General features: G+C 37.6%; 2 protein-coding genes across 9 annotated transcripts; both read right to left on the bottom strand.

Annotated features, from left to right (window-relative positions):
* Window positions 1–27,422: 27,422 nt before the first annotated feature.
* Window positions 27,423–207,049, bottom strand: KDM6A (lysine demethylase 6A). Of its 8 annotated transcripts, XM_027534625.1 has the most exons (30): window positions 206,453–206,980; window positions 206,166–206,229; window positions 145,952–146,060; window positions 134,976–135,025; window positions 122,915–122,973; window positions 113,988–114,108; window positions 102,014–102,068; window positions 98,123–98,157; window positions 84,772–84,865; window positions 82,232–82,358; window positions 76,570–76,668; window positions 76,224–76,443; window positions 75,530–75,664; window positions 74,931–75,086; window positions 74,273–74,368; window positions 73,261–73,362; window positions 72,228–72,623; window positions 67,096–67,874; window positions 61,195–61,324; window positions 59,807–59,912; window positions 59,061–59,266; window positions 56,665–56,729; window positions 56,517–56,591; window positions 55,846–55,994; window positions 48,239–48,353; window positions 45,536–45,723; window positions 44,612–44,753; window positions 32,224–32,350; window positions 29,796–29,966; window positions 27,423–28,651 (listed from the first exon to the last, which is right to left on the bottom strand). In XM_027534625.1, the coding sequence occupies exons 1-30, from the start codon at window positions 206,611–206,613 to the stop codon at window positions 28,622–28,624; spliced, it is 4,362 nt and encodes a 1,453-aa protein (XP_027390426.1). In that variant the 5' UTR covers window positions 206,614–206,980; the 3' UTR covers window positions 27,423–28,621. The 8 variants fall into 8 exon arrangements, 7 of the variants coding, with proteins under 7 accessions (XP_027390426.1, XP_027390429.1, XP_027390428.1 ...); XR_003509749.1 differs by lacking the exon at window positions 44,612–44,753 and having other exon boundaries at window positions 206,453–206,982; XM_027534628.1 differs by lacking the exon at window positions 74,931–75,086 and having other exon boundaries at window positions 206,453–207,049.
* A 22,411-nt stretch (window positions 207,050–229,460) lies between these two features.
* DUSP21 (dual specificity phosphatase 21) lies at window positions 229,461–230,345 on the bottom strand. The gene has a single exon (XM_027535060.1). The coding sequence runs from the start codon at window positions 230,222–230,224 to the stop codon at window positions 229,634–229,636; it is 591 nt and encodes a 196-aa protein (XP_027390861.1). The 5' UTR covers window positions 230,225–230,345; the 3' UTR covers window positions 229,461–229,633.
* Window positions 230,346–237,789: the final 7,444 nt, after the last annotated feature.

Genomic DNA, 237,789 nt, shown 5'->3' with positions numbered 1-237,789 from the left:
TCATGCTACTGTGGGCCACGTTTCTCTTTCTCAGTGGGACAACTGTTGAAGTTCTAAGATCTAATTATAAACTGTGGAAAATTCTGAAAGAGATGGGAATACCAGACCACCTGACCTGCCTCTTGAGAAACCTGTATGCAGGTCAGGAAGCAACAGTTAGAACTGGACATGGAACAACAGACTGGTTCCAAATAGGAAAAGGAGTACATCAAGGCTGTATACTGTCACCCTGCTTATTTAACTTATATGCAGAGTACATCATGAGAAACACTGGGCTGGAGGAAGCACAAGCTGGAATCAAGATTGCTGGGAGAAATATCAATAACCTCAGATATGCAGATGACACCACCCTTATGGCAGAAAGTGAAGAAGAACTAAAGAACCTCTTGATGAAAGTGAAAGAGAAGAGTGAAAAATTTGGCTTAAAGCTCAACATTCAGAAAACGAAGATCATGGCATCTGGTCTCATCACTTCATGGCAAATAGATGGGGAAACAGTGGAAACAATGGCTGACTTTACTTTTCTGGACTCCAAAATCACTGCAGATGGTGATTTCAGCCATGAAATTAAAAGATGCTTACTCCTTGGAAGGAAAGTTATGACCAACCTAGACAGCATATTAAAAAGCAGAGACATTACTTTGCCAACAAAGGTCCGTCTAGTCAAGGCTGTTTTTTCCTGTGGTCATGTATGGATGTGAGAGTTGGACTATAAAGAAAGCTGAGCACAGAAGAACTGATGCTTTTGAACTGTGGTGTTGGAGAAGACTGTCGAGAGTCCCATGGGCTGCAAGGATATCCAAACAGTCCATCCTAAAAGAGATCAGTCCTGGGTTTTCATTGGAAGGACTGATGTTGAAGCTGAAACTCCAGTACTTTGGCCACCTGATGCAAAGAGCTGATTCATTTGAAAAGACCCTGATACTGGGAAAGATTGAGGGCAGGAGGATAAGGGGACAACGGAGGATGAGATGGCTGGATGGCATCACCAACTCGATGGACATGGGTTTGGGTAGACTGCAGGAGTTGGTGGTAGACAGGGAGGCCTGAAGTGCTGCAGTTCATGGGGTTGCAAAGAGTCGGACACGACTGAGAGACTGAACTGAACTGAACTGAATTATACTAGTACATAGTATTTTATCAGTGTTCTTTTCCTAGTTGCAGCAATAGTACTATGGCTATGTAAGGTGTCAACATTAAGGGATGTCAGATGGGGGAACTCTGTATATGATTTAGGAATATTTTTGTAAGTCTAAAATTATTCCAAAATAAAAAACCAAAAAAGCAACTCAGTGTGTGAAGCAGAAATTGTTCAGCACCAGGTGAAGAAACTGCCTTGCATACTGGGGCTGTGTAATATAACACAAAAGACAAAACACAAAAGCATTATATGTGTGACAAGATGGTCCTAAGAAGGGAAACTGAGTTGGATTAAAAGGAAGATTCAGATTACCTATGTGTATATAATTGAGTCACTTTGTTGCACAGCAGAGATTGGCACAATATTGTAAATCAATTATTCTTCAACAGAAGAAATAAATAAATCAATAAAAAGAAGATTCAGGTCTCCCATTTAGGGCCTACTCCAGGGTGATGCACATTGAGTAGAAGCACCATTTCCACTGTTCAGTTTGCCCAGCTGAATGAATATACATGTACTAGAAGTAGGGCTGCCCCTACCACACTGGAAGGCAGTAGAGACCTGGGGCTCACACGTTCACTTCTGATTCCTTTCCTTCTACAAGCAAACCCTGGTGCCTCATGAAGAGAGCTGAAATCTCCCTCCCCCCACTCCACACACAGTGCCCTGAGCCTCCGGCCCTTTACCTGAATCCACCTTTCCATTTCATGCCCCTACCTGGATCTTCTCTCTGAAAAAAATCATTCTTTAGGAGGAACTGTGCCAAAAGTGAGTTAATATTCCCCATGTCAAAATCACACATTTCTTGTGCTTTTAAAATAATGCTACCCAAGGCAGGCAAAATTTCGGGAAAAGAGGCAGGTTGTAGGAACTTGGTGAAAATATAATCCTATCAAAAAGCAATTTGGCAATGTTCATCAAGAGCCTCAAAAGGACCGCACATTCTACCCAATAATTTCACTTCTGGGACAATATCCAAAGGAAGTCATCAAGAATGCAGAGTGATTTTTGCACAGATTGTTAAAAACCATGGATGAAACACTTGTGTAAGTGTGTGTTAGTTGCTCCGTCGTGTCCGACTCTTTGTAAAGCTATGGACTTCCCACCAGGCTCCTCTGTCCATGGGATTTCCCAGGCAAGAATACTGGAGTGGGTTGCCATTTTCTTCTCCAGGGGATCTTCCTGACTCGGGGATCAAGCCTGGGTCTCCTGCATCACAGGCAGAAGCAACCCCTACTAAAATGAGAGTAACTGGAGCTTTTAATAGGTATAAACTACCACACAGGGGGAAATGAGAGAGGAGAAAAATAGAAACAAAATTTTGAAAGCTGGAAAGCAAATAACTTGGCAGGACCAAAAGAACAGAATCCTAAGCTGGCAGCAAAGGATGCTGATGACCATCCCAATTTTCATCATGTGTATGTGTGCTCAGTCGCTCAGTCATGTCCGACTCTTTGCCACCCAGGCTCCTTTGCCACCCAGGCTCCTTTGTCCATGAGATTCTCCAGAGAACAGTGCTAGAGTGGGTTGCCATTTCCCTCTCCAGGAGAGCTTCTCAACCCAGGGATTGAACCCATGACTCTTAGATTTCCTACATTAGCAGGTGGGTTCTTTACCACTAGTGCCACTTGAGAAGCCCTTCAATTTATATCACAAAATCTCTCAAAAGGTTGAGGAATTGATGGCTCTAGATCTCTCAGAAAGTGAAGGAGAAGGCTGAAATATGGATGAATCTTAAAGGCCATTTTAAGAAGCAATTGGATCCCAGTTTTCTACCCTCACCCCGACATTTCATGGCCAGATAATGGCCAGGTGATGGCCAAGCTCCAAGCTCCAACAGATTAGAAGCTTCTTCCCTGAAGAGAGTCAATCCAAGGGTTTTCAGGGACTGCAGAAAGACTAGCACAGCAGGTCACCCTGAAAACTGGGGGCTCAAGGGCATGTGTGACAGTGGCTGTGCACTTCCCCCAAGGCAGGAGAACTGAAGAGTGAGCCTCATGGGAAAAGGCTAAAAGATCCCAACATCGGAAGCCCCTCAACCACTTCACCCAGCCCATGAGGTCACAGTTGGCGGACTTCATTGGCTGTTCAGGGCATCCAGTCATCTTTTTAGTTCCTCATTTCTTTCTCTTTTTTTCTAATATTATTTTTAAATCATTTAAGACTTTCAGAAAAGTTTAAAGAAGAGTACAAATAACCTCCATACACCCTGTGTTCATATTCCCAACTGTTAAATTTTTCCCTATGTTTGCTTTATCATTCTCTCCCTCTCCATCATCCCTCTCTCCCTCTCTCTGTTTCTGTCTTCCCCTATCTCTCTCCCCCACCACCCCTTTTCTCCAGTTTTTTCCTGAACACTTTTAAGGTAAATTGCAGATATGCCCCTAAATGCTTCAGAGTTTTTATCCTAAAAATAAAGTAAATGCTTATATAACCACAGTACAATTCTGAAAATCAGGGGATTAACATTGATACAATACTATTATCTACCTACAGGCCTTATTTAAATTTGGTCAATTTCTCCAATAATGTCCTTCACAGAAAACAAATTTTCTGGCCCAGGCTTATATATTGCATTTAATTGGCACATCTCTCTACTCTCCTTTAATCTAGAACAGTTTCTCAGCATCTGTGTGCCTATGTGTTTCATCACTTTGACATCTTTGAAGAGAAAAGGCTGTTTATTTTGTAGAATTTCCATCAATTTGGATTTGTCTATTGTTCCCTCATGATTCAGTTTATTTTTTTTTTTTTTCTCCATATTGGGCAGAAATGCCTCAAAAGTGATGCTGTGCTCTCTTCATTGAAGCCTATCAAAAGATACAAAAGGTCAATTTGTCCTATTTTGGGTGATGTTCACTTGGTTTCTCCACTGTACATTTACTCTGTAAATGGAGAGGAAATTTCGAGACTATGTAAATGTCCTGTATTCGTCAAATTCACACATGCTCATTTTAACATCCATTAAGATTCTTGCCTGAATCAATTATTACTGTGATTGTTGCCACATGGTGATTTTTTTTTTTTTTGCTGTGCTAGCTCTTCATTGCCACATGGGCTTCTCTACTTGTGGTGTTCGTGCTCAGTGATCCTGCAGCATGTGGGATCCTAGCTCCCCAACCAGGGATCAAACCAGCGTCATTAACATTGGAAGGCAGACTCAACCACTGGACCACCAGGGAAGTTCTCAAATGGTGATATTTTAAATTCTATTATTCCTTTCACATTTATTAGCTGGCATTCTATTGTTTTTTAAAAAAAACTTTTCTTCCCTCCTACTTACTTATTAATACATTTATATACATATGGACTTGGAGATTCTTATTTTATTCAATGGTTATAGTATATTATTATCATTTATTTTGGTGATATTATTTTGGTAAAGATATTAAGAAGAAGTGGCAAGAATACACAGAAGAACTATACAAAAAAGATCTTCATGACCCAGATAACCACGATGGTGTGATCACTCACCTAGAGCCAGACACCCTGGAATGTGAAGTCAAGTGGGCCTTAGGAAGCATCACTATGAACAAAGCTAGTGGAGGTGATGGAATTCCAGTTGAGCTATTTCAAACCCTGAAAGATGATGCTGTGAAAGTGCTACACTCAATATTCCAGAAAATCAGGAAAACTCAGCAGTGGCCACAGGACTGGAAAAGGTCAGTTTTCATTCCAATCCCGAAGAAAGGCAATGCCAAAGAATGCTCAAACTACCACACAATTGCACTCATCTCACACACTAGCAAAGTCATACTCAAAATTCTCCAAGCCAGGCTTCAACGGTATGTGAACCGTGAACTTCCAGATGTTCAAGCTGGATTTAGAAAAGGCAGAGAAACCAGAGATCAAATTGCTAACATCCACTGGATTATCAAAAAAGCAAGAAAGTTTCAGGAAAACATCTACTTCTGGTTTATTGACTACACCAAAGCCTTTGACTGTGTGGATCACAACAAACTGTGGAAAATTCTTAAAGAGATGGGAATACCAGACCACCTAATCTGCCTCCTGAGAAATCTGTATGCAGGTCAGGAAGCAACAGTTAAAACTGGACATGGAACAACAGACTGGTTCCAAATTGGGAAAGGAGTATGTCAAGGCTGTATATTGTCAATGTGCTTATTTAACTTATATGCAGAGTACATCACACTAAACTCTGGATGAAGCACAAGCTGGAATCTAGATTTCTGGGAGAAATATCAATAATCTCAGATACACAGATGACACCACCCTTATTATAGAAAGTGAAGAACTAAAGAGCCTCTTGATGCAAGTGAAAGAGGAGAGTGAAAAAGTTGGCGTAAAACTCAACATTCAGAAAACTAAGATTATGGCATCCGGTCCCATCACTTCATGGCAAATAGGTGGGGAAACAATGAAAACAGTGACAGACTATTTTTGGAGCTCTAAAATCCCTGCAGATGGTGACTGTAGCCATGAAATTAAAAAATGCTTCCTCCTTGGAAGAAAAGCTATAATGAACCTATACAGCATATTAAAAAGCAGAGACATTACTTTGCCAACAAAGGTCCGTCTAGTCAAAGCTATGGTTTTTTCCAGTAGTCATGTATGGATGTAAGAGTTGGACTATAAAGAAAGCTGAGTGCCAAAAAATTGATGCTTTTGAACTGTGGTGTTAGAGAAGACTCTAACAGTCTAAGAGTCCCTTGGACTGCAAGGAGATCCGACCAGTCCATCCTAAAGGAAATCAGTCCTGAATATTCATTGGAAGGACTGATGCTAAAGCTGAAGCTCAATCTCCAATCTTTGGCCACCTGATGCGAAGAACTGAGTCATTGGCAAAGACCCTGATGCTGGGAAAGATTGAAGGCAGGAGGAGAAATGGGATGACAGAGGATAAGATGGTTGGATGGCATCACCGACTTGATGGACATGAGTTTGAGTAACCTCCGGGACATGCTAAAGGACAGGGAAGCCTGGCGTGCTGCAGTTCACGAAGAGTTGGACACAACTGAGTGACTGAACTGATTTTGGTGATCCAAACTTTTCCAGGTTTGACCAGTGGAAAAATTCCCAGGAACTAGGGCAAAACATCAGACTAAAAATGAGAGAAAAAATTAAAAATTTTAAATTAAAAACTAATTAAATTAGTCCAAGAGGTCCATCATCCAATAATAGGACTTCCAAAGAGGACACACACACAGACACAGACACCACACGGTGACATAGGGACACACACAAACACATATACAGAGACACAGACCCATATACCCAAACTCAGATACAGACACAAACATGGACACACACTGGAAGAAATCATCAACAAGAAACTTAAAGTTCCCAAAATGAAAGTGTTTACATTGGAAGAACTTTTGGAAAGCCCATTACAATGCATGACTGGTCAGAGCTCTAGGGACAAAGGAAAGACCCTACAAGATTCTAGAGGCTGGGGAGTAGGGCAGATGACCACATACAAAGGGTCAAGAGCCAGAAAAGCCTCATATTTCTCAACAGCACTAGAAGCCAGAAGCCAGCGACTTCGAATTTCTGAAAGCAACTTTTTCCCACCTTCAGTTCTCTACCCAAATTATCAGTCAGTTCTAAATCTGTTCAAACTACCAATCTCAGACATTCAAGTTCTCAAAAGTTTTCATTTTTAAGCACTCTGTCTTAGGAAACTATTGGAGGAGGTGTTCTACCCAAACCAAGAAAAGGGCTTCCCTGGTGGCTCAGATGGTAAAGAATCTGCCTGCAATGCAAGAAACCTGGGTTCAATCCCCGGTTTGAGAAGATCCCCTGAGAAGTAACTGGCAACCCACTACAGCATTCTTGCCAGGATAATCCCATGGACAGAGGAGGTTGGCAGGCTCCAGTCCATGGGGTCACAAAGAGTTGGATATGATTAAAGCAACTTCACATACACAGACCAAGATAAAAGAGACCAGAGATATAGAAAACAAGGGATCCAGCACAGGAGAAAGGAGAAAAGATCCCTGGATGATGGCAAAGGTTGGTCCCGGGACATAGCTGTGCACTAGGCATGGGGCTATATAGTCCACAGGGGAGCAGGTCGGAAGGCTTCAAGAGCTATACCTTTGGGAAGATGCAAATACAAACCTGATGCATCTGAATGTTTTGAGAGATAATTTAGACCATTGGCGAAGTATTTGGATTTGAATTAACAGTAAATATATAGAAAACCAAGCAAAGGAATAAACCACACAATTAATTTCTGAGGGGAAAAAAAATTTATGAAGGAAAGAAAAAAATGAGCATTGTGTACTACATGGCTCAGCTTTGAATGGCATTTACGTAGACACAATAATTGAAACACTGTTAAAACAACCAGATTAGGCCCAAGATGGAGTCACTCATGCTAAGTCACATGCCAGCAAATCAAAATTTAACTAAGTATCTATGCTCTGCTCTCCCCAAAAAGGAGGCCTAGCTCAACCAACCAATCAGAGTTTGCCTGCTCCACACAAGGTACCCAACCTGGTCCAACACTTCTTTTTGTGTCAAATGCCTAGTATGACTGCCTTGTCCCTGCTCCCTTTATTCCACTAAAATCTCTCACCTAGGGACTGCCCTGGTTGTCCAGTGGTTAAGACTCCACACTCCCAGTGCAGGGGGCCTGGGTTCCATCCCTGGCCAGGGAACTGGATCCCATATGCCGCAACTAACACCCGGCGCAGCCAAATAATTATTTTTTTTAAAAAGAAAGAAAAAAGAACTCTCACCTTGTACAGCTCTGCAGAGCTCCTTTCTGTCTGCTAGATTGGATGATGCCTAATTCATGAATCACTGAATAAAAACCTACTGGAACAGCACGTTGTCTGTGGAAATTTTTCTTTTCATAACACTACATATTGACTTAGCCAGAATGGTGATATATTCATTTTTGGAGAATGGGAAGAGTGTGTATAGGAAGGGAGGGCTAGGAAGAAAAAAATAAAGCAAAACATCTTTATCTTCCATAACGGAGATTCAATAGATAATGCAGACAATAGGAAAAAATAAGACGTCTTCATTCAAACCTGGTACTTAGAGAAGTGGTAGTAAGTAGACCATCATGGCATCTGGTCCTATCACTTCATGGGAAATAGATGGGGAAACAGTGGAAACAGTGTCAGACTTTATTTTTCTGGGCTCCAAAATCACTACAGATGGTGACTGCAGCCATGAAATTAAAAGACACTTACTCCTTGGAAGGAAAGTTATGACCAACCTAGATAGCATATTCAAAAGCAGAGACATTACTTTGCCAACAAAGGTCCGTCTAGTCAAGGCTATGGTTTTTCCAGTAGTCATGTATGGATGTGCGAGTTGGACTGTGAAGAAAGCTGAGCGCTGAAGAATTGATGCTTTTGAACTGTGGTGTTGGAGAAGAGTCTTGAGAGTCCCTTGGACTGCAAGGAGATCCAACCAGTCCATTCTAAAGGAGATCAGTCCTGGGTGTTCTTTGGAAGGAATGATGCTAACGCTGAAACTCCAGTACTTTGGCCACCTCATGCAAAGAGTTGACTCATTGGAAAAGACTCTGATGCTGGGAGGGATTGGGGGCGAGAGGAGAAGGGGATGACAGAGGATGAGATGGCTGGATGGCATCACCGACTCGATGGACGTGAGTGTGAGTGAACTCCGGAAGTTGGTGATGGACAGGGAGGCCTGGCGTGCTGCGATTCATGGGGTCGCTAAGAGTCGGACACGACTGAGCGACTGAACTGAACTGAACTGAGTAAGTAGACCAAAGAATTAGCTGAAAGATATTTTTTTGCCACCATGTGACAAGGCAAATGGAAAGGAAGAGGTGAGGGGCAGCTGTTGTTTTTTCAACAGTCCCTGCATCACTATATGACTCTCCAAAGTATATACATCTATAACTTTGCCAAATTTTTTTTCTAAAGCAACACTAAAAGATTTTAAAGATAAGAAAGAGAAGATGTATGCATTGAAATTATATAATCACACCATTATTTTAAATAGCAAAGTTGTATGTAATTTAAATTCCCAAGAGTAGAGAAATGCCTGTGTATTTAGGGTTGTGCTGTCCTGTGCTTAGTTGCTCAGTGGTGAGGAACTCTTTGTGACTCCATGGACTGCAGCCTGCCAGGCACCTCTGTTCATGGGATTCTCAAGGCAAGAATACTGGAGTGGGTTGCCATGCCTTCCTCCTAACCCAGGGATTGAACTCAGGTCTCCTGCATTGCAGGCAGATTCTTTACCATCTGAGCCACCAGGGAAGCCCAAGAATACTGGAGTGGGTAGCCTATCCATTCTCCAGGAGATCTTCCCGACCCAGGAATCAAACCAGGGTCTCCTGCATTGCAGGCAGATTCCTTACCAGCTGAGCTACCAGAGAAGCCTGTATTTAGGGTTGCACCCACACAATTATATATGTAAGTAAATTAAAATACCATTTACAGAGAAGTTATAATGGCTGAAGAAAATGCCTAAGAAAATGCCTCTGACTTCAGTGCTAAGTGAAACTAACAGGTCATCAAACTGCTCTATATGTGTTGAGCTTTTTCTTTTTCTGTTTTTGGTTTTTGTTTCTCTTGCTTCTTTTTCAATAAAAAGTTTTGCATAGAAATAAGACTAGAAGTAAAGACAACAAAATATTAACAGTGGTTGGATTTAGATAATGGGGTTTTGGATTCTTTACAAAACCAGTTCTATTTTTTTAATTTAATAAATATTGTTTTGGAGCTTTAAAACTATTTTAATAACAATATTAAATATGTGGTCCCTATAGAAAATAAAAAGCATTAACATGAACCTAGAATAAAAGAAAAAGCATGGAGAGTTATTTTTTTACTATGAAAAAATGCAGACATATTAAAGAGCAGAGATTTCTCCCTCATGTACGCTCAGTGGCCTGGGAGCAGCCATGTCCAAGATGGTCTGGCCAACTGGGACTTGACCAAGGCTTCCAAGACTTGGCCTTGACTTTGAGACAGACTTAATCTTCAGTGCCAAGATTGCTTAAAAAAAAAATTGAGATAAAATCTTATTGGAAAAAAAAAACTGAACCAGTTTTAATGTTGAGTTTCCAGTTAAGTCCCAGAAACTAAAAAGTCACCCATGCAAAGTTTCCGAAGAATTTCAAAAACTGGGTGACTGACTATGAAAGTTGGAGCAAATAATTTTCACACTGACCGTTTCTTTTATTTTATGTGGTTCAGTGCTAAACCCCCAGCCTGCTGTCTCTCAGTTTCCATTTGAGTTTTGTGCTGCTCCTTAGAGTCATGAGTCACGTGGGAGTCAGTTTATATTGCCTTGGTATACTCATAGAAAAGGGGGATAATATTTATACATTAAAAAAGTTTTGGTAAGGTTGCACATACATAATTTTGGGCTACTCATATCAAAGAGTAATCGTCCATTGCACTGTCCATAATAGAGGTTTTTGTGGAGAGATGCATGAAAACTATATGTTGGAGATGGAAGAAGAGAGAGAGAGAAATCCAATTTGCCCTGCCACTCTCAGGACCTCTGGGAGGAAAGAAAGGGAAGCAGGGGCCACTCTAGGCTGAGTGAAAGGGGACAAGCGACCTCTGCTAGTGAAGAAAGTGGCTCAGTGTTGACGGAACAAGCAAGTGAGGCCACAGTGTTGGTGGGAGTGGCCCCCTGAGAACAGGAGGAAACTCCATCCAACCCAGAATTGGGCGGAAGCTCTGGGAGACACTTGGGCCCTTCAGTAAAGCAGTCTTGGCTTGTAAATACTATTACTTTGGTTTTCGTTTTTTTTTTTTAAGTTGCCATTTTTCTTCCCATTTGGCAGCAAATCTGTGGGATTAACGCCCACTCTGTTCCACTCTGGAAACTCTCTCAACTGGCTCTGTGACATGCCTGAAGCAGCTGCCAAGAGGTTAAGAGACTGAATAGGGCTGGCAAAAGCTTATGTAATTTTTAGCAAATTGTCTGTCTTCTCAGAAAGACTGTGTGATAACTTGTTCCTGGAGGCTGAGGAGTCTCTGGCTGAGTAGCCCCAATCCTTGCACCCAGATAAAGGCAGGCCTCCCCTCTTGGGGTGACTCTGCACAGCTCCCCTACCCCCCAGAGTGGCTGGGAACACTGGCTCCATTTACGGGACCACACTGCAGCTGGCTACCCTCCTCCACAGAGGACATGCTGATGTGACTCTTCCATCTAGCCTTCTTTTGTGCTCTACTGGTTTAATTGATGATTCCATTTCTCACTTCCCATCCTTTCTTTCTTATTACTTTAATTGAGGTATAACTTAGACACCTAAAAGGCACACATCTTCAGCGTACTCTTTGATGAATTTTCAGATTTCTACACCCACGTGAGCACCATCATTTCCCAAGAAATGTCCTCCATGTAACTTCCTATTCACTACTGTTCCCCTCTCACCTACATTGAAGGTCATCATAATTCCAAACGGTTCCACCGTAGATCCGTTTCATCTGTTCTTGAAGTGCACCTCATTTGCACACTGTGTACTCTTTTGTATCCGGTTTCTTTCACTAAACATATTTTTGAGGTGTACCCATGTTGTGTGTATCTGTTCTTTGTGTCTTTTTATTGTTGAGTGGAGATATCATCTATCCTTGATCCATTCATCCATTGAGGGACATTTGAGTTGCTGCCAGTTTGGGGTTATTAGAAATAAAGCTGTTGTCAATGTTCTTGTACATGTCTTCATGTGACTTACGTACACTCTTGTTGTACAGAAGAATCCATTTCTCCTAGTGAAGACCAAGGCAGTTAGGTCTGGGTCCAAAATCTTCATTGAGAGCAACAGGACATTGGCAGGATGGCCAGAGGCCCGGCTCACAAATAGATTTAGAGCATCAAAGAAGTGCCCCAGGTATTCCCACTCAAGGAGGCTGTCCAATGCTCCTAACAGTTCAAAGGCAGCTGTGTCTGATGGCAATGAATGGGAGTTGTGATTGAGCTCAAGTTTTTATTTTTGATTAAAATTTTGTGCTTGGCTGATTTCTTCAGACTCTGGCAAGTCTAACATAAATGACTTCATCTATGGGGTTTGAACCCACCTCTTCATAGATGACCCTGCCCTATCCCTTCACTCAAGAGAGGGTATTAGCCATGGGTCCAGAAAAAGGACTACGGATCCCACCCCACGCCATGGAGACCAAGGAAACTGATCTAGTCTCCTTTGCAGAATCCATGTTGCTGAAGAAGGTTTCCCACAGTCACAATGATGCCCTCCTCCCATTTCCACTCCTCAAGGTAACTTCACAGATTTACTGAGTGTTTACTGTGTGCCAGAAACAAATGATTTCATTTTGTTGTGTGCTTGTTCGCTTCTTGCATGCATTTACTTCTTCTATAGACCCTGAGAGGTAAATATTATGTTACTCTTTTCACAGGTGAGGAAGCCATGGCTTAGAGAAAATAAACATTTTAGGTTAGGGCTGCTTTAACAAAATACTACAGATTGGGTGGCTTAAACAACAGACATTTATGGTCTCACAGTTCTAGGGGCTGGAAGCTCAAGATCAGAGTGCTGGCATGGTCAGGGTCTGGTGAGAACTCTCTTCCTAGCTTGTAGTGTGCTTCAGTCATGTAGACAGAGCCTTTTTGCCATGTCCCCACACAGCAGGGAGAGGGAGCAAGTTCTCTGGTGCCTTTGCTTATAAGGATACTAATTCCATCATGGAAGGCCCCAGTCTTATGACTTCATATAAACCTACTTGTTTCCTAAAGGCCCCATCTCCAAATACATCACACTGGGGGTTAGGGCTTCAACATATGAATTGGGGAGGAGGGCACAATTCAGTGCATAGTAGTCAATTGTCCATGGCACACACTAGTAAGCAGTGGACCTGGGGTTTGAGCCTAGGTCTGACTCTAGAGTCCACGTACTTAACCACCATGCTATAATACAATGCTTTGATGGTATCAAGACCTCTGCTCACATTCATGTTCTACCACCAACCATTGGAATGGCATACAGCCAGGTAGATCCTGAGTGTCAGGCCACAAGGTCAGAGCACAGTGGCAAGGACTACCAACCCAAATGTACCACCAGACTCCGAGTCCAAGCCCACCTCTGCATTTGCTCTTTTTTCTGCTTGGGATTTCTTAGGACTAACCATCCTTCAAAACCCAGCTGAAGCTTACCTGCTCCTGGAGGGGTCTTTCCTGTTGATACTGCCCTTCAGTAGTCTCCCTCTTATCAAGCACTTCTTGTCTTCATGATCAATTATACAATCAGCCTCATGTTCACTATCTTGTTCACTGTCTCTATGAGACATTTTTCTGTAGGAGAGAAAGAGAAGGTCTGAACTATGTTGGTCTAATGAAAATTCAGGAGGGGAGAGAAGTGCCAGAGAGTGTTCAGTTGAGGTCCTTGATTAGAACAAGGGGGAGATAATAAAAGATTACTACTTATGTGAGGATATTTGGCAGATTGGAAGAGGCTAACAACCTTCATCCCTACCTTATACCTCACATAAGCATTCTGGTGGATTATAAAACTAAATATGGGCAAAACTTTGAGACTTCTGAATAGAATATGGAAGAATATCTTCATGACATGAGACGAAGGAACATTTTCTTAAACAAGATACAAAAAGCAATAATCACAAAGTAAAAGATTGATACATTTGACTACACTAAAATTTTGAAAATTTTAATTCATTAGACGACTACATAAAGAAGGCACAAAATGAGAGAAGATGTTTACAAATCAGTCATTAACAAAGGACTCATGGAGAGTTAGTTCCCTGGCAGTCCAGTGGTTAGGACTTGTCGCTTTCACTGCCAGGCCCAGGTTTGATCCCTGGTCGGGGAAGGCTTTGCTGATAGCTCAGTTGGTAAAGAATCTACCTGCAATGCAGGAGACCTGGGTTCAATCCCTGGGTTGGGAAGATCCCCTGGAGAAGGGAAAGGCTACCCACTCCAGTATTCTGGCCTGGAGAATTCCATGGACTGTATAGAATTCCATGGACTGTCACAAAGAGTCAGACATGATTGAATGACTTTCACTTTCAGGGAATTAAGATCCCACAAGACCAGTGTCGCTGCCAAAAACAATTTTTTTTTTTAAAGAAAAAAAGGACTCATTCAGAATATATAAAGAATACATACATACAAATGAAGGGGGAAAAGGCAACTCAGTATAAGAATGGGGAAAACACTGAAATAGCCATTTCGAACAAGTAAATATAAGTAGCCAATAAGCATATGAAAAACTATTTGACTTCATGTTAAAGAAGGAATACAAATTAATACCATGATGATATAACACTATACACATATCATATTGGCAAACATTTAAAAGTCTGATAACCCCAAATGTTGGGGAGGATGTGCAGCAAAGTAACTCAAAATGGCTGATGAGCTGCAAATTGGTACCATCTCATTAGAAAATGCTTTATAATATTCTGACAAAGGTGAAGATACACATATCCTATGACCTAGCAGTTCTACTCAGGTATATACTAAAGAAATTCATGCATACATTCACTTCAATTTATGACAAGTCCCTCATTTTCCATCTTTGTGTTTTTGTGCTATGCACTGAAGTATTTCTTCAACTTGAGTTTGCAAGCCACCATGTTGTGTCTTAACAACAACCATCCTTTTCTTCTAATCAGCTCCTGAATTGAGCACTTGGGAAGTAATTCTGACTCAGAAAATATTTTGCACTGAAAATGACTCCTCCCATGTTCATATTTTTTGATTCAAATGGTTATCTTGAACAAGTTGTGCTGGACAATCCTTATCTGAATTATCTTTTCTCTAGTTTCTGGGACTTCTGAGTTAGTTTTACTTGGGGCTGAAGTCCAGTTATTAAAATACAGAGGCAGTAGACCCCAAAGTGGTAGAAGACAAAGTGGTCTCATCTCTCAGGGGCTCCCCATAGAAACAGGTAGGCTTCCAGTTCCCTGCTGAAGCCCTAGAAGAAAATGTTCCTTCTACAAGGTCACTTCACACCTCTTTACACTCATAGAAAGGACACCATGGCCTATCATGGTCTCTTAGAAGTCCATATAATCAAACCCACCTGAGGGAATCCAATGACAGTCCCCCTCCTCCCACCTTGAGATCCATGTCTTGGTGACCTGAGCTTTTTCCAATAGCCACCTCATTCTTTTCATTGATTTATATTTTATTGAAGTATAGTTGAATTACAATGTTAATTACTGCTCTACAGCAAAGTGACTCAGTTACACACACACACACACACACATATACATTCTTTTTCATATTCTTTCCCACTATGTTTTCTCACAGGATATTGAATATAGTTCCCTGTGCTACCTAGTAGGACCTTGTTCTTTATCCATTCTATATATATCAGTTTGCATCTGCTAATCTCAAACTCCCAATTCAAGCCTCTCCCACTGCCCTCCCCCTTGGTAACCACCCTTCTATTCTCCATGTCTCTGATTCTGCTTCTGTTTCAATAGATAAGTTCATTTGTGTCATAGTTCAGATTCCATATATGTGATACCATACGGTATTTGTCTTTTTCTTTCTGACTGACTCCACTTAATATTATAATCTCTAGTTGCATCTGTGTTATTGCAAATATTATTTCATTCCTTTTTATGGCTGAGTACTATTCCATTGTGTATATATACCACATCTTTATCCATTCATATGTCGACGGGCATTTATTGTTTCCATGTCTTGGCTATTGTGAATAGTGCTGCTATGAACATAGGGGTATGTGTATCTTTTTGAATTATGGTTTTGTCTTGATATGTGCCCAGGAGTGGGATTGCTGGATCAATTCTATTTTTACTTTTCTGAGAAACCCATACTGTTTTCCACGGTGGCTGCACCAACTTACATTCCCACCAACAGTGCAGGACAGTTCCCTTTTCTCTACACCTTCTCCAGAATTTGATTTTGTAGACTTTTTAATGATGGCCATTTGACCAGCATGAGGTAGTACCTCATTGTAGCTTTGATTTGCATTTCTGTGGGAGTTGGTGATGGACAGGGAGGCCTGGTGTGCTGCGATTCATGGGGTCGCAAAGAGTCAGACACGACTGAGCGACTGACCTGATCTGATCTGATCTGAATAACTAGTGATATTGAGCATCTTTTCATGTTGGAGAAATGTCTCTTTAGGTCTTCTGCTCATTTTTAAATTGGGTTGTTTGCTTTTTTGTTGTCGAGTTGTATGAGCTATTTGTATATTTTCAAAATTAAGCCCTCATCAGTCACATCATTTGCAAATATTTTCTCCTATTCTGTAGGTTGTCTTTTGTTTATGGTTTCCTTTGCTGTGCAAAAGCTTGTAAGTTTGATTAGATCTCACTGTTTACTTTCATTTTTATTTCCATTTCCTTGGGAGACTGAGCAAAGAAAACATTGGTGGAAGTTATATCAGAGAATGTTTTACCTATGTTTTCTTCTAGGAGATAGGAAATAGCAAGGGGATTTTCTTTACGTGAGGAGACACTGTTCGTTTTTGAGGCATAGGATCCAGACAGAACACAGAATGGTACACAGAGGTTGCAGCAGCTGTTCAGAATGCAATCTACAGTGAGAAAAAAAAGAGCTACTACCCAGACACCACTGGATCATTTTTTCAAGAGGGTAGATAGAATTGAATCCAGCAAGGAACCAGTCCAATCAGTGTCAGTTATGAGTGAAATTGCAGCTTGCCCTCCATCTCTGTTGCTGACAATCCTTCAGCTCTACCATCTCCCACCTCCACTTCCTCCTCCAGTCAGTAACTCTTCTTGCCTGTTCACTTGATGCCAGCCCCTGTATGCCAGCTGTTATAACATACTACAGTACTTTTCAAGGTACTGTACTATAAGATCAAAAAATGTTCTATTTTTTGTGTTTGTTTTTATGTTTTATTTGGTGAAAAGTATTATAAACCTATAACAGTACAGTATTATAGAGCCAATTGTGTTAGTTGGGTGCCTAGGCTAACTTTGTTGGTCTTGGTGAACAAATTGGACTTACTAATGTGCTCTTGGAACAGAACTTGTTTATATGTTGGGGACTTACTGTACTAAAAAATGTCTCAAATCAATGATCTCAGTTTCCACCTAAAGAAACTAAAATAAAACCAGCTAAAGAAACCTGAAGTAAACAGAAGGAAGGAAAATAATAAAGAGAGGGAAAATTGAGGACAAAAAACTAGAAATACAATAGGGAAAAAACAGTGAAATAAAAAATTGATTTTTTGAGAAGATCAAGAAAATTTTGTAAACCTCTAGCCTGACTGATGGGGAGGAAAAAAGACAATTTCACTAATATCAGGAATGACAAAGAACTGTAGATTCCACAGATATTAAAATGATAAATTACTTGAAAGCCACAAACTACCAAAGCTCACTCCAGAAGAAATACATATGTTAAAGAAAATAATCTGGTAATTACAATATTCTATCAGACATTTTAGGAAGAAATAACACTAGTTTTATACAAACTCAAGAAAACTGAGGAGAGAAAATACTTTCCCACTCATTCTCTGAGGCCAAATTACCCTGATAAAAAAACCAGACAAAAACATTATCAGAAAATACAAATGTTGACCAATATCCCTCATGCACACAGATATAAAAATCTCAACAAAAAAATTGGCAATATATAATCCACCAATATATAAAATAAAACAGCTGAACAAGTGGGCTTTATCCCAAGAGTTTAATATTAGTTTAACTTTTATTAATAAAAATCAATGAAATTCACCATATTAGCAAACTAAAAAAGAAAAAACATATAATCATCTCAATCAATGCACAAAAATCACTTTATTTAAATTCAACATATATTTCTGATTTTTTAAAATCTCAGCAAACCAGCAATAGAAGAGGATGTCCTCAATCTTCAAGGGGAATCTATGAAAAACCTTCAATTAACCAGAACTGGGAATAAGCAAGGATGTCTGCTCTGACCACTTCAACGTTGTACTGGAGGTTCAAGCCGGTGCAAAAAAGCAAGAAAAAGAAATAAAAGGTACCCAGGTTGGGAAGGAAGCAGTTAAACTAACTTTATTCACAGGTGGTATAATTCCTTATGTAGAAAACCCTCAAGAATCTACAGAAAAGCTACTAGAACTAATAAATGAGCTAAGTAAGGTTGCAGGACATAAGGTTAATATTCAATAATCAATTATAGTTCTATAAAATAGCAACAAACAATTGGAAATTAGATTTTTTAAAGCACACAATTTACAATAGTCTCAAAAATATAAAAAACTTAGCAATATGAAGATCTGTTTACTGAAAACCATAAAATACTGCTGAGAGAAATTACAGATCTAAATCAATGGAGAAATATGTTTTTCATGAGTCTGAACACTCAGTATCGTCAAGATGTCAATTCTCCACAAATTGAGCTTAAGATTCAATACAGTGTCAGTCAAAATTCCAACAGAGTTTTTTTTTTAATTGACAAGCTAAAATTCATCGAGAAATGAAAAGAGCCAGAATAGCTGAATTTTGAAAATGAAAACTTGGAAAATGTACACTAGCTGATTGAAAGACTTCACAAAACACAAAAACTAAATTGAGATGACTCACAGACCTAAATGTAAAAACTGGCTTCCCCAGTTTTTACAGCTCAGAGGTAAAGAATCTAAATGTAAAAACTGAAACTATAAGGCTCCTAGTAGAAAATATAGCAGAATACCTTTGAGACAAAAAAAAAAAAAACCTAAACATTATAAAAATGGATAAAATAGACGTTATCAAAATTGAGACTTTAGCTCATCAAGACACCATTAAGAAAACAAAAAGGCAAATCTCAGACTGGGAAAACTATTTGTAATGCAAATGTCTGACAAACGTCTTTTAATCAGATTATACAAGGAGCCTTCCATAAATCAGTAACAAAAAAGGAACCCTCATTTGAGCAAAAGATTTGCACACTTCATGAAAGATATATGAATGATCAACATACACATGAAAGGATATTCAACTTTTGAAAGAAAGTGAAAGTGTTAGTCGCTTAGTTGTGTCGAACTCTTTGTGACCCCATGGACTGCAGCCCGCCAGGCTCTTCTGCCCATGGAATTTCTCCAGGCAAGAATACCAGAGTGGGTTGCCATGCCCTCCTCCAGGGGATCTTCCCAGCCCAGGGATTGAACCCAGGTCTCCCACATTGCACGCAGATTCTTTACCATTTGAGCCACCCAAGAAGCCCCACTCAATTTTTAGTTACCACAGAAATGCAAATTATATACTCGAGGAGATACTACACATTGACTAGAATGGCTAAACTTCTGAAATCTAACACCACCAAATGTCTGTAAGGATGCAGAGCAGCTAGAGCTCTCATGTATTTCTGGAGGAAGTGTAAACTGGTACAACCACTTCAAAAAGATATCTAACAATTTCTTGTGAAATTAAATATATACCTATCTTAGGATCCAGCTATGTCTATTCTCAGAAAAACAAAAATTGGAAGCAAAAATCAGAAACAACCTAATGCAAATATCAGGACAATGGATAAATACATTGTATTCTACTCATACATTGAGATTATACTCAGCAATAAAAAAAAAAGAAGGAATTACTGATACACCCATCGACACACATAAATTTGAAAAACATTAGGCTTGGTGAGAGAAGTCGAATACAAGAAAAGTACATTTTACATGTTTTTGTTTCTTTGCAGTTTGTGTGTGTGTGCTCAGTCAGGTCTGACTCTTTGCGACCCCATGGACTATATCCTGCCAGGTTCCTCTGTCCACAGGATTTCTCAGGCAAGAATACTGAAGCAGGTTGCTATTTCCTACTCCAAGGGATCTTCCTGATCCAGGGATTGAATCCATATCACTTGAATCTCCTGCATTGGCCAGTGGATTCTTTATCACTAGTGCTACCTGGGAAGCCCATGAAGTTTAAGAATAGCAAAATTAACCTATGGGGATGGAAATCAGAAAAGTGGTTCCCAGGGGAATAGCAGGGGAGGAGGTGATAGAATGGAAAGGACACAAGGGAACTTTCTAAGGCAAAGGCAATACATTATGGATTGAGGTATAATGTACACATTTGTCGAAACTCACCAAACTGTGCACTTAAGAGCTGTTCAGCTTACTGTATGCAACCATATCTCAAAAGAAAAAAAAAGCAAGTTTAAAACACAGGCAAATAGTCTCTAAATATATGAAAAATTGCTCAACCTTAGTTATAAAAGAAATATAAATTAAAGCTATCCTAAGATTTTACTTTCACCAATCATATTTGCAAAATATCAAAATGTTCCACAATATAGTCTGTAGGCAAGATTGAAGGAAAAACAGCCATGTTTATATATTGCTGGGTAAGTGCAATACAACTATGAAGGGTATTACCAAGTACAACTATATACGCACTTATCTTTGGCCCAGCAATCAAAGCCTCTAGGACTCTATCCTGAAGATAAATACCTCCATAAATACAAAACAAATGCATAAGATCATTGAGACATTATTTGAAACAGGAAAAGACTGAATATTTCCTCAAATGTCCATCATTAGGAGATGGTACATGCAAAGAACAGTGAAGTACCATGAATTGATAATAATTCTTAGGATATATTCAGTGGGAAAAAAAAGCCAAGGTATAGAGATATATCTTGATATATGATATATATATACCAGATATAGAGAACAAACTAGTGGCTAGCAGTAGGGAGGGGGAGAGACAACATAGGGGTAGGGGATTTTTTGAAAAGGGTTATGGGTGGGACTTTGCTGGTGGTCTAGTGGTTAAGACTCGGCGCTTCCATTCCAGGGGTGTGGGTTTGATCTCTGGTAGGGGAACTAAACCAGTCCATCCTAAAGGAAATCAACCCTGAATATTCATTGGAAGGACTGATGCTGAAGCTGAAGCTCCAATATTTTGGCCATCTGATGCACAGAGCCGACTCATTAGAAAAGACCCTGATGCTGAGAAAGACTGAAGGCAGGAGGAGAAGGGGACAGCAGAGGGTGAGATGGTTGGATGGGATCATTGATTCAATAGACATGAATTGGAGCAAACCCCAGGAGATGCTAAAGGACAGGGAAGCTTGGCGTGCTGCAGTCCATGGGGTCGCAAAGAGTTGGACACAACTGAATGACTCAACAACAAGGGGGACTAAGATCCCACATAGTGCTAGGTATGGTGCAAAAATGAATGAATAATTTTTCCTTAAAAAAGGGTTATGGGATTATGTGAAATCATGTGTGAAACTTTTGAAAATTCTAAAGCACTATACATTTTTAAAATCTTTCCTTCAATAAATTTTAATTGCTTAGTAGTATTTCTCTATATGGTTATTCTAAAATTAATCAGCTGATGAACATTTGGGTTGTTTCATTTTTGCTATGTCAAATAAAGCTATACAGCATGCTACATCTTGTGTAAAAAAAGAAGGGAACTAAAACTATATACACGAATTTACTTTTGGAAAAAGAAACAGGAAATACGAGCTAACAAATTGAAAATGGTTACTTATCAGTGGTGAGTGAAGACAACTGAAAGGTGAAAGGGATGGAAACAAGACTTCCCAGAAAGCACCTTTTAGCATATTCTTGCATTTTGGACCCTGTAAATATTATATATTTTGAAAATAAAGTTAAGTCAAAAGAAAAGATGTGGGGAGCTATTAATAGATGGGGACTGAAGGAAGCCTAAAATGCAGGTTTCAGAGTGCTAGCATGACATGGACTTACTTCAGCGTTAACTAGCAAATTATCTAATGGCTCTTCAATGGGCTCTTGAACTGTTCGTGTGGACATTACCTGGAGGAGCAGATGGAGTTGGTCTTACAGAGACATTCTATTTCATGAACTCTGAGCCCCATCTGATTCAGGAAAATTTATGACAGGATAATTTGTAGGCTGATCAATATTGTAAAACTATCCATGTTTTGTATACAATCCACAGTTGTATTTTCAAATCTTTACTTATTAGGTTTTCTTAACTGAAATTTTTGATGTATCAATAGCTCATATCATTTTGAACTTGTACCTACTCCTCTAAAATGTTTTCAGTACTGTAATCCAGAAAATCTTGTTGATCATCGATTTGGGTATTGATTTCCATTTATTAGACATAGAAGCCTTTCCATGTGCAGACGTTTCAAAATTTGCATCTGAGTACATTTAATGAAAGATGACATTTAAATCATGTATATGAAGTTTTCTAAAGATAACATTCTTATCTAGCTTCACCCTGCCAAATATATTGCTCTATCACAAAGTGGAGAGCTAAAGTTAACACTTAGCTGCATGCATGCTAAGTCTCTTCAGTTGTATCTGACTCTGCAACCCCATGGACTGCAGCCCACCAGGCTCCTCCCACCAGGGGATTCTCCAGGCAAGAATACTGGAGTGGGTTGCCATGCCCTCCTCCAGAAAATCTTCCCGACCCAGGGACTGAACCTGTGTCTCTTATGTCTCCTGAACTGGCAGGCGGGTTCTTTACCACTAGCGCCACCTGTGTATTTGCTTTCTCCTCTTTTCTCCCCTTACTCTCTTGTATCTCTGGGCATATGTGAAAGTAGGTGTAATTCAGAGTATTGCTTTGTGTTACCCATACCTTTAATCTATTTGAAACCATCATACACTTACTTACACATGATTGTACATACTTTAAAAGAGTCCTTATGTTCATGAGGAAACTTTTTGTTGTTCATATTAAGATATGTTCTAATTTTAAAAAATTATTAAAAAATAGTAATAAAAAAAGACATGTTTAATCATTTGGCACTAAGATCATGGCATCCAGTTCTATCACTTCATGGCAAATAGATGAGGGAAAAGTGGAAGCAGTGACATTTTCTTGGGCTCCAAAATCACTGTGGACGGTGACTGCAGCCATGACATTAAAAGACACCCATCCCTTGGAAGAAAAGCTATGATAAACCTAGACAGCATATTAAAACGCAGAGACATCCCTTTGCTGACAAAGGTCCGTATAGTCAAAGCTATGGTTTTTCCAGTAGTTGTGTATGGATGTGAGTGTTGAACTGTAAAGAAGGCTGAGTGTCAAAGAGTTGATGCTTGCAAACTGTGGGGCTGGAGAAAACTCTTGACAGTCCCTTGGACAGCAAGATCAAATCAGTCAATTCTCAAGATCAACCCTGAATGTTCATTAGAAGGACTGATGCTGAAGGTGAAGCTCCAATACTTTGGCCACCTGATTCGAAAAGCCTACTCACTGGAAAAGACCCTGATGCTGGGAAAGACTGAGGGCAGGAGGGGGGCAACAGAGGATGAGATGGTTAGATGGCATCATTGACTCAACGGACATTAGTTTGAGCAAACTCTGGGAGATGGTGAAGAACAAGGAACATGGCATGGGGTCCATGGGGTCACGAAGAGTTGGACGCGACTTAGCGACTGAAAAACACATGGCACTGAATAGTTTTTAAACCCTGAGAGAACTGTGACTCCACATCTTTTTCAGGTTGGTATACTTAAAATTCGAAGGCAATGGCACCCCACTCCAGTACTCTTGCCTGGAAAATCCCATGGACGGAGGAGCCTGGAAGGCTGTAGTCCATGGGGTCGCTGAGGGTCGGACACCACTGAGCGACTTCACTTTCACTTTGCACTTTCATGCACTGGAGAAGGAAATGGCAACCCACTCGTGTTCTTGCCTGGAGAATCCCAGGGACAGGGTAGCCTGGTGGGCTGCCGTCTATGGGGTCGCACAGTCGGACACAACTGAAGTGACAGTAGTAGTAATACTTAAAATTTTCATATTTTGAATATTTTAAATCAGATTCCCACCTTAAACTAGACCGGTAAGTGGTACTCAGACCAAGAGTTTAAAAAATGTATATTCCTCTGTACATTGAGAAGATTATTTCATTTCTTGAGGCCATTATTTGGTTTTAGGAGAAGGCAATGGCACCCCACTCCAGTACTCTTGCCTGGAAAATCCCATGGACGAAGGAGCCTGGTGGGCTGCAGTCCATGGGGTCACTAGAGACGGACACGACTGAGCGACTTCACTTTCACTTTCCTGCATTGGAGAAGGAAATGGCAGCCCACTCCAGTGTTCTTGGCTGGAGAATCCCAGGGACGGGGGAGCCTGGTGGGCTGCCGTCTATGGGGTCGCACAGTTGGACACGACTGAAGTGAGTTAGCAGCAGCAGGATGGGTACAACTTAGTAGACATCATTAAGACTTAACAGGAATTTCCCTTTCTTCTCTCATTTCCACTTTAATTCATTGTTTGCATTTCCACCCTGATAATTCACCATCTTTTCCAACCATGATTGTGGACCCTAATGTAATCATGCTTCCTTCCCATTCTACAGAGTGCAACAATCTAGGAGTATGATGTTAGAAGATCAGTACTACTTCCAACATGCTTCTTCTTAAGACCAACTTAACCACTATGGCATATATCCCAGCTTGCTCAGAATAGCCTCATCTGAGGACCGATGCCCTATCCAATATACTAGTAGCATTGTCCCCTTTCGATCTCAAAGGGGTTCTGGTTTGGACTATAAAAATAATGTCGGCCTAATTACAGGTTATACATTTTAAGACATTTTTCTTGTTAAAGAAATATTTGAAATGAAGTTTCTTTCAAGCATGGCTATGGAGTACACACTCAGCAATTCCTATTTCTTTGCAGTGAGAGAATAGCACTTGCTCTGGAGTCAGATCAACATAGTTGCAATCTTAACTTCAATACTTAATAACCACAAACCTCGGGCAAGTTACATGATCTCTCTTTGCCTCAAACTATTAATTACTGTGTAAAGCATTCAAGACCATGATACAGTGTTTAAAATTGATGATTTTGTTATTTCACAACGACCAATGTAATCGAATTCCAGTGCTTTTGGAAAAGACCAGTGGCTCCATCATCCCTCAAATTCATTACCTTTTTGCATCCACTGTGATCCAGTTGTTGCTCCCCTGGCAAATGTCACCATCTTGTGCTAAACCCAAAGAAATCCACTTAATCCTCATCTTTGCAACAGGGTATGGTCACTTTTGAAAACTTTTAGCTTGTCTAGTATCACCTTGACTGTTTTAACTTTCTACTCCGTTGCAAACTCCTCTCCTCTTATAGGCTGGTGTTCTTAAGTGGGTATTTGATCTCTCTCTCCTCACCATACAGTTCTTCTTGTATGATTTCCTCTGGCACCACCTTGATTATGGACAGATAGATACATGGCTCTGGTTCAAGCTTCTCATTCCAACTACTTGGATGCACTACAAACAATTCTGCTCTTACTTCCTATTCTAGTTAGAAGCACCCCTCACCCACAGGTAGACATCTAATCGGTCCTGTGGACTTGGTCTTTCAAATCTGCGCTCGTTTCCAAACTCACAACATCCAAAGTACATATCAGTTCTTCCTTGAATTTCCATGTTTTAGAACTATCCCTTGGGCAGCCATGTGGAAGACAAGAGTGTACTAAAGCAGGCAAGAAGACGACTGCAAATTCAATGCTGTTTTTGCTTATTCCGTGGATGGGTCCACAGTAACTACAGGGTAAAGTGTAAACATCCATCATGGAATAGCAGGCTTCCTATCCCTCCAGTTGTCTTTAACATTATTCTAACCTCTTAGTTCCCAAATCCTCTTGCTCTAGAAGGTGTGATATAAATCCTGCTGAAATGCAAGCCGTAATACCACTCACACTTCTTGTTATCTCTTCTAGGTTTTGCTTGGCATATTAATGGGAATCTCCTATGAGACGTGTGTATGAAGAGTAGATCACATCTTACGCAGATTCACTTTTTAGGAGATGCTAAATATATTGACTAAATGAAAATACACATGATAATTTAAAGACATTCTGAGAAGCAGACACTCCATTTAAAGTAATTTCATAATATTATGTGATCTTTTACTTCAGTTGACTGGTAATTTCAAAGTCCTAACTGTCAAATTACTACTTTGGAAAAGTGACTTGGATTTCAGTTCTAAATGCAGAAGCCAGAATGTTTTAATTGATTTAACTTAAATAAGTTAAACAAGTTGAACTCCTATACCGACACTATAAGATTACTGTTTAGCTGGTGACAATGGGAAAAAAATATGGTTTAATTCCCACTTTCTGGATTAACATGTTTTTAAAGTACACTGTATTAGCTTCTTTCTCTAAACAATGTGTGTGTGTGTGTTAGGATGTTAAGGCACCCAGATAGAGTGTGGTTAGAGGGATTTATCTATACAAGCAGTAAAAAGAATAAAAAAAAACATTCTATATTTTCTGAAACCTGAAAAATAGTAAATTATAAAAGCTGTTAAATTGATGGGAAAAAAGCAGTTTATGTAAGACTTTGTTCATCTGCTTATACTTCAGAGTAATGTTGATATATTTCATTTGTCTTCTATCTTACCCATTCAAAGACTAAGTGAGCAAGTATTACTCTTGTCATTTAACTTTCAAATATGTACTTAAATACCACTAACTTACTTTTAAACATCAGACAACTTATGTTAATCTTGGCAATAAACTATATAATAAAATGATAGAAAATAAGACATGTTAGTAAGATAAAGTAGAAATGGTTAAGGAACATTTAAGCATAGCTTTAGCATTCTTATAATTTTTGCTTCTGGATAGCTGCCTTGCAAATTTTTTTTTTTTTTTAAGTATGCTGATTTACAATGTTGTGTTAATTTCTTTTTGACATGCAATTTTTATTTGCAAAAATGTTTGTCTTGAGTTCTTTAAAAAATATCAGTGGTTAAACATCTTAAGCAGCACTCAGACAAGCACTCTTGCTTCTTCACTAAAATACATTTGCAATTATTTCCTTCTGAAACTGTCAAGAGATGACTGCTGCTAGTAGATTTTCAAGTTCAATATTTACCAAATTATTAACTAATTGGATAAAATGTCTCCATGCTTTCAAGCCTTCAAACTGTTTCTAGGAGGACAACATACTCCAAAACTATCTGAAAAGAGAACTTGTTAATCCAGTCAGCACAGCATTTCACCAGATAGGATTATAAATTCTCTTTAGTTATATATAACTTTACTTAGAGCATTCTCTATGCTTCTTCACTAAATATTCCTGGAAAAACCTTAGAAAGAGCAGCATGATAAAATGAGAATGTGTGTCAAATGCAAGGTACATTATAATATGAAATACTATTGTTAATTAGAAGTGATTCCATAAGGCTAATATAGCTTACTCTATTTTACTACTGCTATAGAATTGAAAGACTCCCTCCCCTGCCCATATCATGTCATGCAAGCAGGAAAGCATGAAATGTCAAAACTGCCTAACATTAAAAAATAAGCCTCTTAATTTATTTGCATTCTAAAATAGAGCCCTTCATCTGAATCTTTTTTTCCATAGAAAACACTAATAAATAATGTACAGGATTTGTCAAGCCCATATAACATGCCCTTTAAAACTTTAAGTTCAATCACTATTTGTTTTCTACTATTATACTACATTTTGGCAGCATCTGTTTATTGATCTGTCATTGCAGAATTGCAACTTAACAATAAACCAGTCTGACATTTTAGGTCTTGAAGTTACATACCATATATATTTCTTTAAAAATAATCATACTTTTGTAAGCAATACTTTACAGTAGACACCTCAAAAATCTACCATAGATGGGAAACTTAAAATGAGAAAAATTTAAGTTCTAAATCTTTATACATATATATCCAGATTTCTATATATATTATATATACATACACAAGTATATATAAAATATATATAATCAGATTTGAAAAATGAACAAAAACTGGGCACTGTACATAAAGTCTTTTTAAAACTCAAACAATAGAAAACTCTTTAAACATTAAACAATTTTAATAAAAGTTTCTGTACAATGCTAAGCAGTTTTATTTACACATAGAAAATGTAATAGGAGTAGTGTTTGAAATTACAGAACTCCTTAAAATTTCAATGGCAGGTAAATCTGGAAAAAATAACAGCATTCCATTCACAAATATCTTCAAGCAATAAATACGTATTTATAAATAGTGTAAATTTACATCAGGATTAGAAACAAAAATCACAAATCTGAAGTTTATTCCTTAGTCTATGTGCAATCCATTATCTTTGTGACTTGGCTGTTAAATTTTTTAAACATTTTATTTAGGAACCAGAAGTGTAATAACCGTCATGGTTTCAAAACAAGACAGAAAAACATAAAAGCAGTAAAAAAGTTCCTTACCTAACTTTTCACATTAAAAAAAAGTTGACCAAATAAAGACTTAAAATTTCTAACTACCTTACAAAGAAATGACCAGCTAGGCTAGTATTTTTTCCCAAGGAAAATTCTGAAGAGGGGAAAAGACAGATGAAAACCAATTCGTCAGCCCAGAAATAGAGAAATATAAAAGAGGTTGTCTTCAAGTCAGTAGTCTGTATTATGTTGCCAGTTTTGTCAGATATATACAAAACATGGAAATTATTATTTTGTTTCTGAAGAACAGCTGATCAGCTTTGTGAGAGTCCTGGAGTAGGAGCAAAGCTCTCCCCTGTCCAGTTGGTTGACACTCCGCACTTGGAAGGTTGCATAGACACAGTTTTCAGCCAGCAGCCTTACGAGATAGCTACAAAAACCAGTGGTGCAGAACTGGGTTACTTCCTGAATAGCAGAAAAGGTCTCGTTTAATGTCCGTGGAACAATATCAAGATGAGGAGGATGGTAATGGAGGAGCCTGAAAATGAAAGTAAAGTATGTTACTTTGGTATATAAATTGTTAATAGTGTTTCCTAGCTCAAGGCTACAAACATGGTCTGTGTATAAAGGTAGGGGAAAGAACAATTCTCAAGAAAGTTCAGCTGCCTGTCACACTCTGTCCAGTATAACCTCTGTTACTGTCCCCCACCTGGCCAATTTTCCTAAGAGTCTGAGACCATTACCCTACTTAGTGTACCCTACATTTTGGTACTTCTCCACCAATTAGTCAAAAACTCTTAAAATGTTATTAGGTTGACCATTTTTTGAAATTGCTTAAAAATTAAAAGGCGGCTTGTAAAAAATAATATAACAAATCAACTATGACTTCCTTGGTGACTTGCTTCAGAACCTAATTCAACTAGATGATAATTTATTTAACAGGTAATTTTCATCTTCTTCAAGCAATCTTGAAGACTATTCAAATGAAAATACCAGAAGCTAAACTTCAAAAATTCAGTTTCTGACCACATATGTAAGAGAAAAAGTATTGAAGGAATTCAACAATTCATAAATTATGTCTATTTCTTATTCATAAAACTATTGATGTGCTAGAGTAAAATGCTTTCCCCTAAGCATCTGCTGTTTAAAATTTAAAACTGTGTGCAATTTATAAAGGTATTTGAATTTCATAAGGTTATTCAACATACCAGGAAGTTAAGCTCCATTGAATATTCCTGTAAAGTTACTACTTCTGGCAAGGACAAGGTTTTAAATAAATACAATTAGCTCTAAAAGCAGAAGTTATTTAAAAGCATACATACTGACTCATTTTGTGGACACTAATAACCTATGTACACAAACATTTTATCAACTGAGATCAAATGACACAAAGGATGTGGCAATGTTCTAAAAGTACACAAAGATTTTAAAATGTAGTTACTGTGACATTATTTAGGGCTGGTCTCACCCAGGAAGAAAAGTAAAAATAAAATATGCCAATTTCATAGAAATAAATACCTGGAAGTGGAGGAGGGAGGGAATATGAGTATTTCCTCATGAAATATCTAATGAGTCAAAGGAAAATTTAAATATTTCATTACCTCCTACTCATCAGGTGGCAGAACAAATCCTGGTGCTTCCCTATCCAGCTAACTATGTACTCACATGTTGGTTTCACTTACTAATGTAAATTGGTCATAGACTTGCATCAGGTCCTCCATTTTGTACTGTTCTAGCACCACAAAATTTTCCAGGTTTCCACTTGTTTTTCTTGCACAATCTTGGCAATGTACTATGTAGGTCTTTCGAGAATTGCTCTCATTAGTGACAAAAAGCAGATTAAAAACCTCCACCTAGTTCATACAAGAGAAAAAGCATTCAATAGATACAGTAGTAGTTATTTTATTGTACTACTTTACTATATAGAGTTCTACTTTACAAGGAGTTGTGGACAGTGATTACTGATTAAGAGTGGGTACTAAGACAAACATAGCTGTGTTTAAGAATTTTTAATAGACTGGGTTTGTTTTGTACCAGACCCAAAGACATAGGTGGGATTGCATCTTTAGGGGAGTGACCCAGGGGAATGATGTACTCATTAAAACCACTGGCAAAAAGCCTAATTCAAAAGTTTGATCAAGGTCAGCCCATTTATTTGTTTTAAATTCAAAACATCAGTATACAATCAGATGAAAGTGATCCTTAATTTCCTTCTACTTCTCAATGATAGCACTGTGTATGGATACTTGTCTTTCCCAATAGACTGAGCTCCTCAAAGATGAAGACTATGTTTTATTCATCACTGAAACTCCAGAGCTTATCACAGAGCTTAATGCTTAGCCAAACCTCAAAACAAACTTGATGGATTCAATCATCTCAAATAAAAATCAACGTCAAAATTACACAATTTCAAGGTTTGGAGTGGATCATTAATATCCCTGGCTAATATATTCAATCAAAGAAAATTCTCATGACTTCATCTCTTCTTTGAAATTATGTTATTAAAATCCAAGGGTTAACCATGTTTTTCATTACTATCAATGAGCAATAACAAATAACATAAACCTCATAATCGGAGTTGGAAAATTTGTGAACATTCTTCAACTCGTCTCTCACTTCTGCTATTTAATGAGTTGTCTTGTGAATTTTACCTTGAAATATCTTTTTAATTCCTCTCCTTCAATATTTCCACTGCCAGGTTCTAGTTTAGGCCTTAGGATGACAACCCTTAACACCACTGCAATAGCTTCTTATCTCCATCCTCTCCAATCACTTTTCTCTCTGAAATACTTACCCAACTTGTGTACTTGCTCAAAAACTTTTGATGGCTTCAATGATCTCAGAGTTAAGTATCAAACTCCTTTAAAATCATTCAAAATGCTCTGCAAACTTCCTACCAAGCAAACTCATAAATGGAATTTACATAGTCTGTGTTCTAGTCATACTGAACTATTTACCCTTTTCTGAAGAAACCATTCCATTTCCATTGCTGTTCCTACAGCTCATAAAAACATTCATTCTACTTTTATTTATTTTATTGGAAAGGAAAATTTGCTTTATTTTTATTTTTTTTAATTTATTTTAATTGGAAGCTAATTACTTTACAATATTGTAGTGGTTTTTGCCATAAATTAATCTTTAGTTGCCTAAAATCATATTCATCCTTAGAGGATGGACTCAAATGTTAATACTTTGGTGAACTCATGCGGATACTAGAAGGGAAAACTCAGGTCATTTTCTCCTCTTCATGTTTTCTTAACAGTGAGACCAACTTTGCATTCACCATAGTCTCATATACAATAGAACTGTTTATAATTTGTCTTCCCTAAGTAGGATGTAAGCTCCTTTAGAGCAGGTACCACATCTTTGTTTCTGCATCTCCTGCAAGCCTTGGCCACAGGAGAAGACTGACCAACGTACTGTGAATTGTACCAGAGAGAACTGAACAATGATCTGCCTGAAACTGTACTGAACTATATCCAGTTTACTGGCATCTGTCTACACCTGGAGTGTTCCCAGTTTAAAATTTCAAGATTTAACTTGACACTTATCATCTGTTAAACACAGCTGTCCCTCAGTATCCATGAGGATTGGTTCCAGGACCCTCCATGGGTACCAAAATCTAAGGATGCTCAAGTCCCTTACAAAAAATGGCATACTAACTGCATATAACCTACGCACATCCTCCTCTATACCTAAATCATCTCTATATTACCTATAATACATAAAACAAAATAGTTGTTGGTGTATGGCAAGTTTAAGTCATGCTCTTTGGAACTTTCTGGAATATCTCCCCAACCCCCGAATATTTTCGATCTGCGGTTGGTTGAATCCACAGATAGGAACCTGTGGATAGGGAGGGCCAACTGTTATCTACCAGATAAATGACTCTAGTAAATACTTTTAGGGTTAATTCAGTTAATTCACAGTTAGTGAAATGGCATTTCACCAGAATAAAGTTTAATATAATAGTTAAATAACAACATGGAACACAATGTCAATTTCAGTAAAATGCATTACATAAAAGTACATTAAAAAAATAACTAAAGAGAAACCCAAACAGGAGAGGTAAGAGGTTTATAAAACAACTGAATAAGAACAATTATTTACCTCACAAATGCTACAGTAATGTGCTGGTTCTTCTTTTGTTCGCCCATGCCATATAATCTCTTTTCCCGCAGCAATGAGAGCTTCCCTCAATGTCTGACACTGCTTCAGAGTTCTCAGAAGACAATACCTAGAGTGTGGGGGAAAGTTATTTGTGACCAGCAACTGAATGTTGAATATTTTCAGCATGAAAGATGTATCAACAGAAGTAATGCCAAGAGATTCTGTTCTAATATCTGTAACTTCATTTTTATTTCATCAATTTTTCAGATATTCTCCAATTTAAAAAATAAGACTAATGCTTAGCAGGTCTGATAATGACAATTATTAGATCATTTACAGTTGAGAATAATTGGCATCTGAATATAAAAATATAATAACCTGACCCCTTGTTTAAATATAACTTGCTAATTTGGGCTCTTATTTGGGCAAGTCAATTAACCTCTTTGGGAGTCAATGTCTCATCCTTGAAATAGGGGTCTGAATCCCAGATGTGAATTCTGTGATTTTAAGTAAAGTAGGAAAGCACATTATTTCTATCAACACTACCTTGACACTTATAAACAGCATCACTAATATGGTTGCTTCTGAAACTTTTGATATATAAGCAAAAAAGTATTTATGGATAATAGTCACCACACAATACAAAAACGGTTTCACTGTAGTGTTGAAGAAGACACTAAATTCCCTGATTTTGCCTTGAATACCGTGAAGTCTTTCATTCATATTAACACAACTGAACTTTCCTTATAATTTACACGTTTTCTAAACTCATGCTAACGATACAGTAAATTCTCACAATTTTTGATTTTCCTATAGTTTGCTATCATTACTTGGAGTTGTTTGCTAAGTTCTCTTACTCTCCTGTGGATCTTAGAGGCTCATGTTCTTCATTTGAATAGAGAAGTTAGACTAGATGATCTGTATGGCACTTTTTAAGCTCTAAAATTTGGAGACAATGAAAACACCCTACAGAAAAGGAAATGGGTTTAGCAACTGAATGCTGTTTGAAAGTAAAGGTCTTATCTGTTTTATGCATAGTCTACTCAGTGCTTAGGACAGTGCCAAACATGTAGTAGATGCTCAATAAATATATGACTATGGAACCACTAATATTTAAAGTATGATAAACTATAGCATTTTGAATTGCAATTCTTGGGTGTTTAACTTATTTATAAACAAAATAATGCTTTAAGAAAGTCAAAGCTAAGGGGTGTGTGTGTGTGTGTGTGTGTGTGTGTGTGTGTGTGTGTGTGTGTATAGCTATGCTAGGAGAGAAGCAAGTAAAAATTTATAACATGGCAAAAACAGAGGGCATATAAACTCAGGCTTTGCTGCTAGTTCTTAAACAGTACCTGCTCCTCCGTTTTTCCCTCCCTGTGTCCCATACACTTCATCTCTGAAGACACTGATCTAACAAGTTTTTAAAGCAGGGCTTCACAATAAGGTCTTTTTCACAGGAAAACAACGCCCACAACTTGGCAGATACCTTTGGAGATTATATTATAGACTCCACTAGGATCCCAAATGGGAAAATACACAAAAATAATACAGTAAAAATGAATAAGTAATTAAAAATAAGAACCAGACAGGGAGCATGATATTAGATACTTGGCACATATTATACCATTTAAGATTATACCATTTAAGGCTGGTGCAGGAGGCACTATTATCTCCACTCTACAAATAAGGAAACTAGGGCACTAGGACCTTGAGAAGCTGATACTATAAAGCTATTTTTAAGTAGTTGGACTGTTGTTGTTTAGTTGCTCAGTTATGTCTGACTCTTTGAGACCCTAAGACTGTAGCTCGCCAGGCTCCTCTGTCCATGGGATTTCCCAGGCAAGAATAGTGGGTTGCTATTTCCTTCTCCAGGGGATCTTTAGGACCCAGGGATCAAACTTGTGTCTCCTGCCTTTGATGGGTGGATTCTTTAGCATTGAGCCACCTGGGAAGCCCTATTGTGCTAGGGGTTTGTAAAAGCAAAAAGTCTCAAGTTTCCCCTCACTATCTTACACTGTATTATTGTCTTTCTGGTCTCCTTTCACATCTTCTTACCCACGCCCCCACCCTTCTCTTTTGAAGATGAGGTTCTCAATCAGCACAGTTCTCCCTCCACAAATACAGAGCCTCGGTTCTGTGGAGACTTACTCCACTCTTTACTCAGCAAATGAACTTTTGGTTCCAATGCTACTACTTTGGCAGGTAGATTGAAGTTTATAATTTATGCAGTTAATAATTTATAATAGTTTCATTTAGAAAAAAAGGTAATATATGACTCTTCTGCAAGAAATAAAGGGTTAGAGCTAAGGCTGCTAAGAATAAGTCCCATGCCAACAGTATTTTGCTTCTGAAATCACAGCTCCAGAATTTTTATTTTGTGAGATACAGGAATCTAAGAAAACCAACAGATCTATTAATCTGATTTGACAATGAATAACCAAATTGCGGTTTCCCCTTTGCCCTTATGTTTTTTACTGAACAGTAAAATTTTTTGTTCCTTCCCATTTTCAAAAGGTAGTGGTTGGAATAGAAGAATTGAGGGAGACAGAGGCTCTTCTGGAGTCCACAGCAAAGAGCAGGTCCTCAAGAAGGAATCTGATTTAACTGAAGGGCAGGGGAAAATAAATAGAAAATAAAGAGATTTAAGGAAAAGATCCTAGGAAAGATACACATATAACAGTCAAAATTTGACTTAACAGTAATCTGTTCTGCTTTGAATAATCCCAGACTGATTTTATATGAAGACAATGTTTGAGTGTATTGAGGAGCTAAAAAGTAAAAGTCAAATAAAATCAGGGTTGCAGTTTCCTCATTTTAGTTTTATGGAATTATAAGTTTATTGCATAGCAATTAAGAATTCAATTTGTTGAACCTATCTATGAAACAGATTCAGACATGGTGAACAGATTTGTGACTGCTAAAGGGGGAGGGGGAGGGGAATTGGGAAGGGATGGACTGGGATTTTGGAGTTAGCAGATGTAAACTATTACATATAGAATGGATAAATGACGAGGTCCTACGTATAGCACAGTTAACTCTATTCAATATCTTGAGATAAATCATAATGGAAAAAGACTGCAAGAAAGAAAGTATATATGTGTGTAACTGGAACTTCCCTGGAGGTTCAGTGGTTAAGACTCCATGCTTCCAATGCAGGAGGCGCGGGTCTGATCCCAGGTTGGGGAACTAAGATCTCACATGCTGAAAGGTATGGCTAACTACATATATATAACTAAACCACTTTGCTATATGGCAGAAATTAACACAACACTGCAAATCAACTATATTTCAATAAAAAAATTCATTCTGTCAAAAAGCAAAATAATAAGTCACTAGCAAAAAGTTAAAGAAGATAAAAGATGCTGTTTCAAATGCATTTTAGGGATGGGGTCAGAAATTTTAGCATTTCAGGAGCTAGAGAAGTTGGGAATCAAACTTCCCTTTGACTTTGCAAGATCAGTCAGGATCAATCTGGTTTTAGGACTAATGTTTTTAGTTGTTTGAATAAAAGATTACACAAAAAGCAGGGGCTATTAAAGGCAGATTTGGCTTGGAAGAAAATCACAAGAGGCTGACTGAGGGCTGGATGTATTTGAGGTTATAGAGAAGAACATAATCCAACCAAAAACCCATTGGGCAAAAATGAAACCTAAAGTGGGATGGAATTTTAGAAAATGGCTTGCCGTAGGCGATAGAAATGAAAATATACTTGAAATATTACAATAAAAAAACTGAAGACAATGAGGACAAATGATTATACACAGTATATTCATAAATCAATACATTAGGCAAAAGACAGACAGACTTAGTATGTCATGGATGCTAAAAGGAGAGGGAAGTAGAACTCTCAAAAGTTTTCATAAAGAAGTTGCCAATTAAAAAAAAACAACAAGTTGCCAATTTAGATGAGACAGGAAGGAGAAGTGGGAGGAAGGCACCTTCCAGGCAAAAGGAATTCCATGAGCAAAGGTAGTGTGGGGATTATTTAGGGACGAAACAACGGTTCTTATGACTTTAATCTTGGGATGAGGTTTCTGGACTAGGAGAATAAAGGAGTGAAGCCAGAGTGGTATTAGATTATGTTAAAGTTAAGAAAACACTGGGATTACTCTGACATTTTGGGGGTAATCTAAGGTTTTCAAAGTACGTTTTCAAATATTGGTGTGGAGATAAGAAGCAGCATGGTTTAACTTGGTATGGCACTTCTAAAGTCTTTATGGTAACAATCTCTGCCACTAAGAAGTAGATGATATATAACTTTTAAAAGTATACCAAGAAGTACCTTGCCTTGCCCAATCTGTCTTACTGAAAGAGCCATGTAGGCAAAGTGAGCCAAAAGGTAAGCCCTCAAAACTTGCCACGTGTCACTCCAGAGGTTAGATTCACCTAGACAGCAGTGAGTATCTAAATGTCAGGAAATCATCTAACAGTTTCATTTAAACCAACCACATGGCTGAAAATCAAGGTCTCAGTCAATGAAGAAATGAATATCTTAAGAATTTTAAAATCTCAGAAAAAACAAGCATGAAAGCAAGTATGTGTTAACCATGAGAATGGAGAGCTTTTGGATTTTTTAGATTTTGTTTGCTCAATGTTATCACAAAACACTGTATGGTTAAATATAACCCAAGGACAACAGCACTAGAATCTATGCTATGTGGCGATACCACTTACTCAGTTATTAGGCCAATAATCTATGACTGTAGAAATGTAGAACACCTCATATATTCACTGAAACATGGGAATCAAAGGAAAAAGATAACAGTTTGCTTTAATTTATACTCAAAAACTCAGTGCTAGTGATAAAGTATATATTATATAGATAACAGGGTAGATAGGATAATAATCTATAATATGTGTGGGAAAAAAAGGGGAAACAAAAATATTATTAGTTCTAAAAGAGATCAAATCTAGACTAGGGTGTCCCTAACTTGTCTGGATCATAGAATTCATCTAGATCACTGTGAAAGAGATTCCCAGGGTTCTTCACAGAGCTTTGAATTTACTTATTAGGAAGAGAGTCTAGAAATGAATTTTAATAAGGGTCTCAAGTGATTCTTATGATTAGGCAAGTAAGAACCAATTGAACCTCCTACTTCATTAGAAACAATGTCTAAAATCTGTTAACAATATTTTTCAGCAAATCACCATGTTTTTATAATCAGAGCCATAAAAGATCACAGAGAAAAAGCCACAGAAAGAGCATAGATTCTGGAGCTAGACTGCCTGGGTTCATACCCCAGCTCTACACATAAAGTCTCAGTCTCCTCAAATGTAAAGAGGGCACATCTAACCATGTACTATTATGAGTACATATGTTATATACATGCTTAGATTAGTGCCTAGAAGTTAGTGATCAATATTTGAACTTAAGTGAAAATTTTCAGTTGTGCTAAAATAATTATTTAAAGTCTATTTTTTTAATTTGAAAAAATTGTGCAATGAATGCCAACTGAAAGTATAATAGTTATACCTTAAAGAACATAAAACAGATCATTTAAAAGGTGTTTGTATAGATATATTTTATATATCCTATATATATATATCCTATATATAATATATATGTCCCTAATATATTTTAGAGGATAATAATATATATTAACATGGAAAGACAGTCATAATTCAGTGAACTGAAGGAAGAGTTCAGTAGCTTTGCTTTTATTGTCTTTCTTAATGGACTTCTTTGTGTGGGCACTGGTCTACTTTAAGGATAGCTAATGGTTCAGAAAACTCAACAGCTAACACCTTAGCAGGGATTACCTATCAGCCAGCTAAGAAGATACACAGCCAGCTAAGAGATTCAAATGTGTATCTCAGACTCCTTTTCTAAATAACAGAACCATATATCCATCTGGTGGTTACATTAAAAAGATTTCCACTCAAACATCGTAAAAGGAATTAGAGTTCTACCTGCCTAGAGCCAGCCAAGCTGGTAATCATCACTTCCCACATCTAACCCATTTATTCTTTTCTTCCTTTACTCCCAGTTTCATCAACAAGAATAAATATCTCACTGCATGGCCCAAGCCAAAACCCCAGAAATCCTGATTCCCCTCTCACCTCCACCACTCAATTAATCAACACATCTATTTTACCTTCTATACTTTGTCTTCCATCTTATATGAAATATAACAAATACCTTCTAATATGCCTCTAAATCTTCTGCCCTCCACTGAGTACTTATCTTGCTGGCAAGTGATCTAACATGCAAATTTGATTATTAAAAAGATTAAAAATTCTAAAGGCTTCTCATTAGCAGCTGCTGTCAATGTTAAGTCTACTTGACATGTTTAGCAACAGAATTTTAAATCTATACTCTTTAGCTGATATAAATGATCCAGTAGGGCTTAATCCTGAGAGACATTTCAAAGTTTAGTCTAAAGAAGGAGAAACTAAGCTTGCTTGCAGTATATGGGGTATGTGGAAAAAAGTTTATGTTCATTAAAACAGTGGAAGGAAACCAAGAGAGATGTTAATGCACTAAGCTTCCACTGAAATGTTCCTAAGGAGTTAGGCTATGAACTTTTCAAGTCAAGTTCAATGCAGTATAAAATGAAAGAAGTAATCAAGATAATGAGTATTCCTCTGACTCACGCCAGTGTAGGAGACATCTGGAAGAATGTGAAGGAGAGTATGAAGATGACTGTATTTTAGAAACACAACTAGGATGTAGAAATTTTGATTTACTAAATGACTTACTCAGATGAATGACTTTATGAAATTGCAAGGCTCCAAAAGACTCAACTTGAATTTAAAAGTATAAAGAAAAAAGAAGAATGGTACTGACTTTAAAAAATAACTACAGGTAATTCATGTTCAAAATGATAACAAAGGATTAGCAGGTGACAACAGAAGAGAACATCACGTCCCATTATTAATCACTTGGTGCAAATACAGTTCATAATTTTTTATAATCCTACAATTTTTTCATAAATTTTTCATAAACTCACTGGCGTTGAAACTTGACCTGGGGCTTTTTAGAGTTTTTACTTAGCTCATCAGAGTGACTATTTGTTTTACTGTAGAAATATTAATGTATTTGATTCCAGCATACTGCCACAAACTGGTGGAAGGGTAAAATAAACACACTGTATTATCTTTCTAAATCCAAAGAATTCAGAATATCAAAACGTATTTGGTCTAAGGGGTTTGGGATAAAGCACTATGGAGCTGTAGTACTACTTCCATGAAGCCTTTTCTAAAATGTTCCCCTCTCTAAGAAGTTCCTTCCTCTGTGCTCTCCTATGGTTTTTATTTTAAAACAGTATCTCCATCATTAAACCAAAGATCATGTATTTTTAACATTTTGACTATTCCCATTATTTTAAGCAGTCTGAGAAGTGATCAGATCCTTCTGTCACCTAGCATGATACCTGAGTTCCAACTCAGTTTATAGATTAAATAAATAAAAGATGAAAAGAACTGGGTAGAGCTGAGTGAGTGTATACGAAGGCACAGGTAAATTTTGCTTAGATTCTTTATGGTTGGGCAGACTTACTATTTAACCATGAAAACCTAAAAATCACACATTGTAAGTTCACACTATTTAAGAATTAAAAGCAGTAACACAAGGAGAAAGTTAAGAAAGAACATCTTTGCAAATCTTTTCCATTCACTTCTTACATCTAGCAGATATTTTTTCTTTGAAAACAGCCTACAATTCGTATCATCAAATGTACAATGAATCAATACATTACTGAAAGATAATTCAGAGGAGGAGAAAGGTGGGTATAAAAATTGCAGTTCACAGTAAAGATGGCTTAAGATACCTAGTGGTAAAAATAAGTAGAAAATTCAAGCACACATCTAAATAAAATGGAGAAATGGCTGACAAGGGAAGTGTGGGTCAGATACAAGGTACAAATGGGGATTTGAAAGAAAGTTTGTGTCTGCACCTTTGTATGTGTAGAATAGTTTGTTGTTGCTGGTGGACTCAGCAAGAGAAGTGACAGGAGCATATTGAGGTAGAAAGGCAAAATACTGTGGACGGTGGAGTGAACAGGAAAGAGATGAAGAAAATGACTCAAAATAGAGGGAAGGAATTATAAGGGAGAACCATTTCTTAAAAATTGGTATAGCTCACAAGCCAGTGCAAGTACTACTTTGTTTGCTGGCAGAATACTAGATTTGAAGAGCAAAGCAATGATGTGGATACAGTTTTACCGTGAAACTGAGCTTGTGGGAAAAGACTCCCTCTCTATTTCTGTAACAATACATTCTCTGTGTTCTCTTCCAACCTTTACCTAGTTCTCCTATTTGCTTTTCTTAAATAGAAGTATTTCCCCAAGTTCTGTCCCCAACTCCACCCCTCCCCTTCCTCTCAAGACCATTTCAAACCACTAGCTAGAAGACCTCCTAGTCAGTCCTGACTTGGCTCTCTGGAATCCTGCATTTCCTACGGCTTCTGATAAACCAGCTTCTATACAACTATTTCACTGGTTCTTCAAACCTGTTACTGTTTCAAAATGAAGCTCCATGTCACAGATACATGCAAGTAGTTTTTATGTAAGACAGATATGGGCTTAAATCTTGGCTCTAACCATGACCATGGGATGCAGAGAGGCACAGCTGAAATACAGACTGGGAACCATTTTGCTCAGTGCCTGGCTAAGGATCAAGCTCAGTTTACTAACTAACATTATTACTAAACCATTTAGAACCCAGAATTGTATATTATCAGCCAGAAGCTAATTCCATTTAACTACCAGAAACATCTTTATGAAACTCAAACTAGATCTTATTAGGTAAAAACTTACTCAAAGCTCTCCAACAGAAAAAACTTAAGTCTGGCACACAATACGTGATTTGCCACTAAGAACTTTCTACTACTCATCACACACATTGTGCTCAAGCCATAATGTACCATCAACTGTTTCAGCACATACACACAAACACACACACAGTAGAGTTGTATCATACAATACATACATTTCAGAGAATTCCGTGGTGGTCCAGTGGTTAGGACTCCAAGCTCTCACTACAATATACATATTTCAACTTGTGCAAATACACAGTAGGGAAGTCAGGAGGGAGGGCAAAGGAGGTAGGTGTTAGGGAGAAAATGAGAGCAGGAGGAGGTGAAGATGTCTAAAGTGAGTATGAATTTACCACCTCTAGACAGTTGGATTTCCTCTAAGCTTCTCACAATGTAAGCAGCTTATCATGCTGAGTAAGATTTCAGAGTTAGTGTAACAGGGCCTCTCCACGAAAGTTAAATATTTTGCCTGGTGCTCTACTGAGGAAAAGAGATTTATTCCCTCGTTTGAGGAAAACATGACTGTGTTGGACCAAAGGAGACATGGTACTATTTAATGGATGAAGTGAAGAACCTTTCTAATGGTCCAAGAGTTTGGTCTTAAATTGGCTTTAGATGCTATACTTCTATCTTCTCCCTGCATCCACGTCTTCACCCTTCACACAAAATATCTGCCTCCCAGAATACATAGATTGCGCTGACTCTGTGGGGCTGGAAAGTATTGAGTGGATCTGTTGTGTTTCTTTCAATCTGTTTATTTTACGCATTATCTTTTACTTCAAGACAGGAACTATGCCGTGTGTGTGTGTACGTGTATAAATATATATATATATATATGTGTGTGTGTGTGTGTATATATATATATATAAATATATATAAACACTCTCAGTGCCTAACCCAGAACCTTACATATAGTCAGCAAATACTCATTAAATAAAAAGAAAGTACAAATGAAAGAAGCAGTGTTGGCTAGCAAAATCCCAAATGTAGGGAACTGGGATCAAATGATAGGTAGATTAGACCAAAAGGCAGAGGAGTCAGAGATCAAACTGCCAACATCCTTTGAATCATAGAAAAAGCGAGAATTTCAGAAAAACATCAACTTCTGCTTCACTGACTACGCTAAAGCCTTTGACTGTGTGGATCACAACAAACTGGAAAATTCTTAAAGAGATGGGAATACCAGATCACCTTACCTGCCTTGTGAGAAATCTATATGCAAGTCAAGAACCAATGGTTTCAACCGGACACAAAACAACAGATTGGTTCCACATGGGGAAAGGAGTACGTCAAAACTGTATATTGTCACCCTGCTTATTTAACTTATATGCAGAGTACATCATGCAAAATGATGGACTGGATGAAGCACAAGCTGGAATCAAGATTGCCAGGAGAAATATCAATAACCTCAGATATGCAGATGACACCACCCTTTTGGCAGAAAGTGAAGAACTAAAGAGTCCCCTGATGAAAGCAAAAGAGAAGAGTGAAAAAGTTGGCTTAAGTCAACATTCAGAAAACTAAGATCAGGGCATCTGGTCCCATCTCTCCATGGCAAGTAGATGGGGAAACAGTGGAAACAGTGGCTGACTATTTTGGGGGGCTCTAAAATCACTCAGATGGTGACTGCAGCAATGAAATTAAAAGACGCTTACTCCTCAGAAGGAAAGCTATGAGCAACACAGACAGCATATTAAAAAGCAGAGACATTACTTTGCCAATAAAGGTCCGTCTAGTCTAAGCTATGGTTTTTCCAGGAGTCATGTATGGATATGAGAGTTGGACTACAAAGAACTGACTCATTTGAAGAGACCCTGATGCTGGGAAAGATGGAAGGCGGGAGGAGAAGGGGACAACAGAGGATGAGATGGTTGCATGGCATCACTGACTCAATGGACATGAGTTTGGGTAAACTCCGGGAATTGGTGATGAACAGGGACGCCTGGCGTACTGCAGTGCATGGAGTCACAAAGAGTTGGACACGACTGAGCGACTGAACTGAACTGAACCCAAAATATAATGAGTCACTTCCAGTCTTTAGAGCTGTTACATATAAATGGTTTCCATACTGTACCATCCTTTTACCTTTAGTTGATCTGAGTTAGCCTCTAGTTTATGCCCATTTTCAACTTACTATTATCTTGGGTGACTTTACATAATTTTTTCTCCAAAAAGTAACTTCAAACTTACTCTTCAGCAAAAAAGACCAATCTGAGACATAATAGGATAATCCCACTACCAATCACATTTATAGAGTATGGTACCTAAGATCCAGCATTTTAAAGGATTTGTACATTACTTGCTATGACTTGTTTTTTGTTACCTTTTGTCTCCCCCTATCACTTCTGTCTAGGACTAGATAAACTAGTGTAAATGATAAAGGAATAAAATAATACACAGCTACACAATTTTTGTTTGAATAATATTTTAGATTTGGGTTTGAAATCACTTTAAGAAGCTAGGGTTGTTTTCAAAAGACAATATTTTGAAAACAACACATGCTGGCCAAATTAATACAGCTGTAGGAGAAATACTTTAAGGTAAGTACTATTTTAACAAAGATGAAGACAAACTAATTTTATTAGTGAGTATAAAGCGGTGTATTTCAAAACGAGTTTTTGAGATCAATTCTTTAAAGATACTGGTCAAACAAATACGTTTGGGAAATACAATACATTATAATCCTTTTCCCCCACTCAAAAATTATACCAACCCTTACAGTCTCTAAAACATTTTACCAAAAATTAAAAAAATAAAGGGCCTGTTGAACTTTATGTGATGTGAAAGCATCTCAGCCGTGTCCGACTCTTTGCGACCCCACGGACCCATGGAATTCTCTAGCCAGAATACTGGAGTGGGTAGCCTTTCCCTTCTCCAGGGGATCTTTCCAACCCAAAAATAGAACGAACCCAGGTCTCCTACATTGCAGGCAGATACTTTACCAGCTGAGCCTCAAGGGAAGCCCATTGAATATATAATCCATTATTCCCATATTTCTTTGACCAGAGTTCCCCACCTTTTGGGGTTAGAAGTAGTAGTGGTAGAAAATACTCTGGGGAAACACTGTTATATAGCACTGTTTGAAAATATTACTCCTAAAAAAATTTATAAGGTAGCTAGGATAGAAACTATGATAATAAATGAGACGCTTACTGGGATATATGTATTCATGTAACTTGTATTAAGTGTTTAAAGCAGATAAGAAAAGGGACAATTATAAGATAGATGATTTAATTAAAATTTTTTTAAAAAATTAAAATTTAAGCCAAATGCCTATATTAAATGCTAATTTTCTGTACCAGAAAATATTCTGATGCCATTCCCTCCCTCTGATACTAAGTGTAATCTTTCACTATTAAAACTAAATTTCTCCTAGGTATTGAGTGGTTTCAGCACAGGTTTGTGAATCTACTGGTTTAGAATTATTTGTGCCTTTGTTCCTCTTTGTACCACAGTGTACTATTTTGAAGGGAAAAATACTTTTAACATGTGGATTCTCTTATATTATGTTTTGTTAAACATCTGGACCATTTTGTTTTGATGTCAACATAATTCTATGGGGCGGGACAAAGTACTGAATAGTTAACACTCCCCAAAAAGAGAGGGACTACAGCAGTTTTAGAAAGCACTTACTTAATCATTTCAAAAAGCTTTGGATCTGAGACCTTGATATTTCGTGCCATATTCCAGGAAAGATGAACCATGGGTACTATTGACTTCACACTTTGCAATTTGTTCCATTCGTACCGTTCCACTGCCAATTTATATTGGCAGGCTAGGAAAAAAAAAACAGTTATAAAGCAACTCAAAGTACCAAAGATATGAAGATAACCACTATCACTTTCTTAGGTGATACCATCAACACCAATTCTAAAAATTGTACAATATTACAAAAATATTTTTAAGGTTAAAAAAAAATAATTGTGATAATAGTAGTGATCATGTAAAGAGTGCTTACTATAACTTTGTGCCACACACTGTGCTGAAGTATTTCACGATATTATACCATTTAATCTTTGCTGTTATCTTATTAATTTTATCATTTCCATTATACAGATGAAGAAATTGAGGCCCAGAGAGGTTCTGTAACTTGCCCAAAGTTGCAAAAGCCAGGTTCTGGTCCTAATCCAGGTTTTCTGGCTTGGTAGGCCATAATCTTAATACTGCCTAAAGGCAGGCATAATTCAATTCATAACATAATAGGGCTAAATATACATGACATATCAGATAATGAAAGATTTCAAAGACTGCATAACCACTGTACTTTGCTTTCTCCCATAAAGGGTTTCCTTTATAAAACAAAATCAGACACTCTAAAAAATTACTGAAATTATCTCTTTCTTGTACATAAAACACAAATTTATCATTTGGTGAGATCTACAATCTTGGATTTCTATTTGTTAACTTACTATCTTGTACTACAAGTTAAATTTTTACTCAAGGAGACATTCTTCATCTGATTTCTAGTGAGCTACATTCCAAGAAAAAAGAATAAACTCATCAGATACAATCCTTTATGAACTAAAGTGTTTTTCTTAAAGTCATAGTCTAAAATACCTGTAAGTGGACCAACATTCCAAGCAATGTTGTTGCACCAGCCAATAGCCTGAACCCAATGCACAGTGCCTGCATTTATCCAGACCAAATCTCCAGGTCGCTGAATAAACCTATATACCGGAACATTTGCTTCATAAAGATCTTCAAGGTTGGGCCACCAAGAACCCATTAGGAAATTCAAATTATTTCTGAAATAAGAAAAAATATTACAAATGGATCAAGTACTTTAATAAGCTCCTTACATGACTGAAAGACAATGTCAGAAGTTTTAAAAAATACGGTTATTCATTGCACTGAAATGTACAGCTTATACAATGAGAAACTGTAGTATATAAAGTGAGTGAAATTAATTACAGTTAAGTAGTGGATTACTTATCTAAATATCAGTATTACTACCTTCAGTTGATTTTTCAAAGATCCAAATGAAATCAAAACCTATTTTAAGTAACACTTACATACATTAACCTTTAATTTCATTTCACTAAAGTCTATTTTGATTAAACCCTTTTCCTTGGTGCACCTAGAAATCTCTAAAAGGCAAATGGAAGGTGGGGTTGGCATCAAGCTATTTAAATCCATAAACAGGAACTCTATGGCACATACAAATTCATTTTCGGAGGAAAAGTAGAAAAGAAAGCAGAAATGTTCTCTATTGCTGTTTTGAATCCTAAGCAAGAAAGGAGGATAGCATATCAGTCTCTGTACAGTTTTGATGACTGATTGACTAAAATGATGCAGTTAAAAAATGAACACTCATACACATGCACAAATATTGATAACAATCACCAACACCACCACTATACTTTAGAAACAACACGTTACTAAGCTTTTCCTTTAAAATCTGGCTTTTAATTCTATTTCATCATGATATGAAATATTTTTACAACTACAGTTTAGAAAAACTTGTCTGTAAAGCAGAATACGGTTATAAACAAATCCTAGCCCTACTTATCCCATGTGTTGTTGTTTTAAAACTGGAGAAAACTTTCTATTCAAAAGCAAGCAAGCAATCAACACCATCTAATAATCAATAGCTAGGGTAAAAAAACAACTCAAGCTAATAACAACGACAAAAAGCCAAGTATCTTCTCTATCATATAGTCAAGTGACTGTTATTTCATGACAAATATAAAGTCATAAAACAAACTATACAGATATGGTCGAATCAGTTAATATTACAAGTAACAATCCTTGTATGAAACAAAATTACACTGAAATGCAGAGGTAGCAAGTGGTATTTCTGAAACAGTTAAATTTACCTAACTCTTCAGACTTTTTTATTATCCCCATGTTCAAGGTTTTTAGACATCATCTGCCTATTCCAATTACCTATTCCCAGGTTACCTCTCCATTCAGATAGAAAAGAACACTAAATCCTAAAAATAGTCAATCCTACTCAGAAATAATGAAAAACAATCACTGTACTGTAGCTACAACAATATACTAAATAGTATCTCAAAGTTTAAGAAATATAAATATTTCTGAAGCACCATAGGGATTTTCTGTATGATACAGTTCTTTCTCTGCTACCACCAGACTGCTGGTCCAGTAAAGATTAAAATGGATCAGGTTATTTCATAAGAGCATTTGACTCTTTAAAATTCCACATCTTGAGCTTTCTTACAATTAAAGGAAACCTATATAGTAAAGAAAATAAAAGGTGATTACCTTCTGCTTGTATATAAAGAAATTCTGTCATATTATGGTTGTTTTTGGAACTATATTTATATAGTATATATATTTATATATATACATTATATAGAGTAAAAATGTAAACTATATTTATATTTCATACTAAATCAAGATATTTACAGCAAGGATCTTTTAACCCAAAATTTGCAAACTGTAAGTCAGTATGTATAATAGGTGTATAATTAATTTTCAAAGTCTTGCATATATAAATGTTTTAGGTGGTTTTCCCTCTCTTTATCCTACGGGGCTGGAGAGGAAATAACACCAAATATATGTATAATTTATATTTTTAGCTATAGTAATTTTCCAATTTTATTACAAATGGAAAAAAAATCAGGATCTTAAGTAACGGAGTAATTTTTTAAACAAAATAAGACAAATAATTAAATTTAAATTAATGAAAACAATTCCCAAGTACCCTTTAACAGAAGATAATTAAACAAAGAGTTTCTAGGAACTAAAGGAAAGGAACATTTTCACTATGTGAATTCTTTCAAATCTAGGTGACAAAATCCGAAGCTATTGTTTAAATCTTCTAAAATTGCTTTATAAGACAAGTTGCCAATGTAGTTTTAAAAAGAATTTGTGTCATGATGATACAGCTAAGAGTAATACATTCAACTTTAAGTTATTAACAACCTCTAAGGGTGCTCAATTATAGAATTCCTTCCATTTCTAAAGCCATTTATCTAAGAACAATGTTTCTTTTCACATAAACAAGTATTTATTATACATCAACTGCTTAATTAACCCAGTAAACAACTCAACTTTCTACCCATTAAATTCAAGACTATCACTACTGCATGAAGTGGTTTTAAGGTATCTTTCTTAAAATACTCCCAATAACACAAAATAATAGGTTTATAATCAAATCATTTTATACATCAATTTTCTGCTGAATGGTAAGTGAAAACTGCTTACATGCATTAGGATATCCAGCTTAGTAAGTTGCCCTTTACAATAATTGTTTTCAAATAATTATGTTTAATAAAATTCAGTTTGGAAACCTACTTTTCACAGAAGTCATTCAGAACACCCCAGTAACCTTCCGGAACAACAAACCATTCACAGTCACCTGGACCAATATTAATGTTAACTGAACAGAAATTGTTATTTTCTTGATGACCTGAAATGTGAAAAGAAAAAATAATCAGCATACAATAAATTCTATAGAAAAATGTGTCTTAGACATGTTCAACAGAAAATGCTCCTGTGTTATTCAGTTGTTTATCAGTATATGTCAAGTCTTAGAGCTGAGTATGGTCAACTCCTAACTTTTTGAGTAGCAGCTCTGTGGAAGACAACCTAAATCATGGTTAAAAGCTTAGGTTGTGAAGCCAGGTTCCTTGGCTTAGTTATTATGTGACACTGGGCAAGTTTCTAAACCTTTCTGATTCAGTTTCCTATAAGATTAGGCGATAATGATTCCAGTAAGTCAATGGGTTGTTCTGAGGAACAATGAAATAAAGACTGCTTTGAATACTGCCTAATACATGGTAAGTAATAAATATTAGCTATTACTGATATTATTACCACTTCTTCCTTGTGAACTAATTCCCATTTCTCACAAGTAGCATTAGGACATCAGTAGAGAGGCAAGATGTCTGATTTTCAAACTGTATGCAGTGGCAGGAATGGTGTCAACAAAAATGGCCAAGGAGGGAACTTGGGGAACTCGCCAGAAATACCAAACAATAAAAATAACAAAAACACCTGTGAAAACTGTCAGAAGTAACCTCATCAGAAATCTGGACAATATAGTCAAAGGTTTACAGAAACAAACAACTGAGCAAAAGAAAAGTGACTTAAACACAGTAGGACATCTGTATGTCATTCACTACATCTCCATTTCTGCCACTGCTGTGACAGTGGACTTAAAAAATAGTACTGTGAATTCCTGGTGTGAGTGTCCCTGGTTCTGGAGGGAGCACAGTAGATCTTGTTCCCAAAGAATTCTGTTCTTCTGTTTTGTCTACCCTGCAGTTTCCCCAAAAGGCTGACAGAAGAGAGACTTCTCGTTCTCTCACCTACCTCAGAGCTCTATCAGCACAAGTATTTCAATGCAGGAGGACCTCCCAGAACATTGCAAGACTAAAGAACAAGCTAATGCCACCAAGGGCAAAAAACAAAACAAACAAAAGAACCACCTGAAGCAAACAACAGACATCCCAAACGCTTGGATGGAAAAGCTGGGGAGTGAGATTTCATAGGAATAAAAGGCTTTGAAAAGTTCCTCTGGATACTGTAGAATTTAGAAGCCACATGCATGCCCAGGGCAAGAGGCATTTAAAGAAATCTGTCATATCACTACTGAGATAATTAATGGAAAGGACATTTCAGTGCCCATATATGACAAGGAATATAGTCTTTGTAAAAACAGTGTGACTACTACATATAAAAGGGATTCCATGTGGCTCAGAGGGTAAGGGGTCTGCCTGCAATGTGGGAGACCTGAGTTCGATCCCTGGGTCAGGAAGTTCCCCTGGAGAAGAACATTGCAACCCACTCCAGTATTCTTGCCTGGAAAATCCCTTGGACAGAGGAGCCTGCTGGGCTATAGTCCATAGGGTTGTAAAGAGTCGGACATGGCTGAGTGACTTCACTCTCACTACATATAAAAACAGATAACTAATGAGTACCTACTGTATAGCACAGGGAACTCTACTCAATACTCTGTAATGGCCTAAATGGTAAAAGAACCTGAAAAAGAACAGATATATGAATAACTGGAAAAAAAATGTGGAAAGTCACTAAATGAATAAACAACTATAGCCCATAACAAGCAACAGTAACAAACCTTAGAAAAGAGAGGAGAATCTGATTTCTGCTAACTGCCACAACATAATATTCAAAATGTCAAAACACTAGCTGAGCACTATGCTAAAGGGACAGAGGCTTCAGAGACCACATTCTACAAACACTCAAAAAATCAGTTTTCAACAAAACTCATGAGGTATGTAAAGAAACAAAGTATGGTCTAGTTATAGAAAGAAAAAAAAAAAAAAAGAAATTAACAAAAGGTATTCCTGAAAAGGCACAGACACTGGACTTCAGAGACAAATACTTTCTATCAACTATCTTAAAATATACTTAAAGAGTTAAAGAAAACCATGTGCAAGAACAAAAGGAAACAAGGAGAATGATGCCTCAACAAACAGATTATCAATCAGTTCACATCAGTCGCTCTGTCCTGTCCGACTCTTTGTGACCCCATGGACTGCAGCACGCCAGGTTTCCCTGTCCATCACCAATGCCTGGAGCTTACTCAAACTCATGTCCATTGAGTCAGTGATGCCATGCAACCATCTCATTCTCTGTCGTCCCTTTCTCCTAATGGCTACTCCATTTCTTCTAAGGGATTCTTGCTCACAGTAGTAGATATAATGGTCACTGAATTAAATTCACCCATTCCAGTCCATTTTAATTCACTGATTCCTAAAATGTCGATGTCACTCTTGCCATCTCCTGTTTGACCACTTCCAATTTGCCTTGATTCAGGGACCTAACATTCCAGGTTCCTATGCAGTATTGCTCCTTACAGCATCAGACTTTACTTCCATCACCCGTCACAACCACAACTGGGTGCTGTTTTAGCTTCGGCTATGTCTCTTCACTCTTTCTGGAGTTATTTCTCCACTGATCTCCAGTAGCATTGTGGGCACCTACCGACCTGGGGAGTTCATCTTTCAGTGTCCTATCTTTTTGCCTTTTCATACTGTTCATGGGCTTCTCAAGGCAAGAATATTGAGGTGGTTTGCCACTCCCTTCTCCAGTGAACCACGTTTCTTCAGAACTCTCCACTATGACCTGTCCATCTTGGATGGCCCTACACGGTATGGCTAATAGTTTCATTGAGTTAGACAAGGCTGTGGTCCATGTGATCAGTTTGGTTAGTTTTCTGTGATTGTGTTTTTTCTGTGTAGTTTTTGTGATTATCAATGAAGAAACGCAAATCACAATAAGGAACGAGATAAAAGTTTAAAGCTGAAAAAAACAAATGAATTCAGTTCAGCAGATGTGACCAGGAGAAAGAATCAGCAAATTTATTGACAGGTCAAATGAAATTATATATTCTGAGGAGAAGAAAGAAAACAATGAAAAAAACCACACAGACTTTAGGAGACCCATGGGACACAAGCATGCACATGCATTGTAGGCGTCCCAGAAGAGGAAGAGAAAGGGGCATTAAGAATATTTGAAGAAATAATAGTAAAAAAACTTCCCAAATGTGACAAAACACATGATTCTCCATATCCAAGAAGCTCAAGAAATTCTAAGAAAGATAAATTCAAAAGTATTCATCCTAAGATAATAATACTGTATAAAGGCAAAGAAAATCTAGAAAGCAGGAGAAGAGAAGTGATTGTGATATAAACAGGACTGTCAACAAAACTGCTCTTTTCGTAATGGAAACCATGGGGTCCGGAAAGCAATAGCTTAACATATTTATGTTGCTGAAGAGAAAAAAAAACTTAACCAAAAAAACTGAACTAAAAATCTGGCAAAACTATTCTTCAAAACTAAAGGAGAATTTTGTCAATCTGCTCTATAAGAAATGCTACAGTTTTTCAGACTGAAATGAAAGAATATAAGACAGTAACTCAAAGCTCTATGAAGAGTAAAGGACTAAGTTGAGGACTCACATTTCCCAATTTTAAAAATTACCTCAAAGGGAATCAAACCCATGTGGTATTGGAATAAAAATGGAGATAAAAATCAATGGAACAGTATCAAGATTTCAGAATTAAACCCATACATCTATGGTCAACTGATTTTCAACAAGGGTGTCAAGGTCATTTGATAGAGGAAAAAAATAGTTTTTCCAACAAATGGTGCTGGGAAAACAGGTTAGCTATATGTAAAAGAATACTGTTGGACCCCTGGCTCATACTGTACACAAAAAACTAACTCAAAATGGATCAAAGACCTAAATCTGAGAACTATAAAAATCTAAGACACAAATTCTTTACAATTTTGGATTTTGCAATGCTTTCTTAAATATGACACCAAAAGCATGTGATGAAAGAAAAAAACTAAACCATTAAAATTTAAAAACTTTTGTACATAAATGGACACTATCAAGAGAATGAAATAATAACCTACAAAATGGGAGGAAATACTGCAAATCATGTATCTGATAAAGAATTAATATCCAAACTATATAAAGAACTCTTACAACTCAACAACAAAAGGGCAATCAACTCAATTAAAATATTAAGAAGGAACTAGAGACAGACATTTTCCCCAGAGTAGATATACAAATGGCCAACAAGCACATGAAAATTAAAACCATACATACACACACACTAAAAGTCAAATCTGCTGGGTCAGCTATAAGAAAAAAATGGAAAATAAGCAATGTACACAAGGATGTGGAAGAAAAATTGGAACCTTTGTACACTGCTGTCAGGAATGTAAAATGGTGTAGCTGTTGTGGAAAGCAGTTTCGAAATCCTCAAAAAGTTAAACACAGAATTGTCATATGACCCAGCAATCGTAATACTAGGTATATAATGAAAAGTATAAAAAAGTATTCAAACAAAATCTTGTACATGAATACATGAAACACTGTATTCATAACAGCTAAAAAGTGAACATCCCAAATGCCCCTCAACTGATGAATGAAATAAACTGTTCTATATCCATATAGTGGAATATTTGGCCATAAAAATTGAACCTCTGATACAATATGGATGAACCTCAAAAACATGCTAAGTGAAAGAAGCCAGACACAAAAGGCAATATATTGTATGATTCCATTCACATGAAACATCCAGAACAGGTAACACTATTATACGGCTAGAAAGAAGAGACTAGATGTTGTCAGGGGCTAAGAGGAAGGGAGAAATGGGATGACTACTTAACGGGTCTGGGGTTTCCTTACAGGCTAATAAAAATGTCTTGGAACTACACAGAAGTCATGGCTACACACCATAGTGACTATATTAAATGTCACTGAACTGCATACTTCAAAGGGTTTAATTTTGTTACATGAGTTTCACCTCTATTAATAAAAATGTAGCTGCTCTTGCCACACTCTGTGCACACAACACCCTAGTCTTCTATGTATCACAGCATAATGTGAAGATAGTACTTGTAATACTACTGTCTCTTATCACAGGTAGATGGCTGGAAGTATTCATGGCATGGACTCTAAGTAAAATTAAGCTGTAATTAAAATTAGAGACGTTGGGATCCCATCATCTAACTAAAAACCTTTTAGGGTAGAACCTGAGAGCATCTCTAGTTTAAAACATAGGCTGATCATAAAGTCCATTAAAGCAGGTAACATATTTATCTAGGTAAATCCAAGAACAAAATGCTTGTCCCACGAAAAAGTATTCAAAGCAATTTAAAAAAATTGAAGCAAACTAATGAACATTTCTTCTAATACTAAGTTGTCTAATACAATAACCACTTAAGATATGGTAATGTGAACTGAGACGTGCAATAACTGCAAAGTATATACTGTATTTCAAGGGGTTGTTTCAATAATTTTGTATTGATTACATGTTAAAAAGATTATTTGGTAATAACTAGGATAAAATTAATTTCATTTTTCATTAATGTTACTATAAAATTTTAAGTCACATTTAAGTCTATTTAAGTCATATATATGACTTGCATTATATTTCTATTGGATAGTACTACCTTAAGGGAATTCTTTAGAAAATTCTTTAAGGTTCCATAGGACACTCTGAAAAACTATACCTTGTATACAAACAAACCAAAAAACCCCCAACATTCTAGACAGAAGTGACAAATAAGTGATCTATCAAGTTTGCTTCCCCCTTGATTTATAATGAATAACTGCATTCTTTGATATAAGGATAATACTATTTGCATAAAATAATTCAAATTGATGAGAGAAAATTTCAGTTGAAATGAATTTTAATAGAATCAATCCAATTCAACATACGTAAGAAAAATGAACTACAGAGAATTCAAATAACTTGCTTAGCATTTACGCTGGTGTCTAAATGACAGAGTAAGGAGTAGATAGATCTTCTACCATTTATTCCAGAACTGTTTCTACTTTATTCAACTATTCATAAAATATCACAGAATTGGGCTTCCAATGGCCTGAGGACACAAACTACAGCCTAATAGTATTAATCCTGGCTGTATACTAGAATTCTCTGAAGAACTTTTATTTATTTATTTTTTTAAAATATGGATGCCCGGCTCTCGATCTCCAGATATTAGTCAACTACACATATTTTAAAAGCTTATTAGAAAAGAATGAGCAGCCAGAACTGGGAACCTCTGACCTACTTTACCCAGAAGCAAGCATGCTGCTGCTGCTGCTAAGTCATTTCAGTCGTATCCAACTCTGTGCAACCCCACAGACGGCAGCCCACCAGGCTTCCCCGTCCCTGGGATTCTCCAGGCAAGAATACTGGAGTGGGTTGCCATTTCCTTCTCCAATGCATGAAAGTGAAAAGTGAAAGTGAAGTCACTCAGTCTTGTCCAACTCTTAGCGACCCCATGGACTGCAGACTACCAGGCTCCTCCATCCATGGGATTTTCCAGGCAAGAGTACTGGAGTGGGGTGCCACTGCCTTCTCTGAGAAGCAAGCATAGGCCTATCTTAAAACAATTTTTTAGGTACAATTCAATGAACAGGTAATAAAGAATGAAGCAATCTGATCTTCAAACCATGGCTACTTCAAGGAGCAAACAGAAACACCTGAGGATGATATGCAGCTTGTCAGCACTGGTAGAACTAAACTCTTCATCACCAACACCCATCCTAATTGTTAAATATTTTGAACATCACCCTCTGAAATTTCGTATCAATCAAAAGGAGCACAAAAAACATGATATATTAGTGCTGGACAGAATTCTAAGTCTAAAACTAACATAACTTCACTTTACAAATGGAAAAAAAAGACCCAGAGAAGAAAAGTGACTTGTCAAAGTGACAAGCCTGCTGCTGTTGCTACTAAGTTGCTTCAGTCGTGTCCGACTCTGTGCGACCCCATGGACTGCAGCCTACCAGGCTCCTCCACCCATGGGATTTTCCAGGCAAGAGTACTAGAGTAGGGTGCCATTGCCTTCTCCGAGTGACAAGCCTAGTTGGTGGTAAAATCTGGACTAGACACCTGGACGAGGCTAGTAATGTCTCCACATCAAGTGCTGTTGTAAACTGTACACTGCAATCCAACAAGGGGATTGCAACATACACTTTCTTTGTTAGATGAAATAGAAGGCAATGGATTAGAAAATGCATTATTCCAAAAAACTGGTTTTGCACTGCCGTAATATAAAACATATTTCTTATCATGATTGTGGTAAAAGTTTAGGACAACCCTGCCACTCTGCAGTAGATGGGATCAAAAATAGTCTTTAAGTCACAGGGACTTCTTTTCCCAGGAATACTCCAATGATCAAGTTTCCAGATTACACTGTTGTTATTTCAGGGATATTACACTTTTAAAAAGATACTACCAAGGGGGGGAAAATATTGATAATCTGAGCTCAGTTCAAGAGTCATATCTTGTAACAGAAACAACTCTACCAGTTTCATTCATTATAAATGAAAAGAATCCAGGTCTCTCTTGCATGGTTCACATTTTGATCAATTTGTGTGTCAAGTGTTAGTTCATAAAAGTTACCTGGTGTTCTGCTTCCTGGAACTTTCATGTATAGTTGAACTGTGTTCATACCCAGTATGGTATGACCAACGTGGCTTAGAAGATTTCCTGCTGATACAACACGCACAAAAGCAGGAAGTTTAGTCAGCTCATGTAGCTGCAATTTCCACCTGCAATAAAAAAACAGATCGAATGAAACCCTGCTATAAATATGTGTAGTAAAAAACTTTAAGAACCTTATGTTCCAATCAGAAAAACAATCAAATCTATAAATATTTTACTTCCTGCAAACAAATCTATAAATATTTTACTTTTGCATAGGAAAACTCTGGAATACTTAAATTTTTAAATTTTGCAAAGAAAACATCCTAACAAAAAGCATAAAAATTAAAGAAAAAAACTGACTTCCTTATTTTTATAATTGTATAATTTTATTTTACAAATATATTTTTATATAATTATAATTTTGTGATTGTGCAACAACATATAGAAGGGTCTTGAAAATGTATACAAGAGTTTTAAGTCAAAGAAAATAATTGTAAAATCTAGCAGAAATAATTTGGCTAAAACCTGCATATTAATTTAGAAAAATGACAAGGAACAAAACAGAAGAGGAAACTAGACAATTCTCAGTCATGCTAACAGGACACCTCTTTGTATCAGTTAACAGAAACACTACTAGAAAGACTTACTTTTTGTCATCAGACAGGTCAATGTTGGTCCCAAACTTTATGGTTTTAAAGGGTCCTTTCCTTCTCCTCCCAGAACTTAGAGAGAGAGACAATATTAGAAACATGCCTTTTAAACAGAAATACTAAGTGGACATTACAAATTACTTACTTATCTGAAGATGTAGATTCATTATCTGAGTGGTCTTTATGGTGACTTCTTTTCTCATTCTCTTCCTGTAGATTAAGCAAAAACAATTCCAGCTTAGTATTTATTCTGCAACCTTTTTACCATACAATTCTTGAAAAGTTTACATACAGATCAATGGTGGAATATTGAAACTAAGTTTCTATAGACCTCTCTCACATGAAAATTTCTTCAAAGACCACATTAAATAGAAAGCCAGGCAAAGTCAAAACTCACTGGGCATGGTATCTAACCCCCTCCACCAGCCACATAGTCTTCCTTACTAATATTCTCCTATAAGGAGAAAAACTATTGATTCTCTATAGAGAAAACCTGTAGTTCCTGCTCCATTCCTCCCCACTTTCAAGAGAGGAAACTTAGGTTGAGAGGCCCAGAAGTGGCAGCCTTGATTATAAATTTCCTCAACTAACAGCTAAGTGCGCATGTATATGTAATTATATATGTATGCAATGCATATGGAAAGGCAGAGGGTAAGATTTTCTCTATTCTTTATTATGGACAAATGTGAGAGTTATTTCTGGGATAAATCTTTTTTCCCTCAAAATGAATTATACGTGAATTATAAACACAACATTAGCAAGTAAATTAAATGCTGGACAAATACAAGAGCTTTTCAATGCAAATATTACTCTTATTTATGATTTCCCTGTCACTGACATGGTATCTTTTTACCTCTGTTCTACAATTTCTGATTTAGGTATGCTGCTGCTGCTGCTAAGTCACCTCAGTCGTGTCCGACTCTGTGACTACATAGACGGCAGCCCACCAGGCTCCCCCGTCCCTGGGATTCTCCAGGCAAGAACACTGGAGTGGGTTGCCATTTCCATCTCCAATGCATGAAAGTGAAAAGTGAAAGTGAAGTCGATCAGTCCCTGTCAGACTCTTAGCGACCCCATGGACTGCAGCCTATCAGAATCCCCCATCCATGGGATTTTCCAGGCACGAGTACTGGAGTGGGGTGCCACTGCCTTCTCCAATACTTAGTGACATTTCTGCCTCCCTCCCTTTAAATGTACATGCTTTATAAACATTTATTAAATTTTTCACATGTATCCAAAGCACACACAAAAACCATTGTTTCTTTGATTATGGATCAATTTCTATTTAAATACTTGCCTCTCATCATCTTCTTCCAAAAATTCCCTTGATGATCTCTGAATCTTGCTTATTATCTATTTCTTTTCTGACCATAATACTACCATGGAGTTGAAGTATCTCAGAAGTTTGAACTAGAGAGATTTATATGAACAACAAATTTACTGCAACTCATATAAGTTGCAGGATAGTTTTTATTAGATGACTTTCTCTATATGATATAGGGAGTGGTAGTGAGAAAGGGACACAATCATATGATTAGCAGGTACAAATGTTGCCTAGATTGAAAATGTGAACTCAGGGCAGAATTTTAAACAGAGATAAGCAAATCTAATGAATTGCAGATAAAAGATTTGCAGGAACAATTAAATTTCAGCTGTGGGATATGTACAGAAGAACTTAGTACAGACAGATAAGTGTTTCAGTAATACATTTAATAAAGTCACTTTTATGGATGTTTTATGTTCACTTTGTAGGAGAATTCACGAAGTTCTCATTTCAGTCCTAAAGGATTTTAGCAATGCTTCATTGCTGAAAGGCCTATGAATCTTAATAGTAATCCTGATTATTTTTCAAAGTTTCGTTCCTTAATTTTCTGTGTATTTTGAAATAATTTACGTCTCTCTTGGAGTTTTCTCTTTCAGACTGAGATGGGTAATGCTTCCTGGGAGAGTTATATATCAGATAATGCTAACCTGATAGTTTAATGGGAAGGCATAAGACAAACAACTCTGAAGCATACAGCAAACTTGAGGCTTAGTTTATCCTTTAATATCAGCAGTTCCCAATTAGGGATAATTCTGCCTCACAGGGGACATTTGGCATGTCTGGAGACATTTTGATCGTCAAAACTGGAATAGGGAATAGGGGGTGTGCTATGGACATCTAGTAGGGAGAGGCCAGGGAAGCTAGTAAATACTCTGCAATACACAGGGCAGCTCCCCACAACAAAGAACTATCCAACCCCAAATGTGAATAATGCCAAGGTTAAAAAACACTTCTTTAAATAGAAATATCCCAGAAATAACAGAGACACCTCACTAGACAGTTACAGTATTTATCAACCCATACGTTTGCTTAGACTTAGTAATAAGAGTGAACTAGATAGCATTTATAAAGTTTTATAAAAATAAGAATAATAAAAAACTATTTTATGTAACAATAAAATAATGAGATGCTTACAAAAGCTCCCTTTCAAAGCAAAACAGTATAAAATAAAATAACAATCTCAAAAATAAAATAATTTTCAGTAAGTAAATACTTACTCTCAATGATTCCTGGAAAGAGGAGGCCTGGTACTGTGCATATTTAGCAATTGTAGTATGAGATCTATTACTTTCACAATGCCAGATTTTCTTTGTTCCAGTGGGATCCCAGTTCTCATCTGCTGGCTGCAACAACTGTGTCCTCACTTCCACCATATGTTCATTGTTAGCTTCTACCAAAGTTTTGGTAGAGAAAAGTCCCAGGTCTTTATAAATAAATAAATGTAGTTAATAAATAAAAATATATTTGGAATAATATTTTTAAAAGTGCTTTTATTTTTCCTTTAAGTAAAAAAGAAAAATGTTTCATGGTACTCTTATCTAATTCCCCTAAAACACTAGGGCCTCTGCACACTCTGAAGCCCTGGACCTAACTGTCATGCCATCAACAGAGGGAGAAAAATCAAGGGGCCATGGAATGAAGTTTCACTCATTTATTCAATCTCTGAAAGTGAGAAGAACTATTTAGGAGGCTACTTAATAGTAATATCAAGTTTTACCTGAATCTTACATTAAAAATTTCTATTAGTCAACCTAAATCATAATTATGTAACAGCATAAAAATAACAGCAGAATTAAAAAAGTAATACTCCCTCCCTCCTTCCTTCTCTTTCTCAGACAGGAAAATATTAAAATGAAAATGTGAAAAATTACAACAAAAGAATAAAGTTTCTGCTAGTGCTTTAGAAGTTAATAGATAGTAAAGGAAATACACATACTTTTCCTTTTTCTTATTTAAAGCTTACCCAACTTAAGAGCTCCAGCAAGGCCACGTATTACTGTAACAGGGTTGTTTGGATTTGTACAAAATTGATGTAATGGAGGAAAGAAAGCATCACGTTTATTTTCCAACTGCAAAATTAAAATATATTGTTAGATCTCTATAAAAGCAGACCTTTTAGAAATTATGTCAAATTCACATTTTTACAATTTAAATAAATAATGCATTCTATGTGCCATTACTTCTATTTTTTATATTTTATAGTATTTTATCACCATGTCTTTTGATTCTAATTGGAATTAGATAGTAACCACATACATTTCTCTTGTCCATTATATCTTGCACAAAACACGTGAGATGAAATTTAAACTTCAAAATCAAAACGGTTTAAATATTATTCAGCCTTAAAAGGGAAGAAAGTCCTATCACATGGTATAACGTGGATGAATCTTGAAGACACTTTAAATGAAAATAAGTCAGTCACAAAAAGAAAAACTGTGCATAATTTAACTTACATGAGGTATCTAACGTAGCCAAATTCATACAAATAGAAAACAGAGTGATGGCTACCAGGGGCTGGGGAGACGAGGGAAGAGGGAGCTGTTTTTTAAATGAGTATTAAACTTCAGATCTGCCAGATGAAAATGTTCTGGAGAACTGGTCTGAACAATAAGAATATACTTAACACCACTGAACTATACACTTAAAAATGGTTAAGATGATAAATTTTATGTTATGTGATCTTTATTAAAAAGGAGAGAAAAAAAATCAGTGTTTAAAATCAATAAAACTTTTCATTTGGGGTAGAAGTGGGGAAATGGGAAGATGGAAAGAAATAGGGTAGGAGGACCTATTTTGGAGAAAGATAAGTAAGAGTTGCTTTGACTGAACTCTTATCAACTTCCTATATAAGATGTCTAAATGTCTATTAAGTAAAACTAATCCTCAGTTCTAAATAATCTATTAAGTCTTTTAATGACATATCTATCATCGCATTTTATATTCTTCAACACCTTTTTTTGAGGAAGGTAAGTATTTTTTTGGTAGATGGTTAAAACAGAATGAATGTTAAGGTTCTTACAACTAGTAAAATGCAGATTTAAAACACAGCTTACTTCAAAAAAGTTACTTTTTAAGTGGTTTTTGCCTAAATCTGTTAAAAATTAGGGGTAATAAAAAAAGTATTTCGTGCTACTGTAATATAATTACAGTTAATATCTGAGAAGGCAAGTTTTAAATGCTATTACAAAATCTTTTTGAATACATCGTTTTCTCCCAAAACATTCAAGCTGCCACCAATAATTTTAATGCTTCCTAAAGGGCATCCATATTGATTTAAAGCAAGATCTTACGAAAGACAGGTAGGTGCAAACACTGGTTTGATTTATTTCTAGTCAGTCAATTCAGACTCACATAAATACTAGGTGTAGGTGGATTCAACTTTTCCTTTGGCAAGGGAGGGTATGGTGAAGATGGTGGTCTTGGTGGCGGACATTTATCCAATAAAATGCTACTGTTAGATAAGCCATTTTTACCTAGGTTCCTTTAAAACAAAAACAAAAACAAAAAAGGGAGAATAAATCAGCTGTACATTTATTTAGAACACAGAAAAAAAATCTGAATTAAGTCTTAACTAAATTACTGGGTAGTTGAACAAATCCATAAGATTTGGATCCACCAGGAAAAAAACTGAGAACAATTACTCATTTTAGTAAATACTTCAGTAAATATAGGAATCAAGCTATCTCCCATTGAAGAAAAATAATAGAAAAGATACTGTGTGCTCAGTCGCATCCAACTCTTTACAACCCCATGGACTACACAGCCTGCCAGAACCCGCTGTCCATGGAATTTTCCAGGCAAGAACACTGAAGTGGGTTGCCATTTCCTACTCCAGGGGATCTTCCCGACCCAAGGATCGAACCCACGTCTCTTGCTTTTTCTGCATTGGCAGGCAGATTCTTTACCACTGAACCACCTGGGAAGCCAGAAGAAATACTATAATACATGAATTATTGATGATATTCCTTATACTGTTGGTCTTTTCCAATTTTTCTTTACTTAAAGAACAAACACAAACCCCAATTTCCTCACCATCTTCCATCATCAGATGCTTTCCATTAAATGTTAAACAATAACTTGACCAAAAAAGGTCTAGATAATTAGTAAAAATCTCTCTGCCTATGTCTCATCTCAGTAACCATAACAAGAGTATCTTTGTGACAATTCTCAAACCTGAAAAGATCTTTTCTCAAATGTTGGAAAGAATTTTCTGTGAAACTCCTTGACAAAATTCAGCAAGACTCGAACCTACTATATTTTATGGCAAATGACACCATTTTAAAAATGAAGCATATAGTTCCTACCCATTCTATTATAATAGTTATTACTTACTAATATTTGGTGTTTCTTTTTCTTTAATGATGGTATGTTAATTAAATTATAAATTAAAATATGGTAAAATTATGCCCAAACTGCAATTCTTTTAGTATAAGGAAGAAAAAGAAAGGTATTTTCTATTTCTCTAAGTTTCTACCCAATTTAGAAAATCAGCAAGATATAATTTTGAGCTTTCAAATCATTCCAGATTAACTAATTTACCTCACTCAATTACTGCATGTTCAAAACTAATCATTACATTAAAATATCAAATATTCTTAACATATTAAAATTTCAGATGAATTTGAAAATCGTAATTATGATAGAGTTTAAAAACTTAGTAATTTTACTTACTGAAGAAGGAACTAGCAATTTTTCATCATAAACAATAAAGGTTGAAATAAAATTGATTTTTTCTTATTTTGCTATGTTTTTCTAGCAGTAGAATTTTGTAGCTTTTGTAGCACTGGAAAAACCTTACAAACCAGTCTGTTCTCGTTGGCACTAATGAAAACTAAGGCTTGAAATTTCGCTGAGATGTTACACTATAGCATCATGGATGACGCTTTTTTAAATTTTTTCAACTACAACTCTAAGTAAAAACAAGAGTTCAATATAGGTATCAAAGAATGAAGTAAGTTTAAAATAATTGACTCTTTTAAAAAAGTATGTGAAATAGTCATTAAAGTGAAATTCTAAGTTCAACTAACATTTAAGGTTAGAGGTAAAATAAATGAATATTCAACTCATTACCAGTTTTCAATAATTCTCCACAGTGTATCTGTACATTTAAAGACAGACATGATATTTAATATCTTCAATTTAGGTATAAAACTGGTACTAATTCATAAACTCCACGGCAGTAGAAATTGCTTGGCTGGGACTACTAAAGAAACAATTCAAATATTATCATTAAACCAATGCCAAGATAAAATATTCACTTACAATTGCCACATAAATAAGTTTTCATGCTAAATCATGTATCAAACACTGTTCGGAATTTAAACAAAATTTCACTCCAAACACATAAAATTTGTTTGCCAGAGGAGGAGATGGATGTACTGTATAGTACATAATTAATATTTTGAGGAATTAGACCAAGTGTTTTAAGGATATGGATCAAGTATTAAATCTGTACCATAAAATAATATCTCATGCTAATTAAACATGACACAAAAATTTAAGCTTCTAAAACAGTTTGGACATTGAGAAATGAGGCAAGAATAAAGGGTTTGATTAGTCAGCAGAATTCTGCTTCTATCATTTGCACAGTTCTATAACAAAAGTTAGAAAAAAGCAAATGGGAAAGTAAATAAAAGATGTAGCCTTTATTTTAAGAGAAAAAAAGTGAGGCACGACTAAGAGCTGAAACTGATTCAGCCATTGGATGCTGCAATTTCAACTGTAAACCAAAAAAGAGGCAAAAGTATTGTAACTGCCTTCTGATGATGTACAGCACTGACCAGTAAGATGAACTCAACAAGAGTCAGATTAAAAATATCGAACACTTTAAAAACTAACCACATATGTGAAAATAAGAGGGTAGTTAGAATGCACTATGTGATCAAACTGTAGCTAGTAGTTTCTAACTATATTTCAAACACTGACTCCCTGCCTAGTGAGGACAAGTCTGAAACAAACAGCAATTTCCCTTAACGAACTGTTATAGGTAGCTTCTATATAGTGACTATAACCTTTGTCCACTGAAAACACTAAACAACAGAGATGTGGTTAACAGGAACAGACTTGTATCTTTTGAACATGTATGTGGCCAACACTGTTCATAATACTTCAAGCCAAATAATGTATTTACTATAACAATCCAAATATATATATATATGTTTAATAATCCAAAGTGGAGAAAGGCATTAAAGTTAAAGAAGCAGGTGCTGGAAAGGATTTAGACATTATCCCATTTTAAATCCTTTTCTCCCATTTTGAAACTCTTTTCCTGAGCAATGTAGATTACGCTATTTAGTCATTGCCCAATTATTTTATGGGCTTCCCTGGTGGCTCAGACGGTAGAGTATCTGCCTGCAATGCGGGAGATCCAGGTTCAACCCCTGGGTCAGGAAGATCTCCTGGAGAAGGGAATAGCTACTCACTCTAGTATTCTTGCTTGGAGAATCCCATGGAAAGAGGAACCTGGCAGGCTTAAATCTTGGCTTAAATTTACTTTCAAATTTACTTTCCTCATTTGGTAGAGAAATGAACAGTGCTCTGTAGATAAACTGGCCTATACTTTTAATTATCTTTGGTTATGAAGTTCCTAGACCATAAACATCAAGTCTCTTCCATCTATGTCACTTTCCTCTTCTAAGTTCTGGACCCCTGCTCAGCTCAGGATACCATCAACAGAACAGAAATGGCAAACAATATGACTACCATTTGCCATCCTAACTTTTCTCTAAGCCTCAGAAGATTTTTATCTCCAATTTATCAGAGCATTTTTTTCTTGCCTCTTCATTAGATAAACTGAGGCCGAGATTTACTGAAATAACCCAAGCAACCCCAGAGGTCTATATTGTTTTGATGTATCTAGCTACTTAACAATATATATGTGTACACACACACAAATCAAGTCTCTGTAATAAGGCAAATTGTCATTAAGAGTTAAAAAATAAAAATAAATCTCTATAAAAAATTGTACTTTAAAATTCTGAAATGAATTTATATATATATATACACACACACACACACACACACACACACACCTCAAAACTGAGAGGAAAAAGTATAATCTTTAGTATTATACTTTTATAATCACAAATCACACCTAGTTACCCACAGCCTAAGACTTTATTAATGAAAACTTAAGGTAACTGCTATTGTATACTGTTTGTAACTTGTGCCACCATGGAACTCTGACAATATTCCTCTCCAGAATACCATTAGGTCCCATACAGTCCATAATGTCAGTTTTGAACCTCTATATTTCCCCCCACTTTCTAGCAACTATCCTGAAGACTAGAGAGAGTGGAAAAGGGAGCAAGACCCTGATCCAGCACAGTGGTAGCGGCACTATCTAGGAAACGGGACAGAGGCCCCAGCAGCTGAGTGCAGAGCAGGTAGAGGGCAGTACAAACTGGCAGCAAGCCAAGGCACTGCATCTAGGGAAAGACCAGTATTGCACTTGATATGGATACTAAAACACATCTATTGTTTTTAGGCCCAGAGTTGAGTGAATGACTGACATTAAAATCTTATTTTCTAAAGAATCATAATTTAGAAATCCAGGAATCTCACATATACTTTAGAAGAAATTAGTCTGATTTAGAGATCATCCAGTGTGGTTTTAAGTCACTGAACATGCAGAAAATCTTATAGGGCAGATAAAATTAATTACAGAAGTTATCATGTTGTAGGCCACCGAGAAAAATGCTGCTAGCAATGTGGACCCAAGAGGGAATACAATTTTCTAATAAAACATGAAAAAGATGTAATTCGTGCTTTAGTCTATGCCACAGAAAATAATGAAGAGCAATGGAATATGACACATAATCAGAAGGTATTTTAAACATACAAACTCAAATAGTTCTCAAAGAAAAAGAACCATAAGGTATTGACAGTACTGTACTAAAGTTTCAGTATCACTTCCATAGTACTTTCTAATAAAATACTCTGAATACTAGAAAGGACAACCACACAATGACTGCATTTACAGAGATGGTGAGAACTATTTTGAACTTTAAAAAGCATTTTAAAAGGTATGTTAAATAGTCAATGTAGACAACTAGAACCAATGTGTATATTTTCTATACTTTTAAAAGTGCAATCTATGAAGATAACAAAAAAGCTCTTTTTAAAATCCACTATAACAGTAGAGTTCAAACACAAAATTTAATATACTAGAAAATGCTTCAGAGTTCTTTCTTGAGTTTGTTTCAGGTATGTTAACTGCTGCTGCTATACTGTGCTCAGTCGTGTCCAACTCTTTGCGAACCTATGGACTGTAGCCCACCAGGCTCCTCTGTCCCTGGAATTTTCCAGACAAGAATACTGGGGTGGGTTGCCATTTCCTACTCCAGGGATCTTTCTGACCCAGGGATCCAACCCGCATCTCTTGCATCTCCTGCACTGACAGGTGGATTCTTTACCACTGCGCCAGCTGGGAAGCCCTAAGAGCGTGTTAATTGACTTTCATTCAAATTTAGTCACTTATAAATAAAGAGGACAACAATTATGAGTAAATAGGAAAAAACCTAGATATGTGCCATGCAAAATGAAAAGACCATTAAGAATCTGTATGTATGTCCTCCAATAAAGTTCCACCTAATCCTTTGAATGGAGGGGTGGAGGAGACTAATTTCTTCCTAATTTCTGAGGCCCCATCCTTTCAAGCCTAGCAGAACATGGCTGCTTCTTTCAGAATGGCTGACAGTCTGTCATGTCTCTCCATTGCCCTGACCACCTCCTTCCTTCCTTCTTCTGTCTGCTTTATAAATCTTATCTAGATTCAAACAAAAAGGTCCAGTTTTTTCATTTTTCAGCACAGACTAGCCTCAACAATTGTGAAGGTCCATTCCTAGTCTGACATTTAATAGGCTGTGATCAAAACCAAAACAAACAGTAGGGCTTTCCAGGCCTTGCTGTTTTCGCCAAATATGATTTAACCCGTTCTCTTGTTCAATTCCCAGAGCAGCCAATCACACCGAAGCCAACAACTCCAGTAACCAGTAGAGGGCAGTAACACCACACTCAGACACACCCACTTGGATTAAGCAATATACACAGATTTTTCACATCTGACACATTAATAAAAATTATGACAATATACAATAACACAATTCTCCTCAAACTGTTATTTCAGATGAGTGACTACATCATCCTTTTTGCTTACTTTCCATATCTTAGAAGATTCAAATCATATTTCAACATTCTGAGCAGGCCAGTAGTCAACCATTTTCACTTTGTGATGAAATTTCCCACACTAACCTGCATGCCTTCAGAACTTCTGCTGAGCTGGGGTATATGGACACAGACATTGATGGTATGATCTGAGGGCTAGGTTTGTGGCTAATCAGAAGCAGATCTGTTTTCATAGGGCTCTGAGATTCCTCCATCCCTTCTCCATTAATTGTGTGTAGCCCACTGTGAGGGCTATTAAGGCTGGTAACACTGTTTGTGGTTGTCTGCTCAGTAGATTTTGGAGAAGGTGTTGCTGTGGAAATGGCTGAAGACGGTGAAGAGGCAACAGAATTATCAGTCTTTGTATGAACAGCTGGGTGGATGTTATTGACTTTGTCACAGGTTCCAGTACCCACATTGTTATTGGCTTTTCCCATCAACAAGGCAGAGAGCTGAGGATTGTCTGAACTTAGTAAACCTGGTGACTTAGAATCTCCATGGCTAGGACTGCAAACAGCATCTGCCGTCACCTGATGGACATGATTAGGCAGTCCCTCAACACTGGCAGTGCTGTTAGGTGTCTCTCCAGCGTGCCTGCTTATTTCAGGCACAATCGATGTGTTTCCTGAAGGCTTGCTCTCTTTGGTTAAGGTAATGCCTTGTTGTCCACCTGAGGTAGCAGTGTGAGAGGAGAGGTGATTGAGAGCAGCCCCCTGTGTTACTGAATTGCTAGGCAGGGTGGGATGTCCATTCTGATTCTGAATACCAGAGCCAGCTGCCTGGAGATGCTGGGAAGGCCCAGTGGAAGAGAGAGGTCGTTCACCATTAGGACCTGCCAAATGTGAACTCTGACCTTTGTGAAGCCCCTAAAAAGAAAGAAAACTAGTTTAAATCTAATATTAAGCAAACTCAGAGGGTATATACAGAATTTAAAATATTAAAAAGCAAAACTACTAAACAACTAGTTGTATAAGATAATTTGATCCAAATTCTGAAGTTATCATAAGTACCTATAATTAGCCACCAAGTGTTTAACACCTTTAGAGAGACTTCCCATCCTATCTAATATGATTCAATTGCTGGTGTGGCGTAAATTACTTCATATGAAGCACTGAAAATTTTAAATTAAGTTCTTACATATATATATATATATCTAAAATCAGCATGGATAAATACACATATATTATCATTAATAATTAAAGCCATGATCAAATCAATATAAACTAACTCACTGATCTGTGACCTGTTAACAGATTAATACAGAAAGATAATTCATTAAACCTTTATAATTACTAAAAATCTATGCTTCTCTAATTCAAATCCTATTTTTAAAGCAACTCTCAAGTAAGGGCAGAACTATTAAATCTATCTAAGTCTTTTAAGAAATAGCTTAAAGGGTCCCCTGACCCACCCACCTGCATGTATTTAAAAGTTATTTTAAGTTTCCACTAATGACTTAAGGGTAAACTGCACTTTTCATCAACCTAATTTGGAAAATCAGGAAAATATACTTCTATTGTTAAAGCAAACTGAGGGGGCAGTATACCATAGTTAATAGAAGTTTTAATTCCAGAGTAAAGTCATTTAGGGCATATAAAGTATGATAAAACGAACTAAGATATATAATTTTACCCGAAATATGCCCCTGGTGTCGCACACAACTTCATTAAGAAAAACATATTTCATTTTACCGACAAAATAATTAAATAGGAAAGCTGATTTTTCAGCAACACATCAGTATCACTGGAATCATAAAACAATAATCATTCTAAATCATAATTTCAGAACATCAAAACAAGTAATTTATGTGAGATTTACAGATTAATCCAATTATGTGTTGACATATTTTAAATTTGCATTTCCATTAATAAATGGACTCCTCCACCTCCAGCAAAAATTTTAGGGTTGTTGCACTTTGAGAATTACTTCAGCAGCACAGTTGGAAGGCTTTCTGACCTTAGGTGAAATTTAATTTGTCAGTAATAATCTATAAAGGAATAAAAATTTAGCTGATGGCAAGATATTTATATACTAAAGGCTGCCTTTAATCATCTAGTTAAAATCAGCAAGCATATCCCTAAAACAAATTCCTAAAGCTAAAAATTTTAAACCTATCTACCAAAAAAAAAAACCCAAAACAAAAAAGCCTAAATGCATGAAAAGTTGATATACATCACTGAGCATGCAAAGGAATATAATCTGGTTTTAAATGATTAAAGTAAGCAACTAAAAATTCAATCACAGTAGTAGCTGAAAGATAAACTAAGTTATATGAAACTTTTCGTAAAGTAAAAATACTTCAATATTATAAGCATATCAAGTATTATTATCCTAAAAGAATCCAGGTGGGTGTCAAAATTTCATGTATCATCAAATTTCTACTCAGAAGCTAATCACTTAACAAGTTATAATAATTATAATATGCAAATACAAAAGTAATCATTTTATTACACTGCCTTTAAATACAAATCTAGGTTATTTTAAGCTATAGGTTTTTTTGAAGAGGACTTGCTGAACATACACCTACAATTTATATAATTTTACTTTCATACCTTAAGTGGAATCTGTGAATGAACTCTTCAAAACTATCATGTAAATTATAAATCTGTATTTCCTCCCATCATCACAAGCTAAATAGTAGATATATCATACAGATCTATCAATGGTCTAGTTTTCATCACAATTTGAGAAAACTATTTGAAAAGGCATAAGACAGTATTGAAAAAGTCTCTAATTATGTTAATGCAGAAATAGAGGCTCCTCAGCTTCACTAGTCATGCAGCAACTTCATTTGGGAAACCTCTGATTTAGAATCAGTTCAACAGAATTTTTAAGCAACTTTTCCAATTGTATTATCTAAATTAAAAAGCTCCTATGGCCACTGGCATTGAAGGGCCTGCAAAGCAAAGACTGGGGCTCTGCCACTTAGTATTCAGTCATGTACAGAGACTTCATGGTCTGCAAACTGAGGGTTCTTTCACTAAAATTATGTGTTTGTTTTTTTAAAACACCAAAAACAACTTGGTATTGGGGTACAGTCGATTTCAACAATCTTGTGGTAGTTTCAGGTGAACAGCAAAGGGACTCGCCATACATATACATGTATCCATTTTCCCTCAAAACCCCGCCCATCCAGGCTGGCACGTAACACTGAGCAGAGTTCCCTGTGCTATACAGTAGGTCTTCGTAAAGATAGCAAATTTCCAAAGTGGGGTGAAGGGAGTTATTCACTCAAAATCTCAGCAACTAAGGAAGCCAGGGAATTAGATGCAATAAAGAATAATAATAGAATCATTAAGTTACAATCATAACAAAGGTTCTTATTTATTAACTACGAATTATACCTTAGCACTCTAGGAATCCTAACAAAAATCTCATGTTATCCTTTTAACAATCCTTTAATGTTTAAAGACACCGAACCTTGAAAATCCCATCCTCTCACCTACCCAAACAATTCTCTCGTTTTTCTCCTGTGTTAATTTCCTCACATTACCAACTCAACCTGTAACCACGGATTGATTCACACTTTGATCACAGTCCCTTCCTTGAAAGACTTGGCTTTAAGGGCATCACTCATATTCTCCTGTATCTCCTATTATCCTCACAAGTCACTCCTCTTCCAGTTTTCTTTGTTAGTTTTCCAATTTTCTAACCTAATATGTTGGAATGCCCCAAGGCTCAGTTTTGAGTTCTCTTTTTTCCCCTATCTATTCTCACCCCTTGGTGATTTCATCCAGTCTCCTTCATCTTCCCTAGTTTATCAGGCTAGCTTAGACTCCCGTTTTTCTCATACCCACTCTATTACCTAATCCTGTTGGTTCTACACCCAAACGTACCCAATAGTTGACCATTTCTACTGCTGCCACTCTGGGTTGAGCCGCCACCATCTCTTAACATGGATTATAACAGTAATCTCCAAATGGGTCATATCATTTGTACTTTTGCCTCCTTTAGCCTATCCACAGTGTACTGGAGAGGATCTAGTCAGACTACCTCACTCCATTCAAACCTCCCTATAGTTTCCCATTTAACTCAGAATAAAATCCAAAATCTTTATACAATGGCCTACAAGGCTGAAAATGATTTAGCTAGCCTGTGTCCAAACTGGAACACATCTACCTCTCATCCTGCTCAGCCATGCTTTTGCCACCTTGATAATCCCTAAATATGCAAAACACACTCCAGCCTTAGGGCCTGTTGCTCCTTGTTGCTCCCTAAACCTGAAACACTCTTATTACAAATATCTTCAAGTGTGTGTGTGCATGCTCAGCTGCTAAGTTGTGTTCAACTCTTTGTGACCCCACAGACTGTAGCCCACCAAGCTTCTCTCTCCATGGGATTTTTCAGGCAAGAATACTGGAGTGGATTGCCATTTCCTCCTCCAGGAATATCTTTAAGGCTCACTTCTATAACTCTTTCAGGTCTTTATTCAACTACCCCTTCCAGTGAAACCTTCCCTGATATTCCTATTTATTAATGCAACTCCTCTACCATCAATCTCTAGTACTCCCCAGCTCCATTTTCTAGTATATTATTCCAGAGAACTAATGGTAACATTACCTTATATTCCATATGTAATGCCTATTTATTATCTGTTTATGTACATGAACCAAGACATTTTAAAAAGTTCTTAGAAAAAGAACTTACTTTAGTTTTACCAATAGTAAGTCAAATATTTCCTTGTAGTAGACTAATAAAAGTATAAGCAATTTGGCAAGACATATTTGCAACATTTCTTTTAAAAGCTCTTTGACCCTTCAGTCCTGCTTTGGTGCACCTGCTCCATGGAAACAATCCAAAACACAGGGAAAACTATGAGGATAAATATTCAGAAGTAAAAACTTTTCCTCCCACCAGAGTAAATACTTACCACTTAGAATAGCACTTGATCTAAGTAGGCAATATTTACAGAAATGAACTAAGAAACATTACTATAAATGCTCAATATGCCATTGTAAACTAGCAGTGAGTTTTGGGGAATTGTATGATCTATTTTCTTCTTCTTTTAGAAATTTCTAACATTACCTATGTGTGTAAATCTTATATGAGGAAAAAAAAAAATCTATACACAATACTGAGTCACAATGTAGTAATCACACTCTAGTAAAAATGCTTATAAAAAGTTTCCCAAACTTTTATTTCTCCTCTCAACATGCAGAAAATCAAATAAAGACAACTATTATGTGAGAAGCCAACAAGGCAATTAGTCCTTCTATTACCTGAGTGGAGTTAGATAGTTGGTTTTTCCACGGCTCCTCTGCGCTGCTGGTCAGGTTTGTGCGGTTATGAGGTAGAGTGAGTGCGTTTCGCTGCAGGTAAGGCACGTTTCCATTACTTCCACTTCCTGTTATGTGATTATTGCCTATCAAAATAGTGTCTGTACTTCCCAGCGTTCTTGATGTGCTACAGGGAACATGGCCTGCAGAAAAGGGTCCATTGGCCAAAGGCTGCCCAGGGCAGGCAGGGCGGACTCCTGGCTGAGACACGCTAGGCACTCTGGTCAGAGCAAGCTGTGGCTGCTGGCCAGAGACTGAGTTTGTAGGCAGTGATGAGTCAGCTGATGGCCCGTTAGGAATTCCAGTAGATCGTACCTGTGTAACTCCTGTTTGTCTCATCTGTCAAAAAAAAAAACAAATAAAAATCAATGCTGCCTGTGTGGCCCATAAGGGACAGGATCAGAATATGAAGATACATAACCAGATAATCTCTGATTTTACCCTAACATTTAATTTCTCTAGGTTAAAAAAAATCTTTTTAAGACAAGCAATTGTGTTTCTTCACATTTAGATTAGCTTCCTCAGAAAAGCAGGAATCTACTTAATCTTAAGAAATATCCTTTTAGTAAATGACAAAAGAAATCAGTTGAAAATTATGGAAAAGAAATCATATTTACAGGTCTCTTCCCCATCACAAAATAGGGGATCTTAAAATTCCATTTTATCACACTTATATGCCAGATTCTCTGAGTTAAACAAACTTGAAAGAACCTCGCCTGAGTTTAGGATGTAGTTTGTTAAATATTACATGCAAAATAACACGTAAATTAATAAAATACTGTCATGTTCAAAATCAAATTTATAGCTAAAAATCTCTGTCCATTATCAGTATTTTAAGAAGCACAGATAATTAAATCCCACTAAACACTAGTCTAAACTAGAGGTGGGCATAAACATACTCTCTAAAATGATATTCCGGTCAACAAAAATATTCAAATGCTAACAAATTTTAGGGGAAAAACAATGCTGTACACACTTGGTGTTGCTGCATTAAGACAAACTGACTTTCCAGCTGTTCCAGCATCAGTTTCTGTGCTGGATTTAAATTATTTCTATTTGCACGGAGCTGTTCCAAGTGCTAGAAGAAAAAGAAGAATACAGTCAAAGACATATCTAAGAAACAAGCTCATTATTCTAAGCAACCTTTCTATAAAACTCTGAACGCTGTCTAGTCAAAGATACTGATTTCTGACCAATGGCAATCAATCCCAAGATGAAGTCCTTTAAAAAGTTTGAGAAAGTTGGGAATAAACATTTATCACAGAAGGTTTACTGTAATGGGATCTTTGAGATAAATGGGCATGAGATTTTACTCAAAAATTATCAGGATTTACACAGTTCTTTAAGCTTAAAAATGCTTTATGACAAGTACTCTCTAAGAAGCACTGTATGGAATAATAAAGTCTGAAGACAATCTGACTATCCAAAACTAGTAATTTGCCTAAGTAAAAGTATGACACCTACATAAAGAAACACGATGTAGTCACAGAAGAATTAGGAAGCTCTTAATATATTGACATGGAAAGGTCTGCATAATACACTAACAGTATATACAGCATTTTATCATTTGTATAAAAAGAGAAGAAAAATAATAACATATGAGAGAAAGGAGATGAGTATTTGCTTGGACATGCATGACATCTCTTGAAAGATAGATAAGCAACAAGTTAATACTGGTTTTCGGTTGGGAGGGGAACTGAGTGAGTAGGGATAGAAGTAGGAGAATTTATTCTATATACTCTAAACTCATACTTAGATGGTTTGAACCATGAGAATATATTGGGGGGTGGGGCAGAGGTAAGTGGGAAAAAAAAAAAAGAATGAATTATCTCTATTACTCTGGTAAATGTGGGCTCATTTTACTTATGTACCTATTAACTGAGTTTACTGCCATTCAGTTTTAAGAATTAATACTTAACAAAACTTAGAACTTTAGTACCTCTACTTTTAATAGGAAAAACAATCTGTCAAAAGCATGTTTTACATACCTGTAATTTCTGTGGTGTCAAACACCATGAATGACCTTGTTGCTGTACTGGAGGATGTGACACTGCATGGCCACTACTCCAATTATCAGAAGTATTCTGAAGAAAATTGATTTAAAAAAAAATTAAAGAATATTTGGTTAAATCCATAGAGTTAATATAATGACTAATGGAGGTCAAATGACTATGAATTGGAATATTTACATATAAAAAAGATGTTATGACATTTAGTTCTTTTAAAAGTAATTTTACATGCATAGTAAATTTGGGAACTTAAAACTTAAGAAAATATTGATTCTTTAATTAGCCACCCAAAAAGGCCCACCCCTAAACTATGGCCCAAATGACTAACCTAAATACCACACTGTCCACTAGGTTCAATGTTAAGTTTATTTTAATGTCAGTAGAAAGTGATGATGAAAAGTTGTGTTGAGATCTTAACGGCAGGGAGATGAATAAAATGATTTGATGAATGCAAATTTATCCCTACTTTCCATATTTAATATGATACTAAGAATTTGGAATGAAAAAACTCAAGCCTTTCACTCATTGATGTCCACAGATTTAAAATAAAGGACAGGAGATGTTCAAACTGCACAAGTTCAGGGCAGTTAGGAATTTCTTTCTTGACTGGGATTTTCTATTTCTCTAAAATATATACCTTTGTTGGACTAGATGTTCTTTTCCTCTTGGCAGGACTGGACAGGTCATCTACTTGGCTAGAAGGAATCATGTGTAGTGGCAAGGATTGCTGTGAAATTGGTGTCTGACTGAGGCCTAATACAGGTTCAGTATTTGGATGATGAGGTTTACATGCCTAAGAATCACAGAAGGAAGACAAAAATAGGGTTCTATATATTCTTAATTCATTCCTTCAAATTATACAACTTTACAAGCTGCATACTTTTCAAATCTATGTGGACATCGCTGAATGGTAATTATTGAAAATCAAATGAATCATCAGTGGAGTAATGTGTACCTTCCTTTGAAAAACTTGTTTCAAAAATTAAATAAACTGCAGCATTATGTTAAGAAATTTCCTTCAAAACCATGAAAATGCACAAAGGTTCTAAACTGGCACCCCAAAATTTCTTCCCGTATCAGAGGGAGTTTTAATTTGATCTAAATTCCCTTCACAATTAAATCAAGAGTCTTTTCATTAATAAAAGCCTCCTGTGCTTAGTAAAATACGCTTGACTACTACAGATTGAAAAGAACCCTTAAAGCTGGGCACCTGCAGAACATAACCCAACTTCTCACCTGCTGTGCTGTGTTCATGGCACCCTGCCTGGAGGTAAGCTCTGCGGGGATTGGTAGGCTCCACGCCTCCTCAATACTAGGAAGTAATTTAGTTTTATTCTGTAGACTACCTTGTGGAAGGTTACACAACTGAGCCTAGGAAAAATTATGTAAAAAGCAAATTTAACACAAGCCTACTTGAGTAAGAGCAAGTCCACTAAATCTTCCTAAATGCTATAACTAATTGTTTTTAAGAAAATAGATCCTTAATTTGGGGTTTCAGAAAGATACTAAGTATAATGAGGGAAAAAGGAATATAAACCTTTGTGAGAATTAAAACAAAGCTGAGCTCTGTTTTCAGAGTTCTTATAGCTGTCTTCTCATGAAACTCCAAGCAAGAGTGAAAGACAGTGTTCGTGTTCTTTTCTCTAAAATGCTATGACAACTTAAAAATGTAGACAGTACATAGAAAAAAATTATGTAAATTAATATGCATTAACAGGGTAAATGCACAAAAGAGCATCTTTTAAAATACTGTATATCTTACTTAAAATGAAAAGTAAAATAATATTACAAGCTATGGTATGTTTACAAAATATGGAAACAAGTTATAGACATCAAAAGACAACTAGACAAACTTCCCAGCCACCCTCCTCCTGCCTGAGTGTCATGGGGAAACATGTGCCTTTAAAAAACTGCGATTTAAACATTTTACCTGTAAATACTTAATTCGTGCTGCAAGTGCAGAGGTATTACTACAACTTTTGCTTCTGGTTGCATTTAAGTAGCATTTAATGGCATCCTGAGGCTGGTTGCAGGATTCGTAGAGTGTGCCTAGGTCCATCCAGGCTGCAGCATGGCCATGGTCCAATTGTACAGCACAAATATAGGCCTGTAAAGCATCCATAGGCTGATTTTGCTGTTGATATAGCACGCTGGGAAGAGAAATTAAGAAAAAATAAGTCGACTAAAAAGAATGGCTTAGCTTTACGAAGTCCATTATATGTGACGCAACTATCTTTGTGTATGAATTATACCATTATTTCTAAACAAAGTCTTACCCTATTGAACACCATGTATCTGCACTTGCTTCTGACTTATCAATAGACTGCCTGTAAGATATAAAGGCATCCTGAACTTTCCCAATACTTGAATAGCACCTAAGAGGGGAGGGGAAAAAAATAAGAAAATATGATTAATATGCATTGATTAATGTGCTGAAAGACTGTCAAAGCAAATAAAAATCTAATAAGAGAACAAATTTATGTGAAGTGTGAATATACATGTCAATAACACTATAATTAACCCTTCAATAAGCTATATTATAGACTATCTGATAGTGTTTAATAGTGCAGCATACTTTAGCACCTATTAAAATAGTTAAATGCCATATCACTTCAATATAATAATATTGAGAGATATATACACACCACTATACTTATACAACTTGATCTCTGGTTTTCCAAAGAGTAAGAAATTAGTTAAAAACCAAGAAAAACATTCCATGCTGGTAAGACTTGCTGAATCAGATTTCAGTTTTCCTTTCTTAAATAATAAAAATAAATGCAACAAATCTTTAATATACACAAGACACAAACATATGAAATAATATCAAGCCGACTATCAAAAATAGTATAAAACAGGATTAAGTACAGTAGTCAAGTCATTAAGGGTATTTAATGACTAGTAAGGGTAGTAAGGTATGATTAAAGTTTCAGGGAACTGCCACTTTTCTTAATGTAGATGTATCTGATGGATATATAAAACAGCAGCTAAAATTATAAAAATACAGAAATTATATTCTTAATGTTTGGCACTAAGGGAAAAAGGAAAAAATAAAACCCAGTCCATCGTCAAGGAGTTTACAATTCAGCTGAGGATTGAAGACACATTATGAACAGCATGATGCCGTTATCAAATGGCTACCACAGATAATAACTGGTCTGAAAATTTAGGGTAGGGTAGAAGAGACCACACTACACACTACTGGGTTTAGGAAAGATAAGAAAGGAAAGGGCAGGAGTAAAGGATCTGAATGTGTGTAGATGCGTATTGTTTAGATCAGTGATTTGCATTTACCAGCTAGTTTACAGCAATTTGGTCAAGCAAACAAAATGGGAAAAAAAGACATATACAAACATACATACATACATTTTCCATTAAACCAGTATCTGTATTGTAATTGACTTACTCTGAAATACTACTAACTGAGTAAATAGCAAAAAAAAAAAAAGGTAAATGTCAAGTAATCCAAAAGTCTGAGAACCACTGAGTCAGGCAGAGACCTTGAGAAAAGGCATTTTGAAATGTTGCTTGAATAGCATGAGCAAAACTTATATAAGCTGCATCTTATATCATACATATATTTTTTACATATATATGATATCTCATATATATAAGATAGTATAAACGGTAGAGAATTTTAAATCCAACCTAAGAGTATCCCGAAGTTTCTTCTAGCAAGGGGAATGGCATGATGAAAGTATTTTATGGGAATATTTATTTGCTAACAATGTGTAGCAATAAACCAAAAGCGAAAAAAATTATAGACAGTAGAAAAGAAGGCAGCTATATTTACTGGCTTGGAATAGGCCCAAATTAGGGTGAAAGTTGGAGAAGGCAATGGCACCCCACTCCAGTACTCTTGCCTGGAAAATCCCATGGACGGAGGAGCCTGGTAGGCTGCAGTCCATGGCGTCGCTAAGAGTCGGACACGACTGAGCGACTTCACTTTCACTTTTCACTTTCATGCATTGGAGAAGGAAATGGCAACTCACTCCAGTGTTCTTGCCTGGAGAATCCCAGGGATGGGGGAGCCTGGTGGGCTGCCGTCTATGGGGTCGCACAGAGTCGGACACGACTGAAGCGACTCAGCAGCAGCAGCAGGGTGAAAGTAATGGAAGTGACAACAAAGAAAAAGGAGAAACAATAAACCAAAACACAGATAAAAACTTTGTGACAGACTGATTAGATATTCATGGGGGCAGGATTATAATTTAGTTTTTAAGTCTGACAAATGGGGGGGGATGGTGATATCATTGGCAAAAATAAAGGAGAAGAAGCTGGTTCAGAGAAGAAAATGATGAATGTAGTTTGAAATATGCTGATTTTGACATGCATATAGACATTAAAACAGGTAATGTTAGGTAAAGAATAGGAAATATTGTCCTGGTGTTTAATACTTTGAAGTGTAGAAATCAAGATTTGGAATTCATCCATCTGAAAGACAGGATACAAGAACACAGGATACCTACAAAGGAGAGGTAAAAATAAGCCTGAAAAGTGATGTGAAGTAAAAGTTGCTCAGTCATGTCTGACTCTTTGTGACCCTATGGACTATACAGTCCATGGAATTCTCCAGACCAGAATACTACAGTGGATAGCCTTTCCCTTCTCCAGGGGATCTTCCCAACCCAGGGATTGAACCCAGGTTGGATCCAGGTCTCCTGCATTGCAGGTGAACTCTTTACCAGCTGAGCCACAAGGGAAGACCATGAGATCACTAATCTTGGGGTTGGGGCAATATAAAGAAAGGTGAGTGACAGAAACAGAGGCAGTGTCAGAGAGTGTCTGTAAACTGTTTTATGAGGACAGAATTCACGACAAGAGGGCATTAACAATGACAAACAGGGACAGACACCACAAAGAAAAGAAATGTTTACCCAACAGTAGAAAACACGCTCTGTTTGTTTTCTTAATTAAATCAAAGCCAATCTCACATTTATAGAGCAAATTCACCTACCTGCTGGGAGGAATAAGCAGTAAATCCCACAACCTATGTTTTCATACTTGATTTCTACAAAGTGAAAGTAGGGAACCAGTGTGCCCAAATACAAATTCCTCAATCCAACTATCAAACACTTTTCCTCTAATAAAACTTAACCAGGCTCCCGTGAGACAGCACTGTGTAACTGAAAAAGCTCTGGGTGTTGAACCAAGGATCTAGTCCCTGCTCTGCTACTAATCACCTGCATGATTGTGACCTTGGACAACATTTGACCCCTCTGAGCTCCCTTTCTAAAATGTGCAAAATGACAAGGTTTACAGGGTGAACTAGGTGACCTCCTGGTCCCTCCTAGCTCTAACATTCTAGAATTCTGTGATAACACAGTCAATAACAAAGTGCTAGTTTAACAGCATTACCACATTACACTTTCATTATGATATACACATGCCAAACGACAAACAAATGCAATCTTCAACACAAACCTGATGCAGAGATAAGTAACAAAGTGCCTCAGAATAGGGTCATCGAATCCCAATGACATTTGAGATCTTCCTTCAGAGCTTTAATAATTTCTAAAATCTAATTTATTTATAAGTATTTTCTCATGACAAAACAGACTTGAAGCAACACATTAGAAGTCAGTAAAAAGGGTAAGAAATGTAAACATCAAAGGAAAAAAGTCTAAAACAGTCCTCAAATTATATTACAGATAAAAAATACTGAACACCAACATGATAATCTTGAACCTCCAAACAAGTTAAATTGGAAGATGTATCCTTTATCTGAGAAGTCAGCAAAGTGTATTTGGAAAATTCTATCCAGAAAGGTTCAAATAAAAAAGTATCTCAACGATTTCAAATGAAAAACCACTTTCGGAGTAGGAGGACGACACACCTCCTATGGAATAGTGCTCACTAAGCTGAAAATTACAGAATTACTAAAGTAGTAATTTGGGAGAATTCCCTGGAGGCCCAGTGGTTAGGACTCTGGTCTTTCACTGTGGGGGCCCAAGGTTTGATTCCTGATCCGAGAACTAAGAACCCACAAGTGGTGTGGCAAAAATAAAAGACAACAAAAAGTAATTTTTGATATTTCAAAATTATATATTAATTTTATATGCATAGAATTAAGAAAAAATATATTAAAAAGACATCCACACTATTGTGCTATATTAAACTATTAATCTTAATCTTAGATCAAAAGAAAAATACTTTCTGGTACACATTCCTTTTAATCTATATTAACAGAAATTTTCATATATAAACATTAACACTAGAGGCAATGACTAAGCAAGACCCTACTTTGTAGTACTAGAGCTCCTTTTTGGTCACTATACGAAGCCTCTCACAGCACAATATTAACCGTAGTAACAGAGAGAGCTCCAAAGGCAAATGGTGTTCAATTAGATCATTCATTCCATTTACTAAATAGCCATTTACCAGGTAATAAGATACAAAGATGGTTAAGATTCAGTTTCTGCCCCCAAAGATCTTTAATGAAAGAGAAAGACAAAGTTTGGACTCTCAAGCTTTATTAATGAGCAACTGAATTTAGATGGCTTTATAAGCCTGGCAAGGAATTAGAAAATTACTACTAAAAATAACTACTTTTCCACTCAACTATTATAGGATATTATTAATGAATAATAAAAAAAATTTGAAACATCTTAATATTATTCCATTTCATACAAATATACTTTGCTAAATTTAAAGGAAAAAAATACTTTGCTAAATTTAAAGGAAAAAATGAAATACTAAAATATAAAATATTAGAATACTAAAATTAATGTGACTGTACAAAATACTAAAATTTAATGTGACTATATGGCTAACTCAATCAAAGTAAAATACTCCTATAGAAAAAAAGAATGGGAAAAAGTTTAAAATTAAAACAAAACAGGGTAATTTCCAAAGAAAACATAAAATTAAAACCTTTAGCATGGGAAGGTTACCTAAGAGATCTAACCCGAGGCTTCTCAACCTCAGCACCATTGACATTTTGTGCCAGGTAACTTTTTACTGTAGAGAACTGTTCTAGTAGCATTCTATATAGTTGTGATAACCTAAATCTCTCTACAGACATTATGAAATGTCTCCTTTGGGGCAAAATAGCGCTTCCCATCCACCCTACCACTATTGAGAACCATCGATTTAATTCTCTTATCAACAGAAAACTGAAGCCTCAAAATGTTTAATTGTTCAATCCAAGATTCCACAAATAGTAGCCAAGACTTGAATCCAAGTATCTCAGATAACTCCTAGTAGACTGATTTTTCTACCATATTGCAAAAGCTAAAACCAATTAAGAACTAAAATACAATCAGATAATGGTCCAAAAATATATTCTATCAGATACATATACATGAGATATATTTCAGATAATCACTAAGCAAAATTCAGACATTCAAAGTACAAGAAAAGTTTATAGACTTGCAAAAAAATTTTTTTCACTAATGTCACTTCTCCGTTCCAACAAATTGAATAATAATGTATCTACTTTCTCATTGTAAAACTTCAAATACAACTATGATTTGAAATCTGCTATTAATGTCCATTCTATCGAAGGTAAATATCACTAATAAAAAGGATAATGGGCAAAGTTCCACTAACTACTGGTAGTCACCAGGCAGAATGAAAAATTAATTCTCTGTTCTATTTAAATAGACATATGAACACTAGAAATCAAAAGGAAAGGCATTTAAATACCTGACTGAATAATTAGTATCCGCCAAGAGTTTTTGAAAACCAGCAATAATTTAAGTCAAATGAAAATCCAATAAGCAAAACAAGAAATATCCTGATGGACCAGATGATGGTATAAGAAAACTACCACATTCAGAAGTTCTTTTATTTTTTATCTAGAAATCTTCATTATAAAATATTTAAAAGGGAAAATATACTGATCACATTATTAGTAAACTGCTATTTCAGATAATTTAAAACTCTTAGCTGCAATAAACAAAAGCAAAACCTAAGTTTCTGATAAATCAGTCTTACCTTCCAAGGAAATACCAGGACTGACCAGAATTAGGATCTGCTTCCAAGGACTTTTGGAGATACTGAATAGCATAGCTTTCCTTGGTGGCTTTATCTCCCAGGAGATCCACAGTATGATGCATCCATCCTATAGTAAATGATTAAAAATATTTACATAAATGACTTAATTACTCTACTACTTAAAAGAATACAGAGCAGAAACAAATAAAATAATACTCTCAACCTCAGTCATAAAAAAATACTCTTTTCAGTCAATTTATTCATTTAGCTTGGCATACACACTCCTGAAATTTAGAACCATCAATTCTGTCCTAAAAAAGTTTGTCTTTAAGGTACAGTCAAAGCAATGAAGAACTTTCATTCCAGAGAAATTAAAACACTTTTAAGTATTGACTTGTCACTTAGTAGATTACAAACTGCAGTTCTATTCTTCTCTAATTTTTGTATTTGAAAAAATTTCAAGATACAAAACAAAGAATATAAGATAAATCTTATTTACTGTTTCATGTAAAACTTAATCTGCATTTAAAAATCTCTATTAACACAATGTTTACTTCCAAGGAATAAATATAAAGCCATATCATCAATGACAGTTCAGAGTAGGACACACAACATACAATCCTACCTTACTGGCACTGGCTACATATATTCACAACTCATGTAAAATAAAAATTACAATCATTTGACAGTTTTTTTTTTTTAACTCTAAGACTATAAGAAAAAGTCCATTCAAAATGCTGCAAATAAAAATGGTACAAAATGGGTAACACAAATCTTTACTAAACAAATTTAGATGGTATACATAATCTCACTTATCTGTGGAATCCAAAAAAGTCAAATACGCAGATGCAGGGAGTTGAATGGTGGTTACCAGGAGTGGTAAGATGGAGGAAATGGGGAGATGTTGGTCGAAAGAAACAAAGTTGAAGTTATGTAGGATGAGTAAATCTAGAGAACTAACATACAGCATTATGACTGGATGAGAGAATAGATTTGAGGTGCTCTCACCATAGGGAAAAAAAAGGTAACTGTGTGAGGAGATGGATATGTTGGACAGCTTGACTGCAGCAATCATTTCACTATGTACAGGTATATCAAAACATCATCTTGTACACCTTAAATAAAACTGTTATGATAAAACAAACAAACAAGCTGACCATGTAAGTAATCAAAACACTAGATCATGGAATACTAGCACATGGAATAATTTGACTTAATTTGCTAGGGAATCATATTTCAATTGTGGTTCAATTCAAGTTCACAAAATCAGCTGTTTTTCATGTATAGTTCACAGTACACAAAACAAACAAGGACCTTTATTTTCTGATATTTATTATAGTTGCTGTGCTCCAAAGAAAGAGGGCTGAGTTATCATGTTTTATGGAAATATAAGTCAATCTCACCCTTATTCATCTGTTCCTCCCTTACCTCTCCCACTATTACTACTAAGAACAGGACCTAGAGTAACAGACTCTAAAAGGAGTTGCTTAAGCAGCAGTGACAAGCAAGTAGGAAGGACTGATGTGCAGGCATAAATTAGACTCAATAAGGCTAAGTATTTTCCCTTTCAAAACCATGAAAAGTTTACCTATACATTCAGCCAAAGAGGACAGGTTTGTGTGCATTTTTGCTACTGACACATTCTTCAGTGCAGCTAAAATGCATAAAAACTTATTTATAAATAATGTGAACTAAAAAAGTTTATATTCACATTATTAGCTGAATGAGTAAGCTATCAAGGCATCACTTTTCTTTTTACCTAAGAACACAAAATGTTTTTTGCTGTACTAATAAACTTATTTTAACTTAAATATACCAATTCACATTATTTAAACTCTGCATGCAATCATTAAAAACAAATACTTGACTATAATTTTTTAAAGTATGGATAACTCATGGAAATTCTAACCAGAGATTAAACACAAAATTAAAAAATGAAAGTTTTATAGTTTTATATGAAAGCAGTGTTTTTATTTTGTATAACTGATCACATAGTATGCATTAGTATCATGAAGTGATAAAAATTTAAGCTTAAATAATTTTACAATTACATTAAAAACAGTAATGCTAACAACTATATTCCTTCATCTTCAACATGACAACAGAACTGCATGTATAGAGAATCTATACTTTAGATGTTCCACATTTCTTACCTAAAGATGTTTTAGTATTATTGACAGCGCTATGAAAGCAAGCTCACCAATCACTAAGAGACTTTAGGTAAATCACTTAACTTCATTGAGTACTAATGGTATCTGGCACCGAGAAAGCATTCAATCCCCCTCACTCGTGGTTAAGTACCAGTGTATAATTTTGAGCATTTAAAAGAAAAGTTACACTAAAGAATTGTAATAAGATTGACTGTGAGATAGACAATAATCAGCAGAAGGTGGAAATATGATAAGTTCAGATAAAGTCCATCAACTTTGGAAAAGGAAGGAAAAGAAATAGGATACGTAAGTCATGTATTTACCATCAGTGACATGTAAAAACCATAAAGCAATGTACTTATAACACACTAAGTGAATATTATTACATACCCAACTGTTGTAAGACAGTTGCTTTTACTTGTGCAGAAAGGTTTTCTGTCTGCAAAAGTTGTTCATAAGCTTCCTTTGCAGAATGATACTTCCTCTAAAAAGCAGGAAAAAAAGATTTAAAGAAAATAAATTAACATCTTTAAAGAATTAGCTCATGTTAAGTCTTATACAATACTGATATTTCAGCATATTTTAAAAAATCAACTGAAAGATGAAAGTGCATTACTGAATGTTCCTCTAACTCTAGACAGTTATGGTTAATAGGCCATGTTTCAGAGTATCTAACACCAATAAAACATTCAATACAACAAAGTATCATTAAAACATGACCTTGGAGTACTTCAAGTTGAAACCAAAGGATGTGAAATAGCATCACAACTATTCAGTAGAAACTTTATTTCAAATTTTGATCTTTCCCTAGGCTAATGATATGTGACATAATACTCTCTTGTAATGCTGGGCAGCAGTATTGAGCCACAGCTCACAGTCAGTTACAAGATTATGAGGGTAAACAATCGATACCCTTCCAACCATTCTGTATCCATACAACCATTTTATTTTTCACCTCACTTCAGTATTTAATAAGTTACATGACATACTCAACAACAACAACAAAAATAGGACCTTTAAGAATTTGTCAAATCTTAATAGTTACAAAAGCCAATGAAATCTAAGTTTAAAAGATACAATCACTGGTATATAATATATCCTATGAAAAAACTATAATACATACATGATTTTAAAGACAAACTCCTCATAACTATTGTCTAATGATGTTTATAATATTTAAGATTCCATGGGCAAAACTCTAAATGAAACCATTTACCCACAGTTCTTACCCCAAAAGTACTAATACGACTGAAACCCATTATTGCTACAGTCCGAAAGCTGAACACAACTCCTCCCCATCCCTCCAAAAGGGGGAAAGTCAACAAGAGAAAACTTCATAAATATTATTTTTAGAAAACACTTGGCAGAACAATGGATTAAAGTGGCTTTCATTCATATCACTGATAGGACATAGCTGGCTGAGCAAACAAACCTTTCTCCCCCCAAAAAGTAGAGACATAAAACTAGCTGTGTGAGCCTCAGGCAAATCACTTGAACAATGATTCAACATCCATACAACAGATGTAATGCCTGATCTTTCTATCTAGAGTTCTTCTTAGGATTAAATGAGATAAAGAGCTATGGAAATGAGGAGCTCTATGAATACAGTATGTCAGCACGGGGAAGAATTGCAAGAACGTCCATTGAGATTAATAGTTATTACATAAACTTTTATTCATCAGGTATATGACTTCCCTTTAAACATTAACCTGATCTGAAAAAATAAATTAGTTAGTGAAGGATAATGATCAGTTATTCAACTCAGTTCCTTCAACTGGTAAGTATTTGTTGAATACCTAACACATAACAGAAATTGCTGGGACTACAGGCAAGAATACAGATATGAGAACAAAACTTACTGTACTGTGTACAATAACAATATTGTACACAGTTATTTCCTAGAAGCAGACAAGCTTAGGGTACTAGCAGATTGGGCAGAAAATGCAGAGACAAGCAGACAACTTCACAAAGACCTTCCTAAACCATGTTAAAAGACTGCAGACTATATCCTAAGACAATGGGCTACCACTGAAATGAGTTCAAGCAATATAATCAAATTTATATTTTAGGAAGATCACTTTCTGGAATTACCTCAACAAATGCTAAAAGATACTTCCAAACACTAGTAATAATGATAATATTAATAATAATAAACCATCATACCTGAAAAACTGGATGGAGTATACTGAGAAACCAAGTTTTATTTCTACCTCATACTATATACAAAACTGGCACCCACATTAAAGACCTAAATATGAAATGCATTAGTATATAACTAAAAGAAGAAAATGGATAATATTTCCTTGAGATGGGAAAAAATTTATTCGACTTGGCAAAAACCACATAGATCAGGAGGAGGAAGGATCTGACTTGAAACACATAAGGAGAAAAATAGGCAATGGACATAAAAACCAACATGTAAAAGGTGAAAAACATGTAAAGTATAAACCTTGAGAAATCAGAAAATGCAAATTTAAATGAAATACTAGCTTCTACCAATTAGACTGGCAAACATAAAGTTGGGTAGTTCTTAGCATTGTGGGGATATAAAGGGAAATACTCATGCCTTGCTGAAGGGGATTTACTCATGGAACTAGGTGTGTAAATATGCTACAATCTAAACATCTCATTCTTGGGATATATCTATACACCAAAGGAACCTTCCCTAAATGGTACTATTTGTAGTATCCAGGAGATGGACAACTAGGTCTATCTCACTAGGTGAGTGGAAATGTAAAATATGATGGATGTTTACAGTAGAACATTAAGTAGCGATCAAAAGTAGTATACAAAAGCAACACGAGTTTATACGTAAAGGTATTTAGTAAAGTTTTGCCTCTGGTAATGCTGTAGTAACATTTCACAGACAGCATTAAATTCTGGATAAAATACAAAGGTCAACTATCTATCAGAAAGCACTGAAAAGAAAACAAAATTAGGCAAAACCAGAGAAGTTAAGACTTAGAGGAATGGAATGGCACTGGTTCAGTAACCCCATTTTTCCAGGATGTTGACCTGAAGGCAGGCCCCAACTTGTATCTGATTGGCTAGACCTCAAACAGAAATCAGCAATCTTACCAGCTTGAAAAATAAGAGGGAAGACTTTGAAGCTATCACAAGAGCTAAAAGTCAGTGAAGAAGAAACAATCCCAGAAAAGAGAGAGAGAGAATATCAACTTCTGCAATTAAACTGCTCAAATTCCTGGTTGACCACTGAACTACACAGGAACACAACAGACATCCAGCAGCCTAAAAGAACTAAAGAGAGATTTAGCTGCTGTCCACCACAGGGATGGCAAAGTTTAGTAGTGTGACTTGAGAAAAGTTAAAACTGCCTAATAAAACAAAAAATCAATTTCAGAAAAATATAACAAAGTCACTCTTCACACAACACATTATTCATGATACCCAGGATAAAATTACCAGGATTGTAAGAATCGGGAAATTTTTACTCATGTTCAAAAGAAAAAGAAATCAATGAAAATCAGCCATGAAATGACTCAGATGTTGCAATTTGCAAATAATTTAAAAGCAGCTATTTTAAAGAAGTTCACAAATGAAAAAGAAAACAACCAATAAGGAATGGACAAAAAAAGCCAAAGCACAGAAAAATAAAAGACAAACAAAAGGAAATTCTCGAACTGAAAAATACAAATTTGAAATTTAAAAAAAAGAAAAAAGTCACTGAAGGACTGACTAGCAGATTTAAGACTTTAGAAAAATCAACAAATTTGAAAAGAGGCTGGCAGAAAGTATCCAGACTGAAGCAAAACAGACAAAAGAGAAGGAAAAAAAAAAAAGAGCCATCCAAGATGTACAAGACAATAACAAAATATCTACCATACCCATAACAGGAGTCCAAGAAGGGCAGAAAGAATGGGGCAGAGAAAATATGGACAATATAATGGCTGAGAACTTTTCAGAATGGATGAAATTAAATCCCATATCTAAAAGACCAGGAAAAACACTGGTAAAACCAGAAAGGAAAAACCAATACCTAAGTACATCATAGTCAGATACTTAAGAACCAAATGTAAAAAGAACCCTGAAAACAGCCAGAGAAAAACCACAAAATACAAAGGATACAACAAGAATGATAGTCAACTTTATGTAATCATATCAGTAATCAAATTAAATATAAATGGACTAGATATTCAAACAAAGAACAATAGAGACCGACAGAACAGATTACAAAAGTGAAAGAAAGCCATAAACATAAGAACTGTAAGATTTGCACTTTTTCCTATAAGGACTCAAATAGACTGAAATAAAAGGGTGGAAAACACACGATGTAAACTCTAAATATTAGAAAGCTGAAGTGATTACATTCAGATCACATTAAGAAGGCTTCAAGACAGAGCACTGCCAGAGATAAAGAGGAATATCTCATAGTGATAAAGGACGTATCAGGATGACATAACAACAACGCTTTTAAAAAAATGAGAAGACTGACAGATTTAATGCTGATAAAATACTATTTGTCTATAAAGTTTATTCCAATTTCACCAACTGTCCCACTTTTCTGGTCCAGGATCTAATTCAAAGTCCCACACTGTGTTCAGTTAGCGTGTGTCTTCACCATCTGCTAACCTGACACTCAGTCTCTGACTTTTCATTACCTTGATATTTCAAGTACTAGCTCATTATTTTGAAGAATGTACCTTTCAAACTAGTAAGTACCTTGTGGAAAGATATTCATCATTTCTCATACATTAATTAAAATTCCACAGGAAGAAAGAGGTGTCCCCTTTCCATTTATTTATTAAATTATTCATTTATAGCAATATGAGCTAATATATTTTATTCTGTACTGTACACCATTATGATGATTATTTGTTCCTAAACTTGTGTCCAATTTGGTGATTAGAAACCCTATTCCACTCAAGTTGGCGCCTGAATCTTTTCACACGCCTCATCATTTTTTGAGCGCTCCCTTACTTTTTGGCAGGACTTCCCTGGTGGCTCAGACGGTAAAGCGTCTGTCTACAATGTGAGAGACCTGGGTTTGATCCCTGGGTTGGGAAGATTCCTTGGAGAAGGAAATGGCAACCCACTCCAGTACTCTTGTCTTGAAAATCCCGTGGACAGAGGAGCTTGGTGCAGGCTACTATCCATGGGGTCGCAAAGAGTCGGGCACGACTGAGCAACTTCACTTTCACCTACTTTTTGGCACCATGAAATATTCCAGGGCTCATCTTGTAGGTTCCCTCCCTAAGCTCTGGAATCACACACTTCTCCCCAAGAACTCTTGATTTCTTTTACTGAAGAATCAAACTTAGAAACAAAGATCTGGATGCTAGAACATTCACTGCTGTGGAGGGGGGCACTCACAGCAAACAGAGCTGGGAAATATATTAATGTATACACAACACATACATACATACTCTTCCATTGTATCTATCTCTACTCAACTCTTAATTTCCGTAAATAACCGTATGTTTAGTTTTTACTCCACTTCCAATCCAATAATACAGAGTTCAGTCTAGCCTTTCTTCTTCTTACCTGTATGTTCTCTGACAGTGAAAACCTAGTCCTCATTATTCACAATACATTTACTTAGGGATAAGCAATATCCTTATTGCCAAATTCAAATTCCCTACTGAAGAAAGTAGGGAAAACCACTAGACCATTCAGTTCAGTTGTTCAGTTGTGTCTGACTCTTTTCGACCCCATGAAGGCAGCATGCCTGGCCTCCCTGACAATCACCAACTCTCGGAGTCCACCCCCTTACGACTATACAGTGGAAGTGACAAGTATATTCAAGGGATTATATCTGGTAGACAGAGTGCCTGAAAGAACTATGGACTTGAGGTTCAAGACGCTGTACAAGAGGCAGTGATCAAGACCACTCCCAAGAAAAAGAAATGCAAAAAGGCCAAACAGTTGTCTGAGGAGGCCTTACAAAATAGCTGAGAAAAGAAGGGAAAGCAGAAAAGGAAAGATATACCCATTTGAATGCAGAGTTCCAAAGAATAGCAAGGAGAGATAAGAAAGCCTTCCTCAGTAATCAATGAAAAGAAATAGAGGAAAATAATAGAATGGGAAAGACTAGAGATCTCTTCAAGAAAATTAGAGATACCAAGGGAACATTTCATGCAAAGATGGGCACAATACAGGGCAGATTTGGTATGAACCTAATAGAAGCAGAAAACATTAAGAAGAGGTGGCAAGAATACACAGAAAAACTATACAAAAAAGATCTTCATGACCCACATGACCCAGATAACAACAATGGTGTGATTACTCACCTAGAGCCAGACACCCTGGAATGCCAAGTCAAGTGGGCCTTAGGAAGCAACAATATGAACGAAGCTAGTGGAGGTGATGGAATTCCAGTTGAGCTATTTCAAATCCTAAAAGATGATGCTGGGAAAGTGCTGCACTCAATATGTCAGCAAATTTGGAAAACTCAGCAGTGGCCACAGGACTGGAAAAGGTCAGTTTTCATTCCAATCCCAAAGAAAGGCAATGCCAAAGAATGCTCAAACTACCACACAATTACACTCATCTCACATGCTAACAAAATGATGCTCAAAACTCTCCAAGCCAGGCTTCAACAGTATGTGAACCGTGAACTTCCAGATGTTCAAGCTGGATTTAGAAAAGGCAGAGGAACCAGGGATCAAATTGCCAATATCCATTGGATCATCGAAAAAGCAAGAGAGTTCCAGAAAAACATCTATTTCTGCTTTATTGACTATGCCAAAGCCTTTGACTGTGTGCAGCACAACAAACTCTGGAAAATTCTTCAAGAGATGGGCATACCAGACCATCTGACCTGCCTCCTGAGAAATCTGTACGCAGGTCAAGAAGCAACAGTTAGAATTGGATATGGAACAACAGACTGGTTCCAAATCAGGAAAGAAGTACATCAAGGCTGTATATTGTCACCCTGCTTAATTTAACTTATATGCAGAGTACATCATGTGAAATGCTGGGCTGCAGGAAGCACAAGCTGGAATCAAGACTGCTGGGAGAAATATCAATAACCTTAGATATGCAGAAGACACCACCCTTACGGCAAAAAGCAAAGAACTAAAGAGTCTTTTGATGGCATAAAAGAGGAGACTGAAGAAGTTGGCTTAAAGATCAACATTCAGAAAACTAAGATCATGGCATCCGGTCCCATCACTTCATGGCAAACAGATGGGGAAACAATGGAAACAGTGAGAGACTTTATTTTGGGGGGCTCCAAAATCCCTAAAGATGGTGACTGCAGGCATGAAATTAAAAGACGCTTGCTCCTTAGAAGAAACGCTATGACCAATCTAGACAGCATATTAAAAATCAGAGACATTACTTTGCCAACAAAGGTCTAATCAAAACTATGGTTTTCCAGTCGTCATGTGTAGATGTGAGAGTTGGACTATAAAGAAAGCTGAGAGCCAAAGAATTAATGCTTTTGAACTGTGGTGTTGGAGAAGACTCTTGAGAGTCCCTTGGACAGAAAGGAGATCCAACCAGTCAATCCTAAGGGAAATCAGTCCTGATGCTGAAGCTATACTTTGGCCACCGGATGTGAAGAACTGACTCATTTGAAAAGACCCTGATGTTGGGCAAGATTGAAGGCGGGAGGAGAAGGGGACGACAGAGAATGAGATGGTTGGATGGCATTACCGACCTGATGGACATGAGTCTGAGTAAGTTCCAAGAGTTGGTGATGGATAGGGAAGCCTGGAGTGCTACAGTCCATGGGGTCGCAAAGAGTTGGACATGAATGAGCAACTGAACTGAACTGAATATTTACATAAAAGTTACAGAATTTCCATCCATATCCCTGTGAGAAAGTAACTGTAGTGGAAGATTTGTTTACAGTTCTTTTGTCTCTAGCATCTATGATGATGATTTGCTTTTACCTTTAGCTCTATTATTACAAAGCATGATATTAACATATTTCCTAATATTCAATCAACTTTGTATTCTCTGAATGAATACCACTTGCTCATAGTGTATTTGTTTCATGAGGTAATAGATTGTTTGCTAATATTTTATTTAGTATTTTTATACCAACATTCATCAGTGATAACAGTGTGTACATTCATTCTTTTTTGTAGTGTATCAGGTTTAAGTATCAATGTTATATATGTTATATATACTTTCATCAAAAATGAATGAGGGAAAACAGTGTGAAAGTTCTTCAGAAATTTTAACAGAATTACCATATAACTCAGTAATTCTACTTCTGAGTATATATCCAAAAAAAGGAAGAAAAAATGAAAGCTGGAACAAAAACAGATATTTGCACACTCATGTTCATAGCAACAATATTCATAACAGCCAAAAGCTGGAAATCAACTGACAGATGAATGGATAAACCAAATGTGGTGTATACATACAATGAAATATTACTCAGCCTTAAAAAGGAATGGAATTCTGGCACATGCTATAGTATACACAAACCTTAAAGACATTATGCTAAGCGAAATAAGCCAGACACAAAAAGACAAATACTGTACCATTCCACTTACATGAGGTACCTAGAATAGTCAAAACTCATAGAGACAAAAAGTGGAATAGTGGTTGCTAGGGGCTGTAGGGAGGGAGGAATGAGGAATTATTCTTTATTGGGTTCAGAGGTTCAGCTTGGGAAGATGATGAAGTTTTAGAGAAGGACAATGGAGACAGTTGCACAATAAAGTGAATGTACTTAATACCATTGAACAAATGGTTAAAATGGGAAAATTTATGTCATGTATATTTCACAATAAAATAAAAAAGACATCAAAGAACTATGGTCATATAAGTGATTTTTAGAATCAGACTTTTGTTTCTATTATATCTCAAAAATACACAACAGAATCAGTAAGTGCAGAAAGGACTTTATGATCAAATACATGTCTCTCAAGGTCAAACAGAAAGCTATTTATAAGCCCCCGACTATTCTGTTCAAAAAAAGGAGAAAGAAATTAGAAAGTTTTTCTCCTTTTCTAATGTTCTGGAACAATCTACAGAGTACTAGAATTATCTGGTCTTTGAAGGTTTGGTAGAATTCCCCTGTAAAACCAACTGGGCATGGTACTTTCTGCATGGCATTACTTTTCTCTTTTTATGAAAAATGGCTTTTTATAACTTTTCTAACTCTAATGAGGTTAATTTTGCTAGTCTGTACTTCCCTGGGAAATAGTCTACTTCATTTAAGTTTTGAAATCCATCCACATAGAGGTCTGCTAAGTAGTCTCATATGATTATTCTAATTTCTTCTGTACCCATGGTCATCTTATTTTGTGTATCTGTGGTTTATCTCGTTTATCCACTTAATCAAGTTAGTCTGTGATTTATCTATTATTAATTTTTTCTAGAATAAAAAGATTTTGACTTCATTTAATTAGATCTACCATTTTTCTCTTTGAATACCATTAATTCCTTTAAAAAAAAATCTTTCTTCCTCACAATATTGTTTTCCTTACATTGATTTTTGTTTTGTTAACACATTTCCTTACACCAAACTAACTTTGAATTCATGGAATAAACCCTAGGCAATCAGGACATACTTACTGCACCTTTAAACTTGAGCTTAAATTTTTCTTTCTTTAGAATTTTTGGATTCCTATAATATGAAAAAATGAAACCAGTCTATAGTGTGTCAGGAATAACTATGGCTGGATAGTTAGAAGGCAAGGTTAACAATGAAACTAGTAATTCTTACCAACAGTGTTATTCATTATAACATTATTTATAACTGTCTCTCACAGGAGAATACTTATATTAGTTACACTACATCTCTGCAAAGGGATGTCATGTAAATCAACACGTATTAATAGGGAATGATTTCCAAAATATAATACTAAGTTTAAAAAATAAACCAATTTAAACAAGATCAAGAGAGAACATACATAATGGGCTATTATTTCAATAAATATGTTCAAACATACATATAGATTTGCTTATATATACAAGTTTCTCTGGAAGGATATAAAAACACTGATAATGGTAGTTGGTAGCTTTTGGCAGGAGAAGGCAATGGCAACCCACTCCAGTACTCCTGCCTAGAAAATGGACAGAGGAAATGAAAATGCTCCTCCTGCCATGGACAGAGGAGCCTGGTGGGCTGCAGTCCATGGGGTCACTAAGGGTCGGGCACGACTGAGCGACTTCACTCTCACTTTTCACTTTCATGCATTGGAGGAGGAAATGGCAACCCACTCCAGTGTTCTTGCCTGGAGAATCCCAGGGACAGCGGGGCCTGGTGGGCTGCCGTCTATGGGGTCACACAGAGTCGGACACGACTGAAGCGACTTAGCAGCAGCAGCTTTTAGCAGGGGACTAGATGGCCAGGGAAAAAGAGTGAGAAGGATACTTCACTGTGTATTCTTTCAGGCACTTTCATTTTGGATTATCTATTCAAAACTAAGTAACACTAATAACAAAATTAAAAGGGAGAAATCCTTTACCTTTAAGTTTATTTAGAATTTAGATGGTGACCTATTCATTTCATAAATAATCAAGAAAAATAAATGAAAGCCATTAATACTATTAGGAAAAAATGGTACTGTGGGGGGAGGGGGTCCTCAGCTAATAAAATGAGAAAGATAAATTAAATAAATGATATAAATATCTAAGAGTAAATCGTAATAATTAAAAGATGTTTGTTCCTTGGAAGGAAAGCTATGAAAAATGTAGACAGTGTAATTAAAAGCAGAGACCTCACTTTGCCAACAAAGGTCCGTATAGTAAAAACTTTGGTTTTTCCAGTAGCCATGTACAGATGTGTGAGAGCTGGACCATAATGAAATCTGGCACCGAAAAATTGATGCTTTCAAACTGTGGTGCTTCAGAGTCCCTTGGACTGCAAGGAGACCAAATCAGTCCATCCTAAAGGAAATCAACCCTGAATATTATTGGAAGGACTGATGCTGAAGCAGAAGCCCCAATACTTGGACCACCTGATGTGAAGAGCTGACTCACTGGAAAAGACCCTAATGCTGGGAAAGATTGAAGGAAAGAGGAAAAGGGGGCAACCAGAGGATGAGATGGTTGGATGGCATCACCAACTCAATGGACACAAGTTTGCGCAAACTCCAAGAGATGGTGAAGGACAGGGAAGCCTGGTGTGCTGCAGTCCTTGGTGTCACAGAGAGTCCGATACAACTTAGTGACTAAACAACGACAAGGATGAAAACAAGTGTCTGTCTACAGATGGGATTGAGAAAATGTGGTATATAATTACAATGGAATGGTATTTCACCCTTAAAAATAGAAGGAAATCTTGTCATTTGTGACAGCGTGGATAAACCTGGAGGGAATTATGGTAAGTGAAAAAAACCAGACAATGAAAGATAAATGCTATACAGTATCACTTCTGTGTGCATTCTTTTTAAAAAGCGGTGAGGTGGGGGCTTGATCTTCTAGAAGAGGGGATATGCAAGGGTCGACAGGAAGTGAGAGAAGAAAAAGGAAGAGGTCGGTAAAAGGATACAAACTTTTATTTATAAGATAAATAAGGTCTGAGGATCAAACATATAATATGATGACTATTGCTGATAACAATGTATTGTACAAGTGAAGTTTGTGAAGAGAACTAAAATGTTCTCAATGCTCCACTTTGAAGACGTGAGGTGACGGGTGTGTTAATAATTCAGTGGGGGGAAATCATACATATATCAAATCATCACATTGTACACCTCAGATAGGTAGGTAAGTCTTTTTGTTTTCCTTAATTTTTCACCTGAAAATAAAAATCCTTGTTATAAGTACTGAAGTGAAGAAGATTTTTCAATCCTTTCATATGCTTATAGTGTCAGCTTCTTATCATCTAATAATTACATACTCTGCCTAGCACGCATTTTTTCGGTTTGTTTTGTTTAATCTTAATGGGCACTAAAATTTATCAAATGAAAGAATCAGTGGGGAAAGGGCCCTGTCCCCACATTACCTTCATAAAATTCAAAACAATACCAACAGACAACCTACCAGAAACAATGAAAACCAGAGGACAATGGAATGTAAATTTTAAAGTGGTCATACAAAATAATAAAATAGAATTCCATCTCCAGCCAAAAAACACTCATTAAAAAGAATGGTTAGATAACATCTGTTTTACCTAATCACTAAGAGCTATGAAAGCTGGGGGAAAAAAATCAGAGCCCATCTTTTAGAAGGCAGCAGAGATCTCCTGAGGCAATGAAAGCAGGAGCTAATACTCCAGAGAAAGAACTTTGGAGAAACAGCTTATGTCTATAGCTGCTTTGACCCTGGGGCCTTGACTGATTCAGCAGTTGACAAGGAGGCAGTGATTAGCAACGGCAGGTAAAGACTCTGCTCCACAACATGCACAAGATTCTCAAATGCACCCTCTCAAGCTGGATGAAATCCCTAGATTAGTAGAGTATCCAAACTTGAGTGTGCATCAATTCTGACTCAGTAGACACAGACACACCTGTGTGCATGTACGCAAGGAGGGTGGGGGGAGAAACCACAGCAGAAGGAGGCGTCCAGCAATCAGATGTTAATTTTTTTTTTTAGACCACCTCATGGTGGCTCTGAAACAAAACAGACCTTAGAAATTATCTAGAAATATAACAGTACTTTATTTTCCTAAAAAGCTGTTATAAACTGGGTAAACTATGATTATAGCAGGAAACGGCAACCCACTCCAGTATTTTTGTCTGGAAAATCCCATGGACAGAGGAGCCTGGTGGGCTACAGTCCATGGCGTTACAAAGAATCGGACATGACTGAGCAAAGCACAACAGCAGCAAACTATGACTACCTAATATTTAGCCTCATACCAACTTACGCTTGATTTTCCATACCACTGCCTGTGCTGTGCTTAGTTGCTCAGTCGTGTCCGACTCTTTGTAGCCCCATGGACTGTAGCCTATCAGGCTCCTCTGTCCACAGAATTCTCTAGGCAAGAATACTAGAACGGGTAGCCTATCCCTTCTTCAGGGGATCTTCCCAACTCAGGAATCGAACCCAGGTCTCCTACATTGCAGGCGTATTCTTTACCGACTGAGCCACCAGGGAACTCCAAGAATACTGGAGTTGGTAGCCTATTCCTTCTCTGGGGGATCTTCCCAACCAGGAATTGAACCGGGCTCTCCTGCATTGCAGGTGGATTCTTTACCAGCTGAGCTACTAGGGAAGCCCATACCAAAACTGCTTACCTAGACTAAATGATTATGTGTTATACCCTATATCATGTAACTAAGCAAATTCTGCCATATATAAAAATATGTTCTAAAACAGCTTTTTAAATATAGCAGCCAGGGCTTCCCTGGTGGTCCAGTGATTAAGACTCTGCACTTCCACTGCAGGGTGCACAGGTTCCATCCCTGGTCAGGGAACTAAGATCTGACATGCCTTGCAGCACAGCCAAAAAAAAAATTAAATATAGCAGCCATAAAAGTACTGGTAATGACATCAAGAGGTTACTAATAGGCTTTTCAAATGGTGATATATGGAAGGGATATTTCAATCTTAATAAAAAGTGAAACTAAGAACAATGCATTGTAACAACCATCTATAACATTCTGAAAAGAAACCTAGGCATTTCACATCAAGAATATGAGAAAGCTTCTCAAATACAGCCATTTAAGGCTGCAGATAGTTTGAGTTTAATGAGTTCTTTGTACACAATAAGAACTCTGTGTAATAACTGTAACATGAATGCAAAATCTTGACCACATTTAATTAGTATTATGTAAGAAGTAGTGCCCAGAACTTCATTAAATTATCTGTGTATCTGATTCCACTTAAAATGGTATGAGTGTTTTAAAGTAAGCTAAGTTAAAACACTTACCTGGGTTTCATATAAGTGGGCAATGTGAAATTGAACTGCAAAGATGAGAAAATAAGTCAACAACTGTATTACAGTAGTGTCTGGATAAATATAAGTAAGAATATAAAATGTAAAATATAAACACTATCTCTGCTGCATAGATTTAAGTAATTTCAGAACATAACTTATTCTTAATAAAATATACAAGCATACAAGAACATGATAAGAAACTACATGTATTCATTATTGGTTTATTACTAAATTTAGCCAATGTAATTATTAAAATTAACATTAAAATCTGTAGCAAGTGAGTATAAGTTCAAATGGCAACATTAAACAGATATAAAATATAACTTTTATAATCTATACATTTCACAACATGGTATTTAAAAACTGAGTTAAAACTCAAACAAGAAAGTCAGTATTTGATTAAAACAATGAAAAATACTCTTTTTAGTTATATATTTTATTACATATTTCATACTAATGTTTACAAAGATGTCATAGACAATAAGTTGCACTTCTCTGTCAGTTCTTCAAAAAAAATTTTTAAAAGGTCAAACCACTTGGAAAGCAAGAATAATAAAGAACATCAACATTAACAAGTACCTCTTGAAAATAAAAAATATACATATTTCAGCTTTTATTTTCAGCTCTTCCTGATATTGCACCACCAGAATATGAATGTTCAATGAAAGCAACAATAAATCAGGAATCAAAACTGGATTCTGGCTTACTTAAATAATGATTTTCATCCTCCAATGACAAATCGTTTTTTAAAAATGTTCGATTTACCTGGATTTCATAGTTAGATTTCAAGGAGTCTGGGAGCCTTTCAAAATTATATGCACAATATGTATCTGGATCTTTAAAAATAAGATCTAATAGCTATCATCAAGCTCTCATTGGTATCATAAACTTAACTCTCACACTAACTCCCATAACTGTAAGATTCACCTGAGATGCTAGTTAAAAACAGAGATCCCTGAGATTGTATTCAGTGAGCCTGGGGCAAGACCCGGAAAGGTACCTTTTTATTTAGTTCTGGGATTAACAAAGGATTTTGACACCTGTTCCCTAGAGCAGCACCTGAGAATAAGTAAATATGCATAAAATCCAAAACAAGATATATAATGAATTTTAAAATCAAACATTTTTGGATCGAAAGTACTGCCCTCTTCATACATAATCATTAAATATCATAAGCAGAGATGAGACAAAATAAAAATATCATTTTTAAAAGATGAAAATCAACTTTTTGTGAAAAGTACATCATAATAATAAAAAAAGTTCTACAGATATAAATATCCTCTCCCTTTACCTGTATCTGTTAAGTGGTTTTCTTATTTCCTAGTCCCCCTTTTCAACACAGCTCTCTTTGAGAGGTCTAGTCCAAATCTCACCTGACTACATCATTAGAGAATGAGGAAGAGATGGAAAATGTATTTTCATCCCCCCTCCTCCCCGCCCCCGTCTTCTTACTCCTCTAAGAAAGGTGACATGGAAAAAAAGATTAGTAGCAGTAAGGTAGCATTCTATTTCCATCCCAAAGTTCCTCCAGGCTCAATAAGGGCTTTCCTATACTAGAAGTTACTAAATCCAGTATCATCTTTTGTGGTGTGAAAATCAATTTATATTTAAATTCTTAAAAGTCCTCTTCAAAGTGGAAGATAACTATAAAGATAAGAAAAAGCTCCACTTGGCAAGTCTCAATTAGAGGTAGAAATTTAACAAATATTGCCATAAAAGGTTCTGAAATTAAACTTTATTCAGAAATTAAGACATTATTTTTAGAATTAATTAAATCTAGAAGAAACAATTTTATCCCAAGGGGCAATCGTATAAGTCTCTCATCACCATGATTCTACTTTTCAAAGCACAAAGTCCAATTAACCCCTCTTAAAGGCTCTGGAAGCGGCAAGTCTATGTGTTTTTCTAATGCATAAATGAACTGTGCAATAAAACAGAAATCTCTTACAGACTTTAAAAGCTCACTTCACTTTCTAAAATCTTCGGACCTTTGTAGTATGGAGTAGTAGTAACATGGATTTCAAAAAATAGTCAAGTCTGTGGCTTACCTAAATAGGTAATGATATTAAAAAATCCAGAGAAGTTTTTACAAAGATGATAAAGAGTCTGGTATTTATATAGTAATAATGTGTACCCAAAGCGAGTATTCTATATTTGAGAGTGCTCTGTGAGACACCAGCCTTTATGATCATGGTTATCAAGTAGTTATGAAGTTATATAGTTAAAAATAAACTACCCACATCAACTGAACTATAATGGTGTAATGTCTCTAAATAAAGCACATGCCTTCCATTAGAGTGACAAACCTTTCAGCACTCAAAGTTCTGAGTCTGGGGAAATCCCTCAGTCCTGTGTAAAGCAGGACACTGGTCATTCCTCCTTATTTCCTTTCTCAGCAATCAAGAGAAAGAGAGCTGTGGTAAGCTCAAAAATGTATTCATGATTGTTAGAACTGTCCTCTACAAATTCCACAACAAATATCTGCCCTCTGGTACTCATTTTACAGAGGTGTTTCCCTCTTAGGCGCAATGATCTACAAGTAAGATTTCAGCTCAAGTAGAATAAAATAAGGATTTACAAAAATATTTAGTTTGAAAGTTATGAAACGTCCCTCAAAAGTTATCATTCAAACTAACAAGTATGAATGAAAGTTAGTTTCTAGGCACTAGACACAATCAATTAAATGAAAATCAGATTTTTCCTATAATTTTAAAAGGATTTTAGGGGTTTATATTTTAGATGGTTTATATAACTTGGATGTAAAATTAAGGATACAAAAATAAGTTAAAAAAAAAAGAACACTTCATAAATTAATATATTAATGAGTTAAATCCTTTTTCTCATTTAACCTCATCTTAGAAGTGAAAACAGTGCTGCATTTGTTACCTTTCCACCATTTGTTCTGGAAATACACTGATCAGTACTAAATCCTAAGTTTCATTTAAAGAAAACAGAATTCTTTTAAGTTTTCTCAGAAAATTGCATTTAGTAGAATTATAAGACAATTAGTCTGGTCTAGATAATGATTTAATCGGAACAACAGAGGATGAGATGGCTGGATGGCATCGCTGACTCGATGGACGTGAGTCTCAGTGAACTCCAGGAGTTGGTGATGGACAGGGAGGCCTGGCGTGCTGCGATTTATGGGGTCGCAAAGAGTCGGACACGACTGAGCGACTGATCTGATATGATATCTTATTTCATCTTATATGCAAGTTATATTCAAATTTCTACAGTTTTTTCACTGAGTCAATCATTTGGAGGCATTTTTACCACTATGACTACTAACTCTTCACTAAACTCCTTTCTATATGCTTAAAAAAAATGAAGTCGCTTATAGCAAACTACTGACTTTGTAAAATCTAGAATCTTTTATCTGAAATTTTCATGAAGAATGATTCAATTTTTATACACTCTAATTAATTGAAAAATCTCACCACAATCTTTATGTATGATGTTTAAAACTATAATAGAAAGTCAAAGTATATCCTCATCATTACCAATAATTTTAATTCACCAAGTATGAATCAGTAAACTAACACATGAATCTTTGTATACTCAGATTTCTGAAAGGACTGGCAATCCTGTTTTTAACCTCCCCAAGTCACCTACAATGTAATTAATATACAAATAATCAATCCTGTTCACTAGTACAGATAATTTTAATTCAACAAACCCAGTTCACTAGCATATCTATTTTAGACACACACTGTTCACAATAAATAACTGGTCTCACATGTTCCATTTGTACAAATAGTTATGGCAACAAATATAGTTAGATTCAACAATTCCAGGGGAAAAGTTACACAGGATTCATGACTATTATCTGCCATGAAGTGATCTGAATACGTGCAGAAAACAATGGTACTTAATAATACTTACTTTCAGCATTGGACAAAGTGCAGGGATTACAGTCAACCAAAGCTAACTGAAAATGCTGCAAGAAGAGAGAAAATTAACGCACTAAAAATCAGTCATACAAGATACTTTTCAGGTATATAAGGTTTAATATAATTATGAAACTATGCTATGCAAATATAACATATTATACAACCAACTAGCATTACTTTGAATATTTATTGCTGAGAACAAACAGACTGCTGCATTACTTTCTTTGAACAGTTGAGAAAGAGATTTGGCATAAGAATTAACTTGATATCAAGTCATCCTATGTAAATCTATTTATATGGAAAAAAGAATCAGGTTTTTAAGTCTTCTAGTACATAGGAAGTGTTAGTTACTGAACACTTCAAATAGAACACATAATTATCTTAAAAACTGAAAGTAAAAGTTCAATGGTATTAACGGATTAAATACCACTGCTTATCTCAAAATGATATACACTTTTTTTTAAATGACCATGAGAAAAGGGTAAAACTATTTGCCCTGATTTTTCAATAATTATTATAATTAGAGTCTGTTAAAATATTTGAAGTATCACAAAGAATGTACCAAATAGCCATACAAAACCATCCCACATAAAGAAAACCACTGGTTTTCTAAACCTAAAGGGAGATGAGGGACTAGGGTGGGGATGGCATGACCTCATAGTTTCATTTCTAGTTATCTAAACCAGATGCAAAACAGATGTACCTACTAAGATATTAAGATATCAACTATCAATAATGATCACCAACCCCTAAACCTGAAGCCACATTAGAAAATATCTAGCACACATCCTTGCAACCGACAGAAAACAAATGCAATTACCCTTTTAGGATATATACCCTATTATATGTGTAGGCAGTATTAAACCACTAATAACTTACAGCATCCACTTGTAATAATATTGCATAAGCCTGTCCCCTTGACAAAAAAAAAAGAAACAAAAACAAAATACACGTCAAACTCAAGGCATAATGCTAATCTTTAAGAATGCAAATCATCAAGAACATTGGGTGATGGGGACTTCTCTGTTGCTCCAGTTAAGACTATGCTTCCAGCGTAGCGGGCCTCAGGTTTGATCTGTGGTCTGAGAACTCAGATCCCACATGCTGTGCAATATAGTCAAAAAAACCAATGGGGTGCGATCTGGCATCAAGTTTATCAACACTGAACTGGCTATATAATTAGGAAAAGGCAAACCAGTACTATAGTTAGTATGGAATATTTAAAAAAAAATTTTTTAAGGTGGGGCTTCCTTGATAGCTCAGCAGGTAAAGAATCCACCTGCAATGCAGGAAACACAGGTCTGATCCCTGAGTCAGGAAGATCCCCTAGAGAACTAGTGAGGGTCCATGAGCAGCAACTACTGAAACCTGTGAGCCCTACAGCCTGTGCTCTGCAACAAGAGAAGCCCTCTTCTCTTGCAATGAGAGGGTAGTCCCAGCTCACGGCAACTAGAGAAAAGCCCGTGCAACAGTACAGTCAGAAACAAATAAACAAATAATAACAAATAAAAAAGGTTAAGTCTCTGAATTCTTCTAAAAGATATTTCCAGAAATACATATTCAAAATTTCCAAGCCTCCACAAATTTTTACCATTAAAAGTAATCAAAAGCCAAAAGTACAAAACAATTTTCTAAAAATCACCATTTCTATCCACAAGCCAAATGCCTAAAGAATTGTCTTTTTTCAACTGCTGGAAAAACTGAAAACTGATACATATAATGACAACTTCTAGATGTAAGCCCGAAAGAAACTTAAAACTTTCTATATCAAGGGAGAGAGTCATCAGCAAGCTTTTAGTACTGTATTTCAACATAGAATCAACAAAACTGCACTTGGTCAACCAGAGCCCTCAGTTAACAAAAATAAACTAATGTCAGTTACCCAGTACTACAATGAAACAAAGATTAGAAGGCATAATTTCATATGAACTAGTAGTTATTCACAAATGTCTGTTATATGCATGCATAATTACTGTAGCCTAAATTTGCAGTACTCAATATTTAGAGGTTGTAATATTCTTAATGAGCAAGCTACTAATGAGATGACTATGACCCTTAAATATTTAATCCATTCAACGACTACTTCAAGACCCTATAATGTCCTCAGGACAATGAAGATACTAGGGACACAATGACAATCAAAAGTGAAAAAATATTTGCCATCATTTACAGAATGGGAAAAAAAAATCCAACATCTGAATACTTTGAGAACTGCTTTTATTCTCCCCTGACCTACAAAGCAGATTGTATGTCCTTAAACATCCTTTTAGTGTGCTACCATAGCAATAGAAAACAGACTATTTTAAAAAGTGAGTACTATGAAAGCAAAGCATATTTTATAACCAGTTGTTTTCCTCTAGATAAAAAGAGGCACAGCAGCCACACATTCAGATTGTACTGCATTTCAAAGTCTAATCTATCCTGCCAACATTAATACTTAGATAAGACAGGGGCTTCTCTAGTGGCTCAGTGGTAAAGAATCCGCCTGCCAATGCAGGAGATGCAGGTTCGATCCCCGGATTGGGAAAGAAGGAAATGGCAACCCACTCCAATATTCTTGCCTGGAAAATCCCATAGACAGAGGAGCCTGGCGGGCTATAGTCCATGGGGTTGCAAAAGAAGTCAGCCAGCAACAAAACAACAAAGACAGAGTTAAAAGATGCAAACTGCCCGGCCAAGAAAACACCATTTAAGATGGCAATATTTTATTTTCACTATTTCACTCAAATCTCACAAAGAGCAGAGAGATGCATAATTCAAATCGCCCAATCTACATTTCATCTATCAATACTGAAGGTCCTGTAATGAAATCGGGCAGAAGTTCTGGACTACATAATTATTAATCGATCTTAAAATCAGCAATGAAGTCACTGATGCACCAATTCAATCCCAAAACATCATGAAATGTCAAACATTTCCAAACCACAATGATACACAAAAATTAACTCTGCAAGACTGTACATATTCAAAAACAGGCGTGAGAATGAAAAAACTTACAGAATAACTGAGTTTAACAAACTAAGAACAGCCACATAAAACCACCCCACATAACAAAAATCACTGATACACCTTTGAGTAAACTAAAGGGAGATGAGAGACTAGGGTGGGGATGGTATGACTTCATTTCTAATGTCTAAACTGGATGCAAAATAGATGTATTTTTAACACATAAGTCAGCAAATAACTATCAACTATGACAATCAGCCCCAAACCTGAAGATACATGGTAAAATACCTAGCACCCATCCTTGACCAATAGGAAGAGCTAGGAAATGTACCTCATACTGAAATACTGCGGTACTGAAACTGACTGCTGCTGTGTGAAATAGTTACCACCCAACTTATTAGCTTCTGCAGTTCAAAGACTATCGCAAACCTCAAGGCAGAAAGCATTCTACAGAAAACTAATTTCAAAGCAAGAAGATTTACCTACAACATTTTTTCCTAATGTTCCTTTTAATAGAGCCTTTCTGGTCCAATTTAATACAAGGTTCAATTCATTACAATTTCTGTTGACATCGTTCTCACCAAAGTAACTTTTTCTTTAAAAGCTTTTGACTTGTTCAATATTTCAAAGTAACTTTTCAGTACTTTGCTTTCTATAGACTAAGGAACTAGATTTTCCCCTTCAGATAGAGATGAAAGTTGATGTAATTAACACATAAAACACCAATTTCAAGACTTAATTTCCCTTTTAAAATGTTTTACTTCTAGTTGAATAATCTGTGATTATCTTACCATCTTTTCAATTGTAGAACCCTTCAACTATGTTCCCAAACCTGAAGATAAGCAGTGAGATAACTTTTCATTATTGACAAGTTATGGTTGTATGTATAAATTATTAATTTGGAGCAACGTGTGGATTCCAGATTCAATCTCAGATGTTCTAATTCAATGGGTTGAGAACAATACCCTATGAACCAGATAAAACCCCCTACAACTTATTCCAAGGCACAGTCAGGGTTAAATGCCAATACTTAAAACTTGCAAATTGTGTGCTTACCCCCAAAAGCCTTACTTCAGTCTATACTGCTGTCTATTAAAGCAAATGCTGCTTCTTAGTAGTAAAATGTTTGCAACCTATTTTTACTCTACACCAAGCACTCTGTTATGACTATGCGTATGTATGTTCTCAGCTACATCCAATTCTTTGGGACCTCATGGACTGTAGGCCGCTAGGCTCCTCTGTCCATGGGATTATACCTGTTAAGAACATTGGGGTGGGTTGCCATTTCCTCCACCAGGGGATCTTCCCAACACAGGGATCAAATCTGCATCTCCTGCATTGTTAGATTCTTTAGCACTGAGTCAGCAACTACGCAACTGAATAAAAGGCTCACTGAAATTAATGTTCTAATAAAAGTTTAAAAGACAATTCCATAGCAGAGTCTAAAAGATATAGATGAGGGAAGAAAAGAGATCCTTCAAGCTGAGGAAACAATGTCTGTTTACACAGCGTTTATGAAACAAGGATTTATGAACCATTTAAGTGGGAGAATGGAAGGTTTGTCAGGTACTCTTGCAGGTCAAAGGCAAATTATTTTTTCTTTTTTTTTTACAGATTGCCAGAATTCTGAAAGTATGAATTAAAAAACCAACAAATTTCATTTCTAAAACTAGGGAAAATGCCTTAGAATGCGATGGTAATTACTTTAGGAATTTGGTCTCTGAAAATAAGATACCAAACTAAAACTGGTAAGTTTCGGTAGCATTTGTGAGCCATGATGCCTGGCCAAGTTGATCTGACTGAGATTCCCTCAAAGTTCCCAAACTCAGTTCTTGCGTTCTCTTTGTAATTCAAGATTATAACACTTTCAAGGAGGAACTCTACTGCACCAATGACTAATAGCTAATGAATCCTAGCAATCTTCACTCAAAAAAGAGGCTCCTTCTTTCAAGTTTACCAATATGGTCTCTTCCAAAACTGTCTTTCACACACACACACACACACAAAAATAGTAAGGCAAAAGACATTCTATACTGAAGATGTTCAAAATCTAATTTCCAGCCCTTCTTTTTGGCTCCAGACTTCCATCTATACCAACATCTGATATCCCTCAGGTACTTCCAACTCAATATACTCCCAAATGACCCATTTCCATTTGGAGGCTTTTCATTTCCCAATCCCCAAACCTGTTGTTTTCTTTATCCCCTGCTTTATTAACAGAAAAGTCAGTCAAGTCAATAAATGGGGACTCTCTACCCACACTTATTTGTCAATAAGTTAACTTCTTTATTAAGACTCCTTAAGATCTCTAGGATGTGTTACCTTTTATTCATCCATCTATGCATCCATCCTGAGAACCAATTTATTCTACAGATCTTGCTCACCTTTCTTCCTGTAACTGTGTCCAACATAGTTCTCAAATTTCTCCTTTTTTACAGGTATGCAACTGATTAGAAACTTTAAAACACTGGTTCTAGCGTATGTCAAATCTATGTACAGAAACAATCAGAATATGTATTGACTGAATTTTCAAGTTCTTTAAATCTAGTATACAATCTGTGTTCAAATCAAAATAAGACTAACACGCACATAAATAACAAAGTTAACATAATATATATTTTATAAAGGATAATGTTACAATTTGCATTGTAAAATGTTGTTTAGAAACATAAGCTTAAAAAATTGTGACACTGAATACACTGAATGTTTCATAAAGCTGCATTTGAAGACTGAATATTTATAACCACAAATTTAAGTAGTCATCCATAAACACCAAAAAGTGTTTTTTGATTAGAAATGACATCTTGTAGTTAAAATATATTTGAGGAGAGAAACCTGACACAGGAAACCTGGGCTAATCCCAACTGCTCAGTATCAAGAAAGGATGGTTACCGAACATCTATGAGCAGTCATGTTCTTTTCAAAAATGTATTTGAGGAACTGAAGTTCTTCTACTATTTATACTACTTTGCACTTACAGGTATGTAATAGAACTCAGGGCAGAAATAAATACCAAAAGGAAAAATAAAACTGGGCAGGCAGATTGAAGTGGAGAAAGCATTAGTGGACAGATAAACCAATGAGCAGATCACCTCATACCAGATAATACACAGAAAGTGCTAAACTGCTAAGTCACTTTCAGTTGTGTCTGACTCTCTGCAACCCCATGGACTGTAGCCCACCAGGCTCCTCTATCCATGGGATTCTCTAGGCAAGAATACTGGAATGGGTTGCCATTTCCTTCTCCAGGGGGTCTTCCTGACCCAGGGATAGAACCTGTTGTCTCTTATGTCTCCTGCACTGGCATGTGGGTTTTTTATCACTAGCGCCAGCTGGAAAGCCCCAGATAATACAAAGAAAAGATTAAAAAGTACAGTTGATGAACAGTTGAAAAATGAAAGAGCAGGGAAAAGATTTCTGTCCATAAATGAGGAAAAATGGACAGAAGACAAAGGGCAGTGACCATTCTCTGCCCAGACAGTGACATTATACTCAGGAGAAACCAAATTCCACTACCAAAATGGGAACTGGGGTGGTTGAAAGGTACAAATGTGAAACTAGCAGATAACTAGATTACAGTATAGAGATTACTGTATCAACGATACTGTACTATAAATTTTGAAGCTAAGAGACTAGATCTTAACTGTTCTCACATACAAAAAAAAGATAATTATCTGGCATGACAGAGATGTTATTAGGAAATGCTATGGTGATGATGATAATGTGTCAAATTGGTGGTGATGATATATGGTGATGGTGATATATGGTATGGTGATGATATCAGATCAGATCAGTCGCTCAGTCGTGTCCGACTCTTTGCGACCGCATGAATCGCAGCACGCCAGGCCTCCGTGTCCATCACCAACTCCCGGAATTCACTCAGACTCACGTCCATCGAGTCAGTGATGCCATCCAGCCATCTCATCCTCTGTCATCCCCTTCTCCTCCTGCCCCCAATCCCTCCCAGCATCAGAGTCTTTTCCAATGCGTTAACTCTTCGTATGAAGTGGCCAAAGTACTGGACTTTCAGCTTTAGCATCATTCCTTCCAAAGAAATCCCAGGGCTGATCTCCTTCAGAATGGACTAGCTGGATCTCCTTGCAGTCCAAGGGACTCTCAAGAGTCTTCTCCAACACCACAGTTCAAAAGCATCAATTCTTCGGCACTCAGCCTTCTTCACAATCCAACTCTCACATCCATACATGATCACAGGAAAAACCATAGCCTTGACTAGACGAACCGTTGTTGGCAAAGTAATGTCTCTGCTTTTGAATATGCTATCTACGTTGGTCATAACTTTCCTTCCAAGGAGTAAGCGTCTTTTAATTTCATGGCTGCAGTCACCATCTGCAGTGATTTTGGAGCCCAGAAAAATAAAGTCTGACACTGTTTCCCCATCTATTTCCCATGAAGTGATGGGACTGGATGCCATGATCTTCGTTTTCTGAATGTTGAGCTTTAAGCCAACTTTTTCACTCTCCACTTTCACCTTCATCAAGAAGCTTTTTAGTTCCTCTTCACTTTCTGCCATAAGGGTGGTGTCATCTGCATATCTGAGGTTACTGATATTTCTCCCGGCAACCTTGATTCCAGTTTGTGTTTCTTCCAGTCAGCATTTCTCATGATGTACTCTGTATATAAGTTAAATAAACAGGGTGACAATATACAGCCTTGATGGACTCCTTTTCCTATTTGGAACCAGTCTGTTGTTCCATGTCCAGTTCTAACTGGTGCTTCCTGACCTGCATACAAATTTCTCAAGAGGCAGATCAGGTGGTCTGGTATTCCCATCTCTTTCAGAATTTTCCACAGTTTATTGTGATCCACACAGTCAAAGACTTTGGCATAGTCAATAAAGCAGAAATAGATGTTTTTCTGGAACTCTCTTGCTTTTTTGATGATCCAGTGGATGTTGGCAATTTGATCTCTGGTTCCTCTGCCTTTTCTAAAACCAGCCTGAACATCAGGAAGTTCACGGTTCACATATTACTGAAGCACACATTGTACAAATTAAACTTACTCAAAGTTGTATGTCAATTCTATCTCAATAAAAAAAGTTTTAAAATTTTAAAAGCCTAAAATTTTCAAAGTGCCAATAAGAAGAGTTAAGTTATTTAACAAATAAAGGAAGCAGGCCAGGAGTGGGTATAGAGAAATAACAGCAACTTTTATTATCTTTAGACAACTGAATGAATAAAAATATGCAGTTAAAGCTTCAACAAAAAATACTACAGATATATCTTAGAAACTTAAGGCCTGATTAAAATTAATTTAATAGCTGGTATTGAAATTCTGAGCAAATATTTTTATAATTCATAGTATCTCAATTAAATGAAGGAAATGATTTATATGAGTAGAATAGTAAAAGACAGGAGGTATTTCACAGATTCCAAAAGTGGTTTCTAAAAGGAAATACACATCATCATGCCTTTACTCATTCTTTCTGCCTTAATTTCTTGGAATAAGAAAAAAAAAACAAAATTCCTGAGTCTGAAGTATGATATCAAATCAGATACCTGGAAATGAAGCAGTTTCTGGAGAAGAGTGTTTTTTGAAAAAAACGTAAAATGCTATTTCACTCAGAAGCTTCATGTGAGGTATGATAATAGAAGGGAGACAGCAGAACGAACTGGTGAACAGGGGGCATCTAGAGAAAACTGCACTGTCAGTTTGTGTAGAAGATGACAAATACAATCAGCCTCATCTTTTCTCCCCAATGTTTCCAGCCAATCTCATGAGAGGCATTTTGTCATTTTATTGCCTCTTTCATTTTATTAAGCTATCCATTCAAGAAACACGAAGCACCTGTTGTAATGCCAAGCTAACACACAAGTCTCATTTGAGTTCAACCCATTTCCTTTGAATCTCCTCTTTCAATTCTCATCTTCTTAATCCCTTCATATTATTCCCTTCAATCTGCACTTATCATCTTCAAATATCAAATTATAAGGGGACTTACACTGGTATTCCAGTCAACAATCCACAAGTTCCCATAAAAAAAAGCCACCTTCTTTATCTACCTTTAAAAAAAATATTGAATGCTGCCATTATTTCAGGGGAACTTAAATATCTAAATATCAGGGAGAATTTTTATGTGAAATTCGTTAAATTAAAATAGATGCATTAACTGACCAAAGAATATGGGTGATATTACATCCTATTTTGCATTTATTAGCTCCATATGAAGGAAATAATTTTAATACTCTGCCAAGGTGTAAAAATTAGAAGCATCATATAAAACTACTTGTCTAAACTGGCATGCTTTTCTGATGCAGCAATAGCACACTGCCTCAAATACATAACAAATGTAAGCAATTATCATTAATATCATTAAAAAATAATGAAATAAAATTCTGAATTAATTATATGGAGGTAAATAGGCAACTACTCCCACCTGAGGGTGTATTATATGAAGCAGAAAAGCCATACAGTATCATGTAGAAATGTCACCCTGAAATGGACTCTGGTTCAGATATTACTAAACTAGTTAATAAACTAAGAATAGGTACCTCCATCACTCAACTAAACATGTGAAATCTTTACTGACCAATTTAATGGAAAAATAACACCACTAGTTGAAAAGTAAGGTGGGCATTAACTTCATATTTCTGAGGGTGGGCAGTATGTCAAAAATACAAGTATTAAAATTTAGGACAAGAAAATGGATTTCATACAAACAATATCTAATACTGGCCCCAAATCAGAGTTTTAGATATGGTAAAACTGAGAACTAAAAAAGAAGGGCTAAAAAAACTTATTTAACAGAGACTTTGATATATATATTGTTTAATCTTTGTGACAATCTTGTGGAGTAGGTAGTTATTCCAGTTCTACAGACTGAAAGGGGCTTCCCTGGTACCTCAGTCGGTAAAGAATCTGCCTGCAATGCAGGAGACCTGGGTTCGATTCCTGGGTCGGGAAGATCCCCTGGAGAACGAAATGGCAACCCACTCCAGTATTCTTGCCTGGAGAATCCCATGGACAGGAGAACCTGGCAGGCTATAATCTGTGGGGTTGCAAGAGTGGGACACAAGTGAGCAACTAAGCACACACACACAGACAGAAAGAGGATCAGAAAAGTTAGGCACATTGCCCAAGTCACACAATTAGTTTAGTGGCAGGGTCAAATTTTAAAACCAAATTTGCTTGCTCTGAGAGCTATTTACATGGTACCAAAACAGAATGAATCTGTTTCAAAAGTACATTTTGGGAGAAAAGTTATTACCAGAGATAGAAATAAAACAGGAGGCCCTGGAATGCATTTCATGTGTGGGTGAAAAGCAGGAATCTATTATGAAAATAAACTGCATTTTATTTAAATATTTTACCATCTAAAACATACTGTATATGTTGTATCTCTATCCCTGAGAGGGAAAGAAAATGAGGCAGAAAAGACTAGATCTGTAATGGACAGATTGTATGCACTACCCCCATATAAAAACACTCTTTTTTACCCACCCCTCACTCTTCTATTTGATAGGAAAAGCATGCTTAGGAAATTGAGCTCTGCTCAAAACAGGACATAACTGATCCAAAGAATAGAACAGAATAACCAAATCTTTGATAAGGAATCACTGAAAATGGCCATGTGGTCTAATTTTGGCCAATGAGATGCAAAGTGTTCTTGAAATGATCAACAAAAAGTAAGGATCTTTGTCCTCTACAACACAATAAATCAGGTATTTACTGAGTACTTACTATATGCCGGCACTACACTAAGCACCTATACCATTACCATATAATGCTTTTCTTTATGAAATATGAAAAAGAAATCATTTCACTTTGATCACACCTGGAAACCAACCTGGAGCCACCATAAAATCTGATTTGCTAGTATACACTGCGACTGTCCAACAGGAGGTCAAAATATGCAAGGTGTTTCAAGTCCACTCACATGCCAAAATACAGTTTGAGACAGGCTGCTTTAAGCTTGAGGAAAACTGATCAACTTCTCCACATTACTTACATTTGCCCTAGGGCCTATTCCTCAAACTGTACTCACCTTTGACAAATGTGTGATCTGAATATTTTCACAATCTACTTACTTTAGTGTTTTGGGGTGTATACCTCTCTTTCATACCAACAGCACTATTCTGTATAAACTCATGGAAGACAGAAACGGTATTTGTGAAAGTGTCTACTTTACAACTCTAGAGCAATTAGGCATTCCTAAGTACTTTTTTAAAATTTCAGTAGTTCCTTATTAGTGAATTCAAATTACAACCTACTGTAAAGCATTATCTTTTTTTATCTCCCTCCTGACCCTTCAGCATGAAGACAGCATACAATGGAGATATTTAGAACATGGCAACCATCACAGCCGTAAACTCACAAAAAATTAAGCTTTTCCTAGAACTTCTAATCCTTTCAAAAATCAATACTTTTGTCAAGCAGGGAAGCACTATTTTCATGAAAAGCCCAGTAACACCTAGTCATGGCATAAATAGCACAGGAAACTCAAATGAAAAACTTGAGAAATGTAATATTTAAGCAATGATGTGCTATTTTGCCCAACAATGTTTATACTCACAAACTAGCAGTTGAAATGACTACCGAAGAACACCCTTTTTTAAAATAATTTAAGATATGGGACATGCTCTGTTGGCCTAGTGACACCTAGTGAGACCCATACAAGTAAATGGTCAAAAGATGGGGTCACAGATACAGAATCACTGAGCAGCTGGTTCTGACCCATCACTAACAGTGGAGTGATTCAGGTGTTCAAATCGACGTTGAAACCTTCGCCCTTTCCTGATGACGGACCACAATTCAAACTTTAAAAAGAAAAGAAGTTTACTGATATAATTACTTGCTTATGTCTTAGCATAATGTACTCCGAAACCCAAACATATGCATCTTCCAGTTCATGGCTGATAAAAGTTCTTTCATCTAAATTTTCAAATTTTCTTTTGAAGTACCAATACAAATTCCAACATTTCTCAATGTTCTAATATTTGACAACCCCCCTCAAAAGCACAAAAAATGAAACACTGTATCTTTGATAAAACCCAACAACCTACCTTTAAACTAGACTCATAGTCTGTGTTCACTTTGAACATAAGCCCAAGCCGTAAATGAATTTCCTTGGCTCGACAAAAGCTGGGATCAACATAAAGCACCTCCTGAAATGCTTTAATTGCCCTGAAAGAACATAGACAAAAGATATCTTTACTTTTTAACAATTACATGAATTTTTTCATGGTAACACAGTAAATTTCTGTTTTATGCAATTCTGTTTTAAAGGAAATGCCAGTTTTATAAAACTGATGTCAATGGATAGCTTAAAAAAAAAAGACTGAGAAGGGGTTCTTGGGTTTTTTATGTTAAGTGTATAATATAAAAAGAGAAAAAAAGGAAGATAAGTTGAATTAATTCTTAATTATTCAAATAACATTTTATGGCTTAATAAAATTCTCAATGTTAATAACTGATTTCACTGTTTCTGGAATTTCCTGAGAGAGAGAGAATAGAGCAGGTGGATAGTTTTGTTTTTAAGGGAGATTAATCCTGTTTCTAGTCTACTCCATAAAATGAAGTCTTCTTTTTTAAAACTTTTTATTTCTTTCATATTTAGGTTTGCAATCCATCTATACTTTATTTTTTATATAACGTTTTCATCTTTTTCTATACAAATATTCGATAGCCCCTACATCATACATAGAAAAGACCATCCTTACCACAGCTCTACAGAGCCACATTGCTCTAAATCAAATGTCCTCATCAAACATCTTGATCTGTTTCTGGGCTCTCTATTCTGTCACTTGATGTATTTTTACCCCAAATTCACATTTTATCACAAAAAGTCTTAATGACCAGTAGAACTTAATACAAGGATGAAGAAGGAACACTTTTCACTGAATACATTTTTTATACCATTTAATTTGATCACATGAATGTTACTATGTACTTAAAAATGAAATTAAAATTTTGACAAAGAAAAATGTCTAATTTGAATTTTAGTATCAGATATATAGTATCAGATACACAGTATTTTAGGCATCATTTTATATCTCTCTACATGATTTAAGGCTTATTTCAAGTACAGGCTAATAAATGCTTTGCAAAGCTTTTAATCAACTATTCATTGCTTTTATTTAATCTTAAAGGAGGCTACCTGGAATCTTAGATAATTCCAAAATAAAAGTCAAACTTTTACATAAAACTTCAAAATATACTACCATAAAATAGAGCAAAACAATATGCCCTATGTCTTTAAGCAACTTTATTTTGACTTGTATACTATCTATTCCACCTCCAGAAAAACTATGTATTTATTACAATATTAAGGGTCCTGAACAGTAATATTTATTGTGAGGAGTGGGGGCAATAGGTCTGGTATCAGATACCTTTACATCTGGCTAAATAATTTCTTCCTGAAAAGGAGTTCAGCATCTCTGTGTTACATGGGATTTCAAATGGGTTGGGTTATTTATGTATTTTGCTATTTAGTGTGTATAGACAGAAGAGGGGAGTCAAAGACATGGTATGAAAGAATTCATGTAAAAATTCGAAGAAAATTACCTTTCTTATTCAAAGGTGGCTTCCTGCTCCTCTCAATCAGACTTCAAGATACTCATCTGCATACTGCTAAGAAGGTCTCTGTACTTTTCTCAAACCTTTTTCATAAGAAGAGGTGCAGTTTCAGCCTCTGTATTCTCTTGGTCATGTCTAGAGGCACCTTTTTCTAATAGAACAGATTGTGTGCTCAAGCAAGTGCATGTGTGTGTATGTGTGTGCCTGTGAGAGGGTGTGTGTATGTTGGGGGAACACAACTCACATGTTGGGGGAGAGGCATAAAAAGGTTAGGAGGAGAATAACTGTGGCAGTAAATGATACCAATTAAAAGGTAAGATGTGACTGGGAACAGGAATTCAGGGGCTTCTGGAAGCTTCTAGGGCAATAGTAGAAGCTTCTGGGTCAGGAAGATCCGCTGGAGAAGGGATAGACTACCCACTCCAGTATTCTTGGGCTTCCCTTGTGGCTCAGCTGGTAAAGAATTCACCTGCAATGCAGGAGAGACCTGGGTTTGATCCTGGGTTGGGAAGATCCACTGGAGAAGGGAAAGGCTACCCACTCCAGTGTTCTGGCCTGGAGAATTCCATGGAGGTCACAAAGAGTCAGACACTACTGAGCTACTTTCACTTACACTTCAGGGCGATAGTAATTTTTTATTTCTCAACCCAAGTGACATTTCTGTTTATTTTTATAAATAACATGTAAAGATGTATAGTTAAATGTGTGCAATTTTAAGCATTTATAATAATAATAAATACTTCATAAAGTCCTATTAAAAATCCAGACAGTAAAGAATGGATATATGTACACACACACACACACACACACACTGTACAGCTGAAATTGACACAACCTTATAAACTATATAGTCCAGTAAAAATTCAAAAAAACAAAACCAAAAACACCCCACCCCACCCCCCAAAAAACCGAGGCAGGCCTGAGACATATACAGGAAAGGAGGAGGATGGAAGTGGAAGGCAGCAAAGGATAGAAAGATCAAAGGAGAAAAAGAAGATAGGAAGAAAAACAGTCCAAGAAAGGATGTATGTGAAAGGGAAGAATGAAAACACAAAGCATCAACAGCAACCCTTCAGGAAAAATATTTCCTACTCCATCTCAGTTTCTATTTCCATCCTTTGCCCAACCTTTGGTAAATGTGTTTTATTTTATACATGCCTTTAGTTATTACTTTGAAATGTTACACAACTACAAAGAAAACAAGTTCTCTATATAGGTTAACATACTGGGAATTTTTTTTTTTTTTTTAATTAACCTATCAGCAAAAACACATGTTCCAATACACTAGTCGGGGCTACACCTTACTGCTCTTTAAGGACTATTACAAGTGCCTATGACAAGGTTGAACTATACATCTATTCGTCAAGTTCTCCAGGTTGTTTCCAAGTTTCCCTCGACTTCAATACTTCCAGACTCAATCTTCAATATCTCATTAGTAGATAACTGAAAGACTCCTTAAAGACTCCCCTTGCTCTGCTCTGGCTTGCCTATGCTTCCTCAAATATGTAGCTCCTATGATGGCCTACTAATAACCATGACACTCAAGTCAAATGCTCCATGTCGCATTTAAGGTCTGTGAACACCCCATTCCCAGTCATGCCCTAACACTGCTCCTCTTCAACTGTGAGCTGGCGCATCTCAGGAACTCCTTCATGTAAATATTGGCCCTCTTGCTTTCACTGCTTCTCCTGAGGATAGTCTCCTGACCTGAAATATTTTCATTCTTCTGCTTCACTCTAAATGCAATATTACCTTTAAGACTCACCACCCAAACTCAATACCATTTTTTTTTTTGCTTAGTATTAACCAGCAGTTAGGGCCACTCTATAATCAAATCATTTTATTCTCTACTTACCAGTGTGCTATCTCCAGTTTTTCCAAGTGGTCTATTCCTTGAGGTCTACATTCCTCTTTTATTTTCAAATACTCTAGACATTACAGGAAAATGTCTAGTATCTGTTTACTGGTGTCATCACTTTCATAGCTAGCAAACTGGATTTCTTGTTGAGGGGGTGGGAAGGGACACTCCATAGTCTCTTTACTGATCAGAGTTCCCCTGAGCTAACAAAATAGATTAAGTTCATTTTCATTTCCTTTTCTGAACTTTTCCCATCTTCCTCTCCTATATGTTGCTTCCACCCCTTGGGGGTGAGAGAAGAAACAGAAAAAAGAATGTGTTTGTGTATTAGAATGGGGAGAGCGCTGTGTGGAGAAAACAGGTACAACTCAGACTAATTTTGGTCATCATTTTAATACACTCATATCTCACCAAACCACATGCAACCAGAGTATGGTCTCTACAGTGCAAGTTAGACTACACCACCAACACATACAAATTCTGCTGACATCAGTATTCTGATCAACAGACAATTTCAGAACATGAGAAATGGCTACTTAAAACCATAAAATACTGTTAATGATATAATGCTTAGAAAGGCTTACAATTTTCAAATATTAAAGCATAATTTCTACCGAAATAAAAGTGCATATTGTATGCATAACTATTCATGCATTTTTTCCTTAAAATCTAAAAACGGTTTTTTAATCACCATAATTATACCTATAGATTTTCAGTTTAAAATTTTACATTTGTTAGACACTGCTAACAATTTTTAAAAGAAAATTATAAAAAACTAAAACCTTAATAGTACTACCTACAAAAAACACACACGCTGACTGTATTTTAAAGCAATGTTCATTTTTAATAAGGTTTCTAGAAAGTCATTTTTTAAAAAGCCTCCTTTAGAATTTTACCAAACTATAGAAAAATGATGATATTAAGTAAACACCCTGGCACAGTTTGAGCACATTTAAAGAGACAAAATAAAACTTTAAGTTCTCTGGAGCTAATAAAGGTGAGTCCAGAGATTTCCCTCAGGCATATCTGACAGGATAAGGGAAGTAATTTCACAAGTTTAGCCCTAAATCAGTAATAACACATACACAAAACAAATAAATACTTCGATACACACACACTTAGGAAATTTAGACGTTCCATCTAAATGAGACAATTAGTAAGATTTAATGAAGAACTCAGAGACAGGTAAGATATTTAAAGGTAGAGATGGAAAGAGAAGGAGACCAAACAAAGTAAATGGCATAAAACAAGTTACATGGGTGAAAAATGCTCAAGACATTTTCAGTGAAATGTTAATACAGTAGTGACTCACACAAAGAATCTATTTAGGGGAACAATAAGGTTAGAAAGATCATTTGAGGTTGAAACAGAGAGAATCTTAAATGTGAGGCTAAGTTAGACGTATCATACACTGGTTTATTCACATTGACATTTGCTAATGTATTACCTCTTGGGTCTTTTGCCCTCTTCAGTCAGCTTCATTTCATCACTGCAGACAGTGGGATTTTTTTCTCCTCTCCATTGTGAAGTTTATATTTATATTCATAATTTCCCTGAGGCTTAATCAGTCCAAACCCTTCCAAATTCTCTCTGGCAATCTATGTGTCACTGGTAAGCATGATTTTACCAAAACTACCTATTTATCTGCTAGTTTTTTCCAAAACAGAAGCAAACAGAATAAATTCAACATATGTTAACATCAACTGCTTTATTTTAATAGAAATATACTTAAACTCTGGTCTAAGATAATTAGTTTGCATAATGATAGCTCAGAAAACATATATTAAATATTAAGTTTTTGCCTGACTCCATGTTAAACAAGCCTCAAGGTCAATGGTGGTTATCTCTAATACATTAGGTTTATGTTTATGTTTGCACTCAAAGCAGTGACTTTACAAGGCAAGCAAAGATTACTATACCCTTAAGAACACTTGGTAACTGGTACAAATAATTGGTACACTTCTAATTGGAAATGAATCCTGGAGAAAATTCACTTGTAACGTGTTAACATCTGTCTTTTTGAACTCACCTGCATCCCATTACCCTACTCTTTGCTGATGTCAACATAATAATCACTACATTTCCTTACCAGGCCTTATCAATCAGATTTGGGAAGGTAATTTCCAAAATCCTCTGCCTCTGGCAAAGAATTATGTAGCTGTTAGATTTGCTACCATAAGATCATTCTGATATTGATCAGTGGGGATACAAAAGGTTACAAGCTAAAGAAAGAGGAATGGTAGGATTTTCAAGGGGGTATATTCAGAAATATGGCTACAAGTTATAATAATTTACTACTGTACATGGTTCAATTTTTTTCGCTCAAAGATATAAGTTTCTTATTATAAAGGCAAGGAAAAGCTCAGTTCAAGATACCCTTAGCTATTTGCCACCCTCATGAAGTGAAGGCATGGGCATAAACATGGAAAGGAATGGCTTTATAGATGCTGGTTCTAGCGCTCTGCTGCATGTATTTTACTCTGGGCTTCTATGTCTTCCTTTCTTCTTCTGGATATATAATTTTTAAGTCTGGTCACAAGTTACTGTGTATGATAATAGTAAAATTAAATCATTATGATAAATCTACTAAGAATTTAACAGTTGCTCTGTTTCTGACACTGGGTTCCTCAAACTCAAAGTAGAAAAACTGACCAAGTTACTGAATTGACTCAAGAGGCTAACATCAATTCAAAAGTAAAAGGTGTGTGTGGGGGGGGGGTGGGGGGGGCGGCGGGGCGGGGAGAGGATGCAACATAATAGGGCAAGAAACAAGACAGATTAACAAGATAAAACCCATAGTTGATAAAATTGCTCTTAATAATTTATTAGGTCACTATCACCAACTCCAACACACATGTTGGTTGCATGCTTTCTTCTCAAATACTTAATCTAATTAAATACCAACAGACACCATTTCCAAATATTAAATTCTACTTACATTATAAATGTTCCAGAGCTAGACCATTCTGAGCTAACAATACAAAAAAAGGCATGCCATACCTTTCTCTGCAAATATTTTTTCAACAAATCCCAAAGCACTTAAGTGTGTGTGTGTGGAGGGGGCTGCTCCCAGAAATTAATAGCTACCTATAAATACAACAAACAAAAAAATCCCCACACAAATTTAGTCTTAACCTAGGAAGTTCCTATTCATTAAGGCTATACTCTAAAACTCTCACCAAGCACCTACTCCAAGCTTTCTAATTTTGTGGCTGTTCAAGTAATAATGAAGTAAGTGAAAGCAAAATTGGGGGCAGTTTGTGAAAGAACATTTGATCAGGAAAACAGAAAATATGCATCCATGAAGGATTAAGAGAGAGTGTGAATGACTTCCTTGGTGGTCTCGTGGTTAAGAATTCACCACACATCCCCTGGAGCAGCTAAGCCCTCACACCACAACTACTGAGCGCATGTGCCACAAGTAGAGAGCCTGTGTGCTACAACTAGGACTCAAGCAGATAAAATGAATAAATATTTTACAAAAGAGAGAAAAGGTGTGAGATATATCACTTTAGGGAGCAGCTAGAGCTGAAACTTAAGACATGACAAAATGGTAACCAGGACAGGATCAACAAAACAGAAGGCACTTCGTAATTCAGAGATTGTATCATTCTTATATAGTTTCATTAAGGCAACTGAAGGAACCAGAAATCATATGTAGATAAAGAATCAAAAGATACAGTTTTCCACACTACAAGCCCCCTAACTTGACATGGTCACACACTTTTTAATGCAATCCAGTTTTGAACTGATGATGGTTTCACCTCATTATTGATTTTATGCTTTTATCTGTGATCTACAGAGAGTTCACAAGTTATCACAGGTAGGTAAAAACTAACTCCTGTGAGGTATACCTGTCCATTTCTAAAAGTGTAGCATTCCTTGTCTTGAGTTTCACCTAAATTATTTCTGGCTGGCCATAAAGATTGTACAAATGCGCCCAGAAGAACAATAATAAATACTGATTAAAAATAATGGCCTATCAATCTTCAAACTTGCAGACAGACTACAATAGACTAAATAATTAGAGTGGGAAATCTGAGCTTGCTTCCGCAACCAATTACATAATACTGAGTTACACACACACATACACATCTCTTGTTTTCTTCATCTATAAAATTAAGGGAGAAAACTAATTAATCTCTAAGGCCATTTCTGGTTCTAAAAGTTTTCTATAAATAGGATCTTTAAGAACCTAAGAGATTTTAAAACACTCCTAATCTACTCTTGATGATACATGATACACTGCATACAGAGTTAGGAGGCTTAAATTTTAGATTGTTCTACAACAATGTATAATTTAAAAGAAAAATATTACAAAACTTCTTTATAAAGACCAATTATAGCTTTGTAAAGTTTACCATGAAAATGAACGATTTGCATAATACTCTATCCACACAGATGTTCTCTAACAATGCAGTGTTTCCATTGATGATCAAAAACCAACAGGACCAAAACCAAAGAGGAAAGAAAAGGCATCTGGGAAAAGTCATTCATACCTGAAGTTTCCTCTTTAGAGCAATCATATCACATCATTACCAATGCACATTGAAAAGCTCTGTAATAAATATCCACGGTGCCCATCAGGTATATGACAGGGTTATAACCTTTGGTAAAAACGTTCCTCTGGACTTTCTAAGCACTCACTCAAGCTTAAAATTATGGAGACTAGAAGGGACTCTGACAAAGTTGAATACATTTCCAAAAAAAAAAAAAAAAATCTACATAGGGCTTTACAGTTTACAAAACGTACATTATCTAATTTGATCATCAAAACTCTATTAGAGTAGAAAAGACAATTAACTGCAATGTACCTAAAACACACACACGAGCAAACAGATCAAACTAAAAGTGCTGAGAACAGAATACCAATCTGTCAATTATGTTCTTTCCACTAGAGAATGCTACTGTCTTGTCTGGTAAACAGAAAAACAACAAGGGGGCAAAGGCCATAGTAACAGGATCCGATATACTTTACTGTTTATAAAATCTTACATATTTCTATCATATTTAATGTCTGACTCTGAAGGTGGTACCATTATTACTATTTTACAGAAGAGAGAACTGAGAGTTTAAAAATCTAGTCCCTAGCTACAAGAAATTGGAAAGTACTAGTGTGTGTGCATGTGCGTGTGTGTTTTGGTGAAGGAGGAAGGGAAGGAGCAGTCAGCATGTCTAAAAGTCTGAAAAGCAAATACTGGTCATCATGCATCACTTAGCCACAAACCTCGAGAACAGAGAGCACAATCATTCCCCCGTTCAAATAAGCTAGGGACCACCAGGTATAATAAGTAACAGAAATTCCAAAAGCTTTCTAATCTAAGTCTTCTTTATACCAGATTCTTTTAGGAACATATACATTTTTAATTATCTAAGGTGGGGTCAATATCTCTAAAGGAACAAAGTAATAATTCCAAGAGATTATTGAAAAGTGTAGGCTTATTGATATTAAAATATTTTGTATTTATTACACATACATACACACACAAACAGAAAAATGCAAACAAAAGCTATATACTAGAAACAACTGGAGTTACTAGTTTTACATCAACTTACCACTGAAATGCATTGTAATGGAAGTAGACCAAACCAAGACCATATAAAAAGGCAGCATTCTGAAAAGAAAGGGAAAAAAAGAGACTTTTAAGAAAGGCATTTATATCTAATACATATGTTATTATTATAAAATATAGTATCCACGATGTTTTAAGTTATTAACACTCTATCCTGCAGTACAATATATTTACAATATATCTTTAGAACACCAAAATAGCTTAAGAGTCAACAGATGGCACAGAATCCAATCAACTTGGACAGATCCTGTGGTTTCTTTTCAATCAAACTTGTTCTGAAGTAAAAAATCTGTCAGCAACATATAGATGGCCAATGGACATATGAAAAGATGCTCAACATCCGTCTATGGGGTCGCACAGAGTCGGCCATGAAATCAAAACTACAATTAGGTATCACCTCACACCAGTCAGAATGCTGCTGCTGCTAAGTTGCTTCAGTCATGGCCGACCCTGTGCGACCCCATAGACAGCAGCCCACCAGGCTCCCCCGTTCCTGGGATTCTCCAAGCAAGCATACTGGAGTGGGTTGCCATGTCCTTCTCCAATGCATGAAAATGAAAAGTCAAAGTGAAGTTGCTCAGTCGTGTCCAACTCTTCGAGACCCCATGGACTGCAGCCCACCAGCCTCCTCCGCCCATGGGATTTTCTAGGCAAGAGTACTGGAGTGGGCCAGTCAGAATGGCCATCATTAAAAGTCTATAAATAACAAATGCTGGAGAGGGGGTGGAGAGATGGGAACCATCCTACACTTCTGGTGGGAATGCAAGTTGTTGCATCCACAATGAAAAACAGTATGGACACCCTCAGGAAACTAAAAGTAGAATTACCATATGATCCTGCAATCCCACTCCTGAGCATATGTATCTGGACAAAACTAATTCAACAAGATAACGTGCACTTCTATGTTCACAGGAGCACTACTCACAATAGCCAAGAGAGGGAAACAACCTAAATGCTCATAGACAGATGAGTGGCTAAAGAAGATGCAGTACTTATACACAATGGGTTACTACTTAACCATAAAAATAATTTCATTTGTAGCAGTATGAATCCAACTAGAGATTATCATACTAAGTGAAGTCAAGTCAGAAAGACAAAGACTATTAAATAATTTATAATGTGGAACCTAAAACATGACACAAATGAACCTATGATATAGAAACAGACTCAGAGAAACAGAAAACAGACTTGTGATCGCCAACAGCAGGGGTAGATGGACTGGACGTGTGGGGTTAGTAGATACAAACGATTACATCCAGAATGGATGGACAATAAGATCCTACTGTATAGCACAGGAACTATATTCAACCATATTCGAAGTCCTGGGATAAACCATAATAGGAGATATTAAAAAGAATGTGTATATATATATGTACAACTGAGTCACTTTGCTATACAGGAAAAATTAACATTGTAATTCAACTATACTTCAATTAAAAAAAAAATCTGTCGGCAGAATTCCATAGGTAAAACTAAAAGAAAAACCTATTTTTCAGGAATAAGAAAATGCTTGAATTATGCTATCTTATTCTCTCTAGCTTGTATCTCTGTACTCTTTCTCTGGTTCTTTCTGACTGGATTTAATTTTATGTTCAGTGTTGCCAGGAAGGTAGTTAGAATTCAAAGTAAATGCACAATATAAATCTATAACCTATAATTTTAGTATTAACAAAAAACCCACCTGCTAAAATGACACCTAGTCACTTACATTTGGGGCTATAAACATCAGTGATTCCTTTTGCACGCACTACAAAACAGAGATGCTTATCCAGACTCAATACAACCTCCGGCCCCCATACAGGAAACTAGCTAGCTACTCTCTTTTTTCTAAAAAGGGCAAACAGCTGAGTACCGACTATATGTTATCCAAATTCTATATTCCAAAACTTAAAAATTCCAAACTCTTACTAAAATATATCTTACTGCATTATTTTAAGGTTATATTTCCTCAGAAGTACACCCTGAGACAAAAGGTTTTAGTATAAGTATTTTATTTGGGAAGTTACCCTAGAAAACACCAGTAATGGATTTGGAGAAGTAAGGCAGGGAAGGTAAGGAAGCTATTAGGGTGTAGTATGGATGACTATGGGCTTCCCAGGTAGGTTCAGTGGTCAAGAATCCGCCTGCCAATGCAGGAGACATGGGTTTCATCCCTGGGTCAGGAAGGTCCCCTGGAGAAGAAAATGGCAACCCACTCTAGTACTCTTGCCTAGAGAATCCCACAGGCAGAGGAGCCTGGCATGCTACATGATATCACAAAAGAGATGGACACCACTTGGTGACTAAACAACAACCACGACATGAATGGCTATGCAGCTGTGGCCAACAGGGACTCAATCCTACCGGGAATTTCTAGGAGACAGTAAAGAACATTCTCAGAGTCATTTTGTGCTAGGTGTGAGCCAACTATAGTTCTTATCCCACAACTGCTGTCATTCAATGACTGCAGAAAAGAACCAGTGATATTTAAAGTCCAAAGAATAATAAACACCTGGGCGACTTATTGGTATGCAGTTATTCTTTTTAATACTAAAATCTGTTCTAGGGTCATATATTTCCTTTGCATTCTATGTACCCTTCTGGAAGCAATGAAAAAGTTTTCTTAAGTATATCTTAAAATGCAATAAATATGCAAATTTAATTTCATTAGATCCTCATTACCAATTCTCTGAATAAGATAACTACATGCTACAGGGGTATTCACAAAGATCTCAGAAAACATCGGATTCAAAAGTTCATATTCAAATTTTTAAAATTTAGTTGAAAATGGCTTCAATCAGGATCACTCCTTTACCACCCCACCCTGTCGCTGAAATAAAGTGAACTTTTACTAAGTGTCAAGGACAATACTCAAGGGTTGAACAAGCTGAACTGATTAAAATGTACTCTCTCCCACACTCTACTTACTGTGTATGTAGAGGGGGGAGGTATGATATTCAGAATACAAGAGTAGTTAATTCAAAATGTTCTACCCAAGAAAGTCTACATTTGAATCACAACTGTCTCCCTAGGTGGGGGAGGTGGAGGGGAAGAGACCATGGTTGAATAACAATAGACAGCATCTTTCACCAAATCAGGTAACTGCCCAGAGAAGGTAGTGTGGTATGTGGTGGAAATATGAGTTTATCGAGGAATCTTTCTGCTTTCAGTACATATCCTACATTCTCTCAATTTTCTCTGTTCATAGTTCATCCTTCGCCTCTAGGAAAACTTATTGTCACCACCCGTGCCACTGTATAAATTCTATCAGTCCATCTAGACCTATTATGCCATTTTCCCTATGGAGCTTTGTTGCTTCTCCCACCTTAAGCCAGAGGTAATCTTTACAACCTCTAAATTTTGCCTTAGTACAATGTCCCTAGCATGCGACATGGTACAACAGTAAGAACTTAATTTTATGCAAAATGCTAACATCATTTCTTTAAAAGGTTCTAATACGCTGGGCAGTGCATTAAAAAGTGGAGACATAACTTTGCCGACTAAGGTGCGTATCGTCAAAGCTATGGTTTTTCCAGTAGTCATGTATGGATGTGAGAGTTGGACCACCAAGAAGTCTGGGCGCCAAAAACTAATGCTTTCGAATTCTGGTGTTTGAGAGTCCCTTGGATTACAAGTAGATCAAACCAGTCAATACTAAAGGAAATCAACCCTGAATATTCATTGGAGGGACTGATGCTGAAGCTCCAACACTTTGGCCACCTGATTTGAAGAGCTGACTCACTGGAAAAGACCCTGATGTTGGGAAAGACTGAAGGCAAAAGGAGAAGTGGGCAGCAGAGGATGAGATGGTTAGATACCATCACCGACATGAATTTGAACAAACTCCGGGAAGACAGCTGAGGACAAGGAAGCCTGGAGAGCTACAGTCCATGGGGTCTCAAAGAGTTAGCAACTGAACAACAGCTCTTTGAAATTAAAGAACCAAGAGAAATTAAGCAAACTGCTCCAAGAGACAGTGGCAGACACAGGAACTGAACCTAGGTCTGCCTGCAGAGCTGACTCTTTCAACTACTGTATTTTTGTTATTTGAGTATTGACTAACCTCCATCCCATCAGACAAAAATGTAATCATCTCTGTATACCCAGTTATCACCTAGCATGCACGGTGCTCTCCACCTAGCAGATGCCCAAAGGTTTAGCAAACTTCATCACCCAGTTCGGTATCAAGTTCAGTTCCCTGGGTGACACGGAATTAGTATGAGGGATAGTCTCTATTAATCAGGAGCTTATAAATCTCAGCAAGAAGGCAAGTCTCATTTTTCCATAATAGAAGACAATGTAATTTGAACATTTATTGAGCACCTATTATGAGTCATAACAGAGTTCCTGGTACTGGAAAGACAGAAGTGAACAAAACAGACAAAAACTCCTACCATCAATGAATTTATAATCTAAAGACAAATGACTATGAAGTTACATGAATAATGTATTCCAAGCTGTTAACCATTTAAGAGTTAATTAAGGATTATATAATAAAGACTAGGAAAAGAGGTAGAACTTCAGTACTGTATCTTAAGGATGATTAGAAAAGGAGAAGGAAAAACAAGCCACCTCAGCCAGTGGTTCTAATTCACACATTTTTGGAAATAGTGACCTGGGGCTGTGAATGGCTACATGCCCTGATAAAAATGTATTCCCTCCCAATGTATAGTCATCAAAAATGCCAATAGCAGCCCCACTGAGAAACATGGGTCTAGGCAGAAGGATGACCTGAGCAAAGGCACTGATAGGAAAATGAATTTAAATGTGATGAAGTCATTCTTCAATCTACTGTGAGAAGTTAGGGGAGTAGCTTTCTGAGAAATGTATTATTTATGAAACAAACTCCTGCTTCAGTCCAAATCCTTAGAGGTTATTAGAACATCTCTATCAGGTATCAGCAAACTATGGCACATGGGCCAATCCAGCCAGCCATAGATTTTTGTAAATGAAGTAGTACTGAAACACAGCTACACCCACTCATTTACTTGCTGTCTATAGCTGCTTCCAGATCCAACAGTAGAGCCGAACAGTTACAACACAGAGACTATCTGGCTTATGAAATCTAAAACAGTTACTCTGTTGCCCTTTACAAAAGAAGTTTACTAACTTCTGACCTAGACTGTATTACAGTACTCATCACAATCCCAAATTAAGAAATTATAACAGTAAGATTACCATTCATTTATATTGAAGGCTTTTATACTATGTCTAAAGTTATTCTCAAGGATGTGTGGTTCATTAAGTCAGCAGTTGGCAACCTCATATAAGTTTCTCTTACTGCCAAATTTTCTTAATCCCACAGAAGCCACTGTCATCAATACCCTTTTTCCTGGCTACTTCCACTGAAAAAAAGTTGGTGACATAAGAGCTCTTGCCAGTGAGATTTCTACCATGGGGTTTCTTTGCATAAAGAACAGAAAGTTTTTGCTTTCTTCTCCTTCCACCTCCTGTTAATATGTCATGGTCACCAGAGTGAGGAAGGTATTAACAGTCAATCAAACTGGGTACTCTCCACCTGTTGAATGTACTACAAATAGCTGAAACTCTATGAATCTTACATTGTATGGGAGACTCTGAAGCTACAATGATAGCAATCTCACCAGTTAACCGAGCCAAAAAGTAATCCTCCTTTTCCTCTTACCTCCTCCCTACCAATAAGCCAAATTCATTCTTTTCACAAAGTTCATTTTGCGTCTCAAAGCTTTTGAATCTATCCCCTTCTCCATTTTTACTGCGTTTCTCTAGGTAATTTAGGACTTTGCCTTTGTCTACTTGGCCTGTTTCAACAGTTTCCTAACTCAGCTCCCAAACCTTAGCCTCCCCTTCCATACCCCTGCCCCCTATCCTTTTCAACATACTTTCCACACCACTGCCAGAGAGCTTGCAAAAACTCAAACATTTTTAATTCTTATTTTAAACTCCTTTGAAGATTCCCTATAACCTAGTCTGACTATAAAGGTCTTCATTTTATGACTCTTGCTCAACTTTCCCAATCTCAGAGCCACCACTTCAACTAGGACAAATGACATGCAGACCTATAAATAAAATATGCTCTTACACATTTCCATGATTTTAAACACATTTGCTTCCTTTGCTGAAAAAGCCAATGCCATCATTCCTTCAACTATTTCTCAATTTGGCAAATTCCTATCCATCACACTCATCACTCATCTCTTCTTTCCACAAGTATCATTATTATCTGACACATTCCCAAGTGCAAACAGAGTTAAGCTTTTTGAAACAAGTTTCCAAATGAATACTCATGTCTATTACAGATAGGCCCTTTATCTCTTCCATTAGAAATGAGCTTGTAAAAAGGTAAAGACAGAACTCAAGACATCTTTTGATCCCTATGGTAAAGTAACAAGCATATAGAAGTTATTGGAGAAAGGTATACTGCTGAATAAATCAGTACCTTACAGCCTTAAATAACTTGTTACACATTTTCATCAAAGAATTTAATTGCTCAATCAATTTATGCAGAATTGTTTCCTTAATACAGTCCAAACTACCTTTTGGACACCACAGTTCCTAGTTACAATAATATATAGCAAAAGAGGTTGTTAAAGCTCATTACATCAATCAGGTTCAAAGTTATAGCAATAGAGCAGAAGTTCTGCTTCCCTGAAACTAATACAACATTGTAAATCAACTATACTCCAAAAAAAAACAAAAAAAAACTCTACTTCCAAAATCTAGGCATAGTATTGTATAGTGATCATGAAATCAGGCTAGAGCAGCCATCACTCTAGCCATTTGTCACATCACATTAGCCGCTTGGCTTGTCACCACTGACTCACAAAACAAGTTAACGGAGTCATAATTTCATAGGGTTATTTTGAGGAATTAAGATCATACATGTAAAATACTTAAAATAACAACCTGACACTTGGGATATTTGTGAGAAGTAAAGGAGGCAATGTATCTATCACCAACAACAAAACATATCTTGTACATGGTAATTGTTCAATGGATAGAATATGATACATAAAATTCTAAGTCTCACATGCTGTAAAAAAAAAAAAAAAATTACACATTAAAGATAAGAAGATTCAAAAGCAAAAGAGAGTTGTGGACAAGACTACCCAAATCCCATGCAACATAAGCAGAGGATTTCAGAAGTAGTAACCAGAACCTGGAGACAGCCTGAATCACTCAAGCAAGAAGCTCAGCATAGTGATAGGCTGTCATGGTCGATATTCAAAATGAACAATGAAGTTGCAATGCTGGCAATCATTTCATTAGAGCAGAGCTGGCAGGTGCTGAAATAATGAAAATAGCTATGGATGTGCCTTTCTAAGGAAGAGCCCTGGATAAAGATACTTGTGTTTAATTTTCTTAAAATCTAGACTACAGAACTCCTGCTACCAGTGCAGCAGTCAAGCAGAGAGTTTTTCCCTTTCCTACTTAAGTGCATACTTACACTCCCCATTATCCAGGGAAAAATTTTAAGTGAAACAACAAGGCTTTCACAGCATACAGACATAATTCCCTTATTTACCAATAATATGAATTGATTTCTTTTTTTTTTTTTGATTTCTATTATTAATATAGTCTATTTTGCAACAACATTGTTTGCAGTCCTATTATCACGATCAGACAAAATAAGACATTTCTCAGCCTCTCTTGCAGCTGCAAGTTTTCAAATTACTACGTTCTTGTAAGTGAGATGTCTATGAAGGGATATGTAAAATCTCATGATTCCCTTCAAAGAAAGGGCTGTTGCACTCTGCTTTCTCTTCCTCTGACCAGGTCCTTGGAATGTAGAACCAGATCCTAGGCATTAGATAAAGACAACTCAAGAAAGAAAAAATATAGACCAATTTCAATTATGAACAAAGATGCAAAGATGTTACATATTAGCAATCCCAATCCAGATATAACTAACAACAATAAAAACTTACTGCTAATTTGAATTTACTTAAGAAATGCAAGACTGATTTAAGGAGAAAAAACATAAAATTATCTCAAAGGATACCAGAAAAGTATTTTCATACAAAATAAAAATGCTGACCTTAAACCAAAAATTTTTGAAGTTAGTTGTCATTAGAGTAAGGATGTTCATTTCCATTCTTAGATTGTTATTTACTAAAAGAAGAAAACTTAATCATACTTCGAACATTTAAAGTAATATAAATTACACCTCAAAAGAGCTGGAAAGAAAAATCAGCTATTTTTGTGGAGTTAATTAGTTTATATGGAAAAACAAGCAACAAAGAAAGGACAGTCAGGGAAACCCTAAAAACAACAATGGGGAAAGGATGTTGTAGCAGTACCATATACATACTGTATATGTAGTATATAAACATGAGCTTCCCTGGTGACTCAGACGGTAAAGAATCCCCCTGCAATGTGGGAGTGAAAGTGAAAATCGCTCAGTCATGTCCCCATGGACTGTTATAGTCCATGGAATTCTCCAGGCCAGAATACTCGAGTGGGTAGCCTTTCCATTCTCCAGGGGATCTTCCCAACCCAGGGATTGAACCCAGGTCTCCCACATTGCAGGCGGTTTCTTTACCAGCTGAGCCACAAGGGAAGCAATGTGGGAGACCTGGATTCAATTCCTGGGTTGGGAAGATCCCATGGAGGAGGACATGGCAACTCACTCCAGTATTCTTGCCTGGAGAATCCCCAGACAGGGGAGCCTGGTGGGCTACAGTCCATTGGGTTGCAAAAAGTAGGACACAACTGAGCAACTAAGCACAGTGTAAACATATTGCAAACCTTTATAAGTAAAATAGTATAGTATTAATTCACGCACAGACTAATGAAATAGACCAGAGAAACTATAAACAGACAAATCTGCATATGAAAATTTACCATACAACTAAGGCAACATCTCAAATTAGTAGGGAAAAGATGAATTTTTTTAAACAATATATTGTATTGAGATAATTAACCACAGGAAAAGAATAAACTTAGATGTTCCTCACACTACAAATTAGGGATAAATCCCAAATGTATCAAGACTTAAATTAAAAACCTAAAACCATTCAAGTACTGAAAGAAAATGTAGGTGATCTGTCTAACATCTGGAAGTAAGGAAAAAACTATCTTATGATTCAAGATGCGGATGCAATTTAGGAAATACTGAAAAATTTGACTAGACAGAAATAACTTCTGCATGGGCAAAAACAAACACAAAAGCAAATTAAAACAAGTGGCAAACTGCAACTTTTATCACAGATAAAGGATAAATACGCATCATACATAAAATACAGCTATATAAAACGGAGAAAGAAAACAACAGTCCAACTGAAAAACTGGGAAGAGAGATGAACAAATATTTTAAAGAAAATTCGAATAGTCTTTAAACTTCAATTAAAAATTCAATTAAGAAAATGCAAGTTAAAACAACTAGAGACATGATTTCTCATTCATCAGATTCCACAGAAGTCTGACATGGATTTTCTTAGTTAAGACCAAGGAAAAGCAAGAGATCTGAGATGAGTGGTTCACACGGTGTGTACCACTCAGGAAGTTCACAGCAATCCCACTAATACCAAAGAACCACTAACAAAAATACAAAAAGAAACTTGTACTATTTATTGCAGTACTACCTGTACCAAAGAAACTGACTGAATAAACAATGGAAGAAATCACCATGACATGAGATTAGGCAAAGGTTTCTTAGCTATAAAACCAAAAGCACAAGCAATGAAAGAAACAGTTGAAAAACTGGATGTCATCACAATTTAAAATTTTTGCACTTCAAACTATACTGTTGAGACAGCGAAAAAATAAGCCACAGATTTTGAGAAAATATTTGCAAATTATATCCAATAAAGGCTTATATCCAGAATGTACAAAGAACTCTTACAACACACTAATTTAAAAAAATGTAAAAATCAGCAAAGGGTTTAAATAGGCATTTCATCAAACAATATATACAAACAGCTAATGTGGCCGTTAAACAATGCTCAACAACAGTCATTAGGAAAATGCAAATAGAAACCATAATAAGATACTATTCCCTATCCACTACGAGGGCTACACTCAAAAACTGGACAATTTCTGGTGCTGATGAGGATATGGAGAAACCAAAACCCTCAAACACTGTCGGTGAGAATGTTAAATGTTACAGCTACTCTAGAAAACAATTCTGGCAGTTTCTCAAAATGTTAAACATAGATTTACTTTATAACCTGGCAATTCTACTCCTGATTATTTACCAAAGAGAACTGAAACTGTATGTCCACACAAAAATTCGTATACAGATATTCACAGGGGCGGTATTCACAACAGTCAAAAAATGGAGACAACTAAAATGCTCATCAACTGATGAATAAAAAATATGTGGTACAGTCACACAATGGAGTATTAATAGATAATAAAAAGGAATGAAGTATTAATACATGCTACACAAGGATCAATCTTAAAAATGTATGCTTAGTAAAAGAAGTCAGTTACAAAAGACTGCATATTATGATTCCATTCATATGAAAATACCCAGAAAATACAAATACATACAGAGAGAAAGTAGATTAGTGCTTGCCAGGGACTGGGCATGAGGTTTCGTTACGGTGAGATGGACAAGTCCTAAAATAACTTTGGTTATGGCTGTACAACTCTGGAAATTTACTAAAAGTCACTAAATCGCAAAATTAAAGCAGGTGAATTTTGCAGTATTTAATTATACTTTAATAAGCTTTAAAAAGACTAGAAAAGATATCTTCAATACATTTTTTTAAATTATCAAAATACACTGTTAAAACCTCTACATGTCAAAAACAAAGATAAATTAGGCAACATAAAAAAAATAAAATCCACCTTAAAAATCTGAAATGGCAATTCAGATGAAGAAACCCCACTGATCAGTAAGCTTATACTTAAAAGTAAATACGATATGAAAGATTAATCTGTCCAGGCACTGCTTAAACTAAGAAAATAGATTATTTCATTGCTGTGTGCAGTTCTTCATTTAGGTATCAGGGGTTGGGGATGGGGGACACATGTACACCCGTGGCTGATTCATGTTAACGTATGGCAAAACCCACCACAATAGTGTAAAGTGATTAGCCTTCAATTAAAATAAATAAAGTTTTTTTTTAAAACGGTTAGCTTCAGTTGTTCTCAGAGCTCCAATTACAGACAGACCATAGCAATAAAGATTTTCATTTTGCCTTCCCTTTTCAACCTAATACACCCATCTTCAAACTTCTTTTCTACCTAAGTACCAACTTAAGGAAACCGAAGAATCATTTGTTGCCATTTGGTTTTGCTGGCTTTAACTTCCACACTTTGGATCATCTTTGGCCAATAAATTAATTCAGAATAAACTAATTATTTTAATACAAGGTAATCAAAATCACTGCAGATGGTGACTGCAGCCATGAAATTAAAAGACACTTGCTCCTTGGAATTAAAGCTATGACTAACCTAGACAGCATATTAAAAAGCAGAGACACTATTTGCTGACAAAGGTCTGTCTAGTCAAAGCTATGGTTTTTCCAGTAGTCATGTATGGATGTGAGAGTTGCATTATAAAGAAAGCTGAGCACCGAAGAATGGATGCCTTTGAACTGTGGTGTTGGAGAAGACTCTTGAGAGTCCCTTGGACTGCAAGGAGATCAAACCAGTCCATCCTAAAGGAAATCAGTCCTGAATATTCATTGGAAGGACTCATGCTGAAGCTGAAGCTCCAATACTTTGGCCACCTGATGAGAAGAATTGACTCCATGGAAAATACCCTGATGCTGGCAAAGACTGCAAGAGGGAGGAGAAGGGGACAACAGAGGATGAGATGGTTGGATGGCATCACCAACTCGATGGACATGAGTTTGAGCAAGCTCCAGGAGTTGGTGATGGACAGGGAAGCCTGGCGTGCTGCAGTCCATGGGGTCGCAGAGTTGGACACAACTGAGCAACTGAACTGAATCATATAAGACAGAGCAAACCAAGAACACTCGTTTTCTTTTTCCAATCACTTTTCCCTAGAATAGTTTCAATTAACAAAACAAAAAAGCAAGAGCACAATATGTTTTGAGTATAACCAGCAGTGATCTGCCAGAGAAGAGAAGGGGAGGGAAGAGAAGGGTAGGGGCATGCAAATGTGCACTAACCTTCCAGTAGTCAGATTGTAAACTGTAGTACCTCTGGTATGCAGATAATGCTGAAAGAGAGAAAACAAGCATGAGTCATAATTCTGTCCCATTTCAAAATCAATTAATACAAGTTTCAAGAAACATTACAACAAAACTCCCACCGTAGCCACCTCCGAGCAGACATTGATATTTAAAATGAAACAATTTAGAACTCTGAGGCATCCCTACTCATCCTCAGACAAGGTAACAAATGTCAAATATATGGGAGTTCAAGGAAGTAAAACCATGGTCATGTTTCTTGAACAGAATCCAGGCAACCTCTTGAATCAACCTGACCTTCCTCAGAGACCAAATCTGATAAATGGATTAATATTCTAGAATGTGATGGGTCATTTGTTCTAACAAGTAATCTCACTTCCAAAAGTGACTTAAGAGCTCAACCACCTCAAAGAGCAAAGGAACTACAGTTGACTACTGAACAACACAGAGGATAAGGGGCACTGACCTCTGCACAGTAGAAAAGCTTCATATAACTTAGAATCGACCCTCTGTATTCGCAGCTCTGTATCCTTTGACTTAACCAACCACAGATCATGTAGTATCTGTAGTATTTGCTACTGAAAAATTTTCATGTGTAAGTGGACCTGTGAAGTTCAAACCCCTGTTGTTCAAGGGTTGACTATATTCCTTTTGTGCTGTTTCCTTTCATATTATCAACAAAAAACCCAGTCCACAATCACCTTACTCTAAACTCCAACTCTATTCCAAAATAGGGCATCTCATACCCCTAAATCCATCTCAAGGTTTAACAGGCTCTGGAAACAATTACAGTACAGTTGTCTTTTGGTAGCTGCAGTGAATTAGTCCCAGGACCACCAAAGATAACAAAATCCACTGTGATCAAATCCCATAGTCAGCCTTGCATGTGCAGACTCCACATCCACAAGTCATCAACACAGCAGTACATATATGTACTGAAAAAAACTCTCATGTAAGTGGACTTGTGTGGCTCAAACCCATGCTGTTGAATGGTCAACTGCAGCTCTCATCAATCCAAAAACTCAGTGTGAAGTGAAAGTTGCTCAGTCGTGTCTGACTCTTTGTGACCCCATGCTATACAGTCCATGGAATTCTCCAGGCTAGAATACTGGAGTGGGTAGCCGTTCCCTTTTCCAGGGGACCTTCTCAACCCCAGGGATCAAACCCAGGTCTCCTGCTTTGCAGGCAGATTTTTTACCAGCTGAGCCACCAGGGAAGACCAGTAAGGAGGAGGTAAAATTATACATGCACATTAGAATTAGGAGAGAGACCTTTTTATAAAGAACTCATGAGCAGTAGTCATGGGGATGTAATGTACAGCAAGATGACTATAATTAATAATACTATATTGCATATTTGTAGCTACTCAGAGTGAATCTTAAAAGCTTTTGTCACAAGGGGAGAAAATTGTAACTGTATATGGTGACAAATGTCAACAAGACTTCCTATGATCATTCCACAGTATATGCAAATATCAAATCATGTTATACACCTGAAACTCAGTTATATATAAATTATACTTCAATCTTCAAAAAGAATTAACATTTTCAAATAAAATTTTCAACAAGTGCAATAATTTTGTGTGTGTGTATGGGCAGGGTGGGCAGGGGGAGTTTCGAACAGAGAAAGGTTTATTGCAGGGCCAAGTAAGAATAGGGCAGTTCATGCTCAAAAGACCTGAACTCCCTGCCTTTCCTTGTTGTTGTATTTTTTTTTTAATTGGAGGATAATTGCTTTACAATAGTTTCTGCTATGTAACAATATGAACCAGCTGTAAGTATACGTGTATCATTCCCTACCGTCTTGAGTCTCCCTCCTACCCGCTCCCCACATCCCTCTTAAGTCACCACAAAGTAAGTAAGATTTCCAACAAGTGTTATAAGATTCTGTACTGATAAAAATGGGGTAGGTAGAAATTAATATTACCTAAAATCCCAGGTATAATGTTTTCGTACTGTTTATCAATAAGCTTCCAAAATGAATACCATATACAGAACTTTCTGAATATGTACCAATTAGAGAAGCATCACCCCAAACCATCATCACATATTTGAACAAATAACTCATTTGAATAATGTTCATCTTTTTTGCACAAAGATGATGCCAACCAACCACTAAAAGGACATTTAGTTTGTAATTTTTCCAGCTTTGAGAAGAGTTGATTTCAAGCCATCTTCTGTTTTCTAGTTCTTCATACAGGAATGTAGGTAGCTCATAAAGATCAATGATTAACTGTTTTCTAAAAAGAAAAGCAAACCAACTTATCAGGCTAGACAGAGCAGTCAAACAAGGTTTGACTGACTGATTTTATAGAGGACAATCATGGAAAAGGTGTTTTCTCTACTAGATGTGAACAAGGAAGCATGTGTCACCAACTGCCACCACAAGGGAAACTGGTCTTAAGGTGAAGCCCACAGAGGATAGCAGTAAGATGGAAAGTACCGGGATACTTCTAGACTTCAACTTGCCTATGAACTTTCAACTTCACATGTGAGGAAATAAATCTCCCTATTGTTTAAGCTAGAATCAAGTCTTCAATATTTTTGCCTAAAAACATTCTAACTAGGAGAAGTCAAGGTCCCTGATAATTTTGTGCAGTCACCATACCAAACCTGGACTGCCCCTTTAAAGGGAATTTCAACAAACTCGGAGATGTTTCCAATAATCTGAGTTACAATATATATTACATGATTTCATAAAATACCCATTTTTTAGAATTTGAAGAGCCCTTACAAAAACAGTACGATGTCCTCCAAAGTAACTAAAAGTGAAGTATAAGAAGCCCCTGTGATTACCAATTGGGAGATGATGAACTGAAAAATTAATACAAGCCCTCAAGTTCAAAGTAACAAACGTAAATGCTCCAAACTGGAAGTAGAGATTTATAAGACACTTCTTCAATGAACATTTGTTATCTTTCCATTCATTTACACAGTTTTCAACCATGGCGGGGGGGGGGGGGGGGGGGGGGCAGCGGGCGGGCAGTGGCGGTGTGTGTGTGGTGTGTCTAAGCACTATGTTCAGTCGCTCAGACGTGTCCGACTCTATGCGACCCCATAGACTGTAACCTCCCAGGCTACTCTGTCCACGCAATTTTCCAGGCAAGAGTACTGAAGTGTGTTGTTATTTCCTACTCCAGAGGATCTTGGCAGGAGGATTCTTTACCACTAGTGCTACCTGGGAAGCCCCCTCAACAATTATACATCGCTCCAGTAGGCCTAAGATCCTATTTTAAGGAAAGACTTTAACATATTAAACACGTTTCCTAATCCAAACAAATCATTAAGACTTTACAAGTACCCATCACCATAGTCTCTCTAGTGAAATTCTTTTAACTAAAGCACAATCCTTATTTCTAATCTTTAAGTCAGCTACCTATCATGAAAATAAATTCCTACTACACTACAACTAGATTTTCCTGAACTCCTTAATAGAAAATGCGGGAAATTATTTATTTGAACATCCTTATATTGCTTAAAAACCAGTTTCAGGATTGTAGCATACGTCTAACAGCTTTTCCTTCCCTAAACCACCTAATCTTCACTTTGAGATTCTAAGTTATTTATTGGCTTAAGAAGTCCTCGTTCATACCACTAGGAAATCTTTTTAACAATATTTTAGGCCAGACTGCCGTTTTCTTCTGCCACTTAACCAAGAATGGTGTCCTCAAACATATTAATTTCAACTCTCTATCAACCAATTTCCAAAGCTCAGATCTTTTTAATCCTCGAAATCAAGTTCATTTACAGACTTAAAATTACTTTTTAAAAATAATTTTGAATTTTACTTTTAAATAAGTCCATTTAGTCTCTGTAGATTATTTAAAAGGGGAAAAATATAATGAACTTAAATTATTATAGAAAACTGGCAAAATTTAACAAAGGAACCAGGTCTTAAAAAAGTAAAAGCAAAAGAAAACAAAAAGAAAAAAATAAATGCAAATGAGAAGTTAAATTTAACTTTTATAACAACTTAACGGTTCTGTAATCTTTCTCATTCTATTTTGTCCTTTACTTCATAAAAACAGGAGGAAGAGTGGAATCAAACAAGGAAATTGTCAAGGATAAAAGAATCACCTACACAGTTGGGAGAAGTGCTACACACAGTCCTTCAACTACACCTGCCCTTTAGCTTCACAACTGTGCTGTACCATTTTTATGTATGAAAATGATGAAATTAAACAGTAACAGTAATACTCTGTAGTGTTAAGAAAAATACTCAACAGTGGCAAGAATTCAAGAAAATAAGCAGTTTATTATTCTACTGGCACTGTAAGTATAAATTGGCAAAACTTTTTGTAGCATAATTTAGCACTATCCATCAAAACTGTGTGTGTGTGTGTGTGTGTGTGTATACATGCTTTCACTCAGTAAAATTTACCAAGCTATCCTTCTAAGAACATAAACACAGAACTTTGCAAAAAGTTAGTTACAAGAACAGACAACAGTGAGTATATAGTCTACATGTTCAATAGGGAACTGTTCTACCTATATGATAGAATACTATGCAGGGAACTGAAATGTAAATTACAAAGCATGTTTTTAAGACAGAGATTAACCTGATACACTACGCTAAAGTTGCAGCATTTAGTTCAACTTTAAATATTCAAAGCTTACTGTTAATAGAAAAGCCTCTGAAAATTTATATCAAAAATGTTTTTTAGGACTTCCCTGGTGGTCCAGTGGTTGGGAGTCCAGCTGCCAATGCAAAGGACAGGAGTTTTATCCCTGGTCTAGGAGGATTCCACATGCTGCAGAGCAACTAAGCCTGTGCCTCACAACTATTGAGCCTATGCTCCGCAACAAGAGAAGCCACCACAATGAGAAGCCTGTGCACTGCAACTAAAGAAAGCCTGTGTGCAGCAATGACGGCCCAGTGCAACCAAAAAAAAAATAAATTTTTAAATTTCTTTTTTAAAAAGATTTGCCTTGGCAGTTCTCTGGTGACCCAATGCTGAGGACTCCATGCTTCCACTGCAGGGGGCACAGGTTTGACTGCTGGTTCGGGAACTAAGATCTCACATGCAACATGGAGTGCCCCCCGCCCCAAAAGTGCCTATAGTAGTGTGGCAAAAAAAAAAAAAAAAAAGCCTCTAAATGATAAAATATAAATGAGCCATTAAGGCATTCCTATAATATTTCTTAATTATTCTTAGATAGCTTGCACCAAGCTAGATGCAGTGAAATACATGTAACAAAATACACGGTTCCTGCTCTCAAGCTGTTTACTTTTTATGGTTATATGTATTCTAATGCTTTTCTGTAAACAATGAACATATTATTTGTGTAAATGTTAAAAAAAAAGTGTACTTCTTGTGTTAAACTTAGATGGTCAAGATTACCAAATGAGGGTCACCAGAAAGGCCAACAGGATATGGTAGGGAAAAAAGCCATTTTAGGTAAACTTGGTTCTAATCCTGACCTCACTGCTTCCTATAAGACTGACATCAAGGAATCTAATTCAAGCTATTTCCTTACAGTTCACAGGCAGCCCTGAAGTTTGTCAGTAAAATAGAAAGCTGTAACAAAGAACAAAAAGAGAAGTCCAAAGCCGTATTGTAACTCATCTGGAATTAAAGAAAGATCTAGAGAAATAGAGCTGGAGAGTAAAGAGGGTCAAGAAAAAAATGTAGTAGGTGACAGAGAGTTTCTCATGCTTGGAAATATTATGGCTCTGAGGTAAGACTGTCAAAACAAGAGAAAGAGGGTGCACGCGATGACAAATTCACACAGTACAGGAATGAAAAGAAACAACAATGTAGGTTAAGAGTGACAGCTTTGCCTGAAAAAACAAGAGTCTTCTTCAGAGTGAGATGCAAAAGAAATGCAAGAAGATCTAAAATTCAATCTATACTCATATTAGACTATACACTAATTGCAGGCAGAACTCAGCGTTTCTCTTTTCATCCCTAAGCTAATGTGTAACACTATAGGCAGCAGGTTAGCTGCTCGTGGGTGAGTCTATGAGATGGAAGGGAAGGGAAAGGAAAAAAGTACAAACAAATCTCTCAGTTGAACTGACTGCCATCTTTAGGCCTAAATAAGCTGTGATTGCCTGAGATTATTATTATTAGGTCAACAGATCTTTGATTTATTTTTTATATCTGAGGCTGAACTAAAAAGCTGTATTTATAACCTGGGATAAAAGAGACCTCAGAAAGTTTATACTATTTCACTGTTTATAAGTGACTGATGCACTGAGCTCTCTAGCACCTTTCTGCCTTCTCAAATCTATGACTGCCTTAAACACATCTTCTCCTATATGTAGCATTAATACACATTAACATTTGAAAAACCATTTGGATAGCATCCAACATAACAGACCTTTGTCCCTAAGATTAGAGACAATCGAACAGGAAGCTGGAAAAGCGAAGAAACAAATGCAATCCTTTTACTCCCTTATCAGCATCTTTACTGAGGTTTTCAAGTCAAATTAATACATTTAGTGAAATCTCAGATTTACTACTTCTTCATTATTAAAGTAATATACTCTTCGAGATCTTTAAAATCGCACATTTGGTTTACAAGAATCATCAAGTAGCTGTCTTATTTGTAGTCCTTCTATCTAGTCCTTTAAGTCCTCTCTAGTTCTTGAAATTACTACAACTTTTGCTTGTTGCCTAGATATGGTGTTCTGATAACCTGGCTTATGGTCACTAATTTTCTTCCTTGAGTTATTTCTCAATTGCATTTTCTAATTCTAAGCCATAAATGTGTGTGTGTGTGTGTGTGTGTGTGAAGTCGCTTCAGTCGTGTCCAACTCTTTGCAACCCCATGGATTGCAGCCTGCCAGGTTCCTTGTCCATAGGATTCTCCAGGCAAGAATACTGGAGTTGGGTTACCATGTCCTCCTCCAGGGGATCTTCTGACTCAGGGATCAAACCCACGTCTCTCACGTCTCCTGCATTGGCAGGCGGGTTCTTTACCACTAGCACCACCTGGGAAGCCACAAATAGACCGAACAAAATCAATGATTCTCAAATGGTGTGTGTGTATGTACACACACACACACACACACACGGATGGAGTGGAGTGTTGACACACACACACACACACGGATGGAGTGTTGTCATTCCACCCAGGAAACACAGCAATCAACAATGACTGTTCTCTCATAATTTTCCATGCTGCTGCTAAGTCACTTCAGTTGTGTCCGACTCTGTGTGACCCCATAGATAGCAGCCCACCAGGCTTCCCCGTCCCTGGGATTCCCCAGGCAAGAACACTGGAGTGGGTTGCCATTTCCTTCTCCAATGCATGAAAGTGAAAAGTGCAAGTGAAAAAAAAAAAAGAAAGGAAAAAAAAAAAAAAAGTGCAAGTGAAGTCGCTCAGTCGTGTCCAACTCTGTGCGACCCCATGGACTGCTGCCTACCAGGCTCCTCCGTCCATGGGATTTTCCAGGCAAGAGTACTGGAGTGGGGTGCCATTGCCTTCTCCATACATATTCACAAATATTTACATATAATTTCTATTAATTAAACTGTTCCTATAATCCATCACATATATTCACAAGAATATATACACCTGTCTTTAAGCCCTGGTCTCTCAGGTGTTCTTCAACCCAAAGAAGAGAAATCACAGTACCATCTACATGGCTTAAGTCTATCTGACAGCCCCATGAGCTGTTTAGTTCAGCTGAGGTTGATGGTTTAGCTATGGGTGTAGGAGTGGAAAGGAGGTATGGTAGACACTTAAAAACCATTCGAATCCCATTTCAAGGAAGACCTGTTGGCAGTTATACATACAAAAGACAGCTTCTAGCAGTGACTGCTCTAAGCTACAGAGAGCAACCCGGAGGTCACACTCCTTTCCACGTCCAATATGGAATGATGGAGTATAAAGGCATGAAGGGACTTCCCTGGTGGTCCAGTAGTTAAGAATCTGCCTCGGGGAGCACATGTGTACCTGTGATGGATTCATTTTGATGTTCGGCAAAACTGATACAATTATGTAAAGTTTAAAAATAAAATTAAAAAAAAAGAAAAAAGAATCTGCCTTCCAATGCAGGGAATGCAGGTTCAATTCCTGGTTGGGAAACGAAGATCCCGTGTGCCTTGGGGCAACTAAGTCCATGAGCCACACCAAAAGATCCTACATGCTGCAACTAAACTAAGACCCCCAATGCAGCCTAGATAGACAGACAGACCGACCGACAAGATAGATAGATGAAAAAAGGCCTGGTCATCATGACCCAACTTGTGATAGCTTTCTGAAAGACCATTCTAGCTCCAGAGCTCTCCATGGAGTTGACCAAGGCTGTCACAGCTTAACTTCTCCCTCTGTCCAATTCTGGTTCCATTTCCCACCTTCCACATAAGTGTTGATCCTAAAGGTACTCCTTTCTAAACATCTTGTAAGCTAAACTCACTTCAGAGGAATCCAACCAACATGAGGCTAAGTGCAATGAGCCTCCAGCCTCCATTTTCCCACAATTCTCTAACCTATTACTTTTTTAGGATAAATTCCTAGAAACCAAATGACCAAATCAGGTGACAGAATTTTTTTTAAATTCTTCATAAATACTACCAACCACAGGAGTTAAAAAAAGGGCCTGTTTTCCATCTACTCCAAATTCCTCTGAAATGACAGGAAAGATAATTTCTAATGAATAAATTCATAACAGAAATGATAACCAAAGTATGCTATATACAGATCAGAAATTTTTAGAAATTCATCCTATCTTAATGGAAGCAGATGAGATCAGAATAAGAAATAAGGGCAGAAAAACCAAAGTACAAAATATTCACAAAACAGGTTCTACCATTTTCTACTCCAAAAGTAGAAGCAGTTTTTCATAAGGAACCCCAAACTCAGAAAACTTCACATACAAGAGGACTCAGAACAATATATAAAGAACTGTCCCTCAGAATAAACAGGGCTAGTAAATATCCTACATAAATACATCTGAGCAGTTTACTCACACGTTCACTGAGTGGTTTATGTTTATTCCCCAAGAAGTTATGGTTTATAATCTGTTCTCTAAAAACAAACATTTAGCTGGAGCTGGGGAGGTTCTCATTTTGCAATGCTTTCAATGAAAAAAGGAGGAAGTAGCCTTCAGGTAACAAATGACTCCATAAATTTGTGGTGACGGTGACGGTGTGTCTAAGTGGTTACTAGACACTGGCTCTAGTCTGGGACTTACAGGAAGACAGTGAAGAGAATGGATATAAAGAATTCAGTAATTAAGTATTTTTAAAGGATTTTTTTTTAAGTGGGAAAGCGGTCAATAAAGCCTCAAGGATGAATTCAAACAACTCACATCTTATTTCCTAAGAAGCCATCAGCTTGAAATCTGAAATACAAATGTATGCCTCTGCATCCATTCTCTCCTTCCTCTTCTTCCTATTACAATCAACCTACTGCCTATCTATCAATGGCCAGTTCATCTACAAAGTAAGCAAATGGGTCACAGAGTAGATTTTTTCAAAGGCTTAAATCCTTAGGTTATCCTTCTCCTCTCCCATCTATTTAGATTATTCCTACCAACTAGGTTGTCAAACACTGTCTAGTTGCAACATACCCCCATCCCACCTTCAAAACAAATATCCCTAGACTTCTCATTACCTTCACAGCCAAACATTTTATAAAAAGGAAAATGCAGCTAAATCCACAGATGAATGAAGTTTTAAAAGCTAATTAAATAGTTTTTAAATGACCACTAAGCAATAAGGACATACAGACTCATATGCAAACCTAAGTCTGGGTCTCTGTCTATACGCTGTAAAACTAGTGTAGTCTCCAAGCACAAAGTGCAGCATTGAAAAATAAAACTGCACAGAACTCTGTATTATTTCCTTTGTATAATGGTTTCCTTTACGTAACCGTTTTAATTAAAATTAAAGTATCCAATAGACTAATTGTTAATACCTATTATCCTGAAGTCATTTTTCTTAAGTACTAACCAGTTTCACAGAGGAATCCCAAAACACCTGAACAGCTAGTACTTCCTCCCCTCCTTTTACAGATTATAGACAGAAGCTTAGGGATATTTATATAATCTGTTAAAAGTAATGCAACTGAACCGTAGAGCTGACCTGGGAAACAAATAAGCCTAACTTCAAATTCCATGGTATACCTGTCTCAAAGTAAAATCACATTTTCATTAGCAAAGTATTTGACCTATTATAAAAGAGGCATAATTAAACATCAACAATCTTTTGCTCTAGCACTGAAATAACCTTCTAGTTTTTCAGCCTACTACATACATTTGTGGAAAACAAGCATAAGTCCATCCACTCCCATTAAAATGTTTACTATCATCAAACTGTTAAAATGTTATTGGTTATACAATGTTACTAGTTTGCTATGGATTTTTGCCTTTGGTATTGAAGTGTATGGTATTTGCAGGTGCTTTTAACTTCCCAAGTGGATAGTGGCCTGTGTCAGCAGCATGGTAGCATAAAAAGGATGTATCTTGGGGACTACCTTCAGTTATTTAACTCACTTATTTCCAACAGGAAAAAAAACTTCAAATGAATAAAAAAATGTTTTATCCACTGCTCAAGCTCATGTGTGACCATCTCTGTTACTTACCGTTTTAACATGGCTACAGATCAGATTTTCATTCAAATATTTTCAAGCTAAAATGTAAGTTAAAAGATAAAGAAAAGAAATGCAAGGTTTGTGTTACTTTTCCAAACTTGTCCATCAATGGCTCACTTTCTATTATGGTCAAGCCTTTAAAACACAGGCACCTTTCACATGGCAAAATAAAACAGCAGTACACGGGTAGTTATCATTTAGCTGAATAGTCAACCTGCTGATTTACATGGAGTCGTGTGAACTTTTCCCATTTCCATTTTTTCTACTTTTTTTTTTTCCTCATTGTTTAGGGGTGTTCATAAGCTTGCAATTTCTTAGAAGTAAGAATAGTAATACCTTCGATAGAGTACGATTACAATTATTTTGAATACATATATAAATCAAACAGTATTTAACAAGGGGAAAAATTACCTTTTGGATAATCTTCCAATAAGAGGTTGAAGTGACCTAATTGACAAAAGAAATCAGACTCCACTTTTCCTTCAGCTTTTAAGATTAGAGATTCGTAGCAGCGAACGGCCTAGAAAAAAAAACACAAACATTTAAGAAAAAGACAAAACCCTAAAATGCATTTCCTTCCTGAGATTATGCATATAATCCTCCATTCAATCACCCAAGAAATCAATATACTTTATTTCTATCTCAGATACAGCCAAAGCATCAATCTTCTAAAACACCTACATGTTTATTAAAAGAGCCACTAATTATGGCATATCCTTTTCCTATCTGTAAGACGGAAATATTTGCCAAAGAAGATAACGAAGGAGCACTTTGATAGCTTTATTCATTAGCTGTAAATCTAAATTTTTACTGTGGTCCGTGTTGATATAAACAAATATATCCAAAGATGGGAAGAACTTTATTTATGTGAGAATTCACAGAATCTCCAGAGTAATAATAACTACCATTTATACTGAGGAGCTACTTTTTACCATAACCTTTACCCATTTAAACTACCATAAACTGTCTTTCAATTATCTTAACAATACACTTAAAACCCACCAACTCTTAACTCTATTCCAAATTTTACCCCCACTCCAATACATGCATATGCACTCAACTCTCACTGCTTCTTCCCTGAAGAAAATCGTATTTTAAGGATATCATTCTTTTTTTGTAATGCAAGAGAGTACAGGGCAAAAATGAATGATGGAAAGAAGCGAATTCTGGAGTTTGACAAATTCCAGTTGTCATTAGCTACAGGAGATCCTAGGGAACTTATCCTCTCTGATTTTCAGTTTTAATAACACTCAAAGGGCTTGTTACAGAATTAAAATCAGAAGACTTCTCTTAAGGGTTCATCACAGTGCTTAGCACTTAATAATTGTTTCTCTACCTTCCACTTAGGTTAAGATTAAAAAAAACGAACTCTTTCAAGATTGTTTCAAGCATCCCAATAATCTTGTCAAAATTTCCCTCCTAACAGTCTACTCTATAATGCTGTTACGTGTTAGTTTTCTGGAGTCGATAAAAGAAGAAATGTGCATGGCTTCTCAAATGTACGAGTATATTCTAAGGTTTGGTATACCAAAAAAAAAAAAAAATAGTTTCCATTATCAAAAGTTCCTTTCACCACTGCTTTAAGAGCTTTTGATGGGATAAGAAAATGTGATGTGGGGCAGAGTACCCACTTAAAACGCCTTGATTTTTCCTCTCCTGTAAAATAAAGAGCCTTTGGTGAAGAGTTTCAAAATTTACATCCTAAAAATTTACCTATCCAAAGCACATACACAAGTATTTATCAAGTTTAGAAAAGTCTTCCTAAACAAAGCAAATTTGGGAATAATTCTACCATCCTTAAAGTCTAACACTTATTAAAAAGACTGTCTTCTGTTCCTACTCTACTCTTACCTATCTACATGTGCATATGTACCAAATCACTGTCACGGAAAATTTATCACTGTTTCCCTATAAAAGAGTCTGAATGCTACACTGACATCTCAGAAATTACTATAATTGGTAAGAATGAAATTTCAAGATCCTCTTTTATTTAAGTCATATATAATCTGATATGGCAGATGGTTAGAGTACAAAAATATAATTTACTTCTGTGTTTTTAATACTTTACTTTTGTGTTTTTAGTATCAATGAAATTTATAAAATTATAGGACTGTGACAATTCTTAATTTTACACTAAATAAAATGACTTTTTAAAGCTAAAAATGACATTATAAATAAAGCTAGTTATACTCTGTTTTTTAAACTCTTAGTAAGATATTTAGAAACTTTTGCTACTCCTCTCTGATAATTTCTTATGGATAATTAGCATTAACTTTACAAGCAAATAAAGTTTCATGGTGAAAAAGGATTCATGACATAAACACGAAGTTTTAATAATCTAAGCAAAAAGATGGCAAAGTTCTATATGGCCTCTTATCACCAAACATTGATTCCACTACCATGATACTCTATTACCTATCTTCCACTTCCCAAAAAACAAAGGAACACATCTACAGTGAGTACTATACACAACTCTGATCATCACAAAACACACCAGGTAAAAAGGAGAATGAACAATTCATGTACCAATACACTTGGACTTGATGAAGAGATTCACAATAATTCCCAACAAAGCTAGCATGTACCTAAACCTACCAACTAAATGTTGATGGTTGAAGATGATGCTGACAGAGCCAAATATCAAACGAAATGAAGATGAGCAGAAAGGCAGAATAAAGATTCCAAGCACCCGTATCACCATTTCACGGTGAAGCCTCATGAATTTATTTGAAGTGTTTGAGGTAAACACTGACATTAGATACAGGCAAACAATTTTTTTAAAGCATTTAAAGGAAAATACATAAATGGAGCAAGTTTCCAATACTACTAACTCATAAAATAATCTAGAATGAAACAGTATTTTTATAATAAAAGTTTCAATAAAGGGCTAATTTTAAACACAGAAGATATGCAGTTAGTTTAGATTTAGAACAAAGTTCAGACAAACTTCTATTAAGTAAAAATATTTGTTAAAAGGGTTACTTTTATATTCTCGCCTTTAAAAAAAATTTTTTTTAATGTGCACAAGTAAAATCATCCCCTTTCCTCTAGGATTCATAGTACTTTCAGTGTAAGGATACTCAGAAATTTGAATGAAAACCATTTTCCCCAGATCAGCATCATTCAATAGAGCGTGTTCTGCAATGACAAAAATATCTCATAATTTGTTCTGCCCAATACGGTAGCCATTAAACATATGTAGTTATCGAGCACTTGAAACATGACCAGTGTAAGACAAGCAAATTTTTAAATTATTCCACTTTAATTTGTATTTAAATTATACATATGGCTACATATAGACACATGTAGAAACATGGCTACAAAAAAAAAAAAACATGGCTACATATAGATGCATGGCTAATGGACAGTGTAGACTGGATAATTTTTAAAGCTTAAAAACAATAAATTCTCAACTCATATGCTAACCACTAAGAAAGCAAAAATTTCTTATTTTTATAAGTGAAAAACCTATTAAAAAAATAAGGTATATCTTGCACTAAGGGATGAGCAAAACCCTCCATAAAAATCACTTTTAAATCCTATAGTTGTTTATAGTTAGGTGCTTATATACCTGTAATCTTTACTAATTACTAGAAAAAAAAATTGAGAAGGAAAACAAAGTTAATCATTAAATACTAGAATCAAAGGAGAGTAAAGATTCTCCCAGGCTTCCCAGGTGGCTCAGTGGTAAAGAATCTGCCTGCCAATGCAGAGACGTGGGTTCAATCCCTGGGAAGATCCACTGGAGGAGGAAGTGGAAACCCACTCCAGTATTCTTGCCTGGAGAATCTCACAGAAAGAGGAGCTTGGTGAGCTATAGTCCATAGGGTTGCAAAAGAGTCAGACATGACTTAGCCACTAAAAAACAACAAAGATTCTCCCAGCTAAGCAGAGAGACCGGATGTCTTCCTCTCACTACAGTGCTATTATCCACAATGTTCAATATAGTTTGTGCTTGGTAGCTGCTTTGCTTTTATTATTTGAAAAAAGTCTCAGAATACTAATATTATCATTGTCCTCTATTTCTAAACTCTCTATTTCTAAGATTAGAGCTCATTAAAAAAAAAAAAAGACAAATAATTTGCCTTTTTATGTTAAGCATTAAAGTACTTTATGATAAGCTTGGTAAGTGCCTAGCTAAAATGAGTTGTTACTATTTTAGAACTGTAAAGTATAGGCAACATCTAAACAAACAAATCTGAAAGATTAGCTAAGTACCTGAACATACAAATGGTAGAGAAAACTAACGTACATTTAAATACCTCAATGGTTTCCCGTTTTTCTTTCTTTTTCATTCTTTCTTCTAGCATTCTTTGCATGCTCAGTCATGCCTGACTCTTTGTGGCCCCATGGACTGCGGTCCTCCAGGCTCCTCTGTCCACTGGATTCTCCAGGCAAGAATACTGGAGTGGGTTGCCATTTCCTTCTCCAGGGGATCTCCTCCACAGTCTCCTGCATTGGCGGGCAGATTCTTTACCACTGCGCCACCTATCTCAACACAGTCCTAGTGCGGGGGTTCCCATTCTGAAGCCCTTCCTCTTCTATCAGGCTCCCAGATGCTTACTGCCTCCCCTACCTGTAAGCTCCATCAGGGGAAGGGCCATATCCCAACCCATGATCACATGACAGGGACTTAATAAATATTTCTTGAATTAATGAAGCAATGTCATGTTATTATTTTAGGTTCTCAAGTGACCTTCTCTTTGTCTTACATTTCCATTCCTTAAGAGCTGCAAGTCAGGATGCTAAGAATTAATCTTAGTAGTTAGTTAAACTCATTCCCATTAAGATATAAATCACTGATATGTTAAATGAACCAATGGTTTTTAAATGAACCAAACTTTTAGGTTGAATATAATAAAAGCAAACATACAGTCCTGCCCACAATTCCTAAAACCAGTCACAGACATAAAAGACAATTTAGTAGCTGACTACTTACAAAAGATTAAGGAACTGAAGCCGACTACAGGTCAACATGTCATCCATGAAATAGGGCTATTAAAAATGTATTCATGGTCCAAAATAATGAAGTACATTATACAGAACAACAACAATAATCAGCTCACCAAAGTCTGCTCTGACCAGATCTCTAAAATTATCTTTAAGTTCTGTGTGCCACACTTTAACAGGTGGTAACATAAAGAAGGTTGTAATTGTGGTGAAAGATGAATAAACTATCATATGAAAATTATTTTAACTGAGTTGAGCTGAGGAGAATCATCAGGGATGCTTTAACTTTACTTGTATTTTAAAAGCTGTCACTTAGGAGAAAAGATTAACTGCACTCTGGATAACTCCAGACATCAGAACAATGAATGGGTATAACTAACAAGCAAATTTAATTTCAGTTCAATCAGAAAGGAGTAACACTTAATGTACCAAAAATTAAATAGGCCACCTTTGGGGGGGGGGGGGGGGTTTGGCCACACCATGTAGCTGTGGGATCCTAGTTCCCTGACCAGAAATCGAACCAGCACCGTCAGCAGTGAAAGCTTTGAGTCCTAACCACTGGACTGCCAGGGAATCCCCTAAATGAAATGGGTCATCTTTCTTTGGCTTATATTAATGCAAAAAATTAAAGAATAAATTACTAAGGTTATCTTTGTCGGGGTAAAAAGGAGACTTCTTACTTTGGATACTCTGCATTTTTTAAAGATTCCTTGGGCTTCTCGAATATAAGCACACAATGTGTAGTATTATATATAATACATACCAACAGACAGACGTGTGTATATGTGAATGCATCTCTCTTGACTTAAATCCATGATTGCAGTTTATTCACTTTGAATTTACAGAATTTCTAAATAAATACACTATCTTGAACTTCTCCCCCAAAACCATAAAAATGTCTGCTTCATTAATGCTTCTCAGTCTTCTCAGAAATCTGTCTCATAAATTAGAATTCTTCCCCTTCCCAGACACTCAGTGATGCCTTTACCCGTTTTTAAAATACCTTAGGAATCTGAAAGGTTGGAAGTACCTGAGTCTAAACCATTTTTTGAAATTTCAACACACCATATATAAACAAAGTTACACAATTAAAATGATAATCTTAAGTATTATTGATTCTTAATGACATCTATTCTTGAACTTATATATCAGACTTTCATACTTCTCTTTTTAATTTCATTTACTTTTTAAGTTAAAATTAACACATTACCAATTCTAAAGGGTATGTAGTAAAGTCTCACAATCCTGATCCAAGCCATCCAGGCCCCTTTCCCAGAAGCAACAAGTGTAAAAAGTTCTTATTATATTCAAGATTATTTTGTGCAGATGCAAGCACATATATTTTTCCCATTTTAGTGTTAATATTTAGATACTTATATGAACAGTGTTTATATAAACTTGCTTCAGATTCTAGGTGTCCTTGATATCCTTTCTCTTTTCATCTGTTAACAGAACCTCTAAATTTAATTAGACATATGCTGACACAGAACACTGGGGTCCCCAGTCATCGTTGTGGTGTGGCCTGATGATTAAGTTCTGGCCAATGGGATCCCTAGCTGGAAATTATCCAAGTGGTAAAAGCTACAAACTGAGGATAGAAAGTAGGAAAACAGGAGCCCAAGTTCCTGGAACAGTAGAGTTCCTGAGCAGCCCAAAACTGATTGCCTCTGAGAATTCTTTTATACAAGAAATAAATGAGTATGCAGCCTTCTTTTCTCATTTAAAACAAACAACCAAAAAAACCAGTCTAATGAAATAATCATTAACACATACCAACAGGATAAATGAAAATTAAAAGAAATCTAGTTAACTGTCACCTATACCTAACATTTTAAAGAAGATAAAAGAACTTACACATTTGTTACTCTACACTACCTTCCTCACTCCAACTTTAAATTAATACCCATCTTTTGCATGAAAACAAAGTCAGTTAACCAAATTTAAGCCTATCAACCTCGATTTTGAATTTCTCAGCCTCTCTGGACTCTGCATTCAATAAGAAAGCATCACTCAAGAAAATATCATAGCACCTTAAGTACCATTCTTTACAAATAAACTATTGAAAATGCTTTGCTATTGCAAAACATTTTCAAAGAACTACACTACTGAAATCAAACTAGATAATCAGATCAGATCAGATCAGTCGCTGCTGCGACCCCATGAATCGCAGCACGCCAGGCCTCCCTGTCCATCACCAACTCCTGGAGTTCACTCAGACTCACGTCCATCGAGTCAGTGATGCCATCCAGCCATTTCATCCTCTGTCATCCCCTTCTCCTCCTGCCCCCAATCCCTCCCAGCATCAGAGTCTTTTCCAATGAGTCAACTCTTCGCATGAGGTGGCCAAAGTACTGGAGTTTCAGCTTTAGCACCATTCCTTCCAAAGAACACCCAGGGCTGATCTCCTTCAGAATGGACTGGTTGGATCTCCTTGCAGTCCAAGGGACTCTCAAGAGTCTTCCCCAACACCACAGTTCAAAAGCATCAATTCTTCGGCACTCAGCCTTCTTCACAGTCCAACTCTCACATCCATACATGACCACAGGAAAAACCATAGCCTTGACTAGACGAACATTTGGTGGCAAATTAATGTCTCTGCTTTTGAATATGCTGTCTAGGTTGGTCATAACTTTCCTTCCAAGGAGTAAGCATCTTTTAATTTCATGGCTGCAGTCACCATCTGCAGTGATTTTGGAGCCCAAAAAAATAAAGTCTGACACTGTTTCCACTGTTTCCCCATCTATTTGCCATGAAGTGATGGGACTGGATGCCATGATCTTAGTTTTCTGAATATTGAGCTCTAAGCCAATTTTTTCACTCTCCACTTTCACTTTCATCAAGAGGCTTTTGAGTTCCTCTTCACTTTCTGCCGTAAGGGTGGTGTCATCTGCATATCTGAGGTTATTGATATTTCTCCCGGCAACCTTGATTCCAGTTTGTGTTTCTTCCAGTCCAGCGTTTCTCTGATGTACTCTGCATATAAGTTAAATAAGCAGGGTGACAATATACAGCCTTGACGAACTCGTTTTCCTATTTGGAACCAGTCTGTTGTTCCATGTCCAGTTCTAACTGTTGCCTCCTGACCTGCATACAAATTTCTCAAAAGGCAGATCAGGTGGTCTGGTATTCCCATCTCTTTCAGAATTTTCCACAATTTATTGTGATCCACACAGTCAAAGGCTTTGGCATAGTCAATAAAGCAGAAATAGATGTTTTTCTCGTACCTCAAGTGCTGATAACTAATATCTGAGCTCTTAATACGTACCATGCACTATTCTAAGCACTTTACATATACTTATTAATTTAATCCTCACAATTACTCTATAAGATAGGGAGACCGTACTTCACAGATAGGGAAACTGAGGCATAAAGTAAACCCTTGCTCAAGGTCACAGAGCTAATAACTAGGAGAAGTTGGATTCAAACAGGAGAGTTCCAGAGCTTGGAGTAAGGTGTTAAATTCAGGCCATGCCTAGGACCTAAAGTCATTTGCAACAAAGAGGACCTGCATAAACAGCTCTTCCTCTTAACACTCCAACACCCAGTTTCTTCTACAACTCTACGTTCACACCAAACAAAAGCAACACACAAGACCACTACTTCCTGCTCCCACCATCCCACAAGGAAGATTTAGCCTCAGTTCTTTACTATTCTTTCTTTCCTTGCCTTATTTTAAACCATATAAAAAGCAATCATATCTCCTCCTCCCCAAAAGACATACACACACAACAGCAAAATAAAACCAAAAAATCAAGTTCCCATATTCAAAAGCCACCTGTGACAGAAAAACACTACTGCTCATATGTATAAATGACTATGTATGTATGCATGTGTGTGTACTAAGTTACGTCTGACTCTTTGTGACCCCATGGACTGTAGCCCGCAGGCTCCTCTTCCCATGGGATTCTCCAGGCAAGAATATTAGAGTGGGTTGCCATGCCTTGCTCAAGGGGATCTTCCTGATCCAAGGATCAAACCCGTGTCTTCTGCATTGGCAGGCAGATTGTTTACCACTGAGTCACCAGGGAAGCCATTTGCCTTATACACACTGCTAAAATAATAAATGCACATAAAAAGGAAGGAGTTACACTTCATTGTGGGAGTGGGGGCATATATTACATTCATGATCATGAGCTCCACTGAAAATAATCAACCTTGAATTTTTAAACTTTTAATATGCAATAGGCACCTAGAATTTATTAAATAAATGAACAATCTCAAAACTAGAAAAACTACAACACAGTAAAGGACCCTCCCCAAAGATAAGTGTTTTAAAGAAAAAAACTTCTAATCTATCTCAATATACTCTTTCAGACTTTGTTCTATGCATACAGTCGTGAATGCAGAACTTGCTGATATGAGGGCCAAACTGTATTATTCCATTTTATCTAAGGGAATTGAGCATCTATGGATTCTGCTATCTGTTGGGGTCTTGAAACCAATCCCCCTCGGATATGGAGGGATGACTGTATATGCAAACAGTACAAATCTTCGTATGCAGTTTATAAACTATTTCTTTCATTCTATATCACTGCTTACTGTGTCAAAGTGTTTAGATTTACACCAAAATTAACATCTTCACATCATTTTAATAATGGTTAAACAATAATTTGTATCTACTGAAGAGTATCTGGCTGTTAACCAAGTTTTTACTATTATCATTAACCAATGAACGTAATTTGGCCTATTTACATTTTCTCAAAGTAAGTTCCTCACAGTTGAACGGAAAGCACAATTGAAGCTTCTGATAGTCCCACGAACAAAACTAAACTAAAATAATGTTCCACAAGCAGTGCTCATTTTCAGTTCTCTAATTATTTTTCCAAATATTTATTGGCTAAAGTTATTACTTCTTTCATGAAGTATCAATCTGTTTATTGATTATACACACACATATCTACTGGATTATCAACAGTTTTCTCCTAAATGATGTCAGGTGCTATTCATATATAAAAGATTCTTATATAATGCTATCATAGAATACCTCTTCCCAGTTTGCACTTACCAATAAACTTTTTACAGTTTTTAAGGTAAAAGCTTCCCTATTTTCTCAAAACCAACCACCACTTCTTTTACAGTATGTTATGTTCAGAATCAGAAATCTCAGCCCCTGGCTTAATAAATATTCACCAATATTTTATTCTAATGAAAAGAAAGAACCTAATTACATTTTTTCCTGTATAATTTTGTACTGACACAGCAGGATTCAAGATCTGTAATTCCCCCATTTCTCATGAACTAAAAAACTTAATATACACATAACAGCTCTGTTTCTATGGTTTATATTCTACATCCAAAGCTTTCAAACAAATGTACTAGGAATGGGTAATAGGACTGCTAAGACAGAGAAGACCTCAGCCCCTGGGGCTGAGGAAAAAAAAAAAAGCCAAAGTACCAAAGCAGCCTGAATCTCTCAGCCAGAGAGCCCTTCTTTATGTACCATCCCCAATCCTGAAAGTGAAAGTCACTCAGTCGTGTACGACTCTTTGTGACCCCAAGGACTGTAGCCTGCCAGGCTCCTCTGTCCATGAATTCTCCAGGCAAAAACACTGGAGTGAATAGCAATTCCCTTCTCCAGGGGATTTTCCCAATCCAGGGATCGAACCCAGGTCTCCAGCACTGCAGGCAGATTCTTTACTGACTAAGCCACCAGAGAAGCCCACAGCCAATCTTAAGTGCCTTCAAGAGTTTCCTGGTTATCAGTACAAACTATCATTTAGAAAATACTGGGGGAAACTTGATATGACTCTGTGATCCACAAAATGAAATAATAAGCAATAATGCAAAATACAATGAAATTATGTGCTGATTAAAAAAGATCAAGGGGCAAATAGTTGCATTACCCATTTCTTAGATAAGTCACAAGGGCTGACGTCAACTAAACCACTAGAAGATAACCCCGCTCTATCCTACCATAACTATAAATTTTTTCAATGACTCAAAAGGCTTTTGGCTCAGGAACTTAAAGGAACTGACATAAAGGATCGAGCAAATTCAAGTATTTTCCCTAACTAGTGGCCCTTTTAACAATCTGTTTCACTAAAAAGTTCATCTGAAAAACCAGTCCTGAAAGAATATTTTCCCCAAAACCTGAATTTAAAAGAAAACCAGCTTAACACTAAATAATCACATAAAATATTTTTATATACACTATGAAGACTTCCAAAATACTATTTCAAATTAGCTTAAGTTTCTAATAAGCTCATATTCAAATTTCTATTTTAAATCAGAGAAATAAATATCAGCCCATTTGTCCATGAGAAACCTAATGTCTAGTTTCCCCATACAAGACACACGCTTAAATTACTGGAATGACATACTTCTAGACATCTCAATCTTCCATTCTATATGGAATTTTGAGATTTAATTTCTTAAGTCTTTGAACTTCTGCTTCTTTCCAAGATGCAGTGAAACAAACCAAATTTATTTCTGAATGAAATAACTAAAAAACTGGAGTAACTAAATGAAAAACAAAGGTTTTCACCCAGTGAATATCAGAGAACACATGACAACAGTCCTTGAGAAGGGAAAACAAATAATGTGAGCCTAAAATTACCCCAAAGCTTACTGCTTTTCAGGCTGCAGCACAGCTATGTGAAGTTTTCTTGCCCAAATCAATGCATTCTAGAACAAAGTGGAACAACATCTTTACAGTTACTGAAAAGAAAGTAAATTTGTCAATCTACAATTCTACACTCAGTAAAAATACCTTTCAAAAAAAGAAAATTAAAATATACTTATTCACATATACAAAAAAAAAAAAAAAAACGATGAAAGAATATATAGTCTTTGAAATGTTTTTTCCCTTAATTCTCAGGTGGAAGCAAAATTAAACCAGAAACAAAACTTTATACACAGTCCGGACAGAAGAGCAAAAGAAATAATAGCTGCACAACTAACTATGAAAGATATTTTTCTTATTTTTTAATGTCTTAAAACAAAACTGACCCTAAAAGTCTACTTGGGGGGATAAAAACACTCCTAAAAGTAATAAGCGAGTTCAGGAATGTCACAGGACACAAAATCAACATACAAAAAATAAATTAGCTCAGCTGATAAAGAATCCACCCGCAGTGCAGGAGACCCTGCCTGGTTCGATTCCTGGATGAGGAAGATCCCCTGGAGAAGGGATAGGCTACACACTCCAGTATTCTTGGGCTTCCCCAGTGGCTCAGATGGTAAAGAATCTGCCTGCAATGCAGGAGACCTGGGTTCGATTCCTGGGTTGGGAAGATCCCCTGGATGAGGGCATGGCAACCCAGTCCACTATTCTTGCCCATAGTATTCCATGGACAGAGAAGCCTGGCAGGCTTCAGTCCATAGGGTCACAAAGAGTCAGACTTGACTGAGCGACTAAGCACAATGATGAATTGGAAATAAAAAAATTTTAAGACCATTTATAATAGCTCCAAAAACATGGTAATATGCAGATATAATTCTAACAAAGTATGTGGAGCAGAATATGTATGCTGAAAACTACAAAACACTGATGAGTTCAGTTGCTCAGTCATGTCCAACTCTATGCGACCCCATGGACTGCAGCACACCAGGCCTCCCTGTCCATTACCAACTCCTGGAGTTTACTCAAACTCATGTCCATTGAGTCAGTGATGCCATCCAACCATCTCATCCTCTGTCATCCCCTTCTCCTCCCGCCTTCAATCTTTCCCAGCATCAGGGTCTTTTCAAATGAGTCAGTTCTTCACATCAGGTGGCCAAAGTATTGGAGTTTCAGCTTTAGCGTCAGTCATTGGAATGAACACCCAGGACCGATCTCCTTTAGAATGGACTGGTTGGATCTCCTTGCAGTACAAGGGATTCTCAAGAGTCTTCTCCAACACCACAGGTCAAAAGCATCAATTCTTCGGTGCTCAGCTTTCTTCACAGTCCAACTCTCACATCCATACATGACCACAGGAAAAACCATAGCCTTGATTAGACGGACCTTTGTTGGCAAATTAATGTCTCTGCTTTTTAATATGCTGTCCAGGTTGGTCATAACTTTCCTTCCAAGGAGTAAGCACCTTTTAATTTCATGACTATAGTCACCATCTGCAGTGATTTTGGAGCCCCCAAAAATAAAGTCTGACACTGTTTCCACTGTTTCCCCATCTATTTCCCATGAAGTGATGGGACCGGATGCCATGATTTTAGTTTCCTGAATGTTGAGCTTTAAGCCAACTTTTTCACTCTCCTCCTCCGCTTTCATCAAGAGGCTCTTTAGTTCCTCTTTCTGCTATAAGGGTGGTGTCATCTGCATATCTGAGGTTATTGATATTTTCTCCAGGCAATCTTGATTCCATCTTGTGTTTCTCCCAGTCCAGCGTTTCTCCCAGTCCAGCGTTTCTCATGATGTACTCTGCATATAAGTTAAATAAGCAGGGTGACAATATACAGCCTTGACGTACTCCTTCTCCTATTTGGAACCAGTCTGTTGTTCCATGCCCAGTTCTAACTGTCACTTCCTGACCTGCACACAAATTTCTCAAGAGGCAGGTCAGGTGGTCTGGTATTCCCATCTCTTTAAGAATTTTCCACAGTTTATTGTGAGCCACACAGTCAGAGGCTTTGGCATAGTCAATAAAGCAGAAATAGATATTTTTCTGGAATTCTCTTGCTTTTTCCATGATCCAGTGGATGTTGGCAATTTGATTCCTGGTTCCTCTGCCTTTTCTAAAACCAGCTTAACATCTGGAAGTTCACGGTTCATGTATTTCTGAAGCCTGGCTTGGAGAATTTTGAGAATTATTTTACTAGCGTGAGAGATGAGTGCAATTGTGCGTTAGTTTGAGCGTTCTTTGGCATTGCTTTTCTTTGGGATTGGAATGAAAACTGACCTTTTCCAGTCCTGTGGCCACTGCTGAGTTTTCCAAATTTGCTGGCATATTGAGTGCAGCACTTTCACAGCATCATCTTTCAAAAGAGCTCAACTGGAATTCCATCACCTCCACTAGCTTTGTTCCTAGTGATGCTTTCTAAGGCCCACTTGTCTTCACATTCCAGGATGTCTGGCTCTAGGTGATTAGATCCCACAAATTTATCCACCTTATAACTGGAAGTTTGTACATTTTGACCAACATCCCAGCTCCCTCGGCATACCAATCTATACTCTGCTTGTGCATTTTTTGACATTTTAGGTTTCACATATAGCAAGATCATTCAGTATTTATCTTTCTCTGTCTGACTCAATTCACTTAGCATAATGCCCTCAAAGTTCACGACATTTTTTTTTGAGAAAAAATTGGTGTATAATATTAAAGTTACAGGTGTACAACATAAGTGATTCACAATTTTCAAGGCTATAATCCATTTATAGTTATTATAAAATATTGGCTAAATTCCCTATGTTGCACAATATATCCTTACAGCTTATTTAAAGTTCATGAAAATGTTAAAGTATGACAATACCACATGTAAATGAGGATACAGAACAGCTAGTAAAAATGCAAAATGGTACAGTCACTCTAGAGCACAACTTGACAATTAAGTATGAAGTAAAACATACATTTATCACAAGACCCGACTATTACATTCCTAAGTATTTACTCTAAAGAAGGAAAAACTAACATTCATACCAAAATCTATATATGATGTTTATATTAGCTTTATTCATTAGCAATGAAATCTGGAAACAAATACTCAACAAATGAATGGATAAACTGTGGTACATCTATAATACAGGATTCTGTTTAGCAATATAAAAGAATGAATGAATTGATATAGCATGGATGAACCTCACAGATATTAAGCTGAGTAAAGGAAGTCAGTCTCAAAAGACCACATGGTGCATATATTTGTCAAAACTCATTGAACACAACATTGTAAATGTGCAATACTTCAATAAAATATTTTTCTAAAAAGCTCAAACGCCTATAACAAGTGAAATTGAACAGATACAAATTATACCTTAACAAAGTTTATTTTTAAGCTGTTTAAAGTAAAAAACAGTAACAATGTATTGTGGGGTTTATAACATGTATAAGCAAAATGTATGACATTAATACAAGAGACTAGGATGGGAGAAAAGGAAGTATATTCTTTTAAGTTCATACTATGCATGACATGGTATAATTTGAAGGTAGGTATGCTGTGATTAGCGAAAATTAAAAATTTTAAACTACTACAACTGGTAAGTGTAATATTCAAGGTCAATGTACAACTTACATTCCTATATACCAACAATGTTGGAATTTTGGGGAAAAATTTTTAATGCCATTTACAATAATACCTCCCAGGCTTCCGTGGTGGCTCAATGGTAAAGAATCTGCCTGCCAATGCAGCAGACACAGGTTCGATTCCTGGTCCAGAAAGATCCCACATGCCACGGGGCAGCTAAGCCTGGGCACCGCAACTACTGAGCCTGTGCTCTAGAGCCCAGGAGCCGCAACAACTGAACCCACATGTTGCAACCACTGAAGCCCATGTGCCTAGAACCCGCATTCTGCAGCAAAGAAGCCACCACAGTAAGAAGCCTGCACACTGCAATTAGAGAGTAGCCCCTGCTCTCTGCAACTAGAGAAAAGCCCTCACAGCAATGAAGAGCCAGCACAATCAAATAAATAATTTAAAAAATAGTACCTCCTCCTAAAATGAAGTGCTTAAGATATAAATCTAACAAAATACATATAGGATCCATGTGTAGAAAAATCACAAAATGTTGATGAAAAGAAATCAAAGGATATCTAAGGGATATCTATATCAGAGAGAAATACCATGCTCACAAAACAGAAAACATTAATATATCAATTCTCCCTAATTCAAGGCTGGTGCTGCTAAGTCGCTTCAGTCGTGTCCGACTCTGTGCAACCCCATAGATGGCAGCCCACCAGGCTCCCCCATCCCTGGGATTCTCCAGGTAAGAACACTGGAGTGGGCTGCCATTGCCTTCTCTGTAATTCAAGGCAACCCCAATCAAAATCCCAGAAAGTTTTGGATATACCAACAAGCTAATCTACAAATTTTATGGAAAGAAAAGGAATCAGGATAGCCAAAATAATGCTGAAAAAGAGCAAGTCAGAGGATTCATACTACCCAATTTCAAGGTAATAAAGCAAGCAACAATAATCAAGACAGTGTGGTATTGAGGAAAGAACAGAGACCAATGGAACAAAATCGAAAACTCTGAAACAGACCTATACAAATAAAGGCAACTGGTTTTGACAAGATACAAAGATAATTCAGTAGAAAGGGAATTGTCTTTTCCAACAAAAAGTTGTGAAAAAATTGGAAGCCCAGTTGCAAAGTAACAACAAAACCTCAACACATACTTAATAAAGTGAAATAAGAACATTTTGAATATATCAGACCCATATAAAGAAAACAAAAATGATCTCTAATGTCAGATTCAGAAAGAAATGACAAGCAAAATGTTAAAACATGTGGGTGACAACTTTAATAATATGTTGTGTTTAAAACATGTCCAGAATTAATATATTCAACAACAATGGAATGAAGGAGATTCCAAGAATTTTCATTGCTCAAGAAAAAAGAGCATATATTAGTTAGGCTTTAATAGAACTTACCCATGGCCCAGCTGGTAAAGAATCCACCTGCAATGCAGGAGACACAGGAGATGTGAGCTTGATCCCTGGGAAGATCCCCTGGAGGAGGGCATGGCAACCCACTCCAGTATTCTTTCTTGGAGAATCCCATGGACAGAGGAGCCTGATGGACTACTGTCCACAGGGTCACAAAGAGTAGGCTTTAATAAGTAAAAAATGCATGCTATAACCCCTAAGGCAGCAGTTCTCATTAAAGTGTGGTTCACAGACAACTGGGAGTCTCCTAAACACTTCTGGGAGGTTTGCTAATGTAAAATTATTTTCATTATAATACTAAAGATATTATTCTTTTTTTAACTCTATTGACATGCATACTAATGATGCAAAAGTAACGGTGAGTAAAACTGGTTGGAGTAAAACTGTTTCAGGAAAGGGGACCCTTTCCTGGGCCCAAATGGGGCTCTTGTCTAACACTCATAAATGAACTCTCAGAGAAGACACACATGCTGACAAAGCAAAGAGATTTTATTGGAAAGGGGCACCCGGGTGGAGAGGAGTAGGGTAAGGGAACCCAGGAGAACTGCTCTGCCACATGTCTCTCGGTCTCTGGTTTTATGGTGATGGGATTAGTTTCTGGGTTGTCTCAGGCCAATCCTTCCCACTCAAGAGTCCTTCCTGGTGGCACACACATTGCTCAGCCAAGATGGATGGCACCAGAAAGATTCTAGGAGGTGGTCAGACATGTGGTGTCTCCTTTTGACCTTTCCCAAACTCTTCCAGTTAGTGGTTGCTTATTAGTTTCAATTTCTTACCAGGATGTCCTGTCCTAAAACAACTCATGCAAATGGTTACTATGTTGCCCGGTCAGGGTGGGCAGTTTCAGTCAGTGTGCTTCCCCTAGCAGAACTACTGGCACCTCTGCAGGAGTCAAGGCAGACACATCAAACTTAACTTGAAATTACATACTCTTCACCATCAAGCACTTTCAGGGTTTTTTAAACAACAGTTTCATATAAATATTCTTGATGAAGCAGTAAAAAGCATTTCATTAAATGTCACCCTTGAGCACACATTGTTTTTAATAATCTGGGCTGGCAAAAAGCATTCTCCATATTGAAATACAATGGCTACATTGACTGGTAAGTACCTGACTGACTGTTTCAGTTCTAAACTGAACTAGCCTTTTTTTCATGCAACACCATCTTTTACTCAAAAGAATGACTGACAAACTATGTTTACTCAGACTTAAGTACTGGAAGACATTTTCTCAAAAATGAATGAAAAGAGTCTGTCATTTCAAGAAAAGCAACGAACAGTAATTTGTTGCCAATGATCAAACTTGAGATTTCAAACAAAAATCAGAATTGTGGAAAACTTTAATCTACCTCCAAAGAGAACTTGACAGCTCCCCAAAACTGAAAATGTTTTTCTGATGAGATTGGTGTAATATTAATGAATACAGTTTTTCGATATTTTATAATAAAATGTGTTGACTTTTGTACTAATTGGAAGTGCTCTCCTTAAGAATTGATGCTTTTGAACTGTGGTGTTGGAAAAGACTCTTGAGAGTCCCTTGGACTGCAAGGAGATCCAACCAGTCCATTCTGGAGATCAGCCCTGGGATTTCTTTGGAAGGACTGATGCTAAAGCTGAAATTCCAATACTTTGGCCACCTCATGCGAAGAGTTGACTCATTGGAAAAGACTCTGATGCTGGAAGGGATTGGGGGCAGGAGGAGAAGGGGACGACAGAGGATGAGATGGCTGGATGGCATCACTGACTCGATGGACGTGAGTCTGAGTGAACTTGGGGAGATGGTGATGGACAGGGAGGCCTGGCGTGCTGCAATTCATGGGGTCGCAAAGAGTCGTACACAACTGAGCGACTGAACTGAACTGACTGAACTGAATCCACTAACATGTCCTCCCTACTATTCAGGGGCTACAATGTCATTTCAGTATCTACCAAATAGAAAAGAAATCTTACAATGTAAGACAGGGATAAAGGGAGTATGGTATATTCTAAGCAATATCTTACTGAGTAAAAAGGTCAACCAAACTCTTTCTCCTCTTTGGACAAATTTGGCCCTGGGTTCTTTTACTTCTTGGAATGTCAACTGTGTTACTAGCAACACTAATTATGATAAGTGTTACCTGACTGATGAAATAAATCTAGAGTGAGAATACTGAAAATGAACTATTAATATCTGGTAGAATGCCAAAGCTTTGAGAATCCCTCAGAATATAGCGACTCTTTTAGTTGGGCACGTTTCTACAGACACTGCCCGGAGAGTGTACCCATAAAATTTAGAAAACATATTGGTTCCTATTTGGGATGTAGATGTGGAGGTATATGTGTGTGGTGTGGTGTGTGAGTGTATGTTCTAAACCAGGTGTGGTGGACTGAAATCAGAAGATGACCTTATGTGGTGTCATTAGCACATTACTGGTTTTTGAGAAGTGCTAAAACAGAGACAAACTTTACACTAAAATTTCCTAAACACACTTGGTCCACAGAACCCATTTGTTGTGAAAAAACCAATTAAAATTTAATGGGATATCAGTGTTCCATGGAATGAAAGTAGAAAGCCCTGAACTAAAGCATGCATTAACCATAAATTAAATGTATGGCCTCAAAACTAGAAATATTTGTGTTTGCATTAAGGACACTGATTCTATGTGACACCTGATCTAAATTATTTCACTCTTACACCATTCCTTACTCCCTTTCATGGCACATTACTCTATACTTCACATATTAGCCAATTTAAGCAAAAAGGCATTCCTGGGTTAAGGATAAATGAAGACTTGTCCTTAATTTTACATAAGCAGATTTAAAACAAACACAAAATCAAAACTACAGATTTGTTAAGGATTTCTTCTAATGGAAAAAACAGAATAAAGGGGATCATATTTACTCTGCTACTTTAATAAACCAAGCAAAATACGTGAAACAATGTCTTTGGACACTGGACAACAAGCAATGCATGGCAGTGACTGCTTTGAGAGGACAGGGACTTCTCTGGTGGTCCAGTGGTTAAGACTCCACACTTCCAGTGCAGTGGGCCTGGGTTCGATCCCTGGTCAGGGAACTAAGATCCTACATATCACAAGGCACGGCGCCCCCCCCCCCCCAAAAAAAAAGCCTCCTTTACCTTTGCGAGGAGAAACAAATGAGGTAACTCCGATAATTGCCCCCAGTTTACTCTTTGGACTGAGTTGCCACGTAAAGGCAAAAGGGTAGAGAAATGCAGGCAAATTGCAATCTCCCAGAGTTAAAAAGGAGGAGCTTGGAATTTGGGTAGGTCAAGGCACCAAGTATACACAAGGTAAGAAATAAGAGAGAAGACAGGGCTCCAGAGATCTGTACAGGTCCCCCCTTGGGTCCTCAGATGAGTAGCACTGAGCATAGAAAGATGAAGAAATTGCCCTAGAAGCACCTGAAACAAAACAAGTGGAAAAATCTACCTGACTTGAACAGTGCCAAAAATAGTTACTGTTCCCACAAGTCAGAGTGAAAAAACTTCATAAAACAAGGAGCATTCGGAAGAGTCCTTAGAAGAATATCACCTCAATAATTGAACAAAATTGGCCCAAGACTGCTCTGTTTCCAGCTAACATAGTGTACAAGCAAGCCTCAAAATGATCAAACTAGTTCCAACTAGCTTAACTGCACACCAGAACAAAGTTCAAAACTGATAATAATATCCAGACACTAGCAAGGTAACTATCCAGACACAATGCAATCAAGAAATTATAACTCATAAAGAGAAAAACCAATCAAATAAAAATTAATCAGTCACACCAGTCAGAATGCTGCTGCTGCTAAGTCACTTCAGCCGTGTCCGACTCTGTGCGACCCCATAGACGGCAGCCCACCAGGCTCCCCCGTCCCTGGGATTCTCCAGGCAAGAACACTGGAGTGGGTTGCCATTTCCTTCTCCAATGCATGAAAGTGAAAAGTGAAAGTGAAGTCGCTCAGTCGTGTCCGATCCTTAGCGACCCATGGACTGCAGCCCACCAGGCTCCTCCCTCCATGGGACTTTCCAGGCAAGAGTTCTGGAGTGGGGTGCCATTGCCTTCTCCACCAGTCAGAATAGCCATCACTTAAAAAGTCTACAGATAACAAATGCTGGAGAGGATGAGGAGAAATGGGAACCCACCTACACTGCTGGTGGGAATGTAAGTTGGTGCAGCCACTACGGAGAACAATATGGAAATCTATATCTACATAAAGGAAGATGAATGGAAATAGTAAATATGTGACTAAATGTAACTTTTTCATGTTTAATTAAATCTCCTTAAATGATAACTGTTTATGAGCAAAAATAATAACAATGTACAGGGGCTGTTAACAAATACAGAAGTAAAATGAATGACAACAATAACACAAAGTTCATGAAAAGTGAAATGGAAGTGTACCTTACTAAGTTTCTTATAGTATTAATAAAAAAGTATATTACTACTTGAATGTAGGCTGTGTTTACTTGAAGCAAACACATATGCTTTAAATCCGAAACTACTTAAAAAACAGACCAATTAGCTAAAATAAGCTACACGCCCCCAAAAAAAGAATCATAAAAACTATTCATCCCATCCATTAATCCAATAAAAGGCAGAAACACAGTAAGAGAACAGAAAACAGAACCAACAGAAAACAAAGAGCAAGATTATATATTCAAATCTAGCCATAGCAGTAATCTCATTAAATGCAAATAGTCGAAACATCTCAATTATGGCTGCTGGTTGCAAGGCAAAATGGCACACACTAACTTCCCTGCTACTCCCTTATAAACCCAAACACCTAGAAAATTATTCAATAAACACCACTAAAAGAACTCCAGAAGCTTTAAAGAAGGTGGCAGACTGTCTATGGACCTTAGGACTTGAGGAAAGAGGACACAAACTCCCTGGGTTTTCTTTTTTTTTCTCCCATGTATCCTGCTAGAGACATGCAACCAAGAACCAACAGGCATGGAAGAAAAGGAAGAAAATCACAACTGGTATACAAGCGGGCAGGCCAATTCTCCCTCAGCACCAACTAGGAAGCCCCAGACTATTCCAAGCCCACCCTTACTCCCCAACCCCCCTCGCCACCCACAACCACATACTGGTGGGGGGGGCCTCATCCATCTCCAGAGGCAACAAAACCCATGGCCAATCCAACTTCTGCTCCACAACCAGGAAACCAACAGATAATCTGATCCACCTGCAGCAGCAGAGCCATATCGAGACTAAAGAACTTTCAAAACTCAACATTTAAAAAATAATCAAAGGAGAAAATGGGCAAAGATGTAAACAGACATTTTTACCAAAGGGATATACAGATGGCAAATAAGCACATGGAAAAATACTCAACTTTTTTGACTACGAGAGAATGCAAACTAAAATCCCAATGAGTTATCACTATACATCTACCAAAATAACTTTTTTAAAAAACAGTGATGACACCAAATGCTGGTAAAACTGGACTGCTCGTACATTACTGATGGTAATGTAAACTGGCATAGACATTCTGGAAAAGAGTTTGGCAGTTCCTTTAAAATCTAAAAATGGATTTACCACTAAACTAGTGATTACACTCTTAAATATTTATCCCAGAGAAATGAAAATTTATTTTCACACAGAAATGTAAATGCAAATGCTCAGAGCAGTTTATTTGTAATAGCCAAAAAATGGAAACTAAACAATGTCCTTCAATGGGGAACGGTTAAACAAATTCTGGTACACCCATACTATAGAACACTAGGTGGCTCAGAGGTTAAAGCGTCTGCCTGCAATGCAGGAGACCTGGGTTCGATCCCTGGGTTGGGAAGATCCCCTGGAGAAGGAAATGGCAACCCACTACAGTACTCTTGCCTAGAAAATCCCATGGACGGAGGAGACTGGTGGGCTACAGTCCACAGGGTCCCAAAGAGTTGGACATGACTGAGCAACTTCACTTTCACTCAGAAAGGGGAAAAAAAAAAGGGGGAAGACTACTCATATACAAAATTATTTGAATGAACAACAAATAAATTACACATGTCAAAAGGATGCATGCAACTTGATTCTATTTATAAAATAGTCATAAATAATGATTTCCAGGAGTTAGGGATGGGGGGTGGGGGGCGGGGTGGTATAGCTACAAAGAGGTGGCACAACGGAGTCTTGTGATGGAGTAAAAATCTTGGCCGTATACACATGATTAGACTGCAGAGGTATACATACACACACAAATGAATACACACACACACACACACACACACATCTAGTGAAATCGGAATAAACTCTATAGTCAATTTCCTGGTCTTAGTAGTCACACAAGATTTATTAACACTGGGGGATATTAGGTGATAGGTACACAGGGCTTCCCCTGTATTTACTTTCCTACGAAGTCGTAATTATTTCAAAATAAAGTTTTAGAAAAAAGTTCTAAAAGTAAAGATCATTAGTTGGATATAAAAGTAAGACCCAACTACATGCTACCCATAAACAAAGTTTTCTTTAAAGACACAAATAGGTTATAAGTAAAAAGATGAAAAAGATATACCTTGCTGACACTAAACAAAGAAAACTATAGTAACAACAGTAAAATCAAAGTGGATTTCACAGAAAAATCTGAGACCAGGAATTAAGAGAGGGTCATTTCATAAAGATAAAAAGATCAGTCCACCAGGAGGCTATAACAGTCTCAAACATTTACCCACCTAACAACAGAGCTTTGAACTATATTAATCAAAAATGACAGAACTGAAAGGAAAAAAAGACATAACTACAATTACAGTCAGTGAACTCAATCCTTTTTCAAAGACTGATAGAAGACTAATAATTATAAGCATATCTCAGAGACACTGCAGGTTCAGTTCCAGAACACCACAATAAAGCAAGTATCACAATTAATCAAGTCACACGAATTTTTTGGTTTCCCAAGTGCATGTAAAAGTTATATTTATATTATACATACTGTAGTCTATTAAGTGTGCAACAGCATTATGACAAAAAAATGTACATACCTTATTTTAAAATACAAAACAAAGACAATTATAATAGTAACATGAAAGATCAATGACCACAGAACACCATAACAAATATAATAATGAAAAGGTTTGAAATATTGCAAGAATTACCAAACTGTGACAGAGACACAAAGTGAGCAAATGTTGCTAGAAAAATGGGGCTGATAGACTTGCTTGATGCACGGTTGCCACAAACGAAATACATAGTATCTGCAGAGCTGACAACAAAACAAGATATCCCTGTATCCCTGTAGTAGGGTAGAGAAGACTTGAGAAATGCAATCAACCTAATTGACCTAATTGACATTTTTGCCATAGAATATTTTCTTTTCAAGTGCACAGGGACCATTCATCAATGTAGATCATATTCTAGACTGTAAAACAACTTTCAAAATTTTTGAAAGCAGTCAAATCATACAAAGCATATTCTCTGGCCAAACTAGATTTAAATCAGTAATATGTGGGAAATCCCCAAATATCCAGATACTAATACCCTAGGCACCCCTCTTTAAAAATCCTTCGGTCAAGGCAGAAATCAAAAGGCAAATTTGAAAATATTTTTAAGAAAATATAAATGAAAACACAACACACCAAAATCTGTGGAATGGAGCTAAAGTACCACATTAATAAATGGAGAAGAGACAAATCTCCTTGCATAAGATTCCCAAATAATTTATGTAGATCCTCTACCCTCAAAAGGAGGGAGGAGTAAAACTTTTGATACGATATGATAAAAATGTTACTTTACTTCTGTATCTTCCTCTGAAAACCCCATAAATCCAGTCAAATCATGAGAAAAACACCAGGCATATACCAATAGAGGTGCATCCTACAACATACCTGACTGACCACTACTCCTCAAAACTAAGGTCAACAAAAAACAAGAAACGTCTGGAAATTCCCTGGTGGTCCAGTAGTTAGGATCTGGCACTGTCACTGCCAGGAGCCCAGGTGTGATCCCAGTCAGGGAACTAAGATCCTGCAAGCCACACACTGTAACCAAAAAAAGAAAAAAAGGGAGGAAGGGAGAGTCTAAGAAAATGTCACAGCCAAGAGAAGCCTACAGAAATCACAACTAAATACAATATGGTATCCTCGGTGGAATTCTGGAACTAGAAAAGGACATCGCTAAGTTGTGTCTGACTCATCGCAACCCCAGGACTATAGCCTGGTTAACTTAGAATTTTGAGATACTTTACAACTGTGATTTCTTTAAAATCATTCTAGCTTATTAAGTTCATACTGATAATTCAAGTACATAAAAACTGTACAAACACAAAATGAGATCTGACTTATATACTATTATATAAGTTAGTTTTTCAAACTGCAATATATGTATTCTCTGGAATCCTAAAAGTCCTTATGGAAATTTTCAATTGCTTTTAAAAATTTCTATGATAATTCACAAGTGACTGACAAAACATTCTCAACCATACTGATGACCGAAATCCAAACACTGACATCAATGCTAACTCTCACATTTACTTTCACAACTATACTGATGCCAAGAAAGCAACTTTTATCAGCAAATTATTTATTCCCCGAAAGTGAAAACCAACTGAGACAGGGTACAAAATATAACAGGGTTTCAGTCAAGTTCTAAGAGAAAAACTGTAAGAGAATGAAATCCCACAGCACATAGCAGTACAGGTATGCTAGAACTTGTGATATCATAACCCTCAACTCAGTCAAGTGATCCATTTTGACAAAATAATATCATCTACTGTATTAGTGTCAATTTCTTAATTGGCTTTAGTTATTTATAAATGTAATTTTTAGCTGTGATCTGTTTTTCAGTTATGGCAAAGATACGCGTAAGGAATTTACTTGGAGATGTCTGAACATTAAGTAACAGTGACTGACACTATAAACCCATAAATGAAAAACTACATTTACTTAAGAATAGGTCCAGTGGTACTCTTGTTACCCAAAAGCACTCTAATACAGACACTACTTCACAGTTTAAGAGCTCTAATATTTAAACATAACTTTAAAGGCAAACTTCAATTTTGAACATTACGAGAACATAAAATTTTGATTTATCTAGTTATTATTAACTGAACTTTTAAAGCACAAATTAAAAATAATACTCAAGTACTTAAGCCTGTGTTTAAGCCCCAGCTTCATATTTGATAACTGTAGGATCTTAGTGAAGCTACTTAAAATGCTGGGCCTCAGTTTCCACCTGTGTAAAAATCAGAATACTATCTGTTCTACCTATCTCACATAAACAAGTGTAAAATGAATAAAACCAATCCACATTACCAATATGCTTTCTTTTCCTTCTGGACAGGAAGAATCAATTAATAGAAACAGTTCACTTCAGAAGTACATCAAAATATAACAATCATGTCATCATTTTTCAATGAAAAGGTTTTACCCTACATTTGAACATTTACTACATGGCTACAATACAGACATTATTGGGAGAAGGCAAGAGTGGGATGATTTGAGAGAACAGCACTGAAACATGTATATTACCATATGTGAAATAGATCATCAGTCCAGGTTCGAAGCATGAGACAGGGTGCTCAAGGCTGGTGCACTGGGATGACCCTGAGGGATGGGATGGGGAGGGAGGTGGGAGGGGGGTTCAGGATGGGGAACACATGTACACCCATGGCTGATTCATGTGAATGTATGGCAAAAGCCACCACAATATTATAAAGTAATTAGCCTCCAATTAAAATAAATTTAAAAAAATAGACATTATGATACACTGAGAAAATACAAAACGAATCAAAAACCATGCTCTCAAGGTATGTGGCAGGGTGGGGAGGTGGGTAGGGTAGAGGCACTTTAAAAAACAATTCTAACGTGTTGTCATAAATATGATCAAGAAACACATAGTACTATGGAAACTATAGTACTGGGCAACTGGGGAGTCAAACTGCTTTAAAGATTTAAAATGTTATTCAAATATAAGTTAGAAGTGATAAAAGTAATTCCTTATTGGGTACTTATTATGTGGCAAGCATGTACTAGGTAGGTGTGTGTGTGTGCTGCTAAGTCGCTTCAGTCGTGTCCAACTCTGTGTGACTGCACAGACGGCAGCCCACCAGGCTCCGCCGTCCCTGGGATTCTCCAGGCAAGAACACTGGAGTGGGTTGCCATTTCCTTTTCCAATGTGTGAAAGTGAAAAGTGAAAGGGAAGTCGCTCAGTCGTATTTGACTCTTAGCGACCCCATGGACTGCAGCCTACCAGGCTCCTCCGTCCCTGGGATTTTCCAGGCAAGAGTAAATGGAGTGGGGTGCCACTGCCTTCTCCGGTTCAGTCGCTCAATCATGTCCAGCTCTTTCTGACCCCACGGACTGTAGCCCATCAGGCTCCTCTGTCCATGGGATTTCCCAGGCAAGAACACTGGAGTGGGCTGCCATTCAGGGAATCTTCCAGACACAGGGACTGAACCCTGGTTTCCTACACTGCAAGTGGATTCTTTACTGTCTGAGCCACCAGGGAAGCACTGGTGCAATCTAAGGAAACATACAATAACAAGGGGAGAAAATGCATTTTTCCTTTATATTTTTAATCTTTTTCAAAAACATAAAGACAGCCAAAAGACTGGAGAGAATTTTTTAATTCAAACAGAAAGTTCAGGGTTTCCCTGGTGGCTCAGTAGTAAACAATCTGCCTGCCAATGCTGGAGACACGGGTTCCATCCCTTGTCTGGGAAGATCCCATATATCACGGAGCAACTAAGCCCATGCACCACAAGTACTGAACCCGCATGCCACAGCTCCTGAAGCCTGTGCGCCAGGAGCCCATGCTCGGCAACAAGAGAAGCCGCTGCAATGTGAAGCCCGTGCACAGCAACCAAAAGAACCGCCCCTCACTCACTGTCACTAGAAAAAAGCCCTTGCAGCAACGAAGACCCAGTGCTGCCCAAAATAAGTAATCTTTCAATTAAAAAAATAAAGTTCAGGGTTGATAAGTGAATTGAAACGCGATAAATTGAAATTTATCTCTTACTTCCTCCCCTCAAACATTACTACAGAAACCCATATTCACCTTACAGTACTGTATTACAGCACTCATCATGGCACAGTCAACAGGGGCAGAAGTATTTACTCCCCACAGAGGACAGGGAACTTACTATCTTTAGCCTGCATGGTCCAAAATGAACATTAAATGTTTATGAGAAATTCTCCACCCTTTTTGGGGATGAAGCATAAACAGCATTATAAAACAGGTCAACTGTACCTCTCTGCTACTCTGCTAAGGGAAAATGACAGCAAACATTTCTTATTCCCAGCAACAGGCTAGAATACCAGAGGGTAATGAACAGAGACAGTGAAATTGGGCTTGATTTCAGAATGAGAGAAAAACCACTTTTTCCTCGTACTAGAACAAAGGCATATCATTTTTAGCCAGTGCTAACATTTTCCAAAACTACCCTTTCCTCTAAATTGTTTATTTAAAGAGAAACAGCAAGTGTGAAGAAGGGATGCATTGGGAGTTTGGGATTAACACATGTAATCTATTACATATAAGATGGAAAAATAGCAAAGTCCTACTGTATAGCACAGAGAACTATACTCAATATCCCATAATAAACTATAATGGAAAAGAATATGAAAAAGATATATATATAACTGTCATTCTGCTGCACAATAGAAGTTAACACAACATGGTAAATCAACACACTTTAATAAAATTAAAAAATGAAGAGGCAACATAAATTCATGACCAGCAAAAGGTTAAAGTAAATAATCATTTTTCTACAGACCCACCACATCACCATCATACACAGAATTTTTATACTGAGCAGACGACTCCTGACAAGGAAAGAACTCAGAGCTAAGTTCAATGCCTAGGAAGCACACACAAAGTGGAACTGACCAAAGCACTGTCAAGTTTCTGGAAAAGCCGAGTAAAAGCTGCAGAATGTTCCTGTCAAGAAAGTATGCAGTAGGACAGAGAGACATCTTAATTAGGTTTACTGTTGTGGGTTAAAATTTAACCCAAGAAGAGAGTGTAAGACGGGTTAAAATTTAACCCAAGAAGAGAGTGTAAGACAGCAGCTTTAGGACTTTTCTTAGCTACAGAATGTTGTTACTTCATATTCACATGATTAGCTTTGCTAATACCATTCACTTTTTCCAATTACTTAAAACAGCATATAAAATGCAAACTCTTAAGAAGTGATGTTATTAGCAGAAAATAGAAATCACAAACTTTAGTACTTTCATTAGTAGTTAAGTAATCTATCTGGGGTCTCACAGCTAATGAGTGGCAAGATCTGGAGGCTGAGACAGGGAAAGATCTGAAGAAAAAACATTTCCAAGTATACCTAGAACTCACAACCATCAGAAATGTGTGTGCTTAGTCGCTCAGTTGTTTTTGACTCTTTGCAACCCTATGGATTGTAGCCTGCCAGGCTCCTCTGTCCATGGGGATTCTCCAGGCAAGAATACTGGAGTGGGCTGCCATACCATCCTCCAGGGGATCTTCCTAACCCAGGGATCACACTCAGGTCTCCCGCATTGCAGGCAGATTCTTTACCATCTGAGTCACCAGGGAAGCCCATGAATACTGGAGTGGGTAGCCAATCCCTTCTCCAGGGGATCTTGCTGACCCAGGAATCAAACCGGGGTCTCCTGCATCGCAGGCGGATTCTTTACCAGCTGAGCTATCAATGCTACCATTCCTTTCAGTCTGTTCCTCCAAATCAAGTAACACCCTTCTCATGATTCACTCTTGACAGTGCTCTTCCTGAAATTTCTTCCATTATCTGCCTAAATTTGGGACATAAACTTCTGCATTAACCAGACATCATTCTAATATACCCTATTCTTGGTCACCAAGAAGATTAATAAGAACACTACTTATTAAGAACACTAACTTCTAAACACTGTGCACTTTTCATGCATTAACCTCATTCAATTTATACAAACCTATGTGTTAAGTACTAGCATCCCTATTTTACATATGAAAAAAACCTAAGGCTTAGAAGTGCTAAAAGACCCATGGGGAGGGGGAGGAAGGAGAGGGTGGGATATATGGAGAGAGTAACATGGAAACATACATTGCCATATGTAAAATAGACAGCCAATGGAACTTGCTGTATGACTCAGAACTCAAATCAGGCCCTATACCAACCTGAAGGAGTGGAATGGGGAGGGAGGTGGGAGGGAAGTTCAGGAGGAAGAGGACATATGTATACTTATGGCTGATTCATGCTGATGTTTGGCAGAAACCAACACAATACTATAAAGAAGTTAACCTTCAATTAAAAATGAATTATTAAAAAGACAAAGCAGGCAGATAATGTTGCAAGGTTTCGATAAAGCACACCGTATACTTATTTTTACCATAATTATGTATTAATTCACATCCAGGAATAAGAAATGCTACATTATAACCAACATGAAGGGGTGGAGCCTGACAATCAGATAGACAAAAGCTCTTAGGAGAAAACAACTCTTGAAATTTTGTACCTATTTTAAAAGGATAATAGTAGGAAACTGCTTCTCTCTCAAGTGTCTGAGGGCTTTTGTACCTAGTATATTCTTCTGAACAGCGCTTTCCACAGTCTTCCTCAACTCTGTCCAGTAGCTCATTAGTTTAGACCCCACTTATACACAATTCTAGATTAATTCCAACTGAAGAGAGATTTACCTTAGCATTCTGAAGCACATTTTCCGAAGTTTTATGAAAAAGAAACTTCCCATTTATAAAAAATATATGTTGCACAGTGGCTCACAATGTAAAACACATTTCTTCCCACTGTCATGATGGAAAAAAAACTTCTGATAAACACTGCTCTGAAAATTTCCTGAAAGCAGTTACCTTCATTCCTATCTTATATTAGAGACTGAGACATTCCACTGAGATTTAAAGCATGCTTCCACTATGCTACTTTTTAAAACTATGACGAATATCATCTCTTCAAGATCTCATCTCCCTAAAACAGAGTAAACACAATTCAGTTTCTTTGCCTAAATAATTTAGCCAATTATTAAGGGAAAAAAATGATTACACTGTGGTATATTAATAAAACAAGGTCATTAGGAATTCATCCTAAACAGCCTTAAATTGCTATGCTTTTATCTCCTCTGTTCTTTTCACACAGTCACCTGATTCTGCCTACCACACTATCTGACATCAGTATGAAAGTTCTCTAATTCTTATCTTCTAATCTTTGTAGGATAGGAAAACAAATTAGTAGCCATGTTTATGAGACTAGCACCTAAAATAAAAATGAATAAATTCACAGTACATGCACTGAGAAACATATTCTGGTTTAGAGCCTTTTCCTTTTGACTTACTTCCTGATTTCATAAAGTCAAGAATGGTAAAGGTCCTCCAGCAGTGGAGATATAAAAATATAAACATAGGAAGAGGAAGAGAATTAAATTAAAACCACAAACATAAAGAAAAGCTATTAACTGAAACCTAAAAGAGACAACTACACAAGTAAACAAAAATGAGAATGAAGATCCATAGAGAGTTTTAACCATCATGGAAGACATCAGCAACAAAATGTGTCAGTTCACTTCAGGTGCTCAGTCGTGTCGGACTCTGTGTGACCCCATGGACTGCAGCACACCAGGCCTCCCTGTCCATCACCAACTCCAGGAGCTTATTCACACTCACGTCCATTGAGTCGGTGATGCCATCCAACCATCTCATCCTCTGTCGTCCCCTTCTCCTTCTGCCCTCAATCTTTCCCAGCATCAGGGTCTTTTCCAATGAGTCAGTTCTTCACATCAGGTGGCCAAAGTATTGGAGTTTCAGCTTCAGGATCAGTCCTCCCAATGAATATTCAGGACTGATTTCCCTTAGGATGGACTGGTTTGATCTCCTTGCAATCCAAGGGACTTTCAAGAGTCTTCTCCAACACCACTGTTCAAAAACATTAATTCTTCGACCCTCAGCTTTCTCTATGGTCCAACTCTCACGTCCACACACTACTGGAAAAACCATAGCTTTGACTACATGGACCTCTGTTGGCAAAGTAATGTCTCTGCTTTTGAATATGCTGTCTAGGTTGGTCATAGTTTTTCTTCCAAGGAGTAAGTGTCTTTTAATTTCATGGCTGCAGTCACCATCTGCAATGATTTTGGAGACCAACACAATAAAGTCTGTCTCTGTTTCCATTGTTTCCCCATCTACTTGCCATGAAGTGATGGGACCAGATGCCATGATCTTCGTTTTTTGAACGTTGAGATTTAAGCCAGTTTTTTTCGCTCTCCTCTTTCATTTTCATCAAGAGGCTCTTCAGTTCCTCTTCACTTTCTGCCATAAGGGTGGTGTCATCTGCATATCTGAGGTTATTGATATTTTCCCCAGCAATCTTGATTTCAGCTTGTTTCATCCAGTCCATCATTTTGCACGATGTACTCCACATATAAGTTGAATAAACAGGGTGACAATATACAGCCTTAACATACTCCTGTCCCAACTTGGAACCAGTTCACTGTTCCATGTCTGGTTCTAACTGTTGCTTCTTGATCTGCATATAGATATCCCAGGAGGCAGGTAAGGTGTTCTGGTATTCCCATCTTTTGAAGACTTTTCCAGTTTGTTGTGATTCACACAGTCAAAAGGTTTAGCATAGTCAAAGAAACAGAAGTAGATGTTCTTCTGGAATTTTCTTGCTTTTCTATGATCCAACGGATGTTGGCAATTTGATCTCTGTTTCCTTTGCCTTTTCTAAAACCAGCTTGAACATCCGGAAGTTCTCAGTTCACATATTGTTTAAGCCTGGCTTGGAGAATTTTGAGTATTACTTTACTAGTGTGTGAGATGAGTGCAATTGTGCAGTAGTTTGAGCATTCTCTGGCATTGCCTTTCTTTGGGATTGGAATGAAAACTGACCTTTTCCAGTCCTGTGGCCATTGCTGAGTTTTCCAACTTTGCTGGCATATTGAGCACAGCACTTTCACGGCATCATCTTTTAGGATTTGAAACAGCTCAACTGGAATTCTATCACCTCCACTAACTTTGTTCACACTGCTGCTTCCTAAGGCCGACTTGACTTCACATTCCAGGATGTCTGGCTCTAGGTGAGTGATCACACCATCGTGGTTATCTGAGACATTAAAATATTTTGTATAGTTCTTCTGTATATTCCTGCCACCTCTTCTTAATATCTTCTGCTTGTTAGGTCCATATAATTTCTGCCCTTTATTGTCCCCATCTTTGCATGAAATGTTCCCTTGGTATCTCTAATTTTCTTGAGATCCCTAGTCGTTCCCATTCTATTGTTTTCCTCTATTTCTTTGCACTGATCACTGAGGAACGCTTTCTTATCTTTCCTTGCTGTTCTTTGGAACGCTGCATTCAGATGTGTATATCTTTCCTTTTCTCCTTTGCCTTTAGCTTCTCTTCTTTTCTCAGCTATTTGTAAGGCCTCCTAAGCAACTATTTTGACTTTTGCATTTCTTTTTCCTGGGGATGGTCTTGATCCCTGCCTCCTGTACAATGTCACAAACCTCCATCCATAGTTCTTCAGGCACCCTGTTTATCAGATCTAATCCCTTGAATCTATTTGTCACTTCCACTGTATAATTGTAAGGGACTTGATTTAAATCAGACCCGATGGTCCAGTGGTTTTCCCTACTTTCTTCAATTTAAGTCTGAATTTGGCAATAAGGAGTTCATGATCCGAGCCACAGTCAGCTCCCAGTCTTTTTTTGCTGACTGTATAGAGCTTCTCCATCTTTGGCTGCAAAGAATATAATCAATCTGATTTTGGTGTTGACCATCTGATGATGTCCATTTGTAGGATTGTCTCTTGTGTTTTTGGAACAAGGTGTTTGCTATGACCAGTGCATTCTCTTGGCAAAACTCTTTTAGCCTTTGCCTTACTTCATTTTGTACTCCAAGACCAAATTTGCCTGTTACTCCAGGTATCTCGACTTCCTACTTTTGCCTTCCAGTCCCCTATGATGAAAAGGACATCTTTTTTGGGTCTTAGTTCTAAAAGGTCTTGTAGGTCTTCATAGAACCATTCAACTTCAGTTTCTTCAGCATTAGTGGTCAGGGCATAGACTTGGATTACTGTGATATTGAATGGCTTGCCTTGGAAACGAACAGAGATTATTCTGTTGTTTTTGAGATTGCATCCAAGTTACTGCATTTCAGACTCTTGTTGACTATGACGGCTACTCCATTTCTTCTAAGGGATTCTTGCCCACAGTAGTAGATATAATGGTCATCTGAATTAAATGTGCCCATTCCAGTCCGTTTTAGTTCAGTGATTGCTAAAATGTCAATGTTCACTCTTGCCATCTCCTATTTGACCACTTCTAATTTACCTTGATTCATGGACCTAACACTCCAGTTCCTATGCAATATTGTTCTTTACTGTATCCGAGTTTATTTCCATCACCAGTCACATCCACAACGTGGCATTATTTTCACTTCGGCTCAGCCTCATCCTTCTTTCTGGAGCTGTCTCTCCACTCCTGGGCACCTACCGACCTGGGCAGTTCATTTTTCAGTGTCATTGCCTTTTTGCCTTTTCATACTCTTCATGGAGTTCTCAGGCAAGAATACTGAAGTGGTTTGCCATTCCCTTCTCCAGTGGACCACGTTTTGTCAGAACTCCCCACCATGACCTGTCCATCTTGGGTGGCCCTACTCATCATGGCTCACAGTTTCATTGAATTAGACAAGGCTGTGATCCAAGTGATCAGTTTGGTTAGTTTTCTGTGATTGTGGTTTCCATTCTGTCTGCCCTCTAGTGGATAAAGGCAAAGGAGAAACCCCAACAAGATGGTAGGAGGGACGAAATCATGTTTAGAATCAAACCCCACACCCGCCAGAGACACTCGGAGGGCTCAAACAAAACCTTTTGTGCACCAGGACCCAGAGACCCCACAAGAGACTGAGGCTGACCTGGCTTTGAGTGTTTGAGTGGCTCCTGCGTAGGCATAGCTCAACAGCAACCTGCCATGGGGACAGGGGCTCTGGTTGCAGCAGACCTGGGAGACAGTGTGTGAGCCCCAACACAGAGTCACCAAGCAGACAACCCACAAACTGGAGAACAATTATACCAAAGAAGTTCTTGCACTGTTGCGAAAGTTCTAGGGCCCACAACAGATTTCCCAACCTGGGGATCTGGCAAAGGTACTGAGAACCCCCAGGTAATTTGAAGGCCAGTGGGATTTGATTACAGAACTTCCACAGGACTGGGGAAACACACTCTTGGAGGACACAAACAAAATCTTGTGCACACCAGGACCCAGGAGAAAGTAGCAGTGATCCCACAAGAGACTGAGCCAGACCTGCCTATGAGTGTCCAGGAGTCTCCAGCTGAGGCAAGGATCAACACTGGCCTGCTGTGGGGTTAAGAGGCACTGAATACAACAGTACTGGCAAGAGTCCTTTCGAAGGAGATCCACTATCCCTTACCCTACACATCAAGAGAAAATTGGATTAAATATTTATTGAGCGTGGCCCCGCCCATCAGAACAAGACCCAGACCCCCCCCACAGCCAGTCCCTCCCATCGGGAAGCTTCCACAAGCCTCTTATCCTTATCCATCAGAGGGCAGAGAGAATGGAAACCACAATTACAGAGAACAAAATGGATAAATAAGTTCAAATATATTTATGCTGGAATACTATTCAGCAATAAAACTGAATGATGTAGTGCTTTACATGGATGAATCTCAAATATGTTCTTCAGCAAAAGCAATTGAGACAAGAGTACACATGATTCTATTATATAAAATTCAAAAATAAGCAAAACTAACTTTTGATAACAAAGGTCAAAAGAGTGGTTACTTCTGGGAGGAGAATGGAGATAATAGCTGGGAAGAGGCATGAGGAGCAAGAGTGTTAAAACTGTTCCATTTCCTGATTTGGGGTGGTATTTACAAAGTGTGTTCACTGTGAAAATTTACTGAACTGCCAGCACACTTAGGTGAACTCAACTGTATTCATGTTATACTTCAATGAAACTAAGTTTACTTGAAAACAAAATTCATTACGCAAGGGACTTCTGGTTAAACAATTCAGTTGAACAACTGAGTTTATCTCTGCTCTCATCCAACACCTCTGAAGTAAGAGTGAAGAAATTAAAAGACAGCCACCCTTAAGAACAAACAAAAGTATGGCAGACCATACTTTCCAACACTGACCACAATAATAACCCCCCCATCTCACACACTTTTCTGGAATCTCATCTTACCACTCCCTCACAGAAATGGAGTTTCTGTCCCCTCTCCTGGTTGGGGCTTGTGACTGTCTTGACCAATAGATTATGGCAGAAATGGTGCAGTGTGACTTGAGGAAAGATCATAAAAGGACATGCAACTTTCACCAGATCCTAACTCTTGAGCTGCCAGGTAAAAAGTCTGCAAGATAAAAACTGCCTCAAGGACACCATGCTGGGAAAGCCACATGTAGCTGAGCCCAGCCTTCTAGCCCTGCTTGGCAAGGTGCCACAGGTCTAGTAAGGTAGCCACCTTGAAAGCAGATCCCAGCTTTTTGAGTTTCCCTCTGCAATGAGTCATCACAACTGAGGCCCCAAACATGGTGGGGGGAAGACATCCCTGCAGTACTCTCTGCAAGTTCCTGACCCACAGATTCTATGAACATAATATAATGCTGCTTTGGGGGTGGTTTGTTATAAAGATAACCAGATGAGAGAGAGAGAGAGCAAGCACGCAATAGACAAAGCAAGTCAATAAAATTTTGAAAGACAATGCTAAGTGTCATAGGTTTCAGACAAGTCAGAAGCCCATTCAAGCAACAGAACCCCAGAAAAGTATGTAAGAAATGGTAGCAGGGGTTGAAAAGAGGAAGATTATGAAAAAACTGAATGAGAACTAGTTAAATTCCTAGATCTGCTCCTCCAGGTCAGGCTGCCAGGGTACACTCTTTCCCATAATATCTCCTCCCCAGACCAAGACCAGAAATTTGACTCTAGAGATGCTGGACAGAAACAAACACCAAGATAGATCAGGGTGAGGAATGGCCACATAGTCCATTTCCCTATTTTGGCTACCAAGACACTAGCTTATGTGTCTTGCAGCACCAGGATGAGGGTAAGAGAAGTCCCAGAATGCTAGTTATCCAACAGGCCTAGTGGCCTACACAGTGACAGAAATCTCTGAAGGATATGACAAATTTTTTTTAAAAAGGGGGAAGGGGGACTATAAATTACCTGGTGTCCTAATGTGTTTGACCATACTGATGCTACATACATGAAAGACACACAGAAAACTAAAACAAAAAGCCAATTTACTCCTTTAAAAAAAAAAAAACTGTGTGCATAAAAAGAAAAAATAATCACACTGAACAGCATTTGTTTCTACAGTCTTCATAATATCTAAACACTGATTTACTCCAAAACCATAACACTATGGAGGAAGCAGAAAATACGGGGGCAAATGGAGCACATAGATGGGTGGCTATCTACTACTGCAGAAAAATCTCTAAAATTTCAGAAATCATGAAATAGCAGCACTGGAAATATAAAATGCGATGATACACACCACACCAAAGAACTGAAAGAATGAAAAGGGGATGCTTTAGAGGAACGGAAGCATTCTTATTTAAAAATATAGCAGAATTTTATGTGCTGTGCTTAGTTTAGTTGCTCAGTCATGCTCCACTTCTTGTGACTCCCTGGACTGTAGTCTGCCAGGCTCCTCTGTCCATGGGATTTTTCAGGTAAGAATACTGGAGTAGGTTGCCCTTTCCTCCTCTAGGGGATGTTCCCAACCCAGGGATGGAACTGCCCACATCTCCTGCACTGCAGGCAGGTTCTTTACTGCCAGGTAGAACTCTATACTTGATGTGAATTATGTATCAATAAAGCTGTCACTAACAGAAAAAGAATGAATTAAATTCTAAAAGAGAAAAGATTCTGGAAGCACAAAAAACAATTGGTTCTACTTCTACAGATTAAGGGAAAGCTTCGTAAAAGAGGGGACCATGTGACCAAAGTCTTGAAATGCAAAATAAGGAAGATGGAGAAGCACAGAGAATGAAGTTAAAAAGTTTTTTGGGGGGACCCAAACATTGAGGAACATCAGATGCCACTCCAGTCAATAGGAAGAAATCAAAGGTTTTTGAGTAGGAAGTTATCAGTTTGAGCGAAGTTCAGAGAACGATTCTCTGAACAGACCAAAACCTAGAAGTGTTGAACTACTACAATACCTAAGCAAATCAAGAGGCAGAGAAAAAGAATTATAGCCAAAGTACAGACACAGAAATGTCTGTGTATTTGTATGTCTCTAATTTTTTAAAATAAAGCTATAAAGTTGGAATTTTTAAATGGTCAGAGGGAGAATATGATGGTAGGTTTGATTTTAGAACAACATAATTATTTTTTAACCATGTAAATATTTTAAATATTAACACTGTAAAAAAAAGTTGTAAGTTAAAAAAGTAATCCCCAAAAAGCCAAAAGCAAAATCAAACACACAAACCTTAATGCACGGGGTTCCCAGGTGGTGCTAGTAGTAAAGAATCCACCTGCCAATACAGGAGGAGCTGGAGATATAAGTTTTGATCCCAGGGTCAGGAAGATCCCCTGGATTAGGAAATGGTACCTGACTCCAATATTCTTGCCTGGAAAATTTCACGGACAGAGGAGCCTGGTGGGCTATAGTCCATGGGGCCGCAAAGACTAAGCGAGTGAAAGAAAGAAAGTGAAGTTGCTCAGTCGTGTCCGACTCTTTGCGACCCCATGGACTGTAGCCTGTCGGGCTCCTCTGTCCATGGGATTCTCCAGGCAAGAATACTGGAGTGGGTTGCCATCTCCTTCTCCAGGGGATCTCCCCAACCCAGGGATGGAACCCGGGTCTTCTTCATTGCAGGCAGATGCTTTATCCTCTGAGCCACCACGGAAGCACACACACACAAACCTCAGGGCGCAGCCAGTCAATAACATAACAAGACCGAATAATTATTTCAAGGAATTTTAAAACACAGTAATTTAAACAAACATTCCCGTGGAAGATACCTTAAAGACAAAAACAACAACAACAATAACAAAAAATCCTCAAGCAACAATTAGCAACCATAGTAGTGTTGATACTGTAACTCTAACACCATTAATGTGTGTACTCTGTGATAAAGCAATGGAGTAATTACACTACTGTCTTTGAGAACCAAAATTTTCAGCATAATAGAAAGACATTTTTTTAAAGATCAATGACAAACATTGTAGTTCCAAATATGAACTGAAAGTTCTGCATGAAATCATAAATTTACCTTTAAAAAAGAACGCTCAGTGACATCAAGGAAAACATTGGAATTGGACCCCCACCAATTCTCCAGTAAGAAAACTGACAAATAACTCTAGAAGTCAACCAAAACCTTTCAGCAATCTGGGCAGGATTTGCTCAAGAAAAATGGCTGAATCTTGGTAAAAACAGAGCTTTCTAGCTTTTTAACTTGCTCTGGTCCCAGCCTCCCCAGTCAACTCCACAGTAGACCTGAAAACTAACAGCACAGATTTGCAATACAAACCCCAAGCTGAAAAGCCAGCAAAGAAGGCTGAAGCTCTTTAAAGCTTCATTTCCAGGAAATTTGTAATTATTTGACTTGTCTGATGGTTCCCTGAAGACCCTACTTACAAGGCTATTTGTATTCAACCTGATTTGGGGCTTGCCCAATACAAAGGCATTTTACTCCAGGGGCATTTGTCAAAAACTATTCCAGGAAGCTGTTTGACTGTGGTTTTCTGAAGCAGTGAATAACAACTGGAGCAAACAAAAGAATAAGCAAAAATCCTAAAAGGAAAAGCGGGGCAATGAGATGTCCCTAACAGCTTTGAAAAGGGCCAACACATATAAAAACCCTGAGACTCAAGAAAGCAAAACACAGACGTAGGCTTTGCACATATCCACAAAAGACCTGAGAAGTCCCTAGGCTCTCTCTGACCATGAGGCTCTACACAATCATGAGAGTGAAGGTTATGGCAGAGCTGTCAACTGCCTGCACACAGACCACTCTTAGCAAAGACTGGGAGATTTATTGGTTCCAGACAGTTACCTAAACACTGAAGTACACAGAGATTTCAGTGGCAATACAGGACAAAGAATACAAACTACAAAATTAGTTCAGAAAGTCACTGTAAACAACAAAACAACTATTCCACTAGACAATAACAACAGCAAATGCTGCAGAGGGGGAATAGTCTGCTTTCCAGAATTGCTGTGTCGTATTAAAATGCCCAGTTTTCAACCAAAATTTTTAGATATGCAAAGGAATAAAAATAAGTACAGTCCATCCACAGAACAAAGGGCAATCAATAATAACTGTACCAGAGGAAGCCCAGATGATATGCTTACTAGACAAGACTTTAAATCAGCTATTTTAAGTATGTTCGAAGAATTAAGGGAAGCTATGTCTAAAGAACTAAAGTGAAGTGTATATATAAGAACAATGTGTCAAACAATATCAATAAACAGAGAAATTACATATATATATATATATATATATATAAAAGATCAGAAGGAGAAGAGAGCATCAGAGGATGAGATGGCTGGATGGCATCACCAATGCAATGGATGTGAACTTGGGCAAACTTCAGGAAATGGTGACGGACAGGGAGGCCTCGCATGCTGCAGTTCATGGGGTCACAAAAATTTAGACACGATTGGGCGCGTGAACAACATAAAAGATCAAGTAGCAAGTATGATAACTGATATTAAAAATACACTAGAAAGGCTCAAAAATATATCTGAGCAGGCAGAAAGAATTAATGAACTTGGGAATAGATCAAGTAAGATTATTCAGTCAAGCAAGAGAAAGAAAAAATAAGAAAAATGAACAGAGCCTCAGAGACCTATGGGAAATCATGAACAACAAAATGTGCGAATCGGAAGTCACAGAAGGAGAGTTGAGAAAGGGAAAGAACATTTAATGAAAAAATGGCTGAAAAGTTTCCAAACTCAGTAATTTTAAAATAATAATAATCTCACAGCCAAAATGCTCAATGAACTCCAAATAATTAAATTCAGACCTACACTAAGAAGCACTGCAAACTCAGAAAGAAAAAAAAAAAAAAGAATCCTGAAAGCAACAAGAAGTGATCTATCATATATAAGGGATCCTCAATAAAATACCTGATTTCTTCATCAGATACCACAGAGGCCAGAAGGCAATGGGATGACATGTTAAAGTGTTGAAAGGAAAAGCTAGTCAACCAATAACCCTACATCCAACAAAACTATTCTTAAACATGAAGGAGAAATCAAGAATTTGCCACTAGCTGACATGCACTGAAAGTAATACAAAAGGTAATCATTCATGTTGAAATGAAAGAAAGACAATAACTCAAACACACAAGAAAAACAGCACCATGAAAGGTTAACTAGCTAAGTAAACAAATACATTTTTGGTTGTTAAATTAATTTTCTTCTATGTGAAGTAAAAACACCCAAGTAAGGGACTTCCCTGGTAGTCCACACTCCAAATGCAGGGGGAGCCCAGGTTCGATTCAATATCTGGTCAGGGAACTAGATCCTGCATGCATACAGCAACTAAGAGTCTGCATGCCACAACTAAAGATTCCACATGCTGCAAATAAGACCCAATGCAGCCAAAATAAATATTTTTTAATGTTAAAAAAAATGTTTAAAGAAACACGCAATAGGGCTTCCCTGGCTGCTCACTGGTAAAAAAAATTCTCTACCACCTCTCTCCTACTAAAAACTTCTCAATCATGTTGTCTGTTTTAAGTGTTTTCAAATTTGGAAAATGTTATGTTGTTCTGCTGGCCTTAAAATGGCAAGCGAAGTAGAATGTTCTATTTGTATATTTGTCTTGTGAATCTAAAGAGTTAACTGTTGTTTGATGGCAAATCAAAACAGTAACATTCTGCTATAATCCAGCTTATCTTTCCATTTCTTGCTATACATCTAAATATATGCTTCCTTTAAAAAGTGTAACAGAAACTATTTGGGTCAAAAGCAAGCACTGTAGTTATTTAAACCTTGTCCCCAAAATAGTAACAGCTATAGGTCAAGCCCTGATACAAGGAAACAACTTTGTAATGCAAATGTTATGATCAAATATGTTATGATGGATATTTTCAAATTAAAGATTTACCTATAAATTAGATTTTTTTAAACACTTACTTCATATGATAGAGTATCTTGAGGCAAAAATTTTCACAATCCAAACTTGAATTACCATAAAAGTCAATGGAGGACTTGAAACACCACCAAAATGGAGTAACTTCTGTCCTCTCAGGTATACCCTCTTAGAACTAAAAAAAAATCCTGGATGTAAACGGCCAAAGATAGGAGGCATCTGAAAGATGAGGAAAAGCAGTGGACTTCTTAGAGACATCAAAACTGGAGGAATGACAAGGCAGTTAAGTTCCCTGGGTTTTACTGTCTCCCTTATTTCCAGGACAGAATGCTGCTTCACCATCACAAGTCACAGGCAAATAAGCCCCAAGAAAAGGCTTTTTCCTCCCAACCCAAAGAAATCTTTTCAGTAATACCCACCACACTCCAGCCAAACCCCAATGGAAAACCCTCCATGCAAACCCTTCAGTTTCAGTGACGTCAAGCATGCAGCTAATCTTCCACACTCTCTTCCTCTCAGCCAGACTGGGGAGCAGGTGGTGTCAACCCAAGTCCCCTACTAGGATAGTGTTGGCAGAACAGAACAGGCAGTTGATCTTCTATCCCTCACATATCCCCAGTTCTCCTGCCAAGATGGTATGGATGAGAAAAGCAGCAGCAGATCTTCCAGGCCCTGCAGAACCAGAGGGGTGGCTCCAATACTCCTGTGCTGGGTTACAGCAAAACTCAAAGACAGCTTATCTTTTTTCACACCCAATGGTGCTGAGATTCACCCATTTAAGGTAGTGTCAGTGGGGTCAACGGCAAGCTGGGCTGCCGAAACCACCACCCAAAAAGCTGTGTGAGGCAGGATTAGTCACCACTACATTGGAATACACACACACCTGGTATCAGCAAGAACCAGATAAGAGCTGAACCAGCACTCTATCTGGCATCAACGAGACTGAACAAAGTGTTGTGAGTTGGAGCCAGTCAGCAGTCCACTCTCTCCCCATCCCTGGTGTCAGCAGGGACTAGTGGAAAGGTGAACCTCCACACCCAACGAGCAGTGAGACTGAATGAAGAAGTCAAGAGATGACGCAGCCAACAATCCACTTCACCCATTCTCTGGGTGCCAGAGGTGCCCAGAGGGAAATGAGCTCCCACCACCACCACCACTTGGCATCAACTCAGGGGAAGTGGTACCAAGTGGGGAGCTTATGCTCCATCCTGCAGCATCAGAGTGCTGTGAGTTAGCCCTCCACTACTTCTCTCTTGCTGAGAAGCATGACTCATCAGGAAGCTGTTCTTATACCCCCTCTACTCAGAGGCAACAAAGGGGTGTAAACTGGCGCCCAACTTTTGTCAGGAAGATTATCAGTGAGGCAGCTGTTGAACTTGCATCCCATCAGTCTATACCAAGACAGTTATGAGTCACTGCTTTACTTTTCCCAGGGTGGTTGTCAGTAGGGCCCAGTCAGAAGCTGAATCTACACAGCCACCCAGTCCTGGCATTACAGCTTAACAAGGATTTTTACCTATTATAAAAATAGAATGCAATCTAGAATTCTCATAGTGATATCAAATATGCCCAGGATACCACTGAAAATCACTCCCCATACCAAAAGCCAGAAAACTATAAAGTGAATGAGAGAAAACAATCAACAGATTCAACACTGAGATGAACCAAGTTTTTGATAAACTATCTGACAAAGATCTTATTTAACCAATCCATTTTTTAAATTCTTGACATTAACAGAACTATATTGAAGTTTATTAACATTCCACTCTTAAATTTCTTATCGACAAACAGGGATAAAACTCCTAAGCCAAAACCCTCAAACCAAACTAAAAATAGGGAGAAGCTTATAAAACTAAATATGGATTCCAGCATTAACAGCTGAACAGAGAATGATTTTTAAATTAGTAGCGGATGATAAAGTTGTGCAGAAATTGAACACTTACAACTTATCTAAAACTTGGAATCACTGACCAGAAATTACACAGTTGGATCATGGGAAAACAGCAGAAAGAGTTACAAGTAAACCTACACTGTTCCAGCTGCACCCCATGCCGTTCTCAGAAGAAAGCCTGGCACTGACTAGATATTGGGCCAGACTAATACTGGCAACAGAACCAGTGATAGTAGCCTGCCTACTAGAAGAGCCTTCCATTGAGTTGGCAATTTTGATGTGGTGGATCTCACTACTGTTGGCACCTTGGTGCCCGACTATGCAGGAAAGTTAAGTTATTTGGAATGGTGAGTTTATGGGTGGTTTGAGTAGATACAACCAAATTTGCCCAATAGCTTTTCACCTCTGGGGAGCTGGAGTCAATTACGGTGAATCCAGTCCTGCCTTGCATCATAAGTCTGACCAAGGTTTTAGTCAATATAAATGCTTCAACAAGCTATTTTAACTGCTCTTGAAACAAATTAGAAAATGCTAAGTCTCAGGAAAGTTATTTTAAAAGAACCAAGTGGAAATCACAAAACTAAAAAATATAATACTCAAAATAAAAATTCTCTGGACAGGCTAAGCAGTAGAATGGAAGTGTCAGACAACAGACACAGCAAACAGATCAAAACAATTTAGCCAACCTAAAATTGAAAATGGACTGGGGAACTGGGGGTGGAAGACAGAGTTTCAGGGACCCAAAAACAGAAGCGCTAAGATTCTTATCAGAGTCCCAGAAGAAGAGAAGGTGGGATTGTAAAAGTATTCTAAAATATATTATCTAAAAAATTCCAAGCTGTGGTGAAACACATTAACTCAATGAAAGAAACCCACGCCAAGATAAATAAAACTAAAGACATCCACACCAAGATACATCGTAACTTAATTTCTGAAAACTAAAGGCAAAGAAAAATTATTGAAAGCAGCCAGAAAAAAACAATAAATTACTTACAGGGGAACACAGATTCCAATGACAACAAATTTCTGATTTGAAACCACAGAGAACAGAAGAAAATAGCACGATTTCCATGGCTAAAAGAAAAAGAACGGTACATTGTGAATTCTATATACAGCAAAAATATCCTTCAGGAATGAAGGGAAATAAAGTTATCCTGAAAAAATGACTTTAAAAGTTCTCTAAATAGAAAGGAAATGAAAGCAGAAGGCTGGGACTTCAGAAAGGAAAAAAGAACATTGGAATATATAAGATCATGAGTAAGTATAATAAGAATATTATACAATGCATGAGTTTCATAAATCATATTTGCTGGTTGAAGCAAAATTTATCACACCATCTGGTGTGATGTTCAATGTTACTAAGAGAAAACACTTAAGAAAATTATATTTCATAAGAGGGCAGACAAAAGTACCTAAATGGAAGTAAAGGACTGCACTTCACTGGAAGTAGTAAAACATCCACAACAGAAGACAGTGATAAATTACATATGAATATTCCAGTACTGAGAACCACCAGTAAAAAGTCTATACAAAGAGATACACTTAAAAACACTACTAATCAAGATGGAATCAAAAAATATATATCCACATAACCCACAAGGAGGAAAGCAGCAAGAATGAAAGAAACCAGAAAGAGGAACAAGCCATAGTACTAAGCAGACTTGAAGTTCTAACATATCAACAGTTACCTTAAGTATAAACAGTCTATACCAATTAAAAGAGACGGGAAGAGTGGTTTTTTAAAATGATATAACAATATGTTGTACTCCCCCCCCCCCCAAAAAATCCGTCTTAAATACAACAGGTAAAGTTAAAGTATGGAAAAAGACATACCATGTAAATATTGATTTTTTTAAAAAAAGCAGAGTGGCAATATTATTATCAATAAAGTAGACTTAAGAGTAAATAAAATTACTAGCAATTTTAGCAAGAGCAAAAGAGACACTACATAATGATAAAAGGAACAACCCACCAGGAGATATGACAAACTTACGTACACATCAAATGACAAAGCCTCAAAGTACAAGAAGTAAAAACTGATAAAAGGAAAAACAGACAAATCCACAATTACAGTTGGAAATCTAGAAATACCACACTCTCATTAATTGGTAGAACTACTAGACAGAAAATCAGTAAGAATATAGAAAAACTGGACAATAAAATCCACCAAAAAGATCGAATTCTCATGTATATAACACTCCATCCAACAGAATACACATTCATTTCAAGCACACATGGAAGGGTCATCAAGATAGACCTCATCCTGGGTCATAAAACACATGTCAACTAAGAGAATGAAAATTATACAGAGTAAATGTCCTTATCATAATAGAATCAAGCTAAAAAGTCACTCACAGTAAAACTAAAAATCAGTGACAGTGAAAACAGGAAAATCTCCAAATACTCAGAAGCTGCGTAACACACTACTAAATACTAAATATTCCAAGGACTGAAGAGGAAATTTAAAAACCCATAAAACTGAATGAAAATACGAGAATATGTGGGACACTACTAAAGCAGTGCCGAAATGAAAATATAAAGTACTAAATTTGTACATCAAAGAAAAAGAAAGGTCTCAAATCAATAATCTAAAAGACACGAACAGACATTTCACCACAGAGGTGAATATTTCCTTCTGAATACAGAAGGAAAATAAGGACATGAAAGACATTCAACATCACTGGCCTTTGGAGAAATGCAAATTAAAACTACAATGAGCTATCACTCACTACACAGCAATAACACCAAATGCTGGGAAGGGTACAACAAAGCTAGAACACTGGTGGAAACTGCTGATGGGAATGTAAATGGTAGAGCTGCTCTGGAAAACAATTCGGCAGTTTTTCATAAGACTAAACAAGCAACCAGCAGCAACTGCACTCTTGGACATTTATCCCAGAAAAACTTAGGCTCACAAAAACACCTGTACAAAATATTCATAGCAACTTTATTTACAATAGCCACAGACTAAAAATAACTCAAAGTATCCTTCAACAAGTAAATGGTTAAGGAAACCATGGTACATCAATAACACGGAGGAACAAACTATACATAAGGATACATACGCTGATCCCACCTATATAACTTTTTTTCAATGACAAAATTATAGAAACAGAATAGATCAGTGCTTGCCAAGGGTTAGAAACTGGGGGTGGGGGGGTGAATATGGCTCTAAAGGACATGATGGATACTTGTGATAAACAGGTCTGTATCTTGACTATCTCAATGTCAATATCCTGGTCATGACATTGTACTGGATTTCTTATTACTGACAAGTGCATGTGAATCTATAATTTTTTCTAAATAAACAGTCAATTTTTAAAAAGCAAATAGAAAAAAATTGCCATTTACAGAAATATATACACTCGATTATGAATCAGTCATGGTATTGTCCACTTCTATAAGGACAACCGAATCCAACAAAGAGGATCCAGCTACCTCTTTTCACAGAATCCTGACTAAGGGTGGAATCATCTTTACGGATAACAGTAAACATTATCCTTTGATGTCTGAATGCTGTCTACAACATTCTGGCCAAGTAGTGTCAATGAGCAAACTTGAATATCTTCAATGACAGAAGACTCACTTATCTATCCATTTATAGATAAACACTTTGAAAAAGTGTTACAGAAGAAGTTTCTCCTTAAGAGTTATACTCTGAAACTAAGGTACAAACTTCAGACCTATCTTTTTGACTAGCAAGCTTAGAGTAAACATATAATCACAATATACTCATACATATACACACACAGAGCCAAATTCAACAATAAAAGTTCACAGTCAATAGATTGGAAAGTGCCTCAATTAATGCCAATTCTTGCTACTTTTAGGGAAACTGAGGGGCCTTACCATCTGTAACACCCAAATATCTGTACCTAATAGTACATATTTACTGTGACATTTCTTATCAATTCATGTCTGACAATTCATTTAGCCCTGTCATGAGCTCCTAATAAACAGGTAAACACACAGTAATTATACCCATGTTCTAGAATTAGAAACATCAGATCTGACCTAAGAAATAATTCCAACTATAAAAAAGTAGTAGTTTGGAGAAGTCAAAACACCATTAATAAATAAGGCTAACTTTCAAATCAGTCAAAGACTAACTGAATAATTTATCATATTAGACTAACCAAAACATACAATTCTCAGTTACATTATGTACCTGCATTCATTTCTGGTCTTAAAAGCTTGAGGCTGAAATCAAAGAAAATTACAATCCAGAACAAAGTTCCATTGTGCCCTCCTTTTGGATCAAAATCTCCAAAATTGAATCAATCCTAAAAATTCAAATGAATCACCACCTAGAATTCTGACGCTAGACAGTCACTTTGGAAATTCGTAATCAATCCCAGGGACGGGGGAGCCTGGTGGGCTGCCGTCTATGGGGTCGCACAGAGTCGGACATGACTGAAGCGACTTAGTAGTAGTAGTAGCCCTTCATGTTAACAGACGGTGAAACTGGGACCATAAAAATTAAGCAAGTTGACAAAGTAGGCAGCAGACTCAAACACTGGTCTTCAGTTTTCTGATCCACTGTTCTTTCCAGTTTATCACACAGCCTTCCAATCAAGCAAGTATTTTGAACACCCAGGCTGAGAAACAATTCTAAGGCCTATTAACTATGTTAAGGGAGCATGTGCTTAAAACAATTTTTCCAGTTAGAGCAGTAAGTTCTCTAGGGATCAGTTCACATTCTCTTCCCCTAGCACCCTTGTAATCAGCAGAGGAGAATTTGAGAGAATATGGGCAGTGATCATGGAACACCACAGAACAGTGTGATATAAACCATGGCATTTAAGCCTAACCAATCCAGTGGTATTAACGCTTTTCATTCCTCTCAGCACACTCCTGTTGTTAACACTTCTACCCAAGAATAGAGAAAACTAAATAGCTGAAAACAATGGAGTCCACAGTCCGGCTTCAAAGAAAACCACACACTCTCCAAAATCATATACAAAATGTCTACAGCTACACTGGCCCTCAAATGGTTAATAACCTCAAATAACTAAAGTACCACCATTCCAACTCCACCACCAGTCAATATATAATGAAAACAAAGGTATTCTGCTACAAGTTAGTAACACACTAGAGAGCTTCCCTGGTGGCTCAGACAGTAAAGAATCTGCCTGCAATGCAGGAGGTCTGGGTTTGATCCCTGGACCAGGATGATCCCCTGGAGAAGGGAATGTTAACCCACTCCAGTATTCTTGCCTGGAGAATTCCACGGACAGAGGAGCCTGGCAGGCTACAGTCTGTGGGGTCACAAAGAGTTCGACAAGACTGAGTGACTACATAAAATAACATACTAGTAGTGTTAATTGCCCAGTCACGTCCGACTCTATGCAACCCCATGGACAGGCTCTTCTATCCACAGGATTCTTCAGACAAGAATACTGGAGTGGTTGCCATTCCCTTCTCCAGATCTTCCTGACCCAGGGATGGAACCTGTATCTCCTGCATTGCAGGCAGATTCGTTACCGTCTGAGCCACCAGGGAGGCCCGTAACAAAACATTAAGCCCTGTACTGTTTATGACTAATCAAGAATACAAGTTTACCTATTTTTCTTTTTCTATAATAAAAATCAAGAATAAGTCAAGAAGGTGAGTGACTCCTGCAAATATAAGATATTAAGTGGTATAAACTATGGCTACTTCTTTAAACATTCAGGGAGTAAATTAAATCAGTATTCACGGAACCTCAGAATCAGTGGTACCAATAAAATCAAAATATGAAGGCAAATTTTGCCAATTACTTCAACTGAGTTCACAGCATATAAAATTAAGCAACTGCTATCGTAGGAAAAGACATGTGAACATACTTTCAATTAAAATTTTGCAGTTGAAGAATTTCTACCTTTTATACCATATATAAAAGTACTAACAGGGCTTCAAAGTAACTTAATCAACCAAACCAACCTCCTCACCAACATCTCACTATTTGAATTAGAGAACTCTCAAGTCCAAGACAATTCAATATAAAAACAAGTAATATTTTCATATGGCAAGCAGCAAAATTAACAAAGCATTTTAACAACTTAATGTAGTATGGTCTCATTTGCCTGGAGAATCCCAGGGACGGGGAGCCTGGTGGGCTGCCGTCTCTGGGATCGCGCAGTCAGATACGACTGAAGCAACTTAGCAGCAGCAGCATTTGTGTGGGAAAAAGATATATAATAGAATATACTTGTATGTGTTGAAATATGAAGTTACCCAACAAAGCTTTTATCAGTGGCTGCCTGAGATTAAGAAATACATAACCCAGAGATGGTGTGGGAGATTCTCTTTTTACTGCAACTTCCTCTATGTAATTTACAATTTTGCACTATTCCAAGTATACCTATTCAAAAAAATCTGCATGCAAGTATTTCAAAAGTCAAAGATCGGATCATGGCTGCAATTAGAATGGTGGCATCGAGGATGGAGAAAAACAAACAGATTTGAAATTTAAGATGTAGAAATGTCAAGATTTGGTGACTATTAGGACTTGCTAAGAAAAAAAAGGAGTTAAAAACAGCTCTAAGGTTTCTGGCAAGGGAAATGATAAGTGCCACTTATTAAGACAGGGAACATCAAAACCAAAGATAAATTCAGCATGCATATGTTCAGTTTAAGATGTCTTCAAGATACCAGGTAAAGTAATCAAGTTCAGTCAAGCATACATGCAAGTTGGGAGCAGACAGAGTAAAGATCTAGAACAGAATTTCCTTGCAAAGCAGACTGGGATGCAGAAAGCCAAAGTAGTCAGATGTTAAGAAAGTCAAGGAAGAGTGTTTTCAAGAGATCTCGAATCTGCCTCTGTCTCCCCCACCCCTTTCCTAAACTATAGACTCACTTTTAAAACTGTCTTTTCCGAGATGGTAACATTATCTTGTACTGAGCTCCTTCCACACCAGGCCTACCTACTGCCAGGCACTTTACATCTCTTTTTTCCCTAACACAAAATGCTATAGCCTGACAGAAACCTATTACCACTTCCATTTTACGGATAAGAAAATTGAGCCTCTGAAAGATAAAATAATTTGCCCAAAGATCATACATCTAATAAGCAGCAGCAGAATTCTATTCTAAAATTCATGTAGTCTTATCTATCCATCAATATTTAACAACTGGATCCCTTTCCTCTCCACTTTATCCCTCTCACGGGAGTCAATAATATCCTGGTCATGTCACTTCCCCTGATTAGAGAGTTGAGTTCAGTGACTCCCCAAAGCTTCCTATCATCTACAATGATGGGGGCCACACGCTCAATTACCTCCTCCCTATCCCATTCAGTTCAATTCAGTCGCTCAGTCGTGTCCGACTCTTTGCAATCCCATGAATCGCAGCACGCCAGGCCTCCCTGTCCATCACCTACTCCTGGAGTTCACTCAAACTCACGTCCATCAAGTCGGTGATGCCATCCAGCCATCTCATCCTCTGTCGTCCCCTTCTCCTCCTGTCCCCAATCCCTCCCAGCATCAGGGTCTTTTCCAATTAGTCAACTCTTAGAATGAGGTGGCCAAGTATTGGCGTTTCAGCCTCAGCATCAGTCCTTCCAAAGAAATCCCAGGGCTGATCTCCTTTAGAATGGGCTGGTTGGATCTCCTTGCAGTCCAAGGAACTCTCAAGAGTCTTCTCCAACACCACAGGTCAAAAGCATCAATTCTTTGGCGCTCAGCTTTCTTCACAGTCCAACTCTCACATCCATACATGACCAATGGAAAAACCATAGCCTTGACTAGATGGACCTTTGTTGGCAAAGTAATGTCTCTGCTTTTGAATATGCTATCCAGGTTGGTCATAACTTTCCTTCCAAGGAGTAAGCATCTTTTAATTTCATGGCTGCAATCACCTATCCCATTAGGACAACCTTAATCTCTCTGGGTCCACACTAAATTATTCACAATTCCCCAAACACCATTCAACTTTATACCTCTAACTCTCTGCCCTCTTATTCTTCTTGCTCAAATTCTATTCATGTTTGATAAACAAGACCAAAATGTAACATCTTTCTGCAGTTTCTCTTACCCACTTCTCCAGCCTAAATTAACTGCTCCAAAACGTTGGGAATTTGTAGGGATAGTTTAAACTACCTACAATCAAAAGTTTTAAATGTTTTAATTGCTCCATCATTTGAGAGCTCAAAGAACTCTATATATACACCTTGATTACGGCACTTACAATATCAAATAGTCATTCTGTCCATCTCTCTCCACAGATGCAGGGGCAGAGGCCAAGTCTTACTTGTTGCCCCAGGACTTGGGAGAGTCCCTCACTCACAGCAGTTTAGCAACTATTTCGCAAACCAATCAAGCAAAGTAAAAGCTTTTCTGGTTTTCATTCTGACACCTGAAATTCTAAAACCTAAAATGCTTAACTATTTTATCTTAAAAATAAATTGTCCCTAAATAATAATAAACTATCCAGACTCAAACAACCAAGATTCACAAAGTTCTTCGAAAAAATTATCTTATCATTATTGTATCTATTAATATTACAAAGTTCTACCACAATATAATACAAATTCACATATATTCAGCTAAATATCTGTTCGCTACTTATTTCCCAAGCAACTAATTCTTAACTTCCATAAGGCAAAAAAATTAAGACTCAATCATATTTGATATTAAGAAGTTATTTTAAGCCCATGCCCCACAACAAAGAGTAGCCTCTGCTCACCACAACTAGAAAAAGCCCGCATGCAGCAACGAAGACTCAGCACAACCAAAAACTAATAAAAAAACAAGGCATTTTTATGTGTAATAAAGGCATTGTGGCTATGTTTCAGTCGCTGTCGTCGTTTAGTCGTGTCCAACTCTTGCAACCCCATGGACTGTGGCCTGCCAGGCTCTTTTGTCCATGGAATTCTCCAGGCAAGAATACTGGAGTGGGTTGCCATTTCCTTCACCAGGGTATCTTCCCAATCCAGGAATCAAACTCAGGTCTCCGGCATTGCAGGCAGATTCTTTTCTGACTAAGCTATGAGGGAAGCCCTATGTTTCAGAGACAAGCTGAAATATCTATGGATTAAGAGATTTCCTTCACAATAATGGCAACACAGGGTAAAATACAGATGAAACAAGACAGATTATGAGCTGAAAACTGTTGAAGGTGGGTAATGATTGGTGATGACTGGTTGATTTTTTCTGCTTTTCAAAATACTGAAACTTTCCTCTAATACACTGTTTTCTTTCTTTTTTTTAAAGAAAAAGATCCAGTGAACACAATACAATAGATCTAGTGGGAAAACAATCCTTTATCTTTATCTAAGGATTCCTTAGATAAATTTATCTTAAGAGTCCTTTATCTAATGGTTCCTTCCATTGCTCTAAATTAAAATAAACTAGATGATCTTATATAATACACTTGCCATGGGGATTCTCCAGGAAAGAATACTGAAGTGGGTTGCCATGCCCTCATCCAGGGGATCTTCCCAACCCAGGGATTGAACCCAGGTCTCCCGCATTGCAGGCGGATTCTTTATCATCTGATCCATCAGGGAAGCCAGTATAATATGCTTAACTACAACAAAGCCCAACCTTGTTCATGAGAATAAACTTAGTAGTAGTATATTTTATTTATTATAACAGACAAAATACTACCACACAGACTAAACCACAAAAATACAAGGACACATTCACAAAAGAATGATGACTGTATTTTGAAATGTAGAGAAGTAAAGATAAAAGAAAGAAATGAGTGAGAGAAAATAAGTGAAAGCTTACAGAAGTGGCAAACAGCCCATAATTTGGCTGAGAAACCTAAAATTCTCTAAATAAGGAATTACTCCCACCCTTCCAGGTTATAGTTTTTAATTAGGTCCCAAATGTCATCCTGGGCCAAATTAAACCCAAAAATAAAGTCATCAGTGAAACAGATGCTAAAGATCAAAATGAAGAAAGAGTACAGCCATGTAAATAAATGCAAAGAAACAGGACCAGGGTGAGGGTGAGCAAAGAAAGAAATGGGACCAAACAGTATACACATCTCTACTTCATTTACCCCTATCCTGACTGAAGGCCCATGAAGATGAGAAGTATCCTAACCCGACAAAAAAGACTTGACAGGTATCTCTAACTATACACACACTAGTATAAAACCCATCTTTAATCAGTCAAAATATAATTCTTGTATACTCATTATCAGCGTGCTTATTTATTTTTAAGGTAATGCACATCTAAGGTTAAAATACAAACTCACAACAGCGGAGAAATCTAGTTTACAATCTCCCCTCCTCCTCACCCTAGGGCTGTTTTGTACTACAAACATGATTATTATTTAACTACTTCTTGAATATCTTACCAAAACTTGGTCAGAAAATTCCTTAAGTTGACCCATGAACGTTCATTCAAGGATCTCAAGTTAAGAACTCATAACAAAGGTAACCATTACTACAAAATGAGAAGAGTGAAAGAAAACACAGTAGATGACAGTCTGAACATCTGCTAAAAGCAAAAATCTGATTGTAAACCATGCGCTCCTAAACAAAATTAAAAGATGCCTTGCTAATAAAGAAGTCAAGAAATACCATCTCCAATAAACACAATCAAGAAACAAGCCCAATCCTATTAATAGGAGACATTCTACTAAGGCCCAATGGCAGGTAGAACTTTGAAACTGAACTCACAACTGCCCCAAGAGTAAACTGAAAATGGGGATCCGAGAAAGCAAGGAGTGCTTCTGCGGGAGCCATCAATGTCCTGCCCATCTCCAGCACTACCTATCTAGGGAAAGAAGGTGCAGATTACAAGAGTCCCCAGGTACGAGGAGCTAAGAGCCTGGTTTGTCTTTCTCTACTGGGGTCTGGTGTTCAAAGTACATAATTTGTTGAAACAAATGACCAGATAAATGGAAAAGGGTGTCTGTAAATCAAGCTAGCCCAGAAGCCACTGTGCAATTATCTCACAAATGTGAACACCCCTTCCCCATTTAACTCATGTATTGTAAAATACTAATGAAATAAATGAGTTTTAAATGTCTGATACAGAATATGTTACATAATATAAATTCTCATTAAATGTTTCAAGAAAAAAATGAAATATATCAGGATATGCTAAGTCTCATGCGCTTTCATTAATTTTAACCTAGCAACTATTAGATAATTTTTCAAGTTAACTCCAATAATCTAAAATCCAGGGGTTCTTAGTTAACTTTTGAAATTCCCAAATCAGGAATATACAGTCCAGAATAGTTAAATCTACAAAGAAGAAACCTGAGGAAGACAGGAGCCAGGACAGAACCCTATAAAGCCAATGCTTCTCCTGCCTTTACTTTAGTCAGGAGAATGTGTTAGGAAGCATAAGGAATGTCAGAAGTAAGTTTTCATTAGTGCAGTGAATGATATTCAAGTTAATGTGGCTTGGCTCGAAACACTACAAAGGCATCTCCACTTTTGCATAAAAGGGCCTAAGAATCAGCAAATCCAGGATCCCAATACTGTCCACAGTGCACACACAGCCGAAGAGTCCCATCCAGCCCTGTGTTCCACCACTGATCAGGTGATTCTGGGGCTAATGTCTACTGCTGGCAACACTGCATGTAACAGGTGCCACCAAAGCACCTTTCCAGCAAGGCCCCTGATAGACACTGGTAATCCGTTAAGCTTCACAAACAGGTTCCTGTGACTGCTTTTGTGCATGCTTGCTAATCAATGTTTTTATGGATGGCCAAAAAAAAAAAAAAAAGCCTTTCTAACTTGTAAATTGTTAAATTGATCTGTATCGTAAACCTTCAGGATACTCCACTTTCCTACCACCACTGATGTTTTTGTGATAGTCCTCCTCATACTTATCTCACCCTTTAAGGGAGCTGTAAGTTTTCAATGCAAACAAGGGATATCTTCATTATCTCCATATTTCCTGAATAGACGACTTGTATTCAGTGTACTCAAGTATTTGTTGCTTTAATTTACCATTGACAAATTACAAACCAGTAGAGAAAACTGGTAAAATTGTATGTGAGGCTTTGTTTGATATGAGTACATAAGACTGTCGATCATGTATTCATTCAGTTCAGTTCAGTTCAGTCGCTCAGTCGTGTCCGACTCTTTGCAACCCCACGAATGGCGTGCTGCCATGGCCAGGCCTCCCTGTCCATCACCAACTCCGGGAGTTCACTCAGACTCATGTCCATCGAGTCAGTGATGCCATCCAGCCATCTCATCCTCTGTCGTCCCCTTCTCTTCCTGCCCCCAATCCCTCCCAGCATCAGAGTCTTTTCCAATGAGTCAACTCTTCGCACAAGGTGGCCAAAGTACTGGAGTTTCAGCTTTAGCATCATTCCTTCCAAAGAAATCCCAGGGCTGATCTCCTTCAGAATGGACTGGTTGGATCTCCTTGCAGTCGAAGGGACTCTCAATTAAACTTCATTAATTAACTAGTTTACAAATAAATACATGTGGGCCTTAAATAACCACCATTTCAATTCTTTGACAACCTAGTGGTGTTTTTGTAACATAAATTAGTTCTCTGGATACATTTCAAAAATATTAATTCACAGTGTTTTAATTAACATCAATTGCAAAGAGTTCAAAGCATCACAATGAGTTTCAAAGTAAGCTTAACCAAAAGTAAACTTTTTCAAATCTGCAAAATAATACTATTATTACATATATAAAAACTAAATGTTACATAATCAAGTCATAAAAAGATATTTTTACTCTGTAGCTAGCCAAGCACTGAACCTTCACTTTGGTTCAAAGTGCATAGCCCACCATTCCACTTTACCACCTACATCACAAAAACTCATCTCTCACAGTTTTTAACAACCTGAAATGTACAGAGGTGGCAGTTAAATGTTCCTCTGTCATTTCAATTTGTAATTGATTCTACAAAAAGAGTTATCCGGTGAGGGGAAAGAATTCAGAACTTTAAGTGCATGTTTATATATTCCTGCAATTCTAATGTGTGGCCAGATAAGCAAGCACTTTCTATAATCTCTTACTATAGCTTTATTACCAGAAATGTATCAAAATCTTAGGAAATGTATAGCAATTGCCTGAGACTTTGTCCAGGTAAATAACAATGACTATAACTTACAAGACAACTTTCCAAACTTAAAAATACTTTTATAAGATGCATCAAATTAAAAACCTAATTTTGAAACAGAGAAGTGTGACATTATTCTGCGGTTACTTTTGTAACCCAAACACTCATCTCTTTTAGCGGTGGAAATGAATATATTCCTTTAAAAGTGCCAGTAAACAAAACACATACATAGAATATAATTTTAAGTATCAACATCCAAATATTATAGTATAAAAAGTCACCTTCTACAACTGACCTAATAATTTTCCCTTACCATATACATTGGGCTTCCCAGGTGGCGCTAGAGGTAAAGAATCTGCCCACCAATGCAGGAGACTTTAGAAACGTAGGTTCCATCCCTGGGTTGGGAAGATCCCCAGGAGTAGGAAATGGCACCCCACTCCAGTATTCTTGCCTGGGAAATCCCATGGGCAGAAGAGCCTGGTGGGCTACAGTCCATAGGGTCGCAAAGAGTCGGACACAACTGAGCACTACCACAGTGGTAGTTTAGTCACTAACATGCAAGCAAACCAAATTTAGGAAAATATATGCTTTAATGGATCTTAACCTACTTCCACTACCCCCGGAATTTTAAATTCCAACTATTTTCATGCTAATTATCTCCTAGGAAAAAGAAGAACGTATTTTTTTTAAGTACATACATTTTAGCCACCATGGGCCTCCCTGGTGGCTAAGACAGTAAAGAATCTGCTTGCAATGAGGGAGAGATTACTTCCAGGTATTCTACATAATCTATTGATTAAAAGAATTACAAAAAAAAAAAAAAAAATCCCAAGAAGAGTATTTAACACAAACTTAAAAATGATATAAAGGTACTTCAAAGTGAACAACTATGTATTTTAGCATAGTTTCTTGACAAAAGATTCCAACCCTTTAGCACTATATAATTACTATAAATACAGATGTAGTATCACTATCAATATATTCATGCTCTATATTAACATATATTTTAACGCAAATCCTTATTAACTGAAAACAAGAATAACCCAAAAGATTTTTTAAAATGTGCTAAGTCACCATAGTTAATTCCTGTTAAAATGTTTCACTTAATTACTTTTCAGTAACTCCACTGTAATTAAAAAAATAAGAGTCTTGAATTATGATAACAAAAGATGGTCAGCATTAAAGAAAAAATTGGTCAAGATCATGCTATATTTCAAGAGCTCTGATTAAGCAACCACTTGCTGTTAACAATCTTTTCAAGATATTTTAAAGGTACTACTACAAAATAATACACTGTACTACTAATTTCTCTTTAATCCAAACCCCCAAGCGTTGTATATCAAATGGAAATCATTCAAACAGAAATTCTTTCAATGACTCCAATATAAATTAGTCTGACAAATGCATTCAGCTACTAAAAGAAAGCAGTTTGGATAAAGTATCCTCCCAACTAGAAAAGGAACCTACAAGTTTGGGGAAAGAAGAGATACTTATTAGTAAATGTTTTAAACTTACCAAATCTTTTAGGTCAAGAGTCAACCTTTTTTAAAACCTAATTTAAAAACTTGAAAGAATATTCAATATTGTATATGAATAAATGTTAAAAGCAAGTAGTAAGAGCCAAGTTTCTGTCAGAAAGAAAAGTTATACAAGGTGCCAACTAAATTTGATGGGCGGACGGCCAGATGGGGTAATGACAAAAATCATAGCTAAAGAGTCCTGTGATTTATTTAATTCCAGTATCTGCCCTTAGGTAAGTAGCCTGAACCTACCCCAACAAAGAAAAGCCAGCTCTCATCTTTAAGACTTTCAGGGATTAAGAATTCTGAAACCAACACAGCTCAACATTTCACAAAAAAACATACTGTTTACCAGGGCTGTTCAAAAGATGGATGAAACTAAATAATTCAATACTTCCTATAGCAAGATTCCAGCTCATTCATTCTATTCAGAATCCAATTCAAACTCATGGTGAGAGATCATAAAATATCAAGCTTTACATTACACATTTCACTGTTATGTTCAAGCTCACAAAGATGCAACCAAGAACTGCTTGCGATTGCAAGCACATACTCTAGAATGTTTTATTTTAATGTTAAGGCTAATGAGTCTTGACCTAAATAGGACCTCACAGGCATGGGGTCTGAAGTAATGAAGATTTTTTCTTCTCCTTTAGCTCAACAAAATACTTAGTAGTTTATCAAATTACCCAGTATTTGATGAAGCCTTCATTCTGCCACAAAATATAATGAACCTTAACAAGTTTCTCATTTATGTTACTGCAGTCAAACATCAAGAAAGTAAAGCACATTTTCACAAATACTTGAAAATGTTACTTTACAATTTAAAGTCAGTAGTGCATAATAACTACAGATCAATATTACAATCTGAAATACAATGTTAAGCACGATCCACTCACTGTGAATCCATCTAAATACAAGCATTCTGAGACATAAAATCAACTAGCATTTTACACATTATCCACGTATAACATCAGATTCCATTTATTATTACCCTAACCAAAACAATAGATTTGGCCAAACTATTCCAAATGTATTATATTTGCGGACCATTTTACCAACCCCCTACCAGACCGGAGATAATCACTCCAAAATACAATGCTTCTTAAATTTAAATATTTTCCTTAATCTTTTGGAATGACAACTTTGACAGTAGTTAAGTATTTTTAAGTAAAATATTTTAAATACGCAGGTTGAAAAGAAATTTCAAGGTTTAAATCATTTATGCTTAAATCATTTCAGAGCTAGTCGCTATTCATTTTTCCGGCGATAGTTTTAATGAAGCCAATTAATACCTACATAGTCAAAGTTTAATTCAACTTTTCTCTATGGATCAAAGGGACTGAGCTTACTGAAAAGGATTATTTCAGTCTAGCTTTTGGGTCATTATTGTGTTCGAAACCCCTTACACATAAGTTACTTTGAAACAAAAACAGAAGTGTAATTACAGATAAAAGGAATTAGTGACTCCAAACTGCAGACAAAAATTCGAGATAACCGTATTTTTTCTTAAATCAACTTAAGAATAAAATGCAAGGCTTTAGTTATTTCAAACTTCCTTCTCAATTGCAACAATAAAGCCAGGTATCAAATGCAAAGCTACTGATTTCAGCTAGAAAAGAAAATGTTTAATGGATGCAACACCTATCGCGGCACACTCCAAGTTTCACGGTCCCAATTAAGAACCGAGCATTCAAATATCATTTCGATCAGATTCTGGTCAAGAGACACAAACTGATGCAGACAGATCGAGACTCCACTGCCTTTGTTCAATAGCTTACGGATGGATAACTAAATGTGCTACAGGTTGATAAGCATTTACCAGGCTTATGAATGCGGCTCCCAAGCTTGAGAAAGGTGCAAGAATGCTAGATGCAAATAATCTTGGATAATTTTTATTAATCACCCACCGAGTTACACACTCCGAAGGAGAGGCCTATTCATCGCTACTATTTATTTCCATGTTTACCTCTCCTCCCTCCCCCAAACCCCCCCCTTCACTTTCTCCTCCCACCCTGTCCCGCCATCTTGGGCCGACAGGAGCAGCCATTACTTAACTAAATGACAGTGCCAACAACTTTCCACACAAATAAACAGAGACTGCACCCCGAATTTCCCTCGGCCTCCCCTGTGAAAAACACAGGGAACGAGGCTCCAAGGAGAAAACACATTCATAAGTAACTGCAAGATTTCTAGAGCAGAAAGACTCAAAAAGTAAACAAGTCACCCAACTTCAGGTAAAACATCGTACCCCTTGAGATGCCTGTCAACAGCCCCATGCAAACTCTTCACCGCCCTAAACTACGTGCAACTTTCCTTCTGGGAGCGGGGACACAAGAAAACCCCAAACGTTGGGTTAACAGTACATTTCCCGAACAGCCTACCTGGAGAAAAAGAAGAAAAACCAAGGGAGGCAAGTAAGTCGGAAATGTGGGGAAATCCGCACACATTTACGAGCCTTTGACCCTAAACAGGCACCTCGGAGAGATCATCGGTTGACCCTCCAAAAGCCGTAAAATAACAGGCAGTTTTGTCGACCCAGTTGAGCTCGGCCCCAAAGCGCTGCCGTCTCTGTTCCTCCAGCTACGAGAGGAGAGAGCGATTTCGCAAGGGAGCAAGCGAGGGATCCGGTGGTAAGGGGAGACCAAAAGCAGAAAATAGTTTTCCGGAAGCCCCTCGGCCCTCGTTCGCGGCCACAATGAGCGCCGGCCGAGCCGCGGGGCCCGGGACGAGCGGGGCGCCGGCCGGGGAGACCGTGTCCGCACTCCAGCCCGCGGCTGCCTTACCTTGCCCAGTAGGGCCTTCGTCCTGGCGCCATCTTCATGAAACCTTACGAACCCGAAGAGGCGGCTGTGGGGAGAGACACACGCGGCTCGTTAGAGCTCCAGCAACCCTCCCGACCCATCCCTGCACGATCCCGAGGCCCCGGCGGCGGCGGCGGATACGGCACCGAGAGCGCCAAGCCCAGGTGCCCGCCCCGCCGCCGCCAGAGGCGAACCGCGCTCGGGCCTCCCCGGAGAGAGGCGCCAACCGTCCGGAGCAGACCGGGCGGGTGGGTGACGGCGACCCATACCTATCCAGTCCGCCGAGCGCCTCTCTCTCCTCGGCTGTCAGGCTCGGGGACGCCTCCTCGCTCTCCCCGCTCGCTTTTCCCGCCGCCATTTTCTTTTCCTCATCACCGAAAGCGGCGGCGGCAGCGGCGGCGGTAGCGAGCGACACTCCGCTGGATTTCATGGAAACGCAGCGAATTCACAACTCCGACGCCGACACCCCCCCGCGGGCCGGGGCCCGCAACGACGCCCCCAACCTCCGCGCGGGACCCGCACACCAACTTTATCGCCACCTCCTCCTCCGCCGCGGGCGGCAGCGACGAAAAATCCCAACGCGGCGGCGGTGAAGGCGGTGGCGGTTGGGGTTGCGGAGCCCCCGGGTCGGCAGCGGCGGCGGCTCGGCTTGTTGGGTCACATCGCGGGGGCGGGCGAGGGGCAGCCACGGGCGGGGGCGGCGGGAACGGCCGGAGCGTGCGGGGTTGAGGGATGTGGGGGGAATTCGTTGGAGAAACAAACTTCCCCGGCACCAGCACAAAGTTGTTGTAATTGTGTCACACAGCGAACCCCACGCCGCCGCCGTGACCCCCCCTCCCTGCCCGGCTGATGCAGCCAATCGAAATGCCCGGCTCGCTTCACGTGACCTTTGTTGACTCACGTCAGCCGTGGCTCCACTGAACTTGCTAGCTGCCCGAGCCCCGCCCACCGAGGCCACCACCTACAGGGAGCAGGAGGCCCGCCAATTCTGACCGATGGTTGGCTGCTGGGTCCGTCTGTCCGGGTGAAGGGTTGTCACCGAGAGGGAGCAGCGGGTTAGGTTGTGCCAGTTAAATATAGTGGGGCAGAGAATGGAGGGTTCGGACTGTGTCAGCTCGCGAGCCGCGGCGGGCTCGGGAGGGGGAGGGGAACGGTGGGGAAGGGCGAGGTCCGTCATCGCCCGCGGCGGGCGTGAGCAGTGAGCTAGGACGCCATGGACGGCCTTTGGCTGCCCAGGAGCTCCGGGGTGGTCCCCGACCGCGGCTCCGGCATCCTGTGCTCCGCGTGTCCCGGGCCCTGGAGGGCCTGTTAAAGGTCACGTCGCCAGGAGGCGGCGCAAGGCTCCTGACCTCCGCCCTCCGAAGAAAGCATACTTTTTGCACTGCTGGAAGTAATGGCCTCCGCGAGGAGCGCCCTCGGAGAGCAGTTGCCGGCCCCGTGCCCCGGGGCTCGGGCGCCGCCCTAGGCCAGGCCTGCGCTGCCGGCCCGGATCCCCTCGCTCGCGCTGCAAATGAAGGGGGAAAGGCCCCCTCACCCCCGGCCAGAGGGATTGAAGAGTCACCCACGGGGATCTGGCTCGCAGACCACGGCTCCCCACCGCCAAAGGTCTGTTGGCAGCACTTTGGAGCCAAATTTTCCATGCTACCGGTGTTTTATCAGTAGTTCATTATAGTATTATAAGAAAAAGCAGTGACGAAAATTTGTTAAGCAGTTATCTCCAGAATGTTGCTTTCTTTTGCTGTGATCTCAGTGGGGCTTTCATGGGAAGAGTTGGGACTGCTTGTAGACAGGCCTGAGAGAAGACAAAATTAAGATCCTCAGGGAAGCTTTGAGCCCAGAAAACCCTAGACCACAGTAACACCTTCTTCTGACCGTGTCTCGGATGCAAATAAAAGTCACTAGTCTGCCTTTCAATCCATAGTATAATTGGGAAAAGAAAACATGCCTACGGTCTGTTACTCTTTGCAAAAGATAAATTTAGTAAGATAAGTTTCATGTAACAGATCTGTTACAGTGCACACCTCCAGTCTTCAGGGATAGGAAAAAATTAATGGACAGATGAAAACAAGGTTTCCTTCATAAACATGGACTCTCCATTTTCAATAACGTAACCAATAAACAAGGTATATTTAGTTGGATTTCAAAATATAAGGAAGACAATTCAGTGCTGACTCAATAATCCTAGCAGTATTCAGTGAGAAGCTATGGAAATCCCAACTGATTTTGCACACCAACACAGTTTTAAATTGTTTCCCTGAGACCAGTAACTAGACTTAACAAAATATAGTTTTATATGGATTATGCTTCATGTTTAATCACCTTTTCTAAAACACCTCTTCCATGCTTTACAGTATTCCTTCCATTTTACTTGAATGAGTGAGTATACAAGGCTGAGTATTTTCTACAGCTAAATTAATACATTCATTGTAAACTTTCTCACAACAGATGACCTTCAATGCCTGGGAGATTTTGACACCACTATCTCCCCTCACACAGCACCACCACCACACACACACATACACACACACACACACACACACTTAGACTTGCACAAGCAGAGATAGAAATTCTGCCAGTGTTTGACAATCTTGTGGGAGCTGGTGGTTCTTGACTCAGGCTGTTTCCAAGAATTACGAGGCTGCCTACCTCCAACCCCTCAAAACCTTCTTTTTCACTACATAATCATTACTTGGTATTAGCTGCAGAATTGCATGGAGTAGATGCTGTGGGTGGGGTCGAAGTCAGGCAGGCCTGGCTGCAAATCATTTCTCTGCACAGGCTATGTGTCCCTGGGAAAGTTACTTATCCTCTAAGCCAGAACTCTTTGTCTAGTTCAGTTACAGATATGTGTCATCCATCATGAAGCATGAGATATTTTTTATACAGTAACACAGTCCTTATATCACTACGTAATGTTTTCGGTCTAGCATAGTTTATATCATATGTACAATAGGTATGTAGCCTCTAAGGTTTAGGTCCTTCACTGAAGAGAGAAATGGGGAAGTAGGATAGATGATTTTTTAATAATAATTTCTATGAAAAGTGGCTCTGAAAACCCATATAGAAGGCAGAGCAATTGAACCAAAGGAGCATGAACTGTGGAATCATGCAGATCTAGGTTCAAATCCTAAGTCTGTCACTTGATAGCTGGGTGACCTTCAACAAGTTAGTCTAATTTGAGCTTCAGTTCCCTCATCTGAGAAAATAGAGCCACTTTACAGCATTATTTTGAAGATTAAATGCCATAAGGTAGGTAAAGTGCCAGATACATCATATGCATTCAAAAACCTCGAAAGAATAGGAAATTTCGAATTTCTAAAATCCTTTCTAGCTTTCACATTCTGGGTTCTATGTTGATCACCAGTTTACCAATCACTTTCTCCTATCCCTCCCAACTTCCCCTATAAGCCCAACACATAGGCAGTCCTAATATACTTTTTGGGGAGGGTTTCAGTTCAGTTCAGTCTCTCAGTCGTGTCCGACTCTTTGTGACCCCGTGAAGCACAGCACGCCGGGCCTCCCTGTCCATCACCAACTCCCAGAGTTTACCCAAACGCAATTCCATCAAATCGGTGATGCCATCCAACCATCTCATCCTCTGTCGTCCCCTTCTCCCGCCTTCAATCTTTCCAAATGAAGAGTCTTTTCAAATGAGTCAGCTCTTCACATCAGGTGGCCAAAGTATTGGAGTTTCAGCTTCAACATCAGTCCTTCCAATGAACATTACATCTCTCCTTTATTCTAAAATTAAACCTTATATCACTTAGTACTGATTCTTATTTAATAGTTATAACTTAATAAACTATAAGCTGGGGAGAATAATTTGAATTTACTAAGTTGATATGATTAATATATAATGTAGATAAATCGATATTTTAAAAATATATAAAATTTGTATTATGCTGAGTCAGATTATGGACTAGTTAGTACATCATTTGTAGCGGCATTGTGTTAATACTTATGCAGGTACCATCAATTACTGTCAGAGGAAAAACCCACTCAATTATAAGAAAATAAATTTAACTCCTTTTAAACAACTAAATTCTTAACCTGAACTACTTAGGAATATGTAGTTCATTTATAATGTCAGTGCCACATAACCTATGCTGCTGCTGCTGCTAAGTCTCTTCAGTCATGTCCGAGTCTGTGCAACCCCATAGACGGCAGCCCACCAGGCTCCCCCGTCCCTGGGATTCTCCAGGCAAGAACACTGAAGTGGGTTGCCATTTCCTTCTCCAATGCATGAAAGTGAAAAGTGAAAGTGAAGTCGCTCAGTCGTGTCCAATTCCTAGCGACCCCATGGACTGCAGCCTACCAGGCTCCTCCATCCATGGGATTTTCCAGGCAAGAGTACTGGAGTGGTTGCCATTGCCTTCTCCGACATAACCTATGCAGATAATAATAAGTCACATAACAGTCATGATTTATTTAATCTTGTAAATAGAACTATACTTATCCTTTAAATCAGGATCAGAGATAAATTTAGCCCTTCCCACACTTACTGGCATCAAAAAAATTATCCAACTCATGTCCAAACATACTGATGACAAAAACAAATACAGGGTTAGAGTTGAGGAGAGATTGGGAGCCAAGTACAGACAGACTTTAACCTGTTACAAAAACTTCAGTTGTCAGAATAGTTTTGGGACTTCTAGAAGAAGCCTTGACTCCCACACCCACCAGAAGCCTAGACTTCTACCCTTGCCAATCTGTAAAGAAGCACCTCAAATCCTACCCCACCACCACCAACTACACTGGGGAACCTAGATTTCCATACCCACCCAGCATTAATGAGGCATCACTTCCCTTCCTTGCTGAGGACCTACTGATGAGTCAGAACTGTCACCACTGCCCAGTGCTAACAAGGCCACCACTCCTATGGAAGCAATGTGGGGAACAGTAACGAGGCACCTACACCTCCAGACAAGCTTCCCTGGTGGCTCAGTGGTAAAGAATCCTCCTGCAAATGCAGGAGATGCGGATTCCATCCCTGGGTTGGGAAGATCCCCTGGAGGAGGAAATGGTAACCCTCTCCAGTATTCTTGCCTGGAGAATCCCATGGACAGAGGAACCTGGCAAGCTGCAGTCCATGGGGTGGCAAAGAGTTGGACATGACTAAATGACTGAGCTCTCACATGTGTGCACCTTCAGATATGGTGGTCTCAGTGGAGGCCTAGGGGGGAGCCAGAACTTCAGTTCACACCCAGTAGTAACAAGGAGACCCTCCACTTCCATCGGTGTTAATCAAGTTTGAGTGGGGAACCTGGACTTCTATTCCTGGTGGTAACAAGGCAGTGCTTTCCCTTCCCCAACAGAGTGATATCAGAAGAGACCTGCTAAAAAGAATATTTAGATGAGAGCCAGAGTTTCATAATACCCACAATGTCCAGGTTTCAATGAAAAATCACTCATATGAAGAACTAGGATAACCCAACATTAATTAGACAAGACAATCAACAGATGTGAACAATAACGTGAATCAGATGTTCATGTTCTCTGACAAGGATTTTAAAGCAATCATAAAAAATGTTTCAATGAGCAATTATGAATCCATTCCAAACAAATGAAAAACTAGAAAGCCTTAGCAGAGAAATAGGAAGTGTTAGCAAAGAAATAGAAAATACCAAGAAGAACCAAATAGAAATTTTAGAACTGAAAAATATAATAACCATAATTTAAAACAATGTATGGGTTCATCATCAGAATGGAGGGGACAGAGGAAAGGATCAGAGAACTTCAAGACAGAGCAACAGAAATCACCCAATTTGAACAACCGAGAGAAAATAGATAGGAAAAACAGTAGAGCCTCTGAGACCTATGGGATGGTAACAAAGGATCTAACATCTGTGTTATCAGAGTCCAAGAAGGAGAGGAGAAATATATCAAGGCCCAAAAAGTATGCAAAGAAATAATGGTTGAAAACTTTCCAAGCTGATACAGTCCATGTCCTGAACTCTTTCTTAACTTGGAGAGTTATATAAATAAATTTTATCCTATAAAATAGTGATGAATGCTATGAACTTTACCCAAATTTCTGTGGATGCTCATAGAAGAGGCATCTTTATCAACCTAGAAGTACCAGATAAAGCACCTGGAGAATAAAAGATGAACTGTTGGGGGCTGGAGGATGGTTACAGTAGTGAGTGTCTTCCCAACAGAAGCTGCAACAGATCTGCCAAAGCACAGAAGCCTAAGAACTTGAGAGTTCTGGTGAATTCAAGAAGTTGAGTATGGCTGCGAACAAAAGGGGAAGGAAAGAATTGGAAGTGGAAGTTGGAAAATTAGGCAGAACCATGAAGAGCCTAGTAAGGCTTACCTAAAGAACCATACCAATGGTTATTGTGTTTTAGGCACAGAAATAGTAGGGTTGCTACTGGTGTCAGTGATACTGCTTTGAACAGATTTCCTTTCACCTGGGCTCGGTAGCTGGCACCAAGCTCAAAGAATATATTCTTAAAGCATTTTATTTGTTTATTTTTCGTTGCACTGGGTCTTTGTTGCTGTGCTCAGGCTTCCTCTAGTTCTAGCAAGCGGGGGCTGTTCTTTGACGTGGTGCACAGGCTTCTCATTGCAGTGATTTCTCTTGTGGAGCACAGACTCTAGGCACCCGGGCCTCAGTAGTTGCAGCTTGCAGGCTCAGTAGTTATAATTCGTGGGCTTAGTTGCTCCAAGGCATGTGGAATCTTCCTGAACCAGGGATTGAACCCGTGTCCCCTGCATTGGCAGGCAGGTTCTTATCCACTGTGCCACTATGGAAGTTTGTCAAAGAATATTGACTATCTGGCTAGACCAGGGATCAGAAAACCGTAACCTACAGATCAAATCCAGCACACCACCTATATTTGTACAGCCATTTCATCACACATTAAACTTACATGAAATTCAAATTTGGGTGTGTATAAATAAAGTTTTATTGGTACACATTCATGCTCATTCATTTATATGTCATCTATGGCCACTTTCACAAAGCAACATAGAGTTGAATTGTTGCAGTAGAGAATGTGTCTCATCTTACAGATTGCTGCTTTGTGCCTTGCAAATCACAATGATGCTGTGTTTCAAGTTGGCAGTGTTTCAAGTACCACACATGTAACACCATTACTTTTTTTTTATTACCAGTACATACCTATAAGTCAAAACCAGAAAACAGAGAAAAAGGACTTCATATGCTTATAAGGCACAGTGGTGTGTGGACTATTTTGTTACCATGCAATAAGTATAGTTTTACTGAAATAATATAATATATGTCAATATTATCAGACTACATTCATCACAATATTCCCAACTGACAGGAAAGCAACAGTGAGAACAGTTAGAGAATTTAAAGTGGAATATTTCATCATAGCAGAGTTTCTTCAGAAAAATACAAAAATGAATATGAAGCTTCAACCAAAGTAATTTTCTGAGTGGCTCATTTCTTAGCCAAATAAGCAAAGCAAGACTATTAGACTTTCAGCTAGAACAGTTGCTTAAAGAGTTGAAGACATTGAGAGCAGTGTCAATAATCAATTTAAAAACAAAGCAATTACTGAATGGTTTTCCTTCACTCTTTATGAGTTAACAGGTAATACTGATACTACTCAGTTTTTCATTTGAAGAGTCAAGGCCTTGTTTGAAATAACTGAAGAATTAACTTCTGTGACTAGTCTGAATGGAACAATTACAAGGGAAAATATTTTTAAAGAAACTGAAAACAAACTGATGCTATATAACATGAAGAGGAACCTGCTAAGATGTGTTACAAGTGATAGTAGTAAAAATATGTATAAAGTAGAAAAATGCTTATTTGAACAAACAACAAAGCTTATGAAAATGTAAGGTGTTTAAACCCTGTGGCTATTTATTGTATTATTCATCAGAAATTAGTTTGTGGTAATATTTGAACTTATCATGTGTTATTGAACCAGTAGTAGCAATGGTAACTTCATTCATTCTTATGGCTTTAACCATCATCAATTCTGTGAATTTTTATCAGAAGTAGAAACTGAATATCCTGACTTCTACCACACAGCAGTTCTTACTGTTTGATTGTGATTCTTTTCAGCTCAAGAGCAAAACTAAGAATTATTGAATAAGAAGAACAGCCTTTAGCCTCTGTAATCAAGCTATGAATGGCTTTGGAAATTAGCTTTTGTGGGAGACTTGATAATATATCTTAATGAATTTCACCAATTACAAGGTAAAACAACACTTATACATGAAACTTAGACTTTAGTACAATCATTTTGATGATGAGTAGCGTTGTCTGAATTCCAAGTAATGTCAAGCTACTTTATACATTTCCATGCTATCAAAAGTTAAAATAAGAAACATATTATCCATTCCTATAGAAATTTGCAGTAGATATATTTTCCAAGCTCAAACTGCAGTTCCAAGCAGCATTTTTTAGACCTCAATGCAAATGCAAAGGAAATTTCTATATTTCAAAATTAATTTAACTGTGCAATTGAGGAGTTTCTACCTAACCATCAGTTAAAAATGATTAATCTGTAATGTAATAACATACTAAAATACAAATATCAAGAGAAGAATCTAATAGAATTCTCTAAATGCCTTCTATGCAATGAATATACTCAAAATCATATGCTCGTGGATTGATGTCATTGTTTGGCAGTGCATTTTTTTTTTTCCAGAACATGGAAAGACATTTTCAAAAATGAAATACATAAAATCCCATTACAGATCAGCTTTAACAGATGAACATTTGCAAACTAATCTGATGATAGGGAATACTAATTTTGAACCCTAATTAAGGAAAATGTATTCCAAAAACAAAGACTCCTATTCTTCTAATTAGTAGACATGTATTACCAAAAACTGCACTCAGTTATTACTATTACATTGTAAGCATCATCGATAAAATATTTGTTGAAATTTGTTTCATTATATTAGTATCTACAGAATATCTTTAATTTTGCCCCTTGACCTGCAAAATTTACAATATTTACTACCTAGTCCCACATAAAAAAGTTTGCTAACCCCTGACCTATCTACATGGTTCCATGCACACATTCAATTCAAAATGATACATTGCCCTTTGCCCCCAAATATATCCTGGCCTAACTTCTCCAAACATTCCCTCAAATCTAGAAAAAAAGAAGATTTCACAGTATCAAAGACTAAAACTGACAGGTAACCTAAGGTTTGGATCTGGGTGAAACTGATGTCAATTATGAGGCAGATGGCCCTGAATGGCAGGATTAAGAAAATCCCACTCATGAATTACCTTGGCTTCATTTCCTCAAACACACTAAGTGAAAAAGGTAGTAAGCCACTTATTTAAGGCCCATACTCTATCCCCTGATGACCCACCATCTGCCTCCCAACTTAGAGTTGGTGTCTAAATCAACATAAGATGTCAATTTCTTAACCTTTCAGGTGTGCTCACCAGAAATCTGATCCTCACCCCCACCTCCACTCTGTATCCTCTAGACCCCTCTATTTCCTATTTAGGCAGATCAACAAAACAAGCAGGCAGGGAAACAGCAGGGAGATTGGGAGGAAAAGGGAGGAGACTTATATTTAAGAAAGTGCAGTTCCCATAACCATGGGCAGCTTCATGAGTGTGCAACCTATACAGCTGCACAGGGCCCTGTCATGATAAGAAGGGCCTCGTATTTGTTTAATGCTCTGTTGTCACTGCCTTGAAATTCTTAATATTTGAACAAGGAGCCCAACATTTTCATTTTGCATGTAATTTTCCTGCAGGTTATGTAGCCTATCCAGCTCAAAACTTTAAGGAAAGGCCAGCATCTTAAAGGTTCCCAAGAGAAGTCTGTGCTGGGAAGTGTACTGTGCTGTGTATCACATTAGTAAAGAAGAGATAAAAAAGGTAAAGTCAGACTGCATGGACATCAGTGTGCCTTCTAGCTACAGACTTGAGATGGAGATCCTGCCACTGCTTCCATAGACATATGGTAGGTTCCAAGGTAAACATCTCAGTCACTTGTAGATGGATATTGAGCCGACAGAAAGCCTTGTCTTATTTGAAGATAATGAGAATAATCAACCCAGAGCTAGAGGAAGTACACAGCATCTGGAAAAAACAGGACAAAATGAGAACTCTTCCTCACCAGGATGATCCAGGAGAAAATTTTAGAAACCTGTTACCATCCTTAAAGTTTCCACAAAATAGAAACAAAAAAAAATGAAGAGGTGGGACTGATATGAAAATCTAACAAGATGAAATGAAAACTGAAATGAATAGGGTAAGGAAAATGAGCAAGTACTCTAAGACAAGCAGGAACAAAATTAAAGTACACACTGGAGACAGTAACAATGATAATTCATCCAGCAGAAAACAGAAATTGGTGTCAAGAACTAAGCTGATGCTAAGATATAGAATGGAGTGGAAAAAGAGATGAAAACAGTGAAAGAACAAAGATAGCTGTGGAGAAAGAATGGAGAAAATGGAGAACCAACTTATGGTTAATTTGAGTTCTTAAAAGAAAAGCAAAGGCAAATGGAAGTGACATAATAAAAAATAAAAGCAGAAATTTTCTCTGTTAAAGCACAATGTATGTTGATTGAAAGAGCCTGCTATATTCCAAGCAAAGTCAGTAAAAGAGGACTCACAATTGGACACATCATGGCAAATGTTTTAATCTACAATATTAAAGTATCTATAATTGTTCAAGCAAAAAAATGAGATCATATTGCCCAGATAGAAACAAATGTCAGTCTATCTGACTTCTCATATCTAGAGTAGTATTCATCTGAGTTGCTTTTCAGGTGTAAAGATGTCAGAAAAACACTCTCTGCTAGTTGTGTGTGTGTGTGTACATGCACTCACTCAGTCGTGTATGGCTCTTTGTGGTCCCATGGACTGTAGCCTTCCAGGCTCTTCTGTCCATGGAATTTTCCAGACAAGAATACTGGAGTGAATTTCCATGCCCTCCTCCAGGGGAGCTTCCCAACCCAGGTATCAAACCTATGTCTCTTGCATTAGCAGGAATGGCACCACCCGGGAAGTTGCTTCTCTGCCATCTAAGGGATCATAAAATAGATCACCTTCTTGAAAAAAATAGGTTTACAATATTTTTCAACCAACAAAGAGACGAAATTTAAAAAATAAAATAAAAAGCTCAGACTTCCCTGGTGGTGCAGCAGTTAAGAATATGCCTGCCAGCATAGAAGGAATCCACCTTAACATAGTAAAGGCCATATATGATAAGCCTACAACAAACATTATTCTCAGTGGTGAAAAACTGAAAGCATTCCCCCTAAGATCAGGAACAAGACAAGGGTGTCCACTTTCACCACTATTATTCAACATAGTTCTGGAAGTCCTAGCTACAGCAATCAGAGAAGGAAAAGAAATAAAAAGAATCCAGATTGGAAAAGAAGTAAAGTTCCCACTGTTTTCAGGTGACATGATACTGTACATAGAAAACCCTAAAAATAGTATCAGAAAATTATTAGAGCTGATCAGTGAATTTAGCAAAGTTGCAGGATACAAAATCATTACACAGAAATCACTTGCATGTCTATATACTAACAATGAAAAATCAGAGCAATTAAGGAATCAATCCCATTCATCACTGCAACAAAAAGAATTAAATATCTAGGAATAAACTTACCTAAGGAGACAAAAAAAATTCAACACAGAAAATTATATGACACTAATAAAAGAAATCAAAGATGACATAAACAGATGGAGAGATATTCCATGTTCCTGGGTAGGAAGAATCAATATTGTGAAAATGACTATACTACCAAATGCAATCTACAGATTCAATGCAATCCCTACCAAATTACCAATGGCATTTTTCACAGAACTAGAACAAAAAAATTTCACAATTCATATGGAAACACAAAAGACCCTGAATAACCAAAGCAGTCTTGAGAAAGAAGAATGGAGCTGGAGGATTCAACCTTCCTGACTTCAGATTATACTGCAAAGCTACAGTCATCAAGACAGTATGGTAATGGCACAAAAACAGAAACATAGACCAATGGAACAAGATAGAAAGCCCAGAGATAAACCCATGCCCCTGTGGGTACCTTATTTTTGACAAAGGACGCAAGAATATACAGTGGGGCAAAGACAGCCTCTTCAATAAATGGTGCTGGGAAAACTGGACAGCTACATGTAAAAGAATGAAATTAGAACACTTCTTAACACCATACACAAAGATAAACTCAAAATGGATTAAAGACCTAAATGTAAGACCAGAAACTATAAAGCTCTTAGAGGAAAACATAGGTAGAACACTCGATGACATGAATCAAAACAAGACCCTCTATGACCCACCTCCTAGAGTAACAGAAATAAAAACAGAAGTAAACAAGTGGGAACTGATTAAACTTAAAAGCTTTTGCACAGCAAAGGAAACTATAAGCGAGGTGAAAAGACAACCCTCAGAATGGGAGAAAATAATAGCAAATGAGACAACTGACAAAGGATTAATTTCCAAAATATACAAGCAGCTCATACAACTCAATACCAGAAAAACAAACAACCCAAACAAAAAGTGGGGAAAAGACCTATACAGACATGTCTCCAAAGAAGACATACAGATGGCTAACAAACACGTGAAAAGATGCTCAACATCGCTCATTATTAAAGGAATGCAAATCAAAACTACATTGAGATATCACCTCACACCGGTCAGAACAGCCATCATCAAAAAGTATAGAAACAATAAATGCTGGAGAGGATGTGGAGAAAAGGGAATGCTCTTGCACTGTTGGTGGGAATATAAATTGATACAGCCACTATGGAAGACTGTATGGAGATTCCTTAAAAAAACCAGAACAAAACCACCATATGACCCAGCAATCCCACTCCCAAGCATATACCCTGAGGAAACCAAAATTTAAAAAGACACATGTATCCCATTGTTCATTGCAGCACTATTTGCAATAGCCAGAACATGGAAGCAACCTAGATGTCCATCAACAGATGAATGGATAAAGATGTTGTGGTACATATATACAATGGAAATATTACTCAACCATAAAAAGGAACACATTCGAGTCAGTTCTAATGAGGTGGATGAACCTACAATCTATTATACAGAGTGAAGTAAGTCAGAAAGAGGAAGATAAATATCATATTCTAACACATATATATGGAATCTAGAAAAATGGTACCGAAGAATTTATTTACAGGGCAGCAATGGAGAAACAGACATAGAGAATAGACTTATGGACATGGGGGGAGGGGAGGAGAGGGTGAGATGTATGGAAAGAGTAACATGGAAATTTACATTACCGTATGTAAAATAGATAGCCAAGGGGAATTTGCTGTATGGCTCAGGAAACTCAAACAGGGGCTCTGTGTCAGCCTGGAGGGGTAGGATGGGGAGGGAGATGGGAGGGAGTTTCAAAAGGGAGGGAATATGTGTATACCTATGGCTGATTCATGTTGAGGTTTGACAGAAAACAGAAAAATTCTGTAAAGCAATTATCCTTCAATAAAAAATTAATTAATTTTAAAAATATATGCCTGAAGAGCCCAGGAAATGCACTGGCATGAGGGATGCATCTAGGTGAGGTGTCAAAATTCTGTAGATTGACTTAAGAATGAGGGCCTGATAGAGTTCACATCCAGGGAAGTGGACTACAGGACCAGGGTTGCCTTATGATTTTTGCAGGCTTTGGGCACTTTTGCCTTTGTGGGGAAAAAAATCTTAAATATTGTAATTTTACTACTGCATTGGAATAAAGATGAATATAATCCAAAAAAAAAAAAAAATTATCTGCCTGCCAATGCAGGAGACATGATTTTGATCTCTAGTCTCGGAAGATTCTGCATTCCTTGGGGGCAATTAAGTCCTTGGGCCACAACTATTGAAGCTCACACGCACTGGAGCTCATGCTCCACACCACGAGAAGCCACTGCAATGAGAAGTCTGTGAGTCGCAACTAGAGAGCAGCCCCTGCTCCCCAGAACTAGAGAAAAGCCCTTGCAGCAATGAAGACCCAGTGCAGCCAAAAATCAATCAATCAATAAATAATTTTTTAAAAAATGCTCAAGGATGGAGAAGTCATGGAAGGGAGCCTTGTCAAGCTAAAATAGAAGTGCATCCAAATAACTGCATCATATAAATCTCACTATGTTTTCTCAAATTGTGTTCTGAACTTTTTAAATAAGAAAAAACTATGTGAATCTTAAAACCTGCATTAACATTTTCATGAGTTAGATTGTAGAAGGAGGTAAAGATCAAATGTACTAAATTCTGTATCTCAAAAGCATGATTCAAAACATGCTATTTCACTCTGAACCCAGCAATTAGATAAAAATAAGTTTAGAAAAGCTTTTGAAAAACTTAAACATCCATGCCACATAATATATATACTATATCAACTCAGCAAATAGAAAGGTATAGTAAAAAGTACAAGTTGCCCCTTCCTCCAGGTAACTGCTTTCAACTAATAGAATAAAATGCTTTCTAAAACAATGGAGAAGATAAAAACAAAACTGAAAATAAAGAAAATGGCTCAAGAATGTTAATAAATGTCACAGAACAAAATGGCATAAAATGAAAGTTTTCAGGATTTTAAAATGTAAACCCTCTATTAAAAGACTTCTTGAATAGAAGAAATTTAAGTATAATCTAGTTACAAAAGACAGTATTTTAAAAATGACATAGTCATAAAACAATTATACTCCAATAAAGAAATTTTTTTAAAAATTTAAACAAAAAGTAAATAAATAATAATTAAAATAAAAAATTTTAAATGATGTAGTTTGCTACAAAGTAAAAAATAGGCAAAGATATATTCGACAAATACAGACTAAAAATAAATGAGAGGGAGAGGAGTTGGCAATGTTACTGAATCAAGATAAAAAGCATTAATGAGGCAAAGAGAGCTTTATATTGGTAAAAGGGTACAAATAGAATTCTCATTGTGTTGATGTTCAATGCCAGAATATCATTCTATCAAAATATATAATCAAAATTGTATTAGTCAAGGTTCTCCAGACAAACAACACAATAGAGAGAGATTTATTTGAAGGAATTTGCTCTTGTTATCATGGGGACTGGCAAGTCCAAGGTCTGTATATCTGTAGGGGAGGGCCAACAGGCTAGAAACTCAAGTAAGAGTCGATGCTGCAGGCTACATCCCAAGATCTACAGGGAAGGCCAGCAGCCTGAAAATTCAGTCAGAGTTTCTGTGTTGTAGTCTTGTGACAAAATTGCTGCTTCTCTGGGAAACCTCAGTCTTTGCTCTTAAGGCCTTCAGCTGATTGGAAGTGGCCCACCCACATAATGGAGGTAATTTGCTTTAGTCAAAGTCAGCTGACTACTAATGTTAATCCCATCCACAAATACCTTACAGCTATATCTAGACTAGTGCTTGACCAGACAGATGTGCACCATAGCCTGACAAGTTAACATGTAAAATTAACCATCCAAGAAATATCAGGAGAAATTGACATATAGACAGTAGCAGTATAAGACTAACATACCTCTTAGTTATTGGACATATCAAGCAGACCAAAAACTAAATTAAATATAAGGAATATGAATACTATTAACAAACTATATAATATACTATGGATTATAGATAAACTGTATATGAATATAACATATACTTTTTATATTATAAATTCTATAAATAGAATAGTGGTAGCAATCTGAAAAAAATGTAATGTTGGATCTGTGTCTCACACTTTGTATGAGAATATATCCCACAGAGATAAATATTTACATGTTACTTGGAGATCAGTGATAGACTTTTTAATGTAATTTTGAAGTTTGGAAAGGCTTTCAGGGAGTGACGCAGAACCGAAGTCATACAAATAATAAATAAATTTGAATTAAAAAGTTATCTCTGCCTGGCAAATCCATTCTTTTTTAATTGAGTTCTTTTACTTTAAATGAGTCCTTACTGAGCTGTAACCAGTCTTCTGTATTCCCATTTGGCCTGTGGGACCTTAGTTCCCTGACCAGGGTTTGAACCTGCACCCTCAGCAGTTAAAGCACAGAGTCCTAATCACTGGACCACCAGGGAATGCTTAGGCAAATCCATTCTGTTAGTCACTCAGTTGTGTCTGACTCTTTGTGACCCCAAGGACTGTAGCATACCAGGCTCCTCTGTCCATAGAATTCTCCAGGCAAAAATACTGGAGTGGGTTGCCATGCCCTCCTCCAGGGGATCTTCCCGACCCAGGGATAGAACACAGCTTTCTCACATTGCAGGCAGACTCTTTACCAACTGAGCCAACAGGGAAGCCCTTCTAAGCAAAGCCAAAAGACAAGTGAAAAATCGGAGATAATATTTGAAATTCTTATCACAGATGCTTTATTTCTCTGAGTTCTTACAAATCAATAAGAAAAAAAGGCCAACAATGTAATAAAATACTGATACTAGTAGCATGGCTTAGACAGTAAAGAATTTGCCTGCAATACAGGTGACCTGGGTTTGATCTCTGGGTTGGGAAGATCCCCTGGAGAAGGGAATGGCTACCCACTCCAGTGTTCTTGCCCGGAGAATCCCATGGACAGAGGAGCCTTAGAAGGATACAGGAAAAACTCATAACATTAAGTGCTTTTGGGAAACAGAACTAGTTGGTTAGAGGACAGAGATGAGACTTTTCACTCTATATGCCCTTAGGTACCATTTGAATGCTGAACCACAAGTATATTACCTATTTAAACATTAAAATTTTTAAATGATAAAAACATGTATTAGAATCCTACCCATAAATAATACACTCACTATTCATAAGACAGGTAATAAGAAAATCTCAGTGCTCTAAAAACAAAAATTATACAGGCCATCTTCTGTGACCACCATGCAATAAAGCTGGATATGAATGCAAACTCTCACTGTCCCCAGCGCAGACATACCTAAACTTGGAGCCTCAAGGGTTCAATCAAATTTATCACATATGCCTTCTAACTCGGTCAAGTTCTATGCTCATTTTTTATTCCTTCATCATAGAGTCTATTGAAGAAAGAAGCCAACTGTGAGTCCAAATTCTAACACTGTTAAGCCCTGTTTCAGAAAGTCTTATTAAATACACTTTATGAACACAGATACCTGACTGAGACCTTGATACATCTCTCCAAATGGAGAGGACCTGGCAGGGAATCTGGCCCAAGCACCAAAAGTTTACCCTAAAATTCATGTTTCCACTGCCTTCTCTCCCCTTACTAGGCATTTCTCAAAAGGTGATCAAGAGGTCACTTCTCCAAATGCCTCAATCTCATGAACAGGGAAATAGTGAAGGTGTACCAGAAGGACACACACAGGTAGCTGAAGATGGACTCTCAAAGACCCATAGGTAAACATAACCCTCTTATTTTATATATTTACTTCTTTACCGCAACAGCATAGTCAGAACGGATAGTCATGTGATGTCACAGATGTCTCTTTGGTAATGTAACAGATATGATGGTAAACGCTGTAGCAAGCAAAACTGTTTGAAAAATTGAATGGTAAAGAGTTGAATGAGGGTGTGTTAGTATGTGTGTGTCAGTCGCTCAGTTGTGTCCAACTCTTTGTGACCCCATAGACTACTGGGCTCCTCTGTCCTTGGGATTCTCCAGACAAGAATACAAGAGTGGGTTGCCATTCCCTTCTCCAGGGGATCTTCCCAACCCAGGGATCAAACCGTAGTCTTCTGTATTGCAGGCAGATTCTTTACCATATGAGCTACCAGGGAAGCCCATACGTTAGGATACTAAATTACAATTTTATAATAGCATGAGAAGTTGGAATTAAGATACACAAATTTCAGAAATAAGATCAATACTTTACAGATCAAGTTTCACATTCTGGGTAGATGATCTTTTATTTAAATGTTTATATGTGTAGAAACACATACAGTGTGTTCTATTTTTGCTTTTCAGTCCTCTAATACCTGGTTAAGCTGTTTGTTTTTTTTTTAATTGGAGGAAAATTGTTTTACAATGTTGTGTTGGTTTCTGTTGTACATCAGTGTGAATCAGCTGTAAGTATATGTATATTCCCTTCCCTCTTGAGCCTTCCTCCCACTTGCCCATCCCACCCCTAAACAGTTCTTTATATTAGATTTTCTCTGATGAAGTAACTGTTATGGTTTCTGTTCTCCTGATTCAACCTTGACCAATACCCAAGAAAACAGTAATTTTGATTAAAACTACCATAACTATTAAAATGATCCCTTCAGAAGAGAAAAAGAAAGAATCTAACAATAACAACAGCAAAAAGCCTCTGAAGAAGAACCGCCACTGTGGGATTGAGGTGGAGGGGGAAATGTCATTGGTCTATCAAATGTTACAGCCTATTATGAAGCTGCACCAATTTTAAGGAATGTGATACTGGCACAGGAAGAGATAGACAATGTAACAAACCAGAAGGAACAAGTTCAGTTCAGTTCAGTTGCTCAGTCGTGTCTGACTCTTTGTGACCCCATGAATCACAGCACGCCAGGCTTCCCTGTCCATCACCAACTCCTGGAGTTCACTCAAACTCACGTCCATCAAGTTGGTGATGCCATCCAGCCATCTCATCCTCTGTCGTCCCCTTCTCCTACTGCCCCCAATCCCTCCCAGCATCAGGGTCTTTTCCAATGAGTCAACTCTTCACATGAGGTGGCCAAAGTATTGGCGTTTCAGCCTCAGCATCAGTCCTTCCAAAGAATACCCAGGACTGATCTTTAGGATGGACTGGTTGGATCTCCTTGAAGTGCAAGGACTCTCAAGAGTCTTCTCCAACACCACAGTTCAAAAGCATCAATTCTTCAGCGCTCAGCTTTCTTCACAGTCCAACTCTCACATCCATATATGACCACTGGAAAAACCATAGCCTTGACTAGACGGACCTTTGTTGGCAAAGTAATGTCACAAAAGCAGACACAAATATTTATGGTCGTTTTGATAGCTTATGGTGAATGATGTAGGATTTGTGATCTCCGAAGAAGAAGATTTAGCTTCAGGATCAGGAACCAGGCTTGATCACTCAAGAGCTTTTGTGTAGCAGAGTTTTATTAAAGTAAGAAAAGGGACAGAGAAAGCTTCTGACATCGACATCAGAAGGGGGATGGAGAGTGCCCCACTCACTAGTCCTAGCAAGGGAATTATATACTTTTTAATTCGTTATTACAATAAATCAAAAGAATGTCTCAAGGTTGTAAAGATCTTACTAGACCCACTCCTATAGTATACATTTTAAGATAACTGAAGTCGCTCAGTTGTGTCCGACTCTTTGCGACCCCATGGACTGTAGCCTATCAGGCTCTTCCGTCCATGGGATTTTCCAGGCAAGAGAGCTGGAGTGGATTGCCATTTCCTTCTCCAGGGGATCTTCCCGACCCAGGAATCGAACCTGGGTCTCCCGCATTGCAGGCAGACACTTTACCGTCTCAGCCACCAGGTGGGGTATCCTATAATATACATTTTAAGATAACAGGATTAGCCAGAAGGTTTTCAGGAAGGAGAAACATGTCCTCAAGCAGGATACATTATTGTTATACAATCGTTACTAAGGAATGTAGAAAAAAAATGTTTGTCCTTTCCTTCTTCTTGAGAATTCCAGACCCCTATCTCCTCCTTGAGAGTCCCAGACCCCTTTTTCCTCCTCAGGGACCCTGGACTTATTATCAACCTGCCTGGGAATTGACTTTTTCAGTTTTGCAACATCTCAATCTACTTACCTTAGTCTCAAGAGAAATGCAGGAAAAGAGAACCCCATCTGCCTGTCATCTCTTGACTCCTGAGCTGTTGCTGCTTTGGGCAAAGTCTTTAACCTCTTGGAACCTCAGATTTCTCATTTGTAGGATGTAGATAATAACTACCACGAAGGGCTGTTGAAAAGACTTGAGATATTGTCATAAAGTGCCCAGTACTATGCATGGCATATAATAGCTTCCTAATAAACAGTTGTTATTATTTTCTTTCACTATAACTCATAGTCTACTTTTAATGGTTGCAGTTTTTTTTCCAAGTGACATGATCCTTTTCTTCTCTGTGTGTGTCTCTCTGTGTTAGAGCACTTTATGCATACTCCCCCCAAACTAGAGACAACCTTGCTATGGATTGAATTGTATCCTCCCCCTAAAATATGTTTAAATCCTAAACTAGCCCAGAATGTGGCCTTATTTGGAAATAAAGTTGTTGCAGTTGTACTAAAGTAGAAGGAGCCCAAATATGACTGGTGTCCTAAAAGAAGAGGGAAATTTGGACACAGGTATGCCCAGAGGGAAGACAGACACATAGCCATGTGACCACAGAAGCAGATACTGGAGTGATGCATCTACAAGTCAAGGAATGTTAAGGATCACTGGCAACAACCAGAAGCTAGAAAGAGACAAGGAAGAAATCTCTCCACTTCCCATCCTGCACGCCCGACAGGTCTCAGAGGTATCATGTCCCTGAAGAGACTTCCATTTAGGACTCTGGCTTCCAGAACTGTGAGAAAATAAATTTCTGTGGTTTTAAGCCACCTAGTTATCAGTATTTTGTTACAGCAGCCCTTAGGAAAGTAATACAAACCTAAATAATCTTCACAGGTGAATGCAAAACAAACTGTGATACATCCATACAATGGACTACAACATGGGTAAATCTCAAAGACGCAGAAGCCAGTCTGTGGAGGGAGGGGTGGTATCAATGGAGGTTGTATCCTGTATGATTCCATTTATGTGAAATTTTCTTAAAAGCAAGTAAATAGGATGGAGAACCAATCAGTATTTGTCAGAGGCTGAGTGGGGCCAGAGTTTGACTACAAGGGAGACATGAAGAAAATTTCTAGAATCATGAAACTGCTCTGTGTCCTGATTGTGACAGAGGTTATACAAACATATGCATTGTTAACACTGATAGAACTGTATGTTCAAAGAGAGTTAATTTCATAGTGTGTTAGTGAAAGTGTTAGTCGCTCAGTCATGTCCAACTCTGTGTGAGCCCCTGGACTGTAGACTGCCAGGTTCCTCTGTCCATGGAATTCTCCAGGCAAGAATATTGGAATGGGTTGCCATTCCCTTCTCCAGGACATCTTCCTGACCCAGGGATCAAACCCAGGTCTCCTGCATTGCAGGTGGGTTTTTTACCATCTGAGCCACCATGGAAGACATGTTGTGTTAAATTAGGTATTAAAAAAAAAAATGAAAATGGGCCTTCCCTGGTGGTCCAGTGGCTATGATTCCAAGCTCCCAATGCAGGGGGCCCAGGTTTGATCCCTGGTCAGGGAACTAGATCCCACATGCTACAGCTAAGAGTTCTTATGCTGCAACTAAGACTCAGCACAGCCAAATTAATAAATAAAAACATATTAAAAAATAAAAATAAAAACACATGCATATATATATATATATATAATATACCTAAACAAATTGCTTTTCAAGATACTTGAAAAGAGATTTTTCTTCTGGGTTTCTGCCACAAAGGCTGCTTTGGGGGAATTCTGCCACACTAATCCTGGTCTTCTGGGAGCCAGTCTTTCCATCTGTAGAAGGAGAGGATCCAACTAGAGCAGAGGTTTTCATAGCAACCCCCCTCCACTCCCCCAAATTGTATCCCTGGGCACTCCTTTTGTGGAAGTGGGAGTGAGGGTCGGTTTGGAGAGAAAGGGCATTTGGACTCCACTGTGGTATGAACCCACAAGTCTACATCAACAGTTGTGCTTTCTGACTCATATATATTTTTATGTAGAGTAATCAGGATTAGAATAGCTGCTACCAAGCCAGAGTCATATACCTAGGGAATTTAAACAATCCTAGATTTCAGGGCCTACTTCTGGGGCCCACTCAATTGTCCCTTTGGCAAGTGTCCCCACGGATCCTAGTTGATCCCAGGGCTCTGGCTCTAATGGTCAGTGATTCTAAATGAGACCTTTGGGTGCGGAACAGGGGGCCCTGGAATAGTGCTTCTTGTTTTCACACGGATTAAACACAGTGATACAATGGGAACGCTGAAAGGGCTCTGAATCTAGGCCTCCTGTGAGATAGGGTCTGAAAGAAACTTACCCCCATTTGTTTTAAAGGCAAGATAACTTTTAGAAAGAGAATTCTGTAGACAAAAAGGGGCCATACACAGATGGGGAAAAGGCCCTTATGAGGATGGGTGTGCTGACCTCCAACTGGCAGGGCCAACGAGTAACCTTAATAACAAGAATAGCCTTTTCCTCTAAGCAGGAAACCATCTGCTTGCTAGGTCTCACGCTAAGGAATCTAATCCTCACAACAACCCTGGGAGAGACAGGCTGTCATTACTTTGACAGGTGAGGAAATAGAGGCTCTGAGGGGCCCCAGTCATAAGGGGTGGGGTGACAGAGTTGAGTCCTGGCCAGCAGCTCCAACCTACTAAGCAACAGCCCATGAGAGCAACAGAGGCCTGGTGTCAGGCGGACTTTCTCTGTTTTAGCAAGTGCCTTGGAGAAAGGGGGCTTCCTTGGTGGCTCAGACAGTAAAGAATCTGCTTGACAGTGCAGGAGATGCAAGAGACACGGGTTCAATCCCTGGGTAGGGAAGATCCCCTGGAGAAGGAAATGGCAATCCACTCCAGTACTCTTTCCTGAAGAATTTCATGGACAGAGGAGCCTGGCAGGCTGCAGGCCATGGGATCGCAAAGAGTTGAACACGACTGAGCTACTAACACTTTCACTTAGAGAAAGGGATTAATGTTTATTTCTCACAAAGGCTGGTGGGGGTTGCTGAGGGCACTTTGGGCCCTTGCCATATAGTAGATTACTGGAAAAAAATATTTTTATATGCTTTATATAGTGGCATTGGGGCTTCCCTGGTGGCTCAGTGGTAAAGAATCTCCCTGGCAATGCAAGAGACTCAGGTTCAATCCCTGGGTTGGGAAGATTCCCTGGAGAAGGAAATGGCTACACACTCAAGTATTCTTGCCTTGAGAATCCCATGGACAGAGGAGCCTGGCTGGCTACGGTACATGGGGTCGTAAAGATTCGGACACAACTGAGCGACTAAGGACACAGTGGAATTTTTTTTTTTTTTTTGAAAATTATTTTATATGCAAATTGAATTTAGAAAGCCAGAGTTGGGTCACTGTGGTTGAAGGTGGGGGCAGGAGTACCCCGGGGCTCCCCCAGGACTCCCGGCGAACCCCAAGAAGGCCACTTATCCAGTAGGTTGGCACTTACTGCAAGAAGCATGCACAGTCAGAGACATGTACCATGTCTAAGGCTCTGGCTTTGGGTTGGGAAGAACCAGGGGGGGTTGGGGGTGGAGGTGGGAGGGGACACTCACCCCTGGGTTAGTCAGCCTCTGGCTGGTCCCAGGCTACAGGTTCATCTGAGCTGGACACCAGCTTGCCCACCCTCCCCTCTGGCCAGGCCCCAGCAGTCATGACCGGCCACTCACAGGATAAGAAGCATTGTCACCATTTTCCATTTAATGAATTTTATCCTTTAAAGATAAGCACACTAAGATAAGAACTTCAGCCTCCTCCTCCCCCCCTTTTTGCTTGCCCATGTAAAAAGGGGTTTCTAGTTTCTTTATCAATAAAAGTTCAATGTTCACCTCAAAGTTGGTGCAGGATCTGAAGCAGAAGTTAGGAGCTGTCCGGAATGACTCCCATCAGCGTCATCAAACAGATTTCTTTCTCATAGACATCAGGAATCATCCCCATTGAGGAACTGATCATGTGAACAGTGTTCTTGCTAAACAGCTTGAATTCATAATAGATAAGCTGCTCCCAAAAGCCGTTGTTGGGCCGGATGGTGGGGCGGCAGGACTTGGTCCACGTGTGGGCGTCCAGCAGCGACATGGAGTGGTACTTCATCAGGTAGGCGAGGCAGAAGGTGGCAGAGCGGCTCACCCCGGCAGCACAGTGTAGCAGCGTTCGGCCTTGCTTCATCTCCACGCTGTGGATGTGATCTGCAATAAAGTCAAAAAAGTCATAGAGGCGCGAGTTGGGAGCATCCGCCAGCGGCACTTTTACGTACTGGATGTCTTCTAAGAACGTGTCGGTCGCCTCCATCGACACGTTGATGACAGTGGTGATGTGGTTGGTAGACAGCATGGCTTTGTCCTTGGCTGCCACAGCGTCGCTGAGGTACAGACTCTTGGTAATCTGGGAGAGGCCATGGGCCGCGGGCTGCCGGACAGCTTGAATCGGAAACGGACACAGAGGCGTTGTCATAGAGGCGGTGGCACAGCAGTCTCTGCGGTGTCCCGGGAGTGAGTGCAGGAAGCAACAGCTCTGTGATGTCTCTGGAGAGGCTCTGGGCGACAATATGCTGGTAACCCACTGGTCACCCTCCTTCTTCACTCCGCCCCTCGATTCCCCTTCCCCACCCCACCTCCCGCCCCTCGAGGGCGTCACAATTCCCCACAGCCCTTCCCATTGGTTCCCATGGCAATGGCCGCTTGCAACATGGAGGACTTGGCCGCAGAGCCAGATCTTCAGAGAAACCCCAGATCTCTCTTTTTAATCTTTCTTCATAGTTACTTATTTTCAGAGCTTATGTCTCGATGTTTTAATGTTCTGTTACCAGATATCTCTTTTATGTTTCAATTATTGGACCACTCTGTACACAGTCTCTATTTTATTAGTGTTGAAGAACAGGGCTTACCCTTGTTCTGCAAAGTAACAGTATCATATTTTACATTGGGGCACAGCATTTGGCTCCTTTGATATGCTAATCTTTATAAAACTGCAGAGAGGTAGGGGTTTCCACTGGCCTTGGTGACCTGGCCTGATACTTCTTTGTTGATTGTAGCCATAGAATTATGCTCCTGCTCTCACACTCATCAGGACTGTTTATTATAAGGGAACATTGCTGATACATAGCCCTTTATGGTGAAGTTGGCCTGTGGTGAACAGTTGTGATTAATTTAGCTATGTTGCTGTCCGTTTGTGCATACGGCCCGAATGATTTACCACCTGATTCTGCTTTATTACCTGAAACAACAGCTCAAATTATCTTGTCTGAAAGTGAAAGTGAAGTCGCTCAGTCGTGTCCAACTCTTTGCAACCCCATGGACTGTGGTCCACCAGGCTCCTCGGTCCATGGGATTTTCCAAGCATGAATACTGGAGTGGGTTGCCATTTCCTTCTCCAGGGGATCTTCCCAACCCAGGGAAGATCTTGTCTTGCCAATCTTGTCTACATTATCCCAAAAGAATGCCCACCTGCTTTGTAAACAGCACATCATTTTGACCACTACTGATGGTCTCTTCCCAGTAATGTTAAAAATTCTGGAGCAAGTCAATGCTATGTCATACCTGGGCCAAAAATAGATTTTTAAAATGCTCCCTGAGATTTGCATTTCGTCTCAGCTAAGATTTTTGTAGGATTTGAAGATTTGAAATAACTATAACCTAAAACTAACAAATTATTTCATAGAGCAGCTCTGAGATCCATTACTTCCCCATCATTCCTTATCATTTTGGGTTATGTGCAAAGTTTGCTCCTTAAACTTTAAAAATGTTATAAAATTATTGGGGGAGAGGGCCTCCCCTGGTGGCTCAGTAGTAAAGAATCTTCTTACAGGAGACCTGGGTTCGATCTCTGGGTTGGGAAGATCCCCTGGAGAAGGAAATGGCAACCCACTCCAGTATTCTTGCCTGGAGAATTCCATGGACAGGGGAGCCTGGCAGGCTACAGTCCATGGGAGTTGCAGAAGAATCGACTTAGCAACTAAACAACAACAACAAAATTAGGGGACTTCCCTGGTGGTCCAGTGGTCAAGACCCTGCCTTTCCAATGCAGAAGGCTTGGGTTTGATCACTGGTAAGGGAAATAAGATTCCACATGCAGCGTAGCCAAAAGATATTTTTTTTAATGTAGTAAAATTAACCAAAAGAATTCCATACACTATTCTTAAAGACAAGTGTGGCTCATATTAGATTCATGTATTTTTCCAGTTAATATTTTGTGATGCCCTTTCATCTGAGGGATGTTGGATGTCTTCAAACTCCACTGTAGATCTTTTCTTGGATGGATGAGGAGATCATGTTTCCTCCTCTTGAGTTTGGAAACTGATCACTTTCAAATTTCCACTTACCTTTACTTTTTCTTATTATTTAGGGGGGAAAAATGTACAGGGGACTCGCTTAAGAAAATACTCTCTACCTGACACTGGGAAAAGACCCTGAGTGTCAAGAATCAGTTAACATTCCAATTTCTCTATTCAGTAGTCGAGGCCCCTTCCTTTTTGATCTAAGCCTGCCTTTCTAATCTCATTCATTCATTTACTCACTAAATTTTTCTTAAGAATCTATTGTGTGCTAGGCATTTTCACTTTTATAAATCTTCAGTTCTGACCAAACAAATCAAATGTTCGTGGTAATTGCAACATACACATTCCTGCTTTCTTACCTTTGCTCATGCCATTCCTCTTGCTTGAGAAAACATTCTCACTCCTGCCTGTTTACTGAATCCTTTCCAGGCCTCAAGAATGAGCTTGATTAATTAAAAAAAAAAAATCAGCTGAGCATCCAATCTGTGTCAGGTACAGTTCTAGCATTGTGTAAATCCAACACAGCGCACCCAGGCTCAGATATCAAAGAACTTATAGTTTAGTCTGAGAGATACATAATCATGAAAGAGTCTAGAAGAGAGGATGATTCATTGTTTTATGTGTGTGTCTGCTGGGACTAGGGGGTGGTGGGTGAGGGGGGCAGATATCACGAAAGGCTTCACAGAAAACATGACCTGGAACAAAGCTTTTTTGTTCATTTGTTTGCTTTTCTTATTTATTGTTTATTCTGTTCACGTTTTTGTTTTGAAAAATTTCAAACCTACAGCAAGGGTGCAGAATAGAATATGAGTGCCCGTTCACCCTTCACCTATAATTTCTCTATTGTTAACACTCTGCCATCACATTTCCAAAGACACCCGTATTTATCTGTTTGCTTGCTTTCTTTTTGCTGAGGCATTGCTAACTGCAGATAGAGCAACACTTCAGCCCTTTCAGCACATCCTAAGAACAAGGACAGCCTCCTCTACAACCAGAATACAATGACTATATTCAGGAAATTTAACATTGACCCGATATTATTATCTAAAATATAACCCATATTCAAAAATCACCAATCCTCCCAATAATGTTATTTGGAACTGTTTTATTTTCCCTTTGATTCAGAATGGAAACAAGGACCACATTGCATTTAGCTGTCATGCTTCTTGAGCACTATTTAATTTGGAGCTGTTTCTGAGCCTTTTGTTTTGCTTTGGTTTTTCCTGGCCGCTGATGTTTTTCAAGAGTCCAGGCCAGTTTTGCAGAACATCTTTCCATTTGGAAGTGTTTGATCATTCCTTCAGGATTAGATGCAAGGGAACTGTTTTTCACAAGAATAGTACCAGATTGTGTCATTCTCAGTACGTCTCATTGGGAGCAATATGATGTCTGTTTGTCCCATTAATGATGATGATAAATTTGATCACCTGGTTAAGGTGGCATTAGTTAGGTTTCTACATTGTTGTTGTTGTTCAGTTGCTAAGTCTTGTCTGACTCTTTGCAACCCCATGGACTGCAGCCCACCAGGCTTCCCTGTCCTTCACCATCTCCTGGAGCTTGCTCAAACTCACATCCATTGAGTCGATGATGCCATCCATTCTACATTGTACTCACATCCATTGAGTCAATGATGCCATCCATTCTACATTGTAAAGGTAGGTTTTCCTTTTTGTGATTAATAAAGAATAAGTAAGGGTGGTACTTTGAGTTTCTGGGAATATCTTTGGAACAGGACTTGAAGGATGAGTAGAAGTTTTCCAGGCAGATAAGAAGGGGGGAAAAGGAAGTATGAGCAAAGGCATAAGGGTATGAAATGATGTCAGGAAGGCAGAGAACAACTCAGGATTACTGGAACAGACAGAGCGAGGCAGAATTGATAGGTGGAATGGCTACAGGAGTGGCAACAGAGATCACAGAGGGCCTTGTGCTTCATCACTTGGGCTTCATCCTGGTGGCACTTTGGAGTATTTTATGCAGAGAAATGGCATAACAGAATTAATTTTAGGATACTCACTTCAGCTATGTAGGTGAATCTGTAGATCAGAAGGTACAGTGGGGAGAAAGGCAGCACTTGAGGGAGTGAGAGCTATTGCAATAGTCTAGATGAGCAATGGCACATCCATTACAGACTCTTTTCTGCCATGGAAGCTGGATCAAATCCAAATAGAATTTACCTCCTCAGATGTACACATGGCCCAGGCCACATAAGAGAATGGAATATCAAACTTTCTGTGGGTCAGTGTCTGGAGAGTTTGGGAGTAGGGTAGACAAGTGAAGGCAAGAGGCTGAGGATGTAGGTAATATATTTATATTGAAGAGTGGTGGTGATTTAGTTGTTGTGTCTGACCCCATAGACTGTAACCCACCAGACTCCTCTGTCCATGGGATTTCCCAGGCAAGAATACTGGAGTGTGTTGCCATTTCCTTCTGCAGGGGATCTTCCAACCCAGGGATCAAACCCAGGTCTCCCACTTTGCAGGTAGTCTCTTGCATTGCAGTTGGATTCTTCACTGACTGATCTACCAGGGAAGCCCTGAAAGGTGGTGGTGGTAAGAAAACCTAAAAGAATATGGGATGAGGGCACAGGAGAGCTAGTAGCTAAAAGGAGTTGCATGTTATGTTATCCGATGGACAGATAGGATAGGTAGTCTTGAACAGAAGACTCTAGGGCAAAGGTGGGAGTTGGCTTCCCTGAGTACCAAGAGTTGTATATTAATTCCATTTCCCCGTGGGGCAGAGTCAGTTATATCACTGTATAAAGCCCAGCAGCAAGTCAGCTTCCCAGAACTTGTTGCTGGGCTCAGTCTGGTCCTTAGTTTCTGGATGGTGAAGGGAGACAGATGGATATGAATGTGGAATTCTTCAAATAACACTCTCCAGTCCAGAATACAGCTATTATGAGAAAAAGATTGTGACTTATTTGTTAGGTGAAAAAAACTAGTTTATAAAAAAAGTTGTACTTTTTTTTTGTAAAGGTGAAATATATACATATGTATATTCATCATATATATGTATTTTTTAGATATATATATCACATGTATATTAAATAGCTATTAATGAGTACTGTTTGTGGAAATATTAGGTATCAAAAGCTGCCCTAGGTATATATGGAGTAAGAATTTCACAAATGTCAGATATTACTTGGTACTATATTTGAGTGGCGGAGAAGGCAGTGGCACCCCACTCCAGTACTCTTGCCAGGAAAATCCCATGGACGGAGGAGCCTGGTGGGCTGCAGTCCATGGGGTCGCTAAGAGTCAAATACGACTGAGCGACTTCCCTTTCACTTTTCACTTTCACACATTGGAAAAGGAAATGGCAACCCACTCCAGTGTTCTTGCCTGGAGAATCCCAGGGACGGGGGAGCCTGGTGGGCTGCCGTCTATGGGGTGGCACAGAGTCAGACACAACTGAAGCGACTTAGCAGGCTTAGCATATTTGAGTGGTGGGATTAAAGGCAATTCTTTTCTTTTTGTGTTTGTCTGTATTTTCAAATTTTCTAAAATCATTTGTGATATCTTTATAATTAGAAAAAATCAAAATGCATTTAGACATCATCAACAGATATCCTTTTTTTTGCCTAAAAATTTAGTAAAGTTGAAAAACTAGTAATACTTCATGGTGACAGAATTCAGAGAAATAAGCGCTCTCCTACATCACCAGGGTCGGAGATGAGGGAGAGACAATGGCCAAACCACGTGGTGGGGAAGATGTAGAGCAAAGAAAACTCTGACACTACTGGTAACAGGGAAAGTTGGTACCACCAGTTTGGAGACCAGTCCAGTAAAGTTGAAGATGCAGATAGCCTATGCCCCAGCAATTCCAGCCCAGGTAAAGACTCTTGCTCATAAATGCTAGAAGATGTTTCAGTTCAGTTCAGTTCAGTTCAGTCACTCAGTCGTGTCTGACTCTTTGCGACCCTATGAATCACAGCACACTAGGCCTCCCTGTCCATCACCAACTCCCGGAGTTCAGTCACACTCACGAGTCGGTGATGCTATCCAGCCATCTCATCCTCTGTCGTCCCCTTCTCCTCCTGCCCCCAATCCCTCCCAGCATCAGAGTCTTTTCCAATGAGTCAACTCTTCACATGAGGTGGCCAAAGTACTGGAGTTTCAGCTTTAGCATCATTCCTTCCAAAGAAATCCCAGGGCTGATCTCCTTCAGAATGGACTGGTTGGATCTCCTTGCAGTCCAAGGGACTCTCAAGAGTCTTCTCCAACACCACACTTCAAAAGCATCAATTCTTCGGTGCTCAGAGAATATTTATTGCAGTGTTGTTTATAGTAGTGAAGAAATGGAGACAATGTAAATGTCTACCAAGAAGCAAATGAAAATTTGAGGACAGTCATACAATGAATACCATACAAACAGCTATGAAAACAAATGAAGTACAGCTGCCTGTGTAAACCTGGATAAGTCTCGAAAGTATAATGTTGTACAGAAAAAACAAGAGGCAGGAAAAAATGTGCAACAAGAAATTTAAAAACAAGTAGAATAGTACCATACATTGTTTACACTTGCCTATACCTATACATGCATATATATATATATATATATATATATGTTAAAAACCTACAAGCAACTGAGAAACACCAAGTTGAGAACAGTGATTCCTCCATGGAAAGAACTGGATCTGGGTGTGTGAGATAGGGTGTTTCAATATGTCTTAATATTTTATTTTCTTAAGATAATAGATCTGAAGCAAACATGACAAAATGTTAAGGTCTGACAAACTGGATGTTGGGTATGCAGGTATTTATTATCATATCCAGCAGACTTTAGGATTGCTTGAAGTATTTCACAATAAAAATGAATGGGGCAAAGTCCACATGTGCTTGGAACTAGCAATTTCCCTGCTGGTAATTTACTTATGTCTTCTAAGGAAGTCCTCACAAATGTGTGCAGAGATTTACCTACCAATATGTTCATTGTAAGTATTATCTACAATATAAAAAGCTGGAGAAAACCTAATCTAGGAATAAGGGCTTCTGTAACTAGATTATGAAATCTTGGTAAGGTAGAATATAATGTGGCTCTTAAAATGACTACCTAGAAAAATATTTATTGTCTTGGAGAAATTTCATACTATCTTGTTAATAGAAAATGCTATAAAACAGTTCGATCTCAATAAAGCTAAGTAATACTCTTTATCTCTATATATGGATTCATAAATAGAGAAAAGCAAATAAGATATACACCAAAATGTCTACAATCATTATCCCTGAGCAGTGTTATTGCAGATGATTTTTATTTTTTTGGATGTCCCAAATATGTATATGATAGATATGTAATAGTTTTATAATTTGAAAAATTATATAGTTTTAAAAGAGACTAATAAAATAGTTTTGATGAGACGTAATATGAAATCGGACAAAAAAGGCAGCAGCTGCAGGATGAAGAACAGACAAAATCAAGAGTGATTTAGAAGGTATAAGTGACAAAATTTTCTACCAGATTAAGAAGGGAGTGGGGGAAGGGAGGAACATCATGGTGACCTGCTACTTTCTGACTTGGGCAGCTGAGCAGCAAAAGAGATCATTCCCTGAAGTAGGAAATGCTTCAAAAAGATCAGATTTTGCCTGAAAGATGAGCAAGGAGTTCAGTTTGGAACAGGATGACACTGACAGACTGCAGGACTAGCATTCACAGTGGGGGACTCCTATCCTGTATTCGTTCTTTCCTGTCTACTCCTCAAACAAAAGCCATCATGTTCAGGTACTTGCCCCTTTGTACATAACCA

Source organism: Bos indicus x Bos taurus, chromosome X (assembly GCF_003369695.1).
Source record: "Bos indicus x Bos taurus breed Angus x Brahman F1 hybrid chromosome X, Bos_hybrid_MaternalHap_v2.0, whole genome shotgun sequence".
NCBI classification, from domain to species: Eukaryota; Metazoa; Chordata; class Mammalia; order Artiodactyla; family Bovidae; genus Bos; species Bos indicus x Bos taurus.
Note: the sequence above shows the minus strand (reverse complement) of the source record. Positions and strands in the feature narration are given on the sequence as shown.

What these genes read in the sequence shown, in the direction of transcription:
- DUSP21 (XM_027535060.1), bottom strand. Translation starts at nt 230,224, where the DNA reads ATGACAACGCCTCTGTGTCCGTTTCCGATTCAAGCTGTCCGGCAGCCC.
- KDM6A (XM_027534625.1), bottom strand. Translation starts at nt 206,613, where the DNA reads ATGAAATCCAGCGGAGTGTCGCTCGCTACCGCCGCCGCTGCCGCCGCC. An exon ending in GAAGTTCTGAAGGCATGCAG is followed by an intron (nt 61,325 to 67,095) that starts GTTAGTGTGGGA and finishes TTTGTTTTAAAG; the next exon opens with GAACCTAGGTAAAAATGGCT. An exon ending in GACCTGTCTGATGACAAAAA is followed by an intron (nt 55,995 to 56,516) that starts GTAAGTCTTTCT and finishes TTTTTATTGCAG; the next exon opens with GTGGAAATTGCAGCTACATG.